At 40.8% G+C, this 264874-nt stretch overlaps 4 protein-coding genes across 17 annotated transcripts; 2 read left to right on the top strand and 2 right to left on the bottom strand.

Annotated features, from left to right (window-relative positions):
- Positions 1 to 28506: 28506 nt before the first annotated feature.
- RAB30 (RAB30, member RAS oncogene family) lies at positions 28507 to 121750 on the top strand. Of its 7 annotated transcripts, none has more exons than XM_061168407.1 (5): positions 28514 to 28672; positions 101031 to 101131; positions 105576 to 105659; positions 114458 to 114641; positions 119589 to 121750. In XM_061168407.1, exons 2-5 carry the CDS (start codon positions 101039 to 101041, stop codon positions 119837 to 119839), a joined length of 612 nt encoding a protein of 203 aa, XP_061024390.1. In that variant the 5' UTR covers positions 28514 to 28672; positions 101031 to 101038; the 3' UTR covers positions 119840 to 121750. The 7 variants fall into 7 exon arrangements, with proteins under 7 accessions (XP_061024418.1, XP_061024390.1, XP_061024396.1 ...); XM_061168413.1 differs by lacking the exon at positions 28514 to 28672 and adding an exon at positions 36800 to 36943; XM_061168419.1 differs by lacking the exon at positions 28514 to 28672 and adding an exon at positions 100694 to 100808.
- Positions 80375 to 80854, bottom strand: LOC133067398 (N-acetyllactosaminide alpha-1,3-galactosyltransferase-like). The gene has a single exon (XM_061158489.1). The coding sequence runs from the start codon at positions 80751 to 80753 to the stop codon at positions 80454 to 80456; it is 300 nt and encodes a 99-aa protein (XP_061014472.1). The 5' UTR covers positions 80754 to 80854; the 3' UTR covers positions 80375 to 80453.
- A 33490-nt stretch (positions 121751 to 155240) lies between the features above and the next one.
- Positions 155241 to 171448, bottom strand: DDIAS (DNA damage induced apoptosis suppressor). Of its 6 annotated transcripts, none has more exons than XM_061168376.1 (7): positions 171340 to 171448; positions 171102 to 171229; positions 166464 to 166563; positions 166021 to 166149; positions 160723 to 160884; positions 159786 to 159903; positions 155242 to 158397 (listed from the first exon to the last, which is right to left on the bottom strand). In XM_061168376.1, exons 4-7 carry the CDS (start codon positions 166131 to 166133, stop codon positions 155794 to 155796), a joined length of 2997 nt encoding a protein of 998 aa, XP_061024359.1. In that variant the 5' UTR covers positions 166134 to 166149; positions 166464 to 166563; positions 171102 to 171229; positions 171340 to 171448; the 3' UTR covers positions 155242 to 155793. The 6 variants fall into 6 exon arrangements, with proteins under 6 accessions (XP_061024363.1, XP_061024364.1, XP_061024359.1 ...); XM_061168378.1 differs by having other exon boundaries at positions 171102 to 171158; positions 171340 to 171355; XM_061168380.1 differs by lacking the exon at positions 166464 to 166563 and having other exon boundaries at positions 155241 to 158397.
- A 58-nt stretch (positions 171449 to 171506) lies between these two features.
- Positions 171507 to 251631, top strand: PRCP (prolylcarboxypeptidase). Of its 3 annotated transcripts, none has more exons than XM_061168383.1 (10): positions 171507 to 171531; positions 173126 to 173308; positions 213375 to 213515; positions 219682 to 219783; positions 223441 to 223622; positions 223874 to 224031; positions 224787 to 224959; positions 242553 to 242717; positions 243658 to 243845; positions 250885 to 251631. In XM_061168383.1, the coding sequence occupies exons 2-10, from the start codon at positions 173141 to 173143 to the stop codon at positions 251099 to 251101; spliced, it is 1494 nt and encodes a 497-aa protein (XP_061024366.1). In that variant the 5' UTR covers positions 171507 to 171531; positions 173126 to 173140; the 3' UTR covers positions 251102 to 251631. The 3 variants fall into 3 exon arrangements, with proteins under 3 accessions (XP_061024366.1, XP_061024373.1, XP_061024377.1); XM_061168390.1 differs by lacking the exon at positions 171507 to 171531 and adding an exon at positions 171890 to 172085; XM_061168394.1 differs by lacking the exon at positions 171507 to 171531 and adding an exon at positions 172227 to 172246.
- The last annotated feature ends 13243 nt before the right edge of the window (positions 251632 to 264874 follow it).

Here is a 264874-nt window from a genome sequence, read left to right as displayed (position 1 = left end):
GAGTTTTCTTGTTAATTTATTTGATGACATGATTTTTGTTTTTTTTGGTCTGTCTACCCTGGTAGAATATAAGCTTCATGAGGGTCAGGGTCTAGTCTGTCCACCTTTCTCATCAATATAACTCCAAGATCTAGCACAGGCCTGGGGCAGAGTTGGTGGTCAATAATGTCTAGTGAGTAAGTGAATGAATAAAGAATAAAGTAAATAAACAAAACCAACTTCTTCAGTGTTTAGAGCAGGGTTCAAATAGAGGCCATCCCATCACTATCCAGGAGAGGAAAAAGGATATTTGTTTGTATGCAGCAAGAGCCCAAGATGACATCCTCAGCATTCCTTTAGAGTCAACAACCTTCCAAGATCCTTTCCCCTCTGAAAAGTCTGACCAGTTACTGAGGGATAAAGAGAAAATGGGGAAATAGTCCACCTGCACCAAATAGCCTCCTTTTGATGCATTAATCAGAGATGGCCTGAAATGCTTGGTTATGGATGATTAAGGATGGCTAGCCTTTGAGACCCAGTAGTTCATGCTTGAAACAACAATGCTTGTGTGGGAAGAGAAGTGGGGAGTGTGGCTTTCTGGTTGGGGGCAAAGTACACTGTGTGTCCCACCCACTTCTCCATTTATTTTATTACTATTATATGTTGCAGAGCAGTTTTACACCAAATTAAAGTCAAGGGAAAAAGAAATCACAACAGAGAAAGTTACAATTTGGAGTGGAGAAGTTGGTGGGGCAGAGGGGGATCAATTTCAAGAGCAGGAGAAGCCATGAAAGCCCGAGCATGCCATTTACATGAAACCATTGAATCTTCATAATAGCCTTTCTTTTTTTAATGTATTTACATTTAATTGGAGGATAGTTGCTTTACAACATTGTCTTGGTTTCTGCCGTACATCAACTATAATAACCTTTCACGGTATGTATATAGCTCCCATTTAACAGATGAAGAAACAGGGGGTTTAGAGATATGATGAGTTTGTTCCAGTTCACACGGAAAGTAAACAGCATGTTGATTGAAACCTCGATCCCTCTGACGTCAGACTCACACATTTGCCACCTAGCTGGCAGTGTGCCACCTCCTCCTCCAAATGAATAGTCTGGGACCCCCAGAGATTTGTATCTGAGACAGTCCGCCTAGAGTTCCCTCTACGATGCTACGTCATGATCTAGTTTGCTCCATTCTCACTGACTAGCATAGCGCCTGGTACATGGCTGGCTGTTCAATAAACACGCATTGAGTAAAAAATAAAAGAATGAACAAATGGACAAAGGAGACGTCTTACACAATATAGCTTCCCTTTGAATCACATATTGAGAAACAAAAATACTTAGTTTCTAGGGGTCTTCCTCCCCTCTGCAGCTCTTTAGGGAAAGGATGTCTCTTCAAGAACAGCACAAAGGACCTGACAAAAAGAGGCTGCAGTCAATTTGGTGTTGTGCTTCCTCTGCCTTGAGCTGGGCAATATTCTAGTTGTAAAGCCTGTAGGATTTCCTTCTGGTGGGGGCGGGGGTAGGGCCCATGTGTGCCCACCCCTACTCAGTCATATCCAACTCCTTGTGACTCCATGGACTCTAGCCCTCCAGGCTCCTCTGTCCGTGGAGTTTTCCAGGCAAGAATACTGGAGTGGGTTGCCATTTCCTATTCCAGAAGATCTTCCAAACCCAGGGATCTTGCGCGTCTCCTGCATTGGCAGGTGGACCTGCCACCTGGGAAGTAGCTGCCAATAACAATAAATGCCAACAACATTTATTGAGCATACACTATGTGCTAGGCACTGTGCTAAGCCTGTTCCATGTTTTGCCTTATTTAATCCTAAAAAGTCTGAGAAAGAGAGGTAAATATGTTATCTCATGTCACAGGTAAGAGAAAGAAGATTCTGGCTTGATTATGAAAGTAAACTACCAGAGGGGAAGGGATAAATTAGGAGGTTGGGTTTAACATATACACAGCACTATACATAAAATAGATAAGCAACAAGGACCTATTGTATAGTACAAGGAACTAATTCAATATTTTGTAATAACCTACACTGGAAAAGAATCCAAAAACAGGATATATCTATCTATCTATATATATATATATAGATATATATATATACTCATACATGAATCACTACACTGCACATTTGGAACTAACACAAATTTGTAAAAATCAACTACATTTAAATTGAAAAAAAAAAATCAATGGCCAATTTGTGAAGCAAGACTTATGAAGTCCCTACTTTTCTCTCTCTGTTCTTCTTTCTTACCCTTTCCTTCTAAGATATAAAAATATAATGCCTTCAGAAACTCAATTGTTTGAGAATAGAAGGATAAGGAAAAGATTTGCCCAATCAGAAAACTCAACAATCTGTAAGACATTGTATTCGCCCTGACAAAAATGGTAGGACAGGTTTACTCTCAAAAGATATACTATTTTTATAGAAAATATATCAGATTTGATGTCAAAAGCCCTGGATTTGAGTCCCAGCTTTATGGTTGACTGTGGGTTTTTGGTTGTCATTAATCTTGAGGAGCCTCAGCTTTCTCACATGTGAAATAGGGATCATACAAAACCCTCCGCCACAGGCTTGTACTAAGGATCAAAGGAAAGAATGTGATTTGGGTAGAGTGAACCCATCTATAAATGCTGACTGTTCAGAGATGTGCTGGGCTTCCCCAGAACTCTCAAAGGTCAGAGTGTGACATCATGTAGTCCCAGAAGAGTGTCTCCTGTCATCAGAGCTGGTGACTGTGTTTGTATCCTGGAGTGGACATAATAGTGCTAAGACTGTTAAGACTACTAGGAGATATTTCTGTGTAGAGTTTTAGTTATTCCTTCTTATACAGACATTTGTTACAGCAGAAAGGAACTGGAGGCAGGACGGTTTCTGATGCGCCAGCATTTGGGTTTCAGAGAGGGTGTTATATTCAAATCATTAAGACATGGGGTGAAAGATAGTCTGAATACAGTATATTTTCTTCATTTATTCATGTCTTCTTTAAGGTCTCTGAATAAAGTTTTGGTCTTCTCTCCAGAGATAGACACATCTTTTGTTAGATTATACCTAGATACTTGACATTTTTAATGGGATTATGAGTTGTCTATTTGGGACACTTTTAAAAACTATTTGTGGCTGGTATATAAAAATACAATTGACTTTTGTAATTAGTCTTGTATACAATTAACTTTCCAAGCTCCTATTAAGTCTAATAATTTAAATATAGTTGTTTTTGAATTTTCTTTCTTTCTTTCCAATACTTAATACCTTTATTTATATATATTTTTTGCTTTACAGAGCTGGATAGACTCTACAGGACAATGATAAAATAAGTTTTTTATTTTTTTTCTTTTTTGCCTAAGTCTTTTATTTTAGACCTCAAAGAGAAATTTTTCATCTTTTAACTAATAATTATTATATAGTTTTAAAAGTTATCCTTTATCAATTTCACAGTTTCTGCTTCCTTAAGCATAACTTTTTAAAAACTAGATATCCTTTATCAATTTAAGAGGTTCTCTTCTAGTCCCAGTTTGGCAAGAGTTCTGTTTTTATGAATGAACATTGAATTTTATTAAAATTTTTCTGCATCTATTGAAATGACCAAATGCATTTATCCTAGCAATCAGTTAAAGTATCAATTACATTTTGATTTTTTTAAGTATTAGTCCAAACTTGGGCTTTCCAGGTGGTGCTAGTGGTAAAGAACCTGACTGCCAACGCAGGAGACGTAAGAGGTGCAGGTACTATCCCTGGGTCAGATCCTCTGGAGGAGGGCATGGCAACCCACTCCAGTATTCGTGCCTGGAGAATCCCATGGACAGAGGAGCCTGGTGGGCTACAGTCCAAGGGATTGCAAAAGAATTTACTGTATAAGCCTCGATAACAGCACTTTGAATACAGATACTTATTGATGTGTCTGCCTGCCTGAAGAATAATATCCTCTGGGGGGCACAAAGGCTATCCTATTCACAAGCTTGGAGCTAGTGCTAACTATAAAACATCTTAGCTATGGTACCAAACCTCCCAACTTAGAGTCTCTAGAAGTGGAAAAATATCTCACAGGGCTGCTGTGACCATTAAGTGAGACAACACATTTAAAAAAATATTTGACTCATCTTAGGTGTTCAAAGAAAGTTATTTTCTCTAACCTTCCCAATGAACACAATAATAAATACCTTTTGGATGGATGTTAAGTGAAAGAAAGTGAAATAAATTTTTTAAGCCTTGAGATTCTCTTATATGACTTTTCTTTAAATGACTAATGGATCAAGACTGCTTATATCTTAGGCACTATGATATATGCTTTATAGTCATTTAATCTTCACAATAATTATTTAACATAGGTACTACCTTAATTCTCATTTCACAAATGAGAATACTGAGGCTTAGTAATTTATCCACATTTGAGTAGGGGAGTCAAGACTGGAATCCACGTCGATCTAACTCTAGGGCCCATGTTCTTAACTGCTTATTTACGGCAGAGGAATACTTCAGGTTTAATATCCAATTTTCAGCCATGCTTGGCCCTGTAGTTTTTATTGCCAAACCCAGAATAAGCTCTATATATTAATATTTGGATTTAGAGCAAATACTGCCTAGTCCTTTTGCAAACACTTCATGGAGACTAGCCTGTTCTCTTCCCCACAAGGCCGTGTTCTCGAAAAGCAATGGGCATCTCAGTGCCAGGAATTAGATCCTTTGAAGTATACAGCCTGTGATGTAAACATGCCTGGGTTTTGGTCAGCCCCTCAGCTCTGAGTCAGCTGACAGGCAAAGGGCCAGAGGCTCAGATGTAATCAGTTCCTGGATAGGCTCAACCATGCCACCTCCACCCTGCTCAACCTTTCTTATCCTTCCAACTTTATTTCACCACAAGAAACTTGTATGAAATGCCCCACTTCTTTCAGAAATTGCCCAATGGACACCCACTTACTGACTCCTTGCCATGGACAGTTATACTCACTTGGTAAATGACAACAGCGATTAGTGGTAATTAACACTGGAAGCTTTGGCAGTGGATTGGAATGGAGTACAGACTGGTGTCAAATTAGCCAGGGTTCAAAGTCTCAACTATGAAGTATTGCTGAGCAAATTGTCTAACCTCTTTAAAAATCAGTTTTCTTATGGCTAATTTAATGATGACAATACGAGCAGTATTTACTGAGTTGTTATAAAGACAGAAATGTGAAAGGAATGACTGTAATGCCCTTGGAGCAGTGCCTTTGTTTACAGTAAGCATTCAAATGTTAGCTATCCACTGCACCACCAGGGAAGTGCCCCAGGGAAGTCCCTTGATTATTCTTCATTCAGAAAGTTCTTGTGGAATTTAAAAAGCCCCAGGCACATAGTAAGTGTTCAAAATATTAATCTGTTTCATCAACAAACTTTCTGTTTTCCAGTTTTCAGTTCAGTTCAGTTGCTCAGTGTCCGACTCTGCAACTCCATGGACTGCAGCATGCCAGGCTTCTCTGTCCATCACCAACTCCTGGAGTTTACTCACACTCATGTGCATCGAGTCAGTGATGCCATCCAGCCATATCATCCTCTGTCATCCCTTTCTCCTCCTGCCCCCAATCCCTTCCAGCATCAGGGTCTTTTCCAAAGAGTCAACTCTTTGCATGAGGTGGCCAAAGTACTGGAGTTTCAGCTTCAACATCAGTCCTTCCAATGAATATTCAGGACTGATTTCCTTTAGGATGTACTGGTTGGATCTCCTTGCAGTCTAAGGGATTCTCAAGAGTCTTCTCCAAAACCACAGTTCAAAAGCATCAATTCTTCAGTGCTCAGCTTTCTCTATAGTCCAACTCTCACATCCATACATGACTACTGGAAAAACCATAGCCTTGACTAGATGGACCTTTGTTGGCAAAGTAATGTCTCTTCTTTTTAATATGCTGTCTAGGTTGGTCATAACTTTTCTTCCAAGGAGTAAGTGTCTTTTTTATTTCATGGCTGCGGTCACCATCTGCAGTGATTTTGGAGCCCACAAAAATAAAGTCTGTCACTGTTTCCACTCTTTCCCCATCTATTTGCCATGAAGTGATGGGACAGGATATCATGATCTTAGTTTTCTAAATGTTGAGCTTTAAGCCAACTTTTTCACTCTCCTCTTTCACTTTCATCAAGAGGCTCTTCAGTTCTTCACTTTCTGCCATAAGGGTGGTGTCATCTGCATATCTGAGGCTATTGATATCTCTCCCAGGAATCTTGATTCCACTTGTGCTTCATCCAGCCCACTGTTTCTCATGATGTACTCCCCATATAAGTTAAATAAGCAGGGTGACAATATACAGCCTTGATGTACTCCTTTTCCTATTTGGAACCAGTCTGTTGTTTCATGTCCCGTTCTAACTGTTGCATCCTGATCTGCATACAGGTTTCTCAAGAGGCAGTTCAGGTGGTCTGGTATTCCCATCTTTTTAAGAATTTTCCACAGTTTATTGTGATCCACATAGTCAAAGGCTTTGGCATAGTCAATAAAGCAGAAATAGATGTTTTTCTGGAACTCTCTTGCTTTATTGATTATCCAGCGGATGTTGGCAACTTGATCTCTGGTTCCTCTGTCTTTTCTAAAACCAGTTGGAACATCTGGAAGTTCTCGGTTCATGTATTGCTGAAGCCTGGCTTGGAGAATTTTGAGCATTACTTTGCTAGCGTGTGAGATGAATGCAATTGTGCGGTAGTTTAAACATTCTTTGACATTGCCTTTCCTAGGGATTGGGATGAAAACTGACCTGTTCCAGTCCTGTGGCCACTGCTGAGTTTTCCAAATTTGCTGGCATATTGAGTGATGCACTTTCACAGTGTTAAGTAGTTAGAATAGGGAAAAGGAGTCCAAATGGTGGTGGCTAAAAGACCTGGAAGGGAAAAGCCCGCAAAAATCGAACAAAGGAAGGTCTTCGGAAGGAAGGAAGGACCTCAGGTAAAACAACACTCCTGGCTGGCCCAATTTACAAAAGACAGGCCCAGGGCAGAGAAACATATAAAAAGAGGAGCCAAAGCCCTCTTCGCACTCTTTCCCATGGGACGGGGCGCTCTTCTCTTCCTGTCTTTGGATCGACGTGCCCTCATGCCTCGAGGATGGGTTTACCTGTTATTATCTAAATAAAATAGAGCTGTAACACTGATTTATTTAAGAGCTATGACACCGTCCATTCGAGACCTGAGAGCTATAACATGGTCTGTCTAAGACCCGAGAGCTGTGACCCGCCAAGGGGGCTTTAATGTCCGTCACTCCAAATTTTTGTTGTAATGAGACAAAGAACCAAGGAGCATACACTCACCTGACAACAGCATCATCTTTTAGGATTTGAAATAGCTCAACTGGAATTCCATCACCTCCACTAGCTTTGTTCATAGCAATTCTTCCTAAGGCCCACTTGACTTCACATTCCAGGATGTCTGGCTCTAGGTGAGTGATCACACCATTGTGATTATCTGGGTCATGAAGATCTTTTTTGTACAGTTCTTCTGTGTACTCTTGCCAACTCTTTTTAATATCTTCTGCTTCTGTTAGGTCCATACCGTTTCTATCCTTTATTGTGCCCATCTTAGCATGAAATGTTCCCTTTGTATCTCTAATTTTCTTGAAGAGATCTCTAGTCTTTTCCATTCTATTGTTTCCCTCTATTTCTTTGCACTGATCACTGAGGAAGGCTTTCTTATCTCTCCCTGCTATTCTTTGGAACTCAGTATTCAAATGGGTATATCTTTCCTTTTCTCCTTTGCTTTTGTGTTCTCTTCTTTTCACAACTATTTGTAAGACCTCCTCAGACAGTCATTTTGCTTTTTTGCATTTCTTTTTTCTTGGGGATGGTCTTGATCCCTGTCTCCTGTACAATGTCACGAACCTCCATCCATAGTTCATCAGGCACTCTATCAGATCTAGTCCCTTAAATCTACTTCTCACTTCTACTTTATAATCATTAGGGATATGATTTAGGTCATACCTGAATGGTCTAATGGTTTTCCCTACTTTCTTCAATTGAAGTCTGAGTTTCGCATAAAGAGTTCATGATCTGAGCCACAGTCAGCTCCCGGTCTTGTTTTCGCTGACTATATAGAGCTTCTCCATCTTTGGCTGCAAAGGATATAATCAATCTGATTTCGGTATTGACCATCTGGTGATGTCCATGTGTAGAGTCTTCTCTTGTGTTAGTGGAAGAGGATGTTTGGTATGACCAGTGCATTCTCCTGGCAGAACTCTATTAGCCTTTGCCCTGCTTCATTCTGTACTCCAAGGCCAAATTTGCCTGTTACTCCAGGTGTTTCTTGGCTGTCTACTTTTGCATTCCAGTCCCCTATAATGAAAAGGACATCTTTTTTGACTGTTAATTCTAGAAGGTCTTGTAGGTCTTCATAGAACCATTCAACTTCAGCTTCTTCAGCATTACTGGTCAGGGCATAGACTTGGATTACCATGATATTGAATGGTTTGCCTTGGAAACAAACAGAGATCATTCTGTCATTCTTGAGACTGCATCCAAGTACTGCATTTTGGACTCTTTTGTTGACTATTATGGCCACTCCATTTCTTCTAAGGGATTCCTGCCCACAGTAGTAGATATAAGGGTCATCTGAATTAAATTCACCCATTCCAGTCCATCTTAGTTCGCTGATTCCTAAAATGTTGATGTTCCCTCTTGCCATCTCCTGTTTGACCACTTCCAATTTGCCTTGATTCATGGACCTAACATTCCAGGTTCCTATGCAATATTGCTGTTTATAGCATCAGACCTTGCTTCCATCACCAGTCACATCCACAACTGGGTGTTGTTTTTGCTTTGGCTCCATCTCTTCATTCTTTCTGGAGTTATTTCTCCACTGATCTCCAGTAGCATATTGGGCACCTACCGGCCTGGGCAGTTCATTTTTCAGTGTCCTATCTTTTTGCCTTTTCATACTGTTCATGGGGTTCTCAAGGCAGGAATACTGGTTTGCCATTCTCTTCTCCAGTGGACAACATTTTGTCAGAACTCTCCATCATGACCCGCCCATCTTGGGTGGCCCTACATGGCATGGCTCATAGTTTCATTGTTAGACAAGGCTGTGTTCCATGTGATTAGATTGGTTAGTTTTCTGTGATGGTGGTTTTCAGTCTGTCTGCCTTCTGATGGAGAAGGATAAGAGGCTTATGAAAGCTTCCTGATAGTATAGACTGACTGAGGGGGATACTGGGTCTTGTTCTGATGGGCGGGGCCTTGCTCAGTAAATCTTTAAGCCAATTTTCTGTTGATGTGTGGAGCTGTGTTCCCTCCCTGCTATTTACATTATCTTCATTACCTCCACCATAGTTTGGCCCCAGGTTTCCAGTTTCACTAGTAAACAATTCAAGTTTCTTCTTTGACAAGTCTGGGTGCAGTTCTGCTCTCATAGGTAAAAGGGACACTATTGGAGAACAAGTAAGCATACAAATAGATTCTCTAGTTAGAGTGTGATAGGCTCTGAGGATTTTATATAAACGTAGGGGCTAGATGTGTTTAGAAAACTTTATAGTTTACAAGGCATCCCGTTTTCCTTTAACCAATTTGATCCTCACAACTTTATGAGGATAGTTATCATTCCAAATGTGGAATTTTTACACATCATTCTTCTCCACTATGAGACAAGGAAAATTTTTTCATTGTCTTTCTCTACCCAGATAAAAACACTGGCCTAAGCATTTTAAGTGGGTTTCTGAATGGGTGTGTGTGTGGCATGCACGCTCTGTCATGTCCCACTGTTTGCGACCCTATGGACTGAGGCCTCCAGGCTCCTCTGTCCATGGAATTCTCCAGGCAAGAATACTAGAGTGCTTTACCATTTCCTCCCCCAGGGGATCTTCCTGACCCAGGACTCAAACTCATGTCTCTGGCATTGGCAGGTGGATTCTTTATCACTGTGCCACCTGGGAAACACTGATCTAAAGACAGACATGTATAAAATGCCTAATACATCAGTTCAGTTGCTCAGTCTTGTCCGACTTTTTGTGACCCCATGGACTGCAGCACGCTGGTCCACCCTGTTCATCACCAACTCCTGGAGCTTGCTCAAACTCATGTCCATTGAGTTGGTGATGTCATCCAACCATCTCATTCTTCGTTGTCCCCTTCTCCTCCTGCCTTCAATTTTCCCCAGTTGTAATGGGAAACTGACTGTAATGAGTCAGTTTTTTCACATCAGGTGGCCAAAATATTGGAGCTTCTGCTTCAGCATGTCCTTCCAATGAATATTCAGGACTGATTTCCTTGAGGATTGACTGGTTTGATCTCCTTGCAGTCCAAGGACTCTCAAGAATCTTCTCCAACACCACAGTTCGAAAGCATACAATCTTTGGTGTTCAGCTTTCTTTATGGTCCAACTCTCATATCCATACATGATTACTGGAAAAACTATAGCTTTGACTAGACAGAACTTTGTCGGCAAAGTAATGTCTCTGCTTTTTAATATGCTGTCTAGGTTTGTCATAGCTTTTCTTTCAAGGAGCAAGCGTCTTTTAATTTCATGTCTGCAGTCACCATCTGTGGTGATTTGGGAGCCCAAGAAAAGAAAGTCTGTCACTGTTTCCATTGTTTCCCCATCTATTTACCATGAAGTGATGGGACTGGATTCCATGATCTTAGTTTTCTGAATGTTGAGTTTTAAGCCAGCTTTTTCACTCTCCTCTTTCACTTTCATCAAAAGGCTCTTTAGTTCTTTGCTTTCTGCCATAAGGGTGGTGTCATCTGCGTATTTGAGGTTGTTGATATTTCTCTCAGCAATCTTGATTCCCGGTTGTGCTTCATCCAGCCTGGCATTTCGCATGATGTACTCTACATATAAGTTAAATAAGTAGGGTGACAAAGTACCACTTTGACGTACACAACTGTTGGCCCTCAACTGTTAGTTCCTTTCCCTTCACATATCAAGTTAAAGCCATATACCTCTTCCCCTCTCTTTCCACCTGTTTGCACTACTTCTAATATTCATTGAAATGAGATTTTGCATATCTTGAAATATGTTATCCAGGATGAGAGGGGGAGGCATGGTGTGATTTTCCCGTACCTGTAAACGTATAAAGGTCAGCAGCACTATAAAAATCCTTAAACAGAGTAGGAAAATACCCTACATTGAAAGTCATGGAACATAGAAGGTACTGAGTAAATAGTGGCTCACTAAAATTACAAAAATCAATGTCAGAACAGGTGCAAACCCAGAGGCAGTGAGAACAGAAGTTAACACTGGTAAGTTTTAAGATTTCATGGTCATAAAATGTGAGAACTACAGGGAACCTTAGAGTATATGCGGTCACTCTATAAACGAGAAGACTGAGGCTCAGAGCTGTGTCACTGAAGCCCAATTCAGATGAACCTTAATTTTGCTCTGCAGCTTATGACACCAAATTACATGAAATTTTAGGGGACTATAAAGCTTGCTAGTTTGGTTATTGCTATCTACAGATATGTTCTTCAGTTGTGATTGGAGGACAGAAAATTGGAACACACACACAAACATGAGGGTTTGTTTCTAGTTGAAGAAAACTGAAATGGACTTTAGAATATATTTATTTTTTATAAATGATGAAACTGAGGCCCAGAAAGGGGGTGTGATTTTTTGAGAGCAGGTTAGTGGCAGAATCAGTTCTAGACTCCTACTTCTGTAGCTCCAGATAGAGACTCAATCTTCACATGAAGGGCTCCTCTCTTTACTTGGTGTCCCCTATTTTTGATAACCCAGTGCCCTTATACTAACGTGAACACAGTACCCATATCTACCCTTTCATGTACAGTTTTATTGTCAGGCCCTAATCTCCAATTCCACCTGCTGACCCCTATCCTCTTTCTAGCCTATGACACACACTCTACATACACCATACACCCTTTACCTTTTCTTAGTTCTAAACCCTTTCAACAGCTCCATCACAGTAAGGTGGTGTAATGATTCAGCCCCTCCCTGGATATCTATATTTCTAAAGTGGCTTAAGAAAAAAGGTACTGTCTCAAAAGGCATACTTTTTTGGAATAGAAATAGGTATACGTAGAACATTCAAGCATTAATTTTTGAAAGACATAAAATTATTTTTTATCACAAACTATAAAAAGGGCAGTGTATTAAAAAGCAGAGACATTACTTTGCCGACAAAGGTCCATCTAGTCAAAGCTATGGTTTTTCCAGTAGTCATGTATGGATGTGAGAGTTGGACTATAAAGAAAGCTGAACACTGAAGAATTGATGCTTTTGAACTGTGGTGTTGGAGAAGACTCTTGAGAGTCCCTTGGACAGCAGAGAGATGAAACCAGTCAATCCTAAAGGAAATCAATCCTGAATATTCATTAGAAGGATTAATGCTGAAGCTGAAGCTCCAGTACTTTAGCCACCTGATATGAAAAGCTGACTTATTAGAAAAGACTCTGATGCTGGGAAAGATTGAAGGCAGGAGGAGAAGGAGACAACAGAGGACAGGATGGTTGGATGGGATCACTGACTCAATGGACACGAGTTTGAGCAAAGTCCTGGAGATGGTGGAGTACAGGGAAGCCTGGCATGCTGCCGTTTACTGCAGTAGCAAAAGAGTCAGACATGACTGAGCGACTGAACAACATTAACAAATAAAAAAGGGCAGCACCAGAGAATTTTGGGGTGATGGAACTGTTCTGTGTCTTGATTGTGTGATTACATGACTACGCATTTGCTAAAACCTGTAGAATTTTACATCAAAAGGAGTGAATCGTACCATGTAAAAAATTTTTTTAAACTTTTAAAAGAGGAATGGAAAAGTGATTTCATACCCATCAACATCCTTTAGTCTTTCTGCCCAGAGGCGACCACAGTGCAATGCCGGTCTTTTTTTTTTTTTTTCCAGTGCTGGTCTTATATCCAGTGGTGGAAATTTAGAGTCAAGAGTTGTTGAGATATTTTTGGGAATGATTTTTTTTTAAGAATTCTTAAACCAGGAAATCATCTATTCCACTATATTATATCGCAGCTTTTTTGACTTACAGATCTCTTTTTCCACCTCTCCTACACAAAACTGTTAGAACTCCAAATGAAATGTCTGTTTAGTTACCCTGGTGTCTCCAGAATCTACCTAGTATATCTGACACCTAGTGGTTACTCAATGAATATCTGCTGAAAAAACAGAAGTCTTGTTTTAAGTACAAAGGAAATGTGAAAATAAATATGGTGTAGTTCCCGCTCTCAAAAGAACTTTAAAACCCAATGGTCCTGTACCTTTAATATAGTTAGCAATACAAAGACATAAATGGGAAATAAAAGAAGACAGAAAGTAGGGAAAGATTTTCATACAGACTAATAATGGAAACTCACTCTATTTTGATGTTCTATAATGAGCATTAGTGTATAGTGTGTAACAGGAGACACTTTAATGTCTTTTCACGGAGCTGTGGTTTGTGAAAAACCCGGGTGACAGGAAGAGACCAGATGAAGGTAGTCTATCTAAAAATGTTTTACCTAATTGCAGAGTTGTTTTTTTTTTTTTTTTTTAATGAAACTGAAGAAGCAACATCCTTTGACAAAACTGCATCATCCTGGACTCGATTAAAAATCAGGTCCTGAAGGAAAACAATAATATCAATAAAAACTAAGTCATTCTGGATATTTTACAGGCTTCCTCTAGAAGATAAACTTAAGTGTTACAGTAATGGCTTTATGATCATGACATTAAACACATGATATAAAGCTCAGCTATTAATATTTTTTTCTTAAATGTCAAGGCCCTCTTTGCTCTGGGAATTAAGGATTCCAATTCAGTCTCCTGTCCAGGTCATCTAGGGTTTCGTAAACAATGTTCTGTTCCCTTCACTGTAACAGTCTCCTATAGGAGCTAAAACCTATTCATGAGCTAGAATCAGGTTACAAAAGGCGATTTGTCAATTATTATGTAAAGGATTAAGCAATCCATCAGTGTTATAATTTAACAACTTATTTATCTATTAAATAACTGTTGCATGCCTGTGTATGTGCCAGGCAGAAGAAAAGAGCATATTACCTACAGGTAACAATAACATCTGGCTGCCAAAGACAGTTTACTGGTTTATGGCCCAATCAAGTTGCAACTTTGTACCAAAAAATGGAGTTAGAAGGTAGAATATTGTCACTATATTTATGCTGTGTGCGTTAGTCGCTCAACCGTGTCCAACTCTTTGCGACTCCATGGACTGTAGCCCACCCGGCTCCTCTGTCCATGGAACTCTCTAGGCAAGAATACTGTAGTGAGCTGCCGCTCCCTTCTCCAGGGGTTCTTCCCAACCCAGGGATTGAACTCAGGTCTCCTGTATTGCAGGGGGATTCTTTACCATCTGAGCCACTGAGGAAGACCACGTATTTATGCTTCTAAGTATCAAATCATTTCGATGACTGTTCTGGAAAGAAAATAACTACAGGTCAACAATTCCTTCTTATAAATCCTTGGGACCAGGTGTGATTCAGAAATCCTTATAGTTTACAATGCCAGTAAGGTCCACAAAGCACATGTTATGTATGGAATGTCTCCAGGAGGGTCTTGGACAGCACACTGTGATCAAACCTCATGTCTACAGTGAAGTGAATGAATGCTCACACTAAACAGCATGGGTAAAACCTATAATGGTCTCGCATCAGTACAAGCCAAGTCAAATTTTACTTCCCAGGTACCCAATTTCTTCGTATGTAAAACAAAGTTCTATTTAACTCCTCCAAGTTATGGATTGACCAACATGAGTGTTGAATCAAAATTGAAATATTTGTATCATGTATTAGATATTGATCTAGTGCTCCCCACATGGATCAAAAGGGCTTGAATATCACTTCATTTTTATAAACATTTTCTTAGTGTAAATAAATTTTTTTCTCCAAGTTGCTTTACTGCCTTCAAAACAAGCTGTATGAAAATATACCCACTGATATTAATGGGTATGGGTAGGAGAATGGGCATTAAAAAAATCCTTTTAGTTGTAAATTATGAACACAAATCCCAGCAACCTTGAAATGTTTTTCTAGGAGGGGAGAAAAGATGAAATGATATCAAGTACATTGTGAAAACAAAGTCAAGTTTACTACAGCATGAACCGTAGATTACCTATAAAGTTTTAAAAATGTTTTCAAATGAGTTTTTAAAAATGTGATTTAAAGAGTTATGGAACTTCTGTTTTGTCATCAAAAGGGCTTGGGGTCACATGGTTGTTATACCTCTTTGGGAAATGTAGGTAAACAATACATTTGTAGTCTTGGCCAAATGGGAGATACTGAGGTCTGCAAAATTTACTGTTTCACCTAAAAGCAAGATATTAATAGCAGTTCTCATGTATATTTCAACATCAAACAAACCTGGGTTTTACTTTCTATTTCTACTTGTTAATGGGTAACCCTGGACAGATTTATCTCTTAACTATAAGATGAGGTGATTTCTACCCTAAGTACTATTGAATAAAAATGGTGTTAGTTGTTCAGTTGTGTCCGACTCTTTGCGATTCCATGGACTGTAGCCCACCAGGCTCTTCTGTGCATGGAATTCTCTAGGCAAGATTACTGGTTGCCATTCCCTTCCCCAACGATTCTTCCTGACCCAGGGATTGAACCCAGGTCTCCTGCATTGCAGGTGGATTCTTTACTGTCTGCACCACCAGGGAAGGGAAAAACGGTAGCTAAAACATATACTTATGGCAGTACTAGCTTGCTGTTGGGAAGGGAAAAAAATCCCTCTTGATTCACTTATTGAATACATAAGGGAAAGGGGGCACTTTTAATTTTCGTAGTTGGAAGTAGGTTAATATTGAAATGTTTGATCAGTGTCTAGAATTATATGAAGTAAGGTGTCATAAGTTTTTCAGTGCTTGGGTCTCTATAGAGATCTTAATCAGGTCTTGGATACAACAGTGAAAAAGAGTAAGTTCCCATCTAAAAAGTTTAGCCAGGGTTCTTAATCACAGGTTAACAGAATTCAGGGTTCCATGAACTTGGATGGGGAAAAATTACATTTCTATTTTCAATAACTTCTAATAAAACTTGAATGTAGGTAACAGATTACAGTAGTATTAGGAGTAAATATGACTGTCATAGCTGAAGTCTTATTATTTCCTATTACAATTGCTACAGACAACTTGCTGGAGCTTTAAAAAAACTATTTGGCTGTGCCAAGTCTTAGTTGCGGCATGCGGGACCTTAGTTGTGGCATGTGGGATCTAGCTTCCAGACCATGGGTTGAACCTGAGTCCCCTGCATTGGGAGCTTAAATTTTCAGCCAATGGATCAGCAGGGAAGTCTGTAGAGCTTGTTAATGAGTTTATATATATATATATAGCTCTGTCCAGAATTAAAAAAATGTGTGTTCACTTCAGCATTATTGTATCCCTTTATTATGCTATACTCTGTACTTTATGCTTTTAAAAAACTTTTTGGAAAAGTGATCCATAGATTTCATTAGATTGACTAAGGGGTTCAGTTCAGTCTCTCAGTCACGTCGGAGTTGTTGAGACCCCATGAACTTGCAGCACAACAGGCTGCCATGACCAAGGGGTAACGACGGCAAAAAGGTTGAGTCTGGTGGCTTAGATGGTAAAGAATACGCCTGCAGTGCAGGAGACCTGAGTTCTAGGGAGTCCCTAGATCGTGAAGATCCTCTGGAGAAGGGAATGGCAACCCATTCCAGTATTCTTGCCTGGAGAATTTCATGGACAGAGGAGTCTAGAAGACTACAGTCTATGGGATCCCAAAGATTTGGAACCAACAGAGTGACTAACACTTTCACTTCAATGGTCTTGAAGTTTCAGTTATTTTTGTATCTCCACAGCCTTTTTTACTTGGTAACTAATCAATATATACATATAGAACAAAATAAATGGATTTAAATTGGCTGAAATAATACACCCATTTCCAAATATTGATATTCTAGATGTCTATAATAGCCTATGATAAGGCTTCTTCTTTAAGAATTTTCCACTGTTTGTTGTGACTCACACAGTCAAAAGCTTTGACATAGTCAATGAAGCAGATGTTTCTGTGGAACTCTTCTTGCTTTTTCTATGATCCAATGGATGTTGGCAATTTGATCTCTGGTTCCTCTGCCTTTTCTAAATCCAGCTTGAACATCTGGAAGTTCACGGTTCAAGTATTGTTGAAGCCTGGCTTGGAGAATTTTGAGAATTACTTTGCCAGTGTGTGAGATGAGTGCAATTGTGCAGTAGTTTGAACATTCTTTGGCATTGCCTTTCTTTGGGATTGGAATGAAAACTGACCCTTCCAGTCCTGTGGCCACTGCTGAGTTTTCCAAATTTGCTGGCATATTGAGTGCAGCACTTTCATAGCATCATCTTTTAGGATTTGAAATAGCTCAACTGGAATTCTATCACCCCCACTAGCTTTGTTTGTAGTGATGCTTCCTAAGGTCCACTTGACTACACATTACAGGATGTCTGGCTCTAGGTGAGTGATCACACCATCCTGGTTATCTGGGTTGTGAAGATCTTTTTTGTAGTTCTTCTGTGTACTCTTGCCACCTCTTAATATCTTCTGCTTCTGTTAGGTCCATACCATTTCTGTCCTTTATTGTTCCCACCTTTGCATGAAATGTTCACTTAGCATCTCTAATTTCCTTGAAAATATCTCTAATCTTTCCCATTCTATTGTCTTCTTCTATTTCTTTGCACTGATCACTGAGGAAGGCTTTCTTATCTCTCCTTGCTATTCTTTGGAACTCTGCATTCAGATGCATATATCTTTCCTTTTCTCCTTTGCCTTTAGCCTCTCTTCTTTTCACAGCTATTTGTAAGGCCTCATCAGACAACCATTTTGCCTTTTTCTTGGGGATGGCTTTGACCGTCGCCTCCTGTACAATGTCATGAAACTCCATCCATAATTCTTCAGGCACAGATCTCCTGAGAAATCTGTATGCAAGTCAAGAAGCAACAGTTAGAACTGGATGCGGAACAATGGACTGGATCCAAATTGGGAAAGCAGTAGGTCAAGGCTGTATTTTGTCACCCTGGTTATTTAACTTATATGGAGAGTAACTCATGTGAAATGCCAGGCTGGATGAAGCACAAGCTGGAATCAAGACTGCTGGGAGAAATTTCAATAACCTCAGACATGCAGATGGCACCACCCTTATGTTAGAAAGCAAAGAGAAAGTAAAGAACCTCTCAATGAAAGTGAAAGAGGAGAGTGAAAAAGTTGGCCTAAAACTCAACATTCAAAAAATGAAGATCATGGCATCTGGTCCCATCACTTCATGGCAAACAGACAGGGAAACAATGCAACCAGTGAGACTTTATTTTCTTGGGCTCCAAAATCACTGCAGATGGTGACTGCAGCCATGAAATTAAAAGACGCTTGCTCCTTGGAAGAAAAGCTATGACCAACCTAGACAGCATATTAAAAAGCAGAGACATCACTTTGCCGACAAAGGTCTGTCTAGTCAAAGCTATGGTTTTTCCAGTAGTGATGTATGGATGTGAGAGTTGGAGTATAATGAAAGCTGAGCACTGAAGAATTGATGCTTTTGAACTGTGGTGTTGGAGAAGACTCTTGAGAGTCCCTTGGACTGCAAGGAGGCCAAAGCAGTCAATCCTCAAGGAAATCAGTCCTGAATATTCATTGGAAGGACTGATACTGAAGCTGAAACTCCAATACTTTGGCCACCTGATGCAAAGAACTGACTCATTAGAAAAGGTCCTGATGCTGGGAAAGACTGAAGGGAGGAAGAGAAGGGGACAACAGAGGATGAGCTGGTTGGATGGCATCACTGACTCAAGGGACATGAGTTTGAGCAAACTCTGGAATTGGTGATCGACAGGGAAGCCTGGTGTGCTGCAGCCTTTGGGGTTGCAGTCAGACACGACTGAGCTAGTGAACTGACTGCTTTTTATTCAAAACCTTTTAATCAAATGCTTTAGTTACCAGCATGGATCATATAATTCATCTATTTCCCTAAAATAAACTTTATTATACACCTGATTTAAGCAATACGTGCTGTTCAGTTCAGCAGCTCAGTCATGTTCAACTCTTCGATCCCATGAATCGCAGGACGCCAGGCCTCCCTGTCCATCACCAACTCCTGGAGTTTACTCACGTCCATCAAGTTGGTGATGCCATCCAGCCATCTCATCCTCTGTCGTCTCCTTCTCCTCCCGCCCCCAATCCCTCCCAACATCAGGGTCTTTTCCAATGAGTCAACTCTTTGCATGAGGTGGCCAAAGTATTGGAGTTTTTCAGCTTCAGCATCAGTCCTTCCAATGAACACCCAGGACTGATGTGGCTGGATTATATTCTTTATTGAATACAACTACAAAGAAAAGATTTTGAAAGTTTTTGCTCTGTGTCTTGGAACTGCAGCAAGAAGTATTGAGCACAATGGAAAGAAGAGTTAGAACACAAAAATGAGGAAGGGGGAGAATGTGTATTGAGCCCTCATTTTAGAAAGCTGTTTTACCTTGGTGCTTTCAAGTAGAACTAGGTGAAGAGGTGAGTTCATTAAAAATACAGATTCCTAGGGACTTCCCTGGTGGTCTAGTGGTTATGATTCTGTGCTTCCACTGCAGGGATGTGGGTTTGATCCCTGGTCAGGGGACTAAAAGGGTTTCCCTGGTGGCTCAGTGGTAAAGAATCCACCTGCAGTGCAGGAGACACAGGTTCAATTGGTGGGTGGGAAGATCCCTAGGAGGATATGGCAACTCACTCCAGCATTCTTGCCTGGAGAATTCCATGGACAGAGAAGCCTGGTGGGCTTACAGGCCATGGGGTCGCAGTCAGACATGACTGAAGTTCCTGAGCACCCACAGTGGACTAATAACCCACATGTCATGTGGTGTGGCCAAAAAAACAAAAGTAAACAAAGATCCCCAGATCTTGCTGTAAGCAGCGTAGGGACACCAGAATCTGCAATTTTTGACATGTATCCCAGGAAAGTCTGTTGCTAAAGCCTCTAGACTACACTACAGAATTAATACAACAGAAGACAATTTGGTTTTCAGGTTAGCCTATTTTTGAAGATAAGGCAACAGATTTAACAGCTAATTTTCCTAAGCTATCTTACTCACTAGTCTTAGTTTGGGAAACCAAAAGCCACTCCTGACTTGAAGGCAATTCGTACAAGCGATGCATTTGGAACTTCTTACAGACCTAATGTTCTTAAAAGTGGGCCATAAAGCTTGAACTCACTTCAGGTATTTGCACACCAAACCCTGAAAATGGTTTTATTTTAGACAATACTTTCCTTACTCGATCTTTAAACTGTCAGTGGCAGAGTCCCTTAGTTAATTGTAAATTATGGTATAAATATCACATTTATGTTATACATATTTACATAAAGCTTCATTTACTAAACTAGGTATTTGGTAAAGTTAAAACTGATGGGACATTAACTTATAACATCTAAAGCAAAGAATCATACTCATGCTTAAAAATGGTTTAATTTTTGAAGGATATTATGTACTTTCAGTGAATCCTTAAATAGTGAGTAGATTTGCAAAAAAACATGTTTTTGCATTACAGCTGATAGGGATCTCCACATGCATTCAATTCTCACAGCAGCCCAATGAGAGAAGTAGTACTCCCACTGCACAGATGAATCTGAGGCATAGGGTTAAACTTGCTCAGTCAACCCAACGGACAGAAGCGCAACTTCAACCCAGGATGACTGGCTCTGAGACCACGCTCCAAGCCACCACACTACACTGCCTTTTGAGTGCTTATAATGTAAAATAATATAAACAAATGCGGTGTGACAGACCTCAGCCAGCAGAAAAATATTTTAACAGCATGTCCTGCCAGTGTTATCAGAGGAACTGCTTTCCAGTTATCTGAACTGTCAAACGCACTTTAAGTGAACTCTGCAGACTGAGCAAGTATTAAAAAGTAATAACTAATCACCTTAAATAATTAACTCAGCAGTAAAGAGGGGTGTCAAGTAACTTTTCTGAATCTCTCTGGGCCCACAGCCAACAATTATTCTCTTTCTGTTAACACTGTTTTATCTTTCCCTCTCTCCAGATGGTTGAAGAGGTGGGAGATTGTGAGTCTTAAATTTGCTAAAGATAGGTTATCAGCTTGAACAGTCAAGTTTTAGCCTAAGACGGGGCATCCTGCTGGGTGTAGAGAGGCTAGTAACTCATAGCAGACAATTCATGGGTAGCCACAGTTTGTCTTTCCATGGAAACACCTCAGGTCATTTCTTCTGGTGCATCTCATGAAAAGCAGTGAGATAACATTTGGACATACTGTGTTCCTGTGCCAAAATCTAGAAGTAACCAACTTCCTATATTTTTTGATTATGCAAAATCTTATCTGTTTCCCTCTTTCGCTGACATCTTTCCATTTATTCTGCCAGTTTAACTCCCAGAGGGAAACAGTAGCTTATTTACATTACTGGGTAACAGAATGAAAGTTCAAGTTATTGAAAATTTAGTTCCTATTAGTTAGAATTGGATTTACCACCTTCTGTGTAGGGCCTGGTTGCCCTATAGTTGCTTTTCCCTCCATATATATTTTCCTTGATTTTCACAATCATACCCTCCTCGCTTAATGACACTAAAGAATTTGACTATCTCAGATTTCTCCTCCTCTAGGTAATGTATAATGATAAAACCATAGCTGGGCAAGTCACAGACACATCCTATTCAAGTCTAACCTCCTGGTTCAAGTGAGCACCAACCATCTTTTCTAAAAGAGGTTGTGAGGATCCCAGGCAGTAGGGCTAGAAAGAATTAATGTACAGGTAATAAGGGCAGGCTTCCCAGGTGGCTCAATGGTAAAGAATCCCCCTGCAATGCCAGAGACATGGATTTAATCCCCGAGTTGGGGAGATCCCCTGGAGAAGGAAATGGCAACCCACTCCAGCACTGCCTGGAAAATCTCATGGACAGAGAAGCCTAGTGGGCTACAGTCCATGGAGTAGCAAAGAGTTAGACATGACAGAGCATGCATGTGAATATAAAGGGCAGATATCACCTATAAGAACATGTCATTTTTCAAAAGCAGCTGAGGCTCACAGTCATTGCTATGCTCTTTTTGGAACTGTCATACAAACCGCTATTCCTGGAGTACATGAGTGCGTGCTCAGTCACTTCAGTTCTGTCCGACTCTACAACCCTATGGACTGTAGCCCACTAGGCTCCTCTGTCTGTGAGGATTCTCCAGGTAAGAATACTGGAGTGGGTTGCCATGCCCTTATCCAGTCCTGGAGTACAAGTTTGGTTAAATGAAACAACTGAAAACTGGGAAGGAAAAATACTTAAATCAAATGGAAAGCATCAAGCAACATGCAGGGGAAAAAAAAAAATCACAAAAGTACTTCAGAGCTCTTGCCCCTTTTCTCCTGGCCCTATTTCAGTGCAAGGTAGAATTTTAAGTCTTGATTCCTTTAGGAAACAATCAGACTGCCATGAAGTATAGAAAGTGATTTTGACCTCTAAGTAGGACGATTTAAATACAAACTCTCTTTTAATCCCACACGCCCTCTGTAAACAATTATTTCTTACCTCTTTTGGAGCCAAACTTCTTAAAGAAGCTGTCTACATATGGTACCTACTTCTTTCCCCATTCCCTTCACTCAACCTTCAAACTCCTGAAATCTGGCTTCCTCTTAGTACTCCATAAATCTTAGAATTTCCACACAAGAACCCCAAACAGCAACAAATTCAAAACAGGTTCCAAGAATGAGGAAGATGAGTAAGCAGAGTTTATCTGGAAAACCAGAAAATCCAGGACACATCTTTGGCAAATACATTGCCAGATGAGATGCAACAAAAACTGTTCATCTCAGAACTATCAAGAAACAAGCAAACAATTTTAGAAAGACACAAACATGAATACTGAAAACAGACCAGCCATGGGACTGAAATTCAAAAGGCATAATGCCTAACATTAAAGATACAAACAGTAAACAAGAATTGAAATGGAATTCTTCCATTGAGACTGTCAAATGTAAAATAAATAAATGTAAAGTTCATCATCAAAAACAGCACTTAATTTTCAATACACTGTCAATTTTTGCATCCCATTACTAGAAAAGTATTCCACTGAAATAGCACAGGACTGATAGGGGTCATTGACATCACACTTACGTAAGATGCTGCTTAGCTGCAGTTAAGCAATTGCAATAAAGTGCTCTACTATGTCACTGTTATTTGCAATACACTTTTATACATTACCACTTAGGCAATTGCTTTATTTCAGCATGTTTAACATTTAAATTAAGGTTTTTTGTAATTTTTCTGTCTTAATATAAAAGGCTATGAAACATTCACTAGGAAATGGCTCTATACATATGCTAACATTGAGTCAAGAGCATAAATGCTCTTCAGTTCAATGTGGACAACTGCCAAGAAACTATGAAAGATTCTGCTTAATACTAATGACTAAAAAGTCTGATGGTACAAGGTAAGGAAGGAGGAAAGCTGAGTTTTATTTTGGCTCAGAGGTGGAAAAAAAAGATAATTTAGATTATGTCAAGGGTTATGGTTACTGAACTTTACCTTATGAAGGTGGAGTAACTCAAACAAGTCCCCAGGCTATTCCATTTATAAGCACCTATGTGCCAAATTCACCAAATCATGGCTTAGGAGTAAATAGATGATTTTGATGAACATTTCCTAAAATGTTTTAAGACAGAACTCACTGAGGATTAACCTTTACAGCAAGTTCAAAAACAATACTATAAAGAGTCCATAATCGAACTAAGAATTATATGGACCTACTTACATAATTGCTGAAAACTGTACATCTCTGCAGTTTCCTTAAGTGGCTATATTCATGAACATATTTATATTGGATTAAGTTCAGATTTATATACATATTCTTGCAAAGAAATGTTGTTCTAGTGCCACTTTAATTATCCAAATCTACTAAAAACTGAGAAATAAAAATCACGGAAAGCTCATTTTTCTGGTTAATTAAACACAGCAGCTACAATTATACCAACCTGTTACAAAAACAACAGTGGGTCAACTAAACAAGACTAGAAAACATATGTTTTAGTTTTCTGAAAGCTGTTAAAGTAAAATGTGTAAATATGAAATATTAGTTTCCAGAATAAGTTAAAAATCTTCCTCAGAAACTCCAAATGCTGAACCCTGTATAACATGTTCATCTGTGTCCACTTTAAAAATAAATGGTGTAGAAAACATTTAACTCAATATAAGCCTATCCAATATAATTTTGGTAAAATGTTTTTCATTTTCCCCCTTAAGTTTTCTTGTCTTAATTCTGTGACCAACTTAAAATAATTCTTACTGTAACTGCTGGGGTTTACATCACCTTTGGATTGTTGGCATTTCATTTCTGAGAATGGTTAAGAAAATTGATTTTATTTTGGAAGAGATAAAGAAAGGCAATGTAACTGATAGCTGCTGTCTCAAATTTCATAGCTTGAAATATAAAAGCATTATTTTAGATCTCTGCAAGCATGAAACAAGTCTAACATTTTTCATAATTTGAGACATCACCTTTTAGAGAATTAACTAACTACACTGATTCTCAATGAAGATGGGGCCTAATTTTCATAACCAATTGAGGGTTTTTTTAACTATACAAGTACACAAGCAAAATTTTACTGTTATGTAATTTTTTCAACTTCAGCTACCCCAGGCACTACCATGACAACAGTAACAGGAATTTTACATTCCTTACGTGGTACGGGCTGAAAAAAATTGTCTTATATCATAAATCTATCAAAGGAGAAACTGGAATTATACTTTGTTAAGAATTTGGTCATACAAGTTTGACTTACCAACAAACTGTGAGAAGAGTTCATCTAAGGTAATCCCTGTCCTTGGGTCCTAAGTACTTTGAGACTACTTTTTAAAAACTAAAAAAAAACCCACAACAAATTTACATGTTCCAAAGTCCTCTACTAAATGCTTTACATAACTTTGTTTAATCTTCACCATCATCCCTGAGACCTAGAATGTTACAAATTTACTATAAAAAATTAGCAAGCCATTCAAAACAGATCTGACACTGAAGCAGCAGGAACACAGGTAGGCCATTAATACTATCCAAAACACTAAAGTCAGTCTTCACATACCACCTCTAAGAGGATCTCCTATAAAAGAACTCATGGAGTGCTTGACTCTTGGCGTTGCTTTAAAATTTTCATATATTTGTTCTCTGCTTTTATTCTTTAGCAGATATGGATAAAAAGAATGTTACATGGTTTTGAATGTAAAGATCACAAATTTAGTAATGTCAAAGAATTTGCAGCTGAAAAAGATATTCTCTTTATATATTATGTACCCAAATACCAAGAATACTACAGATCATCAATAATTTTTAAAAATTAGGATTGAGAGCAAGGAGTTAAAGAAAAATTATTTTTCAGAAATTCAAATATCTTGTTGATTCCGTCTAGATACTTCAGTTTAATTATCTGAATAACTTTCCCATAAGTTTGTCACAGCTCTGAGCTTACTGCTGTGTCTTTTGCGATCAGTTTCTTAGACCAGATTTCACTCAAAGAAATTTTCAAGAAGTTAGGATATTATGGTATTCTTAAGGTAAAATTGATTCCCCCCACCTCTACCATGCATAAATTAATCTTTAGGTCATCTACACATCTTGAAAATTCATTTATGAATATATTAATAAATCTAAAATCTTTATTACTCATGTCACACACCATAAAAAGCTACAAATCTGGGATGTGGAAGGCTGCTCTACCCTTCCACTGTAAACTCACCTGTAGTGTTTTAAAGATATACAACAGCTGGTGACAACCCTGAACAAAAATAATTCAGCTGGGTGAATGGGTGGGAAATAGCTTCACATATCTAGAGTTCCACAGGTGATCCAGACACTTGACCCTATTGAGAAAACTCTTGACCTAACAACTAACTCAATACTCTTTAATGAGCTATCTCATTAATATATATACTCATAAATATAATACAAATCAATGTCCTAACTCTCCTTTGAGATAAAAAGAAGGTAGGTTTATCTGCGTAAGGCATTCCTAACCGCACTTCTGTTTTCTTCTTTACTTTGGCCACACCCCACAGCATGTGGGATCTTAGTTCCCTGCTGCTGCTGCTCACTTGTGTCTGACTCTTTAAGACCTCATGGATTAGAGCCCCCAGGCTCCTCTGTCCATGGGATTTTCCAGGCAAGAATACTGGAATGGGCTGCCAATTCCTTCTCCAGGCATCTTTCAGACACAGGGATCAAACCCACATCTCCTGTACTGGCAGGTGGATTCTTTACCACTGAGCCACCTGGTAAACCTGCACCTGTTGCATTGGAAGGTGGAGTCTTAACTACAGGATCACCAGGGAAGTCCCTAACACAGTTTTTATTCTAGAACACTGAGCTTATTCTTTCAGAAGTTGGCATCATCAACTCCTGTAATACTAATTTTTTAAACAAAATATCCACATAGAGTACATACATTTTTTTCCTAAAAGTTAAGGGTCATGGAGTTGTTTTTTGAGATAATAACTAGATTTCTTTATGGCTTGATGCCCATTAGATATAAGGCTGAAAAAAATTTCTAACTACCCAAACACATGACAAATTACAGAAATCACTATATTATACAGGTCTCATTTCTCTCATACAATGTTTCTGAGAAATCTGCTGGGTTCCCCCGCCCCCAGCAATTTTTTTTACAGTAATTCAAATTGAGGAGGTTGTTGCTTATATAAAGAAGTCTCTTACAAAATGAACAAGTTCATATGAGACACAACACCACCCATGAATCACCAACCCCTAAAAATAATTTGTATGAGTTTGAAAGGGAGCCTAAATGTAAATCTGTTCAGTCTATTTTCTCTCTTAAGGTTAAAACATGTCTATAGTTTTACAAAGAAACATAGATCACAAAGAAAATACCACACATTTTGTTCCTTTTCCTATACTTACCAACATTACTTGTAAAGAAGGTAGTTCTGAATAAGAAATAATGCCATGATTTCCATGCATAACTGAGACCAGCACATACTACCTTTGTTTAAAAATGAAAGCCATTCATCTGATTTGTTCCTAGAAAAATGGCAATATGTAAGATCATTCTTTATAAAACTGCCTTTGTAATTATCATCTGCATGCATCTGAGAGATGTTTTGACCATGTTTTTTTCATTTATAACCACTCTGACTAGTCCTTCCTTGATACAATAATCCATTTATCAGCTATAATTTTAACTCCTAACAAGTGAAGTGCATAACCCTACTGACCCAAAGTGATGTTATGTTTTCAGGATAATATGCAAAAGGAAAGGAGAAAAACAGCACTAATATATCAGCCTTTTTAGCCCTTCCGACACCCTCAGGAGCAAAGAAAATTTTTCATCTTTTCATTGTGTAGACAGACTCTGAAAAAGAACAAACACACAGCATTGTTTTAACAACACAAATGGAGAAAAAAAAAATACAGTTCATTCGAGATACTGGGCAAAACAACTTAAAAGACCAATGACTTTAGTTTCAGCTACTTAGTTTGAAAGCAAATTAGCTGCTAAAGTAGTGGTATATATGGAGTTCTAGAAATTAAACACTAATTGTATTTTTAAAATAAGTTGGTGGTCCATGGTCCTGAAGATCCCGTCTGGGCAGTAATTTCAGTATGCACTCGGTTTATTCAAGAACCCTCTTACTCAGGAACCAGTCTCCAGCCGTCAACAGGCCGATCATCAGTATTCCCTTTTAAAGTCTCCCTGCCTTCGCTGGTAAGTATGAAGGTGTCATTTTAAACAGGGACTTTGTGTTTTCTTTACTGCGGGGCCAAAGCGCCGTTCCCTTCCAGCTTAGCTACCTTTTAACATCGATGTCTTTGGAACCTTTTGCAAATCACTTCTGCATGAAAGACCAATGAGGGTCCGACACCTTGGGAAAGGAGTAAGGACGGTTGGAGAATGACAAGACAATTAAAAAAAAAAAAAAAATCTGGGAGAGACAGCCCAATTCCTTAGATAGAAGCTTCTGCGACCAAAGGCTAGAGGGTCGCCACCCGGGATGCCCGCAGCGCACCCCACTCCCACAGGAAAAACACAACCGTCCCTTACTATCCTGTCAGCGGCTCAATTTGCTGCTCTGAGCCCAGAAGTAAACTGACTCCCTCAATCCCTTTGTCACAACGTGGGGCAAGAGGCGTAGGCGACCTCCGCAACTCCAGCAGGGCCGTAAGGCCGAGGCCCACTCGGCCTCTCATGCCGCCACCAGCCGGACACGTCCTACTCGGCCCCAGACGCCGCCTCCATCCCCCGGTGCCCAGGTTCGGAACCCAGGCTCACCGACCGACTTGTCCTCCTTCTCACTGTCCCCTCTGCACCACCACTCGGCTCCCGCGTCCCCTAAAAACTCAGCCGGCGCCGCGGAATCGTTTCAGCACCCCTAACATGGCTGCCGTGCCCACTTCGCTCCCTTCGCCCTCTCCAGGCGCGTCCGACCGTGGCGCATTTTGGGCATTGTAGTTCCGGCGGATAGCCCGGCTGTTCCGCCTGGCCTTGAGAAAACTACGATTCCCAGAATGAACCGCTCCTGAGCATGGCTATTGGGGCCTTTAGGACAGTGGGATGATGTCATTGCAAAAACCCCACTGCATTCATTGTGCTACGGTCTATCCACCCCCCTGCTGCTGCTAGGCTTGCGATTGCCGCTCGCTCCAGCTGAGCTAAGCGTAGCAGCAGCACCAGGGCAAGGACTGACTTCAGCCTTTGGACTTAGGACATCGCAACACCCTCCCTTGCTTGCGTGACTCATTCGCACATCTTTTCTGTTTATGCCTGGGGTGGGGAGAAAAATCCCAAACCAGGTGAGTTGAAGTGATTTATTCAAATGATTCTACCAAGTTATTCCTCCCGCTTAGTTCTCAAGGCTTTCTTTTGGGAAGATGGGGGTGGGAGGATTGGGAAGGTTGCTCGCAAGCGCTGCTAAGCGAAAAGCTCTCTGCAATTTGGGTCACTGCAAAGAACAACTCCAGCAGCCTTCCCCCGCCAGAGGACGGATGCTTGCCAATTCCCTAGTCGCAACTCCCCTCAACCTTTTTGAAGGCTGGGAGAGGGAGCTGGGTTGGGGAGGATGTTGGGAAGTGCTCTTGGAAAATAATCAGAGGAAGGCAGTGGTGGGAGACTGCAGTCCTGTCACATACGGCCCGAGTGCTGGGATTTGAGTGGGAAGGGGTGATGCGTGGGGAGACAGGGAGACAGTGATTTCATGTGGTCGCACTACTTTGGAACATTTCGTGTCACTTGGGCGAGCACACACTATTCATTTTTAAGATGAGCGTGCGTCTGAGTAGGTTAAGTTTTGTGGGGCTTTATTTTGTGTGTGTCTACGTCGTTTGTCTCGTCGCCTTTTCTGCCGGTTTGAGGTGACAGTGTCCTTTAATGGTGCACTCCGTGCCAGTCAGAAACATTTCACGTGTCTGGGCAAGGTTCTTTGAGGCTGCTGGAAGCAACATTTTGTTGAGTGTTTTTCCTCTCCCAACTGCAGGGTTTCAGGATTGTTTGGAAGTGGAGCCGACAGATTTGTACTTGTGCGAATGTTTTAAATTACATTGCAATAGGCTTCTTGCCACTGACATTGGTACCCTAATGAGCTGTCCTTTCCTGAGGCAGTCACCAGTCACAAATAACGGTTTGAAGAATGGATCATTAGGGTTCATTTTTAACGCATCAGGGAAAGGAAAAGTTAGAAGCACTGTTAACCTTCATTTGCCATTACTGAAATGTACGGCATGGAAGAGTGATCCTGGACTTGGAAACTGAAAATCACAGTAGAGCTTTTTTGGCTTTTTGGTTTTGTTTTTTTAAACAAACTGACACGTCTAACAGGACAGAGAGCATTTTGACCCATGTGATATTGGCTCTGTTCTTGTAAGAGTTACTAGGATGATTAGTACAATAAATATGTCATTTTGGAATAAACAGCTGGCTGACTCCAGAACAGATGGGGCCAGTCTTAGCTGAGAGATCTACAACCTTGGAAATGAATGGACTTGGGGTCAACCACACCCCCTCTTGGAATGTCAAAAGGAGAAATGCCAGAGTGTTTTATGCTTAACTCCAAAATGCCAAACCTTTTCGGAGCCAAGTCAGCCACTGGGGGAAAGTCATCACTGGTTATCTTCTGCTGCTGAACCAATTTTGTTCATTTTTAATTCAGACCGTTAGGTCTCTGAAGTTACAGCTGGGTGATGCTTCATTCCATGCCGCTTGTTACTGAATGCAAAGGACAGTCCATTGTATGGGCTTTGTAGTAGAGTGATTTATTGGAATGCAATGAGCAGCTTTGGGATTTGGGAAAAGATGGTCTGCCTGGCTTTGCTTCTCTCTGTGTCCCTCTGTTGCTTATTGTCTGCTTTCCTGAGCACCCCTTCTGCGCTGTCTTCCTTTCCACACCCCTCTGTGTCTCTTGAAGTTCTTCCAGTTTCTCTCCCTGTCTGTCCATTTGCAATTCTCATTTTTCCCTCTGTGTTTCAAAATCTCCCTATCACCAGTATATCACATCTCTCTCTAAGAGTCCTTCCAGGCTCTGGATACCATTCCATCTCTTCTCTGCCTCACCCAGAACCTCCAGGGTAATTGAGACTTCAAATATTTCTTCTACTGAGTCCTCATGGAAGAGGCTTTGCCTTTTCTTCTTGCAGTTGGTGCTTGGCAGGATGAACAGAATGAACCTAACCCCTTGGCCTGGTTTGTGGCTTCTGTCACGGACGTAATTGGGCTCCTGCAGCCCGAGGAGGACAGTGAACTGTTACAGTTGAGTTCATGCTACTTTTCCTTTCATGGGTACATGTTCTAAGAGCTGCCGGAGCATTACAAGTTTTGGGGTTTTTTTAAAATATAATTTTCTTTATTTCTTTATTTTTGGCCATGCTGGGTCTTCGTTGCGGCGAGGGCTTTTCCCGAATTGTGGTGAGGGAGGGCTGCTCTTGGTGGCGGTGCCGGGGCCTCTCATTGCAGTGGCTTCGCTTGTTGCAGACCTGGGCTTCAGTAGTTGCAGCTCCCCGTCTCTAGAGCACAGACGCAGCATGCGGCGCACAGGCCTAGCTAGGCGCACAGGCCTAGCTGCTCCACGGCACGTGGGATCTTCCCGGACTGGGGATTGAGCCCGTGTCTCCTGCATTGGCAGGAGGATTATTTCCCACTGAGCCACCAGTGAAGCCCCTGGCAAGGTTTTTAAATGCTCTACACAAAATGTTGTCCTAATTCTCAGAGAATCAGTAGACTTTGAATGGCTTCTTCCTAATTTATTACCCACCCCCCACCCCACCAACACACACACCCCCCGCACTTGCCTGTTGCAGTAAGTCTTTTCTGCTCCCTTCCCTGTTGATGGCTGAGGAGCAGGTCCGAGTGAGCAAACTGCCCATTTGGGTTTTTTTTTTTAAGATGCTTGGAGCTGAAACCGCTTTTCTTCCTGTCATTTCTTCTCCTTTTTGGCTGAAAGAAGTTTGTTATTTTATACCCACCGCCCCATTAAGGCAAAGGAGGTGGTAGTGGCTATGTTTGTTTGTATAGTAAGAGCTCCTCTAGGCAGGGGAGGTCTCACTGCTGTCCTTCTGGAGGCAACTAGTGTGACAGGCAGATTCAGAAGCTCTCCCGCACCACCTGAGACCTCACACTCACCATCTTTTCATTCCGAATTTTCTTCTAAGTTGCTCCCTCTTCTACCCAGGCTTTTTAGTGTTTTCGGGAGGAGAAATGAGCTAAATGGGAGGTTAGTTTTGGCCTCATTTCTGCCATCTCTGTGACCTTGAATAACTCTGCATTTCTTTCTCCCTTCGTTTAAATCATTTGCAAAGGGATAAGGATCCTTGCCCCTTTGTTTACTTGGCCTGGTGACATGGCCCCAGCCTGTCCTTCTTAACAACAGATATTGTGAGCAGCTAGATCTTCCCTTGTAGCTCAGTCGGTAAAGAATCTGCCTGCAATGCAGGAGACCCGGGTTTGATTCCTGGGTCGGAAAGATCCACTGGAGAAGGAAATGGCAACCCACTCCAGTATTCTTGCCTGGAGAATCCCATGGACAGAGGAACCTGGCAGGCATTAGTCTATGGGGTCGCAAGAGCTGGACACGATTTAGTGACTAAACCACCACCACCTCTGTGGTCTGAGGACTGGGTGTGTGTGTGTATGTGTATGTGTGCTCAGTCGCTCAGCCCTGTCTGCCTCTTTGCAACCCCATGGACTGCAGCCCAGTCTCCGTGAAAAGAGATGCTTCCACCACCATCATGTAATTTATGTTCTGTTAGGGGAGATAATCTGGAGAAGGAGATGGCAACCCACTCCAGTGTTCTTGCCTGGAGAATCCCAGGGACGGGGGAGCCTGGTGGGCTGCCGTCTATTGCGTCGCACAGAGTCGGACACGACTGAAGCGACTTAGCAGCAGCAGCAGCAGCAGCAGCAGGGGAGATAATCATTGGAGAAGTAATTGCAAGTGTGATGAATTCTCCTGCCAAAGTGGGATGTACAACAAGGTCGGAGAGGAGTGGTTAACTTGGTGTGCTTCCCTTGTCTGGAGGAATCAGGGAAGGCTTCCTGTAGGAAGTGACATTTCAAGAGACTTGGAGAGTGAGAGGAAGTAATTTAGGATGGCAACAGCGGGTGCTGAGATGAGGACAAAGGGTGTTTCTAACATGGAAACTACACATTCAAAGTACAAAGGAAATAGATGACTATAAGTATTTAAAACTTAATTAGTTATGGGGGTTAGACAGTTTATGGGGGCAAAACAAGGAGAGAGAGACCAGAATGAAGAAGAATGAAGCTGGAGAGGTGGACAGAGTCTAGAGAGGGGGCAGTTTTCTGAGTCACTGGTGAATTTGGTCTTTATCCTAAGTGAAGGATTTTAATTAGCTAGATGAATTCCATATTCAGGTAGGATGATATTAAAAACATCACCTTGGCTGTTAAGTTGGAGAAGAGACTGGAGAGAATTAGCTAAAGCGAACACAAGATGAGATGGAAAGTCATTTTTGTAGTATACCTGTGGGATGGTGGTGGCCTTGGATCTAGGGTGGTGGCCGGGGGCTTGGAGAGAAGGGAAGAGATTGGGAGACACTGAATTTGAAGACTATAGTTGATACAGTTGTTGCTAGATTGGGTGTGGGGATAGAGAAAAGATTCAGTTAAGATGACTTCTGTTTTCCTTAAGCTACTGGATATATCACTTACAAGAGAAAGAGGACATTGGATGGGGACCAGATTTTTATTTGTTTTTTCAAAGGGGAGGGACTTTTGGACATACTGAGTTTGAGGTTCCATGAAGACATCTAAGATCTCTAGCTCACCTTGTCTGTATGTAGAATGCATCATGGTGGAACAGAAGAGACCTCTGGTGAGGCTTTTTAAGACTAGCAACTACTTATTTATGAGTTTAGACACATCATATTCTTTTTGTGAACTTTAGTTTCCTCATCTGTAAAATATATTTATTCCACTAATTTATACTGATCCCTGGCAGCTGTATGTGCCCTGTGTTAGGAATACAGCATTGAATAAGACAGTGTTTGCTTTGGAAAAATTCACATAGGTGAGGGAGAGGAATATAAACAAATAACCACACACAGGGAGGTTCGTTGGCAGTGCTAGAAGAGACAGTCCCAAGGGAAGTTTTCATGCTTCTTTGGGGGCTCAGGTCACAGGGGGTGACCTGTGACCTGAGACTTGGAGGTAAGAAACAACTCTCCAGACTGAGTCCCTATGCATCTAATAGACTGCCTTGCACAAACTGGGGACTCTCTGAATGTTGTCGATTGAGTATATTAACCTAAGTCATAAGGATGCACTCAAAGGCAGGAAATATCAACACATCGGAAGAGGGCAATTAGTAATACAAATATAAAATGTAAAACGCTTTTAACAAATGCATTGATATGAGGAGACCTGAGCCTGAGGAGACCTTTGAGATGTTTTGTGGATGACTTTCAGGGAAAATTTAGAATTATTTCAGACCTGGTTTCTTTGGGGGCTGAATTTCCTTTATTCCAGTTAGTTTCTCAAAAATAATTTTGATTGTATAGAATGCCATAAATAATGGGTTTCAGACTTTTATAGGTAAGTGAAAATACAAAAAATTAAGATAAAATTGGGTGAGCTTTTGCCAACAGTTATTCTTCTATAGTTAAAGGTGTTTTTAAAAATATGTCCTCCTTTATCTCATGAAATAAAGTGTATTTAATACCAAAGCTTATAGAAAGACCATCATTTAAAAATTAGAAATATATTTAGCTTTGTGAAAAATTCTCTACATTGTCTTTTTTTTTTTTTTTTCATTTTGTTGCAGAATAGTAAAAAAACAAGCCAAATACCAGAATGTTATAATAATTTATGGAGCCATTGCCCTATTTTCTTGGCTATGGTGGAAAGGTGGCCCATCTCCAAATAAGAAGATTTCCAAGTGTGGAAGAATTTTATGTGGACCACAGATAATTTATTTTCAGTTTCTTCTCTATAGGAATTCAACTCTTGAAAGCTAGCTAGGCCTCCTCAAGATGAGTCTAAGGTCGGGCTTCGGACGATCCTCAGGGAGACCATGAACCCCAGAGATCATATGTTGGTGTGTGTGTGGGGGCATGTGTGTGAGAATGAGTCCACATGTGCAAGTGTACATTTTTTCTATTGCTACATATGTGTCATTGGACAAGCGACTTAACCTCTTTGAACCTCTGTTTCTTTACGAGATTGTTGTGAGGTTTAAATGAGACAATATGTTTTTTGAAAATGTCTGATACTATGCCTGGAATAGCTGGTGTTCATTGAGGCTGTTTTTGGCATTATTCACTATTTTGAATATCTTATTGATTGACCGATGCTTTCCTGGTACCCACAGTGACATAATGAAGAGGAAGATATCTCAGTGTAACTAGACAACCGAATGCAATGGCAAGCACACACCCGCAATGGGTAGAATTCTTGCCAGAAATGTTTAACCTCAATCTAATCATGAGTAAATAATCAGGCAAATTCAGAGTGTGGGACATTCTGTAGAGCAGCCGGACTGTGATCTTCAAAAGTGTCAATGTCATCAGAGAGAAATAAAACAAAAGAAAACAAAATGTATGGGGGACTAATCTAGATTAAAAAAGACTAAAGAGCTACGGCGGGCTTCTCTGGTGGCTCAGAGGTAAAGAATCTGCCTACTAATGTAGGCGACATGGGTTCGATCCCTGGTTCGGGAAGCTCCCCTGGAGGAGGAAACGGCAGCCCACTCTAGTATTCTTACCTGGAAAATCCCATGGACAAAGGAACCTGGTGGGCTACAAGGCCATGGGGTCACAAAGAACTGAACACAACTTAGTGACTGAGCCAGCATGAGCAAAGAATTATGACAACCAAATGCTGCATGCAACCCTTGATTGGATACTGGACTTAAAAAAGAAAAAGCTATAAAGGACATTGAGGGGACAGTTGGGGAAATTTGAATGGGAGCTGCATGGGAGATAATCAGTAACAAGGTTAGTTTTCTTGGATATGGTAATGATTCTGTCTGCGTAGCCTGTCATCTGGTGAATATTATTGTTCAAGTCAGTTGCCCATTCCTCAATGTCATCTTTAGGAATGTCACAGGAAATCTAGAAGACATCAAGGCCTGCTTCAGAAGATAGTGATTGTTTTGGTCACTGCATGTATTTAGTCAGCTTATGGGCTGGAATACTGTTTGTTGGCAGATATTGTAGGTGATCTTTTCTGTCCTTTCTGACCACGATTCTGTCATTCCCCACTGCAGTTGCCGCTCTTTATTTCTAGAGGTAATGATGCAGGTGGCTGTTTCCTGAGTAAAAAAGAGAGATAAGCGGGGGAATAACTCAGGAGTAGAGCATTTGACTGCAAAGAGGAAAGGACATAAAAGAGGACATAAACATATAACTTAAATTAGTTTTTTGATTCTAGACATAAGAGAAATCAAAATCCATTACAGAAATGTCTGATGAACCACAAAGGGAAAATTCCCTTAATTCCACCTCACATAGTCCACTGTTGTGATTTTGATGTGTATTGCTGTCATTTTCCAGCCTCCCTGATAGCTCTGATGGTAAAGAATCTCTCTGCAATGCCAGAGACCTAGGTTTGATCCCTGGGTCGGGAAGATGCTGTGGGGAAGAGAAGGCAGCCCACTCCAGGATTCTTGCCTGGAGAATCCCATGGAGAGAGGAGCCTGGTGGGCTGCAGTCCGTGGGGTCACAAAGAGTTGGACACAACTGAGCGACTAAGCATGTACACACACGCTGTCATTTTCCCTCACATGTATGCTAATGATGTTATTATAATACGTATCCAGCTTGCTCTCTTTCACTTAATGTATTTTGGGCTTTTGCCCCATGTATTTGCATCTTCCTCTAACTTACCCTTTTCGGTGGCCGTCAGACACTGCTGCAGTGAGCATTTGAGCGTGCATCCTTTCGTAATAAATTTGTGGGAATATTTCTGTAGGATTCATTTCTAAGAGTAGAAATGCTGGGGCAAAGGGCATAGATATTTTTCATTTAAACTGCCCCCTGATTTAAATTCTTATCACAGTCTTTGAAGTGTCATTTTTATACCTTTGCCAAGTTCATTAGCCACTTAGACTAGCCTCTCTTACTAAGGGAAGGAAGTTGTAATGGTTTTGTGATCGCTGTAGTAAAGATTGCTACATCAATAACATGGAAACCTCTGGAAGAGAGAAATAAAATATATTATCCCAGACTGCAACACAGCATGATGTTTAAAAAGTGAACAGGAACAGTAACACAGTCGAGAGTCTTCCCCCAGAAAATTTTGCAGGGAAATTTTATTTTTGAGTTAAGGTTAACTTCACTAAAATGCAGACACCGTCGACCTTGAATTGAAAATCATCTCTTCTGCTCACTTCCTCTCCATCTCCGTCACGCAGCCACATAAGAAAGGGGAATTTAAACTCTGCTGTTTTAATATCTGAAGCTGGTGGCTAAAAGGCCTGATTTTTCATCTTTCTGAATAGCCAGAGAAGCAATCCCAAGGCAGATTTTTGGCATTTTTTTGAAGAAAAGGCCTGAGTTTAGGAATGGCCATCAGTGACTCACTGTTCTGCAGAGACCCTGGGATCACTGAGCTGTGAGGTATTTCCATTCTTTTAACCAGTTATTTTCGTCCTTCTGCGGGTGGGTTGGGCAAACAGAAATTTGAGTTGTGCGCTCAGTGGGTAATTCATTTTTTGAAACCTCAGTTTATTCATCTCTAAAATAGGGATTACTTTGAGGCTCAGATGAGATAATCTGTGTAGTAGGACTTTTGCTAATTTTGTTGTTGTTCAGTCACTGAGTCGTGTCAGACTCTTTACAACCCCATGGACTGCAGTATGCCAGGCTTTCCTGTCCTTCACTATCTCCTGGAGTTTGCTCAAACTCATGTCACATAAATTCGCAAATTTATGTGCACATGAATATGTGCTTTTGTTAAGGTACTGCAGTCTCTGGCTGGGCCAGCTCATATTAATCGTGTCTCTAATTCCAGTGGCATTTGTAGCCACAGAGACTTTCTTTAGGTATTCTGTCTCATAATGTCTTACCATTACTTCTTCATCCAGTATTTGTGAGCATAAGCTAAATGCAAATTCCTGTACTGGGTGTTCTGATAGGGAAACAAAGGTGGAACCCTCCCGAACTTTCCTTCTCTGCTTTTATTCTAGGAGATTAATATTTTATTAAGTCTTCAGTAACATGCTTTACAGAGGTGTGTTATGTATGCTATCTTATTCTCTCAACCTCACTTGTAGATTCCAGCTCCATTTTCCCATGTAAATGAGGAAATAATTCTTAGTGATGTTAAGTAACAGTTCTGTTTTGCTTTTTAAAAGGTTACCAAACTTTAAAAAATTCACAGATGTAGGCCCCAGGTAGTTCTTCTGCAACCAAAACCTTACTGAATCTCCAGGTGTTTCCTGTTTTTGTCTTGTCATCTGATCAGAAGTGTAAGCTTCCTGAAGGCAGCACTGTCTGGCTGGTGGCATTTACTTTGATTTGATTTGTGTTGGCGGTGCTGCTGGTAAAGAACCCTTCTGCTAATGCAGGAGACATGAGACTTGGGTTCAATCCCTGGGTCGGGAAAATCTGCTGGAAGAGAACACGGCAACCTACTCCAGTATTCTTGCCAGGAGAATCCCATGGACAGAGGAGCCTGTTGGGCTATAGTCCATAGAGTCGCAAAGAGTCAGACACGACTGAAGTGACTTAGCCCAGCACGTAGCGTGGTTAGAGGGCAGGAGCTTTCTGTAGATCTGCTGAGCTGGTTGAAGCCATGATGGGAACTCTGACAACACCTACTGGATGTCAGGTGATTCACATGTTTTGTTTGATTTTTTTTTTCCCGCAACTTATTTTGATCAATTTCAAACATATAGAAAAAGTGCAAAAATATTACAGCAAAAACTCCTATACCCTTCATCTAGATTTATTTGCTTTCCCATCCTGATTGTGTGTGCGCGCGCACACACACACACACTGACATACACATTCATTTTGTTTTTTTTTCAAAATCATATGAAAGTAAGTTGCAGACACCACAACACTTTATCTCTAAGCACTGAAGTGTGTATGTCTAAAGAACAAGGACATTCTCCCCTGTAACCACAATATCATTACATTAGAACAATAATATTTTTCAGATTTCCCCAGTTGTTCCAATGATATTTCTAACCTTTTAGGGGAAGGGGGACACAGAATTTAATCAAATGTAGTTGTGTTTCTTGAATTTCCTTTAATGTGGCTAAGTTCCCCTTTTTTTTTTTTTTTGTCTTTCATAACATTGACAGTTTGAAAATTCTAAGCTGCTTTGTAGACGGTAGGTTGGATTTGTCTGCTGGTTTTGTCATTCTTATACTCAGGTTAAACATTCGCGATAAGAATTCCCCATAGGCGATGCTGTATCCGTCCCCTTGCATCACATTAGGGTGACACATAAATGTCAGTTTGACCTAAGGCTGGTGATGGGAAGTTTGTATTTTGAATGTGGTGGCCTTGCCAGATCTATACATTGTAAACGAACCCTTTTCTCTTTCTAATTAATAACGTCTTTGGGGTGATACTGTGAGATTGTTTCAATCTCCTGTTCCTCAACAACTTTTATCTCTCTGATTTAAACATCTATTGATAATCCTGGCCTAGATCAATTAACATCTATAAAAGGATGATTTTCTATCTCGTTTTTTATTTTTTCTATTTCGTTTTTTAAACTTTTTATTTTGTATTGGAGTATAGCCGAATAACAATGTGATAGTTTCAGATGAGCAGCGAAGGGACTCAACCACACGTATACGTGTATGCATTCACCCCCAAACCCCCCTCCCATCTAGACTGCCACGTAAGGCTGACAGAGTTCCCTGTGCTATGCAGTAAGTAAAAGCATGATTTTCTAATTCTCTCTTTTGTTCTGTATTTGTTTTCCAGCATTTTTCTGATAAATTAGCTTTCAACTCCCCTACGCTTTTATTTACTTATTTATTTTTAGTTTCACTTGGATTCCTGGATTCTTCCCTCACCCCCATGTGTTATAATCCATTTCCAACCTTCTGCCTCCCCTGCTCCCATATTTATGCTTTTTGATACAAAAATTGTCTCAAATTTAGCCAGTGGGAGCCTATTGAGCTCCTGATAAAGTAGGTGGGATTTTTGCCTACTTTATGAAGTGAGGAAATTAAAGCTCAGAAGATAAAAGGAACCTTCCCAGTCATGGAGCTAACAGCTAGTCAGCAGAAGAGGCTGTGCCTTCTCTAGTAGCTCAGATGGTGAAGCACCTGCCTGCAATACAGGAGACCCTGGGTTCAATCCCTGTGTCGGGAAATGGCAGCCCACTCCAGTATTCCTGCCTGGAGAATTCCATGGAGAGAAGAGCCTGGCGCGCTACAATCCATGAGATGGCAAAGAGTCGGACATGAGTGAGCAACTAACATGCACACACACAGAAGAGGCTGAATGCAGACCCAGTTCCGACTAACTCTGAAGAGGTTCCTGCTGTTGATGCTGTCTCCCTTCAGTCCAGAAGCAGAAAAACCTGATGAAACCAAGTTAAGAAGAACGCACAAGCGTTGCGTCATCATTGCTAATAGCAAATGATTGGAGACCACCTAAGTGTGCATCAGTGGGAAGCTGGTTAAATAAATGGGTATGTTCACAAAAGGGAAAGCTATTAAACTACCAACAAGAATTAGGGTTTCTCTAAGTGCGGATATGCAAATATCTCCAAGGATATTTTAAGTGAAAGAAAGATGGGTCCTCCACACCCCTCAAAAAGAAGGCTGATGCAGAAGAGTGCATGTTTTGTGAAAAAAGTAGGGGGTTAAGCAAATACATTTGAATTTACACATAGGAATCTGGGAAGGATATAAAATAACAAAATGGTTACTCATACCAGTGCAGTAGGAGTTGGGTGTGTGTGTGTGTGTGTGTGTGTGTGTGTGTATGTAGTGAGATTTCTTAAAATTTACTCTTTTATTTGATGCTGGCTTTTAAATGACTTTCTTGAGATAAAATTCACAAGAACTGTATGTATTCAGTTGTTTGTTTTAGAATGTTCACAGAGTCATGCAGTCATCACCAAAATTAATACTTAGAGCAGAAACAAGGCCCTGTGTTTCAAGTCTCAGTCTGGTGCCCTTCACCCGGTGGGCCTCAAAGTTATTTGGGCGTCCTGGTTGGGGAAGGCATTCAGTAGCCCTTAGCTGTTATTTGGGAGCCAAATTGAAATTGACCTGTGGCATATGGGGGGCTTCCCAGGTGGCACTAGTGGTAAAGCACGTGCCTACTAATGTAAGAAACATGAGACTTGGATGCTATCCCTGGGTTGGGAAGATCCCCTGCAGGAGGGCATGGCAACCCACTCCAGTATTCTTGCCTGGAGAATCCTACAGACAGAGGAGCCTGGTGGGCTATAGTCCAGAGAGTCGCAAAGAGTCCGGCATGACTGAGAGACTAACACTAGCATTTGAACAACATTCTCTTAACATCTCTTTTCTTCCCTTCCCTCTCCTCCACCACACAACCACGTTTCTGATTTTTGTCTCAGAGAGCCATTTGAATTAGCCATGAGGAATGTTAATTGTTTCAGCAGACAAAAAGAAACTCCAATAAGTTTTCCTTCTAGGACTTAAGAACTCTACTTTCTAAGAGCTAACTTTGGAAGGAATGTTTCTGGTCTGCAAAATTTGGAGAGCAAGCTCAAAAAGAATTCATGTCCAAAAGGAACTAGGAGTAGGGCGGGGAGCTCAGTTTCCTTTGAGACGGATTGAAATAAATATGTCTGTCTGAAATAGTCATAAAGATCTATTTCTTTTTTCATCATTTTGCTAAAAAGTTCAAACTTGAATGATCAAATTCAAGACAGACTCAGCCCAGGCACCAAAAAATAACACCCCTCAAGTCATCCTGATGAAAAAATGTGAGATCTTTGACAGGCTGCTTTGTTCAGTGAGGTGGTCCTCAGTACAACATTTAAGTTTGTCCCTTTGAAGTGGCAAAATTTCCAACATCCAGACCTCAAGATTTCAGGAGAGTGAAACCAATCCAAATTCATTGTTACTGCTGTGTAGTGTCTTTCTGTTTTGACTGTTACCTGTAATGAATTGTTTGCTCTCAGAATTCTGCATAGTCTTTGCCTTCAAAGTTATCATGGCCAGAAAACTAAATGGCCTGTTTGTATGTGCAGTAAATTCCTTATTATGTAACTTTATAATCATAATACTGGCATACTTTTTTTTTAAGTTTATGGTGTGCCAAGTGCTGTGCCAACTGCTTTCCATAAGTTATAATATTTAATTGTGGCAAAAACCACATAAGGAAACTGAGACTCTGAGAGCTTAAGCAACACGCCTAAGATCATATGAGTAGGAAGAGGCAGATCCAAGACCAGAAACCAGGACTGTCTACTGCAAAGCCTGTGCTTTTCTGCTGTGTAATACTGCCATTTTGCAAATTCTTGCCTAGGCAATCCCACAGACAGAGGCACCTGCTGGGCTGCAGTGCATGGGGTCGCAGAGTTGGACATGACTTAGCCACTGAACAACAACTGTCTTATTTACTTGATAGGTTTTTATTAAGTGCCATCACGTGTCAGGCACCTTGAGAACTATAGAGATGACTGAGACTCATTCATTGTCTTTGGGAAGTTCACATTTAGTAGAGGAGATAAAAGACAGACAAACCTCTATACACTCATGTTCACATCAGCATTATTCACGATAGCTAAGAAGTGGAAGCAGCTCAAGTGTCCATCAACAGATGAATGGATAAGCAAAATGTAGTATGTGCATGCAATGGAACATTGAATATTTATTCTGTGTATTCAGTCTTGAATGTATTTCAAAGCTGAGTAGCCTTTGAGGGAAATTCTGAACACATGCCACAACATGGATGAACCTTGAGGACATTTTGCTAGGTGATGTAAATCAGACAGAAATGGACAAATATTGTATGATTCCACTTAAATGAGGTACCTAGAGTAATCAAACTCAGAGAGACAGAAAGTAGAATGCTTGCCAGGGGCTGGAGGAGGAAGTAATGGGGGGAGTTGTTGTTTAATGAGTGGAGAATTTGGGTTTCACAAGATAAAAAAGTTCTGGCAGTTAGCTGCACAACAATGTGAATGTACTTAACACTGCTGAGTTGTCCACTTAAAAATGGTCAAGGTGGGGGACTTCCTTGGTGGTTCAGCGGTTAAGACTCTGAGCTTCCACTGCGAGGGGCACAGGTTCGATCCCTTGTTGCAGAGCTAATATCCCACATGCTCTGTGGCACAGCCAAAAAAAATGGTTAAGGTTGTAAATTTTACATTGTGTGTGTTTTGCCACAATTTAAAAAGCCAAGCAGATACCCCCTGCTGCTATATTAATTAGTGAGAGAGGAAGGGCTAATGACATCATGGGAATCAGAGACAGCTTTTTAGACAAGGTATAACTAGCTGGGTGGTAGAAGATGGGTAATTTGTGTGGCAGATTTGAGAAGCAAGGGCAACCACAGTGAAAGGAACTGTGAGCAACATTATAGAGGCTATTTGGCTTTAAGGTCTAATTCCAGCAAGCAACAAATTCCAAGTACATAGCCGTGTGACCCAGCCACCTTCTACGCAGGCAGAGATTTAAATACAAAGTCTAAACCAGGTTCTTGTGGGGTGCTGGACAGGGACTCCTTCATGATTCACTGAGTAAACATTTGTTTGGCACACAGCTGCTTCTATGCACGGCACTTTATGTGTGTTGGTGGGTTTTATACCCCCAACAGCTCTGGAGTTATTAGTAGCCCCAATTAACAGATGTAGCCATTGTGACTCAGAGAGATAAAGTAATTTATCCAAAATCACATGACAGACAGGTAGCTGAAGACTTCACCTGGGAAGCCACCAGGCTATACCGCCTCCCCTTGGGAGTGAGTGTGAAGTGATGTCTGTCTTTGAACTCACAGTCAAAGTGGCGTGTGACTGCTGCCACTTCTCATCTTCTCGCTGATTCTGAGGCCACCTGGGCTGAATCTTCTTGCAGCTCTGAGCCTCAGGTTCCTTATCTGTAAGATGAAGACCTTGCATTAGACCAGGTGATTTCTAAACTTTCTCCCAGATCTTTGTTGTTGTTCAGTCACTCGGTCGTGTCCGACTGTTTGCAACTACTGGACTGCAACACGCCAGGCTTCCCTGTCCTTCACCATCTTCCAGAGTTTGCTCAGACTCATGTCCATTGAGTTGGTGATGCTATTCAACCATCTAGAAACCCTATTTATTTATTTATCCATCTGATACACCTCCAGTATTAATTCAATGTCTATTACACACCAGGTACTGTGTTGGTAGGTACTGGTAACTGAGATATGGCAGAACACTGTTCTTGCCTGAAAGGAGATTGTAGAGTAGTGAAGAAAGCATAAAATAGACAGTTATTGTGTAGTATAGTCAAAGAACTGGTAGTGGTGTGTATTCAATTCTGGCGTATAGAGGACGGGTATGACCCTGACTTGGATAATAGCATGTCAAGAGGAAGTGGTCCCAAAGACCCAGAAGATAATGAAGAACTCCACAAGAAACTCATCCTTGCTGTTGTCCCTATGTTCATAGGCACACTACATGTTGATGGAACTCTATAAAGCTTTGGTGAACTCAGAAGTCTTCATTTTAAGCCTTATGGAACGTTAGTTAGTTGAACTTGACAATTGTTAAGTTGTTAGGTGCAGCCATGTGCCAAATATCCATAAGGTTTGGATTCTCTTTCGAGTTGGGGAAAGATGATAAGGTTGCAGGGTTTTTTGTTTGTTTGTTTGTTAAGGGAATTTAAGAAGCATGAAGTAGACTAGTAAAAGACCCAAGAGTCTAGAGTTATTTGAGATGTTCACAGCCAAAATCACAGATGGTTATATTTCAAAGAGACTAGCAAAACAGCCAAGATATACATGATTCTCTCAAGACTACTGCCTAGTGAATTTCTAAGAATTAGAATGACCAAGTATTAAAATTACAATAATAAGGAATTGAAGTAAGGATTGAGAGGGTGCACAAAAAGAGCTCACATTTATTGAGTGGCTCCTGTGTATTAGGTGGTGTGCTATGCCCTTTACATTTATAATTTTTCCTCTTCCCCCTCCAAATCCTGTAAGGTCAGTGTTGTATCCTCTACAGATATTGAAACTGAGGCTCAAAGAGGTTGTGAGTTGTTTAAGATCACAGCTAACAAGACATTGAGTGGTGGTTCAAGCCCAAGTTTGTTCAGATCAAGGCCATTGCCCCTTCCCTATTCCATATTCGTCAGGATCTTGGATTTTCTATCTCTTAGGAAGTGCACCAGGATGAAGGCCCTTCCTCTCATCCTTGTTGCCTGGGAAGTAGTGATATTCAGGAGAGGCCCACTCTTCAAGTTTTCCAACACCCCAAAGGGTAGGTCCTCCAATTTCCCATGTCTTCTTTCCAAGGTGGTGAACTGCCAGCTGCCAGGGATAAATGGCTCTTGTGTGTGTGCTCAGTTGCTGAGTCATGTCCAGCTCTTTGCAACCCTATGGACTATAGCCTGCTAGGCGCCTCTTTCCATGGAATTCTCTGGGCAAGAATACTGAAGTGGGTTGCCATTCCCTTCTCCAGGGGATCTTCCCGAGCCAGGAATCGAACCTGCATCTCTTATATTTCCTGCATTGGCAGGCAGATTCTTTACCACTAGGCCACCTGATTTTTTTTTTTTTCCTCCTTCCCAGGTAATATGTGAGTGTTTGATCTTGGCAATTTGCCTCTCAGAGATAGCTCATGAACTGTCTAAGGCCAGCTGAGTTTATGTATTTGATCCTCTCTCCCATCCCAGCAAAGGGTAAGTTCAGTTCCTTTGCCCCAGATTCTATCTTTAGGATCCTGAGAGAGCTTGTGGCCTGGTTCTCAGAGGCTTCCGACTCTGAGGTTCTGCCAGGGTCACACAGAGGCCTTAGCACTCCTAACCCCGTGCCCCAGACTCCTTCTCTCAGGGCCTGCCTGTGGGCACAAGCTATGGTATCTTGTCAGAGACTATTTTCCCAGCTGAGTTTGGAGGCAGACCAGGCATTTATCCCAGGCCCTTTAACCACCCCCACCCCCTGTCCGCAGAAAGTTCCCACATATGGCTGCACGAAGCAAAGAAAACCACCCTCCAAGTGGGTTGATGGATCTTATGGCATTGGGAAAAGTCTCCTCCAGCTGGGCCCTCTCTGCCCCGGCGTTCATCATTTGGGGGACAACAAAATGGACAGCGGATGTGGGGTCAGGAAATAGGAGCTCAAGTCTTGGCTCAAACCACAAATCCTGGGGCTCTGAGCACTTGACCTGGCTGAGCCTGTGTTCTTAGCTGTAAATAAAGAACTGATGACAATCCCAGTTTCCTACTGTCCTTGTGAGAGTCAAACTACTTGATGCGTAGTACAAAAGTGCTCTGTAACTAGCCCCTAGAATGCATTACAGACGTCAGTGCTTGTTATAAATCTTGGCTCGTTGAGAGACATTTCTCAAAACTGAGCAGGGTGCGTGCTCTGTCATCGCTGGCTCCCAGTTCAGGCAAAACTTTTCCTTGCTGATGTAGGCATCCGTGGCATCTCTCTTCTGTTTATTTTTGTAATCTTTTCATTTATAGTCTTATAAATGCTCCCTTAAGCTTTGTTGAGTCTTGAATATTTGTTCTTGAAAACTCTGATCAGCCTTGTCCTCTCATACCGAGAGCTCTGCGGCGCAGGGTAGTTATCTGACTTCTTGGAGTTGCTTGTGGACCCATTTCCCAATAAATCTGGGGACAGTAGGGCTGACTCTGTGTGATAAGTGAGGTTTATCTTGCTTGCTAGGATTCTAGGTGGGTGAGAACTCATGAGTGTATATACCGTAAGGCATGGCTATTACAAGTTTATACGTGCTTATGGTAGTAAAAGGAGATTGGAGAGAGGATTTCACTCTAAGTGGCTTATGAGTTTAGAGCTGGAAGCTCTTGGACATTGAAAAGAGTCTTGTGATTTGCCATTAGTTTGTTGGACTTATTACTCTGTTCTGAGAAATTTTCTAGTGTTCCCTAGACACTTAGGGACTGTTGCTTACTTTTATCTTCTTGCCATTTCAGATGATTGTAGTTCATTTCCCAGAACTCTTCAAGTTGTAAAGGAGAGACTTTCAGCTCAAACTACTTTGGGTGAAGAGGGAATTTATGGGAAGAATAGTGGGGTGTTTCATGTAACCATGGGAGGGATGGGTATACCTGGAACCAAGGAAGATTAAAGCAGGTAATTGCCCTAATAGTCCCCCCAAATATCAGTGCTTAACACAAATGAAGTTTATTTCTCGTTTATTCACCAGTTCAACATAGTTTTTCCTAGTTAGCACGCTTCAGGGACCCAGGCCATCTTGTAGTTCCCTTCTCCTCTAGGTATCTCAGAGTGCTCTCCTTTTATTCTGCAGATGGAGAAGAAGCTTAGAGGATCTCACATGGCAGGTTTTCATGGGCCAGGTCTGGAAGCAGTTTATATTACTTCTGGCCTCATTCCATCCGTTATTACTCAGTACATGACCCTACCTAATGGTAAAGGAGGCTGAGAAATAAGGCCTAAGAAGAAAAAGAAATGGGTTTGGTGAGCATGTAGCTGTTATGAGCCACACAGGGACTCAGATGATGTCCAGGCTCTGTCTCCTGCCTTTGATTCCCTCCTGCATGGCAGGGAGCATGGCCAGGGATTGCTCCTGAACTGTAAATCTCACGGTGGCTGACACCAGAGACAGACTGAGCTACACTCCCATTGGGTGTCTGCGTGTACCCTCAGTTGCTAAGTTGCATCCAATTCTTTGTGACATAGTGAACTGCAGCCCACCAGGCGCCTCTGTCCCTGGGATTTCCCCAGGCTAAAATACCAGAGTGGGTTGCCATTTCCTCCTCCCCCAGGGGATCTTCCCAATTCAGGGATCAACCCATGTCTCCTGCATTGGCAGGCAGATTCTTTACCACTGAGCCACCAGGGAAGCCTCTACACTCTCACTGGCTCCAAGTAAAAAAATCTTAGAGTAATGATTGACTCACTATGAATCATGTGACCACCCCTGGACCAATCAGTGGTGGGCAGAAGGACATTTATTTAGCGTAGACTGGCCTGTGGACTGCTTTTAGAGAAGGGGCAACCATTGTGAGAGAAATAGCCACTCCACCTGTGCTGTGCTATTGCTCACTCGTGTCTGACTCTTTGCGACCCCATGGATTGTAGCCCACCAGGCTCCTCTGTCCATGGGGATTCTCCAGGCCAGAATACTGGAGTGGGTTGCCATGCCCTCCTCCAGGGGATCTTCCCAACTATGGGATCAAACCCAGGTCTCCCACATTGCAGAGAGATTCTTTACTGTCTGAGCCATGAGGGAAGCCCAAGAATACTGGAGTGGGCAGCCTATCCCTTCTCCAGTGGATCATCTCGATCCAGGAATTGAACCGGGGTCTCCTGCATTGCAGGTGAATCCTTTACCAGCTGAGCTACCAGGGAAGCCCCTAAAAAGCCCAGCCTCTCTTATTGTTTCTACTCTTGTGGAAAATTCAGTGCAATGTTATGGTTGTCTTTCCAACCCTTCTTACTACAGCCACATCAAACGGTTATATTTCACTAAATCTATGACACCATTATTTTTTAAAAATATTTTTTAATCTTAATTTTTGTTTATTTTGGCTGTGTTGGGTCTTTGTTGCCGTGCGTGGGCTTTTCCTAGTTGCGGCACATGGGCTTCTCTAGCTCTGGTGCACAAGTTTAGTTGCCCCATAGCCTGTGAGATTCTAGTTCCCCGACCTGGGATCAAACCCAAGTCCCCTGGATTGCAAAGCGGATTCTCAACCATTGGACCACCACGGATATCCCAATGCCATTATTTTTAACATGTCAGACTTTTCTGTGTACCACTGAGAAAGGAAGGAAGAGAAAGTTCCAAATAAACTATAACACAATGCCAAGTTGCCATCCATTGCAAAATGCATCCTGATTTATAAGCTGCCAGAAGGTAAGAAAACATGTTTTAGAACTGAAAAAGGTGATACTTATTATGCCACAACCAAACTCTATATTTTCATGCCCTAGTACCACTGCTCTTTTATTTCTTTCGTCCATTCATTCAAAAAATGTTTATAGGACAGGTAATGAATAAGATAGATTCAGTTTCTGCTCTCTTAAACTACTGCATCTCTTGCTTTTCCATCTGGGTGTTACGAAGCACCTGCTAGGTGCTAGGCAGTCTCTTGGGTACTGAGGACTCAAGAAGGAATATGATGGGGTCCTTGTCTTCAAGGGACTTACAGTCTAGGGTAGTAGAAGCAGTGAAGTGAGAGGAGAGTAAACGCATTGAGTAAATAAAAGGTCATAGGTCCTGTTATTAACATCTTTATGGGGTCCAGTGGGTCCACAAAGTAAAGGAAATAATTATTTCTGCTTTAAGGAGTAAGAATGGTTGTACCATGTTTATAAGATGATTTGTTGTTGTTGTTCAGTCATTAAGTCATGTCCGGCTCTTAGCAACCCCATGAACTGCAGCACGCCAGGTTTCCCTGTCCATCACTATCTCCCTGAGTTTGCCAAACTCATGTCCATTGTGTCGATGATGCCATCCAACCATCTCATCTTCTGTTGGCCCCTTCTCCTGCTGCCCTCAATCTTTCCCAACTTTAGGTTCTTTTCTAATGAGTCGGCTCTTCGCTTCTGGTGGCCAAAATATTGGAACTTCAGCTTTAGCATCACTCCCTCCAGTGAATGTCAGGGTTGATTTCCTATAGGATTGACTGGTTTGATCTCCCTACAGTCCAATGGACTCTCAAGAGTCTTCTCCAACACCACAGTTCAAAAGCATCAATTCTTCAGTGCTTAGCTTTCTTTGTGGTCCAAGTTTCACATCCGTACATGACTACTGGAAAGACCACAGCTTTGACTATACAGACCTTTGTTGGCAAAGTGATGTCTCTGCTTTTTAATATGCTGTCTAGGTTTGTCATAGCTTTTCTTCTAAGGAGTAAACATCTTTTAATTTTGTGGTTGCAGACACCATCCACAGTGATTTTGGAGCCCAAGCAATAGTCTGTCACTGTTTCCACTGTTTCCCCATCTATTTGCTATGAAGTGATGAGACCGGATGCCATGATCTTCATTTTCTGAATGTTAAGTTTTAAGACAGCATTTTCACTCTCCTCTTGCACCTTCATCAAAAGGCTCTTTAGTTCTCCTTTCTGCCATTAGAGTGGTATCATCTGCATATCGGAGGTTGCTGATATTTCTCCTGGCAATCTTGATTCCATCTGTGATTCATCCAGCCTGGATGATGTAAGATGATTGTGCACTGTTAAAAGAATAAGCCATAGTGTATTTTGAGCATTAATATGCATTTTTCCATATACACTTATCCCCAGATATACTTGATAATAATATCTGAGTAGCCCATTGTGTTTTCTAACACCTACTTGAATCACCTTAAACTTCCTATGAAATGTCACATTCAAAAGGCACATGTGGGAGACTTCCCTGGTGGTCCAGTGGTTAAGACTCCACACTTCCAATACAGGGGTCCGGGTTCCAGAACTAAGATCCTGCATACTTCAATTAAGACCTGGCACAACCAAATAAACAAATATGTTTTTAAAAAGGCACATGTGGGTCTCTTTTCTTTATGCAAATATTAATGAATAGCCTGCAAAATCTTTTATAGAGACAAAATCAGTAGATATTAGATTTATCTTATGTTGGAGGGAGTTTGCATTTCTGTACATTAATTACCTAGAAGCTTTCCAGGGATTTTTTTTTAAACCAAGTGATGATTTTCTTTTGGCCCTAGTGGATGGTCTGGATTTACTCTGGATCCCATGCTCAGCAGGGAGAAGAGCCAGGAATAGGTACTGTGTTGGGTCCCCTAGCAGGGGTTACAATGATGGCATTTGCTGACAATATAGGTGAGGCTGTTTGCTCCTGGAATCAGAGGACAGTCATTGCAGGATTCCTCCCTAGGGGTTGGGGGGAACTCAGAGCTCCAATAATATAATCCGAGGTGTTGGATTCTTAACCTTTCAAGCAAAGATGCCAGCTGAGATTAAACCCATTTTTAATGGTTGAGAAACCCATGAGAATAACAAGACTCTGAGAAGGAATGGTTGTTTTTTTTTTTTTTTTTCAAGTTCATGCAGAGGTTGGCAGTGGGTCAGTGTCTGTCTGTCTGTCTTGGCTATTGGAAAAAGCTTACCTAGTAAATCAGGAAAAGAATCCAAATTTAAGCTGTTCTTCTGTCCTTCGGTCTCTGGAAATAAGCTTTGAGATATACAGGTTGTTTTGTTGTTGTTGTCAAGCTTCCAGCTCAGTATATTGGGGGCATGGGGCCGGGGGGCTGGGGGGTGGGAGTGAGATGTATGAGTCCATCACGTCATTGGGTGTGGGGGACCTTTAGATTTCTAGGCCAGCTGGGAGAAGGGAGAGCTCCAACCGGCTTCTTTAGGGGAGAGTGGAGAGGGCAGAAACCGCAGATCAGTTGGGTGATTCCTATGGCTCAGTCTGATGAAGGAGGTGGTGGTTGGCGTGTGCTACACGTGTGCTGAGGATGCTCAACTGAGGGAATCATAGAAAAGCACCCCCAGGCCCATTCAGGATGCCCTCTGTCAGCATCCAGAAACAGGAAGAGTGAAGGCAAGGTAGGAGAAAAAGAAAACCCAGAGACCTGTACTTCGAAATCAGCAAGAGGTATATGCCCAGGAGTGATTTATGGATGTACAGAGAAGGAACATTAAAAGAATAATTGCTGGCTGTTTATTTTGGAAATGTACGTGTACTGAGAGCAGGGGGCAGGTTTTGTTGTCTCTGTTAGCTTGCTTCAACTTCCATTAGTGTTAATAGGGTCATATATTCTAGGCTTTCCTTGGCTTGCTGCCCTGACATAAATGTTTGAATTCCTTGTTTTGGTATTATGTATCCTTAACAACAGAGGGAAAGAGAAACAGAATGTGGTGAGCTAAATTCTTCGATGTGCCTTATTTGGGGTGGGATTTCCTCTCTTGGGTCCGCGGCTATTAAGATTATCTCTTGAGATGATCTGTGTTTCGATAGCTACTTCTTGATAGCTTTATCATTTATCCAAGGGGTTTGTGCAGGGGATGGCTGAGTGTATTTTTGATTTGGTGAAGCCAGGTGAGTCTTAATCCTGGTTATCCGAGCTCTGGGTCCAGTTTGGTACCACTGTCATCCAAGAGCCTGTGGAGCTGCTGCTCCGTCCCCTTGTTGTGGCAAGCGGATGCTGGGGACATCTATTAGGGCTTCATTTGATACACATTGACCCAATTTACCCTCTTGGTGGGGGATTTAGTTCTTAGGGTTACTGATGCAGAATCCATTTATTCAGTTAGACAAATGACAATTGAGCTCCCGCTGTGTGTGCTGGTTGGGACTTGGGAATGCTTGGTGCACGGAGCCAGAATGGGGCTGATCAAGCAGAATGAGAATGCAAAAATGTCCAGGTTTAAACGACCTTGTGTGTGTGTGTGTGTGTGTGTGTGTGTGTGTGTTTGTGTGTGTGAGTCACATCTAATCCAGAGTCAGCAAGCTTTTTTCCATAAAGGGCCAGAATGTAAACATACTAGGTGTAGAGAACCACATAGACTTAGGGGTTCTCTGATGCATGTTATTCTTTATTTGCTTTTATAACCCTTTAAAACATGTAAAAATCACCCTAAACTGGAGGGGACCATAAGCTGAGCTGGGTTTGGCCCAGGAGCCATAGTTTGCCAACCTGTGACCTAATCCTCATTTTATCAGAGAGGAAACTGAGGAACTTCCATGGTGATCCAATGGTTAAGAATTCACCTTGCAATGCAGAGGATTTGAGTTTGGTGCCTGGTTGGGGAACTGAGATCCCATGTGCCTCGGGGCAGTTAAAGCCCTTGTGCCACAGCTAGAGAGCCTGAGAGGAAAGATCAGGTATGTTGCAACTAACACCCAATGCAAAGAAATAATAATAAACAAATTTTTTTAAAAAGAGGAAACTGAAATGATCCTCCCTCTCCCCTTCTACCCCAGGTCACACAGTTATTTCTTGACCCTACTGGATCGGTGACCCTCTGTGAAGGATCCTGAGAGGTTTAGGCCCGCACCTCAAAATGCCTAGCCACTTTGCCAATGTATGGTTTCATTCCTGAGGGCAGTATGAATTTTAGTTAATTATTAAGTCATTAGGCATCTGCCACGTTGCAGGCACTGGGTTGGGACTGAGGATGCAAAGTTAGCATGACAAAGTCTGAGCAGGCAGTCAGCTTAGTTGCTGACACAGGCAGATAAGATGGCAGGGTGGGGAGTGGCCTACGGGACAAATCGAGGTGCCCTGGGAGCACAGGAAGGCCATCTTCCTTCAGTGTTGTGCGAGCGAATGAATGAATCTGCTCATTCATCACACCTCTGCCACTTGTATTTTGAAAGCCAAATCTGCCTGCAATGCAGGAGACTGGGTTTCCATCCCTGCGTCGGGATGATTCCCCTGGAGGAGGGCATGGCAACCCACTCCAGTATTCTTGCCTAGAGAATCTCATGGACAGAGGAGCCTGGTGGGCTACAGTTCATGAGGTCGCAAAAGAGTCTGACACGACTGAGCGACTAACACTTTCCCTTTCACCCAGCCTAAAGGAAGAGAACAGCGACCAGGCTTTCCCTGGACCTGCCTGTTTTTCCTCTCTGGGGACTCATTCCTGTGCACATTCCATATGTGCATAGGTAGGCTAAGTGATTAAAGGAACAGAAGTGAAAAAAGATTCAGTCACCAGAGAAAGGTGGTTTATTTGACCGTTGTTTTTATCTAAGCAGTGATACTGAGGCACATACAAAATCATGTAAGATCAATCATAGAGTCTAAGTAGAAGAGCCTGGATTCATGTCCAGACTCAAGTGACTAACCTGTTCAGAGCTCTCTGCTCCAGCCTAAGTGTTTGTACTGTGCATCTCTGTTGGCTTATGAGCTTCTCGTGGGAAGGGACTAGGGACCATATCCCCTTCATCTGTGTTTCCCCATCCTAGGTTTGGCATGCAAAATTTCCTCAATAGATGTTTTCTCAATTAATGAATCAATGAGCGTATCAATCAATCTATGCTTTAAGCAGTTAACACTTTCAGTAACGAGTGAGTGGGGTCGCAGTGGCTGATCCAGACCTGCACCCAGGTCAGCTGCTGTCTAGTCCTTCTACCAGACAGATATATGCAAATGTGGGTCAGGAAAGCCTGTCATTCAGCAGCAGTCTTCACAGTGTCAATGAACAATTTTGAGAATTAATGTGCACAGAATTCTCTTTGAACATAAAAGTTCCCTTGAAAACATGACAGCCTGGTGGTTTTCTCTGGATCAAGTTTGTGGAACCATTGGAAGATTCTTCCTGTATGTGGTCCCCTCTTCGTTTTGCACAACCATTTGAACCTAAAGTTCTAGTTTCAAACTGTAGTCTGAGACATCCTGGGGTTTGTGGGCTAGAGAACTGAGGGACTGTATAAGAAAAAGTGGGCATGGATTTGGCTTTGAGTCAAATAGTGCCTTAACAAATATTTCTGCTGCATTGAACATTTGGTTTTGATGGATGAGAACACCCAACTCATTAGAGGTACAGTACCTTGAGACATTTTCTTTCTTCTCTTATATAAATTGAATGTTTTTTTCACCTGACAATAGAAGTCCTAGGAATGCTTGATTGGAGCTTTTTGAAGTCAAAGAAATTTTAATAGATTTGTAGAGATTGTTCTAAAAAATTAATTGCTCCACCTAGATTACTTTTTTTTATATGAGGAACAGTGCAGGCTTTGTTTGCTGTTCATTGTTAAGCAGACTTTAGGCACAGGAAAGTCAAGGTCCTTGAATTTCAGCTCAGAAAACCATATTCTTTGAACCTAGGCCCTTGGGTTGGTTCATATAAGTCAATACACAGCGTTAATAATTGCTGCATATCACTTGTAGGAAAATTCAAATTAAATAATGGAGGCTTTCATCCAATTGTGAAAAAACAGATTTCCGCTCTATTGGTAAGAATCTTGAGAGATTTTCAGGGAGAAGAGATGTAATACAAGATACTCTTCTCATTTGTAGGCGTTGGAGAAATCCCTTAAAATAGAGAAACACATGAATATTTGTTTTCTAACACAAAATAATTCAAAGACCTGCCCATGTTTCTTGCCAAAGCTTTTTCTCTTTTCATACTCTAGCCAGCTTGCCACAGTTTTTTTTTTTTTTTTTCCCCTGATTATATCAGGGAGAAAACCTCAGTGATTGCTTGCTACATTTAAACATTTCTTATCTATGAATGAGTCTTTCTTTTAACTCTACTAGAGTATACCTCTGGTTTACTGTACTTTTTGTTCTGCATCCCTTTTCAGAAACAATTGTGCTTAGTCGCTTGGTCATGTCTGCCTCTTTCCGACCCTATGGACTGCAGCCCACCAGGGCTACAGTCCACTGGGTGGCAAAGAGTCAGACACAGCTGAAGCGACTTAGCATGCCTGCAGACATGCACGCATGGACTGCAGCCTGCCATGCTCCTCTGTCCTTGGGATTTTTCAGGCAAGAATACTGGAGTGGTTGCCATTTCCTTCTCCAGGGGATCTTCCTCACTCAGGGACTGAACCCGTATCTCCTGTGTCTCCTGCATTGCAGGCAGATTCTTTACCTGCTAAGTCATCGGGGAAGCCTCAGAAACAGTAGTCATTATCAGTACAAAGGGGTGGGTGGGGGTAGAATGGAAAAAAGGGTTGAGAAGGATCTGTTCACTACTAGGTGGTATGCTGGGCTCCCAGATAAATACTCAGCATCACCATGTTCTGGAGATAGGTGGGTTATTTTTCTTTCTAACTGTATATTTTGAAAAATCTCAAATGAACAGATTAGTGCAATGAACATTAAAGAAAACTCTTAGGTTTACTGTTAACATTTTGCCACATTTGCTTTCTCTATGTACACAGATTTATGTTTGCGGGGGGCAGACATCATCATACTTGATTTCTAAATATGTCATTATTTATCACCTACGTGTAAGGACAACCTTCGGTGTAACTACAATACCACTATCATGCCCTGGAAACTTACATTGATTGCATATTGTCTAATATATAGTCTATATTTAAATCTTCAATCAGTTACCTTTCACTGCATAATAAATCCTACCAAAATTTTGTGGCTTCACACAACCCCTGTTTATTAATGCTCATAATTCTGTGGGTCAGCTGAGTGCTTCTTCTAATGTGGATCAAGCTCAGCTGACCTTGACTGGCCCCCTCAACACTTGTAGTCCATGCTGGATCCACTAGGTGCTGGATGGGTCTCTGATCCAGAGGGTCTCTCAGCTTCCAGCAGTACAGCCCAGACTTACCCACTGCACACAGCAGAGTCTGAGAGAGAGTGGAAGTGTGCAGAGCCTTCTGAGGCTCACACTTGGGGCTGGCACAGCATAACTTCTGTTGCAGTCTTTTTGCCAAAGCAAGTCACAAGCTCCTTTTGAAGGGAGATGCTGCAAAGTCATTTTGCTCAAGGGCATGAGCAAGTGCAGGCATTTTTGCAAACAATCTATCCTACCCCTATTGTCCAGATAACATGAATAACATTCATTTTATAATGTTGATGACAGTTACTATTTTTAATTCTAGGAGCTAATCAAGGACTGTCTGTTAAATTTAGGTATGTGTCTTTAGTCTTTCTCTCTCTTTTTAAGTCTCTTTTAATCTACAAGTCTCCTTCTCTTTTATTGTGTTTTATGACATTGATATTTTTAAGATACCAGGCCTGTTTTCTTAAAAATATCTCACAATCTGAGTTTATCTAAGTATTTCTCCATGATTATATTTAAGTTAGTCATTTTGGGCAAGAATTCTAAATAGCTGATGTCGTGTACTTCGCATTGCTTCACAAGAGGAGACGTATAATGTTTGTTTATCCCATTACTGGCGATGTTCAGTGTAATCACTTGGCTAAGGTAGGGTCTGCAAGATTTTACAGTCCTAAAGGTGCATTTCCTGTAGGTAGATTTGTATTAAGTCTGAACATCTGGTACTAAAGTTCTTCCAGTCACATCAACATATATTTATTAGATACCTATTGTGTATCTAGTCTTGAATTTAGTACTATGGCAGATCTAAAAGAATAGTAAGGAATGTTGCCTGTTCTAAGGAATGTATAGTTTGAGACTGAGTTACTCTTTTAAAAACTGAACAGAGTACAGGAGTAATAATTCTAAGTTAATGATTGGTTTATAAAAGCTTTTTATTGATGTATAATATACATAGAGAAAAAGTGAAAGTTGCTCAGTCGTGTCCAACTCTTTGCAACCCCATGAACTGTAGCCTGCCAGGATCCTTGGTGCATGGGATTTTTCAAGCAAGAATACTGGAGTGGGTTGCTATTCCCTTCTCCAGGGGATCTTCCTGACCCAGGGATTGAACCCGTGTCTCCTGCATTGCAGGATTCTTTACCATCTGAGCCACCGGGGAAGCCCACATATAGAGAAGGGCATGTATAAGCATATAGCTTGAAGAAGTTTTCAAAGTGAACACATCAGAATAACAGTACCCAGGTTAAGAAACTGAATATAAGCATGTCTCAATAAGCGTGTTTTTTTTAACCACATAGAACTGATATCTAAATGATGTTTGTCTTTTTCAATACCAATTTTTGAGTGGCTCAAGAAAATCAGTATCATTTTGCTGTTGATTTCAAAATGGTGTTATAGAACTTGATCACTCTGTATTCGTCCAGCTTGATGAGAGTCTTTTTCATGATGTCCGTACAGCGGTCTCTCCTCCTTGATTCCTGTCCCAGAGCAGAAGGTGACTTATCCTTCCCCACGAGTAGCCTTTCCCTATGCATTCTGTCCCTCCTCTTTGTCTTCCTTGGGTCTAGTCCTCTTGCTGTTTCTTACTTCCATCTCCTCCACCTACCTTTTGTCTTCAGTTTCTCCTTTCCTTTGGCTCCCGATTCTCCTCATCAGGCTGTTATTCTCTCCCTTTCCTTTTTTTTCTCCCCAATATTTATTTATTTATTTGGCTGCTGCAGGACTTAATTTCGGCACATGGGATCTTTGATGATAGCTGCAGTTTGTGGAATCTAGTTCTCTGACCAGTGATCGAAGTTAAACCGCCCCTGTGTTGGCAGTGGGGAGTCTTAGCCACTGGACAACCAGGGAAGTCACTTTCCCTCTCTTTTTAATCCCCAAGCTTATTAAAAGATGGGGCTTCCCTGGTGGCTCAGACAATAAAGAACCCACCTGCAATGCAGGAGACCCCAGTTCGATTCCTGGGTCGGGAAGATCTCCTGGAGAAGGGATAGGCTGCCCACTCCAGTGTTCTTGGGCTTCCCCAGTGGCTCAGACAGCAAAGAATCTTCCTGCAATGTGGGAGACCTGGGTTCAATCCCTGGGTCGGGAAGATCCCCTGGGGGAGGGCATGGCAACCCACTCCAGTGTTCTTGCCTGGAGAATCCCCATGAACAGAGGAGCCTGGTGGGCTGCAGTCCATGGGGTTGTGAAGAGTCAGGCATGACTGAGCATCTAAGCACAGAAGCACTTTAAAAGATTGCCTCCCCTTCCTCTTTAACCCATTCTTCCAAATGCCTTATGCGATTTGGTTTCTTTCCCCACAGTTCTAGTGAAGTTCATCAGAACGCCCCAAGGTCCCAAGTCAACCTTTGTCCTCTTAGATTTCTGCTTCCTTTGGCAGTGTTACTCTTTTGCCTGAGACTCCCTCTTCACTTGACTTGCATTGATTGTGTGCTTCTGCCTACTGCTCTGTCTCTTTAACAGTTTTGACTTCCCGAAGAAATAACAACAGTAATCCTAGCTTCCTTTGGTCTGTATGAGGATATTTTTTAGAACTTTTTTTTCATGGAATATGGGTCATTATGTTGGCAGTTTATCTGCAGTTTGAAGATTGTGGTTTTTTTTTTTTTTAAGATTGTGGTTTTAATAGCAAACTCTCAGTTGAAGTGAAGTGAAGTGAAGTTGCTCATTAGTGTCCAACTCTTTGCAACCCCATGGACTGTAGCCTACCAGGCTCCTCCGTCCATGGGATTTTCCAGGCAAGAGTACTGGCGTGGGTTGCCATTTCCTTCTCCGTTAAATGAATGTAAGTTCTCTGTAACCTTAGTTTCTTGATGCTGTGCCTGGGTGGTGTTCAGTCGCTCAGGCATGTCCAGCTCTTTGAGACCCCGTAGACTGCAGCACACCAGGCTCCTCTGTCCTTCACTCTTTCCTGGAGTTTGGTCACATTCGTGTTCATTGAGTCAATGAGGCTGTCTAACCATCTCATCCTCTGCCACCCCCCTTCTCCGTCTGCTGTGGCTGGTAGGAACTCAATAAATGTTTGTTGGAATCACTTATTCATTCAATTATGCATTTACATGTTGAATAAATATTTACTAAATTAACTGAATTATTTGTGAAATTTAACAGTAGATTGCACATGCTCAGTGGCTCAGTCGTGGCTGACTCTTTCTGACTCTATGGACTGTAGCCCACCAGACTGCTCTGACCATGGGGTTTCCCAGGCAAGAATCCTGGAGTGGGTTGCCATCTCCTTCTCCAGGGGGTCTTCTCGAACCAGGGATCAAACCTGCATCTCCTGCATTGCAGATGGATTCTTTACTGCTGAGCCATAGGGAAAGTCTGCAATAGTAGGTTACATTTCTTCAAATGATGGAAATGTGGTTTTCTTTGTCTTTTTCTTTCAACCTTTGTTGAAGTCTGTTTATTTACTTGGTTTTCCCCCTAATTGGAGTATTACTAGCTGTGTGACTCTTGGATAGGTTGTGCTCAGTCACTTCAGTTGGGTCCAACTCTTTGTGACCCCATGGACTGCAGCCCATGAGGCTCCTCTGTCCACGGGATTCTCCAGGCAAGGATACTGGAGTGGGTTCCCATTACCTTCTCCAGGATTGCATAGGTTACGTAACCTCTTATGTCTGTTTTCTAATGTTTAATACAGGGATAATAAGTGCCTGGGTTCTGGGTTGTTATAAGGATTAGATGGAAAAAATGTACTTAGAACACATAGCATATGCTAGCATATAGTAATGGCTCAGTAAATGTTAGTTATTGTTGTTAATCTTACTGTCACGTGTGAGATGCTGGACTTGGGTCTGCACAACAAACATCCTAAATCAGGCATTGTTTTTCATATTTTTCAATGAGAGAAATCAAGACTTAAGAGGATTTAAATACATTGCCCGATGTCACAGAACTAATAAATTACAAATCTAGGGTATCTGATTCTGTAGCTTGTGCCTTTTGCTTATACAGAAAGCCTTTTATCTTCTTGTATGACACTTAGAAGTAAAGTAGGAATCACTTTATAGTGAATGACATAAGCCAATATTGTTTTTATTTATCTTCTAGAAGGTAGAACATACCAAGGAAGCTTTGCCCTGTTGGGCAAACTCCAAGTTAGAAGTTCAGATTAATAAATATTTTATCTTAAAACCACAGAATTCTGAAAAGATTTTGGATTTAGAAGGATGTCCTTACCCATTTATTGAATTCACTAACCATCTAACCAGGGGGTCATTTATTCTTTAACCGCTTCCAGTGGGAGGGAAGTCATCGTCATCCTGGGCACCTCATTCCACTTTCCACACTTCTGACCACAAGACAGCCCTTACTTACCTATAACTGAATTCCATTCCTGAGTCTCCCTTCCATCCATTGGCCCTGGTGTGGCAGTGATGAATGGCCCAGGAAGTAGGTGGAACCCCTGTTTCCTAAGTCAGCCTTTCAGATTCTAGCTATTTATTTGCTACTTTCACACCCAACACCTTCTCTTTACCAGGTTAAGTAGCTTCAAGCCTGTAATTCACAGCTTTCCCCAGACAAACACAATTGGGTCTACTTGCCTACTTTTTTTTCCCATCTTGATTTGATAAGAATAAAAAGCATGGCTATCTCATGAGCATTTTGCTTTTTCCTCTTGTCTTTCTCATAATACATGCTACCATCATCTACCCAGTTGTTGAAGCTAGAAACCCAGGAGTTTGTTTCCTTCCTCATTCACTACAGTCCATCAGCGAGTCTGTTAAGTCCTATCTCCAAATATAAAATCCATCTCTACTACCATCATCCTGGTCCAAGCTACCATCACCTCTCCCCTGATTCCTCACTCTTGCCTCCTCCCTGCTCTCTGTCTTCCACACAGCAGCCAGAATCACCTGTCTAAAGCACAGTTTAATTGAAACTCTTCTTTAATTTCCCAGGGACCTCCTGACAAAATCCCAACTCCCTTCTGTGGTTAACAAGGCCCTGCCTTATCTCAAACGTTTGTTCACGCAGCCTTGGTCCCTGGTGTGGTTTGTTTCACAGGCACGCCAAGCCTCTTCCTACAAATGCTGGCCCTTCTCGTTCCTTCTGCCTGCGCTCTTCTCCGAGTTTTGCAAATGCCCAGCTCCTCCTTATCTTTCAGGTCTTGGCTAAAATGCCACTTTTTCAGGGCAGCCTGCCCTGATCGCTTATCTGAGGTCCTGATCTTATCGTCTGCACCTCTCTTTCGGATCACCTCGTCTTGTCTACTCCTGGGATGTAGGTTCTTTGGTGACTGGACCTATGTGACATGCTAGCAGTCGGATCTTCTACAGGTGGCCCAATGGCTGTCCAGAGAAGGGGCTCAGTGCGTGTCTGAGGAATAAATGCTTGGCCTCACGACTGAACGTTGAGAGTCCTAATGAAAATGCATTTGAATCCGAGCTTTGCCACTTTCTGTGTGGCTTGGGACACAGCACGGCACCTCTCTGAGCTTCAGGTGCCTTATCTGTGTGATAGCCATCTTATCTACCTCATCTACCCATTAATCTGTGAAGATTAATGAAGACAGTGGCTGTGACGGTACCTGCCACAGCCCTTGGCAGTATCAGGCGTTCAGTCCTCCTCCCAGCCTGGTGCTTAGCTGTGAACACGTGGGAAAGAGCCGTATCGAGCTTCAGCCTGATTAATGGAACTGCTTGTATGGTGTGCCTGTGAGTCTGTGCCCCGTAGTCTGGGTATAAGACCCCTGTGACTCCCCTCAGGTAACACTTGCCGGACTGGGAAGACAGTTTCAACCCTGCCCATTGGCTGTGGTACAGAGTGATGGTTGATCTGATAACCCAGAGATGCCAAGGCCAGGGCCTTCCCTGGGCTGCTGAACACAGACCCCCCCCAAAAAAAACTAAATGAGCCAACCTGACATCGTGTGGCCCATCTCTCGTCAAGATGGATTGGGATGCTCTGTCTAGACAGTAGTCTCCCTTGGGAAATCACAGTTGCTCTAAGAGAAGGCACATGGTCTCCTGTTAGGAATATAAAACAGGCCTGTGAGCTGTGGACGGGGGAAGGAGGGGGGTTGCCGCGAGGTATGTGGGCCTGTGGAGCAGAGCCTGCAGAAAGGAGCTGTCGAGCTGGGGGCCTTCTCCTTCATACACGAAGTGTCAGCAGAGCTCACGGCCCGGGGAAAGCAACCCTGTCAGCCTTCCCAGAGTCAGGACTCTGAGGAGCGCTTGGAGGAACCGAAAGGTAATCCTGGAATGTAAATTACCTGTTAAGAAGTGGGCAGTTGTCTCTTTACAGCTTGTTGCTTAGTGTGATGGTGTCTGTGGTTCCCTCTGTAGGCGTGTATGTGTGTGTGTGTGTGTGTGTGTGTTAGTCATTCAGTCGTGTCCAACTGTTTGGGACCCCATGGACTGTAGCACTCCAGGTTCCTCTGTCCATGGAATCCTCCAGGCAAGACTACTGGAGTGGGTTGCCATTTCCTCCTCGAGGGGATCTTCCCAACCCAGGGATTGAACCCAGGTCTCCTGCCTTGCAGGCAGATTCTTTACCATCTGAGCCACTAGGGAAGCCTGCAGGCTGTTAGGGTGAGTGTTTTATTAATACATGGAAGAGCGAGGTGGCTCCAGAAATAGATTTGGGTTCAAATCCGGGTAGCGTCATGACTTTGGCCAAGTTACTTAGCATCTAGTGTTAGTTTCCTCATCAAAAATGGAGATAATAAAGACTTTTATCTGGTTGCTGTGAGGATTTGATGTTATCGTGTGTATAAAAATCTTAGCTTACTTGCAGGCACAAAGCTGATATTCAGTAAATGATCCTTCTTTTTATTAAACAGGACAAATCAGGATGTTGAGTTTATTTCTGCTGAACCTCACCCATATTGAACTTTGAGTCTTGGTTCCCCCACTTGCCAGCTGTGTGCCTTGGACAAGCTATCTAACCTCCCTGAGGCAGTATTTTTCTGTGTTAAATGCAGTTGATAATTCCCACCTTATCGTCAAGGTGGAACCATAGTCAAATGAAATTCATAGTCAAATTCATAGTCAAATGAAACCAGACCACCTGACATGTAGTAAGTGATCGAAATATCCCTTTCTTCCCCTTTGGTTCTCCAGTATCTGAAATACGGTCCCTTTAAGCTTGTTAAGATTCCTCGCTAGCCTTGTATGCAGCTGTGTTCAGACAGCTTTGGCAGAAGGAAAGAGGCTTTTATTTATTTATTTTTTTCAAATGACTGTTTCATAATCTCTTGGCTCAGACCTGCTGCCGCCGCACCCTGTGTGCTTCTCAGGGTCCCTGGGTCCTGCTGCAATTAGCGTGTGCCTCGCCTCTCACCTAAATGACCCTGGAGAGTGGCTGCCATGGAAGGCATCGCTGAATACGAAATGGATCTTCTTCCCGGCTCTTTGGGATGAAGCTTGCTCAGGGATTCTCAGCCGCAGGGGGGAGGGGCTGGCAGGCCTGGACTGTAGTTGGACTGAGCGGCCAGGAGTTTTCTGGTTTTCATTAAAATTCTCTGGCTGTCTTTGGGGACTGCTCCGCTGGCTATGACTCTGCTCTAGGGCCGGTTGTGCTATTCTCTCAGATACACACACCCATCAAATCTCAGCGGCCCCGAGGATGAGAGAAAATTGCAGGTGCGGAACAGGCTGGCTAAGGGGTCTTGCTCGGCAGTCTTTGTGATAAGGGACCCCCATCGACAATGGCAGAACTTGACCTTTGCAAAGTCTTTAAGTACTGATGGGGAGGTAGACAAAGGTAAGCTGGGGATGAGTTGCAGAGAGAGAATCCTCCTGGAGCTTACTCCTGAAGACAAAGTTGCTCTTGAGAGCAGATAAAGGTTTCTTGGCAGCTGTCAGAGGATCCCCAAGTGTTTAATGAATGAAATCAGTCTGGTCAAATCCTAAGGTGCTGACACCCAGGGGTTGGGGTTGAATGGTACTTCTCTGAGGATGAGAGATGGCATGAGAGTAAAGAAGATTCTGGTTTTCAATGTTAATTTCTGGCAGCTAAAGAAATCTTATTTGAAGTTGAAACTTAAATCTGAAAACCTAGGTTCAGCCTAGCAAACTGGGTTGCTAATTGAGTTGCTTTGTGACCTTGAACAAGTGACTTCCCTGGGTCTCAGCTTCCCAATGAGGTTGTGACGATTAAATGAGATAAACTCTGCTAAGCTCTTGGCATATCGTATGTTCTCAGTAGATGGTAGATGCTGAGATAAATTTGACTAGATTTGACCTGTCACTCAGCTTACCAAGATATATCCCAGGTCTGTCATCTAAAACCTTTGTTCTGCATCTGTCTCAGCTCTGTGTCTTTTAAGAATTCAAGGTAAATGTGTTTCCTAGGGCAAGCTGCGTTTCCTTTTTGTTGGAAAAATACATCAAAACCATATTATTATGTCTCTCTGTGAGAGGCTTACCACGTTGGATATTTCATCTTCAGGTAACTGAGTAGGGGAAAAAAAAAATTTTTTTTTCCTGTCCTTCTCCATGGATAGATTGTGAGAAAGCCATTTTAATGGACCTTGGGTATAAGTCTCCTTGATGAGCCTCCCAAGAGAGCATCACTGAGACTCCCATTTGCCTTTAGAGTTAGCTCCATTTCGTCTTTTCTCCTTTCGCTGGAATCATTTTTTTTTAAAATAATTTTATGTTGGAGTATCGCTCATTAACTGGAGAAGGAAACGGCAACCCACTCCAGTATCTTTGCCTGGGGAATCACATGGACAGAAGCACTTCGTGGCCTACAGTCAATGTCCATGGGGTTGCAAAGACTCAGACACGACTGAGCAACTAATAATGCTCCTACTGTAGCTAATTAACAATGTTGTGATGGTTGCAGGTGCATAGTGAAGGGACTCAGCCATACATACACATGTGTCCATTCTCCCCCAAACTCCCCTCCCATCCAGGCTGCTGCATAACATTGAGCGGAGTTCCCTGTGCTATATAGTAGGACCTTGTTGGTTATCCATTTTAAATAGAGCAGTGTGTACATGTTGATCACAAATTCTGTAACTATTCCTTCTCCCTGTCTTTCCACCCTGATAACCATAAGTTTGTTCTCTAAACCTGCCTTTCACTGTACTCTTCAAACTCATCGTTCTAGGTGGATTGCTCACAAAAAAGAATTCGTACGAAACCTGTCATACATACCAAAGAATGCTTTAAATAAATATTTACAGGTAAAGAACAATAAAGTGAAAATTGTGTATCCACCATCCAGTTTATCGAGTTGAACATCACTGATACCTGAGAAGCTGCTTGTGTACCCTCTGTCCCAAAATCATGTTTGTATTTTTAAACTATACACTGTTTAGTTTTTTAAAATAAAGGAGCAAGCACAAATCCAGCAAACTTTGTTTAAAAAGGGCAACACCGCTGTTAGATCTAAAAATAAACTGAATGAACTCAGGTTCATAGTCTGGCATTAGCTTCCCTGAGGGTTATACAAGGTCTTGATGGGAAGGTCAGTGGGCAGGGTTGGGAGTGACTCCTAGGAAATAGAAGGCTGACCCCTACTGGGGCATCTAATGGGGCTTCGTGTGGGTCAGACATCGGACATCTGGCAGGATATGGTCACAAAGAATGGTCTGCCATGTCTTTTCTACTTCTGATTTCTCTGTGGCCTACCTCCAGTTCTCAGCAAGTAGGTCAAAGCAAAACTGTTCTGTGGGAAGCAATGAATGCCCTCAGCTAACTCAGATGGACAGCGTGGAAGGGATGAGCAGGTACTTCACCAGCTCATGGTGGAGGCCAGTATTGCCAGAAAAAGTCTGGGTCAGCTTTACAAAATCACTCTTTGTCAGGTTAAAGAGCAAATGCAGTAACACCTGTAGAATAGTCTTACCTTAAAGTTGACCTCTAAATCAATCAGGCCTCTAGAGCTAACTTTTTTTTTCAAATTTACTAATGCACTTTAAAATAATAATAACAAATTGAATCATTTCTTAACATGAGTAAAAATGATATTTTCCAAAACAAAAAGGAATTAGCAAGAATACTTTGTTTACATTTTTGCAAATTTCCTTTTTTCTTCCAGTATTATTAAGATATAACTGACATTCAGCCCTGTGTAGGTTTAATGGACACAACATAATGATTTGATTTACATTCACCATGAAGTGATTATCATCATAAGTCTCATGAATATCCATCATCGCATATAAATATAACATTAAAGAAAAAGAAAAAGAACTTTTCTCTTGTGATGAGAACTCTTAGGATTTACTCTCTTCTAGCTAACTTTGGTTTATTAGAAAGAGAGGAGAGAGGATGACAAATTATACTCCAAGGAAGCAAACAGATGAATTCAGAGTGTTGGACAATTGACTTGGCTTCTGTACCAAGTCAAGAGCATGAAAAAATAATATGAATTAAAAATCAGAACCAAATGTATGTATGAACCCTATTTTGATTCAGAGAGTCTGTGGGTTAGTTGGCTACGACTGTCGTAACAAAATATCACAGACTGGCTAGCTTAAACAACAGAAATTTATTTTCTCACAGTCTGGCAGTTGGAGGCCCAAGATCCAGGTACCAGCGGTTAATTTCCTACGCGACCTCTCCCCCTGGCTGGCCATGGCCACCCTGTTCCTGCCTCTTCACATGGCGGTCCCTTGCACACACGTGGCTCTGGTTTCTCTCCGTATGTTTTAATCTCCTTTCCTCTTCTTCTTCTCCTTATCTCCCTCCTCCTCCTTCTAATTTATTTTATTGATACGTGGTTGTTTTATAGTGCAGTGTTAATTTCTGCCATACAGTGAAGTGATTCAGTTATACATATACATGTTCTTTTTCATATTCTTTTCCATCAATCTCCTTTCTTCTTTTAAGGACTTCAGTCAGGTTGAAATAGGGCCCACCCTCAAGGCCTTATTTTAACTCAGTTACCTCCCCAATTACAGTCACATTCTGAGGTATATCAGAGCATAAGGATTCAACATATACAGTTTTTTTTTTTTTTTGAGGGCAATACAATTGAGCCTGTAACAGCCTAATTTAAAAAAGGCATTTTTGAGATGCAGGGGATATTTTGTTATGGACCGATATCAAGGGAGTATCGTTATTTTTTCTAGGTGCCTTAATAGTAATGTGGTGTTAAAAAAATGGGTAGTGTAGAGATGGATTCTGAAATATACAGAAGTGAAATGATATGATGCGGAATCGGTTTTAGAATACTTCAAGAAAAAATAGAAAGCAAGAAGATTGATTAACTAATAGGCCAAAGTGTGGATAATTATTGAATCTGGGTGATTGGGTGTCAGGGACTTACTTTTGAGTATGTTTGAAAGTTGTATAATCATAATTTTAAGTACTTGGGTCAACAGAAGCAAAGAGAGTTTGATGGCCGTGGGGTTGTTGGTTATGACTGTCCTCAACATGTTTACCACTTGGGTTGTACTTCTCTAGTCTGGCTGGCTTCTTCATGTGGTAATCTTGGGATTCTCTGTTGCCTGTCTCGACTAGTTCCTCTGTTTCTTGAATACAGCTTGGTGAAGGTCATCCTGCATGAGCTTCTTAAGAAAAGGTTCATTGGAATGTGAATTTCTGAGATCTTAAATACCTAAAAAGTCTTTGTTCTGTTCTCATACTTGATCAATAGTTTGGGTTCTTAGATTTCATTCTAAGTTGGAAATAGTTTTCCTTCAGAATTTTTAAGTCATTGCTCCATCATCATCTTGTTTTTATTGATGCTGTTGAGAATTACTATACTGATTTCATTGTTCTCTTTTTTTCTGTTTTTCTCTTTCTCGGAAATTTCTCTTGTTCAGATATTGAACCCCTGTATTGGGTCTCTGGAATATTGGTTCTCTGGAATATTGTTACAAATATTCTCCCTCCTTTTCTCCATATTTTTGTTTTTGTGTGTTTGCTGTGGTCTGTATCTTCATTAGAGGCTTTCCCAATATGTTACTGTGAATGTGATCTTTGGCTGTGTTGCTTCTGATTAAGGGCAGGGCAGGGGAATTAAAAGAGAGCTCTCAAGACCTTGACATTATGGTAAATGAATAAATGAAAGAAACCACTCACAAAGTACTACATGGTATATGGTTTCATTTTAACGAAATGTCCAGAATAAGCAAATTCACAGAGACAGAAAATAGATCAGTAGTTGCCTGGGGCTGGAGAATGGGGTGAATGTTAATGGGCATAGCATTTACTTTGGGGTGATGAAAATATTCTGAAATTGATTGTGATGATGGTTGTACAACTGTGTGTATATACTAAACACCAGTGAATTGTACACTTCAAAAAACTGAATTGATCAGGATGGGCGTACACATGTGCACCCATGGCTGATTGATGTCAATGTATGGCAAAAACTACCACATTATTGTAAAGTAATTAGCTTCCAATTAAAATAAATAAATTAATTTAAAAAATGGAATTGAGTTACATCTTAATAAAGCTTAATATTATAGCTTAATAAACCACCCCAGTGGTGATGGTTATACTACTAAACACCATTTAATTATACACTTTTTAAAAGGGTGAACTGAGTTGTGAGTTATATCTTAATAAAACTGTCCAAAAAAAAAAAAAGCTGTCAGGAAATTGAATATGAGATGGAGATCATTAACTCTGAGCCTCCCTGTCGCTTGATCTGGGAGGGCTGTCTCCTGGGAGCCTCTGGAGCAGCATCTTCTGGTTTTCCTTCTGCCCTGGTCACCAGGAGGAGTCTTTCATCCTCTTGCAGAGCGTGGGCCACCTGACAACATTATGGCAGTCAGCGGGAGAGAGCATATGAAAGCCTCTCCTCTTACACTTCGCCTTCAGTAGATACAGCGCCCTGACGTTTTCTGTTCCCCTTCAGTTGTGCTACGCCAGAGACACTCTTGCTTTTTACTATGGAAAATTTCAAAGATTGACAGAAGTGGAGGGAATAGTGCAGTAAACCTCCATGTTCCCACTATCTAGGTTCACAAATGGTCCCTTCGTGATTATTTTCCTTTCATCTCTATCCCCCACCCCCTTCCTTAGACTATTTTACAGCAAATACTAGACATTTCTATTCTATGCTTTCTAGAGACGGTACTGTGCTATGCCTAGTTGCTCAGTTGTGTCCGATTCTTTGCGACTCCATGGACCGTAGCCCGCCAGGCTCCTCTGTCCATGGGGATTCTCCAGGCAAGAATACTGGAGTGGGTGGCCGGGCCCTCCTCCTGGGGATCTTCTCAACCCAGGGATCAAACCCAGCTCTCCTGCATTGCAGGCAGATTCTTTACCATCTGAGCCACCAGGGAAGCCCTCTGTTCAGTTCAGTTCAGTTGCTCAGTTGTGTCCGACCCTCTGTGACCCCATGGACTGCAGCATGCCAGGCCTCCCTGTCCATCACCAACCCCTGGAGCTTGCTCAAACTCATGTGCATCGAGTCAGTGATGCCATCCAACCATCTCATCCTCTGTCATCCCCTTCTCCTCCCACCTTGAATCTTTCCCAGCAAAGACCCAGCATCAGGGTCTTTTCCAGCTCTTCGCATCAGGTGGCCAAAGTATTGGAGTTTCAGCAGCAACATCAGTCCTTCCAATGAATATTCAGGACTGATTTCCTTTAAGATTGACTGGTTGGATCCCCTTGCAGTCCAAGGGACTCTCAAGAGTCTTCTCCAACACCACAGTTCAAAAGCATCAATTCTTTGGTGCTCAGCCTTCTTTATGGTCCAACTCTCACATCCATACATGACTACTGGGAAAAACCATCACTTTGACTAGATGGACCTTTGTTGGCAAAGTAATGAGCTTTTTAATATGCTGTCTAGGTTGGTCATAGCTTTTCTTCTGAGGAGCAAGCGTCTTTTTATTTCGTGGCTACAGTCACCATCTGCAGTGATTTTGGAACTCCAAAAAATAAAGTCTCTCTCCGTTTTCATTGTTTTCCCATTTATTTGCCATGAAGTGATGGGACTGGATGCCAAGATCGTAGTTTTCTGAATGTTGAGCTTTAAGCCAACTTTTTCACTCTTCTCTTTCACTTTCACTAAGAGCCTCTTTAGTTCTTCTTTGCTTCTTGCCATAGGAGAGGTGTCATCTGCATATCTGAAGTTACTGATATCTCTCCCAGCAATCTTGATTCCAGCTTGTGCTTCATCCAGCCCAGCATTTCTCATGATGTACTCTGCATGTAAGTTAAATAAGCAGAGTGACAATATACAGTCTTGTCATACTCCTTTCCCAGTTTGGAACCATGTTGTCCCATGTCCAGTTCTAACTGTTGCTTCTTGACCTGCATACATGTTTCTCAGGAGGCAGGTCAGATGGTCTGGTATTCCCATCTCTTGAAGAATTTTCCACAGTTTGTTGTGATCCACACAGTCAAAGGCTTTGGCGTAGTCAATAAAGCAGAGGTAGATGTTTTTTTGGAATTCTCTTTCTTTTTCGATGATCCAACAGATGTTGGCAATTTGATCTCTGGTTCCTCTGCCTTTCCTAAATTCAGCTTGAATATCTGGAAGTTCATGGTTCACATACTGTTGAAGCCTGTGTTGGAGAATTTTGAGCATTACTTTGCTAGTGTGTAAGATGAATGCAATTGTGCGGTAGTTTGAACATTCTTTAGTATTGCCTTTCCTAGGGATTGGAATGATAACTGACCTTTTCTAGTCCTGTGGCCACTGCTGAGTTTTCCAAATTTGCTGGCATATTGAGTGCAGCACTTTCACAGCATCATCTTTTAGGATTTGAAATAGCTCAACTGGAATTCCATCACCTCCACTAGCTTTGTTTGTAGTGAAGATTCCTAAGGCCCACTTGACTTTGCATTACAGGATGTCTGGCTCTAAGTGAGTGATCACACCATCTGGTTATCTAGGTCATGAAGATCTTTTTTGTATAGTTCTTCTGTGTATTCTTGCCACCTCTTCTTAATATCTTCTGCTTCTGTTAGGTCCATACCATTTCTGTCCTTAGTTGTGCCCATCTTTGCATGAACTGTTCCCTTAGTATCTCTAATTTTCTTGAAGAGATCTCTAGTCTTTCTCATTCTATTGTTTTCCTCTATTTCTTTGCATTGATCACTGAGGAAGGCCTTCTTATCTCTCCGTGCAATTCTTTGGAACCCTGCATTCAAATGGGTATATCTTTCCTTTTCTCCTTTGCCTTTCACTTCTCTTCTTTTCTCGCTATTTGTAAGGCCTCCTCAGACAGCCATTTTGCCTTTTTGCAGTTCTTTTTCTTGGAGAGAAAGAGGAGACAAAGCATCCTGAATTCTGTCAGTAATGGGGTTGTTGAGGGCTCTAACCTCTTTTCAAACTGCTTTTACTGTGCTCCTTACTTTAGCATCCTGTTCCCCGGGTCGAGGTCCCCTGCAGGAGGGCATGGCAACCCACTCCAGTATTCTTGCCTGGAGCATTCCATGGGCAGAGGAGCCTGGCAGGCATCAGTCCATGGGGTCGCAGAGTCAGACATGACTGAGCGACTAAATACTTTCTTTTCAGGAGCACCCAGTACGGCTAGTCTTGGGCCTGGTAAGGATTCTGTGGTTTAAATCTGTTGAATTCTCAGCTTTCCTTGCATCTGATTTAAGATTCAGATTTCTTGAGTCTGCTACGTCTGTTACTACTTATTCATTGTATCCCAAGCTTCCCAAATTTGACATCATCATCTTCTCTCCACGTTCCCTGTCCTGACTCTTTTTCTGGCTGTGGTAGGTCTTCATTGCTGTGTGCACGCTTTTTCTAGTTGTAGCACGTGGGGGCTTCTCTAGTTGTAGCTTAGTTGCCCCACAGCGTATGGGATCTTTGTTCCCCGACCAGGTATCAAAACCACATCCCCTGCAATGGAAGGTGGATTCTTAACCACTGGGCCACCAGAGAAGTTCCCTGCATGCTTTTGTTATTAAGAAAAAAGCAGGAGTTGGTGAAGGTAGAGGCATCTGTTCAGTATGCCAGCCTGTCAGAAAGATCAACTGCTTTTTTTCCCCCCTTTTTTTTGCTCTGTCCAACCCAATTCTACTCAAACTGGAACCCTCTTTTATTTATTTATAGATGATCAATCTATTTGCCTGGAAAACCCCTTTCCAATCTTCCAAGAACGAAGAGGAATGTCCTTGTTTTAACACGCCTCTCTTCCAACCTTAAGGCCAGGCAACGTTACGGAGTCCCTGCATTATACCTTGCTGGCATTTTGTCCTCACCTCTTATTCCGGCATTGTTTGCCTGCGCTCCGAGTGCCGCGTTGCTATTTGTTTTCATCTTCCATGCTGGCCTGGGAAGTAGGACCTGAGATGCGGACTAGATCGTGTTTTCCTCTGTACCATGAGCACAATGTCTGGTTCCCAGGAAACACGTGTTAACCCCCAGCCTGGGTCATGGAGCACTGTGCTTCCAGGGTGGGGACAGGGAGTGGACAGTGACCCTCTCCTTCTTGCCTGTTACAGGCATGACTGTTTGCTAAATATTAAGGAGTAGAACATGTTGTTGGCTTGTCATTGTGCAATGTTGCTCCCTTTGCTTTCAAGTCTGGTGTTTTTTAGCCAGCCAGTAAGTCAGAGAGGGTGGGAGGGCCGCTCTAAGGGCGTAAACATCCTACTAAAGAAGGAAGGGACTCACTCACAGACGCTGCATTTCCCTCCCTTGAGAATAAGGTTTGTAGTCTCCACCCCCCCACACCCCCCCAACTAGGGAAGGGAGGCAGTTCATCCTGTCTTGATGCTCTGCAGGGGCTTCCATTGTCTTTTCCTTTGGATGTGATGCCAGGAGGATTTTTTTAAATTGATGATTATTATTAAAAAAAAAATTTGGTTTTAGGATATTATTTCTGAGAGGCCCTGTTAAAAATGCAAATATATAACTTTGAAAGGATTTAACGTGTTTCTTTATGTATATATACATATACACGTTTGGCTGTGCCAGGCCTTAGTTGTGGCACATGGGATCTTCCCTCCTCATTGCAACATTCGGGGTTTAGTTGCAGCAAGTAAACCCTTAGTTGCAGCTTGAGGGATCTAGTTCCCTGACCAGGGATCGAACCTATGCCCCCTGCTTGGGAACTCAGAGTCTTAGCTACTATACCACCAGAGAAGTCCCTGACTTCTTGTTTCTTGAAGTGTGATCCTCAAGAAGCTATAAATATCATCCTGGGGTGGGGGAAGGAAATCAAGGACTAGTGGCCAAACAAATGTGGGATGCTAGATTAAACAAAGTTAAATAGGGTCCCTTCAAGACCTGTCAGCGTCTCGCTGCTGTGCCTGTGACTCTGCCAGAGGGGTGTGTAGTAGCAATGTTTCCTGAGTTTATTTTATGTTTTATCTGCAGATCAGGAGCACTTCAGTAATGTGTTTTGTGGAACAAGAGTAATTCTGGAAACAGCCCCTCAGCTTAAGTTTATCCTTTGAGGTCCCCCGGACGTGCCACTTCATCTAAGCTGCCCCTGGAGATTTGTAAACTTTTCCTTCCATGAATTGCCTGACTTGCCTTTTTCTCGTTGTCTCCCTGCCTCTTCTCTACCCATTGTGGTGGTGGTGGTTTAGTTGCCACGTCATGTCCGACTCTTAAGTCGTGTTGCAACCCCATGGACTATGGCCCTCCAGGCTCCTCTGTTCATGGGATTTTCCAGGCAAGAATACTGGAGTGGGTTGCCATTTCCTTCTCCAGGGGATCTTCCTGACCCAGGAATCGAACCCGGGTCTCCTGCATTGCAGGTAGATTCCTTACCGACTGAGCTACAAGTGAGCTACCCACTCCCTCCTTGTCCATATTGTATCACTTTCACTGCATCTGGGACATCCTTGTCTTGCCCAGAGGTACTCAGGACATACTTGCAGTACTGTATTGGTGCTTTGCTGAGTCAGCCTCAGAGTTCAAAGGGCACTGGTAGGAGTGGGAGCCCAAGAGAGGTCCGGGGCTTGGGACCCTCACCGCTCAGGGACAGGGATCGGGGAGAGGACTCAGGGAAGACACGGCACCAGTGTAGGAGCCTGGGCACGGAGGACAGAAAAATAGCAAAATCTGGACAGGCTGAGACTATAAACCAAATGTACTGAAGGCCAGCTCTGTGCCTGACGCCCTGTGGTAGACTCTGTTTGTTATTATGTTTGTTTCTGTTTTTTTTTTTTTTTAAACATTTCTTTTTTTGTTTGGTTGCATCAGGTCTTAGCTGGGGCACGCGGGCTGGTTGTTGCGTTATGCGCAATCTTTCACTGTGGCTCGCAGACTGTTCCGCTCTGGTCTGGGCTTAGTTTCTCCTAGGCAGGTGGGATCTTAGTTCCCTGACCAGGGATTGAGCCCATGTCCTGGATGTGAGGGCGACCTGGTTGTGACATCTGTCACCCCATTGATTGCCAGGGTTGATTCGGCTGATCTGGCTGGCTAGGCGGGTGTCCCCTTCCTCCCTCACCGCTCCATGTGCGTCCCTCCTGAAGCTGCGCGCTCCGTCGAAGAGGACGACCATCCGCTATAGAGGAGGACTGGGCTTCAGTCAAGGGTATACGAGTAGCTGAACACATGTCCTTTGCCTTGGAAGGTGGATTCTTAAGCCCGGGATCACCAGGGAAGTCCCCTAACCATTGAATATTTAAGCTTAATCCTGACCTTTCAAATAGGTGATATTCTTCCCATTTCCTGGATGAAGAAATGGAGCGTCAGCAAGATGAAGCAGACATCAGTGTTTGTGCTGAGGAAACAGAGATGAATAAAGCCCGGTCCTTTCCCTCAGTGAACCCTTGTTTTATGGAATAGGTGGTCCTATAAATAAATAATTATAAACAGTGCAGTGACTACAGTGATTAGCTGTGGTCAGGGTCACATGGGAGAACCCAATGTGTGTATGTGGGGAAGGGGTGGGAGTTGACAAATCCAGAAAGGCTTCCAGGAGAGTGATGCTGGAGCCAGGTGGGCTGAGAGTGTGAGGACAGCAGGGACCAACAAAGCAAAAGCATGGGGGTGAGGAGTATCCCCAAAAATTCATTGCCACTGGAGTATGGCTTGTGAGGTAGGTGAGCAGTGAGGCTGAGGAGCTGTAAGCAGGTTGAAGAGTTTCAGATATGATTTTTGAAAACCATGGAAGCCGCTGCAGGGTTTTTAGCAGTAGAGCAAGCACGTTGTGGATACATAGCCAGGTAGTAGGTGGTAGGTAGTATTATTCCCATTGTCTGTGAGGGAAGCCAGGCTCAGAAAGAGACTTGCCTAAGCTCACTCAGCTTATCAGAGGTGAAGCAGAGCCACAATTTCAACTCAAACCCAATCTGGGATCTTTCCATGACTAAGCTGCCTCTCAAAGTAACAATGGCCAATCATCACACTGAATTTCCTACCGAAAAGTACTCTCACTCTGATATTGGAATCAGAGAATAGTGTTAAGACTTAATATGATAAAAAAAAGTTTGAGTCCTTTTTTTTTCTCTCTACTTACTTATTTTTAAAGAAACACTGGATAAAGTAAGGAGATAAAGTATGCTTTATAATAAAACCCATTTTACTTCTGATAAAAGTTCTTATAAAAACTTTATAAAAAGTTCTTATAAAAGAACTGCTAAGAGTTTTCCAGAAGTTTTAGCTTCTAATACATTTAAAATTTTCACTTCTAATACATTTAGTCTTATGATGGATGAAGGTAGTGAAAATTTATCAGTGTAAAATGTCATTCTTTATTTTTCCTTTTTATTTTTTATTATTTTATTTTGTTATTTCAACTTTTTATTTTATATTTGAGTATAGCGGATTAATAATGTGATAATTTTGGGTGCATAGCAAAGTGACCCAGTCAGTTCAGTTCAGTTCAGTTGCCCAGTCGGTCCAACTCTGCGACCCCATGGACTGCAGCACGCCAGGCCTGCCTGTCCATCACCAACTCCCAAAGCTTACTCAAACTCATGTCCATTGAGTTGGTGATGTCATCCAACCATCTCATCCTCTGTTGTCCCCTTCTCCTGCCTTCAATCTTTCCCAGCATCAGGGTCTTTTCTAGTGAGTCAGTTTTTTAAATCAGGTGGCCGAAGCATTGGAGTTTCAGCTTCAGCATCAGTCCAGTGAATTTTCAGGACTGATTTCCTTTAGGATGGACTGGTTGGCTCTCCTTGCAATCCAAGGGACTCTCAAGAGTCTTCTCCAACACCACAGCTCAAAAGCATCAATTCTTCAGCGCTCAGCTTTCTTTATAGTCCAACTCTCACATCCGTACATGACCACTGGAAAAACCATAGCTTTGACTAGGCGGACCTTTGTTGGCAAAGTAATGTCTCATACATATATATGTATCACTTTTTTTGAGCATAAGCCCACCTGTTTTCCTTGGTTGGCCCTTATAATAAACCTTTTCTGATCAGAAAAAAAAAAAGGCTTAATGTGATCAAGAGCTATATTTACGTGGTACTGGTACTTAAATGGCAACCCACTTCAGTATTCTTGCCTGGAGAATCCCATGGACAGAGTATTCTGGTGGGCTACAGTCCATGGGGTCGCAAAGAGTCGGACATGACTGAGCGACTTCACTCACTCACTCACTCAGTACTTAGTGCTATAAAGGTTCAGAGAAGGAGGGAGCAGGGAGGATATCATGGGGAGATGGCATCTGTGTTTCCCTGAAGGAAGAAGTAAACTAGAACAGATGATGCGAAATCAGGTGAGAGAACGATGGGGCTGAAGGGGGTGGGGTTGTGCCTCCACGTGGCAGAGCAGGAGTGGGCGTGGGGAACTGATGACAGGAGGCCACGTCCTGGCACAGCCATAGCCACTGCCTTCCAAAGATCGCTATGTAAAGAGGAAAGAAACAACCATCATATAACTTGATTTCCATCTTCACTTTTGCTAAATATAAATACACAACTGACATTCTTAAAATATTTTTAACTGCCTTATTGCAGTCACTAGAGAGTTTATTTCCTGGCCTGTTCCCCCTTACTCTGCACAGTGATGTATCTTAATGTCCCCATCCCCTCCTCAAAGCCACTCTGTACATAAAAGGACAACAATGAAGATTCTACTGCGGTAGGACCATAGCCAGATGTACACACATAAATGACATTTGAGTGAAAATGCAATCATAGGATTCTGTATGATGAACAGAGCTTGCTTACATAGAAGGGGGTGTGTGTTTGTGTTAATTCTTCCAAGTTAAGATTCCTTCTAAAACTATGCTGATGATATTCAGAGCCTGGAGTTGGAATCTTTTGCAAATGCTACTCTATTATGTTACCGATAATGGTGTGTGGAAAAAAGGATGTATATGTGAATAAAATAGACCCGGGAAAGTATTATAGCTCCCTTCCTATCAATTCTTTTACCTTGGGCACATTATGAACTGTCTTAAGATCAAGTCTTATGGATCTTTGATCTTATAATTATGCCCCTTCTCTCTGCCATCATGAAGTTTACCCATCACTGGATAATTTTCAGTAGCAAATAAATATGCTGTAAGGGGACAACAGAGGATGAGATGATTGGATGGCATCACTGACTCAATGGACATAAATTTGAGTAAACTCTGGGAGTTGGTGATGGACAGGGAGGCCTGGTGTGCTGCAGTCCATGGGGTTGCAAAGAGCTGGACACACCTGAGCGACTGAACTGAAATGAATATTTCTTACCTGAAAACAGCCCTCCCCCTGCAAATTAGAAATGTTTTCTAATTTTGTTTCTCAAATGTTACAAAATAAATTCATTAATTTAAAACTGTTGATCTTATTCCCCTCTTGAGCTATCCTCTAGTTTTTACATTCCCTTTCTCAGTAAAACTTAAAAATTGTCTCTTGTTTTGGCTTTGACTGTTTCCTCTCACTCTCATCTCATCATTCCACAGGGACTGTTCTTGTCTGTGTCATCCAGTGACCTTCATTGTGCCAAGCTGAAGGACACTGCTTTGTTTATGGTCTTAGTTATTCTCTCAGCAGCACATGACAAGGCTGATCTCTCTTTGACACTCCACTTTCCTGGGTCTCTTCATACTTCCCTGGACTCTCTTCAGGTCTCCTTCTCTTGGGACTTCCCTGTGGTCCAGGAGCTAGGACTCTGCTCCCAGTGCAGGGGGCCCGGGTTCGATCCCTGGTCAGGGAACTAGATCCCACATGCTGCAATTAAGAGTTCCCATGCCTCTACGAAAGATCTAAGATCCCATGTGCCACAGCTGAGACCCAGTGAAGCCAAATAAGTAAATATTTTTAAAAACCAAACTCTTAAAAAGAAAATCTCTGTCTTCAACCTCTAAATGATAACGTGCCTCATGTTCTGAAATGGCCCCTTCTCTATTTATTCACCCTCTGTAGATGTCCTGTTTTAATCTGATGGCTTGCCATAACATCCGTTGGCTAATGACCCTCAAATCTGTAGCTTCATCCTCATACTTCCTCTGGAACTCTAGATTCATATCCAGATAGATGTCTAGGCAATGTTGCAAATTTAAGGTGACTGAAAGACAACTCTGGATGTGGTCTAAACTTGTTCTTTCAGTCTTCCCCACCTCAGTAAGTGTTGCTAGTATTCTTTCCAAGTGCTCATGCCAAAATATCTAGGCCTTACTTTTTTTGTTTTTTACTGAGAATATAATTTATTTAATTGTAAATCAGAAATTTTAGTTTTTTAACATTGAACTATTAATAAGATTTTTGAGTTTGTCCATTTGGATTTTGAATTTAAGTGAATTAAAAAAAAATCAAGATCCCTTTGAAAGGAAACATCGTTTCTTTTCTCTGATCTTTGAGGATATGTCATTTCTTTGCTTTCAGACTTAAACCATGAACTCTCCCTACTCCAGAATGGATCCCCCAAAACTTGAATTATAGAGAAGCAAGAGTCCTAACTGACCTTTGATCGCCTTTTTCTTTTACAAGCCCACTTCTTCAGGATTTTTGTTGGTTTTCTTTTGTTTTACTGGGTTGTGAAAAATTTTGGCAAGAACCGAATAGTAGGAGGCACAAAGAAACAGTAGAGAAAATGGAGGTTTCATTTTATCAAAGAAGCTCACAGTGCTGAGCATGAAGCTAGTGCAGTGGCTCTTCAAGTCAATTGCTTGAAAATGGAAAGCAATGACGTAAACTGGAACATAAGCAAAATATAAACATGCCTGCATAAGTAAATGTTGCCCCGTAACCTCCTTTACATTGACTTGCTTAGCTTTAAATAATATATAAGATTTCATAGCTTCTTTTAGAGAAAGGAATTGAATGATGTTCAGTCACAAGGACTGGATCTTCCATTGCCATCCCCTCTACTTTTGATATAAAATCAATTACCCATTTTATTAAACACATCTGGTTGTTATACTTCAGTAGTGCAAGGGGCAAGGGGAAATGAGAGGTTCCTTGATGTCAGCCCTCCAGATTGGGGCTTGATGGGCTGAGGATTAGAGCAGGTGGTAGCAGAATTCACTGATGACTGACTGTCATGAAGTCCAGGTCTGAGAAATGTTACCCCTTGCAAGCCTCTTCAATCCCCTGCAGGTCTTTGTCTCCTCTGACACCATCCCCTTCCTCTGGTCAAGGATCTGAAGACTCAAGTTCCAGAGTCTGGCATACTGAATATGACTTGGCCAAAACAAGAAGCATCTTCTAAGACAACACTGCTCTGGCTGTTGTAATGGTTGAGGAGACTGGAGACTACCCACACTGCCTCCCATTCAGTGCCTGGGTCCATGCCATATTTATGTGGCAACCACATGCCCTGTGCCCCTCAAAGGAGGCACTGCCCCACGGTGATCAGCTCCCTCTCTTTCTACCCTCTGTTTGCTTATTTCATGCCAACTCACAACAACTCATTGCCAACTTACTCTGAGGCTTTGTTCTCACTTCAAGCAGAGCACCCACTGGCTCTTTCAGATTGCCTGTGACTCCCAACATCTCCACCATATCCACTGGGAATCTTGACTAGTCTTGGCACAGAAGCCAAACAATGTCCTGAGAAGGAAAGGACATTGACTAAACCATTTGAGGAGCACCAAGGTAGACTGTGGCCTACTAAGAGTTCTCCTGCTGCAAAAGCAACTCTTGTGTTGCTTCAGACCCAGCAGAGATAGGAAGACACTGCAGTCAAGAGGACAGCCCCTCACAATAATCGTATCTTGTTGTCAAACACTTCCCTTTGCATACTTCTCTCCCGTATGTCAGCTGGCACACATAGTGTTTCTGGCTTTTTCTTTGTCTATGGCAATTTTTTTTTTTGGATCAACTGATAGTGTATCCTCTCCCTGCCTCCCCAACCCAGAATAGATAACAAATCACTGGGAATTTACATCTGATTACCATAGGTTCATTCTCTCATATTACAAGGCTCAAAGTTACAAGGAGAAATACTATGTACTTGCTGTGTTGGTCTTTTGTTAATATTTTTTTAAGTCAAAATTAAGTGTTACTTTTCTGAGGAAGTAGCCAGAATAATACTCTCTCAAATTCAGAAATGTACTGGCACAAAGTCAAAGTTATTTCTAACCACATGATACTCTTTTGTCTGCCAAGATAGCTCGACAAGCTTAATATCTGAAGGCAGGCCTATATGATAATCCCAGCAGTATTCCAGGGATAAGATTTTAGTGGGTTTGTTGAGAAGGAAATACTTGTTTAGATGGCTTTCATCATGCCTTTGGGTTTTTACATCATTTTTCTTGTCCTTGAGAACTCCCTTGAAGCACTCCTGGGTGATGTTCAGGACCTGATTGGGTGCTCCCCCTGAAATGGCCGCGTGGTAATAAAAATCCCCTCAGCCTAAGCGAATGTATGCTGCAGACTCCTTCCACCTCTCGAAGGTGAACTTACGGGGATCTGCCTTGTACCACCAGGCCTGTAGCTTTGCTCACCAACTCGCCCAGGGTCTCCACTCCAGACTTGTCATGGAAGACCTGGTCCATCTCCATGCAAAAGAGGAAGTCAGCCTCATGCCAGATGTGGGCCCCGATGTGCTCCCCAATGGTCTTCACGCACATCGTGAGGATGTCCGGCCAACTCCTTTCAAACACAAGCCTTTGAGATCAAAGGCTTGATCTCAAACACTTCGATGGAGTGCAGAGGACTCAGCTCTATCAAAGGCATCCTGGAGACATCATCCACCATGATGTAAAATATGACTCTGTGGCTAACCATGAAGTGCTTATTAGCAGACTTTAAGAACTCCTCCAAGTAATGCCCAATGTAACTTCCAACAGCAAAAACCATCAGGCCGATGGTAATTTTCTGTTTGGCATAATAATCATCCCAGATGGCTGTGTTGTAAGTGCCTTCCCACACTACAGGCGCCTTCCATTCCGTCATGGTCACAACCTCGGGGCATCTAAGTGGGTTGAATCAGTCCGAGAGATGAAGCTTTCTTTCGTCTTCCTTTCTCTGTTCCTTTTCTTCTTTGTGGTAACCATTGTTAAGCTATTTCGGAAACCACCAACCCTTCTGAATGCCGCTGCCACCAACTTCGGGGTTTTTTTGACGGGTTTATCCAGAACAGAGAGCCTTCTGGGCTGTGGCTGTATTCCCCACACACAACAAGGACAGCTGAGACAACCAGCAAAGACAGAATTACTTTTCCTTTGACATTCATTCTTTTCTCTGCATCGTCTGCTCCTCTCCTCCCAGAGTAAAAGGCAAAACCCACCAAGCTCTATTGAGCTCTGCTCTGCAGGAGGCAAGGCTGGTAGGCAGGGAAGGTCTGGCGCTCCGACTCCGGATGTGCAGAAGCCAGGCGTGCTGGGGGCTGGCAGGCGCCTCTGCCGTGTGCCTGGGCGGGGTGTGCCGGGGTGAGGCGTGGTGGGGCATGGTCGAGGGCGGGGCGTGGCATGGCGTGGCGTGCTGGGGGGCGTGGCGTGCTGGGGCGTGGTCGGGGGCGGGGCGTGCTGGGAGGTGGTGTGGAGTGGCGTGGCAGCATGGCGGGGCGTGGCGGGGCGTGGTGGGGCGGGGCGGGGGCGGGGCTTGGCTCCTCCGCAGGGTGCTCCTCCCTCCTGGGCTGCAGGCAGGGGGTACTGGACAGCCATGGTACGCGCCCTCTCTGCCTGGCCCGCGGCCCTAGGCCTTACTTTTGATTTCTTTCTTCTTCCACCATCATCATCCAGTCCTTCAGCAATTTCTGTCTTCTAGCTCTATCTTCAAAAACATTCCCAAATCTTATCACCTTCCCGCCCTCTTCATTACTAACACCCATTCATCTCTCACCTAGGCTTCCTGCAGTAATCTCCTAACTAGTTGCTTCAACTTGTATCTCGGCCACAAGACCCTACAGTACAAGGACCAGAGAAATCTTTGGAAAAGGTTAAATGGTTTATGTCACATTCCCAACCATCCCTCCCTTTCCAGGTGGCCTCCTGTAGCACTCAGAGTGAAATCCCGCCTCCTGGCCATGACTGAGCTGTGTGTGACCTGCCCCGTGGTCTGCTTCTTGGCAGTTTCTTCTTGACCATGCACCCAGCCTCATTGTTCTATTTTTGGCTCCTTGAACATGCCAAGTACGTTTTTGCTTTAGGTCTCTTTGTACTAATTATTCCTTCAGCCCAAAATGCTCTTCCAGTTTTTTTTGGCTACACTGGGTCTTCGTTAGGGCATGTGGGCTTAGTTGCCCCATGACATGTAGGATCTTAAGACCCCAACCAGGGATTGAACATGTGTCCCCTGCATTGGAAGGCAAATTCTCAACCACTGGCCCACCAGGGAAGTCCCTGTTCTTCCTATCTTCATGTGCTTCACTTTTTCTTATTCTAATCTTATTTTAAATAGAACCAGCCCAGAGAGGCCTTCTCTGACAACTCACTGTAAGATTGCTGTCTGGGGATTTCCTTTGTGGTCCAGTGGTTAAGACTCTGCGCTTTCAATGCAGGGGGTACAATTCCGATATCTGGTAGGTGAATGAAGATCCCATATGCCACATGCTGCAGCCAAATAAAATAAAATTGCTGTCTGGATACACTCTGTCCTTTCCTTTTATTTTTGTTCTCTACTGGCAGTTGCCACTATTTGATACTTTTCTTGTTTATTTATGTATATGCTCCTTTCCCCATTCATTCCTTGCTTTCTTTTCTGTTCAGCTAGGATGTATACTCTGTGAAGGGTGTGGGGAACTTTGTCTGCCTGTTCATCACTGTATCCTGGGCTCCTGGGTCAGTGACTTGCACAGAGAATATGCTCACTAAAAATGTATGGAATGATGAATATGTTTTTCTCATCTATAGAATGCAGAGGGAAATAGTCTCAGAGTTGTTGAGGACTTGCATTATCCAATCTAGATGATGTATTTAAAGTGAATGGTTCTGTGTCTAGCACCTTCTGCTTAATAAATAGAAATGATATTATTTTTAAAGTAGTTGGTTCACTATAGACATTCAGCAAAAATTATTTCTCTTTTCTTGCAGTCTGGGTCCTGTGTAGTATTTTATATTGAAATCAACCTGTAGTCTGAACAAGGTAAAAAAAAATACTTCCCAATCAGCTTTTTTTTTTCCCTAAAGAAAACATTTAAAACCTGCTGTTCAGTGATTAGTCAACATCAGTTAGTTTAGAACCATTATTAATGTCACTTCTCCCTCCCCCTCCTCCAATACACACAGGGACACTGCATTATAATAAGGTTTGGCTTTCCCCTGGGAAATTATCATTTTCTTTCTTCTCTTTGGTTATATGATCTTTGCCAATTAACTCTCCTCAGGATCAAAGTGTTTTGGGGTTTGGTTTCCTTATCTTAGTGTTTAGGTTCTCTGAAAACTATTCCTAGCTTTTGCATGTTCTGATCAACATTTCTTTTGCATTTATTTAATAGCTATTTGCTCAGGATCTCCTGAGTGCCAGGCAGTGGGGATACAGACAGAAATTCATAGGCGCCTCTGTCTTTAAGGTCTAGTGGGGGAAGCAGGATCCCTGAACCGGTGAGGATAATGAAGTATCTATGAAGGGAGTCTCATGGCACACGGTGGAAGTGTAAAGGAGAGAGGGGCCAATTCCCACGGGGGTGGGTGGAGGGGTCCAGAGCTGTATGATTGCTCACCGGCAACAAGGAGAGAATGGCCTCCTGTGAGTAGAGATGTGGAGAGATGAACCTGCCTCAGGGGCCACACTCTGGGAGCTTGGCATGGCTGTGTGATCATCGTGGTAGTGGTAGCTCTAAGGTCATGAGAAATGAAGCCAAAGAGATGAGCAGGGACTGGGTTATGGGTGGCTCTGTGTGCCCTGCTAGGGACTTTGAACTTTCCAACAATGACTTAATAAGGTTTATAAGTACCTAAAAGTTTTTTGTTTTTCTTGGTTACTTTTTATTTTGTATTGGAGTATAGCTAGTTAACAATGTTGTGATAGTTTTGGGCTGACAGTGAAGGGACTCAGACATACACATACACGTATCCATTCCCCCCAAATTCCCCTCCCATTGAGGCTGCCACACAGCATTAAGCAGAGTTCCATGTATAAGCACCTGAGCTTTACCAGATGCCGGGCTCTCTTCTTCTTGCTTTGTTGTATTAAATCTTTTCATCTGTAAAATAACCCCATGAAGTAGGCGCTGTTATTATCCCTATTTACAAATAAAGAAATGTGGGCACCGAGGGAAAGGGGACTTGCCCACAGTCACCCAGCTCTTCAGGGCAGAGACAGGACTCAGACTCGGGCAGTTTGGCTCCTAGGTTTACCTCCTTCACCAGGGCCCTGTCCTTCCTCTCGCAGAGGGCTTGTGTGGGCAGCCGGGATCTCCAAGGAGTTTGAAGTCTGGGAATGGCATGGTCAGATTAGTTCTTTGGAAATATTAAATTAATATTGCAGTGGAGTAGTCGCATTGCATCTTGTCCACGGGTTCGTTTCCAAAAACTTCTAAGGCAAAGAATGCAATGTGACTTTTTACCTTGATATAGCCGGTATCTGAATGAGGTTGGCTGTGTTCACAGTGGCATCTTATGTCTTCATCAGCCCAGCCCAGCCGCTTTCCCCCAGCCTTGTGACAGAGAACAGAGGCTTTGCTAGACACACATGGAAGAGATGGATAGTGTTTGTCTCGAGGGGCCCTGGTGTTTGAAAAGCCCCAAAGTGTCACACTCCTGCAGAAACTGAGCCCATCTATGAGGAAAGCAGGCTCAGCCTCGCCTCCCTGTCTGCAGGCAGCAGAGCCCAGGCGTTGCTTACGTAGCGATCCCTGTTTCTCTTCCTGGAGGGATCCTTGCTGGTGAGGTTGTCAGTTCGGTGTCAAGGAGGTTAAATATGCTGGCTCAAGCAACCAGTTGGATTGGATCGCTTCAAGCTTTTCCTGATTTGAAAACTTAGTCCATTGTTATATCTATTATCTTTTCTTTTTTTAATTTTATTTTTAATTAAAAAATTTTTTATTTAGGCTGTGCTGGGTCTTTGTTGTGGCCCATGGGAGCTTCTGTAGTTAGTTGCAGTGTGAGGGGCTTCTGTCTAATAGCAGAGCATGGGCTCTCGAGCGCATGGGCTCAGTAGTTGTCGTTCACAGGCTTCATTGTCCAGCAGCATATGGGATCTTAGTTCCCCGACCAGGAATCGAACCCATGTCCCTTCACCGGAAACAGGTTTCTTAACCACTGGGCCACCAGGGAAGTCACCCATTATCTTTTCCAAATCTGAGAAAATTCCTTCTAATTTACAACAATGTCAGCTTTAGTAGCACAGCACTCTCCACGCTCCTGGCTTATGGCTATTGATACAGGCCTAAGAAGGCTGAGCACTGAAGAATTGATGTTTTTGAACCATGGTGCTGGAGAAGACTCTTCAGAGTCCCTTGGACAGCCAGGAGATCCAACCAGTCCATCCTAAAGGAAATCAGTCCTGGGTGTTCATTGGAAGGACTGATGTTGAAGCTCCAATATTTTGGCCACCTGATTCGAAGAGATGACTCACTGCAAAAGACCCTGATGCTGTGAAAGATTGAGGGCTGGAGGAAAAGGGGAGACAGAGGATGAGATGGTTGGGTGGTGTCACCGACTCCATGGACATGAGTTTGAGTAAACTCCGGAAGACAGTGGAGGACAGGGAAGCCTGGCGTGCTGCAGTCCATGAGGTTGCAGAGTCAGACACAACTTAGCGACTGAACAACAACAACACAGGCCTAAGAGTCTTCCGCAGGCGTTAGGAACTTTGATCATTCCAGCTGTTCTGCCACCATGGTGTGAAATTGCTGTTTTGTTTGTAGTCAGACATTGTATGAAGTCAGTTCTCCTGACAGTACTCGAAAAAACCCATCGGTATATGTTCCTACAGGTCTTTGTTATGTTCTCCGATTTTAAAAATTGAAATGATTTTTTAAACTACTTTAAAGGAAATCTTGTCATGAGTACAGTGATCAAAACCAAACTAAATCATGTAGTGCTTAGGAAAAACAGACAGGGAGGAACACATCAAAATGTTGGCAGTGTTTGTGTTGCTTTTGGTAATTCCTTTTTCTATGTCTTCTACGTTTTTAAAAAATGTGTCTATAGCATATGCAAAATGTTAAAACTTGTTTAAAAGGTGGGGAGGATGAAACTTAAAAAACAAAAAGCTCCCTGTGATCTCATAAACTAAACGCAATATATGTTCTTGCTTTGGAAATGCCCTTGTTCACATCCATGCTTACTTTTTATAGCTGCAGTCCTGATAAACGCAGCTTTGTGTATTCTTTTAGTTTTGCAGCCTATGTTCGACATTATTTCATATTTCTACATAGTTTTCATAACTGGCATTTCTAATAGCTGCCCTGCATTCCATGGTGTTGATGTTCCATACAACACTGCCGGAGCTGGACAACTGGATTGTTTCCAGTTCTTTTAGGTAAGATGTAATGAGCATTTCTGTTCATATTGCATTTTGAGTTTGCTCCTTAACGTGAATTTCCAGAAGTGAGTTGCCAGCATGGAAAGTATGAATGCAGTTCTGGCTTTTGGTTTGTACCCATAGGAAGATTCTGCTTTCAGAAGCGCTAATTAAGTGTGGATGGTCACTAGCTGATTATGTGTCTAGCTGTTCCATGTCTCCCTTACCAGCATTGAGTCCCTATATTTTCATAAAGCGTATTATTTCTAAATAAGTCGTGTTTATTGAAGAAAGTTTAGAAAAGATATAAATAGATCAAGAAGAAAATAATCTATAATCCCACCACTTAGAGGAAGCATTTTTAAAATGTATTTTCTTCCACGTATATGTTTCATAATGTTACATCATGTGGTTCCATGTAACCATTTCTCCACTGTTGGAAGAGGCTTTACCCGCTCCGTTTTCGTTTTTGGGGACTATTCTAAGTAATACTGGAACGAACTTTCTTTGTGCGCTACTGTGAATAAATCTGTGTGTACATCTTGGAATCATTCCTTAGGGAAAACTCCCAGAAGCAAAATTGCTAGATCAAAGAGCGTGGATGTTGTTAAGGCTTTTGATAAATATTGAAGGCCTGCTAGTGAGGACAGTCGTTCCTTGTTACACTTAACCTGGTTAGACATTGCTGGCTGGGTGAGAGGGGACAAGGGCTGGATCCAGGCTGGTGCAGCAGAGACAAAGGTACAGTGGAGGCGGGTATTCAGGCTACATTTCTTGCTTTCTTCTTTCTTTTTCCATTTTATTTATTTTTGGCTGCACTGCATTGCTTTTGTGCAGGCTTTCTCTAGTTGTGGCGAGCAGGAGGCTACTCTTTGGCTGTGGTGTTTGGGCTTCTCATGGCGTGGCGTCTCTCGGGGAGCACAGACTCTGGGCGCACGGACTTCAGTTGCAGCTGTGAGCTCAGTAGTTGTAGCACAGGCCCGACTTGCTCTGAGGCGTGTGGGATCCTCCCACATTGGGAACCCACGTCCCCTGCACTAGCAGGTAGATTCTTATCTACTGCACCACCAGGGAAGCCCCAGGCTACCTTTCTGACAGCACATGAGCAAGCCTTGGCGACAAATGGCTTGTGGCCTTCTGTGTGTGTGCGTGTGTGTGTGTGTGTGCGCGCGCGCGGGGTAGACTGGAGGAGAATTTTTATCCCATATTCCATGAAGGAATTTGCAAGGATACAGATAAGGGTCTTCCCTGGTGGCGCGGATGGTAAAGAATCCGCCTGCGTTGCAGGAAACCTAGGTTCCATCCCTGGGCCGGGAAGATCCCCTGGAGAAGGGAATGGCACCCACTGCAGTATTCTTGCCTGGAGAATTCCATGAAGGAGCCTGGCGGGCTAAAGCCTATGGGATTGCAAAGAGTCAGACACAACTGGGCAACACACATACAGATAAGATAATTTTTAGGACAGCAAACCTGAGGCCTTCTATAGATGTAAAAGGTTATTGATAGTCACCAAGAAATCTCACCCCACAAGCCTGTTTCAAGGATGAAATCGGCTCATGTGTATAAAGCATCTACACTCTAGACAAATAGGCATTCTTCTGTGTTGACAGGGGACCTGGCAAGGTCTCGGGAGATAAAACTTGGGAGAATTGCTACATTTTATCCTCCTCCATTTGAGTCACAGAGCATGTGGACATTTGCTTCCCCTTTTCCTTTTCTTCTGCTTCCAGTGAGGAGGGAATCTGTTTAACAGCTGAGGGTAGGGTCCAGCCTGGGGTGACAGGGAGGGAGATACCCCCATCCCTGGTCTGCCTTGGGGGGAAGCGCTTGGGGCTGAAGCTCTGACCTCTGGTCGCCTGGCCCAGCCGCACTGAATCTCAGCCGGGGGGAGGAGCCTAAGGATGCTGATAACGAGGCCCTTCCGGCCCAGCCAAACAGGCGCAGGAAAGCTTCTGCGGAGGAAAGATTAGACACACTCCCTGATTTACAGAATGTGGAGAACAGACCTTCCCCGCCTCCCCAGAGCTCTTGGCGGGTGGTATTGTTTATTGTTGGAGGAGGACAACAGAGGGAGCCTGGCAGGCTTGTGCAGGAGCCGGAAACAGCAAGTTGGGTCTGGGAAGGCGTTTTCTTAGATCAGTGCAACAAACATGTTTTTGCAGACAGAAGCTCCCCATCTTGGAAAGGGATTAACGAGTGGAAGGGTATCTTCCTTCTCCCTGGGAGACAAGGGGCATTGTATTCGTGACTCTCCGGCAAGCACCTGTTCTCAGGTGCTGCGGTGCAAACCAAATTAGCTCTGCCTGCCGGGGGAGTGCGCGGGGATCTGGGGCCCAGGTGGGTGGGGGGCGGCCCTCCCCCTCGTCCCCCTCGTCCCCCTCGTCCCCCTTCTCTGCGGGAAGACACATCGGGGCCCAGGGCAGTGACGCCTTCTCACCGCGGCAAGTCAAAGAGCGTTGTTTACTTAAGCAGGATCGTTCCGATGTGGCCTTTGGTGAACTGTTCTCGTGAAATGCCTTTCCTTGGGTTACTTTTCACTTTCCTTATTCCTCTGGATTCCCAAATCCATTTTGTATTTCGGGGAAAGAGGAAAATATGGAAGATAATGTGTACGAAGAATAAAATATCTTACTGTCTTGCCTTTGAAAATAATACTCAGGCCTACTTTTTTTTTTTTATCTTTATTTTTCATGTGTCTCAAAAAATATTCTTGGGACTTCCCTGGTGGTCCAGTGACTGAGACTCTGTGCTTCCAAAGCAGGTGGCCCAGGTTCGGTCCCTGGTCAAGGAACTAAATCCCACGTGCTGCAACTAAACATCCTGCATGCTTCTAAGAAGTCCTGGAGCAGCCCCCCCCTGCCCCCCCCAAAAAAATCTCAGAGGCTGCTTTTTTTTTTTTTCTTTTTCCTCCCTTTTATTGGGTTCATAATACCCCTCCCCAGTTGGAAACGCAAGCAAACCCAGGGCTGCTTTTGACCTCCCTCCCATCCACGGGTCCCTGCCAGCCTCCCTGCTGGTTAGGCCCCAGCCTTGCCCAGTAGCATGTATATTTGCGGACTTTATTTGTCCTGGCAGCAGCTCTGACTTAGAGTCAGGGGACCCAGGTGTCTCTTCTGACTGTCGCTTGCAGGCTGCGCAGCTTGAGGCAAGTCACTCTTCGTCCTTTCAAAGCCCATTTCTGTAACATGGGGAGAAGAAGACAGGTTCCCCCTGCCTGCTCAGGAAGGTTCTGTGTCAGAGCCCAGTGATAGCAGTTTCTGAGCGGCAGTACATGAGCCTCATGGGCAAGAGTTTTGTTTTTATTAGGGACACAAATAGCCTATCGTTCTCCCCGTTGGATTTGGCCGTCACACACATGATGGATACTTGGTTTTAAAGGAATTTGGCGTGAAAGAATGAGCCCACCATGTAGAACGACGTGGTTTAATATACACCACAAGCTGGAAAAGGCAACTCCAGAAGCTGGGTGGGACATTCCTTAGAGGGTCTCTGTTACAGTAAGGGGTGCAGCAGAGCAAAGAGAAAACAGAAAGAGACAGACAGAGCACCTCCAATAGATATTTTTAAAAGGGCCCCTTTCACTGTATTAGGATAGCTACCTTGTCTTTTTTTTTTTTTTTTTTAGCTACCTTGTCTTTTAAGCACTATTGTAAGACTGAATGAAAGGGCAGAGGATAATTTTTTTTTTTTTTTAATATTTATTTGGCTGCACTGGGTCTTAGTTACAGCAAATGGGATCTAGTTCCCTGACCGGGAATCAAACCTGGGCCCCCTGCCTTGGGAGTGTGGAGTCTTAGCTACTGGACCATCAGGGAAGTCCCTCTAATTTATTAAGAGTTGGAGGTTATCTTCTTTCCCAAAAAGAGCTAGATACTATAGTCTCTCCAAAAGCAGACACTGTTCTAGTTTTCTTTTGTAGTTTTTCTGGAGATGTTTTATGCAGATGTGCTGGGCTGTGCTAAGCCGCTTCAGCCATGTCTGACTCTGCGACCCTGCGGACTGTAGCCCGCCAGGCTCCTCTGTACCTGGGATTCTCCAGGCAGGAATACTGGAGTGGGTTGCCATGCCCTCCTGCAGGGGTCTTCAGAGATTGAACCCACGGTCCCTTACGTCTCCTACATTACAGGCAGACTCTTTACCTCTAGTGCCACCTGGGGACACATGCAGATGCAGTTAATTAATTATGTGCCCTCTTTTCATACTACGGGCTTCCACAGTGGCTCAGGGGTAAAGAATCTGCCTGCAGGGCAGGAGACTCTGGAGAGACGGGTTTGATCCCTGAGTCAGGAAGATCCCCTGGGGGAGGAAATGGCGACTCACTCCAGTATCCTTGCCGGGAAAATCCCATGAACAGAGGAGCCTGGCGGGCTACAGTCCATGGGGTTGCAAAGAATCAGACACGACTGAGCAAGTGAGGCAGCAGCAGCTTTTCACACTACGCACACTCTTCTCCACCTTGCTTCTTTCACTTAATGTATTTTGCAGACCGCGTGGAATATTGATGTATAGTTTTCACAGTCTGTACAACTATTTTGCAGCTGATGGAGTTAGGCTGATTTCATATATGCTATTATAAACAGTGTTGTAATATATCCCACTCCATGTGTATTTGAACATATGTATCAGTATCAGTGCAGGATAAATTCCTCGAAGTAGAATTGTTGAGTCAGAGGGAGTATAATAGCCTTTTTAGTTTTCGGTCAGTATAGCCTTCCGTAGAAATTGCATTGGTTTGCCTCCCACCAGCAGTATACAGGTGCCCCATTTCTCTATACTCTGTCCAATACAGAGTGAACGTTGCCAATGTGATATGAAAAATGGCCTCTGATTACAAATTCATTGTAGTTTTCATCATAAATTATAATTTATAAATTCATTATAGTTTGAATTTACTCATGAGCAAGGCTGATTTTTTTTTTAATGTAAGCACCATTTTAATTTCATCTGATAAACTGTCTCCTTATGTCTTTTACCCTTTTTTTCTATTGGGTTATTCATCTTTTCTTATTGATTTTTATAGGAAATTAGCCCTTAGTTACATGCATTTCAGATATTTTAGTTCATCTTGTTTTATGATGCAGAATTTTTAAAAATTAGTCAGATGGATCAATATCTTTATTTAATGGCTTTGAGTTTGGGCAATTCTTAGAAAACCTTCCTCACTTTAAGATTTCTGTATTTATGTATATCATGCTTTCTTCTAGCACTTGCATGTTTTCATTTTTAAAAATCCAAATCTCTAATCCATCTGGAATTTATTTTAGTAAGAGGAGTGAGACAGGATTCCAGCTTAATTTTTTTCACAGAAAAACATGGGTTTTGAATCCTAGCACTTTAGCTCATTAGCTGTGTAATTTTAAACAAATAAGTTAACCTCTCTGAACCTCAATTTCTTTATCTGTGGAATAGGAATAATAATGCCTACTTAGTGAGGCTATTGAAAAGGTTAAATAAGATTATGTATGGAAACAGAATAGTTCCTGGCATATAATTAAGTGTTCAAATCATGGTCCAAATACCCAGGAACCTGGGAAAACAGAGGGTGTTCCCACAAGGGGAGAAGTTTGAGGTGCGTGGGATACAGAGGTCACCTTGCAACTCACCAGCGTGTGACTTAGGGTGAATCACTTAAACCCTTGGTTTCCTCACCTGCATAATGAATGATAAGAACCAGTTCTTGTGGAGAGGTCCAGATTAGATCATGTCTGTGAAAGCATTTGGTCAACTGTAAAGGGCCATGACAAAGATGCCGGAGATTAGGGCCTGATGAATGAGAAGCAGCCACGGCACAGGTGGGTGTTTGCCATCCCTGGCTGGGGAGAATAATTAACTTGCAATAACCTGAAATTAGCAGCTGATGTAAAGCAAGTGAGCTTGCAGTGCTTGATTATAGTAATGTTTAGTAATTGCCTTCTAGTAATTAAGCAATAATGAGCTTCCTGAGACAGAAGCTTGTTAGAGCACAAGACAGATCAAGTCCTTCCAGTTCGACGTAGGCTTCTTGAACACCGCCAGGGGAGTATGCAGACATGAGTACCCTGTTGAAGTGTGGTCCTTGTCTTTAAGAGCAGACGGGAGGAGCCGTTGACGGCACAGCCCCCTGCCGCAGACAGAGCACGTGTGGAGATAAACTTGGAGGAAAGTCCGCAGCGCCCCGTGATTGTCCGGGAGAGGGAGAACCACCTTCTCAGCCCTGTGTGTCTGTCTGCACGCAGACCCTGCAGCCCGGCCCAGACCGGAGAGCCCCAGCTCAGTAATGCTTTCTTCAGATGTCACTGGTTGCCCTTTTCTAGTCCTCATTTGGTGGTTTTGGATTCATCAGTTTCCTATCTTGTTTCTCGGGCCCTACCCATCTTCCTCCACTGCTGGGGCTGTGTTCAGGGTCTCTCTGTTTCTCCTAGACCTGATGAGTCCAATTTTTCTCAGGGTAGGAATTGCTAGATAAAGTGTAGGATGCCCGGTTAAATGGAGAAGGCAATGGCACCCCACTCCAGTACTCTTGCCTGGAAAATCCCAGGGATGGGGGAGCCTGGTAGGCTGCAGTCCATGGGGTCGCTAAGAGTCGGACATGACTGGGCGACTTCATTTTCACTTTTCACTTTCACGCATTGGAGAAGGAAATGGCAACCCACTCCAGTACTCTTGCCTGGAAAATCCCAGGGATGGGGGAGCCTGGTGGGCTGCCGTTCATGGGGTTGCAGAGAGTCGGATACGACTGAAGTGACTTGGCAGCAGCAGCCCGGTTAAATTTGAATTTCAGATAAACAACTAATAACTTTATAGTAGCAATATAAGTATGTTCTATGCAATATTGGGGTTATACTTATCTACTAAAAATTATTCATATGTCCCATGTAATATTTAGAGCAAACATACTGCAGTTTATTTGTTGCTATCTGAAATTGAAATTTAAATGGATCTGTACCTCCTTCCATCTTCCCTCCCATCCTTCCCTCCTCCCTCCCTCCATCCCTCCTTCTAAAACCCTATCTGAATAGCCCTGATTTCAAATGCTATAAAATAGCATTTACCATACTCATGTTTCATGGAGTCCAAGTGGCAAGGGCTAGTAAAAGGTATTAATCTTAGAAGATTTTTCAGCTAAAATCATGTTTGGTAAATCCTGGATTAAACAGTTAACCAGTTTTCTTCATTGTAGAAAAGTTTTCAGAACCTTTTAAGTCTCCAGCCCTGGGTTATAGTATTTAGTGTTTCTCGAAGTTATGTCACTGGCCCGCCCCCCTCCCCCCCAACTTCCTGCATTTTTAGGGTCATAGGAGCAAATGTTGAGTGAATGCTGATGGGCCTTCCGGGTGTCTGTTCTATTTGCAGACCATGAGTTCTGATTTGGGGTTTTGGAAAAATAGCCCTCAGTGTGTAAGTCACTCAGTCGTATCTGACTCTTTGTAATCCTATGGAGTGTACGTAGCCTGCCAGCCTCCTCTGTCCATGGGATTTTCCAGGCAAGAATACTGGAGTGGGTTGCCATTTCCTTCTCCAAGCCCTCTGTAGAAAATAAAAAAGAGTTTGTATAATATTGTGATTCTGTTTTTGTTTTAAAAATCTGTACATTAAAAAATAAACACATTGATGTGAGAATATATATACTAAAAAAGCTAAAATATTGTAGAACAAATTATTAACTGTACTGTCCCCGGGGTGGGTGTGGGTAGGGAAAGAGATTTTCCCTAAAGACTTTCTTTCCTTCTTGTTTGACTATATGCTCTGCAGTCAGTATATATGACTCTTGATTGAGGGTTAGGGATTAAAAAAGCTTGATGATTATGCTTTTGAAAACATTTGATTATTGTATATTTTTTTACATACTGCTTTTCTGTTTATTTCCTGATTTGCAACTCAGTGATGTAGGTTCCAATGTTGTTGTTTAGTCACTAATTTGTGTCCGACTCTTTGCGACCCCATGGACTGTAGCCCTCCAGGCTCCTCTGTCCATGGAATTCTCCAGGCAGAAATACTGGAGTGGGTTGCCATTTCCTTCTCCAGAGAAATCTGCTGGGCCCAGGGATTGAACCCACATCTCCTGCTTGGCAGGCAGATTCTTTACCACTGAGCCGCCAGGGAAGCCTCATAAATCCCCGCTTTATGGACGAGGGAACTTTACCCAGCTCCTTGGCTGACCCGGGTCTCTCGCTTTCCTGGAACACTCATGCTGCCTTTTTGGGTTAGCGAAGGGGCGGCACGTGCAGTGCTGGGGAGGGGCTCCCCTGGGGAGCAGCCACGGCTCCTGTTCACCCACGCCCTTGGTTTATAGAGCAAGGTTGAGACCTTGAACAGGAGAAGGACCTGCATGAGACATACAGCTTTTGAACAAGGACAAGTGCCCCAAATATCATTTTCTTTGGCGGGGGCTGGGGGACAGAAGGCAGTGCAGGGATCTGGCCCTTGTTCACTGGAAGCCTTGACTTTTATTGGTTGTGCTGAGCCCAAGAGAGCAGGGGGAGAATGTTCTGATGTACAGCAGTGAATACAGTTTGTTTTGTTTTTTGAAAAGGTCACTTTGATAAGTGCTTTTATGTTGCCAAAATCACATTGCTTAGAATGTTTTTTATTTTTTCCTTTTAAGCTTTTCACAGCACATCTTGTTTCCTTATCTTTTTAAAAATATATATTTAAGCATGATCTATTTATTTATTTATTTTTGATTGTGCTGGTTCTTAATTGCTGCATGGGCTTTTTTCTAGTTGCAGAGAGTGCAGGCTACTCTCCAGTTGCAGTACGTGGGCTTCTCATTGCGGGGCCTTCTCTTGTTGTGGAGCGTGGCCTCTAGGGCATGCCGGCTTCAGTAGTTGCAGCAGATGCGCTCAGTAGTTGTGGGTCCCCGACTCTTCAGCACAGACTCAACAGTCGTGGCCCTCAGGTTTAGTTGCTCTGAGGCATGTGAGATCTTCCGCAACCAGGGATCGAACCCATGTCTCTTGCACTGGCAGGGGAATTCTTTCCCATGGAGCCACCAGGGAAGCCCCTCCTTATCTTTTTTAAACTCATGTTTTTCTTTTCCTCATCTGTTTTTCCTTTTTTGAATTTTATGTACATATCCACTTAGAGCTATTGCGGTATTTACGGTATTTGAGGCTTGGCTTGTTTATCTGAGCAGTGTTCCTGTTTATATCCCATGTGCCGACACTTGGTTACAGGACAAACTGGATGGTGGATGTGGTTTGCTGGCGAAAGTCTGGCTCCAGCTCTGAAAAGAGACCTGGGCACGGAGGGTGGAGCTGTGCTTGTGTGACTGGCGTCAGAGTGAGGCCCTTTCAGTGGGGTGTGCTGCTCCCAGAGTAGGGAGCTTCCAGAACACTGCAGTTCAGAGAGGCCTGGGGGTCCCTTCAGCTTAGCCTCCAGTCCTCATGACAGTTACAGCAGTGCTGTCTACCACCAGGCAGAGGGCAGCAGCATTCTGCTTCAGAAGGAGCTGAAATTAGGAGTTAAATGCATCTGGCTTTGAGTCCTGGTCTTAAGACTAACTAGCTGCCTGACTTTAGAATAACCACTCTGTGCCTCAGTTAGAAAAGGCAGAGGAACCAGAGATCAAATTGCTAACATCTGTTGAATCATAGAAAAAGCAAGAGAGTTCCAGAAAAACATCTGCTTTATTGACTCTGCTAAAGCCTTTGACGGGTGTGTTTCACAGCAAACTGTGGAAAATTCTTAAAGAGATGGGAATACCAGACCACCTTACTTGCCTCCTGCGAAACCTGTATGCAGGTCAAGAAGCAACAGCTAGAACTGGACATGGAGCAACAGACTGGTTCCAAATTGGGGAAGGAGTATGTCAAGGCTGTATATTGTCACCCTGCTTATTTAACTTATATGAAGAGTGCATCTTGAGAAATGCTGAGCTGGGTGAAGCGCAAGCTGGAATCAAGATTGTTGGGAGAAATATCAATAACCTCAGATACACAGATGACACCACCCTTTTGGCAGAAAGTGAAGAGGAACTAAAGAGCCTCTTGAAAGAGGAGAGTGAAAAAGCTGGCTTAAAACTCAACATTCAAAAAATTAAGATCATGGCATCTGGTCCCATCACTTCATGGCAGATAGATGGGGAAACAATAAAAACAGTGACAGACTTTATTTTCTTGGGCTGCACACTTACTGCAGATGGTGACTGCAGCCATGAAATTAAAAGATGCTTGCTCCTTGGAAGAAAAACTTTGACCAACCTAGACAACATATTAAAAATCAGAGATACTACTTTGCCGACAAAGGTCCATCTAGTCAAAGCTATGGTTTTTCTAGTAGTCATGTATGGATATGAGAATTGGACCATCAAGAAGGCTGAGCACTGAAGAATTGATGCTTTTGAACTGTGGTGTTGGAGAAGACTCTTGAGAGTCCCTTGGACTGCAAGGAGGTCCAACCAGTCCATCCTGAAGGAGATCAGTCCTGGGTGTTTTTTGGAAGGACTGATGCTGAAGCTGAAAGTCCAATCCTCTGGCCACCTCATGCGAAGAGCTGACTCACTGAAAAAGACCCTGATGCTGGGAAAGATTGAAGGTGGGAGGAGAAGGGGACAACAGAGGACGAGATGGTTGAATGGCATCACCGACTCAATGGACATGAATTTGAGCAAATTCCAGGAGATGGTGAAGGACAGGGAAGCCTGGCGTGCTGCAGTCCATAGCATTGCAGAGAGTCGGACAAGACTGAGTGACTGAACAACAGAAAGTTAGGGATGGTCATAATAGTACCTACCTCATACGTTGTGGGACTTCCCAGGTGGTAAAGAATGTGCCTGCAATGGAGAACCAGGTTTGATCCCTGGGTTGGGAAGGTCCCCAGGAGGAGGGCATGGCAACCCACTCCAGTATTCTTGCCTGGAGAATCCCATGGACAGAAGAGCCTGGCGGGGCTACAGTCCATGGGGTCGCACAGAGTGGAGCGACTTAGAATGCACATACATTGTGAGGAGTAAATGAGCAAATACATGTAGAAGAATACCTGGCATGTAAGAAACATTGAAGAGAAGAAAATGGCAACCCATTGCAGTATTCTTGCCTGGGAAATCCCATGGACAGAGGAGCCTGGCAGGCTACGGTCCATGGGGTCACAAAGAGTCGGACACGACTGAACGACTAGACAGCAGGAGCCAGAAGCGCTGAATTACAAGAGAAGCCACTGCAATGAGCAACCCGCGTGCTGCAGCTGGAGAGTAGCCCCTGCTCGCTGCAACTTGAGAAAGCCTGCCTGCAGCAACAAAGACCCAGCACCGCCAAAAACAAGTTTTTAAAAATTTTAACAAGAGAATCATTGAATAAGTGTCAGCTATTACCAACAATAATAGAACATACAATTCCTAGAATTGTGCTTGGCCAGTGGCATATCTTTCGACGTGTTTGCTCCAGACAAGGTGTGACTTTTGTTGTCAGTTTTGGGGATGGGGTGTAACTGACAACTTCTGAGTGGATTCCCCCTCCCGGGACGCTGTGTCACCACGCAGCGGTTGGTGACGCCTGGGCTGTTCTGTTACTTCCCAAACAGGAAGACTTCCTCAGAACGCAGTTTCCAGACAGTCTTGTGAGCTTTTCACCCAGCAGTATGTTTTCTATTAAAAACAAAACGGTAACCACAGCCAATCCCCAGGAGTTTACAGGCCAGCGTTCACCATGGGCAGTCTGCATGTTTAAAGGGACCAAACACTTTCCCTCTCAGAGGTTTATTTAAAAGAAAACAACCACAGCCATTCAATGGAGCACTGAAGTTATTTCTTATAGAAAGAGGCGGGACCTTTGCTTTTAGTCTGTGGCTGGCTCCAGGTGGTCACTGCCTGCAGCTTGACTGTGAGCGTGATTCTGGCCAAGTAACTTCACCTTCTTTCCCTGAAGGTGCATAATCTGGGCTCTGCTGACCTTCTCTTAGGAGCCCTGTGTCTCAGCCCTTTATTTTTGGACATTCCCATCTCGATCTTCTGCTTTGTTTCTTTGACCTCTGTCCAAGATGGAGAAATCAATGTGTTGCAAATGATCTGAGCACAGAAAAAGCACCTGACCCAGGGCCACATTCTCTTTTCATTGACTTAGGAAGTGTGAGTTGTGGTCTGTGTGTGAGTCACATGGCCACACATCTTCCTGCTCTCCTTGCACCTAATCCTGAGATTTTTTTTTTCGCTTTTAACAGCTTTATTGAGTTTTAACCCTTGTGTTTTTAACTGGAGTCTGATCTTGATTCTTATCTAAACTGCTCCAATGTGGTAGAAAGAATTTTGGATTTGAACCCCGAGGGGAAAAGAAGAGGAAAATCAATATTTATTGGGTTTTGCCCTCGTCATTCAATTTGTCAGGGTTTTCTGAAGTTGCTAGTATGAGCCGGGCTTTGTGAAAGACACTCTAGGGTGGTGCTTCGGGCAATGTAGGTGCTGGACCCAGGCTCTCTGGGTTTGACTTTCAGCTCCATCAGCTCTTTAAGTGGGATCTTAATGACTTCTTAACCTGTGCGTCAGCGTCCCCATCTGTCAAGTTAGGATGTTAGTCGTGTCTACCTGATAGGAGTGTTGTGAGGATTGAATGAGTTAATAATATAGAACGAGGTGATGGTGATGATGGTGGTAGTGGTGAAGACAGTAGTGACAGCAATGATGATGATACGGAGGGGCTAGGATCAGGGCTCAACCAGACACACACTTCACTGCTTTCATGATGCTCACAGTCGTGTATGCACGTGCACGCGTGTGCTAAGGGATGCACTTGGAACGTGAGACAGATATCAATAAATAAGCCCAGTAGAACTTGGTGAGAGGAGGAGACAGGGGAGGCTCCTTTTGGTGGCATGTATGTCTTCTGGACTTGAAGCCTGGCTGTTGTCTTTATATTTGGACTGCCCTCACTTGACTCACCTGTAAACTAGGTCACATAAAACACCCGCCTCATAGACTTGTAAAAAGAAATGGAAACAGACATAAAGCGCCAAGTATGGTGCCTGACATATGGTGAGTTGACTGACCATTTGTGGACCCAGATTCTTGCCAGAGAGATACTTTTCCTCCGCTGTCCCAGGGAACAGAGACGTGCATGTTGGCTTGGCTGTCAGTCGTCTTTCGGAGGATCGCTGGAATCCACATAGAAATCACCCTTGTGCACGTGGAACTCCCCTGGCCCCTTCGCAGTCGCTTCGCAGTGGCCTCTCCCTCTATCCCTGCAGCCCTCAGCCCTCAGAGCTCCGCGGCAGGTGGGCGTCACCCAGGGCTGCCCCCCGCACTCCCAGGCCCCCTGGCCCCCTGCACTCACGGACCCTCCTTTACCATTCCCTCCAGAGTCGGTCCGCCAGGCTTGTTCCGTCTTCTCCTTGTGAAATAAGCCCTGCTCCTGGTTTCTTGAATGGTGACTAACTTCATTATTGTTCTGTAGCTTTTCTCATGTTGATCTCCAGGGCAGAGACTATTTCACCTCTGCCTTTCCTATCGGATGACTGTTTTTAGTGTTTAGTCGCTCAGCCTTGTCTGACTCTATTGCAACCTCACGGACTGTAGCCCGCCAGGCTCCTCTGTCCATGGGATTTTCCAGGCAGGAAGACTGGAGTGGGCTGCCATTCCCTTCTCCAGGGGATCTTCCCGACCCAGGGATCAAACTCGCGTCTCCTGCTTGGCAGGCAGATTGCCTACCTCTGAGCCATCAGGGAAGTCTAAGTGACTAGAACAGTGCTATAGTAGGTACTGAATTGTTTTTGCCAGGATGGGTTTTATGGGTACCAAGGCTGTTTTACATGGTCTTCTTTTTTTCCTTTAAATTTTCGCAACAGTTCTCTGAAGGAGACAAAGCGGGTAGTCTTTTTAGCACAGTTGAGAAACTAAGGCCTTTACTTCAGCCGTAGGCTCATTAGTTAATTATTTAATGCTACAGAGTAGATATGACTAAGTGTAACTCTGTCCCATGGGCTAGGAAAATAGAGCTGAAAGACGTCATCCATTCCCTCAAAGATGAGGCAGACATTAGAACAAAGAATGTTATGAAGTTTTAGGACAGAGGAATGGTGAACGTGTTTATTTGGGGAAGATGAGCAGAAAACTCAGAGAGAAAGAGATGCTTCCATCAGTCCTTAAAGGACTAACTTCCAAACATAGAAAGGTTAAGGCAGGGATTGTTTTTTATATAAACTTGATTCCCTACAGTGGCAAGTACTCAATAAACGTTTGTAATATGAACACACACACACACACACACACACAGTGAGTGAGCAGGAGGGCTTCCCAGGCAGAGGAAATACTGGTACGTAGCCCAGGGAAATGGAAGGTCGGCACTTTGAGAGGTGCTGTAGCATCCACACGGCTGGCAGGAGGTGAATAGCAGCAGGATGGTGGTTGAGGGGAAGATGGCAGCATCTCCCCCCAGTAGGACCCCAGGCCCCCCAGGACTTGCAAGAGACTGAAAGCTTCCTCCCTTCATTCAGACTCCCAGTCTCTAGCCCTTCCTCCCAGAGGCACTCACAGCATCTACGTAAACCACCTTTCAGCTTTGCATGGGCTCCGCTTCGCTGCTTCCTTGCACCCCCAGCTTGTCTGCGCAGAGGTTCATAATCTCCTTTTTGCGGCTGAAAGAAAACAGCTGACCACAGGAGCGACCTGCGACCCGACTGCTTGGCAGAATAAAGGTTACCGGGTGAAAGGGCGCCTGTGGTTGAGGGGACCAGGAAGGGATAAAGGCCGTCTGTGACCACACACCTGCGTTCCTCTCTCGGGGGCAGGGTCACGGGAGGGAGCGCTGCTCCTCTGATGAGTCAGCCCCGTGCTTCCCGGGGAGACGGGCTGGCGAAGCTTGAGCTCTGTGGGCGAGTCTGACCAGGCCCATCTCACTCCCTGTATTTGCCTTGCAGCTGTGTAAATGAGTATGGAAGATTATGATTTCCTGTTTAAAATTGTTTTAATCGGCAATGCTGGTGTGGGGAAGACGTGCCTAGTCCGACGGTTCACTCAGGTAAGAACTCTGGGGTCTGGGTCGGCTTTCTGTGTGTGGCCTGCGGAGCCGCAGGTGGTGGGTTAGTCCCTGAGTCGTGTCTGACTCTTGCAACCCCCGGGGCTGCAGCCCGCCAGGCTCCTCTGTCCATGGGATTCTCCAGGCAAGAAAACTGGAGTGGGTTGCCATGCCCTCCTCCAGGGGATCTTCCCGACCCAGGGATCGAACTCGAGTCTCCTGCTTGGCAGGCCGATTCTTTACTGCTGAGGCACCAGGGCCTACAGGGTTAGGGGAGCCTAATAGGATAGGTAAGCGGTACCCACCCCAGCCTCTTGGCTGCTAGTCCTTAACAAGCCCTTTCCAAGTGTACCAGTTCTATAGCCTAAACTAGAAGGTTTGGTTTTGACATTTAAAATTTTCCATCTTATATGAAATCTCTGTAGTGGTGAACACGACCATTCCTTCCTCTGTGAAATACCCTTTGCTCTTTTCTTTCCTTTTGTTTTGATTTTTTTAAATTGAAGTATAGTTGGTGAGCAATATTATATGTTATAGGTGTGCAGTATAGTGATTCACCCTTTTTAAAAGGTTATACTCCATTTAGAGTTATAAAATGTTGGCTGTATTCCCTGTGTTGTGTAAAAGATCCACACAGCTTATTTGTTTTATACGTAATAGTTTGTATAGGCTAGAGCGTTTAAACCCTCCCCAGGGAGCAGGCTCAGTGAGTTACCACCAGCCCTCCTAAGCCTCCCATGGCTTCCTCTGGTGAAAGGGGTGAGTGGTTTTGCTCTCAGTCTTCAGTATCAAAAATACCTTTGTTGTTGTTTAATCACTAAGTCATGTCCAACTCTTTGCGACCCCATGGACCGTAGGCCTCCAGGCTCTGTCCATGGGATTTTCCAGGCAAGAATATTGGAGTTGGTTGCCATTTACTTCTCCAGGGAGTCTTCACAATCCAGGAGTCGAACCCATGTTTCCTGCTTGGCAGGCAGATTCTTTTACCACTGAGCCACCTGGGAAACCCATCAAAAATACCTTATTGGATTAAAAAAAAACACCCAGATTACTCGTTAATAATAATACAAATGAAAACCAATAATAATTAAGTGGAAATGAGTCTGGACATCAAGTTAAACTCACATGTTAACTTTTTAAAAACTCAAATTCAAATTAAACCACTCAAACTCCCTGCTGATGCCCTGTCAATTCCTCCCAGAAAACAGACTGAATCATTTTGGTTTAGAACCAAATATGCTGATTTTTCTAACCTACTCCATGAGCATGAAATGAGAACAATGAAGGAGCATTTGAACCAAATTAGATGTTCCCTCTGGGTTGAGTCTTTTGTTCTCAGTACCAGTGCCCTTTGGGGGGCTGCCCTTTTGGGAATTATTGCCAGAGATTATATACCTGATTTTACCCAGAAATGGGTGGAAAATCATTCTGAGATTGACCCTCTTTTGTGTTTTCCTGGAAAATGATGACTGGCATCCTTTTCAGGATTTATCATGCACGACGCATCTTGCATTGTCATCAAGTGCTAGTGGGGAAGTTGAGAATAGCTCTCCTGTCTAAGGCAGAGGGCAGTTTGATGCTGGGGAGGGTACACTGGCTGGAGAAGACCTGGACCTTCATCCCAAGTCTGCCCCGGCTCGCCTGGGAGCCCTGCCCAGCCTCCCTGCTTTCCTTTGATCCCCAAGTCCCCTTCTAGCTCTGAGAGCCTGTGGTTCTATGGAAAACCGGAGAGGCAGATTGGATAACACAAACAGCTGGAGGGCACAGAGTAATCTTTGGAAATTTCGAGGTTTTTCCCAGGATAATGAACACAGAAGAGAACTTGTTAGTAAGCCAGGTATGCGTGTGGTGCTAAGCTGCTTCAGTTGTGTCCGACTCTTTGCAGCCCTATGGACTGTAGCCCACCAGGCTCCTCTGTTTCTGGAATTCTCCACCAAGAATACTGGAGTGGGTTGCCCTTCCCTTTTCCAGAGGATCTTCCCCACCCAGGGACTGAACCCACATTTCCTGCTGCTCCTGTGTTGCAGGCAGATTCTTTACCACCAAGCCACTGGGAAAACCTCCTAAACCATGGTCGGGTAAAATAAAAAATGACAAGCTTACTGGCTTCTGGGTTCAGTCAGCCGCCATGGCATAATATTTGAAACTCCAGCTGGTTTTACTTCCACCTAACGTTAGTAATCTTTTCTGCTTTTAGCAAGTGGATGAGACTGCAGAGATGTAGAGAAGTTTGCAGCCCCTTTATCGAAAATTCCCTTGACCTTGTCTTATTACTGAAAGTTCCCTTAGAAATTTTTCAGTCCACTCTGCTCATTTTATAGGTTAAAAAAACCCTGAGGTCTAGAGGAATGAAATGACTTATTAGCAATCTCGTATCATGTTAGTGGCAAGGCTGGGATGAGAAGCTAGATCTTCTAGCTCACAGCTTGATCATTTTTACCTTCTGCATGCTCTCTCCTCGGAGACCATAGGATTCTGGCCTTTCTTATTTAAAAGCCTAATTCTCATCATTAGGGGTAAAAATACCTCCCCACCCCTTTTTTGGTCATACCACTAGGCATGTGGGATCTTCGTTTCCTTACCAGGGATCGAACCTGTGCCCCTGTAGTGGAAGCTTGGAGTCTAAACTACTGGACCACCAGGGAAGTCCAGAAATGTTTCCATTTTTAAACAGTTATATTTAGCAGACTCTTTGTGATCCTATGGACTATACAGTCCATGGAATTCTTCAGGCCAGAATACTGGAGTGGGTAGCCTTTCCCTTCTTCAGGGGATCTTCCCAACCCAGGGATCGAACCCAGGTCTCCCACATTACAGGTGGATTCTTTACCAGCTGAGCCACAAGGGAAGCCCAAGAATATTGGAGTGGGTAGCCTATCCCTTCTCCAGCGGATCTTTCCCAACCCAGGAATCAAACCAGGGTCTTCATTGCAGGCGGATTCTTTACCAACTGAGCTATGAAGGAAGCCCAACCAGTAAGCCCACCACCCCTTAGTTTTTCTTTTCTGTTTACTTTACACCTCTCTTGGCTCCTCAGCTCCACCCCTCCTAGAGTTCATGTTTCATAGACAGGAATATGTTTGGTTTTGTTATTTAGTTGACAGTTAAAAATGGATTGGATTCAGCTGGTTTTGAGGCATGAGGAATTGGGGAATGAAATGATGAGGGAGACATTGGGAAGGGTTTGTTTTATTTTTTGGCATTTGTTCCACTGCAAAACAGCTGGAGCTATAAACTTGAAGCTTGGCAGCCTTGTGTTTGAGCCAAACCAAAATAGAAGAAAATTGATTCAATATTTGTAAGTGAAGTTATGAGTGTTTATATTTACATGGTTTGCAGACGTGCAGTGGAACATTTGCTGTCGGTTTGATGCTCAGTCTTTCAAGTTCAGACTTTAATTAAAGACCTCTCTTATTAGGGAATAGACTTAATTAATGGTGCCCCCAATCTTAGCTCCCAGAGCTAATAAAGTCCATTTTATTTTAATTTCTGAAAATTTCTGGAGTGTGAATGTGAAGAGGAAAGAGAAACTAGGTGGAGGGTTTTTTCTTGATAGAATTCCTTCCCTCCAACTTCCTCTCTAAGCTTATGGGAAATATTATGTAACAGTAAATTACAGTATACATGTAATTTTACTAAAATCATACCTTTTTAGTTCAGCTTCCAATCTGATATAAAGCTTTGTTTTGAAGTACTTACGTTAGACCAGAGAGGGACTGGTTTGCCTGAGGTCACCCTGAGCTCCTTAGGCTGCTTGCTGCCTCTTAGTCTGGTGCTATTTCTACTATTCTGTCCCCCTGGATGAATTTATCTTTTTCAATCACTGTCCCAGGGTCGTTGGCCCTGATCTCATGTAGTTGTATCTATATGGAGGAAATAGTTATCACTCTCAGGGGAGAGGGAAATTCAGAGCATCACTGTCTCCTTCATGTTTCTTGTGTTGATTTCTTATTTGTTTCTTCATCTTGGTGGCTCACACCCATGGCCGTTCATGCCCTAGGCTAACAGCCAGTTGTAGTCTTCCTGGATCTTATCTTTTAGAGCACCTACCCATTTTGCCCTCACCCTAACCATACCAGTTTCATCCCTACGGCTCCATGTTCCTGAGTCTTAATCCTTGTGTCTGATTTTTGTTTCATTCTTTGAAGTTAATTCCCCCATCCTTTCCCAGTTCTCTTCCTTCCCTCTCTGTCTGCTTCCTCCTTTCTTGGTCCCTGTTTCCCCTTCCTTCTTCTTTCAACATGTCTTTCACCCCCATTCATCCTCCTTTCTCCTCCCTCAAATCATACACACAAAGATAAATTAGATAGGGTTCCCATGGCACTAACCGGAGTTCTCTCTTCGGTCAGTTAACTCAGCCAAAGGAAGGGGCTGGCAGTGGGGTGGGGGAGGATTTCATTTAATTGAAAGGTTTGCTTATTGTTATTTTCTATTATTTCTGCTTTAGGGTCTTTTTCCCCCAGGACAAGGAGCCACAATTGGAGTTGATTTTATGATTAAGACAGTGGAGATTAATGGTGAAAAAGTAAAGGTAAGATGCTAAATGTCCAATAAGGCTTTCATTGTGCTATGTAAGAAGAAGCAGTTGTTTTCATGACATTTATTAAATCACCTAGTGGAAACCCACATTGAAAATGACATACTCAGCCATGACAGCTCATTTCCAGACAGAGTTCCTCTGTTCTCTTCATAGGGGCAGAAAGGGGTTGAGGGTGGCATGTTTACAGATCAGAAGACAGCAAGATAAGAGCTAAGGCCAGTTTGTCCTGCTCTTGTCATGTCGGATGAGATGTAAAAACAAGGAAGAAATTTCTTTTGGGAATCTCTTGAGTTGGGCTCTTAAGACCTAGGTACTTCTTTCTTTCTTTTTCTCTGTCTCTGCCTCCCTCCTTCTCCCTCCCTCCTTTCTTTCCACTGCACACTTTGCAGGATCTTAGTTCCCCGACCACAGATCGAATCTAGGCCCTCGGCAGTGAAAGCACGGAGCCCTAACCACTGGACTACCAGGGAATTCCCTACTTCTTTCTTAATCGCAGCCTCATTAAAGAGCCTGCTGATTTCTATATTCATCATTCCATCGTATGAATCATTTATTAGAATTATTCTGTCTCCCACCCTACCACAACCCCTGATAAGCGAGAAATACTAAATTAGGGGTCCAGGAAGGGTCCCACCCCTGCTTTGTCGCCTCTGGGCAGTTTGGTACCTGAAAGAGGTACAGTGGGTTCAGTAACAAGAAAAGGGAGGGAGTGTTTTTCAAATGCCTAATATGTGTTGATCCCTCTGCTGCCTTCTTTTACATTTAACTCAATCCTTATTGTAAACCCTGTGAGGTAAGTGCTAAATTATCTTCATTTTGTATTTTTTAGAGAGGTCCAGTGATTTATTTATCCACGATTACACAGTTAGCAAGGGAGGTAGGTGGGATATGAATTGGTTTTATATGAGCCAGTGAGTCCCATCGCCTCCCTGGGGTGAAGGCAGGCATAATGAGCCATTACCTTGGAGCAAGGAAAGAGGGAGACAGTGGAAAGAAATGTGCGGTAAGACTAAGTTACTTGGAAGGAGGGTAGAGGTACTATCTTTGGCGCTATGCCCGTCAGAGTGAGTGAGATTCCACAGTCAGACCTTTCAGAGCTGAGTGCCGTGGAAAGAAGGGATGATCCTGGGATCAACAGTACAGTGAGCACTGTGGCATCAGAGTTCCAGCCAGACCCCAACTTCAGCACCTCAATCTCAGTACCCCATCCTTGGCACCTCAACCTCAGCACCCCAACCTCATACCCCAGCCTTAACCTCATACCCCAACCTCAGCACCCCAACCTCATACCCCAGCCTTAACCTCATACCCCAACCTCAGCACCCCAACCTCATACCCCAGCCTCAGCACCCTAACCTCATACTCCAACCTCAGCACCCCAACCTCATACCCCAACCTCAGCACCCCAACCTCAGCACCCCAACCTCATACCCCAACCTCAGCACTCCAACCTCAGCACCCCAACCTCATACCCCAACCTCAGCGTCCCAACCTCAGCACCCCAACCTCAGCGTCCCAACCTCATACCCCAACCTCAACACCCCAACCTCAACACCCCAACCTCATACCCCAACCTCAACACCCCAACCTGAGCACCCCAACCTCATACCCCAACCTCAGCACCCCAACCTCATACCCCAACCTCAGCACCCCAACCTCATACCCCAACCTCAACACCCCAACCTCAACACCCCAACCTCATACCCCAACCTCAACACCCCAACCTCAACACCCCAACCTCATACCCCAGCCTCAACACCCCAACCTCAACACCCCAACCTCAACACCCCAACCTCATACCCCAACCTCAACACCCCAACCTCAACACCCCAACCTCATACCCCAGCCTCAACACCCCAACCTCATACCCCAACCTCAACACCCCGACCTCATACCCCAACCTCAACACCCCAACCTCAGCACCCCAACCTCATACCCCCACCTCAGCATCCCAACCTCATACCCCAGCCTTAACCTTGTACCCCAACCTCAGCACCCCAACCTCATACCCCAGCCTTAACCTCATACCCCAACCTCAGCACCCCAACCTCATACCCCAGCCTCAGCACCCTAACCTCATACCCCAACCTCAGCACCCCAACCTCATACCCCAACCTCAGCACCCCAACCTCATACCCCAACCTCATACCCCAACCTCAGCACCCCAACCTCATACCCCAACCTCATACCCCAACCTCAGCACCCCAGCCTCAGCACCCCAACCTCATACCCCAACCTCAGCACCCCAACCTCAACACCCCAACCTCAGCATCCCAACCTCATACCCCAACCTCAGCATCCCAACCTCATACCCCAACCTCAGCACCCCAACCTCAACACCCCAACCTCAGCACCCCAACCTCATACCCCAACCTCAGCACCCCAACCTCATACCCCAACCTCAGCACCCCAACCTCATACCCCAGCCTCAGCACCCCAACCTCATACCCCAACCTCAGCACCCCAACCTCATACCCCAACTTCAGCACCCCAACCTCATACCCCAACCTCAGCACCCCAACCTCATACCCCAACCTCAGCACCCCAACCTCATACCCCAACCTCATACCCCAACCTCATACCCCAGCCTCAGCACCCCAACCTCGTACCCCGACCTCAGCATCCTAAGGTGAGTCCGTGCCCCTTGCATCCTTCTCCCACGGGTGCCTGCGGTCCTGCCTTCGGATGCCTCGGGAAGGACAGAGAAGCTCCAGGGTGCTGTGACAGCATGCTGCAGGCACACAGCTGTGTTTAGGATGAGGCTCCTGAGTGGGGCACAGAAACTTTCCCAGTGGCCCTTCAGCCCTGACTCCTCAGAGGGGTTCGTTACTGCAGACGTCTACACCAGATACAATAGTGATGGAGAGCTGGGCCCTCTGGAAAACAGTATGTGGACTCCATGTGAGCGTCCACTGGAAAGTTCAGAAAACCAGTGCTTTGAGGTGGAGAGAGGGAGCTAGGCTGTGGGGAGAGGAGGGAGCCAGGAGTGTGCACTGGAGAGGCAGTGGCAGGAAGAGCCATGTGTAGTTCTCTCTTGTTCCAGCAGAGGGAGCTGGCTGCCATCCCAAGGAGCTGGGTTAAGTTCACTAGGCATTTTATTTCCAGATATTTGGTTTTATCATTTATATCCATATATATGTATGAGTTCATTCCTTTGACCAGAAAGGTTTGCACCTTCCATATGCCAGGTTCTGGGAATGGAAAGCAGTGAATAAAGAAATGGTCCCCATTGATAAGGAACAGGCTTATTTTTCTTTCCTCAATTCCCAAGTTTAGTTATTACATTTATTCCACTTTCTGTGAACCATAACCTCATTTTTAAGTACTTATTATACTCAGCTAAAGATCCATCTTTTTATAGTATCTGAATCTACCACAGGCTCCCCGAGAAGAAGGTTTATGTCTTACTCATCTTTGGATCACAGCACAGTTCCCTTTTCTATCGTCACTTCAGGCCTCTGGTCGTTCATCTGTGAGAAGTGAGAGTTGGCTCATCTCCCAAATCCAGTTTTAATGAATCTTTGCCTGTGAATCTTTCTAGCCATATATGTAGAATCAAGACAGAAAATGACCCTCTTCAACCACAGTGATCCAAGGGTCTCATGAACACCGACACAGGAGGAGAGCAGCCCGCGTCTCACCGAGGAAACAGTTATTTTCTTATTATTGTCAGTGTTCTTTAACATGTACCGAGTACCTCTTCTTAGTCAGAGTTTAGTGACTTTTTGCTGGGAGTCTGCAGGCTTTCCCAGCACCCCGGAGAGCCCATGGAAAGAGAATCCACTGCTGGTTTGCACAGAATCACCCACCTGGTGAGAGGCAGGGCAAGACCTGAATGCTAAGTTTTCTCCTGAGTGCTCACCATCCACTCTCAGCCTTCCCTACAAGTCCCTTTCTTTCTAGGATGGCTCCCAGGATCACAGGCAGCTAATCAACGCTATTAGAGGGATTCCCATAGCTATTAAGTGAAGAAAGTGGAAGTGTTAGTCACTCATTTGTGTCCGACTCTTTGCAAGCTACCCCATGGACTGTAGCTCACCAGGCTCCTCTCTGTCCATGGAATTCTCCAGGCAAGAATACTGGAGTGAGTTGCCATTCCCCTTCTCCAGAGGATCTTCCTCACCCAGGGATCGAACCCAGATCTCCTGCATTGCAGGCAGATTCTTTATTGTCTGAGCCGCCAGGGAAGCCCGTAGCTATTGAGGCTTAGAGTCAAATCAGTGGAGGCAAAGTTAAAGAAGAGGCTCTTCTTTTAAAGTGGTCTGATTATGAAGGTGACCTTGGGTAGAAAATATAATTAAAACCTGTATAGAATTTTCTCTTAATCCATTAATTTCTTTTAGTCTGTCATAAATTAATGAGTATTAAGCAAAACTCTAAGCTCAGTCTATGACATTTTAACCTTAAGAGATTAGTTATAATAGAAATAGAAGATTTGCTGGATTTTCCTCTCATCAGGTATGCATTGTGTAGATAGGAAAGTCTTGGGAGTATGCACATGTGTTTACTCTTTGAACCATCTGTCCATCCTTTCCTTCATCCAGCCATCCTGTGTCAGAGTGAATGCTTTGTACCAAGCGCTGTGGTATGGTAAAGCGTCTTTCTTCCCTAGTAACTTCCTGTCATTTTCAGAAACATTTCCTCTGTGAAACCTTCTTTAACTCCCTATTAATGATTTAAGCAGAATGAGTCCATCCTTGCTTTGTGATTCCACCATCGTCAGGTCATTCAGTTAGCCATCACTTCAATGTGTCCACCATGAACCATGGATTGTTTTATGTGTGGCCCTGGAGTATATGGTTAAATGAGAGACAGCCTTCACCCTCAGAGAACTCAGTCTTACAAGGGGACACAGTGGATTGCAATACTATTATTTTTTTGGCTGTGTCACATGGCGTATGGGATCTCAGTTCCCTGACCAGGAATTGAACCTGCGCTCCCTGCAGTGGAAGTGCAGAATCTTAAGCTCTGGACCACTTGGGAAGTCCCTGTGGTACATTTTTGTAGCAATGAGGTAATAAAGGTGTGAGTGATAATGCAAAGAAGAGAGTGGACAATAGCACAGCCTCATGCTGGAGGTGAGAGTGGTTAGAAACCCCGGGCAGGGGTATTGAGAACGTATTGATGGACATAAGTCCCATACCAGGAGACACTCTCCTGCTGGCCCTTCTTTAATGGAACATCTCATATCTTACCATGGGCTTCCCAAGTGATGCTAGTGGTGAAGAACCTGCCTGCAAGCGCAGGAGATGTAAGAGATGTGGGTTCAGTCCCTGGATCAGGAAGGTCTCCTGGAGGAGGGCATGACAACCCACTCTAGTATTCTGGCCTGGAGAATTCCATGAACCAAGGAGCCTGGTGGGCTACAGTTCATAGGGTTGCAAAGAGGCAGACATGACTGAAGCGACTTAGCATGCTCGCCTATCTTATCATAGTTAGTCAACTGTGTATTCATCCTCCTTTACTATGAGCATTTTGATATCAGGGATCATGTTTTATTTATCTTTGTGTTTTCCCTGTGTTTAGCACAATGCTCTGCATCTATTTATGATCTGTAAATGCTGAAAAAGAGCAAACAAATTGCAGAGAGACTAATGAAACCAAGTTGAGTAATAAAGGCAGTGGAATATGGATCTCCTCAGAAATTAACCATAAGGCGAAAAAGAGGAAGCCCCCTTTGGGAAAGCAGCCTGCATCTCAGCCAAGATATCTAATCACTTTTCTGGGAAATATTTCAGTGGTTTTAATTCTCAGAGCTGTTCTCAGGATGTGTCTGTCATGAGAACATACTGATGTCTAATGATCAGCAGTATTAAATCCAATCACAAGTGTTTTTCAAGGTTCACTGTGGCATTAAGATAATAGTCTTTTGTTCTAAGACGTAGCCTGGAGAGGGGAACCATGTCGCTAGGTTTGAGACAGAGAAGAGAAGTAGCTTTTGTCCTGGCAAAAGCTGTAACATCCGTATGGTCGCCTTCAGCACACACAGGCTTTCATGTACATCATCAAAGGGCAGCTGTGACTTCAGATCAAAGGAGGGCCTGTGTGCCACTCTTTGGTGGCAGGGACCACCGGTCACTCTCAGCCTTCTCAGCGAAGCTGATCTGAGCAGAGGGTGACACTGACTGCCTCGTCCTCTCTGGATGCAGTTGGACATCTGGACACATGCGGCAGAGCAGCATGGTGTGTGGACCGAGTCCTCTCCTGGGGCGCAGAGTCTGGAGTCTGAGTCCCAGCCTTGTGAGTTACCTGCTAATGAAAGGGAGGCATAAACTCGCCTGCCTCACTGGGATTTGTTGTTAGGATGAGAGGAGACCATGAATAACTATTTGAACATTTACTGTTTTCCAGACACTGTAGGGGATAACTGAGAGGAAAATGGACCCCAAATTCCCCCCTCATGAAACTTTCCAGCTAGTGAGAAAGATGGTTATGGAACACGTTATTACAAGTACATAAGTGATTCAAGCGTGTCAGCTGGGACTTCCCTGCTGGTCCAGTGGTGAAGAATCTGCCTTCCAATGCAGGGGACACGGGTTCGATCCCTGGTCCGGGAAGATCCCAGATGCTGCGGGAACAGCTAAGCCCGGGCCACAGCTCCTGAGCCTGGACTCTAGAGCTCACGGGCCACAGGGAGAGAAACTACCACACGGAGAAGCTCATGCAATGCAACTGGAGAGCAGTCCCTGCTCATCGCAACTAGAGAAATCCTTCAAGTAGCAACCAAGCCCCAGTGCAGCCCCCCCCCCCCCGCCCCCCGGCAAAGTGTGTGTGTTTGATAGAAAATTATAGGCTTGGTTAGAGTTGAGATAATTTTGGGGTGGAGATGGGGAACCTGGCCTAATCTGAAGGTTCCAGAAGTCTTCGCTGAGGAAATGGTGTTCTGTTAATGGGGTGGATGTGCCTTGTGACACGTGAAATCGATGCAGCGAGAAGGGAAGATTACTGTCAGTGTCGTTTCTCAAGGCCTCGGATTTGTTCTGCACTCAGCAGTCTCTCTGGGGAAGTTTCTCTCTCAGAAGTCTGCTCTGTGCAGGGAAATTCAGGTTGAAGTGAGAGCTGTTTTGCCTTCTTTGTTTTTAGAACCATCAGTTATGAGGTCTTCAGACTGGTAAATGACTTCAGCAGGTTTGCATGTTATTAACCTCTTAATAAAGAAGCCGTGGAAGCCAAAGGAGATTAGGTGACTTGCCAAAGAACAGAGGGCTTACAGGTGGTGGAGGGAAATTATTTTCTTTGTCTGCCATGGCATTGATCCTGTTTTCATTAACAAAGATAATACCTTAATATAGTCATGTGAATGGATTTTTCCCCCCTCTCCAGTTGTTGACTGAAATGCCAGCAATCACAGAATGACACCTTGCCCTGGCTCCCGACTTTTGTTCTAGGGCATTGTGATGAAGGGCAGAGACTCTGGGGCTTCCTGGCGGTCCAGGCGTTGAGACTCTACACTTCCAGTGCAGAAGTGTGAGTTCAGTCCCTGGTCAGGGAACTAGGATCCCACAGGCCACTTGGCATGGCCAATAAAGAAAAGAGCAAGGACTCAGACCACACTGCATGGTTGAATCAGCTCTAGGACATATTGGCTGTGAGATGCTGGGCAAGTTAATTAGTCTCTCTGTGCCTCAGTTTCCTCACATGAGAAATGATACAGGAATAGTATTTACCTACCTCATAGAGCTTTCGTGAGGAGTAAATGAGTTATTATGTGTAGAGTACTTACAATAGAGCTCAGCGCGTAAATGCTCGACAGTTTGGTTGTCTAGTTTTTTTTTTTTTTTTAAATAAAGAATTGAGGGAATTGCTCACAACAAAAATGAGAGCATTTGAAATATGTTCTAAGAGTGTAAACCTTTAACAAGACCTAGGAATATACTTTCTGATTTAGAAAATAAACAAAAGGGAAAATTAAAGATATTAGCAATGAAGAATCTATGGATAAAAATAGCAGTTCCTATATGGCAGAAACCAACACAGTATTGTAATTATCCTTCAATTGAAAAGAAATAAATTTAAAAAAATAGCAGTTCTTATGGGAAACAGGCTTATAATAAAAGTTCAGTAGATTGTAAATACTGTAATTTCACCTTTTAAATGAAATTGTTTGAAAATAATCTGAATGCCTTTAAAAAAAAAGAATAAAGGGGAAACTCAAAAAATTTAACAAAGAAAAAGCAAAGCGAATCCCTCTCTTTAACCAGACTCACCCAATGAATTTTTTAAAAACTATAGATGCCTTTCTCTTACAGCAAAAAATAGCCGTGAACTTATTTGGGTGAAGGTGTTTCCATTTCTACGCACTGGAAGCGTACTGGAGTGGGTTGGCATTTCCTCCTCCAGTGAACCGCGTTTTGTCAGAACTCCTTACTATGACCCATCCACCTTGGGTGGCCCTGCACAGCATGACTCATGGCTTCATTGAATTACACAAGCCCCTTCACCATGACAAGGCTGTGATCCATGAAGGGGGTTCATTGGAAAGACTGATGCAGAAGCTGCGACTCCAATACCTTGGCCACCTGATGCGAAGAGCTGATTCATAGGAAAAGACCCTGATAAGGGAGAGGGAGTGGCAGATGATAAGATGGTTAGATAGCATCAGCGATTCAATGGACGTGAGTCTGAGCAAACTCCAGGGGACAGTGAAGGACAGGGGAGCCTGGCGCACTGCAGTCCACATGGTCGCAAAGAGTCGGACGTGATTGAGCGACTAAACAACAACAGCAAGAAGGCAAGGCTTTCCTTCTTCTTTGCTTCGCCAACCTGATCCTTCTTTTATTCCTTTACAGCTTCAGATCTGGGACACCGCAGGTCAAGAGAGATTTCGGTCCATCACCCAGAGTTATTACCGAAGCGCCAATGCCTTGATCCTTACCTATGACATAACCTGTGAGGAATCCTTCCGTTGCCTTCCTGAGTGGCTGCGGGAGATAGAGCAGTATGCTAGCAACAAGGTCATCACTGTGCTAGTGGGTAAGTAAGGACTAATGAGGAGGGAAATTGATTGGTGAGCATCAGAGAATTTATAATCACATAAGGCTTGTGCCTTGGCACCTTCCAAGAGTAGTCTTCAACAGGGGTCCCCAACCTCTGGGCCGCGGACCAGTACCTCATGTGAGATCAGCAGCAGCATTAGATTAGAACTAAAGTGCACAATAAATGTAATGAGCTTGAATCATCCTGAAACCATCCCCCTACTCCGCCCATGGAAAAATTGTCTTCCATGGATCTGGTCCCTGGTGCCAAAAAGGTTGGGGACCACTGTCTGCAGCTCTATAATTCACATAGTCAGCATTCAGTTCTTCTGAATGCAGTTGAAGAGAAAATGAAATAGAGTCTATCCCACGGTGATGGTTTAGAAAAGTAGAGAATACTGCTGATTGATTTTCCTATCAGCCAAGTTTCTAGAAGAAGGTGGACTGCCATGAAAGTTATATGGGCTGCTAAGCATTGAAAAAGGAACTTCCCTGTAGCTCATATGGTAAGGAATCTGCCTGCAGTGCAGGAGACCCAGGTTTGATTTCTGGGTCGGGAAGATCCTCTGGAGAAGGGCATGACAACCCGCTCCAGTATTCTTGCCTGGAGAATCCCATGGACAAAGGAGCCTGGAGGGGTACAGTCCATGGGGTCGCAAAAAGTCAGGCATGACTGAGCAACTAACACTACTACTACTAAGCATTAAAAAAAAAACTAGGCCATGGAAACTGCTGATCTAGAAGTAAGATGTATCTTAGTTGATAAGGAATTCATTATTGAAGCAATTGTGTTTTGCTTGAAAAATGGATTTTGGGTAACTTTTTTCCCCTTCTTATGTTTATACTGATCTGAGAAATTCTAATTTTCAGCAAGAATCCCTTAAGGGAAATTCTGCAGTTTAATTCATCTTATAGGAGGGTAGAACCTCTATTTAGTATGAGGGGAAAACAGAAAATAACCCGTGGTTTTTTTGTGATGGCAAATACACCTGTTATAAATGGAATTGCAGTGAAATGGACCAGATTATTAAAAATCCTCTCCTGGTCATGGAAAAATGCTAATAATATGTGGTTGTTAAAATGTTTCCTTCCTGGGAATTCTGTTGTGGTCCAGTTGGGATGCCATGCTTCCACTACAGGGGGCACAGGTTTGATCTCTCGTTGATGTCTTGTCGGGAAACTAAGGTCCTGCACACCGTGTGATGTGGCCAGAAAAAATATCTTTTTCTTCCTAAGAAGTAGCATTGTTGTATGTTCTAGAAAGACCCAAAATTTTGGGAATCTGATAGTGACTCTCAGAAATATTAAGTTAAAAATCATGGTTAACAGTAAGTTAAACAAACACATTATGGATTAAAGCATTATCGCTGGTGTACATGTGCGAGGAATCATATTAAGAACATTGCGTGTCATGATCTCAAATTTACAGATGAGGAAAGCAAGGCTCAGAGAAGTCAAGTTCTTTGTTCAAGGTCACAGCATGTTAGAGCGACTTCAGAGGCTGTGTTTATCCGCTGTGATGTGCTGCCTTGTAACACATTGCTAGATTTTTCCTTCAGGCTGCTGGGTTAAGTATTTGCCTCTCTGTGAGTACCAGTGTCCCCTGCTCAGACCTGAAAACCCTCCTGCACACTGCAAAATCTTTGCTGGGAAGAGCTTGAAAGCCATCTGCTCTGGACAGGAAGCCCTGAGAACTTGAGTCAAAGCATTACTACTTAGGATTCTGTCTAAGGAAGTTAAATGCATGCATGAGGGAACATAATTAGTCAGCTCGATATGAAAGAGGCACTGGCTTTTTAAAAAAAAACCTTTTTATTATGGGAAATTTTAAACATAAGCAAAATAGAACAAACAATATAATGAACATCCATATGCACGTCTCTCAGAGTTGACAGTTAGTGCTCATAGCCAGTCTTGTTTTATCTGTTTCCAACCTCTTCTGTCTGCCCTCCCCTTCAGATTATTTTGAAGTGAATCCAAGATGTCGTATTAATTCAGCTAGTATTATGTCAATGTGCATCTCTATAAAAGATATGTCTTCTAACTCTCCTTTTAGCTGGAGGTTATCCTTCCATATTTGCTTCCTGGGGATTTGCTTGTTAAACATTTGTGCTGTGGCATTTTCAAGTCTGAATTTTACTCTTTCAGCCTGGTGGTGTCGTTTGATGCATTCCTCTGTCACTTAAATCTGGCAGATTTGCAGGTGAATCTAGAGCCTGCTCAGATTCAGGGTTTTTGTTTTTTGTTTTGGCAAATATATTGTGTAGTTGGTATTCTGAGGTGCTGTTCTCAGGACAGTGAAGAAAAATGCTTGATTCTTTGTTTTCATTTTTTAAGCTTAGTCAAGTCACATAAGTTTTTTAAAAAGTTTTTTTTATTGTGTTAGTTCGTTTGGGCCATTCTGGGTCTTCATTGTTGTGGGCAGGCTTTCTCTAGTTGCAGAGATCGGGGACTACTCTTCACCGTGGTGCGGGCTTCTCATTGCGGTGGCTGCTCTTGTTTCGGAGCAAGGCTCTAGGCGCTTGGGCTTCAGTAGCTGTGATGCAAGGGCCTGGTTGCCCCGTGGCACGCTGGGATCTTCCCAGACCAGGGATCGAACCGGTGTCCCCTGCATTTCAAAGTGGACTCTTAACTACCGGACCACCAGGAAAGCCCTCTTTTTCATTCATTACTTTTCAAAGTAATGAGTTGGTCCCCAAGTCTTCCAAAAGTAACTATTGAAGTTTGTTTATATTTTGAATATTGTTATAGATTTAAATATATTTGAGGTATTCTAGTCCTTGGCAGATATTATTATTGATGCTTCTATATTGTTCCAACTTTGACAGTGGGAGCCTCTTCAAGTGGGCTCTTGAGTCCTTTTGACATGACCCAGGAGTCCTTGATGATTTTCTTGCTTTCTGGGATGACATGTTCCAGGTGCATCTGAGGCATTTCCTGCCCCTGACCTGGAATTAGCCATTTCTTTAAGAAATACTACTGTTTTTCAATGGGAAGTTGTATTTAGAAGCTAAGCCAAGGTGATAGGAATCATCTTTACTGCAGAGTTGGTGGGGAGGGTGTGATGGCTTTTAGGCTTTCCAGTGGACAGAGCTAGTGCATGTGTGTCTGTGCAGTGGATTCTGTAGCATCTCCAGGGGAGTGTCTCATTAGGCTCTGCTGAACGCTTTGACCCGCAAGACTACATAGGCCACATGGCATCACAGACATTTAGCAGGATACAGGACAGCAAACACAGCTTATAGCAGGTCATTGCAAGCATTCCTCTTCAGGGCAAGCAGCCCTCACAGAGTCCACAGAGCTGCCCAGGGCCTCCCGGGACAGTTCAGGTGTGGGGGCACAAGGCTTGCTTCAGGCGAGTGCGGGGTCTGCTCTGGCTGCAAGCCTCAGTGCGCCCATAGGAGCCAATCTCTCTTGCAGCAACCCGACAGTCCTAACTTTCAGGGTCTTTTCAAATGAAGAATTGCCACACTCAGGGGAGCCCAAAGGTAAGGCTTTCCATTAGGTATTTATAATTCATACATAGAATTCCCAGGCCAGATGGAATTTATCAGTCAAGGGTCACTTTTACCATGAGCAATGTTGCCAAGCACCACAGCGGACGTATCACCTTTGTCGGATTTCCAGGACAGAAGTAGAACAATTTTTAGAGGTAAAATAACACTGTGAATTATTCACACTGATACTTCCATTTGTAATTCGGGACGACAGGAATTTTCCTTTACCTCATTAAGCTTATATCCGTATTTCCTTTCTCCCATGTCCCAGATCCCTGTCCCAGTGTCAACAGCATAATTACTCATTCGCTTTATCCCCTAAAACATGTATAGCAGCACAGAATAATGCTGCTAACACGACCACTAACAAGATGATTTCTGCAGCACTTGAAGATTTTTTCCTTCAGTTCTGTTTGTTCTTAGGTTATATGCCACTGGGGATGCGTGGTTCCATTACTGGTTAAATTCTCTTCAGCTTACCTGAAATAGTTCCTGTTTGTGTGATCATGCCACTTCGTGATAAACAGGTTCATTTGTTTAATTTTGTTTTCAATTTTAGGAATTGCTTTTTAAATTTAATTTCATATTGTATAGTCATATAAAACACTGATAAGATTCTGAAGTCAAATCTATGACACAAAGTATATTTAGAGAGGTCTGATTTTCATCCCTCATCCTTGTTCCTTTCACAGGTAATTGTTATCTTTAAAATTAAAATTTTGTTTTAGTGTCTCATTAATAAAATAAGACACTATATGTGTGTATTTTTCACCCCTTTTCCTTAGATCAAGAGCTGTGTATTATATATGCTTTTTTCTTACTTTGCTTTATTTGCTTTAACCACCTATCCTAATGTCTCATTCCATGATAGCCTGTAGAGATATTCCTCATTGCTTTTTAAAGATTTTTTTGTTTATTTTTTATTTTCATTTATTTATGTTTGGCTGCACTGGGTCTTCATTGCTGTGCACAGACTTTCTCTAGTTGTGGTGTGTGGGCTTCATTAATTGTGATATGAGGGCTCAGTAGTTGGGGTGCATGAGCTTAGATGCCCCACAGCATGTGGGATCTTCCTAGACTAGGGACCGAACTCATGTCCCCTGTGTTGGCAAGGCAGACTCTTAACCACCGGACCACCAGGGATGTCCTTCCTCATTGCTTTTTCCTGTGGCACCTAACTCCAAATAGCTATGGTTATAACATAGTTTATTCAGCCAGTGCCCAGCTGCTGGGCTTTTGGGTTGGTTCCAGTTCTTTGCTGTTACAAATGGAACTGATATTTTTAAATAAACAACCCAGGAATCATAGCCCCATTTGGTTTCACTTTACTTTCCCATCTGTCTGGTTTGACTTCAGATACGGAGCTGAATTGGATGTTTCCGAATCCACAAAAAGGTCAAATGACGACCCTCTCTCTTTCTCTCTGTCTGATTTTACTGCTGTTTTAGGCAACAAGATTGATCTGGCTGAAAGGAGAGAGGTCTCCCAGCAGAGAGCCGAAGAATTCTCAGAAGCTCAGGACATGTATTATCTGGAGACCTCAGCCAAAGAATCTGATAACGTGGAGAAACTCTTCCTTGACTTGGCTTGCCGCCTCATCAGTGAAGCCAGGCAGAACACCCTGGTGAACAATGTATCCTCACCCTTACCTGGAGAAGGGAAAAGTATCAGCTATTTGACTTGTTGTAATTTCAACTAAAGGCTGAGGCAAGGAGAGGCGAGAGGAATCCGCAGCTGCCCTGATGGGCCCCCAGCTGCTGGGGAGACCTGGCGATGACTGTGGCTCCCGCTCTGGGACCTTCTGACTCCTGTGGGCTCCCGAGCTTACGAAGCACGGCGGGCCGGGGCCTCGTCTGCAGGCCAGCGTTCGCGGAACATATAATGGTTTCACCCTTTTGCAGTCTGGAGTCGGGTCAAGGAGAAAATTGCCCTAGGCGCTCCATGATCTGCAAAGCATGTTGCTTTTGTTTTTTTAAACAAGCAAGTAAAACGCATTCCCGAACATGGTCCAGGGGGAAACGTACTGTAGGGACCCCTCCTGCACGCCAGTGGGTGCATGTGTGGGGCTGCTCTTTAGGGCTTCTGGGGGCCCTGGTTTTCTTGTCTACCAGATAAACCAAACCCGGCAAGGCCAAGTCCTATCTCTGTGGTGCGTGTGGATGACTCCATGGAGATTTTGACAAGTGTTATTTCTCTTTTTTTCCACGGGCACTTTCAAGAACTTTGGGATGTAACAGTGAGATGAAACCTTTACCCATGACAAGAGTAACAATCATAGTTTTAATACTGTACACAAGCTCCATGACTCCTTCTGGTGCTAATGATTCCGCTCTTTCACAGACCAAACGTTTTAGTACATCGATGTCCTTACCTACCTTACATAGAAATAAAAACAAAACAAAAATTAAGGGAAGACAATGAATCAGCTCTCTTTCTCGAAGTCTCATTACGACCTGCCCTAGGGTAGATTTATTGGAAAAGAGGATACTTTTCCTTTCCTCTTCCCCTCTAAGTCTCTACCATTTTCTTCTTCCGTTCTCCCATCTTTCCTGCCCTTCTAGTAAATGAAAAAGTTTGAAAAATGAAAAAAAAAAAAAAGAGAGAGAGAGAGAGAGAGAATGGTTGACACCCTCATATAAGAGATTAGCTCTAAGACATTATGAGTAGTGTGAAAAACCAGACCTGATCTGACCAAAATACTGTGGCTTAATGGACTGCAGTGCGGAGTTCCAAGCAGAGCACAGTCCTTGATAGCAAGTCTCGTCTTTTGCTTCCTGGTACTATCCATCTTGGACAGACCAACGCTTACGATTTTGTAGATGTTTTTAGTATGGTAAGTGAGAATCACAGTGGATGAAAAGTCTCACGAACCATTTTTGTATCTGCAGTGATAACCTTAGAAAAAAATCTGCCTGTGGAAGCAGATGGAGTAGTCATTTGTCATCTCCTTGTAGTAATGTTACTCTCAGACTCATGACCATTCATTCTTTCCCATATCTTTTTCTTTTCCTCACTTTCTTTCCTGATTTTCCCCTTTTTACCTTATCCCCCTCCTTCCCCCGCTCCCTTGTATGCATATGTTCCTGCAAATCTCCAATTCAGATGGAGGTGTGCATGCCTTTTCTTAGCCAATTAAAAAAACAACTCCAATGGAAGCTGTGCTGCTGAATATGTGTTGCTGTTTCTTCAGTGCCATACTTCCAGTTTGTTCCCGGATATAAATGCAGATTGGGAAAATGATTAAAACTGTTTGTTGTTGATGCTCTCAGATGTTTCAGTAGCTTGCTGCTTAGCATAACTGAGGGATGAGTCATGGGATTAGGATATGATAGGTCATTCCACTGTTGTTGTAGATGGTGGCAGTCTTGGTTCTGATATATTGATGTGTGAAAGCTATTGAATTTTAAAGCAGCGAGTCATGTACAGGCACGATATTGGCGAAGCCTTTCTAGCGTTTCTAGGGCAGGTTTCAGAGTGACCTGTCACTTGCACGTGGGAACTGTACATATTGTTTAAGGGACTGATGCTATGGTTGGCTTCACCATGGTTGTCCTGATACTGTGGGTAAGAGAAAGGGATCCCAGAAGTTCGAGTCGCTTTTATTTCAGAATCTATCTCTATAGGAAAGAAAATAATTTTCATAAACACCAACCAAAATAGTTTATCATGGTTGCCTTTCCCCCCCATCTTCCTCATCAAGCCAGCAAATAAAAGGTATTCAGAAAAGTTGATCAAGGTGAGCAGAAGAGCTCTTCTTACATGGTGAGGAAATGCCCTTAAGTTTAGGTCTCATTTAGAGCAAAATCCAAAGTCCCCAGTACATCATGACCCAACTTTGCTTCATAGCAGCAAGTATGTTGAAAATAAAGTTGCTTTATGAAATAGAGGCTACAATACTGTTAGGTTGGACATAATAGTTGTAAAATAGTAGGCTGTAGGGCCACTCTTGCATTCTGAGATTATTTCCTAGGGAACAGTCTCCTTTATCTACTCTTGGCTGAGCTTTAAGGGGATTAGAAGGCTCTGCTCTTGGCCCCTTTCCTCCTCTATTCCTTGCAGCCTTTTTGTACTTAACAGTCACCCATCTACACCACATCAGCAGGGACATATGAGAATCTAGGGCTTTGTTTCTTTTTTTTCCCCCTCTCTTAGCTGTATGAATTCTAGATTAGGCCTTATGGACACTTGTTCCCTGATGAATCTCAAGTTTGAGAACTAGCCCTGACAATATTGTAGGTGCTCAGTAAATATTAGTTGAATAAACAACTTAGTGCCAGGAGGAGCTTTTCTGATTAGACAGACATTTCTCAAATAGAACTTGAGAAAGGACACTATTTAAATATGGTCATCTTAACCCAGGCCAGGACCGAAATGTGTTGATTTGTCTATTAGTTGCGGTTGCCTTGGTCATATTTGCTAAGATGAACCTTCTTAAATGAAAATGAATTCTCATTTAACGATGGATGAAAAAGAGGGTTGTGTTCTCATAGTTCAGTTTGGCCTGATCTGATTCGTGAGACCTCCAGAGTCCATGTCTGCCTCCATTTTGGTGTGATCTTTTTTTTTCTTTAAATAAAGTTACTAAATATATGGCACACTTTTTCCTGTTTACAGTGCATCATAATCATGTCATAGAGCCGGATCTGGAGAATCTGTGAAATCATATAGTTTACTCATATTAATGATATTATGGCTTTGTATAGGCTGTATTCTCAAAGGATTTTATGCTTTGTCCTTTAACTATGCAAGGCTGTTTAGTCCTCCATGTGTTTTGTTAGAGCTATTGAATTATAGTCATGTTTAAGTTTGATTATATGTAGCCAGTTATCCTTCTGTGGATTACTTAGAGTAGGCCATTAGCTTTCCCTGGCCTTTTTTTCTTCTTTTTTTTTTTTAGTTGTTTCATGTTAGCACCTCTGAGTAAAGAGGCAAGAAAATAACTAAAAGTGAAAATGAAATGGATTGACAGTGTGCTAGTTTCTGAGTTACAGTTTAGTAAGAGAGGCAAAAGCCATTGGCCAAAATAAGATACTTGGATTAGGGCTATTTAAGCAATTTAGACTTGTTGGAGAGAAGAGGCAGTATTTAAGCAAGGACTGGATTCTTCTTTCCTCTTCTGTTTATGAATATATGTCTTTGGAGGACACTGGTGACTTCCAGTGTTAGATAATGATTTGCCTCATTTATCCTTTGAACTATCCCTAATTCTTCCAGATCCACTATCAAGGTTCAGTTAATGAATCTTTCTGAGTAAATACCAGCTGCAAATGATTTTGAATTGGTCGTCTGACTAAAATGAAAACTTCCTCTTCCTTTTTTAATAATCTACATAAATGGGATCATATTATATTCAGAAAAAAAGACTATTTAGTTTTTTCCTTGTATCAAACCAACAGCTTTAAAGATAGACTTTTCTGTTTCTTAATACTGCAAAACTCTGTGTATTTCATAATCATAAGTACTTCAAGGATCACTGCCCTGTTAGCCTCTGAAAGAGCTCTTCTAGGGTTTACCCTTTATTTTTTTCTAGAAGTTTTTAGTTTTTTTTTTTTTTTTTAACTTCAACTGGTTACTTATTCTCTTCAACCACAGCCCTGACAGATGTGTTTTAGTGCAACTAACACTCTTGAGACTTAACTAGAAAATGAAAAGCAGTGAAAAAACACATTACCCTTCTGACAAAATGTACTCTACATAAGCAGTATGGTTAAGCACTAATTTGGGGCTAAGAAAGGGATGTGCTTTGTGGGTTTTGGTTTTTTCTTCTTCTTGGATTTCATATCTGTGACCTGAGCCTACTTGTGTTTGGAGGGAAAAATGATTTCCCTTAGATTCTTCAGACTGGGGAGAGATCTTACTGAACTGAGAAATTATCATCCCTTCCAAAAGCTCATTAATTATAGTAATGTTAGAGCAAGGGAGACAACACTTCATCTCCTTTCCTAAGCCCATGGGAACTTTGCAGTCATTTTGGGGAGCCATTGTTTAAAAACAAATTGAAATCAGCTATAGCCCAATACAAAATGTTCTTGGTGACTAAAAAAAAGAAACCAAATTGAGGCAAAGCAAAGATGGTGAAGGAGTTTTAGGTTTAAAATGTTTGAACAATATTTGAAGGATTTGGGGACGTTTAGCTTGGGAAAAAGAGGAATACAACTGGTACATTAGAATAAGACTCTGGTTTGAAGGGGTGGAATAAGACCCACTGAATACAGGTCATAGGGCCATGGACTTGAACTTCACATTAAAGAGAACTTTCTCAACAAGTTGATTCCCCATGGAAGGGGCTGCCTCTGTCAAGCACAGGCTCATTGAGAACTTGGCAAAGATGGTGTGGAGAGGATCCCAGCACTTGTTGGGGTGGACAAGATGACCTATTAAAATTCTATTTCTAGCACTTTGCTCCTCATAACATGTTCAATTAAATATCTGTTGACCCACAGCTAATAATTTTTTTCAAGGTTTTGCTCTTTTGCCCAAAGTGCATGCCCCTCTCCAGGAAGGAGGTTGCTTACATGTCATTTAGGGCCCTTATACCCTTAGGCTGGAATTGCTCTTTTTGGTCCATTCATTGATGTCTTGTTGAAATCACAAACTGGATCTTGAGTTAAAGGTTAAAAATGTATTGTTTTAGTAGAAGTTATATGAACTGTTCCCTCCTCTAAGGGATTTTCCCAACCCAGGGATCGAATCCAGATCTCCCGAATTGCAGACGGACTCTTTACCATCTGAACCACTAGGGAAGCCCACATTAAATCATGGAAATTATGTATCTGTCACTTGCTAAACATAAGCCAGGCTCAGTTTTAGTGAATAGTAGCTATCTCTTCAAGGTTTCAGGATAAACCTTTTTAGGAGAGCAGAATCTTCAGTCAAAGATCCCATGAAGTTTTACAGCTCCCATCACAGATGGGTTAGTGGTCACTGGCATAAAGCAGTCCCCAAGATCAATCTTGGAAAAATCTCAAATGACATTTGGTTAGTTTGATTCTTTTGAAAAAACATGATCTGAAAATGGTTTTAAAAGAATGGAGACCAAGTTGCTTCATGTAGAAGGTAACAACATATAGATCTCTGATTGGAAAATCGGAGATAATTCTAAGCAATATTTACTAATAAAGCTCATGACTCTAATGATTCCACTTGCAAAATAACTTGCATCCTTGCAAGGCTGGTAGATGGCTCTTTATTGGTCTTCTTAAGCAAAAGTCATTGGTCTTGCATCACTATGGTGAGAAACACTTGAGTTTGGGTGAGACTTTCTTTGATTCCTTTGGATGAGAAATCAGAGCACAAAAGCTAGCCTCCTCTTTAATTGCCTGCATGATGTTGCATGAGTCAAAATTTTACTTTTCCACTGAGTTAAAGCAAAATTTTTAGAGGTGTTATGTTCTAGTTCCTGATGGAATCCTTGGTGGGGTGTGACTTTGACACATCAGGGAGTGATGTAGGAGGTGATTAGAGGATGGAACACTAGGCTAGGGGTGAGGAGTCCTAGAATTCCCTTGAATTAGCTGTAACATTATGCAAAGCACAATCTCTTGAGCATCCGTTCCCTCATCTACCAGATGGACTAACAGTAGTAATACCTGTCAGGATTATTGTGAAGATTAGATAAATTCAAAGTACTGAACTTGGTAAACAGTAAGCACCCAAATATTTGTTCTTTTCTCCTTGATGAAGAGCAGACCTTGGATGGTTTGAAACAAGTATAGATCCTCTGAACAAAACAAGGAACCCTCCTGACTTCAGAAAAACAAAAATGAAAATTCCGTTTCTGAAAGAGCCTTACAAGAAAGTCACGTGTTTAATCCATTTTTCTGCCTTAGTGCATAACTGTTACCCAAGACACTCTACTTCCTTTTTTTTTTTTTTTTTTGACACTCTACTTCTTTACTACTTCAAGAAAGGTATTCTCTCTGTTCCAGTGGGCAATTCCAGGGTTGCAAACTCATTATCAGGAAACTTAACCTTATTACTGAAATACCTCACAGTGCAATTTGAACCTCTTTCTTCTTGATCCCATCCTCCAAGAGAAGAAAAATTGGTTGATCCTGTCTTCTTTTTAAAGGGCCATGTTTGCCATTTATTATTACCCTTTTGCCTCATTTTAAAAAAACTGACAGAAAAAGCTCATTAAGGTGATAATTATTATCCCCTTGGGGAATGTCAGGAATCTTATTGATAGCGATCAGATTTAGATCACAAACACTGTTGTGACTCTTCAGTTAGTATTTTCTTCTTTAGTTAACACATTCTTGATAACCAAGTGTGCTTCTGAAGACTTATTCTGGTGTGTGGCTCTTGTTTTCTCCTCTTGGTAAAAGTGGAGTCACAAGTCCCAGCTTTGTCAACTACTTTTAGAATGTAATTTCATATATGACATAATTTGATGGACATAATTACCAACACCTACTATTAGCAGGGTTTCTTGCCTTTTCTACATTCTGAAATAAAAATCAGAATACCAAATGCCTAATAAAGCAAAAATTCTTGCATAGAGTAGCAAAAGGTAAGAATCTGATCTGCTAGGATAATTTGACACTAGTTGGTTGAATGGTGCAGAGCTTTTGTTTAAAGTTACACAGTTATGCCTGGATTAAATAACAATAGCAAAACTTGAGAAGCCCTCTGAAAAACAGCTGCTAAACATACTGCTTTCTGGAAAGTAATCATTAAGAATAAATATTCTCTTGTTCTATATAATTGCCAAATGTTAGTGGAAATTTCTCATAGGCTACTTGAATGTCAATTGATTTATTAAAAAAAAATTTTGTGTGTGAATCCTTTTATTCCTTTAAGACATTTTGGGGCTTTCGTGTTCTTGTTGTAGAAAATTTCAAATGACTGGAATGCTGGCTTCTAATTTCTGCTCACTGAAGTGGCCTCTAGACATATCAGATGGTTGGGGCTTCTTTGATGATCTGAAGGGAGCTACTTAAATACACTTACATAAAGTGTGTGAATAAAATTGCTGTTTTCAGCAAAACAAAACAAAACAAAACACATTTGATCAAAATTTCAGATAATAAAGGGTTAAGAAGAGATTTTTTTTGTAATCTAAAGGGAAAAAGTATGCCCCATATATATTGTTGCATACATTTTAATGCATGACTTTTAGTATAGGGATGAAATAAAATACAAAATATATAATTCTGGAGGTCTTCTCACCAGCTAGTTAAAATATTTAGATAAGCTGTTTTATGAAGACTTAGAAAATCCCTAGTTTCCCTTTACATATCTCTTTCCATCGAAATGGATCTTTAACATAGACATAGTTGTAACCAACAAACATAAACAAACTTGTTCATCATGGAATCTTATGAACTCAGCTCTTTTTATTGGTTTTAAGCATAAGCTCTCAATAATATCTAAATACATCAATATATAAAATCTAGCTATTAGCTTCAACACAAGCAAAATACTTGATTTTAAATGTTAATATGCAGATATTAACGGTATGCTCTATCATGTCTTCTGTGTTCATGTATTCCTTTTTAATAAAATGCCTGTTAGAAATATAAGCTGATGATGAAGTGAGTGCAATTATCTGAAAACATTTTGTAGAAAGGTGATTGTCTGAACACTTTAATCAACATTAAAACGGGGTAGAGGGAGCAGGAATCTGAAAAGATATTTAAAAATGAAGTTGCATTTCTCTTTTCAAAATGCAGACATAATTCATACATTATGTAATTTACCCCTTTAAAGTGTACAATTCAGTGTTTTTTGGTATTTTCACAAAGTTGTGCAGCCATCACCATTCTTTGACTCCAGAACATTTTCATCATCTCCCAAAGAAATTTTGTACCCGTTAGCAATCACTCTTCCTGATTCCCCATCAACCTCTCACAACCACTAATCTATTTTGTTGCTACAGATTTGCCTATCCTGGGCATTCCATATAAATAGAATCATACAATATGTGCTCTTTTGTGTCTGGCTTCTTTCACTTAGCATAATGTTTTTAAGTTTCATGTTGTAGCATGAATTAATACATTTTTATGGCTAAATAATATTCCATTGTATGTATACACATACCACATTTTACTTGTCCAGTGGTTCATGGACATTTGGGTTGTTTTCACTTTTTGGCTATTATAAATAATGCTGCTATATATATGTGTGTGTGTATATGTATATATTTGTGTACAAGTTTTCTGTGTGGGGATATGTTTTCACATCTCTTAAAATTTAAGCAGTTAGTCTAGCAAATCAAGTCACTTGGTGTTCATTTAAGCAGAGCTTCTTAAAATCCTTAGAGAATGCAACTTATAATCTTAGATCAGTTGGTCAATTAGGAGACTCTTGAATAATGGCTAACACACTACTGTGTCTATAAGAATTTTTCTACGAGGCCATCATTTAGATATGATAGTCAATGTCATGAAGACTGCTTCAGTCTTGTAGAAATTGGGTTTTCATCACATGGAGAATTTCGTGGGAAAGGACGTCTACAAATCATACTGGATAGCAGCACTCAATCTTCAAGGATTCAATGAAAGAGCACTTTTAATATATAATTCCTTCATGAATGTTGACTGTCTTTCAACGTGTGGATTTTCCTTCTTGAAAAAACATTGTCAAATTGCCAAACCACTTGACTGTCCATTGTAGCTTTGGTTTTTATTATTAAGAAATAATTCATACTGAGAGTAAAAAGAATGTATTTTGTGTGCAAAGGATGAATGTATTAATAACTTTTTCTTTGTAACAGAATTTTTTTAAAAAGATGAATGGAAATTGCTTTCCCATGTACTTGTAAATAAATAAACATTTCTTGTTGCCCACATTTGGACGATCATATGCCATCAAACAATGAAAAAGCCAACCAGTTTTAAGTACACTGATATCTTCCAGCATGACACAGAATGTGCTGTGGATCCGGGATCTGAAGACTTGAGTTTGAATGTCAATTTTCTAACGAGTTCACTTTAGACAAATTGTTCAACAATTTGCGCTATGGATTTCTTCCCTGTAAAATAACAGGCTGTATTGAATGATCTTTAAGGCCTTCTCCAAATATAATATTACATAAGTTTCCTATGCTGTATTCAGGATGGGAAAATTATAAGCTAATTATTGCTAATGATGGAGAAGGCAATGGCAACCCACTTCAGTACTCTTGCCTGGAAAATCCCATGGACGAAGGAGCCTGGTAGGCTGCAGTCCGTGGGGTTGCGAAGAGTCGGACACGGCTGAGCGACTTCACTTTCACTTTTCATGCATTGGAGAAGGAAATAGCAACTCACTCCACTGTTCTTGCCTGGAGAATCCCAGGACAGGGGAGCCTGATGGGCTGTGGTCTATGTGATCACACAGAGTTGGACATGACTGAAGTGACTCAGCAGAAGCAGCAGCATTGCTAATGATGAGAAAGATGCTTTCAGTTGAGTTCATTTCAGTTGCTAAGTCGTGTCCAACTCTTTGCGACCCCATGGACTGCAGCACACCAGGCCTCCCTGTCCATCACCAACTCCCTCAACTTACTCAAACTCATGTCCATCGAGTCAGTGATGCCATCCAACCATCTCATCCTCTGTTGTACCCTTCTCCCACCTTCAGTCTTTCCCAGCATCAGGGTCTTTTCCAATGAGTCAGCTGTTCGAATCAGGTGGCCAAAGTATTGGAGTTTCAGTTTCAACATCTGTCCTTCCAATGAACACCCAGGACTGATCTCCTTTAGGATGGACTGGTTGGCTCTCCTTGCAGTCCAAGGGACTCTCAAGAGTCTTTTCCAACACCACAGTTCAAAAGCATCAATTCTTTGGCGCTCAGCTTTCTTTATAGTCCAACTCTCACATCCATACTTGACTACTGGAAAAACCATAGCCTTGACTAGACGGACCTTTGTTGGCAAAGTAATGTCTCTGCTTTTTAATATGCTGTTTAGGTTGGTCATAACTTTTCTTCCAAGGAGTAAGCGTCTTTTCATTTCATGGCTGCAATCAACATCTGCAGTGATGTTGGAGCCCAGAAAAATAAAGTCAGCTACTGTTTCCCCATCTATTTGCCACGAAGTGATGGGACCGGATGCCATGATCTTAGTTTTCTGAATGTTGAACTTTAAGCCAACTTTTTCACTCTCCTCTTTCACTTTCATCAAGAGGCTCTTTAGTCTTTCTTCACTTTCTGCCATAAGGGTGGTGTCATCTGTATATCTGAAGTTATTGATATTTCTCCCAGCTATCTTGATTCCAGCTTGTGGTTCATCCAGCCCAGCATTTCTCATGATGTACTCTGCATATAAGTTAAATAAGCAGGGTGACAATATACAGCCTTGACATACTCCTTTTCCTATTTGGAACCAGTCTGTTGTTCCATGTCTAGTTCTAATTGTTGGTTCTTCTTTTGTCTCTTTAGGTAAGTCTATTCCTAGATATTTAATTCTTTTTGTTGCAACCATGAGTGGGATTGATTCCTTAATTTCTCTTTCTGATTTTTCATTGTTAGTATATAGAAATGCAAGTGATTTCTGTGTATCAATTTTGTATCCTGAAACTTTGCTAAATTCACTGATTAGCTCTAGTAATTTTCTGATACTATCTTTGGGGTTTTCTATGTGCAGTATCATGTCATCTGCAAACAGTGAGAGCTTTACTTCTTTTCTGATCTGGATTCCTTTAATTTCTTTTTCTTCTCTGATTCCTGTAGCTAGGACTTCCAGAATTATGTTGAATAATAGTGGTGATTGTGGACACCCTTGTCTTGTTCCTGATCTTAGGGGAAATGCTTTCAGTTTTTCACCATTGAGAATAATGTTTGCTGTAGGCTTATCATATATGGCCTTTACTATGTTGAGGTGGGTTCCTTCTATGCCCATTTTTTGAAGAGTTTTAATCATAAATCGGTGCTGAATTTTGTCAAAGGCTTTTTTGGCATCTATTGAGATGATCATATGGTTTTTATCTTTCAATTTGTTAATATAGTGTATCATATTGATTGATTTGTGTATGTTGAAGTATCCTTGCATTCTTGGAATAAACCCAACTTGATCATGGTGTATGAGCTTTTTGATGTGTTGCTGAATTCTGTTTGCTAAAATTTTGTTGAGGATTTTTGCATCTATGTTCATCAGTGATACTGTGCTGTGGTTTTCTCTTTTTATGTTGTCTTTGTCTGGTTTTGGTATCAGGGTGATGGTGGCCTCATAGAATGAGTTTGGAAGTGTTCCTTCCTCTGCAGTTTTTTGAGAGAGTTTTAGAAGGATAGGCATTACCTCTTCTCTAAATGTTTGCTAGAATTCCCCTGTGAGGCCATCTGGTCCTGGGCTTTTGTTTTTGAGGAGATTTTTTAAATCACAGTGTCAATTTCAGTGCTTGTAATTGGGTTGTTCATAATTTCTATTTCTTCCTGGTTCAGTCTTGGAAGATTGAACTTTTGTAAAAATCTGTCCATTTCTTCCAAGTTATCCATTTTATTGCCATATAGTTGTTCATAATAGTCTCTTATAATCCTTTGTATTTCTACATTGTCTGCTGTAACTTCTCCTTTTTCATTTCTAATTTTGTTGATTTGATTCTTCTATTTTTCTTGATGAGTCTGGCTAAAGGCTTGTCAATATTGTTTATCTTCTCAAAGAACCAGGTTTTAGTTTTATTAATCTTTACTATTGTTTCTTTCACTTCTTTTTCATATATTTCTGCTCAGATCTTTGATTTCTTTCCTTCTACTAAGTTTAGGATTTTTTGTTCTTCTTTTTCCAGTTGTTTTAGGTGTAAAGTTAAGTTGTCTATTCTATGTTTTTCTTGTTTCTTGAGTTAGGATTGTATTGCTATACACTTACCTCTTAGAACTGCTTTTGCTGCATCCCATAGGTTTTGAGTTGTCATGTTTTCATTGTCATTTTTTTCTAAAAATTTTTTAGTTTCTTTTTTGATTTCTTCAATAACCTGTTGGTTATTTAGAAATGTGTTGTTTAATCTCTATGTGTTTATGTTTTTTACAGTTTTTTAAAAAATAATTGATATCTAGTCTCATAATGTTGTGATTGAAGAAGAGGCTTGATAGAATTTCAACTTTCTTAAACTTACTGAGGTTCGATTTGTGACCCAAGATGTGGTTTATCCTGGAGAATGTTTCATGTACACTTGAGAAGATGTATTCTTCTGCATTTGGATGGAATGTCCTGAAGATATCAATGAGATCCATCTCATCTAATGTATCATTTAAGACTTGTGTTTCATTATTAATTTTCTGTTTTGATGATCTGTCCATTGGTGTGAGTGGGGTGTTAAAGTCTTCTACTATTACTTTGTTACTGTCAGTTTCTCCTTTTATGTCTGTTAGTGTTTGTCTTATGTTTTGAGGTGCTCCCATGTTAGAAGCATAGATATTTGCAACTGTTATGTCTTCCTCTTGGACTGATCCCTGACCATTATGTAGTGGCCTTCCTTATCTCTTGTAATCTTCTTTAAAGTCTATTTTGTCTGATATGAGGATTGCTACTCCATCTTTCTTTTGCTTCCTATTTGCATGGAATACATTTTTCCATTCTCTCATTTTTAGTCTAAATGTGTCTTTAAGTATGAAGTGAATTTCTTGGAGACAGCATATGCCTGGGTCTTGTTTTTGTATCCATTCATTCAGTCTGTGTTGTTTGGCTGGAGCATTTAATCTGTTTACCTTTAAAGTAATTATTGATATATATGTTCCTATTGTCATTTTCTTAATTGTTTGGGGTTGATTTTGTAGGTCTTTTTTCTTCTTTTGTATTTCTTCATGATGTAAGTCCCTTTACCATTTGTTGTAAAGCTGGTTTGGTGGTACTGAATTCTGTTAACTTTTGCTTGTCTGAAAAGCTTTTGATTTCTCCATCAATTTTGAATGAGATCCTTGCTGGGTACAGGAAGATTGGTTGTAGATTTTCCCCTTTCAATACTTTAAATATATCCTGCCATTCCCTTCTGGCCTGTAGAGTTTCTGCTGAGACATCAGCTGTTAAGCATCCAGGGTTTCCCTTGTATGTTACTGGTTGTTTCTCCCTTGCTGCTTTTAATAATCTCTCTTTGTGTTTAGTCTTTGTTAGTTTGATTAGTATGTGTCTTGGTGTGTTTCTCCTTGGGTTTATCCTGTATAGGACTCTTTGAGCCTCTTGAACTTGACTGACTATTTCCTTTTCCATGTTGGGGAAATTTTCAACTATAATGTCTTCAAAATTTTTTTCATACCCTTTCTTTTTCTCTTCTTTTTCTGGGACCCCTATAATTTGAAAGTTGGTGCATTTGATATTCTCCCAGAAGTCTCCGAGACTATCCTAATTTCTTTTCATTCTTTTTACTTTATCCTGCTCTCCTGAAGTTATTTCCACCATTTTATCTTCCAGCTTACTGATTTGTTCTTCTGCTTCAGATATTCTGTTCTTAATTCCTTCTAGAGAATGTTTAATTTAGTCATTGTGTTGCTTGTTTATGTATGTTCATTCTTTAATTCTTCTAGGCCTTTGTTAATTGATTCTTGCATTTTCTCCATTTTGTTTTAAGGTTTTTGATCATCCTTACTATCATTATTCTGAATTCTTTTTCAGGTAGCTTCCATATTTCCTCTTCATTTATTTGGACTTCTGTGTTTCTAGTTTGTTCCTTAATTTGTGTAGTATTTCTCTGTCTTTTCATTATTTTTTTTTTAAACTTATTGTGTTTGGGATCTCATTTTCCCAGGCTTCAACGTTGAATTTTTTCCTCCTTTTGGTTTCTGCTCTCCTAAGGTCATCATGAGAAATGCTGGGCTGGAAGAAGCACAAGCTGGAATCAAGATTTCCGGGAGAAATATCAATAACCTTAGATATGCAGATGACACCACCCTTATGGCAGAAAGTGTAGAGGAACTAAAAAGCCTCTTGATGAAAGTGAAAGAGGAGAGTGAAAAAGTTGGCTTAAAACTCAACATTCAGTAAATGAAGAGCATGGCACCTGGTCCCATCACCTCATGGGAAATAGATGGGGAGACAGTGGAAGCAGTGTCAGACTTTATTTTTTGGTGCTCCAAAAATCACTGCAGATGGTGATTACAGCCATGAAATTAAAAGACGCTTACTCCTTGGAAGGAAAGTTATGACCAACCTAGATAGCATATTAAAAAGCAGAGACATTACTTTGCCAACAAAGGTCCGTCTAGTCAAGGCTATGGTTTTTCCAGTGGTCATGTATGGATGTGAGAGTTGGACTGTGAAGAAAGGTGAATGCCGAAGAATTGATGCTTTTGAACTATGGTTTTGGAGAAGACTCTTGAGAGTCCCTTGGACTGCAAGGAGATCCAACCAGTCCATCCTAAAGGAGATCAGTCCTGGGTGTTCATTGGAAGGACTGATGTTGAAGGTGAAACTCTGATACTTTGGCCACCTCAGGCGAAGAGTTGACTCATTTGAAAAGACCCTGATGCTGGGAGGGATTGGGGGCAGGAGGAGAAGGGGACCACAGAGGATGAGATGGCTGGATGGCATAACTGACTCGATGGACATAGGTTTGAGTAAACTCCGGGAATTTGTGATGGACAGGGAGGCCTGGCGTGCTGCGATTCATGGGGTCGCAAAGAGTCAGACATGACTGAGGGACTGAACTGAACTGAAGGTTGGTCCAGTGGTTTGTGTAAGCTTTGTAGAGGGTGAGATTTGTGCTGAGTTTTTGTTTGTTTTTCCTGTGATGGGCAAGGCTGAGTGGCGTGGTAATCCTATCTGCTGATTACTGGGTTTGAAAATTCGTTTTGTTTGTTGTTTGGATGAGGCATCCAAACTTCCAACTAGGTTGGATGAGGCATCCTGCACAGGGTGCTACTGGTGGTTGGGTTTGCTGGGTCTTATATTCAAGTGGTTTCCTTTGTGTGAGTTCTCACTATTTGGTACTCCCTAGGGTCAGTTCTCCGGTAGTCTAGGGTCTTGGAGTCACTGTTCCCACTCCAAAGGCTCAGGGCTTGATCTGAAGGTTATTTATGGGGGTTCTGGTATCCATGTTCTCATAATGCTGGATGGGACCATAATGTTGAGATCTCTCCTTGTGTGGTCAGTGTTGCAGTGGCCCTGTGCCCTCATGATGTCTGCAAGGGCCCTCTCCAGCTTTCCAAGTACATGGGAGAGAGTGGAACAACACTTGTGGAATGAAGGGAGGGCAGGAGGGTGAATATAATTTTTGAATGCTTATCTGTGTACAAATTAGCACAGATCACTAGAAGGAAATTATAAATGTGGTTTATTCCCCAAATATCTAAATGTTTAGATCATTGTGTTTCTCATTAGGGCAATGTAATGCTTTAGACACACAATTCTTTGGCAAATTGCAAATCAATGTTTTGAAAAAACTTGATCACTATCATTAATTTACTCAATTATTTCACAATAGTTAGTCTGACTGGCATCCTATACCTGCAGTATGCTATCTATATACTTGCAAACAACATCTGCAGCTGAGAGATGAAACCTGGAGCTATTTTTAAACTACAATCATGTGACTGTCATTTTTAGCCAGGTGCTCACCTCTGAATATTTCAAGAATGAAAATACCTCATTTACATTACTTGCAGGAAACCACACATTAGTAACATAAGACAGCCTATCCAAATTTTAACGCTTGGAATTTATTTGGGCTTCCCAGAGAATAGTTGTATTTTCATATCAAGGTAAAAAGAAGCTTGCATAAATAGGCTACTCTTTCTTTGATCTTAAAGATAAAACCACAAGAACTGTCACTTGTATATGGGCTAAAATTCTATGAAGTTAATTGATGTTCATATTTACATTTAATCCTCATTGTAACCTTGTGAAATACTTTCAGCATTTTGGAGTAGAAAGTGCACAGGTATGGAAAACAAAGATTAAGACCCTGGTTCGAACATGGAAACATTGTAGGTGAAAGGAATGAAGTTACAAAGACTTTAGGCCAAAAGTATGTATTATTTTGGGCAAGTTACTAAACCTCTTTTTAACCTAAATTTCCTCCTTATAAAGTGGAGTGAGGATCTCAATACTAGTATTCATTTATTTATCAAGCACCTACTATGTCCCAAGTCCCAAGCAGTGTTCTAGCCACTGCAACTATAGCAGTGACTAGCAAAAAGTATAAGGAAGAAACAAAACCAAAGCAAAAACAACTTACTTTCATGGAATTGATTTAGGATGGGAGAGGTAGAAAATAAGGAAATACATAATAATGTCAGGTGGCTGATAAATAGTATGGAGAAAATAAGCCAGGACAAGGGAGAGAAATAGTGAGGGAGAGAAATAGTGATGGTAGAGTGTTGTTATATTACAGATGGTGGTCAAGGGAAGGCCTCATTGACATGTCATTTAATAGTGGACCTGAAAGAAGTGACAGAATGAATGGTGTATGTATGTTGGTGAAAAGTGCTCTAGGCAGAAGGAATGGAATACACAAAGGCCTCAAGGCAAAGAGATGCCAACATGGCAAAAACAATATGAAAAATTGAGGGGCAAAGGTTTGAGGGGAGTGGTGGTATAGATCATTGCACCTCGGAGTCCATCGCAAAGACTGGTTTTTACTTAGTGTGATTTGGCAGCCCTTGGAGGGTTTTGAATAGAAGTGTGACTTGCCTTATATTTTAACTGGGTCACCCTGCTGCCCTGTTGAGGGCATAAATGGACAAAGGTAGAACAAGAGAGACTATTTAAGGAGATTACTGCTATAATCCAGGTGAAAGAAGGTGACTTGGGACATGAGAGTGGGTCTGGATTTGTGGGAAGTGTTTGTATTCTGGCTATATTTTAACTGTAGACAAAATTTTGAGATATAATTGACATATAACATTGTACTAATTTCAGGTGTATAACATGATTTGACATATATATATATATATATATGTATATATGTGTGTATATATATATATTGCAAAGTGATTGCCACCATAATGCTAGTTAACATCCATTGCCACATGTAGAAATGATTTTTTTGATGTGTGATGACAACTATTTAACTTTTTGTTAAAGACAATATCAAACATAGGTAAAACATATCACACTAGTATAACAAATCTCCATCTATGACATTGTTCACCATCAACTCATAATCAATCTTATTTCTTCTATATTCCCATTTTCTCCATTACAATTATCTTACAGCAAGGCTGACATATCATGTAACTTCATCTAAAAATACTTTCGAATGTATCACTAACAGTTTTTAAAACATTATATTGTTGTTTTATAATATATATATATATAAAATACACAATATTTTAATCCTATCTAAAAAGTTTTGAGTAATTTTTAATACTCTCAAATATGAATTCTGTATATATTTTAAAGATAAGTCCTAGAAGTCTTGCTCATGGTTTATTTATTTATTATTATTTTATGTTTTTGGCCACTCCATTCATCTACTTGTGGGATCCCAGCTCCTTCACCAGGGATTGAACCTGGGCCCTTGGCAGTGAAAGAACTGAGTCCTAACCACCTGATCGCCAGGGAATCCTTTTGTTCATGGTTCAGATGTAGAGAAAGAGAGTCAAGAAAGATATTGAAGTTTTTGCTCTAAGCAGCTGGTAATGTTGTATTGACATTTATAAGGAAAATACTGTTGGAGTAGTTTTGGCAGGCAGGGTGAGCCAGGAGTTGGTTTAGGACCTGCCCAGTTTGAAATGTCTATTTGTATCTAAATAGGAATATTGAGTTAGCAGTTACATATATATATTTCTGAAATTTTGGAAGAGATCAGGCTGGAGGGAGAAACTAGATGCTGATACCACAGTGATAGTATTGAAAATCATAAAGCTGTTTGACATCACCGAAGAAGTGAATTTAAGTGGAAAAGAGGCCTGAAGACTGAACCCCTGGGCCCCTCCAGCATTTAGCCAGGGACTATGCCAAAGCCTTTGACTGTGTGGATCACAATAAACTGTGGAAAATTCTGAAGGAGATGGGAATACCAGACCACCTGACCTGCCTCTTGAGAAACCTGTATGCAGGTCAGGAAGCAACGGTTTGAACTGGACATGGAACAACAGACTGGTTCCAAATAGGAAAAGGAGTATGTCAAGGCTGTATATTGTCACCCTGCTTATTTAACTTATTGCAGAGTACATCATGAGAAACACTGGGCTGGATGAAGCACAAGCTGGAGTCAAGATTGCTGGGAGAAATATCAATAACCTCAGATATGCAGATGACACCACCCTTATGGCAGAAAGTGAAGAGGAACTAAAAAGCCTCTTGATGAAAGTGAAAGAGGAAAGTGAAAAAGTTGGCTTAAAGCTTAACATTCAGAAAACTAAGGTCATGGCATCTGGTCCCATCACCTCATGGGAAATAGATGGGGAGACAGTGGAAGCAGTGTCAGACTGTATTTTTTTGTGCTCCAAAATCACTGCAGATGGTGATTGCAGCCATGAAATGAAAAGACGCTTACTCCTTGGAAGGAAAGTTATGACCAACCTAGATAGCATATTAAAAAGCAGAGACATTACTTTGCCAACAAAGGTCCGTCTAGTCAAGGTTATGGTTTTTCCAGTGGTCATGTATGGATGTGAGAGTTGGACTGTGAAGAAAGCTGAGCGCCGAAAAATTGATGCTTTTGAACTGTGGTTTTGGAGAAGACTCTTGAGAGTCCCTTGGACTGCAAGGAGATCCAAGTAGTCCATCCTGATCAGTCCTGGGTGTTCATTGGAAGGACTAATTGGAAGGAGTTGATTCATTTGAAAAGACCCCGATGCTGGGAGGGATTGGGGGCAGGAGGAGAAGGGGACCACAGAGGATGAGATGGCTGGATGGCATCACTGACTCGATGGGCATGAGTCTGAGTAAACTCCAGGAGTTTGTGATGGACAGGGAGGCCTGGCGTGCTGCGGTTCATGGGGTCACAGAGTCGGACACGACTGAGCGACTGAACTGAACTGAAGAAAAAACCCCTGGAGAAGGGAACGGCAATCCACTCCAGTATTCTTGCCTGGAGAATTCCATGGACAGAGAATCCTGGCTGGCTATAGTCCATGAGGTTGCAGAGTTGGATATGACTGAATGACTAACACACCGGAAAGAACCAGCAAGGGACAGAACACATGACCAGTGACACAGGACGAAAACAGAGTGGTATTCTGAAAGCCTAGGGAAGAAAGTATTTCAAGGGAGATGTGATCAACTGTGCCAAATGCTGTAATATATCAAGAAAGACAAGGACTAAGAGATGACCATTGTATTAGCAACATGAACGTCATGGGTGATCTCAAAAGAGTTATTTTATCAGAGTGATGGGGATGGGAGAATGTCTTGCTTGGGTTCAGGAGAATCAGAAGAGAGAGGATGAACAGCAGCTATAATATGGAACTTTTAAGTAGTTTTTGCTGATAAGGTGTGTTGAGAGGACTATGAAGCCAAAAAAGAGTTTTGTTTCTAAAAGATAGGATATGTTAGGATAGGATATATCTAAAAGCAGGATATATTAGAGATGATGGGAACGATCATGGAATGAGATAGAATGTGAAATAATCTGAGATAATATATATTAGTAACTAAAATATATAAGGCATACAAATGTTAGTTCTCTTCTCTTTGGACCTCTTTATTTTTTTATTTATTTATTTTTGTTTCCTTTGGACCTCTTTAATAAAAAGTTAAATAACCTGGAGCCACAGAAAACTGTTTTACTAATTAGTGGGTCATTGAGAGCAAAATTATTTGGCTTTAGGTAACTGTGCAGGCAAAATGTGGGTGGAATACTGATATATGTGGCATATTTTAGTTAGGATAATTTGGTTACATATAATAATAAGCCCTGGTCTTCCCTGGTGGCTCAGATGGTAAAGAATCTGCCTGCAATGCAGGAGACCCAGGTTTGATCCCTGGGTTGGGAAGATCCCCTGGAGAAGGGAATGGCAACCCATTCCAGTATTCTTGCCTGGACAATTCCATGGACAGAGGAGCCTGGTGGGTTACAGTTCATGGAGTCGCAAAGAGTCAGACATGCCTGAACGACTAACACACACAATAAGAAACCCAAGAAAACAAGGCAGAGATTTCTTTTTCTTATGTGGCAGGAGTTTCTTTTTCTCATGTGAAGGAAGTCTAGAAGTTAGCAGCTTGAAAAGGCTAGCCCTATGGTTTCATGGTGCTGTCAGTGACCTGGGCTGTCTCTCACACAGGCCTCTATTTTCAAGGTCACCTTCCTGCACGAGATAGCTGCTAGAGGCATAGCTGTCACATCGCAGTCTCAGCAGCAGGAAAGAAGAGAAAAGGAAGGAGGAAGCAGGACCTGATCCCTTCATTCTAAGGAGACTTTTTGAAAGTTCCACACAACATTTCCATTTATATTATTATCTCTCTGGCCACAACTTGACCTGTAAGGGAGGTTGGGAAATATAATCTTTCAATAGAGCATATTTCTTTCCTGAATGAAATTTGTTTCAAAAGAAGAAGCAGAAAATGGACATTAGGGTAGGCTATTATAAATCTTTGCCTTAAGCTTTGTGGAAGGAGCATAGTTTTATAGACAAAAGACTTCTTCTTGAACCCTAGCTCTACCATATACTGGCTGTGACCTTGAACAAGTTATTTTATCTGTGTTTCAATTTTCTCTCCTTTAAAATTGAGCTAGGGACGTTGGTGGTCCAGTAAATACGATTCTGTACTCCCAGTGCGGGGGACTTGGGTTTAATCCCTGGCTGGGGAACTAGATCCTACATACTTCAACTAAAGATACCACATGATGCAACAAAGATCAAAGATACCAAATGCCACAACTAAGACCCAGCCAGCCAGATAAATAAATATATAAATAAATAAAAAATTTTAAAAATTGAGCTAGTGTTCAGAATAATAGTGCTACTCTGAGGATTAAATGAGGTAATACAAGTAAAGTGCCATTGTGTCTGGCATATAATAGGCACATAATAAATAAAACTATATATATATATGAAATGAAAATTAGTTATCTAGTAGGCCATTGAGAGATGGTGTCATTCTTTTCAGGCTGCTATACCAAAATTCCATAGACTGTATGGCTTATAAATATCAGAAATTTATTTCTCACAGTTCTTGAGGCTGGGAAATCCAAGATCAAAGTCCTGTACATCTGATATCTGGTGAGGGTGTGTTTTCTGGTTCATAGATGGCCATCTTTTCACTGTGTTCTCACATGGCAGAAGGGGTGAGGGAGCTCTCTGTGATCTCTTTAATAAGGGCTCTGCCCTCAGACGTTTAGTTCTGTTCAGTTGCTCAGTCATGTCTGACTCTTTGTGACCTCGTGGACTGCAGCACGCCAGGCTTCCCTGTCCATCACCATCTCCCAGAGCTTACTGAAATGCATGTCCATTGAGTCGGTGATGCCATCCAGCCATCTCATCCTCTGTCATCCCTTTCTCCTCCTGCCTTCAATCTTTCCCAGCATCAGGGTCTTTTCAAATGAGTCAGTTCTTCCCATCAGGTGGCCAAAGAACTGGAGTTTCAGCTTCGGCATCAGTCCTTCCAATGAATATTCAGGCCTCATTCCCTTTAGGATTGACTGGTTGGCTCTCCTTACAAGAGTCTTCTCCAACACCACAGTTCAAAAGCATCAATTCTTTGGTGCTCAGCTTTCTTTATAGTCCAACTCTCACATCCGTACATGACTACTGGAAAAACCACAGCTTTGACTAGACAGAACTTTGTCGGCAAAGTAATGTCTCTGCTTTTTAATATGCTGTCTAGGGTTGTCATAGCTTTTCTTTCAAGGAGCAAGCGTCTTAATTTCATGGCTGCAGTCACCATCTGGAGTGATTTTGGAGCCCAAGAAAAGAAAGTCTGTCACTGTTTCCATTGTTTCCCCATCTATTGCCATGCAGTGATAGGACCAGGTGCCATGCTCTTCATTTACTGAATGTTGAGTTTTAAGCCAGCTTTTTCACTCTCCTCTTTCACTTTCATCAAGAGGCTCTTTAATTCTTCTTTGCTTTCTGCCATAAGGGTGGTGTCATCTGCATATCTGAGGTTATTGATATTTCTCCTGGCAATCTTGATTCCAGCTTGTGCTTCATCCAGCCTGGCATTTCACATGATGTATTCTATATGTGAGTTAAATAAACAGGGTGACAATATACAGCCTTGATGTACTCCTTTCCCAATTTGGAACCAGTCAAGACCCCATGTGCTATGCTGTGCTTAGTCACTCAGTTGTGTCTGACTTTTTGAGACCCCATGGACTGTAGCCTGACAGACTCCTCCCTCCATGGGGATTCTCCAGGCGAGAATACTGGAGTGGGTTGCCATGCCCTCCTCCAGGGGATCTTCCCAACCCAGGAGTTGGACCCAGGTCTCCCTCATTGCAGGCAGATTCTTTACTGTCTGAGCCACCATGGAAGCCCAAAAACCCTACTGCCAGGAGCCAACACACGAGACCCTACTCCTAAAAAGGCCATAAGGGAGAAAACCTGACGGGCAAGGTGGATCAGGTTTTCAAGGATTCCAAAAAGGCTAGCTCACGAGATCCCACCCTTGACAAGGTCATGGGGAGAAAGCCTGACGGGCAAGGCGGATCAGGTTTTCAGGGATTCCGAAAAGCTGCCCCCGGCTCTCACCTTAAAGATGGTATCTGTCTTTCTGATGCCTGCCTCAATGGACTACTCCCTAATTTCTCTGACACAGGCAGGAAGGCCTTCCCCGATTTCTTCCCATATAAGAATTAATTTAGAATTTTAATCAGTAAGTATTTTAGGTGGTGGTATTTTATGAGATTATTTAGGGTGAAAGGAGTGTTTTAATTTGAGCTCCTTTGCTGGTAGTTTGTTAGTTAAATGCATTTATGCCCTTGGTATTAATATGTATGATTGCTTATGATATTTTAATCATAGAATAGTATAAAGAATCTAATTATATAAAAGCCCTAATAGATATAGAGCATTTTTGAGGGGTGAAGGAGTTTAATTAAAATATATAAGAAAAATTATTATAAAAGTGGTTATTGGGTTAATGTTTGCTTGCTGTGTTTTTGCTTTTAGTGTGCTAAGGTTGTGCTATGGAAACCATTGCTAATATAGTTATAGATCTAGAAAAATAAGAGCTTAGCCCTAGTATTGTAACAATGAAATAGTTGTTAATTATTAGCTAGGAGTGCTAGGCAGAGGCCGTCTTATTAGAACCACAGAGTCTGTATGGGGTAAAACTTTTAGATAAATTTAACTGACAACTTTTGCAGAAGAATTGATGTTGGTATTAACAGGGTTATATTTTTATTATGTTGTGACATGCTGTCCTGTTGCCCTATGAGACTGTAACTTTTCTGTTAAGGTCACCACAGAAACAGAAAACAGGCCTACATTCACCTGACTTACATAAAATGTTAATAAGCCCTAAGGCCAAAAGATAATGTGTAAAGATTTATTATAGAAACGAAATGCAGAAAGCATCTTGTTCTTCCTTAAGGACAAACTGACGTAATGTAAACTAACCCTGTATAGACATGAGTGAGCATCTTGTATCCTGGATACACTCTGAGTGAGGGTATAAAAACTGTTGTCAAGAAATAAAGACAGACTTGGCCCTATCAAGGCTGGTCTCACGTGTCTTCTATCACTCCCCGACGCCGTTCATCCTAAGGGAACCCCCTGGATCCTGCTGGGGCTGGACCCCGGCACCCTACCTCTATATAGTATCCCTTTGGGGATTAGGTTTCAATATACGAATTTTTGGTGGACACAAATATTTAGTCTATAGCACATAGTATTATAGATGGGGAAACAGTGGAAACAGTGACAGACTTTATTTTTGGGGGCTCCAAAATCACTGCAGATGGTGACTGCAGCCATGAAATTAAAAGACATTTGTTCCTTGGAAGAAAAGTTATGATCAACCTAGATAGCATATTAAAAAGCAGAGACGTTGCTTTGCCTACAAAGGTCCGTCTAGTCAAAGCTATGATTTTTCTGGTAGTCATGTTTGGATGTGAGAGTTGGAGTATAAAGAAAGCTGAGCACTGAAGAATTGATGCTTTTGAACTGTGGTGGTGGAGAAGACTCTTGATATTCCCTTGCACCGCAAGGAGATCAAGCCAGTCAATCCTAAAGAAAGTTAGGCCTGAAAATTCATTGGAAGGACTGATGCTGAAGCTGAAGCTCCTATTCTTTGGCCACCTGATGGGAAGAACTGACTCATTTGAAGAGACCCTGATGCTGGGAAAGATTTGAAGGCAGGAGGAGAAGGGGATGACAGAGGATGAGATGGTTGGATGGCATCACCAACTCAATGGACGTGAGTTTGAGTAAACTGCAGGAGTTGGTGATGGACAGGGAGAACTGGTGTACTGCAGTCCATTGGGTCGCAAAGAGTCAGACATGACTGAGCAACTGAAATGAACTGACGTATTGTTAATTGGGCTGATGGGCTGCTTTAGTTACAGGTTCAATATGAGAGTTACCATCTTCACTTCCCCTTTGTTACGTAAGAAATACCCCAAGAGCTAGGAGAGTTACAACATATTGTCTGCAGCATTTATTGGCTCTGGTTAACTCGATCACATCCATTAAACTTGTTCAAATTATTTGTACAAACGCTTTCAATGAATACCTTCATCTGATGCCAACCAAACTGCAAATCCTGAGAGAAGTAATCTCGTTAAGGCCCGATGAAAAAGGCCCATTTCATTGAACACACACATCTTAAGTTTAGATCTTCAGAGTGTGGGAAAATTACTTCTCTGGCTCCTGCTGATTTTTAGGTCTGTTTTAGCCACTTGGATAACATCTGTTTTCAAGACGCTTTTGGTTGGTTGGCTTTATGACTGTTGGAGTCACGAGCAACGTGCTGTGCTGTGCTCTGCTCAGTCGCTCTTTGAGTCTCAGTCTGACTCTTTGAGACCCTATGGACCGTAGCCTTCCAGGCTTCTCTGACCATAGAATTTTCCAGGCAAGAATACTGGGGCAGATTGTCACGTCCTACTCTAAGGGATCTTCCCCACTCAGGGATTGAACCCACGTCTCTTGTGTCTCCTGCGTTGACAGGCGGATTCTTTACCATTTTGCCACCAATCACTGGTATATATAGCTCTTTTAGGTCCTATTGTGTCTACCAACCCACACTCCAAGCCCTCATGGTTTCTGTACACAGATGAAAAAAACCACTGGTCAGCCCGGGGTTTTGTAATGCCACAAGTTATCATTTCCCACTCAAGGCAGGCAAGAGATGGACGAACACTTGTTTCTGGCAGAGCTGGTGCCTCTAGTTAGTCAGCAGAAAATTCTTCAGCCAGTGAAGGATCTGTGACAAAAGGAGATATAGGCCAAGTGGTCGTCCACTTCCGCTTGGCACCTAAAGGGAACTGCAGGAAACACACTGAATCCTGTTAGGGAAAAGGCAAGATTTTTATAGATGGGTTAATTTCTTTCCCTGGAGACAATTTTCTCTTATCATATCACAAACTACTTTAGGCTGAAAGTGCAAGTGATAGACCAGGTAAAAATACTGCAGAATACTTCATCTACCTTCGACCTTAAATTATTCAAGTGGCTGCAGCCATTGGTCAACAGGAAGGCAGAAAGTGTCTCAGAGAGAAATGCCTGGCAGAAGAGATGAGGACTCACGCAGCGTTCTGTCTAAGCCCCCACAGGCAGCACAGTGCTCTGGAAAAATCAGAGCTTTGGCTCTGCCACTAGCAATGTGGCCTTGGCCTTGAGTGAATTATTTGACTTCTGTAAATGACAAAATATGTAAAATGCCCAAGAGGACAGGCCCAGAGAGAAGCGCTACATTGTCAGTGCCTTTTGTTTCCCTCATTACAATGCACCTATTTACATTTTCTTCAGTTAGTTTTGAAACATTTAAAAATATAAACTAAAACATGAATGAAGGAATATAAGTGTATCATTTAATAAACTGTTAAAGGTAAACACCTTTATATTTGAGTCAAGAATAGAACTTTGCCAACAATTCCAGAATCTCCTCTCCACCTCAGAGAAACTGCTATCTTGACTTTCATAGTAATCAAGTGATGCACATAAGTGTGCATCTCAAAGCCCTGGAGTTTGGTCTTGCCCATTAAAGAAAAAATTTTCATGAGCTTTTAAAATGATTTACAGGCTCCCCTTCTATCTCCAGTTCCTTAAAATCATCTGTTGAAGAGAATGCATTATTTGATGTGCAGTTTCGTCTGGATTTTGCTGATTTCATTTTTATTGATGTAGGTCCACATGGTCTTTTGTCAGTTGTATATTTCGCAAACTGGTAGATACAGAAGCAAGATTCAATTCAGGTTCAATCCCTCTGGCAAGATGAAAGGAAATCATATATTCTTTCATTAGGAAGCATATAATATCTTGTCTTTTTTTTTTTGAAGACCTAATTGGCTTTATGGAATGATTCATGAATCAAGCAACAACTCATCTAGTAAACAGACAGGTACTCCTATTTCTTTTTGGAATATGAGCAGTCACTGATGCTCAATGAGTACATCCATTATTCATCAGTGGTTGCAAAATGGTGATATTCTATTTCTATCATTTATGAAATGTAATAATTGGAGTCTTTATAAGAACTTCCCCACATCTATTTGGTTCTCTAATGGTACAGTTCGTATAAGAAAATTAAGATAAATGTCTAATTCTTTCTCTTTGTTTTTATCAGTTTTAAAGATAATGAATTGGTTCTCTATCATTATTTGAAGGCACCTGAGGTTTAAAATATTATTATACTCATGAAATACACACACACACATATAGATATATATACATATATATACATGTGTATATACAGATATATCATACCATATTCTGACCTTTAAAGCTTTTAAAAATTATTTATTTTTTACATATAGATGCATTTTGGTATTTTAAAAATGCATATTTAAATATTTTAGTTTTGGCTGCGTTGGGTCTTAGTTGCGACATGCAGGATCTTCTGCTGCAGCCTGTGGGCTCCAGATCACATGGCTGTGAGGTGCAGATTGAGGGCGTAGTTGCCCTGAGGCAGGTGGGGTCTTAGCTCCCTAACCTGGGATGGAACCCTGTCCTGTGCGTTGGAAGGCTGATTCTTAACCACTGGACCACAATGGAAGTCCCTAAAACTGTTTTTCTTCACTGTTTTTTTTTTTTTTGTATCCTTCCAGTAATATTCTACACATACAAAACCACTTATAAATGTTGATAGTTATTTGTTTCACTATTTTACTATTAAAAACAATGTTATATGGAAAATCTTTAATATTTCCTTATATATGAATATATTTGTGGGATAACTTTCTAGAAGTGGAAATGCTGCCTCTAAAATTTTCATAGATAATGACAAATCATCTTCCACAGAATTCATACCAATTACATTGCCATCAGCAATGTATCAGTGATTAGGCATCTTTTCAAAAAATACTTTGGGTTGCAAGGCCAAAGCAAGGGGTCAGAAAAGGATTGAGTTTTAATAGGGAGAGAAAGATGGGAAAAAGCCACGGTGGAGGTGAGAAATTGAAACTGGGTAAAGGAATTATAGCCACAGAAGAGCAGATACTAATTCGAATAAAGGGGTAGGTGAAAGCAAACGGAAAAGTCTAGTACTGGCAGGTGGTGTGGAAAGAACACTGAATTTGAAGGCAGGAACTATGTCCCACAGTTATTGTCACAGTAGCTTTAAGAGGTATTATTTCTGTTTTACAAATAAGAAAGAAAAGGCTATGAAGATGCTGCTGCTGCTAAGTCGCTTCAGTCGTGTCCGACTCTGTGCGACCCCATAGACGGCAGCCCACCGGGCTCCCCTGTCCCTGGGATTCTCCAAGCAAGAATGCTGGAGTGGGTTGCCATTTCCTTCTCCAGAAAACTTTCCTTAAGTCTGTGTAGTGATCCTATACTCTGTAGGATAAAATTTGAGCTGTTTAATACAGTAGACTACCTCTCCAACCTCAACTCCTGTCAGACTTGTACCTATTTCACGGGGTTGAAAGAAGGTTAAATGGTGTAATATATGTGACATCATCTATTAGAGTGTGAGCTTCTTGATGGCAGTTTTCTTAAACCTAGTGCAGTGGTAGGTACTTTCTAGAACTCAACACACAATTTGCTGAATACTTTTAATGAATGATAGTGAAAGTGAAAGTCACTCAGTGGTGTCCGACTCTTCGTGATCCCATGGATTGTATAGTCCATGATTCCATAGGTATCTTCCCAACCCAGGGATCGAACCCCGGTCTCCTGCACTGTGGGTGGATTCTCTACCAGCTGAGCCACAAGGGAAGCCCAAGAATACTGGAGTGGGTAGCCTATCCCTTCTCCAGAGGATCTTCCCGACCCAGGAATCGAACTGGGGTCTTTCTGCATTGCAGGCGGATTATTTACCAACTGAGCTTCCTTAATGAATGATAGGACTTAACAAATAAGTTATGATTATCAAGAAATGGATATTGACTCTTTTAAAGATCAGCAGCCAAAAGAAAAGTCTGGTTGGCTACAACATCACATTAGATTCTGGTACCTATGCATAAGGGCTTGCCTGATGGCTCAGTGGTAAAGAATCCCCCTACCAAGCAGAAGTGGGTTTGATCCCTGGTCCAGGAAGATTTCCTGGAGAAGGAACTGGCAACCCATGACTTTCATATTTGATAATTATCAAAAAAATTGAGAAAATGAATAATCCTGATTGAAAAAACCACATATCTAAATTTCTCTAGATAAATTTAGGGGTCTATATTTTATGTTTCCTTGGTAAAACACTTTGGGGGTAAAAAAACAGCACTTTACACATATTTTATTCATTAAATGGTAGCAATCTCAATGAGTTGAAATTGAAATAGGTTTTTAAATTTGTGTAAAAATTTAGTTCACTTCCTTTCAAACTAATATAAGACATTTTTATAATAAAGGACACTATGCCATAATGTTAATAAAAATAGAAATAAAATTCAGATTACTTAAAAGGAGGGAGAAAACCATAAGGCCCAGTGCAGTGCCTAAAATTGAGCATAATGTTTGGTTTCGGATTCCTCACAAGAAAAAGCAAAAACAGTCAACGATGAAGTTCTCATTATTAGAAAATAATTAAGCATATCAGTTTTAATAGGAGACAGTCTCTCCCCACCCTCGTATGAAATTATAAACAAAAAATTTTGTTGCACCTTGGGTAGAGGGTCCAGAATAGGCAGTGACTTTAAAGGACAAATGCTAACTAGATAATCCTTAAAGTTTTCTATCAGCTTTCTCTCCAACCTTAAGTTTCCAGAGTGTTTTTTTATTGAATCATTCTATCATCAAGGGAGAGTACACAGAAAACAATTGATGTTTGTTGTATGAATTCTTGAATTAAAAGAAATGTTATTGCCAGTCTTTATTTAACATTCAATAATAAAGGAGGCAGAATGGGGTAATAGAGTCTGGGAGTTAAGAGTTAGGCTCCCTCACATACTAACCTCAACTTTGTGTAAATGTGCATTTTGGGAAGACTTTTAGCATCTTTGTATCTGAGGTTTAGATCAGTGCTTTTTAACCTTGGTTTCACATTAGAATCACCTAGAGAGTTTGAGAAAACTACTGACATGTGAGATTTACCCTCACAAATATCGATAAATCTGGTCTGGGATGGGATCTAGGCATCAATATAATTTTAAAAGGTCCCAAGTGATTTTTTTTTTTTTTTCTTTTTTGGTCCCAAGTAATTTAAAGGAGAAGCCCATGGATGAGAACCACTAATTCAGATGTTTTCCATGGTCTGTTCCAGGTTGAAAATGCTAAGAATTGATGAAATCCAATATTTAGAAATGAAATAACTGTCTTAACAGACTAATAAAGGTAGTTGCAACTTTGAGGGTGGTTTTTAAAAATCATCTAAAAAAGAGTAAAAACCCTGGGACTTTTATTACTAAATGATAACTCACGGAAGGTCACATGTTGTAATATGTTCATAAATAATTTATCCATAAAACAATATGCTTAGGGGACAATCTTAACTCAATTTTGTTATGTGGGACATGGGTGACAGAAGATAACTTGCTTATGGTAAGGAATATAATAGGATTAGGAATTGTCCATTAAAGCAGGACCTCAGAAGGTCTTCATGGGAGGGGAATTAGATATAAACTCTCAGCAGTGGAGGAAGGAAACAGTCTCAAAGAAGGTATAATCATAATCTGACTCCTATATGATCTAGTAACCCAAATTTAGCTCATTTGGTGGATCTAAAATACCCTCACAGTGGAAATTAACACAATATTATAAGTCAACTATACTTTAATACAACAAATTAAAAAATAAAAACCCTTCAACTATGAACTTAAAGTTGTTTTACTGTTGTTGTTACTCAATTGCTAAGTCATGTCTGACTCTTTGAGACCCCATGGACTGCAGCATGTCAGGCTTCCCTGTCCTTCACAATCTCCCAGAGTTTGCTCAAACTCATGTCCTTTGAGTAAGTGATATAATCTAACTGTCTCATCCTCTGCTGCCCTCTTCTCCTCTTGCCCTTAGTCTTCCCTAGCATCAGGTGGTCCAAGCACTGGAGCTTCAGCACCAGTCCTTAAGATGAATATTCAGGGTTGATTTTCTTTAGGATTGATTGGTTTGATCTCCTTGCTGTCCAAGTTGTTTTATATTGGTAGATTCCAGGCATTGTCAGAAGCAAATGGAAAACCTTTCCCAGAAAATACTTTTTTAGGCCTCAGAAGTCACATAAATAATTTCCCAAAGAAAACAGGTAGCTCTAGCTAAACTAGGCCTCAAGGAAACATGGCATTATGAGTGAGAACCAGGAGAAAACAAATATGACAGTGGGGATCTGCTGCTGCTGCTGCTAAGTCGCTTTAGTCGTGTCCAACTCTGTGTGACCCTATAGATGGAAGCCCACCAGGCTCCTCCGTCCCTGGGATTCTCCAGGCAAGAACACTGGAGTGGGTTGTCATTTCCTTCTCCAATGCATGAAAGTGAAAAGTGAAGTGAAGTCGCTCAGTCGTGTCCAACTCTTAGCGACCCCATGGACTGCAGCCCACCAGGCTCCTCTGTCCATGGGATTTTCCAGGCACGAGTACTAAAGTGGGTAGCCATTGCCTTCTCCAAGTGGGGATCTATGAAGACTTTATTCAGACTGTCAAACAGAATATAAAACAACTATGCTTATTGTGTTCAAAGCAGTAGCAGGCAAAGTTAAAAATGTCTAGAGAAAAAGGAAGATGTGATACAGTAAATTAGAAAATCCAGCTTTTAGAAAATATATAATTTTTGAAAGAAAAACTCAATGGATTAGGTAGAAAAGTAGATTAGACACAGATGAAGAAGTCAGTTGGAAAAAAACACATTTGTAAAAAAAAAAATCCATAGGTCCAAGAACTCATGGAAATTATAAAACATTTTGAGTCAAATGATAACACTAACATACAAGTTTGGCCTCAGAAGAAAGTCTAGATAAAAGGTAAGACTTCGAATTCAACAGCTTATGAGTGGTAACTGTAGATGAGTGGAAAAATTCAATCAAAGAGTAGAAGGGCCAATAATAGAACACTAAGGCCATCATCTTTTAAAAGGTAGGTAGGCAAATACGGAAGGAGTCAAGCATGATGTAAGGGGATGATCAGGCAGTACTTCTAAGACCTGAGTAAGAAAGGACCCTACCCTAGTCCCTTGGGTCTGGAGTGGAACATTTCTACTGGCTGAAGCAATATTTCTTTCACACAATAACATGAGACTGAGCTGCCAGAATGGTGCTTTTAGGTGACTCTCATATTGGACACAGGAAGAATTCAGGGTTTTGGGCTACCAAACCATCAAAAGAAAGGAAATGTTCCAGGTAGAGGACAAAGATTGTCAAACTGGACAATAAAAGAAAACCCAGCTCATTTCTAAGACATAAAGATACAGAAAGTTTTAAAACAAAACACCCACCTCTCACAAATATGAACAAAGACAAAACTAACGTAGTACATTAATAATTAGATTTTAGGGAAAAAAGCATTAATAGCAATGAAACAGGACTTTAACCTTGAAATTGAGTTGTGTGGGCCTGTGCTTTGGCTCCCATTGGTCTGTGTTTTCCAACTCTTGTACTGTCTCTGGTCTACAGACCCCAGATTTGTGAGGTTGGGGACATTGTTCTTAACTCTGTCCGCCTCCCATCACTAGCACCAGGGAGATCGCTCTCCCCTCTCTGCAGGTTCTGCACCGTGGATCAGGACAGGCCATCTTATCTGCAGCCTTTTAAGACTCTTGCTCTGCTATGCCAACTGGCTCTTCCAACAGTGTCCTCTCATTTCTCACTGACGGTGACATTTTGCTCTCTAGGCTTGGGCTTAAGCCTTACTGATGGAGAAATGGACATTCCTTGCACAAATGAAACCACTCTTCTTGCTTCACCCGTGTAACTCTGGATTATTCTTCCTGGGTGTGGCTAAGAGATCACAGTTTAGGAATGCAATAACTATAGCCTAAAAAGCTCAAGAGAAGACATGGTTAGAATGCGTATTCTATGTTTATGTTAGAAAAGTCCAGTGGCTAGGAAATGACTTATTATTCACATTTTCCTGCATTCTCTGGGTAAGATTTGCATTTTTGTTAATTATCGATGAAACAGAGTAACAATCTTTGTTACTGGAAGCCAGTACTCATAATGGCACAATGGATGCACCATCATGAGTAAAGATGTAACCAGCATTAAATAAATGATATTAGGGAACTATAGAGCTAAGATCTATATAGTTCAGTACAATAGTAACTGTGTTACTACTCTAATTACAGTGGGAGATATGAAATTAGCCAGGAATGGCACATTTGATAATAAAGAACATGAAGAGACTATATCTTTGGCCTATATACTAGAAAGACCCTTCACATCACCGACTGGGCAATAAACATACACCTTTTCCTTTTCCATTATTCTAAATATTCGCCGACAAACCACTCTACCTTATATGGGACCATGGGTTTTATAGCACATTTAAAAATCAAATTGTTTATAAAACCCCCATAAAAACAAAACAAAAAACCCTGCAGGCATGCCTGATTAGAGTCTAGGAGAAACCAGAAACCACAACAATGTTATCTTGGAAATAGAGTGCAAAGAAATCAAATAGAATATGGAATGACAAATCCGTTGGATTAGAGGGTTAGAAAACTACCAACACCATAGCCACTGGAGGTGGGGCTGCCGCTGCTAAGTTGCCTCAGTCGTGTCTGACTGTGTGACCCCATAGACGGCAGCCCACCAGGCTCCCCGTCCCTGCGACTGGTGGGGAGAGAATTTCAGTAGGTTGAGCAGTGAGTGACGTGAAATTTGACAGTGACTATTTTTTTTTGGTCAAGACTAGCTATAAACAATATAAACAATAGTAGACAGAAATGCAGGAGCAACTATTACATGGAGCATCAAAAAGAATAATGAGTGAAATTGACTGCATATCATTCATGTCAATGTAGGGCAAAAACCACTACAATATTGTAATTAGCCTCCAACTAATAAAAATAAATGGAAAAAAAAATTCTTGAGTAAATACTGATGGAGAGTGGGAAAAACAGATTCATTTAACACCACTGGTAGACAGCTGTAACTTTTTTTTTTGGCCATGCTGTGTGACTTGTGGGATCTTAGTTCCCCAAGCAGGGACTGAACCTCAGGTCCTCAGAGTGAAAGTACAAAATCCTAACCACTGGACTTCCAGGGGATTCTCTAATACTGACTCTACTCTTTTTCTTTTGGCTGTGCTGAGTCTTCACAGCATGCCTGGGCTTAGTTGCCCCATGGCATGTGGAAGTTTAGTTCCCTGACCAGGGATCAAACCTGCATTCCCTGCACTGGAAGGCAGATTCTTAACCACTGGACCACCAGGGAAGTCCTCTGACTCTTTACTCTTAAAAAAAAGTACCTGAACAATAGAGATCTGGTGGGCAACATCTTAAGCAAGCAATCTTATTATCTGACATCACTAATAGTGGGACCACTTGACATTGTGTATCCTAATGTAATACAATATGAAAGGCACAACATATACCTATGAAATATCTCCGTCAAAACCCTAAATCTAATTATGTTCTAGAAAATGAGACGAGACATAACCGAAAACTGTGGAGTCATTTTAAAGAAATCCTTGGCTGGTGCCCAGGTTGGATGCATGGGCTGGTGCACTGGGAAGACCCAGAGGGATCGGGTGGGGAGGGAGGTGGGGGGGGGGGGATCAGGATTGGGAATACATGTAAATCCATGGCTGATTCATGTCAATGTATGGCAAAACCCACTGCAATATTGTAAAGTAATTAGCCTCCAACTAATAAAAATAAATGGAAAAAAAAAAAAAAAGAAATCCTCGGTAAACTTCAACAACAATTACAAGACAATGCAGGGGCAAGTAAAAAAGCTTAAATATGGGCTAAACATTAGATAATATTGAAGATGGGTATAATGGCAACAGCCCAAACAGAAAGACAGGAGGTGGTGGTCATTATTTTCTGAGATTACAGGATAAAAGTATTGGGTGAGGAGATACAGACAAGTCGCTAAGCATGGGTGTGAGAAGGTAAGGGAATACCAGGTGATCTCCATGAAGTATGAGGCAAGGAGAGTAGGCTGGTCGGTGGTATGGAGAGAGTGAAGATTTGGAGTAGCTACTGTGGGGAATGGCAAAAGCAGCTGACCGGAGACACAGAAAATTTTTATGGGGTGCATGGACTTCCCTGGTGGTACAGGGGATAAGAATTCGCCTGCCAGTGCAGAGGACGAGGTTTTGATCCCTGGTCTGGGAAGATTTCAAATACCACGGAACAACTAAGCTCATGTGCCACAACTACTGAAGCCTGTGCATCCAGAGCCTGTGCTCTGCAATGAGCAGCCACTGCACCTCAATGAAGAGCAGCCCCTGCTCAGCCACTAGAGAAAACTTGTGCACAACAGACCTTCACAGGGCACAGGCGACATGATGCTAAGGACCTCAATGTCTAGAAACTATTCCTCATTTCTGCTCATTATTAGCCCTTTATCTTCCTATCATAGAACTCATTGATACTAACTGCTTGTTTATTCTTCTAGACCATGAGTTTCTTGAGGTAAAGGGCCTTGACTTTCATTTTTGAGTCCCCAGCACCTAGCATAGTGCCTGGCATGTAGTAAAGTGAAGTCGCTCAGTTGTGTGTGACTTTGTAATCCCATGGACAGTATAGCCTAGCAGGCTCCTCCAAAGGATTCAACAAATACAGACTAAATCAAGTAGTGACAGTTTCACATTTAATTCAGTCTTTATTGACCCTTCTTCTGATTCAAAGCCCACAGATGCTGCTGGGTTAACTGATTATCTACCATGCTCCCAGAGCAACATAAATGTAATATCCATTAAAAAGTTCCATTATTATGTTTATTGTATTGTATTGAAATTGTCTATTATATTTCTCTCTTACCTAGTAGACTAAAATCTTTTGAGATCAGTGATCTTGTAGCTTTGTATCACAAACCCAACAGTAGTTGGCAGGCATTTTCTGATCTAAGTTGAACAACTAAGAAAGACTAAGTTTTGGTCTGCAAAAGCTTTATTTCTGCATGTATGTGTGATTTTAACAAATATTTTTAACAAGCAAAATTAACAATATTACTTAAGTACAATCAACAAATACAAGATAAAGTGCCAAATTATCTGAAATCAGAGCATTCTGGATAAAACGCTGGGAAAGACAATGGCTTCCCCTTGTTTATAGGCATAATAGCACCTCTTTTCTATTTGCTTCAAGTCTTCAAAATGGTAAGAATGCTTTCCATGACATTGGAGGCAGAGTTTCCAAAGAGACGTACCTTTAAAAGCTCAGAAATTGGGTTTAGGTGAAATTTTGTGAGAACAATTCAGGAGACCAAGCACTTTTAGTTTCAGGTGCTGAAGGTGACCAATTTTCTGAAAATGGAAGGTAACATTTGACTTCTGCACAAGAACCACGTCCCAAAACTGACTCTTTAAAAATCCAGCCTGACCTTATATTGTTACAGTCAGGAGTTTTCTGTTTTATATCTGCTGTTGTAAGCATATTCTTTAGATTTAACTTCTTAATTAAGCATTTACCACTTCTTTGCTTGACATATTTCAGTTTTTTTCTTGGTAACTCATTTTGATCAGGAGAATTATAAGCAGCATGGCATTTCTTTAGACCCATGGCCCGGAATCCAAGCATTTCTGAAGGAAATACTTTTTGTATGGTAGGAGGGACCCATTCGTCAGCATCAGTTTCAAGGCACTCAGTGACAGGATGGTTGTTGGAGACCTCTGGTGGTGTAATACCAGATACAGTAGGGCTTCTGGATTTCTGGCCGGGTGTCTTTATATTTTGTGGACAGATAGGGGTGGATTGCTGTGCGTCATTTGCAGAGGAAATCCTTGTTTTTTTATAGTTGGCATCAAGGTCCAAATTAAAGGCAGGTAATTTTTGGAAAGCTCCTTTCATCCCATGAATCCTACTTTGGTGGAATCCAATAACTGGAGTTGACTGTGAACACGGAACAAAGTCTTTGCTATATTCAAAATCATATTCTGAATCTGACTGAAAATGAGGTGGAGAGGGACAGGTTCTTGGATAGAGAGAGGCAGATGTGTTTTGCAAGGATAATTTTTGTAATGACCGGCTGGAGTTTTCAGAAAGTGATCTCAGTGAAAAATCAGATTCTGTATGATGACTTTCTGCCAAAGACTTACCCCACTGTAATAAAATATCCTGTGACCTTTTAGTCATTTCTGTTACAATGTCCATCTCTTTATCATCAAAGAGATCCACAGAAGCATTGTAGTTGCCTTCATGACCAGTAGAACAGTTCTGTGTTAGGTTATTACCAGTGTGTTCATAAAGCATTTCTCTCAATGTATTCATACTTCTATTTGGAGTACTGTGAAGAGTTTCTAAAGGATATGTGAGTTTCCTGCAAATTGTCAAACTGTTGTCCTGACTCTTTGGCCGCCTACAGTATTGTTTATTTTCTAAGCTGGGAAAGTTGGAAACAACATTATACCTCCTAGAACGCAAAGTTTTCAACTTTTCACTCATTTCTGAAAGTGATTTTTCTCCACATCCATTATATTTGCTGCTGAGACAAGAATGGTCAGCTTCTGAAGTACTGTGCTTGCATGAAATTTCAGTCTCATGTGGTAGAATTCTCATAGACTTGAGAGCAACTGTTGTGCCTGAGCCTTTTGAAGATGGAAACAGAGCTGACAGATGAACATTTGGTAGAGAATGTTCAGAAATGTCTCTTTTATTACCACTAAAAGAGAAAGCCTCTGCTGTGTTCTCAGGCTGTGATTCCTTATGAATGCTAGGACTTGGATTTGCTTCATGGCTGGAAAGGAAGTTATCTCTGCTGGAGTTTGCTTTGACTGTTGCTGGTGGTGACCTTAAGGCTATAGGTGGTGTATGCAAGGCTCCAGGGGTTCTTTGTGGGGTCAATGATAACCTGCTGTAGTCCACATGTAGTTTACTGATGTCATTATCTAGATGACATTTCCTGCTACTGGCATCTGTCTGGTTTATAGCGATTTCACTTTCGATAGCTACCAGAAATTTGTTTAGGCTTTCAGAGAGTGGCAGGTCATCCCAGATCTCGAGGTCACAGTCCTGGGAACTACTGGCTATTTCCTCAAGTCTGAGTGATGAAGACGGATAACACATACATCTCTGCTGAAAGCTAGGGGGCGTATCTACCTCCTGATTCTGGTGACATGTTATCTCATGCTGAGAATAAATATTTTTAACTTCTACTGCACTGTGCAAGGATTTTGTATTCCTTGGTTCAAATGGCTCCTGTACTTTCACAGGGAATAAATTAGAGCCAGGAACTCCAATTTCACGATGATTGCTATGAACTGCACTTGGCTGATTAGCCTGTAGGCCAAGTTCTTCATCTAACTTTTGTGCTGAGCTCTTTTTGTCCATATGTGAAACAAGGCTCCATGAACCCTGAATGGTATCAAGGCAGCTATTGGAACCAGTGGCCTCTGCAGAGGAGATGCACTTTCTGTTCTGGTGAAGAGTACCACTGGCCTCGCTTTGTTCCAAAACTGAAAAATCATCATCTGTTAGTTGTGAAACAACAGAAGTCAGCTGTAGTGATAGCTGCCAGAATCCTGAAAAATAATCTTTGCCATGGGGCTCAAAACAATAAGAACTGCTGTTAGGGCCACATAAGCTGCTGAGATCGCTATTCGAATTTTCTAAAGCAAGTAAGTGGCTATTAGGTGTCTGGGAGCCACAGTGAACTTTCCTGACAGCAGAAAGCTGCAAAAGCCGACGGAAATAGTCAATGACAGTGAAGCCTACAACACTTGGGTCTGGTGGAATGATCTGGCAAGCTACGAGTGCTTTAACTACTCTCTTGTGGTCTGAGCACTGCTCTGAGAAGTTACTGGAACCTGAACCTTTTCCATGCTGATTTTCAAAATTCTGTGAAAGAAGTAAATGAATTTAAATGAGAATAATTTTTTTCCCTTTGACTTAAACATGAAACAGGGATATAAAAGGTTAAAACAGATGTAGCTATAACTCCCACACCCATAATTTCAATTCCTCTAGCATGATAGTGTTATATAGGGAATTGTAATTATGGGGAAGTAAACCTTGGAGTAAAGAGACTTGTCTTCAAATTCTGTTTCGAACATTTCCTAATGTGGGGACTTTGGATAAGTTATTAGGAGCCTCAGTTTTTTCATTTATAAAATAAGGATAAAAAGGCAGGATTATTGTATTAGCAATAACACACAAAAAATTGTGGTGCTTAGCAAATAGTAGTTGCTCAATAAATGGTAGTTACTATTACATTTCTCACTAACTTCCATAAACTTTGAATGTTTAAAGGAATGTTCTCATATTGTTAAAAAAAAAAGGAGAAAAAAAGGCATCTAAGATTTTAACAAAGAAAACCTCTGTAGCTCCTAGTTTCAACTTCCCTTTGGGTTTTCTCACTGTTCAGCTGTGAAGTGCTCTGTTCCCTTTTTTAAAACCCTGATTGCAATACAGGCAAAATATTTATTTGCTCCCGTTAGCATACAAGAGACAGAAAATGATTATTCCTTAAGAGTCAGCACATTCTTTAGACTTTTTCTACAGTCACTTTTATATTTAAGACCATCCTTCCTAACCTATTCTTAGAGTTATCAGTACTCAGTTACTTTGCTTTCAATGTTACTTCCCTCCTTTTTGTAGATAAAAGAGTTGATTAAAGTTTTACTATAGAATCTAAACCGAACTTAGAGAGTACTGCTGCTGCTGCTAAATCACTTCAGTCATGTCCGACTCTGTGCGATCCCATAGACGGCAGCCCACCAGGCTCCCCCATCCCTGGGATTCTCCAGGCAAGAACACTGGAGTGGGTTGCCATTTCCTTCTCCAATGTGTGAAAGTGAAAACTGAAAGTGAAGTCGCTCAGTCGTGTCCGACTCTTAGTGACTCCATGGACCGCAGCCTACCAGGCTCCTCCATCCATGGGATTTTCCAGGCAAGAGTACTGGAGTGGGGTGCCATTGCCTTCTCCGTTAGAGAGTACAGTAAATACCAAATATCAAAACAAAATATCTAGCACTTGTGAATATATAATAAATTTAGATTTCTAAAGCTCTGAAATCCTTTCAACAGGGCTCTTCTACCTTTTGAAAGAAGATCTTGTCATATACATAATGTTTTAAAGGATCACCTATAGCCTATTTTTATGTAGTTTAAAGGGTTTCTACAGGCCCTCACGTTTATGACTCCTAAAAGCTACTTAGAAAATTAAAATAGTTTCATTACAATGGAAATATTAGCATAATACTAAGAACAAAACTAGTCTCAATTACCGTCACTCCAAAAATAAAGTTTTGTCCAACAAAGCAAGTTTCCACTGCTTTAGTTAATAGGTTTTGAGTTGTATCACTGTCCAGGGTTTCTGGAATTTCACTGGGATCCTGAATGTACCTTAATTGAAAAGAAAAGAAAAAATGGGAAAGCATGAAACTTTTGAGTTACATATAGAAAAAAGAAATGTGACTTTAACAGCTAGGTGTTTTGTTCCCTCTAGATTCCTATTGCCTAGAAAGACAAAAGCAGTTGATCAAGTGTGAATAAAGTAGATGCCTGTCTAGTAATCAGGCCCAGCAATTATTCTAAAAGTGGCAGTGGGAGAAGCGGTGGGATCTTAAGCCCTTCTCCTCAATGCAGAAGGAAGTCTTTCCTCATTGCTGGCAATCCTGGCTGTGGTCCTTGGCTTTTCCTTTCTTCAAATCAGTTTGCTCACAGCTACAAGGAGATAGACAGAGATTTTCTCTCTCTCTCTATACACTTACATTGTCAGGACAACATCTTAACAGGTTCAATTATGCAGATGAAGTTTCAATGCAAATGAAATAAATGACAAAATTTCAACTTCTGATATGTAAATATTTCTTCAAATAGCTTCTTCCAACTCAAGAGACCTTAGCCACTTGATTTGAATAATCCTTCAGTTGGAAATGATTTTACTTTCTTCATCTATATTTTGCTAACTTGGATTAAAGTTTTGTAATTTAATACTCTAATTACAGTTTAGTTGGTCTGAATAAAAGGAGCATGGTTTTACATCACCACAATATGTATTCAGGAAACAAATGTTTTTCTCTTTCTTTCTTATCTTTTTAAATGAACTGATAATTTGAGGTCAAGTGATCATCTTTTTACTAAATGCATATTATTTTAAAAACACATATCTTCAAACTTGATGTACATGGCTAGGAAAAAGAATGCTTTAAATATTCTTACCTGTGCAAACCAGTGGCTGTGAGACCAAAAAATGCATCTAAGCAACTTCCAAATACAGTAATGCCAAATAATTTGTTTGACTCTGCAACTTTTAAGGAAAGCTTGTATCTGTAAATGGCATTTTCAGCTTCACCAGTAGAGCCACATTTTGGACAATTAGACCTGGAAAAGTGCAGGGAAAAAAGAGATGTTCGCTAACTTTTTTTGTGATGTAAAATAATTCTGACAAAGTAAAGATTAAAAATATTTTCTGTACAAAATGTACAACTTACATTCTAAAATGATTTCAGATCAACCTCTTTTGAATTTTCTCTATTTATAAGTTACTTTTACTGGTGGGGGCAAACTAAATATAGTGAAGTAAATGCCACACCAAGAGAAGACCTAAAATTTAATGTCTATCTTCTGTTAAAAGAACAATGAGTAATCTTTAAATATTTATAAACAAAGTTCCTAGTCATATTTTTCTCACTAGGATAAAGATAACTTAACTTTTAAAAAAATTCATTGAAGTATGTTGAGAATTTATTAGATTACAGAAACTAGATATAAAACATCTTGTTTAACTTGTGTTACAATTATGACCAAAGGCTTTCTTATAAGAAAATACTGTGTGTCAAGTATAACACTACTGTAATGTACTAGCTCTCTGGTCTCGGAATACATGCTGAGATCTTTAAACTTAAACCTACTCATCTGTGAAATCCAGGATTGAAGGAGGATAAAATGAGGCAAAGTATAAGAAAAGAATGTTAAAGAATCTAGTACAGATCTTGTCAGATTAATGTGTTTAATCTGCTTCTATCTCATAATTAAATATTGGTTTACTGCCACTTCTGCTTATGTTTCCCCCTTTTCTAGTTGTTTGTACTATTTTGATATATGTGCTGCCGAAGTGAGCACTAGTTGTTTGTATAATTTTGGAATTCTGCTATCCATCTTTAACATTCTTAATTTAGCAAACTGAACCCTTAAAACATCTGTGGTAATGGTTAATCCTAGAATGTTTTTTCTTCATGTCCCTAATGATTTGGCTTAAAAAAAGTGGAAAAGTGCAAACAGAAAATAATGTTAAAACATAGTTGTATAAATTTGATTGCTTCCAGATAGCCACTAGGGGGAGCCTAAATTCCATGACTCATAAGGTGACTATTTTGAACAAAGGTTAATCCTTCATATAAGTTACTGATTCGCCCTCATTACATCTGTGCTAATTGTTTTTTTATCCACAATAATGGAGAGGTGATAATCCATTCATATAATCTTAACCAAAGTGGCTGGAGTCTGTGTAGTATTCTGGTCATAGAATAAAGTAAAGGTAATCCACTTACCAGGGTGATAAAACCTTACTAGTACCAAGCTCTAGTGAAATAAATTAGTGTTTAAAATGTTTTAAACATATATTAGAACTTCTTCAAAAATTATATATTAATAATGCATTCAAGTCTAATGCAAAATTCTTAGCAAATCTTAGAATTAATATGCATCAGTGTTTTACAATTTACAAACGTTTTCACGTCCAAGGTAAGAGAAACCCAAGTAAGATGGTAGGTACTGAAAGAAGGCATCAGAGGGCAGACAGACTGAAACCACAATCACAGACAACTAGCCAATCTGATCACACGGACCACAGCTTTGTCTAACTCAATGAAACTAAGCCATGCCATGTGGGGCCACCTAAGACGGTCGGGTCATGGTGGAGAGGTCTGACAGAATGTGGTCCACTGGAGAAGGGAACGGCAAACCACTTCAGTCTTCTTGCCTTGAGAACCCCATGAACAGTATGAAAAGGCAAAAAGATAGGACACTGAAAGATGAACTCCCCAGATCGGTAGGTGCCCAATACGCTACTAGAGATCAGTGGAGAAATAACTCCAGAAAGAATGAAGAGATGGAGCCAAAGCAAAAACAACACCCAGTTGTGGATGGGATGGTGATAGAAGCAAGGTTCAATGCTGTAAAGAGCAATATTGCATAGGAACCTGGAATGTTAGGTCCATGAATCAAGGCAAATTGGAAGTGGTCAAACAGGAGATGCAAGAGTGAACATCGACATTCTAGCAATCAGTGAACTAAGATGGACTGGAATGGGTGAATTTAACTCAGATGACCATTATATCTACTACTGTGGGCAGAAATCCCTTAGAAGAAATGGAGTAGCCATCATAGTTAACAAAAGAGTCTGAAATGCAGTACTTGGATGGAATCTCAAAAATGACAGAATGATCTCAGTTCATTTCCAAGGCAAACCATTCAATTATCATGGTAATCCAAACCTATGCCCCAACCAGTAACACTGAAGAAGTGGAAGTTGAATGGTTCTATGAAGACCTACAAGACCTTTTAGAACTAACACCCCAAAAAGATGTCCTTTTCATTATAGGGGACTGGAATGCAAAAGTAGGAAGTCAAGAAACACCTGGAATAACAGGCACATTTGGCCTTGGAGTACAGAATGAAGCAGGGCAAAGGCTAATAGTTTTGCCAAGAGAATGCACTGGTCATAGCAAACACCCTCTTCCAACAACACAAGAGATGACTCTACACATGGACATCACTAGATAGCCAACACTGACTGATTACATCCTTTGCAGCCAAAGATGGAGAAGCTTTATACAGTCAGCAAAAACAAGACCAGGAGCTGATTGTGATGCAGATCATGAACTCCTTATTGCCAAATTCAGATTTAAAGTGAAGAAAGTGGGCAAAACCACTAGACCATTCAGGTACGACCTAAATCAAATCCCTTATGACTATACAGCGGAAGTGAGAAATAAATTTAAGGGACTAGATCTGATAGACAGAGTGCCTGATAAACTATGGACAGAAGTTCGTGACATTGTATAGGAGACAGGGATCAAGACCATCCCCAAGAAAAAGAAATGCAAAAAAGCAAAATGGCTGTCTGAGGAGGCCTTACAAATAGCTGTGAAAAGAGAAGCGAAAAGCAAAGGAGAAAAGGAAAGATATACCCATTTGAATAAGGAGTTCCAAATTCTTTGGAACTTAGCAAGGAGAGATAAGAGAGCCTTCCTCAGCGATCAATGCAAAGAAACAGAGGAAAACAATAGAACAGGAAAGACTAGAGATCTCTTCAAGAAAATGAGAGATACCAAGGGAACATTTCATGCAAAGATGGGCTCAATAAAGGACAAAAATGGTATGGACCTAACAGAAGCAGAAGATATTAAGAGGTGGCAAGAATACACAGAAGAACTGTACAAAAAAGATCTTCACAACCCAGATAATCATGATGGTGTGATCACTCACCTCGAGCCAGACATCCAGGAATGTGAAGTCAAGTGGGTCTTAGGAAGCATCACTATGAACAAAGCTAGTGGATGTGATGGAATTCCAGCTGAGCTATTTCAAATCCTAAAAGATGATGCTGTGAAGGTGCTGCACTCAACATGTCAGCAGATTTGGAAAACTCAGCAGTGGCCACAGGACTGGGAAAGGTCAGTTTTCATCCCAATCCCAAAGAAAGGCAATGCCAAAGAATGCTCAAACTACCGCACAATTGCACTCATCTCACATGCTAGGAAAGTAATGCTTAAAATTCTCCAAGACAGGCTTCAGCAATACATGAACTGTGAACTTCCAGATGTTCAAGCTGGTTTTAGAAAAGGCAGAGGAACCATAGATCAAATTGCCAACATCTGCTGGATCATCGAAAAAGCAAGAGAATTCCAGAAAAACATCTATTTCTGCTTTATTGACTATGCCAAAGCCTTTGACTGTGTGGATCACAATAAACTGTGGAAAATTCTTCAAGAGATGGGAATACCAGACCACCTGACATGCCTCTTGAGAAACTTATATGCAGGTCAGGAAGCAACAGTTAGAACTGGACATGGAACAACAGACTGGTTCCAAATAGGAAAAGGAGTATGTCAGGATATATATTGTCACCCTGCTTATTTAACTTATATGCAGAGTACATCATGAGAAACACTGGGATGGAGGAAGCACAAGTTGGAATCAAGATTGCCAGGAGAAATATCAATAACCTCAGATATGCAGATGACACCACCCTTATGGCAGAAAGTGAAGAGGAACTAAAAAGCCTCTTGATGAAAGTGAAAGAGGAGAGTGAAAAAGTTGGCTTAACGCTCAACATTCAGAAAACTAAGATCATGGCATCCGGTCCCATCACTTCATGGTAAATAAATGGGAAACAGTGGAAACAGTGTCAGGCTTTATTTTTTTGGGCTCCAAAATCACTGCAGATGGTGATTGCAGCCATTAAATTAAAAGACGCTTACTCCTCGGAAGGAAAGTTACGACCAACCTAGATAGCATATTAAAAAGCAGAGATATTACTTTGCCAACAAAGGTCTGTGTAGTCAAGGCTACGGTTTTTCTAGTGGTCATGGATGGATGTGAGAGTTGGACTGTGAAGAAGGCTGAGTGCTGAAAAATTGATGCCTTTGGACTGTGGTGTTGGAGAAGACTCTTGAGAGTCCCTTGGACTGCAAGGAGATCCAACCAGTCCATCCTAAAGATCAGTCCTGGGTGTTCACTGGAAGGACTGATGCTGAAGCTGAAACTCAATACTTTGGCCACCTCATGTGAAGAGTTGACTCATTTGAAAAGACCCTGATGCTGGGAGGGATTGGGGGCTGGAGGAGAAGGGGACGACAGAGGATGAGATGGCTGGATGGCATCACCGACTTGATGGACATGAAATTGAGTAGATTCTGGGAATTGGTGATGGACAGGGAGGCCTGGGGTGCTGCGATTCATGGGGTCGCAAAGAGTTGGACACGACTGAGCGACTGAACTGAAGTTTGTTCCTTCATATGAAATTATCATATTCACATACACACCACACACATATATATGATAATCTTCTCAAATGAAGGACCAAACTTAAAAAAGATTTTGAGGGTTCGTTTAAGTATTGATTTATTTGGCTGTGTTAGTTCTTAGCTGCAGCAAGCAGGCTTCTTTGTAGTAGTGGTGTGAGGCCTCTAGGGCATGCAGGCTCAGTAGTGGTAGTGTGCAGGCTTAGTTGCCCCACTGCATGTGGGATCTTACTTCCCTGACCAGGGATCAAACCCGCATCCCCTGCATTGGAAGGCAGATTCTTAACCACTGGACCACCAGGGAAGTTCCCCCCAAACTAACTTTATACAGCTGACCCTTGAACAACACAGGTTTGAACTGCAGGGGTGTACTTATCCATTGATTTCGCTCCCCCCCACCCCCGCAACAGTGAACACTATGGTACTGTATATTCTGTGGTTGGTTAAATTCCTGTATTTTCCTTCTCACACTTTCAGGTTTTATTTTTACCTTTTGGAGACCAGGATTATCCGAGAAAAGCACTTTTGACATGAAGGATATATAAAACTAGAATTCTGGAGAGCAAGAACTGAGGCAAGAAGAAATTTTCTTCTTCTGTTCATGTGTTCTCACTGTGGCCTGCAAAACAAAGTAGCCCTGGGATGAATGGCAAATCTTTAATTGCATGTGAATATCTCATTTCTTAGGAAAATCACCTAACCTTCACTACAAAGTCAATAGATAGTATATTGGAAAACTAATTTTCTTTTTCTATATAGTTAAGAAAGTAAGACTTAAAACAGAGTAGCTCAGGCAAATATTGGGTTTTTGAATAAACGTTCTACCCTGGTAATTCAAGAAAGGTATCATTTAACTTCTTTCAACATCTTTCTAAGAAGAGCTATACAGAACTTGTTTCTACCATTAACAGGAAAGAACATAAATGAACTTACATGAATGTTAAACCTGTAATGGTGGGAAACTGTTCTTTTTATCGGGAAAAAATCACTTCATTAGATTTTAGTATTTGGTCTGGGTACATTTTTATACAACCTGAAGAGGGAAAAAAAGACATTTTAGAGTGTACAAATAGAAAAACAAAAATCAAAGAAGAGTTCAAAGTGCTTTATGAGCCTTGTATAAAACACATCAGAGAAGTAAAACAACAAAATAGCAATTCACCTCTTTTATATTTTCTTTTTAAAAATTCAAAAATGTTGTTTATCAAAAATTTTAAAACTCATTAGTTTATATATAGCATAATGTAAATGCTCTGAAATAAACGTCTCTTTAGATGTTCAAGATAAAGCTATATCAATAAATTTTCATTTGCAAACACATGGCAAAATCTTTTAATTTCTGAAAATGGATGAAACATTCTGAGACTGGCATCAGCAAATTTTGATAAAGTGGAAGTCATTAGTTTAAAAATCATAAAACAATCTTTTACATATAGCTCATCCTGAGAATGATGACAAATTTATAAGTGTGATTTTGGAATGGATATCTTAAAGTGACACTAATCCTGTCTATCAATCAGAATATTTCTGTGAAAATAAAATCTTGCCACCGGAAGGCAGTTAAGATGGAAACTTACAAAGATTATAGACAAATGGATTTGCCTAAATCACTGATTTATGTTATTAAAGGGGGCATAGGAAACAAACAAAAAAAGAAAAAACAAAGACATTTCACCTTGCTTAATTCTTGTTGAAGTCCTTGCTTTTGTACCCTTAGGCTTACATGACTAATAAGGTTCTACCAAAAGCAGATCCGTATTCCTAGATTTGGCTGCCACCTCAGGCCACATGGCAATCTCTAAGGATGAGGCAGAGGAGGTGACATAGTGGAAAGGCAGCCAGAGAACACTGCTACTATTAGTGCTACTGACGTCAAGTTCCTCCTTACCAAGCAGCAAATGATGGAATGTATGTCAGCAAAGGCATCTTTTCCAAACATCTCTAAAATCCAGTTTGGGTAGAGTGTTAATATGGTGGTACAGCTACCTATGTGCTGAAAAGTGAAGTGTTAATTGTTCAGTCATATCTGACTCTCTGCAACCCCATGGACTGTAGACCGCCAGGCTCCTCTATCCATGGGATTCTTCAGGTGAGAATACTGGAGTGGGTTGCCATTTCCTCCTCCAGAGAATCTTCCTGACCCAGGGATTGAACCTGTGTCTCCTGCATTGCAGGCAGATTCTTTACCATGAGCCACAACAGAAGCCCATATATGAGCTAGGGGAGATAAAACAGGGCAAAACTCCCTCCTGAAAATGTGGTCTTTTATCTGCCTAAAATCTTGTAGTTTGAAATGAAGCCTCAATTCTCCACAATGCCTGTAAGGCCTTAGCTCATCCAGCACTACCTCTTTGACCTCACCTTGTCCCACGTGCCCTCTTTAATCACTACGCTTCAAGCCATGCCAGCCTTCTTTCTGCTCCTTAAATGCACAAAATAACTTCTCTTTTCAGGCTTCTGTTCTTACTTTTCTCTTTGTCTATAAAGCTTTTCCCTTAGTTCTTCAAATAGTTGGCTCTCATCCTCATCATTAAATCTTTAATGTTACCCTGTAGAGAGCCCCTTTTCATTTCAATAAATACTCTCTTCTGCTTGGTTTCCATATCATCCATTTTATTCCTTTATGGTACTAATCACACTTGTGAAATATGCCATCATGAAAATGTATATATCAGATGATACATGCTCCCTTGTTTCTGTTAGTTCTACCCTCATTAGTCTGAAAGTTTCATGAGGATGGGGGCTTGGTCTATCAAGTCACCAGTAAATCAAAAACATATATAAGCAGAAATATTTGGGAATTAACTTCTAAATTAATTGTGCAAGCACTAATCGCTATATTTTTAAAGGCAAGAAATTGGTTAAATTGTTATTATTTAAGGGTTTATTGCCCTCTAGTGGAGAAATAAGTATGTTCAGAAAACAATGGGTAAATTTGAGAACAGAAATGAAAAAGGTCATTAAGGTATTTTTATTATTTGCGTTTCACTTGGTAAACTCAGCAAATAGCAAAAAGACTTTCCATCCATTGGCAGTGGACAAATATGAAATCAGATCCTTTTAGGCAGTCACTATTAGTCACTCCTTTTGCTGTTTCCATAGCATTTCCTTATTATTCTCATCATCTAGTTTGTTTTGTGTCTCTCTCTAGCACCTGACTTAAGGTATTGAACCCATGTTTGATGGACAACTGAATGAAGCATGAGGAATGAGCAAATACTGAAGTTAGGAAAACATGATCACAGACTTAGGAACAATTCCATATGTGGTATCTACCTGCGGTTTATCTTTCTTCTTGATTTTATTGGGGAGGACGGTGATACAGCATTACATTGCTTTCAGTTCCACCACAGTCAACAAACCATATTCCAATTTAATAAATTCAGTATGTGCTCAGTTGCGCCTGACTCTGTGGCCCCATGGACGTAGCCTGCCAGGCGCTTCTGTTCATGGAATTTTCCAGGCAAGGATACCATAGCAGGTTGTCATTTCCTATTTCAGGAGATCTTCCAGACCCAGGGATCGAACCCGCGACTCTTGTGCTTCCTACATCAGCAGGCAGATTCTTTACTACTAGTGTCCCCTGGGAAGTCCAAGTTCAATATACTTACTTATTTATCAATTTTTATTGTGCAGTTGATACATACCAGGTGAAGGGGATAATATAAGTGATGAACAAAATAGACAAGGTCCCTAGATCTATAGCTTAGTAAGAGATAGGTGGAAAATTCTATACAGGAAAAGTACATTATACCACGAGAAAATATAACAGGGGGACTGACTCAGTCTAAGACTATGGCCAAAAGATGAAATCACTCATTTAAAAAACTGGCCCACACTTCTAATGGCACACAGAAAAGAAGATGTGACTAACTCCTCTCCCTTTCTTCATTCCTCCTCAAACTGCTCTTGCTTTGCAAGAAAATCTTTGTCATTCTGTTGCTCTCAGATTTCCCATTTCATATATTATAGGACAGACTCCTCAGCTATGGAAAGGGTAGTTATTTTGAATTGCTTTATTAAAGCTGTCTAATGGCCTCCCTCCAAGGGTGCATACTTTGTCTAATCTTTCTAAAGGCAGTCATAACAAGTCCCTGAGAAATGATCTTCTGACATTAAAATGAAAATTCTGGAACAGGGAGAGGAAGGCAGGAGATTAAAAAAAAATGAAATAAACAAAAAACAGACAAAACCTCTTTTGTTTGGAGAAATACTGATGAAAAATATTTTAAAAATATTACTCAGGAAACTCTTAGTGAGTATCAAGCACAGTTTGTTCATTGCACTTAAGACAGGTAAAGTTCCAGAGATGGGGAAGGGGACAGGATTACAGATAGAAAAAAATCATCTCATGCAGCTGTCCTTTCTGAACACATTCCAGCAACACTGGCCTTTTCTTAGTTTCTTGAATATTAAGATGCTAAGTTCTTTCCTGCTTTAAGGCCTTCACAAAACCTGTTCACTCTGGAATTTTCTTCCTTTCTTCTATTGCATAGTTAGATCATTCTCATCTTCTAGGCCTCAATTTAAGTGTCAATTCCTCAGAGGCCTTCCCAGACAAACCTAACTCAAATATATTCCACTTCCTTCTTTTTAAGTCCACACATAAAAAGTTTAAGTTCCATTAGGAAGGAATCTCACACACACACACACACACAAAGGAAGGACTCTCACATCTTGTTCACCATTGTGATCCTAATACCTAGAAGTTCTTGGCACAGAGGGAGACACTTAAAAACTATCTGTAGAATGAGTAACTACTGGGTGCTTTGTGACCCAATTTTGCAGGATGACGAAAGGCTTCCTGATTTAGAAAGCTTCATAAATTGAGACCTAAAGAATGAGTAAGGAGGGAGGTGGGAGGGGGGATCGGGATGGGGAATACGTGTAACTCTATGGCTGATTAAAATTAAAAAAAAAAAAAAAAAGAATGAGTAAGAACTAGGTGGAATGGGATTCAGAAGGAGTCTGAAGGTGAGGGAGAATGGTGCATTTGAGGGACTCAAAAGGACATTCCATGTGGTTGGAGCACAGGGCTGGAGAGATGGAAAAACAAAGTTGGAGTACTAGGCAAAGGCCAGACAAGAAGGGCCCCATTAACCACGTTAAGGAGTTTAGATTTAAACCTGAGGGCAAAAAAGGGCGACCAAAGGAAAGGTTTCTAATGGGGAGTGCCCTGATCAGATTTGTACTTTATCTGCCTAGCAACGTGGAGACTGGATTGGAACGTAAGGAAATTGAAAGAACCAGCTGGGAGGCTACAGTCATAGTTATGAAGCAGTTGTGCTGAACCAAAGTAAAACTGGCGAGAAGTGTATGGATTGAGATATTCAAGAGGTTGGTATGGCTTGATGTGAGAGACAAGGAAGGTACCTAGAAAACTTGTTTCTGGTTTGAACACCCTGCTCAGCTGAAGCACTTGTCCCTCTGAGTCATCAAAGCAGTTTGGAAAAGATCCCTTTTCAGCAGATACTACTGGGCATAGCAGCCAGCTGTGTACGAACCTCCGAGCACCTCAAAAATTGCAGTAGCACCTTTTTCCTCCCTGTATTTCGGGTTCCAGACACTTACCCGTTTCCAGGTCGATGGCACACACAAACGCTCTCTGACAGACTGCAACAGCACCGTCTAAAATGAAAAGAACTGACCTTCTCACTCTTCTACTCTCATAACCGCCCTTTTATGGAAGAGACTGACTCCTGAAAAAACAACGTAGAATGCTCTGAGGCTGACTCAGAACGACGTTTAAGGGTCTTCTTAGGAGTCTCCGGCCCTTGTTACCCGAGAATCTCCTCCCGCACCTCCTCACCTGAGGCAGAAGACCAGGAACCTGCCCCGGCGAAGTTCAGTGACGCGGATCCCCAGAACTCAAGCGGCAAGAGAGTGTCTTCCAATCGAATCTCCCGCGCCTCCTTCCGCCGGAAGTGACGCCATGACTGTCTGGCCTCAGAGCCAATCAGAAGAAGACGCCGCCGAGGGTGGAGATGTAGCGCGACAACTTGTGAGCCTTTGGGAACGACCATTTTTGTCAGAGAGGGTTTGGCAAGTGTCCTTTCCCAACTGATGGAGCAGCAGTACAGTCTGCACAGTTGATTTTGAGGCAGGGTTGAGCCAGCTAGGCGTAGGAACCCCGGGAAGGGTGGTAGTGGGTGGGAGAGCCCCTCAGACGTTCAGCTGGCTGACTGGAAGGAGAAGCGGAAGTTGGTGGTGGGAGAGTCGGGAAGACCGAAGAGGACTCCGCCCTCTGGGGCTGGGACTGCCCCCAAGGAGATGGGAAGGCGGGGTCCGAAGCTGGGTGCCGGAAGACGGAAGGGGGTGTAGCTCGGAAGCAGGGACCGGGACCTAGTGGGATTCCGGGGCGACCTCAGTTGAGAAGTGGACTGCGTGGGCTTCACGCATGTGTAGGGGTGACCAACCGCCAGAGTGCCCCAGGAGGTGATTAGGCTGACCCGGAGGTGGCGGTGGAAAGGAGCCAGGAAGCCGTGCTGCACTGCTTCCTATCTGAGTGACTTAGTGCAAGTTCCGGCACCTCTCCTCACCTCAGTGTCCTCAGCTGTAAGTGAGGGTAGCAGTCATACACGACCCATGATTGAGTTAGTGTCTGCTACTAAGCCCAGTGCTATCGTGACCTGTAGCAGGACAAAATGAGGGCTATAACCCTAAAGACAGCGTCTCCCATATCGCTGAGGAACTGCTTCAAAGAGGTAGTGGGGAAGGTTAGTAGTATATATGATTTTGGTGATAAGGGCAGGATATGCACACATTAATACGGATTGGTAGGTGCCGCTGCCAGTCAGGAGGAGCAGATCTGTACCCTGAGCTCCTCCTTTCAGGCTGTTTTGACTGTCAGGGCTGAGTGACTAGTGAGTGATTTAGTCCTTGTAGAGCTGGTGGCTAGTACTAGGTTTTAGTTGGCAGTAGCCCTTCCCGGGGCTGCCCTGGTGGCTCAGACGCTGAAGAATCCGCCTGCAATGCGGGAGACTTGGGTTAGATCCTTGGATTGGGAAGATTCTCCTGGAGGAGGGCATGGCAACTCACTCGAGTATTCTTGCCTGGAGAATCCCATGGACAGAGGAGCCTGGCAGGCTACCGTCTATAGGGTCGCAAAGAGTTGGACACGACTCAAGCGGTTTAGCACGTTCGCACGCATGCACACGCTATTATTATGTAGGGTTTGTGGAGGACAAGGATGTGGCGATGAAATAGAGGTGGACAGGGCAGGGTTTGGCAGTGACGATAAACGGGAGGATATAGGGTGGGGGGAAAGTGTTTGTGGGGGGGTGGTATAGTTAAGAATGGGGTTCAGAGGTCAGATAGGAGGGGCCCTGGGATGATAAAGGCAGGCTTTGAGTCGGAAGGGACTAAAGGTAAACTCTAAAGAGGGGACGGTACAAGAGGGAAATGAAATTTGGCGGCGCCCTGTGGGACTGGGACAGGGGTCGGATTGGCTTGGGCAATTCGAATTTGAGAGGCTTTGCTGAGGGGCGGGGTGGCATGGGGTTTCCCCGGGGAAGGAGGGGCCTGTCTCAGGGGCGGAGCTGCGGGCTGGGCGGGGCGGCGTGCATCTGCCTGTCTCCCTTCTACTCGCTCTGCAGCCGCGGTCCTGAGCCATGGGGTGCCGCTCCCTCCTGCTCCTGCTTCTAGCTTTCCTAACTCCTGGGGCTTCCAGCCCCGTATCGCCGTCACTGAGGGCCCCTAGCAGCCTGCCCTGGTCAACCAGATTCAGATCCCGCCCCACTATTACCCTGAAGTATTCGATTCGCTACATCCAACAGAAGGTAAGGCCAAAAGGGCTGGAGTGGGTGGCGAGGACTGGGGCTTTGTGGTTTTCAGGCACCGGAGCTCATCCGAAATTGCAGAACCCTGATGCTGAGGACTTGTCCGACCTTTGACTCACATGTTACAGATGGTGGCCCCAAGTCTCAGTCTGTTTAAACTCACCTACCGTCACCAATAATTTATTGTCAGTTCTGGCTCTACACTCCCTTCTCTGATTGACCATCACAGTCACTTCAACTCCTGCTTGCAGAGGATGCCTTAAAATTCCTTTGACCTCTCGCCAAATTGAAATTATTTAATGCCAGCTCTGGAGCCTACTTCGCGGTGACAGTCATCTTTTGTCCCAAAGCAGCCCCTAAGTTCAAATTTCTAATATCTTATCAGATAATATATAATATTTTTTCAATCAAAAATGTCAGTCTGTTGTCTCATGCTCAACTCAGAGTTGTTGCTTTTGTAGCCCTTTTATTAAGAGTTTTCAACTTTCCCTGGAAGTTGCAGGAGTCTGTCAAAATTTGGAGGGGGGAGTGAAGGTGAGCATCTCTGTAGTTCTGAAGTCTGAGCTTAGAGGTTTAAGGTAGGCATAATGCCTTTGTGCTTGGCTGAAGCATGAGGTAGGTATTCCCAGAGAAGCCTGGATGAAGAAGTACATCTTTTGTGAAATGACAATATCACTTACAGTTCTGTATTTCTGGGAGCCTGTGAAAAGATAGATGACCTTCCCAGGTGGCACAGTGGTAAAGAATCTGCCTGCCAAGGCAGGAGATAAAAGAGATGGGGGTTTGATTCTTCGGTGGGGGAAGATCCCCTGGAGTAGGAAATGGCAACCCACCCCAAAATTCTTGTCTGGGAAATCCCATGGACAGAGGAGCCTGGCGGGCTACATTGCATGGGGTTTCAAAGAGTTGAACACGACTGGGCGATTGAGCATGTGTGCGTGCTTGCATGTGAAGATAGGGAAAGATTTGGGAAATGTTGGAATTAGAAGTACAAGAGTCTGAGGTTTGGCTTTAGGAGTTAGATCAGAATTCCAATCTATTAATACTAGCTCTATGACCTTGGGAAGTTTCATATACTTCTCTCAGCCAGATTTCTTGACCTCTGGGGGATTTGGTGGTGGTTAAATGAGAATACATGACATGTCCCTAGCAAAGTATTTGGTCTCAAGTAGATACTTAGTAAATTGATGGTTACTAACTTATGTGAATTTTGAATAGGAATTTGATATAGAGGGATGACGTGAACTTCTAGAATAAGAAATCATTTTTAACCCAGAAATTTAGAGATTATGAAGAAGAGAAAGCATTCTAGTTTTAGCAGGAGTACTAGGAAACATCTTTTTCTTAGGCAACTCTCTAGGTTTCAGTGTCCTCATTTGTAAATTGAGAGGTTTGGACAAGGACCAATGTGTTTCACATTTTACTGAAAAAATTAAGGCTTTTGGGGGAGCTGTCTCAGAGGGATGGTGAAGGCCCATGTGGAAACCAAGTTAGGATACCCCAGAACCCGCCCTCTCTGACTTCTTTCAGCCTGAGGTTTATATATTTTTATTTGTTTTATATGTTGGGATTTTGCAGAGTTCCATAACTAAAGTTAAGTTGAAGGGAAACTACTGGAATGGATATCTATAATCCTTTTAGGAATGGTGAGAGAGCTATCAGCAGAAAAGAGGGGGAATGAAAAGGCAGAAAAGATTGAATGATCTCTTAGGTCCTAATTTATATTCCTACATTGTAAATTTCTTTCTTGACCAATTCACTCTTTAGATATAAAAGGCCAGCTCTTTTTCCATTTGTGGTGATTTACAAGATCTGTTTGGCTTTATTCAGCCACGTTTTGCCCTCTGGCTTATATTTAGTTCACATTTTAGGACTCAGATTCCACAAATAGATTTATTACCATAATAATAATTTTCTTTACATCAACTCCAATTGAGTTTTATTTCACTGTTTTGAGAAAGACTTTCATATATATACAAATGTGTTGTATAATAATTGTTGCATAATAATGGTTTCATAGTAATTGCCAGTTTTTCTGGACCATAAATTTTTAGTTGAGATTGAAAAGTATGTGTAAACTCAACTTTAATTTTTTTAGTTAGAGCACATGAAGTACTTTCATACCTTTTAATGATAAACATTATTATTGTACTTAAGACTTAGTCTTTATTCAAGGTTTAATTTTCATTCAACTTTATAATGATTTCTTTATCTGTTGTTATATCTGTCTAAGCTATTCCCAGTTGTCCTTATATTCATGCAAACTCCATGAATGGCCTCTTTCATAACTCTGATTACTTGCAGAATAAAGGTCAAAGTCCTTCGTATTGTTTCTCATTGCATGCTGGTCTTTCAGCTTCATATCCTGCCATAGGTCTCTACCTCATTCCACCTTCTCCACACATACACTTTTAGCAACATAGAACATAGACTCAATTGAAATTTACTGTGTCAGAAATTCTGTCTGAAATACCTCCCTCTTCTCTGCTAGTTAAATTCGTACCTCTGTCCCAGCTGAAATATCACCTTTTCTGTGAAACTTTCTTGATTTTAGTTGGACTTTTTTCACATTTACTATTTTGTGTCTCCTCAGCTAGATAGCATTATCCATTACCCAGAAAAGCCCATAAAAATATGAAGTACAAAATAAATATTTGTTGAGGGAGTGAATGGATGACTACCCAGAGAAAGCCCAAACAAGGTCTACCATCATTTAATTGACACAAATCATCTATTTAATCTTTTCCTTTTTAATCTTTTCCTTCCATTTTTTTTTTTTACCATTTATAATTCCTTTTCTTTCACAGTTTTCAAATGCTGATTTAGTAGGAATGTTTGATTTTTTTAAAAATCAAAAATAAGTGAATCAGAAGACCAGAGAAAGGATAACACATCACTTGGGCACATCAAGGGCTCTGCATGTATGTGTGATAGGGCTTCCCTGATAGCCCAGCTGGTAAAGAGTCCACCTGCAATGCAAGAGACCCCAGTTCAGTTCCTGGATCAGGAAGATCCTCTGGAGAAGCAATAGGCTACCCATTCCAGTATTCTTGGGCTTTCCTAGTAGCTCAGCTGGTAAAGAATCCACACCTGGGTTTGATCCCTGGGTTGGGAAGATCCCCTGGAGAAGGGAAAGGCTACCCACTCCAGTATTCTGGCCTGGAAAATTCCATGGACTGTATAGTTCATAGGGTTGCAAAGAGTTGGACTTGACTAAGTGACTTTCACTCACTCATTCACTCATATGTGTGATGCGAGTGTTGTAAAGGGCTCCTTGGGATGCAGTGACTTGTGTTTATTTGATTTCCATGGTTCTCATAATCCTCTTACTCCCACCCTAGTCTCTCAGATCTGAATGTGAATCCTGAGGGCATTTTACTGTGTGATGTAATGGGGAAGGAGAATGGGTCCTTTCAGGCTGTTACTTTCCTCACTGGTGAAAATAGAAATCAGTATCTACTGTATTAGTCAGGGATCTCTAGAGAAACAATTAGTAGGGTGTGTGTATCTTTGTGTGTGTATGTATATCTCTTTCTTCACAGAGAGGGATTGATTTATTTTAAGAAATTGACTCATGTTGTTGAGGAGCCTTGTAATCTTCAGGGTAGGCTGGTGGACTGGAGACCCAGGAAAGAGCTGCAGTTTGAATCCCAAGGCTGTCAACTTGCATAATTCCTTGCTCAGGATTAGTCAATCTTTTGTGCTATTCAGGCCTCAGCTAATTGGATGAGACCTACCCACATTATGGAGGGTAAAGCTGCTATACTCTAAGTCCACTGTTTTAAATGTTAACCCCATCCAAAAAAACCACCTTCACAGAAACATCTAGAATGTTTGAGCAATCTGGGCACCATGGCTCAGCTGAGTTGACATGTAAAATGAACTGTTACATCTACCTAAGGCTGTTGTGAGCGTTAAATATGGTAATTCAGGAAAGCACATGCACAGTGCCTGGAACATTAGGAAATTGAGGATCTTAATGAAGTAAATGGTGGTTCTTCCCCTACTCTGTCTTTAAGCCACACTCTCTGTAGTGCGATGCATTTCAGGTTGATCTACATGCTGACACTTGTGGTAATGCCTCTTTTAGAAACCTAGTGGTCAGTCATCTATAGTCAACTATCCTTATTTAACTGCTGACCAGTGTTTATGTGAGAACTGTGCATTCTGGCCCAGCACTGAGTTCATGGCTGCTGACTCTTGCAGGGCCTTCCTACAGCTCCTTCCTCATCTGCATTGAGACCATCGTGGTAGATGAAGCAATTTTTATTTATAGCTTTCAGTTCTACTTTCTACCCTTACAGTTCTACTTTCAATTCCTCTTCTGGGTTTCCCTTTCTTGTCATGGTGGCCCTAGTGAATGTCTAGTAAAATGGAGCTGTGTCAGGGGCCTTGGAAGGGCCTATAGCTTTTTCTCCTCCTGTTCTTCTTTTCATTTTTCCTTTCTCCTCTTCTTACTGGTTCATCTATTGATGACCTTCCCCTCATGCCTGGAGCATACTGCCACAAATGTTATACGAATTCTGAATTGATTTCTATTTTTACTCACAGAATCATTGTCAGAAGGGGTCATATAGTTCACCCCTAAGCTGTGATGAATTGATCTTGATCAAAACTTTTGAGGATTAGGAACTTGATAGAGCTTGACAACCATACAGGTTTGAGAATGCATTCTGTTTCTAACACTACCTGAGTAATTTCAGACAAGTTACTGTGAGCTTCTATTTTTATAATCAGCAAAATAGGGATAATTACACTATTCATCTCACAGATTTGTTGTGAAATAAGCTGATATATGTAAAGTGCTTATTTAGCACAGTTTAGATCCCTTGGTAAACACTTAGTAAATGGTAAATGTTATTTTTATTTTATCTTGCAGTTTCTTCAAATGACTTTAACTTCTTCTCTGGGGGCTTCCCAGGTGACTCAGTGGTAAAGAATCGGCCTGCCAATGCAGGAGCTGCAGAAGATGTGGGTTCGATCCCTCGGTGGGGAAGATCCTCTGGAGGAGGAAATAACAACCCACTCTAGTATTCTTGCCGGGGTCATCCCATGGACAGAGGAGCCTGGTGGGTTACAGTCCCGGGGGTCACAAAGAGTCGGACATGACTGAGCAACTGAGCACGTACCTCCTCACCACTCAGAATAAAATATTTAAGTCATTCCGTATCATATCTAAAATAGTTATTCTGGTAAATATGAAAGTCTTTGTGAATTCTTTTCTGTTACTTAACTATTACAAATGTTTCTTTTTTTCCAGTGGGATGTAGTATAGTACACTTGTAAATAAGGCATAGAAATTAACTTTTTTCCTCACTTGAAATTATTTTCTTTCACATAAGACTGATACATAAAAAAAGGCATATGAAGCTAGTTCCACTTTTTTCCTATACTATTTTGAGTTTTGGTAAATTGTGGAGAGAAAAATGTATGATAATAATTGTATCCTTTCAGATTTTTTCAAATACCTCCTTGATAATAATACTAAATCTAACACTGTCTTTCTAATAGCTGAGTTTTGAATATTTTACCAATTAATGCTAAAATGTAGTTTCAGCAAAAGTTAATTTTATACTGTCAGGTGGTACAATGGTGAAGAATCTCCCTGCAATGCAGGAGACACAAGAGACTCAGGTTTGATCCCTTGGTCAGGAAGATCACTTGGAGTAGGAAATGGCAACCCACTCAAGTATTCTTGCCTGGGAAATTCTGTGGAGAAAAGAGCCTGGTGGGCTACACTCCATGGGGTCACAAAGTGTCGGACACGACTGAGAGACTAAGCATGCATGTTTATATCCATCTGCAAATTACAGGGATTTTATGCTTTAGGTACATAAAACACAGTTTCAAAATTTGGTTGCTACTATCAGCCCTGCTACTAACTTGTAATACTATGTTGGGCAAGTTGCTTCACTCTAGATCTCAGTGTACTAATATGTAAGATGAGAAGATTAGATCTGCTAATCTCTGATGCACCTGTAATTCTGTTCATGAGTGCCTCCTATCTGTAGGGAATTATATCAACAGTGGATATCTATTAATATATCAAGTGGAGATGTGGGCACAAGTTCTGTTTTTTCTCTACCATTAATTGCCTTTGGTAAATGCTGCTGCTGCTACTAAGTTGCTTCAGTCGTGTCTGACTCTGTGTGACCCCATAGGCGGCAGCCCACCAGGCTCCTCTGTCTCTGGGATTCTCCAGGCAAGAATACTAGAGTGGGTTGCCATTTCCTTCTCCAATGCATGCATGCATGCTAAGTCGCTTCTGTCGTATCTGACTCTGTGTGACCCTATGGACAGATGAGACCTAAACAATTTTTCCATCTCAACTTTGAGTAAGATACAGACTCAGATCATGTAAAGTGTTTTTTAAATTAAAAATTAGCTCTCCCACTGATACAATATTTATAACATAGAGCATTGTATTTATGTTTATGTAAACACTTCACACATATTAGCTCATTAATTCTCCCATTGACCTCATTTGGTTTTAGTACTGCTATTCCCAATTTATAGAAGGAGAAACTGAGGAGGTTCCAAGTGTATTCTAATCACTACCTCACTCTGCCTCCTAGTATTTCTACTTGAATCTGTAGTTTTTTTTTTTTTTTTTAGGATTTTTTTTGTTACTTAATTTTTTTAATTGAAGGATAATTGCTTTACAGAATTTTGTGGTTTTCTCTCATACATCAATAAGAATCAGCCACAAGTACACCCATGTTCCCTCCCTCCCGAACCTCCTTCCCATTTCCTTCCCCATCTCACCCTTCTAAACTGTCACAGAGCCCCTGTTTGAGTTGTTTGAGTCATATAACAAATTCCTATTGGCTATCTAGCTTACATTTGGTATTGTAAGTTTCCATGTTACCATCTCCATACATCTCACCCTTTCTCTCCTTCCCTCCCTCCATGTCCATAGGTCCGTTCTCTATGTCTGTTTCTCTATTGCTGCCCTGAAAATTAATTCATCAGTATCATCTTTCTAGATTCCATCTATATGCATCTGTATATGATATTTATATTCCTTTTTCTGACTTACTTCACTCTGTATAATAGGCTCTAGGTTCATCCATCTCATTAGAACTGACTCAAATGCATTCCTTTTTATGGCTGAGAAGTATTCCATTGCATATATGTACCACAGCTTCTTTATCCATTCATCTGTTGATGGACATCTAGGTTGTTTCAATGTCCTAGCTATTATAAATAGTGCTGCAGTGAGCATTGGGGTACATGTGTCTTTTTCAGTTTTGGCACTCATGCCTAGGAGTAGGATTGCTGGGTCACATGATGGTTTTATTCCTAGCTTATTAGGGAATCTCCATACCATCTTCCACAGTGGCTGTATCAATTTACATTCCCACCAGCAGTGTAGGAGAATTCCCTTTTCTCCTTGGTCTATAGTTCTGACTCAGAACCAGACTTATCTGGTTAAATGACAACTTTCTCCTTGTGGCACTGTTACCATTTTTAAAAAAATTACTAAGAGTCTATATATATGGCAGGCACGGTTCTTGAGACAGTAGTTGGACTGCTCATGTGCAACTTATTTTCTGGTTAGGAAGTAGATAATAAGCAAATAAACATTAAATAAATAAGATAATTATAGACTGTAATGATTGCCTTGAAGGAAATAAGCAAGGTGATGTGTGCTCAGTTTTGTCCAACTCTTTGTGACCCCATGGACTATAGTCTGCAAGGCTCATTTGTTCATGGAATTTTCTAGGCAAGAATACTTGAGTGGGTTGCCATTTCTTACTCCAGAGCATCTTCCTGACCCAGAGATCGATTCTCTGTCTCCTGTGGCTCCTGATTGGCAGGAGGATTCTTTACCATTGTGACACCTGAGAAGCAAGGTGATCAGTTCAGTCGCTTAGTTGTGTCCCGACTCTTTGTGACGCCACGGACTGCAGCACGCCAGGCTTCCCTGCCCATCACCAACTCCTGGAGCTTGTTCAAACTCCTCTCAAGTCAGTGATGCCATCCAACCATCTTATCCTCTGTTGTCCCTTTCTCCTCCCGCCTTCAGTCTTTCCCAGCATCAGAGCCTTTTCCGATGAGTCAGCTCTTCCCATCGGGTGGCCAAAGTGTTGGAGCTTCAGCTTCAGCATCAGTCCTTGCAATAAATATTCAGGAAAAGAAAAAGAAAGTGAAGTCGCTCAGTCGTGTCCAACTCTTTGTGGCCCCATAGACTGTAGCCCACCAGGCACCTCCATCCGTGGAATTTTCCAGGCAGGAGTACTGGAGTGGGTTGCCATTTCCTTCTCCAGGATAATAATCCTGAATATTCAGGATTGATTTCCTTTAGGGTGGACAGGTTTGATCTCCTTGCAGTCCATGGGACTCTCAAGAGTCTTCAACACCACAGTTCAAAAGCAAAGCTTTGGCACTCAGCCTTTTTTATGGTCCAACTCTCACATCCATACATGACTACTGGAAAAACCATAGCTTTGACTAGGTGGACTTTTGTTGGCAAATAATGTCTCTGTTTTTTAATATGCTGTCTAGGTTGGGCATAGCTTTTCTTCCAAGGAGCTTTTAATTTCATGGCTGCAGTCACCATCTGCAGTGATTTTGGAACCCCAAAAAATAGTCTCTCACTGTTTCCATTGTTTCCCCATCTATTTGCCATGAAGTGATGGGACAGGATGCCATGATCTTCATTGTTTGAATGTTGAGTTTTAAGCCGAGTTTTTCAGTCTCTTCCTTGACTTTCATCAAGAGGCTCTTCAGTTCCTCTTCACTTTCTGCCATAAGAGTGGTGTCATCTGCATATTTGAGGTTGTTGATATTTCTTCCGGCAATCTTGATCCCAGCTTGTGCTTTGTCCAGCCTGGCATTTCGCGTGATGTACTCTGCATATAGGTTAAATAAGCATATAGGTTAAATAAATAAGGTGATGTGTATGTGTACATATGGGTGTACAGTGGAATGGAAAGGTTTATCTCAGGAAGATTTCCCTGAGTTTTTTTTTTTTTTTTTTAATATTTGTATCAGGTCTTAGTTGTGACATGCAGGTTTAATTGTTCTGTGGTATGTGGGATCCTAGTTCCCCAACCAGGGATCAAACCCATGTCCTCTGTCCCGCAAGGTGGATTCTTATCCACTAGACCACCAAGGAAGTCCCTGGAAGAGTCTTATCTGGTCCTCCTTGCAACCTGTAGTTCCTCCTCCACTGCAGTCCCCATGGGCCAAATTAATCACCTCCCCTTCAGTCAAACCACTCTTCTTCTCAGGACCTGCAATGTTTCCTGGTTGTTTGCTTTCTCAAGAAAAAAATCCTGTAGTGTTTGAGGCCTTCCACCCTTTGACTCCAGCCCACCTTTCCAGTTTGCTAATCTGTTCTCCACACATGCCCATTTCTTTCCTGTTTCTGTGTTTTAACTCACATTGTTCCCTTTGCTTGAAATGCCTCTCCCATGCCTCTTTCCTCCTTTATCAACCCCTTCCATTTTTAAAGCCCCATCTCAGACACTCCTCCTCCAGGGGCCAGAAAGTGTGTGATTGGTCAGATCTTTCTTTGTACTTCTCTCATGGCATTTGTCTTAACTCAAGCCTGGTGTTAAAACCTTTTGTTCACCTTTCAAAGCAGGAAGCCTGTCTTGTAAGTATCCGTACCCCTTCACAGCCCTTTGCACATTGTTTTACTTAGAATATCGTCTGCACAAATGTTTTTTGAATCAATATCTCTCCCCTTCCCTTTTCCTGCTTCCCTGCACATTGAGGTAAGGAAGGGGTGTGTATGCATAGGGAAGGGAAGAGTATGGAAACTTGATTCCCAACTGTCTAAGATGCTTTGAGGGAACAAGGTGGGAAGCCAGGCAAATAAGAACAGCCCTACTTGTTTTCATCCTCTTATTTTGATGATCTGGAGGCAAACTGTACTGACCTTTCTCTCAGCATATCTACAGAGAAGGGTCATGGGATGGAGTGCAGCAGTCCCTGTATGTGTATGGATGTGGGCTGAGGGAAGGGTGAAGAATGAACATTTCAGGAACAATATCTCCTTAAAAGCTACTTCTGTAGTGATTGTGAAGTGCCTTTGTTTATTAGAGAGCTAAAGTAAAGACAGTATTTTTATGTTTTTTTTTCTTTTCATTTGCAAACAGAAGCTAATTAACCATGTGTATTTGTAAATCCTTGCTATCTATTGTGTATGAGTCAGTTAGTTCCAAGTTGCCTGTGGTGCTGTGAATGGAAAGAAACAGCTGCTGTGTCTCTGTCAGGCTCATGATGTTCTCTTTCTTGCTATTTATATTGTGAGAACTGTCCACATGGCGTTAGGAAAAGACAGTTTTATTAAAGTCAGATTTCTTTAGGAACTTTCCCACAGCAGCCCTGCAGTTTGGTTGTGTGATAGAATTTATATGTATGAAAGTATAACTATTATAGAAGTTATGATATCTAACATTTATAGAGTAAAGCAATACAGTTATATATTTACTTGACACATATTTATTGAACTCTTCCTATGTGCCATATACTGTCAGTAGCTAGGAATAAGGGGAAGGCAAAGACATACCTCATGAAACTTACATTTTAATGGGAAAGAAGATAGTGATAAGTAATTACAACTATGATGTGTGTTTTAAGGAAATAATATGTTGTGGCAGCCACAGTAGGGTCCTAAGTCTTGGGTATCAGGGAGTCCTCCGGTCAGCAATGGTGCTAAAGCAGAGGCAGGAAGCTGAGGAGGAATTATTGGCCAGGAGAAGGGAGGTGATTGAGATTTCTGTTCAAGTAGAGGATATATTGTGTACAAGATAGTAATTTAGAAATGAGTAGGAGGAATTGAAAGGAGGTCAGTAAGATTGAGACAGGGCAGAGGTGATGAGGCAAGAGGTAGGTGATCAACACTGTGAAGTCAGTGTTACTATTTCCACTTACACACTCTTGGTGTGGATATTCCTTCTTTGAAGTTTTCATTGACTTTAAGAACATGACTTGGTGTTGAGTTGCTGTGAGACATAGCACTGCTCTGTTCAGCAGGATATGACACATTCACCTTGTGACAGGTACTGCTCTTCATATGCTTATCTTTAACCCTGCACAGAGCTACTGCATCTATTTTACAGAGGAATAAAGGGCTCAGAGATGAAGTAATTTATCCATGATCACATAGCTGATAAATGATAGCATCAGGATTTAAACTGAGCTTTGGTGTCATCAAAGCCTGTATTCCACTTTGCCTCTTTACTAGCTGTATTTATGGAATAGATAGAAGATTTTGTAATTTATGATTTAGAGATAGTTGTAGAAGTCACATTTGTAAGGAAATCCAGATTAGACATTAATAAAGTTGAGGAATAAGGAGTTTCAATTATCTTTTTAAATAGCAAGTTGGGTAATTTTGGAGAGTAAAAAAAATCAGATGGTAAAAAAAACAATACAGAACTTTTTTCTGGCCTTGGTTTTGTGTTATGGAAAGAAGAATTTAAATGAATGAGTTTGCAGGATCATATGCTAGTTATATTTTAAATGGAATTACCATATTATCCTACAGTCCCATGCCTTGGCATATACCTGAAGAAAACCATAGTTCAAAAATATACATGTACTCCAAGTCACCTAAATGTCCATCAACAGAAGAACAGATAAAGACATGGTGTGCATACACACACACACACACACACACATATATATATACACACACACACAGTGGAATATCACTCAGCCATAAAAAACTATGAAATAATATCATTTGCAACAACATAAATAGACCTAGAGATTGTCATACTGAGTGATGTTAAGTCAGAGAAAAACAAATGCCATATGATATCATTTATATGTAGAATCTAAAAAAATGTTGCAAATGAACCTATTTACAAAACAGAAATAGTCACAGATGTAGAAAACAAACTTACGGTTACCAGGGGGGAAAGCGAGGTAGGGATAAATTGGGAGATAAGGGATTGACATATACACTCTACTATATATAAAGTGGATAACTAATAAGGACCTTATGTATAACACAGGGAATTCTCAATATTCTATAATGACCTACATGGGAAAATAACTGTAAAAAAGAGTGAATATATGTATATGTATAACTAATTCACTCTGCTGTACATCTGAAACTAACACAACATTGTAAATCAACTATACTCCAATAAAAATTAATTTAAGAAATGAATGGGAACTATTTTATGGAGTTTGCTCAGCGTTCAAATGATCTTTCGATGAATTTGTGGGGGAGAAAGTGGTCTCCCCATCCTATTCCTCCGCCATCTTGTAAAAAATGAATGGGAACTATTTTAGTAGCAGAAGGGGACTATGCCACCTAAGGTAAAACATACTAGGAGATATATTTGGGTGACCGTATACATTCTAGAGCAAAATATGTTAAGAGACCTCCATTGATGATCACTAAAAGGCACTCTATGGGAATAAGAGGACATCCCTGGTGTCTCAGATAGTAGAGAGTCTGCCTGCAGTGCAGGAGACTGGGTTCAATACCTGGATTGGGAAGATTCCACGGAGAAGGAAATGGCAACCCACTCCAGTATTCTTGCCTGGAAAATCCCATGGATGGAGGAGCCTGGCAGGCTAGAGTTCATGGGGTTGCAAAGAGTTGGACACGACTGAGCAGCCTCTCTCTCTCTCCATGGGAATAAAGGAATGAAGTCACTACTGTACAATTTTGTCCCCTTAAACTTGGCACGTAATGTAGTTTACCACAAATCCATTAGCAGATCCTCCATTTTAAGCTTTTTAAGCAGTCCAAGTACAAAATTTGGCTTGGAATAAGTTAATTAGAGTTCCTATAAAGGTCCCTAATCTATGCTACATGGACTAGTTGCTGGCATATCTTTTCCACTCCACTTGCAGAGGTCCTTGAATGTCCCCTCTCCTACCCAATAACTCCAAAGGACACAGGTCACTGTGGCACTCTGCTTTTGAAAGTCTCCCAGTCCATGGATTAGGAAGTCAAGTCCAGTTAATTCTACCTATGTATTTTGTTTTCTTTAAAAGTCTGGATATTGGTCTCATCTTTAAACATAGTGTTTAGAATAATAGTACTATTATCCCATTTATTTAATAAAGTGTTATTGTTTTAAAGGATATTAGACTGAAAATTTAAGCTAATCTCTTTAATCACTTTTATGAGAAGTCCAGCTGTTTGTGCCATTGTTTTCCTACCTGGGAGGAAATAAGTAGTTCCTTGAGATATGGATTTATAATCTTTAGCATATGAAGTGATGAAGGGGATATCACAGATTATTTTAAATTTCTTTATAAATCAGTTCAAAAATCTAAAATTGCCATGTTTCATTGCTGCAGTATGTACCTTTCCTCAGAGCTACATGATTTGTACATCAATGAACGTGTACTCCTGTTTTCGACCCCTAGGTTGGGAAGTCCCCTGGAGAAAGGAATGGCTACCCACTCCAGTATTCTGGCATGGAGAATTCCGTGGACTGGATAGTCCATGGGGTCTCAAAGACTTGGACATGACTGAGAGACTTTCACTTTGAATGCACTGGTTACTGGTGACTGGACAGAAAGTCAAAAGCAAAAGCATATCCCATACTGGACCACAACATATTTGGTGTTTAAGAGGCTCTTAATGTTACCAAGTCACTACCCAAGAGAGCTGAAAAGTTTTTTTTTTTTTTTAATTTTACTTTGTTAGGTCATTAAAAAAAATTTTTTTTTAAATTAGTTTTGGCTGTGCTGGGGTCTTTGTTGCTTTGCATGTGGGCTTTCTCTAGTTGCTGAAAGCTTGGACTACTCTTCATTGTGATGTGTGAGCTTCTCATTGCAGTGGCTTTGCTTGTTGTAGAGCTCTGGGTGCTTGGGCGCTTGGACTTAAGTAGTTAAACACGGGCTCAGTAGTTGTGGTGGACAGGCTTTGTTGCCCCATGGCATGTGGGATCTTCCCAGACCAGGGATCAAAACTCGTGTCCCCTGAAGTAGCAGGTGAGTTCTCATCCACTGTGCCACCAGAGCAGTCCAAAGTCATGGTTTTTTAAATGAACACTAATAATAAATTGCTAAGGTTTCATATTACTAATTTCTTCCTCCTAAGTGGCAATATTAAACACATGACACAAATTGTTGTGTATGTTTATGTGTGTGTTTGAAAGTGGTTTCAGACTTGGAAGGTGAATGCTAATAATCTACTACAAAATATATTAATATACCAAGTTCTCACTTCCTGTAGGCCCTTGGTGGGCACTTGCATGAATTTATTATCCAAATTAATCATCACAAGACACATCTGGATCAGGAACAAGACAAGGGTGCCCACTTTCACCACTACTACTCAACATAGTTTTGGAAGTTTTAGCCACAGCAATCAGAGAAAAAAGAAATAAAAGGAATCCAGTTGGACAAGAAGAAGTAAAACTCTCACTGTTTGCAGATGACATGATCCTCTACATAGAAAACCCTAAAGGCACCACCAGAAAATTAGTAGAGCTAATCAATGAATATAGTAAAGTTGCAGGATATAAAATTAACACACAGAAATCCCTTACATTCCTACTAACAGAGATAACAGAAAGAGAAATTAAGGAAACAATTCTATTCACCATTACAGCAAAAAGAAATAAAATACTTATGAATAAATCTATCAAAAGAAACAAAAGACCTATATATATATATATATATATATATATATATATATATATATATAAAACTATAAAACACTGATGAATGAAATAAAAGATGACACAAATAGATGGAGAAATATACCATGTTCATGGATCTGAAGAATCAATAAAGTGAAAATGAGTACACTACCCAAAGCAATCTGTAGATTCAATACAACCCCTATCAAGCTACCAATGGTATTTTTCACAGAACTAGAACAAATAATTTCACAATTTGTATGGAAATACAAAAAAACCTTGACTAGCCAAAGCAATCTTGAGAAAGAAGAATGGAATTGGAGGAATTAGCCTACCTGACTTCAGACTATACTACAAAGCTACAGTCATCAAGACAGTATGGTACTGGCACAAAGACAGAAATATAAATCAATGGAACAAAATAGAAAGCCCAGAGATAAATCCACGCACCTATGAACACCATATCTTTGACAAAGGAGGCAAAAATATACAATGGAGAAAAGACAATCTCTTTAACAAGTGGTGCTGGGAAAACTGGTCAACCACCTGTAAAAGAATGAAACTAGAACACTTTCTAACACCATATACAAAAATAAACTTAAAATGGATTAAAGATCTAAATGTAAGACCAGAAACTATAAAACTCCTAGAGGAAAACATAGGGAAAACACTCTCTGACATAAATCACAGCAAGATCCTCTATGACCCACCTCACAGAGTAATGGAAATAAAAGCAAAAATAAACAAATGGGACCTAATTAAACTTAAAAGCTTTTGCACAACAAAGAAAACTATAAGCAAGGTGAAAAGGCAGCCTTCAGAGTGGGGAAAAAATAATAGCAAATGAAGTAACTGACAAATAATTAATCTCAAAAATATACAAATAGCTCATGCAGCTCGATATCAGAAAAATAACCCAATCAAAAGATGGGTCAAAGAACTAAACAGACATTTCTCCAAAGAAGACATACAGATGACTAACAAACACGTGAAAAGATGCTCAACATCACTCATTATCAGAGAAATGCAAATCAAAACCATAATGAGGTACTATCTCATGCATGTCAGAATGGCTGCCATCAAAAAGTCTACAAACAATAAATGTTGGAGACGGTGCAGAGAAAAGGGAACCCTGTTACACTGTTGGTGGGAATGCAAACTAGTATAGCTACTATGGAGAACAGTGTGGAGATTCCTTAGAAAACTGGAAATAAACTGCCGTATGACTCAGCAATTCCTCTGCTGGACATACACACTGAGGAAACCAGAATTGAGAGAGACATGTGTACCCCAATGTTCATCACAGCACTGTTTACAATAGCTAGGACATGGAAGCAACCTAGATGTCCATTGGCAGACAGATGGATAAGAAAGCTATGGTACATATACACAAAGGAATATTACTCAGCTATTAAAAAGAATGCATTTGAATCAGCTCTAATGAGGTGGATGAAACTGGAGCCTATCATATAGAGTAAAGTAAGTCAGAAAGAAAAACACCACTTCAGTATATTAATGCATATATATGGAATTTAGGAAGATGGTAACAATGACCCTATATGTGAGACAGCAAAAGAGACATATAAAGAACAGACTTTTGGACTCTGTGGGATAAGGCAAGGATGGGATGATTTGAGAGAATAGCCTTGAAACATGTATATTACCATATGTGAAATAGATGACCAATCTGGGTTCAATGCAAGAAACAGGACACACAAAGATGGTGCACTGGGACAACCCAGAGGGATGGCACGGGGAGGAAGTGGGAGGGGGATTCAGGATGGGGGACTCATGTACACCCGTGGCTGATTCAGGTCAATGTATGGCAAAAACCACCACAGTATTGTAAAGTAATTAGCCTCCAATTAAAATAAATCATTTTAAAAAAAGGATTGAGAGGGAGGGGATATATGTATACTTACAGCTAATTCATGTTGTTGTACAGCAGGAACTAACACAATATTATAAAGCAATTATGCTCTAATTTAAAAATTAAAAAAAGAAAGTCCATGATAGTCATTATTATTTTTAATTTTACATGTAAGAAAACAAGCCCAAAGATATGAAGTACCTTGCTGAAGTTCAGATAGCTCTAATAGATGGCAGAATTGGCACTCAGCTAAAATCTGTCTTCAAATTCCCTTCCCTTTCCACTTCATCACAGAACATTTGTGGTTTTTAGGACAAAAAAAAAAAAAAAACAAAAAAAACACCCAGATTTTTGAAAGATGTCCTTGGTACTGGCTAGATTTTATTAGTGCAAAAGCACTTGTGTGTGCATGTTTAGGCCTTGACACACTTTGGCATTTTTGATAAGTTTTCCTGTTGTTATATGACTAGCATGTTTGGTCAGCATCATTGTGATATAATAACCTAATTTAAACAAGGAGCTGCAACCCAAACAATGGCTATGATTCAGCAGATAGGAAAGTGAGGAAGTACTTGTTATCATTTGTCAGTTAATTTTAATTTTTATGCAGTTTGAACCAAGGGTCATGCTGCAGACACCGTGCTTTAAAACTGTCGGAAATATCTGTCACTTCCTGAGCACTGACGGCCTCTTCCTTTGAGGGCGCCGCTCATGCAACAACTTTGGGAAGCAGTGGTGATGACTCCCTTCTCCTTGGCTTCGGATGCTTCCTTTCTCTCGACAATGACTGGCACAGCCAGTGAATACCAAAGCAGGCTTTTTTTCCCCTTCTTATATAGTCTAGACTATATAAATATCCAGAAAATGAGCACATTTTAAAAGAGAAGGGAATTCATGTTTACTGAGCATCTCTCCCTGATCTCCTCAAAGGCAACAACCTTGAATTTCGCTAATCTGTGGATCTGGGAGGCTACAGCACCAAGCTCTGTACATGTGGGACTGAGCTGATGGAATGAATTGCATGTTATGTCCTGTTTTATTGCAAACATTAAATGCAAATATCTGACCTTAGGCAAGGTGTGGAATGGTCTAATGCTGTTACTTATATACCCCTAGTGCTTTGGTCTATCTCTGAAGAATGTGAGTCTTACTGTGGTGAAATAGATATTGGCTGAGATTCCAGGGGAATTACTTTCCAAACAATATGGATCATGCTCTTTAAAGATTTCCAGAAAGGCTTTTTGCAGTCAAATTCTGTAACATTGCCAAACTCTTTTAGTAATTTGCATTGTTAGTCATTTATCTGTAGTCTCTGTTGTTCATGTGACCTTTCTCCACTGCACATCCCAGACATACTTACTCCTTCCTCTTGGTCTTCTTGCAAAGCTTTATTCATGAAATATTTCTTCAATTTTGAATGTATCTGGTCTGTTTAACACTCACTTGTTCCCTTCTGTTAAAAAAATGTTCCCCTTTCAGGAAACTAATGGAAAAGTCATGATGTCTTCTGTTGTTATTTTGCTCCTAATGCATACTCCAGTTCATTTACTGTCCTACTCTTATCTTTGATTACACATATCTAATAAGTGCAGGCAACTCTAGTTGATGTGTGGATTCCATGTTATTTCATTTTAAAATAATAAACTGACTGACCCTATGCCTCTCAGGATATCTTGACTGCCTCATCCCTTGCTTAGCTAGTGTAGGCTTAGAAAATGGAAATGAATTTTAGGATCAACCTTTAAAAACATATCAGTTCAGTTCAGTCACTCAGTCATGTCCAACTCTTTGCGACCCCATTGACTGCAGCATGCCAGGCTTCCCTGTCCATCACCAAATCCTGGAGCTTGTTCCAGCTCATGTCCATTGAGTCAGTGATGCCATCCAACCATTTCATCCTCTGTCGTCCCTTTCTCCTCCTGCTTTCTATCTTTCCCAGCATCAGGGTCTTTTCCAGTGAGTCAGTTCTTCGTGTCAGGTGGCCAAAGTATTGGAACTTCAGCTTCAGCATCAGTCCTTCCAATGAATATTCAGGACTGGTATTTGTCTTATTATATTTTTCCTAGTGCTACCAACATGGCATAGATACTTCCCAGTCAAAGCAGAAATGAATCATAGAGCTGGGGCCTCTTGCTGTGCTGAAGGTTAATTCTTTAGGTCTGCAGATATGGAGAAGAAACTGGGGCAGCTGGGACGGTAGGCATAGAGAGGGGGACGGCATCACTCGAGGTGCTAAGGTAATTATTTTGCCAACAGGTATGGTGTTTCAGTATCTTAAGAACTGGCTGAGTGTCAAGCCTTGGTTCTTCCAGATAGTGAGTGCCTAAGAATAGGATGCTGCTTATATTGCTTAGTATCCCTCATGGCTACAGAGGTACCACTTGGGTATAAGCATTCAGAACAAGATAAACTTTTATAACTAATGTTTTATTACAGATTGCATAAGACTCCCTTCTAAAATTCCTTTGACTTTTTTTTTTTTTTTTTTCCACGTTACTGTTAATAGCACTACTCTCTTCCTGGTCACGCAGGATAGAAAACTTCTGAGTTATTTGATTGCCTCACTTTTGCCTTCATGCCCCAAATCCAGTCAATCGCCAAGACTGTCCACGATTCCTTTCTAGTTTTTGCCCCTTCCTTTACACCCCCAGGGTTCTTACCTTGTATGGGCCCAAAGTAAACTACTGTATTAGCCTCTTGAGTTTTTCTGTTCTTTCTGCTTCAATCCAGGCTAGCTGGCATTTTTTTCCCCCCTCTTCTCTTTTCTAATCCAGGTCTTACTGGGAGCTCTGTAAGCCTCTCTTCCTCAGGAAAACCTTCCCTAATTGACTCAGCTTAGCATGAGCTAGCCTTCCCTGGGCTTCCCTGGTACTTAATGTCTGTAGCATTCATTTGGCTGTTAGCTATGCTCTATGTTGTGAAATGGCTCTTGTTGCCTGAATTACAATTACATCTTGGAATATGATTTAATAGGTAATTCTCCCTCAAGTAGAAAGTCCGAGAATTAATACACCCACAGGAGGATAATGATTCAGGCTACAGATTTTTTTTTTTTCCCAGTGGGTTTTGTCATACATTGACATGAATCAGCCATAGATTTACACGTATTCCCCATCCCGATCCCCCCTCCCACCTCCCTCTCCACCCGATTCCTCTGGGTCTTCCCAGTGCACCAGGCCCGAGCACTTGTCTCATGCATCCCACCTGGGCTGGTGATCTGTTTCACCATAGATAATATACATGCTGTTCTTTCGCAACATCCCACCCTCACCTTCTCCCACAGAGTTCAAAAGTCTGTTCTGTACTTCTGTGTCTCTTTTTCTGTTTTGCATAAAGGGTTGTCGTTACCATCTTTCTAAATTCCATATATATGTGTTAGTATGCTGTAATGTTCTTTATCTTTCTGGCTTACTTCACTCTATATAATGGGCTCCAGTTTCATCCATCTCATTAGAACTGGTTCAAATGAATTCTTTTTAACGGCTGAGTAATATTCCATGGTGTATATGTACCACAGCTTCCTTATCCATTCATCTGCTGATGGGCATCTAGGTTGCTTCCATGTCCTGGCTATTATAAACAGTGCTCAGGCTACAGATTTTTAAAGATTTCTTAATAGACATAAATTCTGTAGCTGGCTTTCTGAATAATGTGCAATTTTGTTAAGGAGAAATGCTGACTGTGACCCACTAAATTGAATTTATAATCCACTATTGGATCACAACCCCAATTTTATAAAATATTAAACTATATGGGCCTTACAAAGATGAATCTTTCTCCTGTAATGGAGAGGTTAAGTCCTGGAAGCAAAAATCTTTACTATAGGGTGAGTGTAAAGTATTGCAGGAATGGTAGGTAGCGGGGGAGTTCAGAGGAGAGAGAACTTCAGGGTAAAAGCTGCTTCCTACTGTAGGAAGATGAGTCTCTTTGGGGAAGAAGGGACTTTGGTACCCCTTATAGATTTTTCCTTTGGTAGTTAAATAGCCCCTTTCAGGGTTGTTGTTTTTTTTTTCTTCTCACAAGGTCATTCGAGAATAATACATATTCATTTACTCTTTACTTACTCATTGTCTTATTTTCCTCCTCAACATTTATGTGCTTGTGTAATAACAGGGCTTGTAATTTAAGTTTCCTGATATGAATTGTATTTCTAAATACTAACAAGTGAAAGCAGAATACCATAAGGGAGAAGATTTATTTCTTGTTTTATACTCATCCATTTTGTGGATGAACCAAAAAAAAAAACTTTTTAAAATGGGAAACTCTTAAGAGGTACTAGGCTCTGAGATGAAAACACCATCACTTGCAAAGAGTGTTAATTACCTTTTCACTGTAAGCTTCTTGAACTATAGTTTTAAAGGGAGGGAATGTTGTATAGTAAGTAATATTGACACACTTGAATTCCTACTCCTGAGTAATTTCCCTCAGAAGATGTTTATTTTCCATTGATTTTTTTCCTTTTTTTTTTTTTTAATTAATTAATTTATTTTTGGCTTTGCTGGGTGTTCATTGCTGCCAGCTTTAGTAGTTGCAACTCAGGCTCAGTAGTGGTGGCTCCCATGCTCTAGAGCACAGGCTCAGTAGCTGAGACACACGGTCATAGTTACTCCTCGGCATGTGGGATATTCCAGAGTCGGGGATCAAACCCGTGTCTCCTATATTGGCAGGCGTATTCTTTACCACTGAAGCACTAGGGAAGCCCTCCCTTTTAGTTCTTTCTTTCTTCCTTTTTTAAATGAAATGAGACTTTGAAGTGAAGCTTTTCTTGGTTATATACTTTGTGGCAGACTAGACCGTGGCCTCTTTGAGAGCAAAGATTGTACCTTTTATTCTCTATCCAGTGTAGCCATGTACTTCCTGCTCTTCTATCCTTTCAAGGTTGAGCAGGATTTTAACTTGATAATTTTAGGATCTGTTCACAGTTCCTGAGGTTACGTGTTATGTGTGTTAGTTGCTCAGTTGTGTCCAACTCTTTGACCCCATGGACTATAGCCTGCCAGACTCTTCTGTCCATGGAATTCTCCAGGCATGCATACTGGAGTGGGTTGCCATTTCCCACTCCAGGGGATTTTCCCGACCCAGGGATTGAACCTGGGTCTCCTGCATTGCAGGCAGATTCTTTACCATCTGAGCCATCAGGGTAGATCCTCCTGAGGCTAACACACCTGGTAGAAAGCTAACAGAGCCTCACTGGTGGCCCCAGAGGCCCCGAGCAGTGTTAACTGGTGTCACCCACACCCAGCCTGGGTTACTTGGTCTTCTGATGTCACATCACACTTCTCCCTTTTTCTCCTTGTTATAGCCACGCTTTCTGGGAAACAGACTCACTCAGAAGGACAATGCAGATAGTGGAGTGCAGTTTATTACGCCGGCGGGCCCAAGGCAGAGTCTCCTCTTAGCCAAGGACCCCGTCCAGCATTTGTGAAAATCTTTTATATCCCATGCATATGTGTCCAGACCCACCACCTACCCCATGTGTACGTGTCTAAACCCACCACCTACCCCATGTGTACGTGTCTAAACCCACCACCTACCCCATGTGTACGTGTCCAAACAGTCAATAATCAATAAGCCCGCAGTTACATTCCAAATAGTTAATAACTGATAAGCCTGTGCTTACATTCTGATAGATAGTGTCCGGAGGCAGGGGTGATTAGTGTCTGTTTTCTCTTAGGCAATGAGTAGCCTGGATGTGATCTTCAAGATTCCCCTGTCTGGAGGGGGTCTTATCCTTCCATTGTCATCCCCACAGGCACTAAGCAGAGAGTTCAGAGTCCGCTGGAGAGGCAGCTGAGCACGGCCAGCACGAACAGGCCTGAGATGGAGTCCAGGCCCTATGAATTCCTTCTTCATCCTCAACAGTCATTGATGAAGCAAGTCCTGTGCCCACTGTACTTTTTGCTGTGGGGTTCAGGCATGAACAAGGAAGGGGAGGCAGTATGGCATGGTGGGAAAAATGCAGCCTCTTCACTTCCTGTGATGAGCAAATGAAAGAATGTACATTTAGCCTTTAGTGCAGTCCTTACCCTATTCATAGGGCAGGTGGGAATAACACACATGGTTTTAATCAGTAGATTCTAGCATCTTATCGGATTACTTTAGAGTTTTTAATAGTATAGCAGGTATACAACATGTGTAAATAAGTAACTACAGAGCAAAAGCTACACTTGAAAAGCACTATAATAGAGCTAAAAGTACCATGGACGCACAAAGCAGGAAGGCAAAGGAATGCTTCGTGTAGGAAGTGGCATTGAATAGAATCCCCTTTTTACACAGTTGACATACCTGACTGAAAGGCTGTGGAGGGTAAAGGCTTCATTAACTATTGCCTGGTCTGAGACCTCTTTTCTGACCACCCTATTAAAATTAAGCTCTCTGTTATATTCTCTGTCAGTCAAACGTGCAAGGCTGCAGTATCTAAGTATTTTTTTATTTGTATATTTGCTTCTTTATTATTTGCCTCTTTCATTAGATTATAAGCTGTGTGAAGGCAGTAATCATGTCTAGGTTGTTCACTGTTTTATCTCTAGCACTAACCACTGGTAGGCACTAGAGAAATACTTATTAAATGAATTGATGTCTTTAACCACTGACTGTCATTTATCTGTATATCCTATTAGCTCCAGGGCAGTTGCTATACAGGATGGTGGCGCAGTGACAAAAGCACCTGAAAGTAATCAAAGGAGCAACTTGGTCGTGTTTGAACTTACTGTCATTGTTCTGAGCTTTTTGGTTTCAGCTGAGGATATCCTTTTCCTTTTCTTTATCTTTCTTACAGTGCCCTTATCATTCAGACCGGATGAATGCTGAAAACAATGAGTAGTCTATAGAGTATATTTTTAAGGTGATGATTAAGAGTCTCTAGAGCCCATTTTATAGTGACACCGGGACTGAAAATTGGGTGTTGGAGTTCCCCGGAGGAAAACTGCTGCTACTTTCTTCAGTTGCTTTCTTTTGTGGAGGATCTTCATGTGGACATATTGTAAAGTTTAATTTGGAATGCTAAAAACCTTTAAAGTCATGTACTAGTCAATGTAAGAAAAACTTATTTTAAGCAATCTCTAAAGAGAGAATGCTGTAAGTTGTCTGTTTTAGCAGTTCTCACAGTGTTATTCACAGAAGATCCTTTGTGGGGCAGGAGGAGTTGTATTTTAACATTGTGTAGTAGTATCTCCTTTGTATGTATTACTTAAAAAACAGTAGTTTATTGTTTTGACACAGGTAACTAGGTAGAGATTGTGGTCCCTGATGTCTTTTGTCCCACCAGAGAGAAACAGAGACTGTCAAGTTTGAAAACAATTAGATTCTCCCTTTGTATAATTTCTTGAAATAGGTTTTGAATAAAAAGGGTAGAAGTAAAATCTGCCTTGTTAATTTCCATTAAGTGCTACTGGGAGCCTGATGGCCTTGGAACTCTTTCACCATTTACTGGCGTTCTTATATTTATAATGGACGGAGTCAGTGCAGAATCAGTTATTAAAGGATGATAGTGGTGGTTACAGCTGTTCAGAAGACTTCCTATTGTTTATTGCTGTTTTGCAAATACTGCTGATGTCATACACTGGGTCCTTTTCTAAAATGTGATCTTTCCTGGGTGTTTTATGATTTTAGAAAGTGGTATATTATGTTCTATGTGTTATAGATGTAGTGACTAAAGAAACCTGGCTTATTAGCCTTGCCATAGTCTCTCACCTGGAACTTCAGTAGCCTTCTGTTTACTCTTCTCCCCCCTTTTTTGTCGTCTCATTCTACAGGCCAGTCTCTGCAGTATAGCCAGAACAATCTCTTTAAAATACAAATGAGAATAAGTCTTATAACTCTTTAAGACTTTCTCATCGCTCTTCATGTTAAATTTAAACTCCCTCCTGTGGCCTACCCGGCCCTGAGCCTCATCCCACTCCACAGTGCTTCCCCTTGTTCACCATGTTAGAGAGACTCTGGTCTCCTTTCTGTTTTTACAACATGCCAAGCCTCTGAACCTTTGTATTTTCTGTTACTTCTTTCCAGAATTCTTCCACTGACTGGCTCCTTGAGGCTTTACTCTCAATGCCACCTCCATGGAGGACCATCTCTGTTAGTTTTTTAGGGCTGTTGTAACAAAGTACAACAAACTGGGAGGTTTTAAGTAGCCGCAGTTATTTTCTAACAGTTTTGGAGGCCAGAAGTTCAGAGTCAGGCTGTTGGTGGGATTGCTTCCTCCTGGGGAGAATCTGTTCCACCTCTCTGCTAGCTTCTGGTGGTTGCTGGCAGTCCTGAGTGGTCTGCAGCTGCATGACTCCAGTGTATTCTGTCATCTCGTTGTTGTCTTTCTTTTGTAGTCCTTCTCTGTCTTCACATAGCCTTCTCTCTGTGTCTGTCTCTGTTTCTTCTCCTCCTATAAAGATACCAATTATATTCAATTAAGGGCCAACCCTACTCCAGCGTGACCTCATCTTAGTTAATTATATTTGTAATGACCCAATTTCCAAGTTAAGGCACATTCTGAGGTTCCAGGAAGACCATGAAATTTGGGGGAGACTGTTCAACCCAAAACAGCTTCCCTGACTCTTAAAGTAGGCTGTGTTGGTGGAGCTATATCTATAAACATACTTACAAAGTTATTGATCACAAAGTTATGGATGAGCATGGCACTTCATTAGACCACATTTCACGCATAACATTCAATTCTGGGTACGCCATCCGTGAGAGGGAAGATAAGTGTACTAGGATGTGAATGGAGTTGTGAGGAATTTTGAAATCGTGCTATAGGGGTAAGAACTGGGGTTTTGCTCAGTTGGAGAGGTGTAGATCTGGCAAGTCCTCATTGCCCTCTGCAGGAGGACCTTCCTTCAGAGGAGAGGATACAGAAGACTGGATTATAGATTACTTGTATCACAGGTATGTATCCTGAACTTTAGAAGCATGGTTTTGCCTTTTTAGGGGTGGGAGTCTTTATCCGTTACGTTTGACTAGATACCAGCCTCATCTCTTCCATCATGAAGGAAGAAAAATATTAGTAATACACCATACCATATTTGACAAAGTAAGAGAATATAAACCTGTGAAGTTTTGTTTGATAATATTATATCATTTTTAAGATTATTAATGAAATGCTTACATATTGTCCCCCTCATCTGCAGTTTTTCTTTCCACAGTTTGTTACTTGCAGTCAACCTTGGTCCAAGAATATTAAATGGAAAATTCCAGAAATAAGCAATAAGTTTTAAATTGTATGCTGTTCTCAGTGAGTAGTCTGATGAAATCTCACACCTTCTGCTCTGTCCTGCCAGGACCTGAATCATCCCTATGTCCACCATATTCATGCTGTATATGCTGTCCATTTGTTAGCATAGAAAAAAACATAGAATATGTTCCCTTGGGATCCACAGAGGATTGATTCCAGGACCCCTCTAAGGATACCAAAATTCATGGATGCTTAGGGCCCTTATATATCATACTGTACAATGGCATAGTACAACTGGCTCTATATATCTGTAGGTTCTGCATCCATGGATATGAAGGGCTGACTGTATAGGGTTTGCTGACTCTGTAGGGTTCAGGTTTGTTTTCAGTTTCTGACATCCACTGGGGATCTTAGAACATACCCACCATGAGTGATGGGGTATTACTGTATTGAGTTTCAGCAAGAATTTTCACTTTTTAAAATGGAATAAATATAACATAATTTAAATTCCCTTGCAATTCAACAAGGACATTTTGGCGGCATTTGCCTGTGAAGGAGAGGACCTCATGGCTTGGGGTATTCATGGTTGCATGGACATCAGGGATGACCTAAACTCTCTTGCCTCTTGTGTACTATGTCACAGCCGCTTTAGGAAGTTCCCATCCTGGTTTTATCCAGCCACTAAAATTCTTTACTATCCTGGGTGGTGGATGTTTGCTGAAGCAATCCCACAACTAAGAAGTTTTGCCTGCAAATTTAGCCTCTAAACTCAGGGATCCAATGGAGGCCTGAGCATCAGTTCCTTCTTCCATGCTGTACTTTTACTTTTATCTTCAAATCATTGCTACACTATGCCCTTCTATTCTCCTTTAATAGATAGCCTTGCTCCCTACTTCACTGATTAAACAACTTTGTTGTTGTGTGAGAGGTGTTTTAGCTATAACCCCTTCAGTTACCTCCTTTGCCACCTAGAGATATAATTCCTTCTGTGCCCATCTGTTTCCCAACAGAGGAGGGGTTCCTCCTGTCGAAATCAAATCCCTCTGTCTGTGTCTTTGGCACCATTGCCTTGTGTCTCCTCAGAATCTCCAGGCATTACTAATCCCCCTCCCACCTAGAGTCTCAACTATTCCCTCTAATTACTTTTTGCCTTTGGACCTTATACCTCTCCCATGTTTCTTCTTCTTTGTAAACCCTTTGCTGGAAAAACGTATCTTACACATTGATCAAATCGACATTTGGCAGCACATTTGATTTACTGAACACTAGTATGCTGCTGAATGAGCCGGTATGATAGACATTTTATAGGAAGCTGTCATTCAGGTTAAATAGCTATGCACTGGCCAAGAACCACATCTTTAAGTGCTATACAGCCCTAGAAAATGTGACTATAACCCTGTCACACCTACTGCCCAATTGCACTCATTTCCCAAGCTGGCGAAGTAATGCTCAAAATTTTCCAAGCTAGGCTTCAATAGTACAAAACCAAGAACTTCCAGATGTTCAAGCTGGATTTAGAAAAGGCAGAGGAACCAGAGAACAAATTGCCAACATCTATCTGTTGGATCATAGTAAAAGCAAGAAAATTCCAGAAAAACATCTACTTCTGCTTCATTGACTATACTAAAGCCTTTGACTGTGTGGATCACAACACATTGTAGAAAACTCTTCAAGAGATGGGAATACCAGACCACCTTACCTGCCTCCTGAGAAATCTTTATGCAGGTCAGGAAGCAGCAGTTAGAACCAGACATGGAACAATGGACTGGCTCCAAACTGGGAAAGGAGTATGTCAAGTCTGTATCTTGTCACTCTACTAATTTAACTTACATGCAGAGTACCTCATGTGAAATGCCGGGTTGGATGAAGTACAAGCTGGAATCAAGTTGCCAGGAAAAACATCAATAACCTCAGATATGCAGATGATACCACCCTTATGGCAAAAAGTGAAGAGGAACTAAAGAGCCTCTTGATGAATGTGAAAGAGGAGAGTGAAAAAGTTGGCTTAAAACTCAACATTAAAAAAAATGAAGATCATGACATCCAGTTCCATCTCTGTCTCTTCATGGCAAATAGATGGGGAAAGAGTGGAAACAGTGAGAGACTTTATTTTCTTGGCCTCCAAAATCACTGCACATGGTGACTGCAGCCCTGAAATTAAAAGACTCTTGCTCCTTAGAAGAAGTGAAAGTCTCTCAGTCATGTCTGACTCTTTGCAACTCCATGGACTATATAGTCCATGGAATTCTCCAGACCAGAATACTGAAATGTGGGTAGCCTTTCCCTTTTTTAGGGGATCTTCCCAACCCAGGGATCAAACCCAGGTCTCCCGCATTGCAGTCGGATTCACCAGCTGAGCCACAGGGGAAGCCCAAGAATACATGACGAACCTAGATAGTTCATTAAGAAGCAGAGACATTACTTTGCCAACAAAGGTCCATATAGTCAAAGCTATGGTTTTTCCAGTAGTCATGTATGGATGTGAGAGTTGGACCATAAAGAAGGCTGAGCGCTGAAGAATTGATGCTTTTGAACTGTGGTGTTGGAGAAGACTCTTGAGAGTCCCTTGGACTGCAAGGAGATCAAACCAGTCAATCCTAAAGGAAATCAACCCTGAACATTCATTGGAAGCTGAAGCTCCAATACTTTGGCCACCTGATGTGAAGAGCTGACTCATTGGAAAAGACCCAGATGCTGGGAAAGATTGAAGGCAGGAGGAGAAGGGGACAACAGAGGATGAGATTGTTGGATGGCATCACTGACTCAATGGACATGAGTTTGAGTAAGCTCCAGGAGACAGTGAAGGACAGGGAAGCCTGGCGTGCTGCAGTCCATGGGGTCACAAAGAGTTGTACATCATGAGCGACTGAACAACAAAAACCCTGTCTCAAAGTCATCCCTGACCTTTTAACTTATATACTTCAGCAAAATGCTGTTAGTCCTTCCCTTGCCCATCTAATCAGATTTGCCTGTGTTAATTTGGACTTATTTATCTTCCTTTTTCTCCTCCCAGCAGAAGGCATACAGTTCTGGTTCCTCAGCTGCCTGGGTAAAGCTAAACTATTATGAGTCAGGTTTAGATTTTATGTTTGGGTTCTCCCTCAGACATGTGATTTGTCTGGGCAAAAGGTACATCTGACTACAGCATTCTGTAACTCTTCCAAAGGCAGTAACAGACTCTTGCAATAAATGAATCTGCACAGACTTGACCCTGGGAACTTTGATTTCCATTCTCATTGCTTTGAGTCATGCTTTTCTCTAAAGCTGTGTTGGATTTGTTTTAATACCAATTGCAGAGCTAGGATGTATACATTCATTCTATGTATATTCATTGATTTCCTCCCCCCCCGCCCCCCGCCCTGCCTTTGTGGCATCATGTGGCAAGTGGGATCTTAGTTCCCCGACAGTGGATTGAACTCAGGACTCCTGCAAGTGGAAGTGCAGATTCTTAACCCCTGAATCACCAGGGAAATCCCTATTCATTGATCTACCATGTGCCAGACCTTATTCTACTCACTGGGGACTTAGCAGTGAGCAAAACAGACAAAAATCTCTGCCTCATTAAGGCTGTATTGCTCATGCACCTATTTCACTTACTGTTGGTTTAGAGAGGCAATCTCAGATTTCAGGTTTCTCTTTATAGGGAGATTTTAGGTATTAGCCTGGTGAATCTAGTCTCATCATCTCTTAAATTATGTATCTTCTGGTACAAACAACAGCAGTTCCTGAATATGCTTGTTCTGCAGAGTTCATCATGCTGTTTGCTTGACACGCTTTTCTGTACTTGAAAAAACTCTTGTTACTCTTCAGAGTTCAACTCAGGTATCACTTTCTCAGTGAAGCTTTCCATGATTCCCTTGGGTCAGACTGTAACCTCTCAGCTCCCACAATACTTTGTATGTAGAACTTACCATCTTGTGACTGTTAGTTATGCTCATCACTTTTTTAGATTAAAAACTTGAGAAATGGAATTGTATCTTAGTTCTCTTTCCTAATGCCTGTTACTTAATGAGTACTCAATGCACATTTTTAAGTGAAAGAGAAATTAAATATAGATGTGCTTTAGTATAATTTACATATGACTACAGTGAAATAGGAGCTTCCCTGGTGGCTCAGACAGTAAAGAATCTGCCTGCAATGCAAGAGACCCAGGCTTAACCCCTGGATTGGGAGGATGCCCTGGAAAAGGAAATGGCAACCCATTCTTGCCAGGGAAATCCCATGGACAGAGGAGCCTGGTGGGCTACAGTACATGTGGGTTGCAAAAGAGCGGAACACGACTTAGTGACTAAATAACAACATAGTGAGGTAGAAATACAGGCATGTACGTTATAAAATAAAAAATGTATCTTAAATGTAGTCTCAAGTGTTTACAAATCTATTTGCTAATTATCTTGCTAAGTCGCTTCAGTCATGTCCAACTCTTTGTAACCCCATAGCCTTGCTCCCTGCCAGGCTCCTCTGTCCATGGGATTCTCCCAGGCAAGAACACTGGAGTGGGCTGCCATGCCCTCCTCCATGGCATCTTCCTGACCCAGGAATCAAACCCACGTCTCTTTTGTCTCCTGCATTGTCAGGTGGGCTCTATACCACTGAGCTACCAGGGAAGCCCTCATTGTCTTACAAGTAGAGAAAAAACTATTCTATAACTGTAGAATCCTCTAATTCTCTTTTAGTGTCACCTTCCCCCTGCAAGAGTAATCACTATTCTGACTTCTAACAACATGCATTTTGAACCCTGATATTAAACTATGTGAATATATCTTTGTTTGAAAAGAAAGATTTAAAATAACTGACATCTCTATAACGCAGGTTTTTTTCATTTCAGACTTAGGACTTGAGATTTAAGTTCCCTTCCTGTCCTAAAATTTTATGACTCTAATATTTAAAACTTAGCAGTTCTCCACTTTATTGCTTATACAATAGTGCCCTCTGACAATGTAATACTTCCTAAAATTTAAATAGATAATTTCAAACTTGAGAGCATAGGCTGTGGTCAGGTCATTCTGGTGGTACACAGCTTCCTGAAGCCACAGTAAGTTACTGACTGTGTGCTGCTATCACAGAGTCGTTTAGCCAATAGATGATACCAGAATCTTCCTCTGCTGGAACACTTGACTATTCTTTGAAAAACGTGTATTGATTTACTGGAATGTTTTGGGTCTTCTTAAGGGCAGGACATCTTCACCATTGTTTTAATATTAGAGTACAGAATATTATGATGTCATAGGATTTTGGTAATTTAGAATATGATTTTCCTTTTGGAGTCCAAAGTCCTTGGTTACGGGAAAGGAGGTTTCCTGAGCACTGTAGAATTTTGCTGTACCCATTTTCCGACCAAGTATATACTGTTAAAAATATAATTAGATGCCGTTGTGATATTTATTTATACCATTATTGAGTTTATAATACCTTCTCTTATATTTTCTCAAGCACTAGCTTGATATATAAAATGAGAATTTAATAATAACAAGAGGTCCTTATACACAGAAATGTGGGAAACCACATTTAGAAGATTTGAACTGCATTCATTTATTAATTATAAAGTATCTGTCTTGTAGAGGGGCACTATGGTACCTATTGTGTTCTTGCCTTTCTAACAATCTGTTTGTAGGTGTAGGAAGTTGGATAGACAAACTTTTTTCCACAGTGGGCTCTCTTATATCCTTTTATTCCTTTCTCAGTTTGTTATTTTACCTTTAAGTAAATAATTTATATCTAAGAGTTTCTTTTTTGAGACTAAGAGCAGGTTACAAAGAATATGTAGAAGGAAAAAATATAGTTCTCTTGTGTATATTAATATGCACAGAAAGATGTTTGAAAATATGCCACATCTTGTTACATAGAAGGATGATTTGATTTGAACGGTATCTCTGAGCAAACATCCATCTTCCTTGTTAAAATAAACTAGACCTTATATGATTGGCAATGAAGGGAGCATCCCTGTGGTGAGGGAAGGACATTCCTGTTTCTTAGACTCACCTTCCTCTTGGAGGGACTTGTGATCCTTTTCCTTGTCACCATCTCCACTCTGTCATCAAGGGACACTGTTTCCTTTTTAATTCTTTCAGTCAAATTTGCCCTCCAATCTTTCCTGGTATCTTCAGAAAAAGCAACAGTTAGAACCGGACATGGAAAAATGGACTGGTTCCAAATTGGGAAAGGAGTATGTCAAGGCTATCTTGTCACCTTGCTTATTTAACTTACGTGCAGAGTACATCATGAGAAGTGCCAGGCTGGGTGAAGCACAAGCTGGAATCAAAATTGCTGGGAAAAATATCAATAACCTCAGATACATAGATGACACCACCTTTATAGCAGAAAGCAAAGAGAAACTAAATAGCCTCTTGATGAAGGTGAAAGTGGAGAGTGAAAAAGCTGGCTTAAAACTTAACATTCAGAAAACTAAGATCATGATATTCTGTCCCATCTCTTCATGGCAAATAGATGGGGAAACAGTGGAAACAGTGAGAGCTTTATTTTCTCGGGCTCCAAAATCACTGCAGTTGGTGACTACAGCCAAGAAATTAAAAGATTCTTGATCCTTGGAAGAAAAACTATGACCAACCTAGACAGCATGTTAAGAAGCAGAGACAATACTTTGCCGACAAAGGTTCATCTAGTCAAAGCTATGGTTTTTCCAGTAATCATGTATGAGAGTTGGACCATAAAGAAGGCTGAGCACCAAAGAATTGATGCTTTTGAACTGTGGTGTTGGAGAAGACTCTTGAGAGTCCCTTGGACTGCAAGGAGATCAAACCAGTCCATGCTAATGGAAATCAGTCCTAAATATTCATTGGAAGGACTGATGCTGAAGCTGAAGCTCCAATACTTTGGGCACCTGATGCAAAGAGCGGACTCATTAGAAAAGACCCTGATGCTGGGAAAGACTGAAGGCAGGAGGAAAAGGGGATGACAGAGGATGAGATAGTTGGATGGCATCACCGACTCACTCGACATGAGTTTGAGTAAGCTCCGGGAGTTGGTAATTGACAGGGAAGCCTGGCGTGCTGCAGTCCATGGGGTCACAAAGAGGGGGACACAACTGAGCAACTGAACAGCAAGAACTTTCCTGGTATCTTCAGAATACATATGAATAAAGGTAGTGTTGCCAAAATCTTCACTCTCTGTGCACCAATGCTGAAGAGAAGTACAGAGACAGAGTTTTGGAAGGATAAGAAAAATGACTTTATTTTTGCCCAGCAAAGGGGAATACATGCAGGCTAGCACCTCAAGAACTGTGCCCCTTTTCCCTCAGGAATAGGGAATTTTTTATATCATTCTGAAAGTCTTGTATTTTTTTTTTTTCCTTCTGCAAAGTTTCAAAATGGCCACAGCTGGCTTTAGGCAACTCAGCAACCAGGATTGGTGTCACTGAAGTTATCTAGCCCATGGCCTTTTTGAAAATGCAGAATGCTACAAGACAGTGTAGGGGAAGAAGAATGTCAGGTGCCAAGTACAATACATATGGAATCAGAGAGTGATTAGTTTTGTTTAGCTTTGTAAAGGGCAAGTCTAGCTGTAAGTGTTTGTTAGTATTAACAGCTAAAGAATAACCAAGATTGTTTAAATCTTGCAGGCCTGTTTGACTGGTATGTACCAAAGGCTGTTCACTCATTTCTGTTTTTGCTGCAACAGTAGAACATTCAAAGGATTCTTGAAATGTTCTGACATAATCAAGTGAAAATAAGCCAAGAGTCACCCATGATCTGATTCATAAGATACAGCTCGCTCTCCCGTCTAGTCCCAGCTCGGGGGCTCCTCCTGGGTGAGGGACAGCTTAGGCGGGCTCCACTTTTCTCTACCCACAGACCTGGAACCTGGCAAAACCCCACCATCCTTTCAGATTTTGGTTCCTTCTGGAAGTTGTGTCCTTCTACCATGAAGGTGTCCAGCCCTTCAGGGGAGGTCCAGCTTGCCCAGAAACAATGTTAGTCTCCATTTAGGAACTCTTACAGAATGTCATGTCATAAATCCAAAATTAATACAGGACACACACATCAAATGGAGGAAAGGAAGTCTTTCCTCATTTCAATGTCTCTGGTCTAGAACTGGACACCAGAGAGCTCTGTTTCAAGGTACCTTAATTTGAAGTGTGAGTCTGTTTTTTACCCTGTGTATTTTAGTAAAATTCTGTTGTTGTTGTATATCTGGATATGTAAATGAAACCAACTATAAACCAATTTTCCTAAAACTAAAGCCTACTGAGTAAGAGTAAACATTGTTTTCTTTTTATATAAGTAGCCTAATTAAATGAGTTAAAAACAATATAATAACAATTACTGAGTTAAGTCAGTGAAAAGACCATGTTCTTCAGTATAACTGTTAGTATATGGGTGGGAATGTGTACTTCATTTTGCAAATCTAGGAGAAAGATACCCTAGTGCCCCCTGCTGAAGGTTGAAGTTTGTAGCCAGCCCTATCTGCAATAGTGTGTTACAATGAAAAAAGCAGACTGGATTTTGTGAGAGGTAGGACTGGGTAGTGAAAAACACACTTGAAGAAGAATTGTATTTTACTTTTATTTATTAGTTACATTACCTTAGGCAAGTTATCTGATCTCTCTGAGCTTTCGTACCCTTATTTATAGGATTGGTGTAATGAACATGCCCCCAGAGGCTGATGGGGAGGATGGTAAGGTGATGATGTAAAGCACCAGCACAGTACCACACCCAGAATAGGTGTTCTGTGTTAACCTCCCCCCACTTTCTCCAAGTTGCCACCAAAACTTCTTCTAATAGGTGTGATGTTCTTATAGGCTTTTCTGGATGGAAATTTTATTTTTGAGCATTTTTAAAGCCCACGTAGTTATTGTTGCCGCAATAAACTATTTAAAGGATGTTACCTTTGTTTCTTCCTGTCTACCCATTCTCATGGATCTCTTTATCCTCTACAAGGTGAAGGAGGGAAATATCTCTTGAAATAGGACCATATTGTAGAGAGAACTGCTGGGTGTGACTAGAGGTGTTTTCCCTTTTTGAGATCATGTTTGCGTGGCTTTTATGGTGCTATTATTTTAGTTATCTCAATATACCAAATTGAAAAGATAATTAAAAATTCCAGGTCTGCCTCTGACTTGTAACCTTGGCCAAGCCACTTGACCTCTTTGAGCCTGGTTTTTTTCAGTTGAACAATATAGGCTTCTGATCTCTTGTTCTGTTTCTGTTGTGATTTATAAAATTTTTATTCAGGACCACAGAGCTAGAAGTGGCATGCAGCCCTCAGCTCTCCACAGCAGAGGGCACACTGCACCTAGTGTGCTGGGCCATTAGGTATTGGGAACTGTCTACAGATATCTATATCCCTGATGATTAGGAAGAGTCAAGAAAATCCTGTGAATGAATGTTTTGCAAAGGATATTTCACTACCTGTTTCTAGCTCTTTACTATTTAGCTGAAGCACTCAAGAAATAGGAGATTTTGACGTTCTAGTGGGATGTCCTATAATTCTGTGAAGAGCTTCGTTACTCTCCACCTCACTTACCTCATCTTGGTACCCCATTCTTGGGACTGGTGTGCAGATGTGGTGGAATGGAGAGCTAACATTCATTGAACATGCGTTATACATCAGGGACTCTTCCTGGTACTTGAGGTATGTTTAATCTTCACAGTAATCCTTTGAGTTGTATATTATTATCTTTATTTTATATAGGATGAAAATGGGGCTCATACAGGTTAAGTGGCTTGCCTGAGGCCTCACAGTAACATTCAAGTCCACATCTGTTAACTCCTGAATCTGCTTTCTTTCTGTCATACCGGAGTTCCACTCCTTTTCTCCCAAATTAAACAATTAGGGATTGCTAGGAGCAGGAGTGCCCTGAGAGTGGCCATATAAGGAAGTTTGGCTTTCTCTAAAGTTCTTGTGGCTCTTGTAATTCTAGATATAAGCCTTTTCTCAAAGTTCGGCTCTAAAGTCAGTGGCTAAATTGAAAATCACTATGGCAGAATTATTTTTGAGAATACCAGGGGAAAGTCATCTTGTTAGAGAGCCATGTATTTCTTTTCTTTAACTCCAGCACACCTAGTCTTTCTTCCTTTGTTGAAACAGATCATGGTTTTTCCTGTTGAGCTTCAAATGATGCAGCTGGCTTGTATTTAGGGACCGTGAAGTGAAGTAGTGAAGTAAAGTCGCTCAGTCGTGTCTGACTCTTTGTGGCTCCATGGACTGTAGCCTACCAGGCTCCTCCCATGGGATTTTTGAGGCAAGAGTACTGGAGTGGGTTGCCATTTCCTTCTCCAGAGGATCTTCCCCGCCCAGGGATCGAATTCAGGTCTCCTGCATTGTAGGCAGACGCTTTTATCATCTTAGCCACCAGGGAGCCGTGATGGGTGGTAGTTCACATCTTTGAGCATCAGAGCCTCATTCAGCATTGTGTTTGTGTGTGTGTGTGTGTGTGTGTGTGTGTGTTTATGTGTTAGTCACTCAGCCGTGTCTGGCTTTTTGCAACCCCATGGACTGTAGCCTGCCAGGCTCCTCTATCCATGGCGATTCTCCAGGCAAGAATGCTGGAGTGGGCTGCCATTCCCTTCTCCCAAGGGATCTTCCCCACCCAGGGATTGAACCCAGGTCTCAGCATAGTGAGAGGCTTACATATTAGAAGTATTGTGAAACTTCAATCAAGAGAAGGAAGAGCAGATTCATGTCTTATTTAGGGACTTAACTCATTTGTTCTCAGAACATTAGCTGTACATCAGAATTACTTGGTGTGCATGTGTGCTAAATTGCTTCAGTCATGTCCGACTCTGTGTGACCCTAAGGACTGCAGCCTGCCAGGCTCCCGTTCAGGGGATGCTCCAAGCAAGAATACTGGAGTGGGTTGCCATGCCCTCCTACAGGGGATCTTCCTGACCCAGAGATCAAACTTGTGTCTCTTGTCTACGTGCATTGGCAGGCGGGTTCTTTACCACTAGCACCACTTGGGAAGCCCCAGAATTACTCGGAGGCCTTGTTAAAACACGAGTTACTGGGTTCTACTCCCCACAGTTTCTAATTCAGTAGGCCTGGGAATTTGCATTTTTAACAAGTAGGCCAGAGAATTTGTATTTTTAACAAGTTCCTCCATGAAGCTGATGCTGGTATCTAGGGACCTTACATGGAGAAACACTATATTAATTTGAATGGAAGCAAGTGGAATCACTTGTCTATCTTTTCTTCACTGTTTATCTGTTCCTCTTGCTCTTTTTAACTTTGAGGCTTAGTGAGTGTAGTTGAATTAGTGTGAGTTAAATTAAGGAGCTGTGGCTCAGTCACTTCTTTATCCGGTTGCTTAGTGTACTCCTTAGCCTAGAACAAATACTTGGCCCATTCAATTGATGCTTGTTGAATAAGTGATTGATTGAGTTAATGTATGTCGTGTGTGCTTGCTAAGTCACTTCAGTCATGTCTGACTCTTTGTGAACCTATGGACCCTATCAGGCTCCTCTGTCCAGGGGATTCTCCAGGCAAGAATACTGGAGTGTGTTGCTGTGCCCTCTTCAAGATATGTCATAGGAGAGTTTTTTTTTTTTTTTTAGCACATGGATATCATTATTATATACCTGCCCCATACAAACTGCTTATTTTACTGAATGGTAAATAGTCTTAATATTAGAATAGCCTGTATTTTAAGACCATATATGGTGAAGATTGTGGACATTGGGAAGTGTGCATAAGGTGTAGATTTGAGAAACTTGCATTTCGGAACCTGTGGTATGAATGTGAAGCGTGTGTATGTGTGTGTGTGTGTGTGTGTGGTGTGTGTGTGTGTAGATGGAATGGTTACAGGAAGTTCCATTTCTTTTGGAATGGTCTAGAGAAATCTTGCAAGGTCTGGGTTAGGTCAGAACCAACTCCTGCCCCAGGGAGGTTGGAGCAACACTGGATCAGCCTATGTGTGCCCCAGACCAGACTCTGCATTCTCACTCCTGTCCCTCCAGAGCACTGAGGAATTCAGACCCTGTGGTCCTAAACCTTGGTAGGCTCTGTCTGTTGTAACTCTTTAAATTCAGATAGTTGTATGTGAACTTTACCATATTTTAGCATTTAACAATTGTATTTTTTAAATGGTGAGTTCATTTAGTGAAGTTCGATTTAAGCTCAAAATTGTGTCATTTTGACATGGTTTGTATTGTATCTGACAAAGTCTCAGTATCCAGTGTCTTTTGTCTCATTTAGTATAGATTAAATTTTTTTCCTTTAAATTCATTTTACTTTAACAAAAATTAAAAAAAAATTTTTTTTTTTAATACTTTTTGGCTACATCGTGCAGCATGCAGGATCTTAGTTCCCCAACCAGGGATTGAACCTGTGCTCCCTGCAGTGGAAGTGTGAGTCTTAACTGCTGGATCAGTCTAGGAAGTTCCCATTTTACCTTTTTACCTTTTTTATGCTAAAGTATTTTTTTCTTCTTTTCTTAAATAATTTTGTTCATTTATTTGGCTGTGCTGGGTGTTCGTTGGTGCACGGGCTTTTCTGTTGCTGTGGTGAGTGGGGGCCACTCTTTAGTTGTGGTGTGTGGGCTTCTCATTGCTGAGCATAGGTTTCAGTAGTTGCGACATGTGGGCTCAGTAGTTGTCCTGAGGTATGTGGGATCTTCCTCAACCAGGGATCAAACCCATGTCCCCTGCATTGGCAGGTGGATTCTTCACCACTGAGCCACCAGAGAAGTCCTAAGTTGAAGTATTTTCAAGTAAATTACAAACAGCATATTTTCTCTCTAAATCCTTTGTATACAGCTGTAAAATAGAAAAATTTTTTCTTATGTAGCCAAAACAATATGATCACTCCGAACAAAATTAATGTTAATAAATCCTTAGTAATGCCTAATACCTAGTCCATATTTAAATTAACCCAGTTGTCCCTAAATTGTGATTTATATCTTGTTTGTTCAAACTAGGATACAATCTGGAATCATGCACTGCATCTGATTATTATGTTCCTTAAAATTTATTGTAACCTAAAACAAACAGTCCTTTAATCAGATATTGCCTTGCCTTTTTGTTATAAAATACCTTATCTTTGGACTTGTCTGATCGCTTCTTCGGAGTATGTTCAGCTTGTTTTTCTACCTTTGTATTTCCCAGAAACTGGAAATTAGATATAAAGACTGGACTGAGATACAAACTGAATGTTTTTGGCAAGAATTTATCATGGATGATATGTGTTTTGTGTTGTGTAATGTGATGAAATACATAATTCTTGTTCACATCACTTTTAGTGATGCTAACTTTGATCACTAGGTTAACAGGCTGATCTTGTGACAGGTAGTAATATGAATGTTCATTTTCTTATCATCCATTCTCCTAATGCCTTTAACACTTCAGTAATTCTTGCCTGAATCAGTAACTTCACTAGGGTTTGTCAAATACCATTTTCCTAATTCTGTCATTGCTTCTGCATTAGCTGACATTTGATAAAATAGAGCTGTTTTTCATCAGTTGGGACTAGTTAGTACCCTGAAATACAATTCTGTTGGAAAGGCAAGTTAAATGTTGAATTCTTTGCTTTTTTATTTACAACTTCTAAGTGAGGAGTTGGCTTAATAAATAAATGGTGAGGAATAAATATTTTTCTTGCTTTCTCTTTTTTGGTATCCTTATGGAGTAATGGATTTTCATGAATCAATTAAAACATGGAATCAAATGTTTTAATTAGCTACAATCATTATTCTTTTTATGTTCCATTTGTTTTATGTTCAATTAATTAAAACTTCAGCCAATGATAGATCCTGGCCCTTGGAATGTCAATTGTTATTGGGATGACAATGTTTAGAGACCTTTTCAGTGGTCTTTCTAGTCCTTGAATTTCAATATTGAAAGTTTCAATAATGAAATTCAAGTAGTAAGGAATGTCTGTATTTTAAAAATTACTAAAGCAAGAGTGGGATGATATGGGAGAATGGCATTGAAACATGTAAATTATCATATGTGAAACAAATTACCAGTCTAGGTTTGATGCATGATGCAGTGTGCTCGGGGCTGGTGCACTGGGATGACCCAGAGGGATGGGATGGGGAGGGAGGTGGGAGGGGGGTTCCGGATGGGGAACACATGTACACCCATGGCAGATTCAAGTCCATGTATGGCAAAACCAATACAATGTTGTAAAGTAAAATAAATAAATTAATTAATTAAAAAAAAAACAAAATTCAAGTAGTAAGGAATGTCTTTATTTTAAAAATTACTAAGTTCATATTACTATTTCCAATTCAATTTTAACATTATTGTGTTTTTAAATGGCTACTTGATTTTATAATTGTGTATTTTATGCTGAAAATCTCAACCAATAACATTGCTTTATCTTAAAATATGAAGAAAATGATTTCAAAATAATATCAATATTACTACTACTAATGAAACCAAATGAAGTTTTAACTTTTTTTATTTTTGTAGCATAGCTTGATTTGAATGGAAGAATAATATATGTACTTTTTAGTTTTTAATTACTTTGAAATATGTCTTGTCTGTTTCTTTTTTGTCATAGGTTGATCACTTTGGATTTAATATCGATAGAACTTTTAAACAGCGGTACCTAATAGCTGATAACTACTGGAAGGAAGATGGTGGATCAATACTTTTCTACACTGGTAACGAAGGGGACATTATCTGGTTTTGCAATAACACGGTATGTGCAGATTTGTGAAACTCTTGTGCTCAATTTCTTTTTTATTATGATCAACTAGAAAAAAATCTTTTGTAGTATATATGACCAAATAATTCTGAAGTTCTTTAAAAAAAAACAAAAAGGTAAACTCACAAGTAACAGAGAAACAGCAAAAGTATGTGAATAGGCAGTTTACAAAAGAATAAATACAGACATCCAATAAGCCTGTTCAGTCTTAAAGAATTACATGTGAAAAGAATGATATATGATACTATTTTTGGACAACTGAATTTTAAAAGATGAAAAAAATATCCCAGCTTATTTCACAATTGAACAAGGATATGGGAGAAATGGAAGTAGGGATGTCATAACTATGTAATAAATATGGTTTATTGTTATTATTACAGTCTAGAATGAGAACACAAGGGCAGGAATTTTTGTTTGCTTTTTCAGTGGTGTATCCTAGATCCAGGACTGTGTTAGGCATATAGCAGGTACTCAATAAATATTTGTTAAATGAATTAATTAATAAAATTTAAACAAAACCAGTGCAAATAAGAAAAAAAAATGCAAGTTTGATTTTCAAATAGGATGGGCAAAGGTAGATATATTTTAGCTTTCCTGTTGTACTATTTTTCTTATATTTGTGAAGATAAAAAATACTGTAGCTGTTAGCTTGCTTCTCTGACTATATATTCTATCTTCTTTTATAATAATGCTTAAATCTGTTATAAAACTTAATTAAGACACATGAAAGGAAGAAATTTTCCTTTTTAATCAGTCAGAGCTAAGACTAGAAAATGTCAGCTTTATACCAGAAAGCTAGTCTGTGAACTACCTTAGGGTGGGGACTGAATCCTATTTTCTCCACTGCCAGTGTCTGACATGGTGCTAGGTATTCAGAAGATCTTAGTAAATGATGAACTGAACTACATTAAAAGCAAAGATATGAATCCAATTATGTTGTGTTATTGTATTCCATATTTCTAATTATTTCCTTAGGAAATAACATTCCTTAGGATGTTATTAGTCTAAATATGTTAGTTGAAAAGAAAATAATTCCGTAAGAACTGAGATCATAGATATCTATTTCTCTTAGATGAGTGACAGCTGAAATCAGAATTTATTTTCCATAAGAGTCCTGCTCTGTAATTCCATGAAACAACTGAGGCTGCCTTGTCTCCCTTTCTCTTTCTTGTGCGATTGCTCTTTTATGCCAAAGCCACGGGTCTTCTCCAACACCACAATTCAAAAGCATCAATTTTCAGCACTCAGCTTGCGTTATAGTCCAACTCTCACATCCGTACATGACTACTGGAAAAACCATAGCCTTGACTAGACGGACCTTTGTTGACAAAGTAATGTCTCTGCTTTTTAATATGCTGTCTAGGTTGGCCATAACTTTCTTTCCAAGGAGTAAGCGTCTTTTAATTTAATGGCTGCAACCACCATCTGCAGTGATTTTGGAGCCCCAAAAAATAAAGCCTGACACTGTTTCCACTGTTTCTTCATCTATTTGCCATGAAGTGATGGGACCGGATGCCATGATCTTAGTTTTCTGAATGTTGAGCCTTAAGCCAACTTTTTCACTCTCCTCTTTCACCTTCATCAGGAGGCTCTTTAGTTCTTCTTCACTTTCTGCCATAAGAGTGGTGTCATCTGCAAATCTGAGGTTATTGATATTTTCTCCTGGCGATCTTGATTCCAGCTTGTGCTTCTTCCAGCTCAGCATTTCTCATGATGTACTCTGCATACAAGTTAAATAAGCAGGGTGACATACAGCCTTGACATACTCCTTTTCCTATCTAGAACAAGTCTGTTGTTCCATGTCCAGTTCTAACTATTGCTTCCTGACCTGCATATAGGTTTCTCAAGAGACATGTCAGGTGGTCTGGTATTCCCATCTCTTGAAGAATTTTCCACAGTTTGTTGTGATCCACACAGTCAAAGGCTTTGGCATAGTCAATAAAGCAGAAATAGATGTTTTTCTGGAACGCTCTTGCTTGTTCGGTGATCCAGTGGATGTTGGCAATTTGATCTCTGGTTCCTCTCCCTTTTCTAAAACCAGCTTGAACATCTGGAAGTTCATGGCTCACATATTGTTGAAACCTGGCTTGGAGAATTTTGAGCATTACTTTACTAGCGTGTGAGATGAGTACAATTGTGCAGTAGTTTGAGCATTCTTTGGCCTTGCCTTTATTTGGGATTGGGATGAAAACTGACCTTTCCCAGTCCTGTGGCCACTGCTGAGTTTTCCCAATTTGCTGACATATTGAGTACAGCACTTTCACAGCATCATCTTTTAGGATTTGAAATAGCTCAACAGGAATTCCATCACCTCCACTAGCTTTGTTTGTAGTGATGCTTCCTAAGACCCACTTGACTTCACATTCCTGGATGTCTGGCTCGAGGTGAGTGATCACACCATCATGATTATCTGGGTTGTAAAGATCTTTTTTGTACAGTTCTTCTGTATATTCTTGCCACCTCTTCCTAATATCTTCTGCTTCTGTTAGGTCCATACCATTTTTGTCCTTTATTGAGCCCATCTTTGTGTGAAATGTTCCCTTGGTATCACTAACTTTCTTGAAGAGATCTCTAGTTTTTCCCATTCTATTGTTTTCCTCTGTTTCTTTGCATTGATCGCTGAGGAAGGCTTTTTTATCTCTCCTTGCTGTTCTTTGCAACTCTGAATTCAAATGGGAATATCTTTCCTTTTCTCCTTTGCTTTTCGCTTCTCTTCTTTTCACAGCTATTTGTAAGGCCTCCTCAGACAGCCATTTTGCTTTTTTGCATTTCTTTTTCTTGGGGATGGTCTTGATCCCTGTCTCCTGTACAATGTCATGAACCTCTGTCCATAGTTCATCAGGCACTCTGTCTATCAGATCTAGTCCTTTAAATCTATTTCTCACTTCCTCTGTATAATCATAAGGGATTTGATTTAGGTCATACCTGAATGGTCTAGTAGTTTTCCCCACTTTCTTCAATTTAAGTCTGAATTTGGCAATAAGGAGTTCATGATCTGAGCCACAGTCAGCTCCCAGTCTTATTTTTGCTGACTGTATAGAGTTTCTCCATCTTTGGCTGCAAAGAATATAATCAATCTGATTTCCGTGATGGCCATCTGGTGATGTCCGTGTGTAGAGTCTTGTGTTGTTGGAAGAGGGTGTTTGCTATGAACAGTGTGTTCTCTTGACAAAACTCTATTATCCTTTGCCCTTCTTCATTTTGCACTCCAAGGCCAAATGTGCCTGTTATTCCAGGTGTTTCTTTACTTCCTACTTTGCATTCCAGTCCCCTATAATGAGAAGGACATCTTTTTTGGGTGTTAGTTCTTAAAGGTCTTGTAGGTCTTCATAGAACTGTTCAACTTCAGCTTCTTCAGAGTTACTGGTTGGGGCGTAGCCTTGGATTACCGTGATATTGAATGGTTTGCCTTGGAAATGAACAGAAATCATCCTGTCATTTTCAAGATTCCATCCAAGTACTGCATTTCAGACTCTTTTGTTGACTATGATGGCTACTCCATTTCTTCTAAGGGATTCCTGCCGACAGTAGTAGATATAATGGTCATCTGAGTTAAATTCACCCATTCCAGTCCATTTTAGTTCCCTGATTCCTAGAATGTCAACATTCACTCTTGCTGTCTCCTGTTTGACCACTTCCAATTTGCCTTGATTCATGGACCTAACGTTCCAGGTTCCTATGCAATATTGCTCTTTACAGCATTGAACCTTGCTTCTATCACCAGTCCCATCCACAACTGGGTGTTGTTTTTGCTTTGGCTCCATCTCTTCATTCTTTCTGGGGTTATTTCTCCACTGCTCTCCAGTTGCCTGTTGGGCACCTACCGATCTGGGGAGTTCATCTTTCAGTGTCCTATCTTTTTGCCTTTTCATACTGTTCATGGGGTTCTCAAGGCAAGAATATGAAGTGGTTTGCCATTCCCTTCTCCAGTGAAGCACATTCTGTCAGACCTCTCCACCATGACCTGACCATCTTGGGTGGCCCCACATGGCATGGCTTAGTTTCATTGAGTTAGACAAGGCTGTGATCCGTGTGATCAGATTGGCTAGTTGTCTGTGATTGTGGTTTCAGTCTGCCTGTCCTCTGATGCCCTCTCTCAGCACCTACCTTCTTACTTGGGTTTGTCTCACCTTGGACGTGGGGTATCTCTTTACGGCTGCTCTTTACCTTGGACGTGGGCTATCTCCTCACGGCCCCCGCTCCTGACCTTGGAGCAGGGTAGCTCCTCATGGCCGCCGCTCCTGACCTTGGATGCGGGGTAGCTCACATCCAAATTAATACATTTGCTTCCTCTCAAAACCTGAGGTTAACTCTTCTGATTACTTTGTTGGATGATCCTTACTGTTAAGAAACTCATACTCTGGTAAGGTCAGACACAGATAAGCAAATATTGCAACAAAGTAATAGAGATCCATACCTGTTGAGACTGGTATTGATAGGAGGGCGTGATCAGCAAGTCATCAAGAGGGCAGGCAGAGGAGGGCATCTTGAGCTGGAGTACAGTGTCTGTAGATACATGGCAGGGGTAGGAAATGAGCAAGGTGTTAAGAGAGAAAATGGGGTTATTGAAACCATCACAAATATCAGGTTAAACTCTCCATCCTCACATGCATACAGCTCTTTTAATTGTTCATTTCATTGTCAAGACAAACAAAAATTCTGTCTTAGTCTTTGTTAGGAGCTTCCCAGGTGGCTCAGTGGTGAAGAATCTATCTGCAATGCAGAAGACCCAGGTTTGATCCGTTGGTTGGGTAGATCGCCTGGAGAAAGGAATGGCAATCCACTCCAGGATTCTTGCCTGGAGAATTCCATGAACAGAGGAGCCTGGTGGGCTACAGTCCATGGGATCATAAAGAGTTGGACCAACTGGATGACTAACACTTTCACTCAGTCTTTGTAAAGGAATAAGAACTCATTAAAAAGCAATAATGTGCACTAGGAATGACAAGCAGTTGTAATATATGCTAAATCTAAATCTGGGACTTCCCTGGTGGCTCAGTAGTGAAGAATCTGCCTGCCAATGCAGGAAATGCAGGTTCAATCCCTGGGTCTGCAAGATCCCCTGGAGAAGGAAATGGCAACCCCCTTTAGTATTCTTGCCTGGGAAATCCCACCGACAGAGGAGCTTGGTGGGCTACAGTCCATGGGGTCAGAAAAGACTAAATAACAACAACAAATCTAAATCTAGTTAATTGACGTTGGCCACCTAGAATGCTTTATTAAGAAGGATTCTGAGGTCACCACTTGACGTAAGTGAAAAAATTGCCCCTGTTGATTAATGACCAGCATTATGTGTGGAAATAAGGAAGTTTGCACTTGATGATTGTATTCTGGAGCTAGGTGGCATGTGCTTGAAAGTTGGCTCTGCCACTTTCTCGCTCTGTGACTGTCACAGGTTGTTTAAACTGTGTCCTTGCCTGTGAAGTAGAGATAATCAAAGTGCCTATCTTTTAGATTGTGATAACTAAGTGAATTAATATATGTAAAGTGTTTAGAATGGTTTTTAATGAGTTGTAAGCACTCAATTAATACTAGCTGTAGCTGTTGTTAGCTACTATTTATCTTCATGTAAATAAGATTAATAATCAAAGTACCCATCTCTTAGATTGTTATGATAATTAAGTGAATTGATACATATAGAGTGCTTAGAATGGTATTTAATGAGTTGTAAGCACTCAGTTAATACTAGCTATTGTTAGCTATTATTTATCTTCATGTGTATAAGCTTAATACAAAACCCAGGGGAATCCAGTATGTTTATTTGTACTATTGTCTTTTATGTTATAAATAAAAGTTATTTGTGAGTAGGCAGATAGCTTAGTTATCCTGCTCTTTCCTGTATTCTTTGGGACACAGTGCAATTTGAAGGCTATTTTAGACATAATGTTGATTCTGAGGCTAGACTGTCAGAATAAGGAGAGTTGGAATGATTGGTAGTTGTGCAACGTGGTCTTATTTTGAATTGTTTCACTCTGATACAGTGTGAGATGAATGTGCAACAATGAAACAGTTATTTATCTGTAGCACAAATATGAATTGTCTAGATTCTCAGAGAACTCTTTTTGGTATGGTTTAACATCCATTTCATATGAGTTGCAAAAAAAATTAAGACTTTTTTTACACCCTAATTTTACCCTGTGAATTTATAAATTCCTTCTAGGGGTTCATGTGGGACATAGCTGAGGAAATGAAAGCCATGTTGGTGTTTGCTGAACATCGGTACTATGGAGAGTCCCTACCCTTTGGTGCTGACTCCTTCTCGGTAAGTGTGTCTTTTAAGTTTAGAACATTTTCTAATTACATGTTCCACTGTAAGAAAAATGATATCTTTAACTTGAACTGCCTGAAATTTCAGTAACTTGTATTTAACCTTTTCATATATAATTTGAAACCTTTTCATATATAACTTCATATATAATTTCATATATAATTTTAAAGCCTCAATTTTAAAAATTGTATTATTTTTAAATAATCGTATTATTTTTAAAATAATTTTTAAAATTATTTAAAAAATCATATTATTACCATTTTTATAGTATTGATCAGTCTTTAACTCAATGTGATGAGGCTAGCCTTTGCCAGGTAAATCTTAATCTAAGAATGTGGAGACTGGAGGGAATTTTTCATTGTTTAAAAAAAAAATCAGTAAATAATCCTCTTTATAAATTATATATGTAAATTATTGGATCTATCACTGGAAAAAATGTTAGGAGTACACAAATGCTTGTTTAGTAAGGTGTTTTTCCATAAAATAAGGACAGATCATCTCTATGATTCAAAGAGGTCAGCTAGTCACTAGATTCCCTCCTAGCCTTTCTTTTCTCTCAGGGAACTTTGGCCTTGACCACAAATCTATGCTTTAATAAGCCAAGACACCCTTTCCTCAGCTGAGTCACTTATCTACTACCTGACTATATGTGTTTCTGACTATATGGATTTGCCATCTGTATTATTCACTATTTTTCTTTTAGCAACTCACTTTTCAAACTTAGTACTTTCTTAATAAAGGCTTTATGTACTATTTTTTCTAAGTTATATTGAAATAGAACAAGTATTAAAGTAAAAATGTTTGTGTACTACCTAGGATCATGATGTATACCACCTTTATACACATACCAGGCATTTTTTAAAAAAGATTTCTTTCTTTTTTTTTTTTAATGTGGATCACTTTTTTTTTAAGTTTTCAACTGAATTTCTTGTAACACTACTTCTGTTTTATGTTTTGTTATTTTTGGCCCTAATTCATGTGGGATCTTAGCTCCCTGACCAGGGATCGAACCTGTACACCCTACTTTGGAAGGTGAATGGACCACCAGGGAAATCTCCATACCATGATTTTGGAGAAATCTGAGTTAGAGGAACTTGGGTCAGTCATTTTCAAGGCTTCCTGTTTTGAAAGTACTTTTTATTTTCCGAAATTTTGGTATCTTATAAATAAATAAAAAGTTCTTGTGTTATAAATGAAAACCAGAGTGATTTGCTGATATTTGTTAGATTGCATGGGAAACTCTATTCTTTAGTTTATTATTTTGCATAATTATCTGATTAGGGAAGTTGACAGGTTTTGAAACCATTGAAAAGTAGTTTGTTGCAGATAAAAACACAACCTCCTTTCCTAGTTCCTTGTGGTCCATACTCTGCTAGGAAAAAGGAGGTGAGGGCTCTCTATGCTATGCTTCCTTCCCTTCGTGTGCTCGCAGAGTTTGTTAGTAGCATGGGGGAATATTGCAAATGCATAGGACTGGGAAAAAACTGCACTCAACTATACATCGTGCCATGAAAACTAAAAGTAAAGAATAGTGACAGACCATGAGAGAGAAGTTGAGAAGTCAGAGAACATACATCTTGGATAAGAGGAAAGGTTAAAGGAGTAAGTGACATGCATAGGAGAGAGGAAAGATGGGCCTCTGTGGTGCCAAAATATACCAGGTGATGGGAGGAGTCAGAGTGGTGAGACCGAACTGTGAAGGTTAAATAGGATAGTCTGATGGATATGTGGCTGTGTTAGTTATCTGTTGCTACATGACAATTTACCTCAAACTTTAGTGGCTTAAAACAACAATAAACATTTATTATTTTCCAGTTCCTGTGGGTAAGGAATTTGGAGTGACTCAACTAGGTGGTTCTGTTTCAGGGGATCTCATGAGGTTAAGATGTCATTTAGTGCTTCAGTCATCTGAAGGCTTGACTGAGGCTGGAGAAGCCCCTCTGCTTATATGGAGGATCCACATGAGTGACAGATTGGTGCTGGGTGTTAGCTAGATGCTTTAGTTTGTCCTCTCCTGGGTTTTTCCAAAGGTCTACTTGAGTGGCTTCATGACATGACAGCTAGCTTCCCTCAAAGTTGGCCATCTAAGAGAGCAAGGTGGAAACTGCAGTGCTTTTTTTTTTTTAAGTCTTTATTGAATTTATTACAATATCTCTTCTGTATTATGTTTTGGTTTTTTGGCTGCAAGTCATGTGGGCTTCAGTCCACAGGGTCACAAGGAGTTGGATACAGCTGAAGCGACTTAGCAAGCATGCACATGTGGGCTCTTAGCTCCCCAAGCAGGAATCAAACCCACACCCACTGCTTTGGAAGGTGAAATCTTACCCAGTGGGCCACCAGGGAAGTCCACCTGCAATACTTTTTATGACCAGACTTTGGAAGTCGTATATCATTTCTGCCACATTCTATTTGTGTTAGAGCCAAGTCACTAAGTCCAAACCAAGTTCAAAGGGGGAAGAATTAGGCTTCACCTTTTAAAAGGAGACTCTTCTTTAATCTTCTCAGCTTGGCAGGACTCCATTTGAGTTCCACCTTCCTACACTGCAGTGAGGAAATTCTCCCTAGGCAGAGAACTAGATGATCATGGAACTTACTTCCTGAGTAAGTCAGTCACGGCTATGGTGTTTCCAGTAGTCATGTACAGATGTGAGAGCTAGACTTTAAAAAAGCTAGAGAATTGATGCTTTTGAACTGTGTGCTGGAGAAGACTCTTGAGAGTCCCTTGTAAAGCAAGGAGATCAAACCAGTCAATCTTAAAGGAAATCAACCCTCTTTGGAAGGACTGATGTTGAAGCTGAAACTCCAGTCCTTTGGCCACCTGATGCAAACAGCTGACTCACTGGGAAAGATCAAAGGTAGAAGGAAAAGAGGGTGACAGAGGATCAGATAGTTGGATGGCATCACTGATTCAATGGACATGAACTTGGGCAAACTCGGGGAGATGGTGAGGGACAGGGAGGCCTCGCGTGCTGCAGTCCACGGGGTCGTGAAGAGTCAGACACAACTTGGCGACTGAACAACAACATTCTTCTCTCAGGAATCAAAGTCTTGTGTTGCTTTTCCAATGTCTGAAAAAGGTTGTTCCTTATGTTGTTTTTTTTCCTTAACTCCAATTTTATAGTTGTACAACAGGCAGGCTGACTTATTCCAGTTGTTGGTGTATCAGACATAATAATCTTTCTGATGAGGAAGGATGTTTTATTTTTACTGATGATTCTTACTTCTGTTTTTCACAGGATTTAGTTTACCTTTGCTTTATATGGTAGCCTTTGTAAATGTTTCAAGATTTGAAATAAAAATTATAATTAGTTGTCTGTTAAAATTAGTATTGTATGCTATCACATCTGTTGTTAAATGTTACTTATGATTTGTCTTTGTTGTTTCTACTACTTCAGCAAAGTCTTTGGTAAATAGCATTTAATAGAAATTACATTTTAATGCAAAAATACATTATTTTCTTCCCACAAACTTAAAATCACTTTTCCATGAGTTTAAATTAGCAGTGGTAATGCTTTAACTGGGTGTTTTAAATCAGTTGCCTAGAAATTCTGTTTGGAGAAAAGCTTATCTGACTTTTTTCTGAATCTATGTTATGCCTAAGCTGCTATTATATGCACATTTATACCCATGTTCTTTGTTATTTTTCTTTAGGATTCCAGACACTTGAATTTTCTGACAACAGAACAAGCTCTGGCTGATTTTGCAAAGTTAATCAAATACTTGAAAAGAACAATCCCAGGAGCTAGAAATCAACCTGTCATTGCCCTAGGGGGCTCTTATGGTGGCATGCTTGCAGCCTGGTTCAGGATGAAGTATCCTCATTTGGTGGTTGGGTAAATTCATTTATGTTGGATGTGAGCACTTTCTTAATGATTGGCAAAGTGAACATAGAGTGGTTTTTTTTTTAGCGGGGGGAGGTAAAACATATCCTATTCTATTGTACTGAGATTTTAAATTTCTATTCCACTAAGAGTTGTAGATTTTTCTCACCACTCTTGTTCAGTATCAGTTTCAATTTTAAAACTTGAATTATGTGAGTTACATTTTTTTCTTTTCTCTTTCTTTTTGTCTTCTTACCATTTAGAGCTCTTGCATCCTCTGCCCCCATCTGGCAGTTTAATGATCTGGTGCCTTGTGACACATTTATGAAGATTGTAACTACAGATTTTGGCAGAAGTGGCCCAAATTGTTCAGAGAGTATCCGCAGGTCCTGGGATGCCATTAGTCGACTTGCAAAAAAGGGTAAGCTTTAATTAAGAGAATGGAATCATGTTTTGGGTTTTTTTTTTTTGTACCTTTTAAGTGCTAAATCTAACACTTTCCACTTTTTCAGTAAACTTTTTTTAAAATATAACATACATGACTGAACGACTAACACTTTCTTTTATTTCACTTTACATATTTAAGTATAACATATAGAAAAGTACACAAATCAAGATATACAGCTTGGTGAATTTTTGCAAAGTGAATACATAGTGTATTCAGCATGCAGATCAGGAAATCCCCCCTACCCCCACCTCCAAATCCCCTCTGGCTCTTTGCAGATACTACCTCTGTGCTTATCAAACCAGTTGCTATCCTGAATTCTAGAACCATAAATTAACTTTGCTTACTCTTGAATTTTTTAATAATCGGAATTGCATAGTATGTATTTTTTTGTTTCTGCTGTCTTTTACTCAACACTGTGGGATAAATCCATTTGTTTTATTTAGGTGTAGTTTATCCATCTCCTTGCTCTGTAGTGTTTCATTTGTTTATTTACACATGACAGTGATTGAGAATACTAACTCTGGTAAGCCCCATGAAGATAGGCAACTTATCTATCATGAGATTAACCAGTTGCTCTAAAGATATTTTGTTGAATGTTGAAAAAACCTTTTTGGAGAAACTGCATAGGAGACTGAGCTTTCTAAAACACAGGTGAAGAATAAATGATCTGTAAAACCCTTCTGTTGAGTGGTGCTTTTTAGATTCCAACAATGTGACTCTATTCTCAGGCCCTGGCTTGCGTTGGCTTTCTGAGGCCCTTCACTTATGCACTCCGTTAACAAAATGGCAGGATGTTCAGCATTTGAAAGACTGGATCTCTGAAACCTGGGTGAATCTGGCAATGGTGGACTACCCTTACGAGTCCAACTTTTTACAGCCTTTGCCTGCTTGGCCTGTCAAGGTAACAGGAAGATATCCTTTCATCACTTTTAATAACATACTTCTCTCTCTTCACCGCCCCCCCCCTTTTTTTTTGGTGCATTCTCTGACTTTCAGCATCAGAGGAATTCCCAGTGACAAGGGGACTCTGGAATTAGTCGAATCTCAAACCTAGGTAGGAATCCTGGTTTTACTCAAACTTGGACGTGTTACCTAGCTCTTCTGAACTTCAGTTTCCTCATTTAAATAATGGAGTAAAATGCATAGATTACAGAATTGTATGAATTACAACTCTTAGAACTAAAGACTAACTCTTAGAAATAAGACCAATAGTTGCTGTTAATGGAATAGTTACTATGTGCCCAATTCTGTGCTGTATACTTCATACATATAATTTATATACGTGAGTCACATAGAGCTATACCTAATACATGGTCAGTGCTTGATAAATGGGAGCTGCTATCATGGTGCTATGATTCAGTCAACTGCTAAATGTATTCCAAGTACTAGAGACATCATAAAGGCTACGTACATACAGAAAGGTGGAGTACAAAGAGCACTGACTCTGGATCCTTATCCAGAGCCACCCTCTACTAGCTGTGTGGTCTTGGCAAGTCTCTCCTCTTCTTAGGCCTCCGTGTCTTCCTCTGCAGAATGGGATAATGATACTTACGTTCTCAGTAGGGTTGTGCTGAGGATCAAATAAAATATTGGATGTGAAAACGCTCTGGAAAATTTAGAGAAACATGACACAATAAAATTTAAAGTTCTTTTCGTGCCAGAATTCTTTATTGTATGTATTCTTGTTAAGCATTCCTTTGTAAAGAGCATTCCTCATAGTTTTAGAAACAAAGGCTGGCCAACTTGATGGTTATTAAATTCAGAGAATATAACAGATTCTACAGCTAGAACGAGTGCTGTAAATGTATAGAGAATTGGTAATGTAAGAACCAGATTTCAAAAGCAATTTAAATTTAGCTGTCCTTTTGAATTATTAAATGCACACCTTGCTTAAAACTTTGTAACCCAAATGAAACAAGATCATATGCTACTAGAGATATTTTTCTTCATCTAAAAAGTAGAATGGCCAGTGGGTATCTTGCATATAGCAAACCAGAGGTAAATGTGTATTTGAATTAAATTGAATTTTGACACTATAAAATTATTTTAAAGAGTAGATCTCTTTCACATGGTAAGAAAACCTATATGAAAATAATGAGGAAAAACTAAATCTGAAACCATTAGTCTCCATAAATTTATAGGTGCTAATAATGTCTAATTTTTCTATATTATTTTATATTTATAAAGCACTTTCATGTATACTATTCTCATTTAATCCCCACAGTCAAGAATTATAATTCCAGTTTTATGGAGAAGAAATTTAAGCTCTACTAAGAGGTAGTAGAAGTGGTTTTGAATGCAAGTCTACCATTGTTCAGAGCCCATGATCTTCTCTTGTATTGCATGGAACTATTAATGGAATACTTGAGGGAAGAGTTGGGTAGATTGCTGGCCGCAGTGTGACAACTATCAGACTTAACTTTATACTCTGTGTACAGAGTGAGAATTACATTTACATCTTTATGCCCATTTGGAGAATGAGTTGTCAGATGATAAAACATATGGGGACTTCCCTTGTTATTTAGAATAAGGGTTGGCAAACTTTATCTGTAAAGGACTAGATAGTAAATATTTTAGGCTTTGTGAGCTGTATAGTTTCTGTGACAGCTACTTAGCTTTGTAGCTTTGGCAAGAAAGTGACCATAGACAATATTTAAATGAATGAGGAAGGCTATGTTCCAACAGTATTTATAAAACAGGCAGTGGCTGGCTTTGGCCTGGGGCCTGTAGTTTGCTGACACAACTTAGGAAAAGTGCCAGAGGAATACATCTTTTTAATGTTCATTTATGATTTGGAACAGTAAACAGCCTAACTGGTTTTGTCTGTGCATCTTTAATATTCCTTTTGAGATATTTTGCTATTGAATCTTAACTGTAAATATATAGTCTTGTCTTTTCTCTCTCCTAAGTAATCACTCAAAATTAGTGTAGTATATCTCAAATATTTTGTCATGTGTTTTTGATTTAGCACAGTCTTTTTTATCTTTTGTGTGCATATATATATTTTAAAAGTTTATTTTTAAGGCAAAGTAACTTTGTGTCTTTGCCTCATAATCAGCTTTTACTTCTTTTATCTAGGACTTGTTCTTGTTATTTCCTTCAGTTTTTTTGTTTTGTTTTGTTACCAAGTTTATCCTTTCTTTTGATTTATTAAGGAACTCTTGATTGTTTATGGTATGTTTATAAATCTGTTTCCTGCCTGCAAACCACCAAAAGTAACCTCTCTTTGCCTCTTGCTTGAAAAACTTTCTTTGCCTCCATCTATCTCTGATTTTATCCTATCTGATTTCAGAATTTTTCCACTACATGTCTCCCTCCCAAGCTTTTAGTTTCAGATCACTTTCTTTCACTGTTCATTCTGTTTCTCCTTTCTTGACCCCCTCTCTGTTCTCCCAACCCCCTAATCCCTGGAACACTACCCAGTTGGAGACTGCTCTTTCACTTGGATAGTTCCATTTAACCAGGACTCCTCCTCCCTCTGATACACTTCCTCCTTTTTGAAGGACTAACAAACAGCGGTCCTTTTCTGAGTCTGTAACTCAAGCTTAGGATGGTGAGATGATATGTAATAGTTATGAAAAAATGCAGGTGATTTCCAGTGCTGCCTGGACTTGTACGGTTCTGAAGTATCCATATGGAGTGTCTAAATGCCATTTTCCACGTCAACTCAAGTATCATTGTTTCTAATTTATCTTTGAGCCATGCACACTCAGACTCCATTTGCTTTTGTTTACTGTTAACAGAAGCTGCAACATTCATGCAGAAATAATCACGGCCTTGGCCGATAGAACACAAGGAAGAGGAGAAAAGGAAATAGAAAACCCTTCTGTCATTTGACTGCTCTGTCAGCATAAAAACTGCTAGCTCTCAGTTCTCAGCTTCAAGAGCAGTGGTAAAAGATACTATAGTTTGTTTATTTTGGAATCATTTTTCAGCTGATAACTCACCACATCTTTTGGCTTGGCTTCCTGAGCATGCAGATAGATACAGTGAAATAATAAGACATAAGATGGAAAATCTCTTCTGTTTGTCTTGGTGTTTGATAATGTATTCGACCTCTCTGGGTGGTTTAAGCGGTTTAGGTGCATTCTATGAAAAGGGAGCTTTTAATGACAAAACTAATGTGATTATCTGAGTGAGTGTGAGAGGGGTATTGAAGCCTTAGAGAAAGAAAATCTGTTAGAAAAGCTGAATGTATCTGCTTAATCCTTTCTCTAATGTGGATGGGCCATACTCTCTGAGAAGAGATAGGTTTTTTTTTTTTTTGACCTATCTTCTTTAAAAGCATTTCTTTGCCTTCTTTTTGTTTCTGTTATTCAAATGCTTATCTTCATAGGTAGAGGGACACTTAAAGCTTTTAAACAACTCATTATCTTTACTTTCTCTGGTGTACGTGGCATTATATTTGGGTTAAGAGCTGATCAGTTTGGAACTGACATTACAGTGTTGTACTATCTCCATGATGTCTCCACTATTTAAAACAGAATTATTAAAATGGACCTCTTATGCTCTTATTATATTTTTTTCCTGAATGTTCACATTTGTTCTAGGAAATAGAAAGTGAATTAAATCTGTCCATTTCTTAAACCTCATTTTACTCCACTGCTTTACAGTTTTGTTTTTACTATTTCTTAATAAAAAGTTTTTTGTAATTTTATATTGCCACAGAATCCCTTCTCTAAGTTTTTACCTAAAACAAATGCACTTAGAAAACTGTAACATAAGAATAAAAAAAAATATATTAAAAAAAAAATTAAGCATGAGGCTGCAGGTATGTTTAGGTACCGTTTTTGTTGTTACTTGACTCTTATACTGTGACTTCAGAGTTGAGTGTGTGCAGTGTAGTGGTTACAAATGATATCTTCAGAGTGTTCTGCATTTGAATCCCGGTTCTGTTACTTTCTGGTTGTATGACTTCACAGAAGTTTCTTAACCTCTCTCTGCTTTGGTTTCCTCATCGGCAAAATGGAGATAAAGTATTTATAATGTTTATTAGAGTCGTTATGAGCATTTAATAGGACCTGCTGTATGGTAAGCACTAAATTGATGCTAGTTATATGCATATGATTGTTACTATATATACATATCAAGAAGACATTGTTGTACCAAGAGTTTGTAGCCAGATTCTGGGTTCAGAACCTGTATTCACTGTTTTAAATTTGTGTATCTGTAGTCAGACCTCTCTGAGCTTATTTCTTTCTCTGTGAAGTGGGGATGGTTATTATGTTTCTCCCTGGGTCACTGTAGGGAAAACACCTGACCTCAAGCAATAGTCAATAGTTTTACTAGCAGATTCAGCTCCAGCTGTTCCCATATCAGTGGATTTATGGTCTAAGTAGGAATGCTATGCCATATGTAGAAATTGTTTAGAAGACACTGTTTGTTAGTGTCTACAAAATAAATAGTATGATTAATTAATTCAGTCGCTTAGTCATGTCCGACTCTTTGTGACCCCATGAACTGCAGCACACCAGGCCTCCCTGTCCATCCCAACTCCCGGAGTCCACCCAAACCCATGTTCATTGAGTCGGTGATGCCATCCAACCATCTCATCCTCTGTTGTCCCCTTCTTCTCCTGCCCTCAATCTTTTCCAGCATCAGGGTCTTTTCAAATGAGTCAGCTCTACACATCAGGTGGCCAAAGTATTGGAGTTTCAGCTTCAACATCAGTCCTTCCAGTGAACACCCAGGACTGATCTCCTTTAGGATGGACTGGTTGGATCTCCTTGCAGTCTAAGGGACTCTCAAGAGTCTTCTCCAACATCACAGTTCAAAAGCATCAATTCTTCTGCTTTATAATACAGGGGCTATCTCAATGCTGAGTATTTTGAATAGAAGTGGTTGGCAGAGAATTTTTCTTTGATTAGATCACAGTCCCTAAGTAAATAATTAATGGACCAAGTCATATGGGTAATAATTGCAAATTTCAGGCTTAACCTGAAATATTATATGAGATTGAACCAACTATGCCAATATTTGTGTTTGACTCATAAGCATGACAATATCATATGATTCAACTTAACATTTACATAGGTATTTTATGCATCATATAGTAGTTTAACAAAAGGTTATGAATATCTTCTTTTGAACTACTAGTTTTTGAATAAACATGGGAATGGTGCTGAGGTTTTGCTAATATACGTGTTTTGGGGAAAACTTTATTCACTCTTGGCTACCCCAAAATTCTTAATAGAATACAGTCTTCCCTTAGTATCCATGGTATCTTCAGGGGATTGGTACCAGGAGCCCATGTTTCTACAAAAATCCATGGATGCTCAAGTCCTTTATATAAAATGGCATAGTACATGGGTACTATGTACTGAGTACAGTCAGTGGGCTTCCCTGGTAAAGAACCCACCTGCTGATGCAGGAGCCGTGGGTTCAGTCCCTGGGTTAGGAAGATCCTCTGCAGAAGGAAACCCACCCCAGTATTCTTGCTTGGGAAATCCCATGGACAGAGGATCCTGGTGGGTTATAGTCCATGGGGTCGCAGAAGAGTCGAACACAACTTAGCGACTAAACAACGGGAAGTAGGGTTAGTGGTCCTCTTTATCCATGGGCTTCCCATCAGTGGATTCAGCCAGCCTCAGATGGAAATTTCCACCCACGGATACCAAACTTGTGGATATGGAGGGCTGACTGTATATTTATTGAGAAAAATCTTTATAAATGGACCCACTCAGTTTAAACCTGTGTTTTTCAAGGGTCAGCTATATGTAGAGATATGTTAGGAAGTGTGTCTTTTAAGCTAGAGGATGATGCTTAGACTCACAGAATCTTTGTGTTAGAAGGGAAATTTAGAAACACCTAAAATAATCAAATTATCTTATTTCACTTATTTTTTGTTTGACCACACTGTGTGGCTTATGGGATTTTAGTTCCCTGATCAGGGATGGAACTCGGGGCCCCAGCAGTGAGAGTGCTGAGTCCTAACCCCGGGCCACCAGGGAAGTTGTGGCGGACATGTTTTAAGTGGTATTTCTCGGGCCTGCTATCTAGCCTTGCTGAGTGCTAAGTTGATTCTGTCATGTACTGCTCTTTGTGACCCTGTGGACTGTAGCCCACCAGGGTCCTCTGTCCATGGGATTTTCCAGGCAAGAATACTGGAGTGGGTTGCCATTTCCTTATCCAGAGTATCTTCCCAAACCAGGGATCAAACCCACATCTCTTATGTCTCCTGCTTTGGCAGACAGATTCTTTACCACTAGCGCCATCGATCTATGGCAAACAAATTTTAAGTGATATTTTCCAGGCTTTCTATCTAGCATACTGGTAGCATTATAAATTGATATTTCCTTTCTATAGGGTACTTTGACATGTAGCAAAAGACTTAAAAATGTTTTTCTTTCAAGCCAGTAATTCCTCTAAGAATTTATCTCAAGAAAACAAGGGTAGATAGGTTTAGCCCCAAGGATATTTATTATGGCCTTACTTATAATAATAAAAGATTGGAAATGATACAAATTACCAATTTGTCCTCAACTCCCCATGCTGATTGCTGCCTTCTGATTTTTCTCATGTTGGTCATTGTCCTTATTAGAGTGTGGTGCTCAGAACTGGACACAGTACTCCAAGGGCGCTCTGACCTCACAGAGGACAGTGGGCCCAGGATTGCCCTTAATCTGGACATGGAATTTCTATCAGCAGAGGCCAAGTTTCTGATCATGATGTTCTCTCTGTGTAAGTGGGGCTGCCAAAACCCAAGTATTGTCAGCTGGTGCCGGTCTCCAGCCATGCTTGTGTCTTTTAGGGAGTGACAGTAACTGCTGTTTGCAGAGATGGCTATTCACGGGGACTCCTTTTCTTTGCCTGACAGAGGCCCAGTGTTCTTGCTCTGAGAGGGGATCTGATGCCAGCATGTGAGTCACACTCACTTGTTACTGTTCTCTTCAAGGGTTTTAGGCCACTTGTTGCTGCACATCAGCACCCCCTTCTCCCTCTGCCCAGCTTGCACTGTCACCCTGCCTCATCGGCCACGCTGTGCTTGAACATAATGCTCTTCTCTGCATTCCATGGGTCTGCTCCGGAGTCTCCTGCTGCATTTTGAAAGACCTGAGTCCGCTGGGGGAATCCACATGCAGGAAAGAATGATGGTCTTTGCTATGCATGGTCCATTGCATGGCAGTAGATAGTTTAATAATTCTATGATTAGTTCTTGATTTTCATATATTCTTGAGAATTTCTGATTGGCCTATGTCTCAGGAACATTGTCTGAGAAAAGGGCTATACAATTAGGTATTTTTGACTTATCATGAATGATTGAGAGTTGTCAGAATAGTAAAATACTCTTTTGCCTGTTTTCTTCAGCTTTCATTTCCTTATTGCTTTAGACTTGATAAGTTTGCGAATCTTAATTTTTGACTTTCTCACACTCAGTGTTTCCAAAAACTTTTTGAGAATAATCACATTGTATCACACTTTTGGAAAGTCACATTGCTGTTGAGCATGTTAAAGGCTCTGAGAAATCCTGTAGTTAAGAATACTGTTCACATTTGCTGCTACAACATTTCCTAAAATTATTTGACTCTAAAATGTTTTTTCATAAAGTATCATTTAACATTCCATAGACATATTGTTGTGCCAAATAAATTTGGGGAGAGGTATTAAAATTTCCCTGTAATTAATTTTTTCTGTCTTTTCAAGTTTCCCTTTTTCTCAGGAAGGTGTTGCTGGAAGCTGGTCCTAGGCAGAACTGTGATGAGAGACCAGCTTTGCTTGTGACTGCTCATCTCCTTTTGCAGTGATCACCTTTCCTGACTGTGGGAGCGTGTCACTAGACGAGGCCTTGTTGTTCCTGCTGCCCAGAATTTCTCTCTAAAGTGGGTAGCTGGGTTCTTTCTTGCCTGGCTCCATCTTCTCTGAACCTGTCTTTTTTGTCAGAACTTGCCTTTTTGTATGTATCTTTTCTCTATGAAATGAGAGGGGATCAGATCACTGAATACATGTCAAGAGGTTAATAGAGGATGCAAGCTTAATGTATTTTTTTTTGCCATTGGGGTGTTTGCAGTTTTACAAGGGGATGCCTCCTAAGCTGCATAATAGATAAGATATATGTTTTACAACCAGAGAGACCTGGGGTTGAAAGACTCTTAAGTTCTACCATTTACTAATTCGATGACCTTGAATAAAGTGATTTAACCTAAGAATCAGTTTGTTCATGTGAACTAGTAGACAAATATATATCTAGTGAGATTGTTGGAGGATTAAATGATGTAATATTTGTAAACCCAGCAATCAATAATTAGTAGCTATTGCTGTTGTTGCTATTCTCCCTATTTCAACTGATTCTGTTGCCTATGATTTTTCCCCAATGTTTTTTTTTTCCATTTATTTTTATTAGTTGGAGGCCCAATGTTTTATTGTGAAAATGTAAGTAACATTTTGTTCATTTTGTAATGGACATGAACTTGAGCAAACTCTGGAAGATGGTGAGGGACAGGGAGGTCTGGCGTGCTACAGACCATGGGGTCACAAAGAGTTGGACATGACTGGGCTACTATACAACAACAACAACAACAATATTATTATTATTGCTATATTGTATTTGCTTATAATATATATATTCACTTATCCACCCCTCTATCTATCCTTCCTTCTATCTTATTTTTTAAATTCATTATGTGTGTTGCAGACATCAGTACACTTCTTCCTGAATACTGTGATGTGATTTAATTTTTTTAAATTTAATTTATTAAAACTAAACAAACAAACAAACAAAAAACCAGTTTATCTATTTCTCTCCACTGCCGCCCTCCTCCTGTCTCTGGTAGCCACTAATCTGTTCTTTTTATTTATTAGCATGGATTTTTATTTTTATTTATTTTTATTTTTTATTTATTTTTTTATTTTTAAATTAAAAGAATTTTTTTTAGATTCTACATATGAGAGATCTTACAATATTTGTCTTTGTTTGACTGATTTCACTTAGCATAATGCCCTTAAAGTCTATCCATGTTGTCACAAGTGGCAAGATTTCATTCTTTTTAATGGCATAATAATATTCCATTGTATATATGTACCATATCTCTTTTATTTATTCATGCACTGATGAACTCTTAGATTGTTTCCATATCTTGGGAAATCATTGCCAAGACCTATGTCATTGTAAATAATGCTACAATGAACATGGAGATACATATATCTTTCTAGATTGGTGTTTTTCTTTTCTTTGGGTAAATTCCCAGAAGTGGGATTGCTGGATTATATGGCAATTCTAAATTTTCGAGGAACTACCATACTGTTTTCCATAGTGATGTATCAGTTTACATTCCTACCAATAGTGCACAAGGATTCCCTTTTCTCCACATCCTTGCCAACACTTGTTCCTACTTTTCCTTTTGATAATAGCCATTCTTATAGATGTGAGGTGATATCTCATTGTACTCTTGATTTGTGTTTTCCTTTTAATTAATGATGTGGAGCATCTTTTTATATACTGGTTGGCCATCTGTATGTCTTCTTTGGAAAAGTATCTGTTCAGATCTTCTGCCCATTTCTTAATCAGATTTTTTTGTTTTTTGGCTGTTGAGTTGTTTGAGTTCTTACATATTTTGGATGTTAGCCCCTTATCAGATATATGATTTGCAGATATTTTCTCCCTTTCAGTAGGTTGACTTTTCATTTGTTGATGGTTCCCTTTGCTATGCAGGAGCCTTTCACTTTGATGTAATCCCACTTGTTTAGTTTTGCTTTTGCTGCTATTGCTTTTGGTGTCAGATTTAAAAAAATCATTGCTAAGATCTATGTCAAGGAGCTTACTACCTGTGTTTTCTTCTGTCAATTTTATGGTTTCAGGTCTTACATTCAAGTCATTCAACTTGAGTTAATTTTTGTGTCTGGTGTAAAATAGACATCCAGTTTCATTGTTTTGCATGTGGCTGTCCAGTGTTCCCAATACCGTTTATTAAGAGACTGTTTTTCCCCCATTGTATATTCTTGACTTCTTTGTCATAAGTTAATCGATCATATATGCATTGGTTTATTTCTGGTTTCTCTATTCTGTGTCTTTGTTTTTATGCCAATACCATATTGTTTTAATTAAAATGGCTTTGTAATATAGTTTGAAATCAGACTGTGTGATGCCTCTGGCATTTCTCTTTCTCAAGATTGCTTTATCCATTTGGGGTCTTTTATGGTTCCACACAGATTTTTAAATTTTATTTCTGTGAAAAAGCCATTGGAATTTTAGTAGGAATAGCATTGAATCTGTATATTGCTTGGTGTATGGATATTTTAACAATATTAATTCTTCCAGTCCATGAGCATGAAATATATTTTCATTTATCTTCATTTTTTTCATTAATGTTTTGTATATAAAAAAAATTTGGTTGCACTCTGTGGCAGGTGAGACCTTAGTTCTCTGACCAGGGATCAAACGCTTTTCCCCGCATTGGAAGGTGCAGTCTTAATCACTGGACTACCAGGGAAGTCCCTTGTATTTTTTTAATATACAGGTCTTCCATATCTAAAATACTTCCTCTCAGGTATTTTATTCTTATTAGTGTGATTGTAAATGGGATTGTTTTATTAATTTCTCTTTCTAATAGTTCATTATTAGCATATAGAAATGCAACAGATTTTTGTATGTTGATTTTGTATCTTGAAAAGTCATAGATTTTTCTTAATGGATTCATTAATTTTTCTAACAGCTTTTCTTTTTTTGCCACACCACAGAGCTTGCAGAATCTTAGTTCCTTGACCAGAGATTGAACCAGTGCCTGCTGCAGTGAAAGTACAGTGTTGTAACCTCTGAACCTCCAGGGAATTTCCTCTAACAGTTTTTTGATGGAGACTTTTTGGTTTTCTATGTATAATTTCATGTCATCTGAAAATAGAGACAGTTTTACTTATTCCTTTCAGATATAGATGCCTTTTATTTCTTTTTCTCACTTACATTCTCTGGCTAGGACTTCCAGTACTATGTTGAATAAAAGTGATGAGTGTGGACATCATTGTCTTGTTCCTGATCTTAGAGGAAAAGCTTTCAGCTTTTCACTGTTGTGTATGGTGCTTGCTCTGGGCTTGCCATGTATAACCTTTATATGTTGAAGTATGTGCCCTCTATGCCCACCTTGTTGAGAGTTTTTATTATAAATGGCTGTTGATTTTTGTCAAATACTTCTTTAGCATCTATTAAGATGATCATATGATTTTTATCCTTTATTTTGTTAATATGGTGGTTCACATTGACTTATTTGTGGATGTTGAACCATCCTTGAATCTCTGGATACATCCTATTCAATCATGGTGTATGATCCTTTTAATGTATATTTGAATTCGGTTTGCTAATATTTTGTTGAGGACTTTTGCATCTGTGGTCATCAGAGATATTGGCTTGTAATTTTCTTTTCTTGTGGCAGTCTTACTAGTTTTGGTATCAATGTAATGCTAGCCTTGTAAAATGAACTTGGAAGTGTTCCCTCCTCTTCTATTTTCTTGGGAATAATTTAGGAAGGATTGATATTAATTCTTCCTTGAATGTTTGGTAGACTACACCAGGGAAACCATCTGGTCCTAGACTTTTGTTTTTTTGGAAGGTTTTTGGTTACCGATTTAGTCTCCTTACTAGTATTCAGCCTGTTTAGATTTTCTGTTTCATCATGATTCATTCTTGATAGGTTGCATGTTTCTAGGAATTTATCCATTTCTTCTAGTTGTTGAATTTGGTGACATAATTATCATCAAGTTATATCAATAACATGCTATAATAGTCATTTGTTATGTTCCTTTGTATTCTTGTGGTATCAATTGTAGTATCTTCTCTTTCAGTTCTTATTTTATTTACTTGAGTTCTCTTTTTTCTTGCTCACTCTGGCTAAAGACTTGTTAATTTTCTTTGTCTTTTCAAGGATCCTGGTTTTTTTTTTCTTTCCTGTTGCCATGTTCCAGACTGCAAGTGTTTCCTGGAAGGGAGCTTTACATATGTCTGGCATCCTGGTTTTTATATCTGATGCTCCAGTTTTTATGGCTGCCACCCTTGGGACACCCCTTGATCACCTGGCCCTGGTGGCTGGGGATGGATTACGGCTTGCATTCTTGGGTCCCATGAGACTGTGTAATTGGAGGTATGATTCTTGACAGGTTGCCACCCTCAGGGCACTGCACAGATAGCGGGTTGGGGCACACTGCCCGTATTTCTGTGAAAGAGACTTCTTTGCTAGTTTGGAGCTTCTGCCTGCAGGGCAGGCTTCAGGTTTGACACATGTTTAGTGGCCTTCAAGGCTGCTCTTAAAGTATGTAGGCTGTGGATGCCATCTTGGTGCTTTCACTCTGCCTTGCTGTTACCACCTAGAAAAGAGCTCATACACTTACCTGGAGCCTGTTTTTTGTGACTGCCCAGTGGACACTTCCAGATCATCCGGCTCTGGTGGCCAGGAGGACTCATGCTTGCAGTCCCACAGGACTGTATATATTTGCATATTTTTAAAAACTGATGCTTGAGAGTCTGGCTTCTAGTCAGCCTGAATCAAAGAACTAAAGTTCTCCCTTTTGGGATGTTGACAGGTTGTGGCATGTCTTCAACTACTTGGAGTTATTAAGACTATAGTAGGCTGCTTGGATAAGCACAGAGATTTGAAAGACAACCAAGAGTTAAGGGCAGAGTTGAACAACAAGGTTTGTCTTCAATAAGGAGGCCACTCCTTCAAGACTGGGGGAGGTGGTTGTTTCATCTACTATATAGAAATTGAAACAGAGAATCAAACAGAATGAAGAAGCAGAAAGAATATGTTCTAAGAAAGAAGAATATAAAACTCAGAAAAATCTTAATGAGAGAAATATTAATTTACCTGATAAAGAGTTAAAAGTAATGATTATGAAGATGCTCACTGAACTGGGGAGAAGAATGAATGAACACAGAACTTCAAAAAAGACATGGAAAGTATTAAATAAGTACCAAATAAGATGTTGCAAAGCTCAAGAATATAATAACTGATAAAACTACACTGGAGAGGTTCAACAGCAGATTAGATGAAACAGAAGACAAGATCAGCCAACTCAAAGACAGGGCAGTAGAACTTACTGAATCAGAGCAGCAGAAGGAAAACAGAAAGAAGAAAAGTGAAAATAGCTAAGGGGCTTATAGACTAACATTTATGTCAAATGGTCTAACATTCACTTCATAGGATTCCCAGAAGAAAAAGAGAAAGAGGGGAAGAAATCTTATTTGAAAACAAAACAGCTGAAAGCTTCCCTAATCTTCCAGACCTAGGAATCTCAGAGAGTTCCAAATAAGAGGTATCCAAACAGACTAATACCAAGACAAATAACAGTTAAAATGTCAAAAGTCTTGACTTCACTGGTGGTACAGTGGATAAGAATCTGGCTGCCAGTGCAGGGAACGTGGGTTTGATTCTTGGTCCAGGAAGATTCCACATGCCACGGGGTACCTAAACGCATGTGCCACAACTCCTGAAGCCTATGTACCTAGAGCCTCTGCTCTGCAACAAGAGAAGCCACCACACTGAGAAGCCTGTGCACCGCGACTAAGGGTAGCCCCCCATTACTGCCACAGCAACAAAGGCCTAGTGCAGCCAAAAATGAAGTCAGAAGTTAAAGACAAGAAGGAAATCGATACATATTTTTACACAGATGATATTGTTATTTTTAACTGGAGTATAAAAAGCTGACAGTGGAGTATAGAAACAATTTGCCCTGCTTTGTCAGTTTTTGCTGACAGCAAAGTGAATCAGCCACAGGTGTACATCTGTCCCTTCTTCTTTGGATTTCCTTCCATCTAGGGAAGAAAATGTCACCACAGAGCATCGAGTAGAGTTCCCCGTGCTATACAGTAGGTTCTCATTAGTTATCTATTTTATACATAGCACTAGATGTATGTCCATCCCAGTGAATCTCCTGATTCACCTCACCACACCCCCTTTCTCCCCCTTGGTGTCCATACGTTTGTTCTCTACATCTGTGTCTCTATTTCTGCTTTGCAAGTAAGATCATCTATACAATTTTTCTAGATTCCACATGTATGTGTTAATATATGAAATTTATTTTTCTATAAGTTACTTCACTCTGTATGACAGTCTCTCGGTCTATCCATGTCTCTGCAAATGGCACAGTTTCATTCTTTTTTGAAGCTGAGCAATACTCCGTTGTGTATGTACCATAGCTTCTTTATCCATTCCCCTGCTGATGGACAGTCAGGTTGTTTCCATGACCTAGCTATTGTAAACAGTGCTGCAGTGAGCACTGGGGTGCGTGTATCTTTTTAAATTATGATCTTCTATGGTGTATGCCCATCAGTGTGATTGCCGGCTCATATGTTAGTTCTATTAAGGAGAAAATATTAAAAACAACAAGAGAAAGTAATTTCTTACATGCAAAGAAACTCTCATAAGACTATGAGTAGATTTTTTAGCAGAAAGTTTTCAGGCCAAAAGGGAGTGGCACAACATATTCAAAGTGTTAAAAGGAAAAAAATCTTTAAACTAAGAACACTATAGAACAGATAGAGTTTACCAGATAAGCAAAAACTAAAGGCGTTCATTACCACTAAACCAGCCTTAGAATAAGTGTTAAAAGGGACTTCTTTAAGCTGAAATGAAATGGCGCTAATTAGTAACGAGAAATCATATGAAAAATAAACCTCACTGGAAAGAAAAATAGATATAGGAAGTCCCCTACATTCAAACAAGTTCCATTCTAAGAGCACAATTGTAAGTCCAATTTGTTTGCAAATCCAACAAAGTTAGCCTAGGTATACAACAAACACAATTAGCTCCATAGTACTGTACTGTAATAGGTTTATAATACGTTTACATCTTTGAGTTCACAATCTGAAGGTTCATATGTAGGGGACTTACTGTGTAGTAAAGGTAGTGGATTAATTATGTACAAAGCTAGTATGAAGGCTAAAAAAGACAAAGGTAATAAAAATAACCATGATTACAATAATTTGTTAGGTATTCACAAGATAAAAAATGTAGAATGTGACTTCAAAATCATGAAATGAGGGGGGGTAATAATGTTGAGCTTTTCGGTGGGATCAAGCTTAAGTGTTATCAACTTTGTTGTAGATATAAACTGTTATGTATAAGCCTCATAGTAACCACAAAACAAAAACTTACAGTAAATATACAAAAGATAAAGAGAATATGAGCATACCACTAAAGAAAATCTTCAAGCCACAAAAAAAGAGAGCAAGAGGTAAAAAAAGGAGCTAGAGAAACTACATAAACAGCCAGAAAACAATGAACAAAATGTCAATAAGCACATATATATCAATAATTATTTTAATGTAAATGGACTAAATTCTTTAATCAAATACATAGAGTAGATGATTAAATTAAAAAACAAGACCCATCAATATTATTGCCTAGAAGAGAGTCATTTTAAATGTAAGGACACATACAGACTGAAAGTAAAGGGATGGAAAAAGATACTCCATGCAAATAGAAACCAAAATAAAGCTAGAGTAGCTATTCTTATATTGAACAAAATAGACTTTAAAATAAAGACTTTAATAATGCACAAAGAAGTGTGTTGCCTAATAACAAAGGAGTCAGTTCAACAAGAAGATATAACATTTGTAAATATTTATGTGCTTAACATAGGAGCACCTATATACGTAAAGCAGATATTAACAGACCTAAAGGTGGAAATAGACATCAGTACATGACCAAGAGGGGACTTTAATATTCCACTTATATTGATACTGATAGATAGTTCATCCAGGCATAAAATCAATAAGGAAATATTGGCCTTAACACATTAGACTAGATGAACTTAATAGATATTTATAGAACATTCTATCTGAAATAGCAGAATATACATTCTACTCAAGTGCACAAAGAACATTTTCTAAGATAAATCAAATGTTTGGCCACAAAACAAATCTTAATAAGTTTAAGAAGATTGAAATTATATGAAGCATCACTTCCAACCACAGTGGTATGAAACTAGAAATAAATTACACAAAGAAAACTGAAAAATTCACAAATATGTGGAGATTAAACAACATGCTATTGAACACTCAATGGGTCAAAGAAGAAATTAAAAGAGAAATCGGGATGGGGAATACGTGTAAATCTATGGCTGATTCATATCAATGTATGACCAAAAAAAAAATAATAATAAAAAAAAAAAAGAAAAAAAATACATAGAGATAAATGGAAATGTAACATACCAAAATTTATGGGATGTAGTAAAAACACTTCCGGGAGGGAAATTCATAGTGATAAATGCCTATCTCAAGAGATAAGAAAAGTCTCAAATAAACAACCTAAATTTTCACCTCAAGGAATTAGAAAAATAACAAGTGAAGCTCAAAGTCAGTAGAAGGAAAGAAAGAGCAGAAATAAATGAGATATAGACTATATACTTCAGCTTTAACAACATTATCTAGAGTTCTATATTTGTTTATGATTTTTTGAAGTAAAATTTACATACAAATCATGAATGTGCTACTTGTTGTGTACTAGGCCCCTATAGAAATATTATCATATCCTTGAAAGTTCCCTATGTCCCTGACTAGTCAGTCCTAACTCCCAACTCCAGGTATTACTTGTGATTTTTAGCACTGACTATAGTCAAGTATTTGGAACTGGGGCGCTGCCTGAGATGCTTCTTATAATGCTACAGATATAGGAGCTTGGTGGAGTTTTTCCAAAAGAAATTTAATAAATTTTTCATTTTCATAAAAAGATAGTCATTTAATCAGCAAGTATTTAGTTGCCAGATGCCTTGCTAAGTGGTGAGGAAGACATTCTGGAATCAAATGGGTATGGTATCAGCATTACAGGGGCTGTGATAGAAATAGGCACGGGATACAGTGCAGGCACAAAGAGAGTGATTTAGTTCTTCCTGCCCTGAAGGCATAGGCAAGGGCCCTTGAGGAGGTGATACTTGAGCTACATTGAGGAAGATGAATTGGTGTTTGCCAGGCACGACTGCTTTGCGAGAGTGGGAGCAGGGCGTTTCAGTGTGAGCCATGGCAATGAGGAGGGAAAGAAGCTGGTGTGGTAGAAATGGTTTTGCTAGACTAGAGCAGAAGCTACAGAAGGTGAAGCTAGAGTGGTAGGTGGGGAGCACTTTGCATACCATGCAGATAATTTTGGTTTATTTCTATAATTTGGGGACTAATTTTTTTTTTTTTTTGGCTGTGCCGAGTTTTAATTGTGGCACGTGGATCTTCAGTCTTTGTTGTGACATGTGGGTTATGCGGAATCTTTAGTTGCAGCATACAAACTCTTTAGCTGCGGCTTGTGGGATTTAGTTTCCTGAACAGGGATTGAACCTGGGCTCCCTGCATTGGGAGCGTGTAGTCTTAGCCACTACCACCAGGAAAGTCCCATGGGGACTAATTTTAAAGGTTTATTCGTTTATGAAAGTGGTTATACTCAATAAATAGAAATTGTCAAGCAGTGAAGTTAGATGCTAAAGATTGTTTATGATCAAATCAGAATCATGTTTCTTCTTTGTTTTAATAAACTGTGATTTTATATTTATATTTGATTCTTCTCCCTTTTATCTCTCTAAAATGACAGGTAGTGTGCCAGTATTTCAAATATTACAATGTACCTGATACCCTGATGCTGCAGAATATTTTCCAAGCTCTGAATGTGTATTACAATTATTCAGGCCAGGCGAAATGTCTGAATGTCTCAGAGACAGCAACCAGCAGTCTGGGAGTCCTGGGTTGGAGCTATCAGGTAAGTGTATATAATTTCCCCAATTGGAGCTTACTTTTCACTGTTATGGTTGTACTATAACAGAATCCTCAAGATCTTATCACCTAACCTGGATCCAAATCTGGGTTCTGTTACCTTTCACTTCAAGACTGGGGATGAGTTTCTTCATTCATTCATTAAATACCAATTCAATTTTTAAAAAATTTTATTGAAGTATAGTTGATTTACAATGTTGTGTTAATTTCTAATAAATGGCAAAGTGACTCAGTTATATATATGCATATTCTTTTCCATTATGGGTTATTGCTAGATATTGAATATAGTTTCCTCTTTTATATATTAGGACCTTGTTGTTTATCTGTCCTATGTATACTACTTCAGTTTGGTATTTAATCATCACCAAATATATTCTGAGTACTTACTGCATGTCAGGCACTATTCCAGGCCCCAACTATACAAATTGGATATAAATTTATTTTATTGTAAATAAAATATGATCTAATCATCAAATGTAGCTTGGTGGAAAACATAGGTAGCTAAACTAATATTACAATAGATCTTAGTAAGTCCTATAAAGGTAGCATTTTATGGACACAGAAAAGAAGAGAAGAGGGAGTCTAACTTGATTCTATCTGAGCCTCCATTTTTTCATCTGTACAATGAGAACAGTAATAATAGTAGCAATATTTTCCTCCAGAGTTTTTTGAGAATTCAATATGATAATAGATATGAAATGAAATAGTTTGTGAAGAAAGAATATATAGCCCCAACTTCTGTGACTTCTCAGTTGAGCCTTAGGAATAAAGAGAGGTGGTATGGAGTAAAGAACAGGGGCTCTGAAGCCAGACTGTTGAGTTCAAACCCTCACTTTTTTGCTTCCGAGCTGTATGACCTTGGACAATTTATTTCACTCTTTGTGTTTCATTTTCTCACTAGAATCTTTCCTGGTTTGCTTTTTCAGGCCTGTACAGAAATGGTCATGCCCACCTGTTCTGATGGTGTTGATGACATGTTCGAACCTCACTCGTGGAACATGAAGGAATATTCTGATGACTGTTTTAAACAGTGGGGTGTGAGACCGAGGCCCTCTTGGATCCCTACTATGTATGGAGGCAAGAACATCAGTTCACACACAAACATCATTTTCAGGTGAATTTTTGTTGATTCAAAGAAAATTCTGGCTGATGGAGACATTTGTAGAATGGATGAGAAAAGAAAACCAGGAAAATGTTGCACAGTTAAAACAGTATAGAATATAGCAGTAGTATCTATCATATTTTTCTACTCCTTGAAAGATAAAGGATTCTGAGAGGTGATAAGATTTTTTGTTCTATTGCAGTATGTTTAAAGGCTTAAAAACAACAGCAGCAAAGTTAAAATATTTTAAAAAGTGTGCTCAAAAGAAAAGGAAGCATCATCTGTTGTTCTCAATTTGTCTCATGATTGTTTCTATTGTTATCAATGATAAAAAATCTTCAGTATATACGTAGCAAACACTTTTGAGGTGCCCACTCTGTTCTGTCCCAGGCACTATATGAGGCACTTTAAATAAATCACTTAATTCCCACAAAAACCTTGCAAGAATTTTCTACAGGAGGAAAGTGAAAATCAGTGTGTGCAGTCACTTGCCAAAACTCATCCAGTTTTGTTTTAGTTACCAAGTGATAAAGCCAGTTTTCAACCTTGGCCTATCTGACTACAAAAACTGTTTATTCTGTAACACTGTTTCTCTAGAAGAGTCATATTTGGTATTGGTTCATATTGGAGATAATCAAGTAGACTCAAAATGTGCCTGATTGTGACTTCAAAATGTCCGTGTTTTGGCTTGAACATTAGGTTGTTAGTTATGAAAATAACAACCATTTAATAAGAAAATTCCCCAAGTTTATGTGGAAATAGTAGAGAGATATCCATACATATCTCTTAACCAATTGTTTAAGTTGTAAACATTATTCTTTCACAAATGCTTCTAAACAGAGTCACATTTGACTTTGGAGACATGACTGAAAGCTTTTAGGAAGGAGAAAGATCACTCTCTGGGTTTAAGTCAGTAACACTGCCCATTTTGCAAAACAACCTTTTTCTTGTTGGATTCATGCTACTTTCTCACTCAGTAGGATACCTCCCCCCGCAAATGTGAGACACTAAATGCAAAATTTAAAGATTCTTTTTGTTTAATTCCCTAGAATTATTTACCTTGTCCTCAGTAGAAGTCTTCAAAACTATACTTTTCAGCTCAGCCTTTTGAGGTGACAGTTGAGCAAGCAAGTATATTTAGGGTAGGAAACTGTACCAAATTAGGATGTTCGAAATCAGGAAAACATGAAAGGACTGAGAGGACTGAAAAGGCTTAAATGTAAGCCTTGGGTATCAAAGCTCATCTTTGTTCCCTCAGAGAAGGAAATACTTTTGTCATTTTCTTGTTTTTAGAAACTTACCTCCAGGTAGTACTTATATGGATTTCTCTGGCATACAGAGGCTATAAGCTCATCCTTATTTGCTTTGACCTCATAAAGCTGAAGTTCAAGTTGAATTGTAAAGTGGAGTCTTTGAATTTTATCTATGAAGGTTTTGATATTTGAGTTTTGGTCAAATACTTTGTGCTTTTTTGTTGTATTCAACCATTACATGAGTATTTTAGTTGTCCATTTATCCTTTTATACTTATTTTCCTCTGGGTATCAAAATAAGTTATTGTCATCATCATCATTGGGGAAAGGATAGATTTTGTTGAAAAAAGTTGGGAGTAGAACTGAAACAGTAGGTAGAAAATATGGCTCAACATTAAAAAAAAAAAAAAAAAAAACTTTTGGCTAGTGTAAGAAAGGTCTTCCTAACAGAGCTATGCATAGTTAGAGTGAACTGTCTTAAATTATTTAAACTCTTTGATCCCCAGTTTTCTCTTCTGTAAAATGAGAATAATAATGCCAATCACCCTATAGATTTGCTGTGATGCTTAAAAGAGTTAACCCAGTGAAATATTTAGCCCAGACCTGGCAAATTATATGCTCAAAAAATTTCCATTGAATGAGTAAGTGTAAGTATACAGCCCTGTACTTTAGCTTTGAGCCAGGAGGGAACTACTCGTTCCTGAATGTCCTTTTCCTTCCATTTTTTTCCTTTTCTTAAGACTCAGGCATCCTCCAGGAAACCTTCCCTGACATCTCCAAGGAGGTTACATTTCCCCTACACACTTAGCTCCTCTAAAGCCTGTGACTATCACTTAGCACTCTGTGTGGAAATTACCTGTTTGTGTTTCTCTCTGCCCCTGACTCATTTCTCAGAGAACAGAGAAATCTCATTTCTCTGTTCAAATGAGATTATGAACTTCTCAGTGACAGAGAATTTTTCTTAATCATCTCTGTGCCTTTAGCACCTGCCACAGTGACTGGCACATAGTAGATGCCCAGTTAATGTGTGTGTTGATAAGGATGAGAAATGACATAAAGCTCAGGAAAATTTCAGAGGCATGTGAAAGTATAAAGGCAGAACTATATAAAAATGCTGGTTTATCTTCCTGCAGTGGCAAATATACTTTTAAAAAGAAATTTTTTCCCCATGTACTGCTAGGTGTGAAGAATTCAATGTAAAACATACCTTATTTAAAAATTCAAAATTCTATTGCTTTTCTAAAGAAACCACATTCTGAAAATAAAAAAGCAGCATTAGGTGATTCTGTTCTGTCTACTGAGTGGCTATCAGTTACAAAATATTTATGGTTGATGATAAGAAAATGTCCAAGGAACCATGTGGAAAGCATATTTTATGTTCATACTTCTCTCCTTAAGGCATCTCACACAAATCCAACTGTGACTACTTTTTTGGTTAGAAAATTCAGTCTGTTTTTAATTGTTGAATTAGAGATCTGCAAGTTAAGAGCTTGGGCTTTGAAGTTGGAGAGACCTAGGTGCCATTCTGCTTCTGTTAACCATGTGCCTTCAGGCAAATTGCCAATTTATATTAGTTAGAAATAATAATTGCCTGCCAGAGTTACTTCAAGGAGTAGATAATCATAGAAATGAGCACTATGAGGGCAGAGATTTTTGTATGTTCACAGTTGAGTTAACTGTACCCAGTCAGTACCTGATACATAGTAGGCAGTCAGTAAACATGTTGAGCAAATAAGAATTTAATAGTAGCTATTAATAGTTCCATTTCAGCAATTTTCTTATTCCACAATATTTTTGTTGGAAGGATTTATTTTTTTCCCCAAAACCCAGTTGTTGAGAAATTATCTTACCAATAGTCATTTTCAGTTATTTAAATATAAATTCAAAAAGGAGTCTCTGAGAAGCTGGTTAATTTAACATAATTTTTCAGACAAATTAATTGTTGCCAGCAATTAAGTGAGGCTTACTGTTGGGAATTTTATGCAGGCATCTAGGTTCTCTCATGAAAGCCAGTATTTTTTTCCTCCTGTAAATTTCCCAGTGACTGATTTAGCTTTCTCATGTCTAGGACCAAGAAATTCAAGTCCATGTGCATTTTAGGTCTCTCAGCAACTCCAAACACTGTTGCTAAGCCACTGGGTGGATTCAGATGACCTTTTAAATCAAATGCAGTTTGCTTATTATGTAGCTGTTGGGATAGCTTTTTTGTTTTGCAAATAATGGAGAGTTTCCTATCTTGGTTGGTCCTGTCAAATTGGAATAATGATAAAGGCCACTTGTTCACTTAAGAGAATCCAACCCCTTGTGTAGTTTACTTTAAAAATTTATCTCATAGTTGAAAACTAACATCCTATTTTGCATGTGATTTTTTTCTTCTTGTTTTTAATAAAACCAAAAAAGGTAAATTTTCAGAGTGATTTCTCCCCCCAAGAATGATGTTAAGTTGCAATTGAATTAATTTCTTAAAAAAACCAAAAATGTGGTTAAAAGTGTGGTCAGGCTAGAACAGGGATTTTAGACTTGTATTTCAAGCACACATATATTTAATGTACCTAAATGCTTATTTCCTTTTTAACTTGAACATTTACCTGGAAAATTGATTGCATGCATTTTTCTGACCAAATTTCTGTGAGAAATGCTGTGGCATCCCTTTTCATGCTTCACTTACCTCTCAGAAGTATTAACACTTCTCATGCTTATAGAATATGATAATAATTATAATAATACTGCACATTCACGTGGTATTTTATAGTTTATGCCTTATTTCCAAATGTATTATTCAAGTTGAATCTCACAGTGTCTCTGTGATTGAAGGGCATTATCTTTAAAAGTTTTTTTTTTGGTAATACACTTGAGAATTAGATTCAGAGGGGTCAGGTGACTTACCCAAAGTCATGTGGCTTACTGGGGGTATAAAACTTAGACCTGCTGACTTAGTTCACTGTTTCTTGCCAGTATTATACCTAGCTGAATGTCACTGTCTGTATATTTACATTAATCACTTATGTGAACTCTGCTTTTCCATGTAAAAAGTACTGGAGTGATTTACATGTTCCTGAACTCACAAGCATATATGTATAAACCTCTTCTGTGTAGGGCATCTGATATAAGGCTACAAATGACTAGATTATTCTTTTTTATTCATTCAATAAATATTTGTATAGCTCCTAGTGTATGCCAGGCACTGAAGACACAGTAATAAAACAGACAAAAAACCCTGCCCTTGGGAAGTTTTAGTTTGAGAGATGGGTAAAAACAAGATAGCACTTATAAGCATGTTAGAAGGAGATAGGTGCTAAGGGGGGAAAATAAACCAGGGAAGAAGGTTACGAAATGTTAGTGGGGGCTGGGAGGGAGTTTGAAGTTTTGATGAGGTGACTAATGAAGACCTCTACTACTAGATATCTACTATATATCTACTACTCTGGGCAAAAATCCCTTAGAAGAAATGGAGTAGCCCTCATAGTCAACCAAGAAGTCTGAAATTCAGTACTTGGGTGCAATCTCGAAAATGACAAATAACCTTGGTTCGTTTCCAAGGCAAACCACTCAGCATCACAGTAATCCAAATCTATGCCCCAACCACTAATGCAGAAGAAGCTGAAGCTGAATAGTTCCATGAAGACCTACAAGACCTCCTAGAACTAACACCAAAAAAGATGTCCTTTTCTTCATAGGGGATTGGAATACAAAAGTAGGAAATCAAGAGATACATGGAGTAACAGGCAAGTTTGACCTTGGAGTGCAAAATGAAGCAGGGTAAAGGCTACACAGAGTTTTGCCAAGAGAACACACTGGTCATAGCAAACACCCTCTTCCAACAACACAAGAGACAACTCTACACATGAGCATCACCAGATGGTCAATACTGAAATCAGATTGATTATATTCTTTGCAGCCAAAGATAGAGAAGCTCTATCAGTTCAGTTTACTTCAGTTGCTCAGTCGTGTCCAACTCTTTGTGACCCCATGGACTGCAGCCCGCCAGGTCTCCCTGTTCATCACCAACTCCCTGAGTTTACTCAAACTAATGTCCATTGAGTTGGTGATACAATCCAACCATCTCATCCTCTGTTGCCCCTTTCTCCTCCCGCCTTCAATCTTTCCCAGCATCAGGGTCTTTTCCAGTAAGTCAGTTCTTTGCATCAGGTGGCCAAAGTATTGGAGCTTTAGCTTCAGCATCCATCCTTCCAATGAATATTCAGGACTGGCACTTGTCTTATTATATTTTGCCTTACCTGCCTCCTGAGAAATCTGTATACAGGTCAAGAAGTAACAGTTAGAACCAGACATGGAACAACAGACTGGTTCCGAATTGGGAAAGAAGTATGTCAAGGCTGTATATTATCACCTTGCCTATTTAACTTATATGCAGAATACATCAGGCAAAGTGCCAGACTGGATGAAGCACAAGCTGGAATCAAGATTGCCGGGAGAAATATCAATAACCTCAGATAACCTTAATAATAATAGTAATATCAATAACCTCAGATAATCAATAACCTTATGGCAGAAAGTGAAGAGGAACTAAAGAGCCTCTTGTTGAAAGTGAAAGAAGAGAGTGAAAAAGCTGGCCTAAAACTCAGCATTCAGAAAACTAAGATCATGCCATCTGGTCCCATCACTTCATGGCAAATAGATGGGGAAATAGTGAAAACAGTGACAGAGTTAATTTTGGGGGGCTCCAAAATAACTGCAGATGGTGACTGCAGCCATGAAGTTAAAAAACTCTTTCTCCTTGGAAGAAAAGCTATGATGAACCTAGAGAGCATATTAAGAAGCAGAGACAATACTTTGCCGACAGAGGTCTGTCTAGTCAAAGCTATGGTTTTTTCCAGTAGTCATGTATGGATGTGAGAGTTGGACTATAAAGAAAGCTGAGCCCTGAAGCATTGATGCTTTTGAACTGTGGTGTTGGAGAAGACTCTTGAGAGTCCCTTGGACAGCAAAGAGATCCAACCAGTCAATCCTAAAAGAAATGAGTCCTGAATATTCATTGGAAGGACTGATGCTGAAGCTGAAGCTTCAGTACTTTGGCCACCTGATGCGAAGAACTCCCTAGAAAAGACCTTGATGCTGGGAAGGATTGAAGGCAGAGGAGAAGGGGATGACAGAGGATGAGACTGTTGGATGGCATCACTGACTCAATGGACAAGAGTTTGAGCAAACTCTGGGAGTTGGTGATGGACAGGGAAGCCTGGCATGCTGCAGTCCACGGGGTTGCAAAGAGTCAGACACAACTGTGTGACTGAATTGACTGAAGAGATAATCAGCATTTTTAAGTATAGTTTTTTTTTCTTTATCACTAATATTTGGATTCTAGGAAGGAAGGAAACAGGCTTTAATTGAGGGACTCCCACGTGCCTAACATTAATTCAGTATATATACATGTACCATCTGATTTAACCCTTAAAGCAACCTCCTGACGTAGACCTTGTTAACTCTGCTTTATATATGAGGAAACTGAGGCAGCTAACTTATGTAAGGTCAGACTTTTGAGTAATGAAGCCAGGATTGGAATTGAGTCTTCTAAATTTGAAGTTCCAGTATAATCTAGATTGATTCATGGGGCACCACCTTCAGTGTTCTCTGGTCCTATTTCTTGTACCTGGTCACAGAAGTATTGTCAAACTCCAGGATGAAGCACCTTTCTATATGACAGATTAAATCCTCAGATCATATTCCCTAGTTTATAAGCTTATAATTTTAGGTGTTATGCATATAATGGGTTTCTCCTATCTTATCTTTTACATAGATATAAAAAACTAGCAATCTGACTTTTTTCTTTCCCTCACTTAGCAATGGTGAACTAGACCCCTGGTCAGGAGGTGGAGTAACCAAGGATATTACAGACACCTTACTTGCGATCGTCATCCCAAATGGAGCCCATCATCTAGATCTCCGAGCCAGCAATGCTTTGGATCCTGTCAGTGTGCAGTTAACTCGCGCCTTGGAAGTTAAATACATGAAGCAGTGGATCAGTGATTTCTATGTCCGTCTGAGAAAAATGAACTGAGTAACTTTTGATCATTTTCAGTTTCTTCTTTTAAGTTCATTCCTCCTACATTTCTATTCACTTTGGCTTTCTGTGCATAATTACTTCCCCTTGTTCATTAAATCTGGTGTGGTGAAGAATGAGATAGAGCAAACGTGATGGTGGGGATAGCACCATCCCATGACCCGAGTCCTCACTATCCTTGTGCCACCTCCAGGGAGAATCTCTTCACCACAGCTTTCCCACACCATCCACGGCCTTCATAACTGGAGCAGAGTATTGATTGCCTTTCACAAGAGGGAGAATCACTTCTTTTGTTTCTCTGAAAGCAAGGATTTCTCTTGGTTTTGAAGTTGAAGTCTCTTTGGCCCATTTGTCACTTGCCCCTTTTCTACCCTCCCAAAGGAAAAGAAGAAGATGGATAAAAATGATGTAATTGCAGCTGGTAGGAAGGATATCCAATGCCAAACCAGGAAATGGGAGTCGTTTCTTTTGTGCTTGATTCAATAACTTTGAACTGTGCTGTAAATAAAGAATAGGGGTGGACGTTATACCTGTGTGTTGCTTCTGAAGCTTGCTCCAGCTGTTAGGAATGCTGTGTACACTGGGCTTGACTGTTTTTAAAGGAAAGTCCTTTAATTTTCTCTCTTCTATTTGGCAGCTTTTCTTATTCTGGGATATTTGCCACTGTGGTACTGCCAGTAAGAAATCTGGCCTTTTCTGCCCAATTTCTCTTTGTTTCTAAGGTAAGTTTTGTGGTAATTTGGTTACATTTTGCCAGTTTAGGAAAATGACTCTGTTTTCCTTTTCTTTTTACATCTAAGCAAGCTTTTATATTCTCCAGTCGCTGATGATACTTCAGTAAGAAGCCTTTAAAAATTGATCAATCAGCTATTCAGAAGGTAAAACGTAGTAGTGTTCAGTGCTTTGTTTTTTAAATTTCATTTTCTGGTGGTTGTTATGTTGTCATTAAAGCCAGAAGTGTCAGGACACTAAGAGGCAGGTGCAGAAGAACTTTTCTGTATAGCTTCCAAAAGACAAGCTGACTAATTCATGCAGGCAGCATATTTGACATTAATAAATGGCTGAGCCGTTCCTATTTCCAAGGGGTTGGCTTCTTTTAAGCAGTTCTTACACTGAGACCTTTCTTCAGAAGAGCTTTTCTAGGATAACAAATAGGGTTGGATCAAAACCTTTCAGGGACAGAGAGAGACTAACAGTTTCTACTCTGTTGAAAGATTTCTTTCCCCTTGTTTCTTTTTATTTTCTCTCAATTTTTTTTTCTTCACTCTGCCTTGGTAACATTTTCTGCTTTTTGAAAACTGTATCTTGAGCTTGATTATTTCTAAAGCGCTTATTTTTTTAAAAATAAAATGCAGATATAGTGTTTGTTCTTGGATGGTAGACCAAAATATTTCTCTTACTTCCCCTGGCATCTGGGAGATACAGAAAAATCTTTGTCTGGTTTCAGAAGCCTTCAGTTCTCATTGTAATGAGTTGTCCATCAAAGCATTTGGTCACTATTTTCATTTCAGCATCAGAGAAGTCTACTGGGGTGAGAATTTAAGGGTCAAAAAAAGTACTACTTTTTATTCTTTGTCAACTAATAAGTTTTATAATGCAGCATTTATGGGCTTAATGGAGGGTATTCTTATTGTTTATTTTAGGATATATTAATTTTAGGATATTTTAATTGAAACCTTTTTTTACTTAAAATCTTTAAAAAATACATTTCTACTTCACTTAATATTGATTGTTTGCATGAGCTGCATTTTTGTGAAGAGAAGAGTTGCTCCCAAATGAGAATTTTTCTGCAAGTTGGTTGTATGTACATGTTTTTTCTATGTACATTTCATGACAGATAGCAACCTTAACTAAAGTTGGCCTAATTATAATGTACTAAAATTTTAAAATTTAAATTGAAAAACAACTGAAGCATCAAATAAGCCTTATTTAAAGCATCCCTCTAATTAATGATTGATGCTTTTGAAAGACCAGGAAAGAGAGAGACAGAGAGTTGGAGTGTTTTTTATTTTCTGTATTTGTTACTCTTACTACCTAGAGTGACAGGTAGAACTAACGGGAAGAACTAAAAAAACTTCGAGGCCTTTCTTAGGGGATCTGTAGAGTTAAGAGATTATCCAGAGGAGCCAGTGTCTAGCCGAGCATATTAGAGGGTTCTGAAGACCTCTCAGGTGTCATCCAGGCCAATTGCATCATTCATAGGTGATGCCATCATGATCCAGAGAAAAGGGCTTTGTCTAAGGCCTCACAGCTCATTTTTTAGCAGAACCAAGCCTTGCATCCTGGTTTCTTTGTTGTCACTGTTGTTTTGTTGTTTTCATTTTATTGGTGTAGCTTAAATCTTTGTTTGAATTAAAGCAACAAACCTTCATTAAATGAACTTAAACAAAAGAAAAAGTTTATTGAAGCTATGCAAGAGTAGCTCCAGGACTTGGGTAACTAGGAATTGTGAAAGAATGGAATTAGGGTCTGGAAAGTCATTAAAAGTCAAGACTGCTACTTTCTGTTTCCCTTGCTCACAGCAGAGGTCATCAGTTGTCAAATTGTGAGTAAGGTTTGTTTCTTTTATTTATAATTTGGCCAGCAATCTAAAATGTGCATGTGCATCAGAATTACCTGAGGCCTTGTTAAAACATTGATTGGTGAACCTGACTCCGGGGTTTATATAATACATCTTGGGGTGGATCCTGAGAAGTTGCATTTCTAACAGATTTCCACATGATGGTGGGGGATCACACTTCGAGAACCAGTTGTTAAGAAAGTTCTGAATTTGAATTTCTTCAAACAGGGAAGAAGAATTCTCCTTACTCCTGTTGAACTACATGATCCCATTTGAGTATGGGAGCCCTGCCAAATTCTTCCTTCCCCATGGCTGCTTCATCTCTGCAGACCAGCTTCCTCTTTTCTGCTCACAGAAGACCTGCAATGACTTCCCAGAATGGTGTCCTCAGGCCCCTTGGGCTGCACCACCTCACAAACTCACAACTCTCAGGTGGTTAGGGAGGGATGCAATCATAAAGGCATGGCTTAAGAGAGGCATTCTGTTTATGATAAGGATAGAGGAAGAGCAGCTCAAGCAATTCAGTGTATCTGCCAAACAGTGTTTCTTGGAACACAGGTGTCCCCTCCCCGAAAAAAATACATGACTTATGTAATAGATTCATAGATAAGTCAAGTTTGGAAAATGATGGGTTAAACAAAGTTAAATAGTTGTTTTTTTTTAATCTGTAAATAGGCATTGTGACTTTCCAAAATGGTAATCAAGAATACAACTTCTCCCTCTCTTAACTTACGGAGCACCTACAAGGCATAAGATGTTGTTGTGAAACCTAGAGGATACAGTGGTGAAAAAGCAAACACAGTATCTGTCCTAAGAAGGTTTATATTCCAGTGGGAAGAAGACATGAAATGTCAAATTATACAAAAAGTGGGTACAATTGTAAATGCTATGAAGAGTGGGGATTATTAGGAAATTTAGCAAGGAATAACCTGAGCTGGTCTGTGGGAATAAGAGGATGCTGTTTTGAAATATGACATTTTAATGTTATCTAAATGATAAATGGGGCTATACTAGAAGAGGAGTGGAGAAAACGGCATGTGTAAAAGCCCTGGATATAGTATATTCAAGGAACTGAAAGAAGCCCTCTGTATGGGACAGAAGATGATCATGTGACCACAGAGAAAATGACATAACATAAGTCTGGAGACTTGGGTAGGGAGGAAGCTCATTCAAGCGGACCATGATGAGGAGTCATTATAAAGAATGAAAAATCACTGACCATCCTTATTCAGGGGAGTGACATGAACAGATTTTCATTTAAAAAGACCACTCTGGCTATAGATTGGGGTCGTCCCTGGTGGCTCAGATGGTAAAGAATCTGCCTGCAAGGCATGAGACCCAGGTTCGATCCCTGGGTTGGAAAGATCCCCTGGAGAAGGGAATGGCAACCCACTCCAGTGTTCTTGCCTGGAAAATTCCATGGACAGAAGAGCCTGGTGGGTTACAGTCCATTTAGTTGCAAAGAGTTGGAAATGACTGAGCAACTAACATACACACACACACACACACACACACACACACACACAGATTGGAGTGTGCATTGGAGAGGGCAAGCATGTTATATAGAAGACCACTGTTGTAGTTGTCTAAGTAAGAGAAAGCTTTGACTAGGGTGGTAGAGGTGGAAATGAGAAGTGGATGAATTTGAGAGAGATTTGGTAAGAAATGTCAGTGGGATTTGGTGATGGGTCACATTTGAGATATGAGTTGGGCAGGTGTCGAGGTTGATGATTTCTGACTTGTGCTCTTGGATAGATGATAGTGCCATACACTGGAAAGAGAGCTCCACAGGATGACCAGGTATGGCAGGAAGGTTATGAGTTCAATTTGTCATGCTGACTTTCATATACTTTTGAAATAACCAAGTCGAGTTAACTGTCAAATTGGACTATTGAATATAAAGATCTGGAAACCAGTCTGGGCTGGAGAGCCATCGTGAATTGATGGTAATCATAGCCTGAGATGTGAGCTCAAGGAGCTACTGTTGAGGAAATATGCTTCAGGAGCTGCTGCTGTACTGTACTTACCATGACACATTCTTAAGAAGACTCTGAACACTCCAATTCTACAACTGTAGTACATTTGACTCCACTGAGCCAATCCGTCACTTGACCGCTGATACAACCTTTGCTAAAATTGGGATCTGTCTCTGTACTCATTTCCCATTCTTGCTGCTGTCTTTCACTTTCCTAATACTCTGCACTTCAGCCACACCAAATTTTCTGTTACTCTAAAACTCATCTCCTCTTCTCATCACTACCCTGCAATATGTTTTCACTTGGCAAACTTCTTTGCGTCTTTCAAAGCCCAGATCAACTTGATTATCTCTCTTGTGAAGTCTTTCTCAGTTTCCCCAAAGGAGTAGTTCTTTTAAATCTATGTTGTCACAGAACAAGTTTCACACCTAGGTTGTCAGCTAGAATGTAAACTTCATCACAGTAGAGATTGTCTGTCTTGTTCATTTCTGCATCTTCAGTGGCTTTCAACAGTGCCTGGCCACATCTAATTTAGTACACATACCCCAAATTGATATTTTGCAAAATGTTCTCACTCTCTTTTTTAGTTTGACCAAGCCATCTGAGAGCAGGGACTAGGCCTCATTTCTTCTAGTAATCAGCTTCTAGTATGGAGAAGGCAATGGCAACAAACTCCAGTACTCTTGCCTGGAAAATCCCATGGATGGAGGAGCCTGGTAGGCTGCAGTCCATGGAGTTGCGAAGAGTTGGATGCGACTGAGCGACTTCACTTTCACTTTTCACTTTCATGCATTGGAGAAAGAAATGGCAACCCACTCCAGTATTCTTGCCTAAAGAATCCCAGGGATGGGGGAGCCTAGTAGGCTGTCGTCTATGGGGTCACACAGAGTCGGACACAACTGAAGCGACTTAGCAGCAGCAGTAATGGCATGGGGCCAGGCAACTAGTCTCAGTAGGCCCTCAGTAAATTTATATGAAAGCATACTTTCCAGGTAAAAAGGCCAAGCTTTCTGTCTATCTCTGTAGCCAAGCATCTTTCACAGCTCTGATGTTCTCATGTGACCTTCTCCTCTAGGCTTCCTTAGATTTTTGGAAAAGGGATCTCCAAGTACGCAACACATTTACAACTTGCACTCACTGATTTTCCCTCACCTCAACTACTCATGCCCGAGGCTCCTTTTCCCACTACACAAGCCTGGTACTTTTTGTCAAGGGAGCTGAATATAACTCTGATGTTAGGTTGGAATAAAACACTGATTAGAAACAGTTTGCTGTAGTCCAAAGAGTCAGACACGACTTAACAACTGAACAACAAGAAACCACCATGCAAGTGGCTAGATTTCTCTGGGTCCACTTTTTAATGCAAAGGGTGAAGGAAGGGTCTGTTTTTAATAGATTTTGCTGCTTAATAGTGGAGATAGATACAATATTGGAACTGGAATAGATAGATACAATATTGGAAGACAAGATACAAGACTGGAAATCAGTCTTGGGATCATTTAGTTCTACATGTGTGTTTAACATAGCTTACTTCTTTAAAAAGAAACCCAGGCCTGGAATGTAAAAGTTATTCCCCAAGGTTTATAGCTAACATATTTGTTTATTACTTATTTTCTTTAAAAAATATTTTTGGGGGCTATAATTTACATTGTGGTGTTACAACAAAGTGTATCTATTATACATATACATATAACCACTCTTTTTTGGCTTCTTTTCCCATATGAGTTCAGTTCAGTCACTCAGTCATGTCCAACTCTTTGCGACCCCATGGACTGCAGCACGCCAGGCCTCCCTGTCCATCACCAACTCCCGGAGTTTACTGAGACTCATGTCCATTGAGTCGGTGATGCCATCCAACCGTCTCATCCTCTGTTGTCACCTTCTCCTCCTGCCTTCAGTCTTTCCCAGCATCAGGGTCTTTTTCAAATGAGTCAGCTCTTCACACCAGGTGGCTAAAGTATTGGAGTTTCAGCTTCAACATCAGTCCTTGCAGTGAACACCTAGGACTAATCTCCTTTAGGATGGATTGGTTGGATCTCCTTGCAGTCCAAGGGACTCTCAAGAGTCTTCTCCAACACCACAGTTCAAAAGTATCAATTCTTTGGCAACGGCACTCAGCTTTCTTTGTAGTCCAACTCTCACATCCATACATGACTACTGGAAAAATCATAGCCTTGACTAGACTGACCTTTGTTGACAAAGTAATGTCTCTGCTTTTTAATATGCTGTGTAGGTTGGTCATGGCTTTCCTTCCAAGGAGTAAGCATCTTTTAATTTCATGGCTGCAGTCACCATTTGCAGAGATTTTGGAGCCCCGAAAAATAAAGTCAGCCACTATTTCTACTGTTTCCCCATCTATTTGCCATGAAGTGATGGCACCGGATGCCTTGATCTTAGTTTTCTGAATGTTGAGCGTTAAGCTAAGTTTTTCACTCTCCTCTTTCACTTTCATCAAAAGGCTCTTTAGTTCTTCACTTTCTGTCATAAGGGTGGTGTCATCTGCATATCTGAGGTTATTGATATTTCTCCCAGCAGTCTTGATTCCAGCTTGTGCTTCATCCAGCCCAGCGTTTTCCCATATGAGCCATTGCAAAGTATTGAGTAGACTTCCCTGTGCTGTTAGTAGGTCCTTATTAGTTCTCTGTTTTATCTATAATGGTGTGTATGTGTCAATCCCAATCTTCCAATTTATCCTCCCACATTACCTCCTGGTAACAAAAAGCTTATTCTTTACATTTCTGTTTCCATTTTGTAGGTATGTTTGCTTGTAGTCTTCTTTTATATTCCACATATAAGTGATGTATATTTATTTTCCTCTGACATACTTCCCTCAATATGGGAATCTCTAGTTCCATCCATGTTGCTGCAAATGGCATTGTCCTCTTCTTTTTTATGACTGAGTAATATCTCCTGTGTATATGTCTCCCATCATCTTTATTCATTCTTCTGTTGATGGACATCTAGATTGTTTCCATGTCCTGCCTATTGTAAGTAGCGCTGCAGTGAACATTGGGGCACATGTATCTTTTTTGAGTTATGGATTTCTCCAGTATATGCCCAGGAGTGGGACTGTTGGATCATATGGTAGCTCTATTTTCAGTTTTTTAAGGAATCTCCATACTGTTCTCCATAGTACCAATTTATATTTCTAGCAACAGTTAGAAGGATTCCCTTTTCTCTACACCCTCTCCAGCATTTATTGTTTGTAGATTTTTTGATGATGGCCATTCTGACTGGTATGAGGTGATACCTCATTGTAGTTTTCGTTTACACTTCTCTAGTAATTAGTGATGTGGAGCATCTTTTCATATTCTTTATAACCATCTGTATATCTTCTTTGGAGAAATGTCTTCCACCCATTTTTTGGATTGGGTTGTTTGTTTTTTTTGATATTGAGCTTCATGAACTATTTGTATATTTTGGAGATTAATCCCTTGTTGGTTCCTTCATTTGCAAATATTTTCTCCCATCCTGAGGGTTGTCTTTTTGTGTTATTTATGGTTTCCTTTGCTGTGCAAAAGCTTTTAAGCTTAATTAGGTCCCACTTGTTCATTTTTGTTTTTATTTTCTTTACTCTAGGAGGTAGGTAGAAAAAGATCTTGCTGCAATTTGTGTCAGAGTGTTCTGTTTATGTTTTTGTCTAAAAGTTTTATAATATCTGGCCTTACATTTAGGACTTTAATCCATTTTGAGTTTATTTTTGTGTATGGTATTAGGGTGTGTTCTAATTTCATTCTTTTACATGTAGCTGTCCAGTTTTCCTCATATCACTTGTTGAAGAGACTGTCTTTTCTGTATATTTTTGCCTCTTTTGTCAAAATTAAGTGACCATAAATGTGTTGGTTTATCTCTGGACTTTCTATCCTGTTTTACTGATCTCTGTTTCTGATTTTATGACAGTACCATACTGCTTTGATGATTGTAGCTTGGTAATACAGTCTTCGGTCAGGGAGCCTGATTCCTGCAGCTCTGTTTTTCATGCTCAGGATTGCTTTGGCTATTCATAGTCTTTTGTGTTTCTATACAAATTGTAAATTTTTTTGGTTCCAATTCTGTAAAAAAATGCCATTGGTAATTTGATAGGGATTGCATTGAATCTTTAGATTGCTTTGGGTAGTATAGTCATCTTCACAATATTGATTCTTCCAGTCCAAGAACAAAGTATATCTCTCCATCTGTTTGTGTCATCCTTTATTTATTTCATCAATATCTTATAATTTTCTCTATACAGGTCTTTTGCCTCCTTAGGTTGGTTTATTCCTAGGGATTTTATTCTTTTTGATACAATGGTATATTGCATTTTTTCCTTAATCTCTCTTTCTGATCTTTCATTGTTAGTGTGTAGGAATGCAAGAGATTTCTGCATATAATTTTGTATCCTGCAACTTTACCAAATTCATTGATGAGTTCTATAGTTTTCTGATAGCATCTTAAGGGTTTTTTGTATATAGTGTCATGTCATCTGCAAACAATGACAGTTTTACTTTTCTTTCCCCATTTGTATTTCTTTTATTTCTTTTTCTTCTCTGATTGTGGTGGCTAGGACTTCCAAAACTATGTTGAATGAAAGTGATGAGAGTGGACATCCTTGTCTTGTTCCTGATCTTAGAAAAAAATGCTTTCAGCTTTTCACCGTTGAATATGATGTTAGCTGTAGGTTTGTCATATATAGCCTTTATTATATTGAGGTAGTTCCCTCTAACCCTACTTTCTGGAGAGTTTTTATCATAAATGGATGTTGAACTTTGTCAAAAACTTTTTCTGCATATATTGAGATGATCGTCTCTTTTATTCTTCAATTTGTTAGTGTGGTGTATCACATTGATTGATTTGCATATACTGAAAAATCCTTGTATCCCTGGGATAAATTCCACTTAATCATGGTGTATAATCCTTTTAATGCATTGTTGAGTTTGTATTGATAGTATTTTATTGAGGATTTTTGCATCTATGTTCATCAGTGATACTGGCCTGCAATTTTGTTTTTGTGTGTGTGGTACCTTTGTCTGGTTTTGGTATCAGAGTGATGGTGGCCTTGTAGAATGAGTTTGGGAAATTTCCTTTCTCTGTAATTTTTTGAAATATTTTCAGAAGGATAGGTGTTAACTCTTCTCTAAATGTTTGATAGAATTCGCCTGTGAAGCCATCAGATTCTGGACTTTTGTTTGTTGGAAGATTTTTAATCACAGTTTCAAATTCAATACTTGTGACTGGTCTGTTCATATTTTCTGTTTCTTCCTAGTTCAGTCTTTGAAGGTTGTATCTTCCTAAAAGTTTGTCCATTTCTTCTGAGTTGTCCATTTTATTGAAATATAGCTGCTTGTAATAATCTCTTATGATCCTTTGTATTTCTGTGGTATCCACTGTAACTTCTCCATTTTCATTTTGAATTTTATTGATTTGAATCCTTTCCCTTTTTTCCTTGATGAATCTGGCTGAAAGTTTATCAATTTTGTTTATCTTCTCAAAGAACCAGCTTTTATTTTTTAAAAAATATTTATTATTTATTTGGCTGCTCCATGTCTTGGTGGCAGCACGGGATCTTCAGCCTTTGTTGTGTTGTAGCATACAGGATCTGTAGTTGCTACTTGTAGGATCTTTAGTTGCAGCATGCAAACTCTTAGTTGCAGCAAGTGGTATCTAGTTCCCTGATCAGGGATCACAAACCTGGGCCCCCTGCATTGGGAGCTCAGAGTCTTAGCCCCTGGACCACCAGGGAAGTCCCAGAACCAGCGTTTAATTTCATTGATCTTTGCTTTTGTTTTCTTTGTCTCTATTTCATTTATTTCTGCTCTGATCTTTATAATTTCTTTCCTTCTACTAACTTTGGATTTTGCCTGTTCTTCTTTCTCTAGTTGCTTTAGGTGTAAGTATAAATTATTTGTTTGAGATTTTGCTTGCTTCTTGAAGTAGCATTTTATTGCTATAAACTTTTCTGTTAGAACTGTGTTTGTTGCATCCCATAAGTTTTGAGTTGTCCTTTTATTTTTTTATTTCCTCAGTGACCCATTGATTATTTAATAACATTTGTTAGCTTCAATATGTTTGTGTTTTTTAGTTTTTTTCCTGTAATTGATTTCTAATCTCATAGCATTGTGGTCAGAAAAAAATGTTTGATATGATTTTAATTTTCTTAAATTTACTGAGGTGAGGCTTGATTTGTGACCCAAGATGTGATCTATCCTGGAGAATGTTCCATATACACTTGAGAAGAAATTGTATTCTGCTTCTTTTGGATGTAATGTCCTATAACTATCAATTAAGTCTATATGGTCTAATGTGTCATTTGTCTTGTGTTTTCTTATTAATTTTCTGTCTTGATACTTTATCCATTAGTGCAACTGGAGTGTTAAAGTCCCCCACTATTATTGTGTTCCTGTCGATTTTCCCTTTTATGGCTGTTAGCCTTTGGCTTATGGGTTGAGATGCTCCTATATTGGGTGCATAAATATTTACAGTTGTTATATCTTCTTGGATGGATCCCTTGACCATTATGTTGTATCCTTCCTTGTGTCTTGTAATGGTCTTTAATGTCTATTTTGTTTGATATGAGCATTGCCACTCCAGATTTTTTTTTATTTCCATTTGCATGCAATATCTTTTTCCATCCCCTCACTTTTAGTATGTATGTGTCCATAGGTCTGAAGTGGGTCTCTTGTAGACAGCATATACATGGGTCTTGTTTTTGTATCCATTCAGCCAGTCTGTGTCTTTTGGTTGCAGCCTTTAATCCATTTACATTTAAGATAATTATTGATATGTATGTTCCTGTTGCTTTTTTTCTTCACTGTTTTCATTTGTTTTTGTAGTTCTTTTTCTTCTTTTGTTTCCTGCCTAGAGAAGTTCCGTTAACATTTGTTGTAAAGCTGGTTTGGTGGTGCTGAATTCTGTTAGCTTTTTCTTGTCTGTAAAGGTATTTATTTCCCTGTTGAATCTGAATGAGAACCTTACTGGGTAGAATATTCTTGATTATATGTTTTCCCTTTCATCACTTTAAATATATCCTGCCACTCCCTCTGGCCTGTAAAGTTTCTGCTGAAAAATTGACTGATAACCTTATGGGGATTCCACTGTATATTATTTGTTGCTTTTCCCTCGCTGCTTTTAATATTTTTTCTTCATGTTTAATTTTTATTAGTTTGATTAATATGCTTCTCTTGTGTGGGACTCTGTACTTCAGTTACTATTTCCTTTCCCATGTTAGGGAAGTTTTTGACCATAATCTCTTCAAATATTTTCTCAGACCCTTTGTCTTACTCTTCTTCTGGGACCCCTATAGTTCAAATGTTGGTATGTTTAATATTGCCTCAGAGGTCTCTGAGATGGTCCTCATTTCTTTCCATTCCTTTTTCTTTATTTTGCTCCCTGGCAGTTATTTCTACCATTCTATCTTCCAGCTCACTTATTTGTTCTTCTTTCTCAGTTATTCTGTTATTGATTCCTTCTAGTATATTTTTTTATTGCATTTATTGTGTTGTTCATCATTGTTTGTTTGTTCTTTAGTTCTTATTGCTGTTGTTTGGTCACCAAGTTGTGTCCGATTCTTTGTAATCCCATGGCCTGCCAGTTTCCTCCATCCATGAGATTTCCCAGGCAAGAATACTGGAGTGGGTTGCCATTTCCTTCTCTAGGGGATCCTCCTGACCCAGGGATTGAACCCATGTCTCCTGCATCACAGGTCAATTCTTTATTACTGAGCCATGTGGGCTGCTAAAGTGGTAAGTCACCTCAGTCATGTCTGACTCTTTGTGACCGTAGGGACTGTAGCCTGCCAGGCTCCTCTGTCCATGGGACAGATGTCCATTGGATTCTCCAGGAAAGAATACTGGACTGGATTGCCATGCCCTCCTCCAGGAGATCTTTCTGACCCAGGGATAGAGCTGTTATATCTCCTGCATTGTTTACCACTAGCGCCACCTTAGGTCCTTGTTAAACATCTTCTTGATCCGTACTTCCATTGTTTCCCAGATCTTGGACTGTGTTTACTATCACTCTGAATTCTTTTTCAGGGACATTGCCTGTTTCCTCTTTATTTATTTGGTCTTGTAGGTTTTTACCTTGCTTACCAACATATTTCTTTTATTCACCTCATTTTGTCTACAATGGTGGCTCTGCCCCTGGTGCACCACTCAGCAATGGCCCCTTGCTTCAAAGGCAGCCTGCACGTCCCCCAAGAGCATTCCTGGCTGCAGAGCCCCTCACTCCTCTCCTCTCAGGTTGTCTTCATGCAGGTGAGCTCTCTCTCCCATCCCCTTAGTCCATCTTCATGTAGCCAACAGCAGTCCTCTCTGTGGGTCCACTCTCCTAACTCCGTGCTTCAGTACTCAGCCCCTATCAGCAATGGTGGATGTACGTCTCAGGCTGGGGCATGCAGGGCTGTAGCACAGACCATCGGTGTAAGTCTCACTCTGTCCTGCCCAACACAGACCAGATGCTGCACTTTCTTCTAGTAGCCCCTGAAGCTCCCCGCTCTATTTTGGCGTACCTCACTGGTGGTGGGGGGGCCTCCCTGGTGTGGTAACCTCTCCTCTCCTTCAGCTCTCCACCCACTGGGGATGCGACCCATCTCATTTCCTTCTTTTCTTTTGCTCCCCTCTCTCTCTTTTGTTCTACCCAGTTATGTGAGGATCTTTTCCTTTTGAGGTCCTCTGCAAGTGTTCAGCCGGTACTTGGTGAATTGCTCCACCTGTAGATGTATTCTTAACATACTTATGGGGAAAGGTGAACCACAGCTTCTCCTCTTCTGCCATTTTGACCTCCTATTTATTTTTAAATTTTTCCACATCTTGTTCTGAAAAGATTTCAGGTGATCTAAATATATATAGTAAGCACAACATACATGGGACAGAAAGATTTAAAAAGGATCATGATAGATGTAAAATGGATCCAAGAATGCAAACCATAAAACTGCATTTATCAAACAGTTTCCACAGAATGATAGTAAGGCCAGATGTAAGTTGGTGTTACATAAAAAAGAGGTACATGATCAAATTGTTTATGGCTAAAATAAATTTAAACAACTTATGTTTACTACAGAATCTCTCAGAACTATGTGCCACGTGCATGTGAACCAACAAGAATGTGACATTTCCTATACTCATTTGATCTAGAGCCCCTTTTCCAACAACATTTGAGGAACTAATGCTCTGCGAAACACTCTCCGGGAAATGCTGCCGTGGAATTCTCGACATTTTCTGTTGAATAAAGCCAAGAAATTGGCTCTGCTTTTTATCA

This window comes from Dama dama, chromosome 2, assembly GCF_033118175.1.
Source record: "Dama dama isolate Ldn47 chromosome 2, ASM3311817v1, whole genome shotgun sequence".
NCBI classification, from domain to species: domain Eukaryota; kingdom Metazoa; phylum Chordata; class Mammalia; order Artiodactyla; family Cervidae; genus Dama; species Dama dama.
Note: the sequence above shows the minus strand (reverse complement) of the source record. Positions and strands in the feature narration are given on the sequence as shown.

What these genes read in the sequence shown, in the direction of transcription:
- LOC133067398 (XM_061158489.1), bottom strand. Translation starts at nt 80,753, where the DNA reads ATGACGGAATGGAAGGCGCCTGTAGTGTGGGAAGGCACTTACAACACA.
- RAB30 (XM_061168407.1), top strand. Translation starts at nt 101,039, where the DNA reads ATGAGTATGGAAGATTATGATTTCCTGTTTAAAATTGTTTTAATCGGC. An exon ending in TAGTCCGACGGTTCACTCAG is followed by an intron (nt 101,132 to 105,575) that starts GTAAGAACTCTG and finishes TTTCTGCTTTAG; the next exon opens with GGTCTTTTTCCCCCAGGACA. An exon ending in TTAATGGTGAAAAAGTAAAG is followed by an intron (nt 105,660 to 114,457) that starts GTAAGATGCTAA and finishes ATTCCTTTACAG; the next exon opens with CTTCAGATCTGGGACACCGC.
- DDIAS (XM_061168380.1), bottom strand. Translation starts at nt 166,133, where the DNA reads ATGAACAGAAGAAGAAAATTTCTTCTTGCCTCAGTTCTTGCTCTCCAG. An exon ending in ATAATCCTGGTCTCCAAAAG is followed by an intron (nt 160,885 to 166,020) that starts GTAAAAATAAAA and finishes GCACTTTTCCAG; the next exon opens with GTCTAATTGTCCAAAATGTG. An exon ending in ACAGCCACTGGTTTGCACAG is followed by an intron (nt 159,904 to 160,722) that starts GTAAGAATATTT and finishes TTTTCAATTAAG; the next exon opens with GTACATTCAGGATCCCAGTG.
- PRCP (XM_061168383.1), top strand. Translation starts at nt 173,141, where the DNA reads ATGGGGTGCCGCTCCCTCCTGCTCCTGCTTCTAGCTTTCCTAACTCCT. An exon ending in TCTGGTTTTGCAATAACACG is followed by an intron (nt 213,516 to 219,681) that starts GTATGTGCAGAT and finishes AATTCCTTCTAG; the next exon opens with GGGTTCATGTGGGACATAGC. An exon ending in TATCCTCATTTGGTGGTTGG is followed by an intron (nt 223,623 to 223,873) that starts GTAAATTCATTT and finishes CTTACCATTTAG; the next exon opens with AGCTCTTGCATCCTCTGCCC.